This window comes from Trachypithecus francoisi, unplaced genomic scaffold, assembly GCF_009764315.1.
Source record: "Trachypithecus francoisi isolate TF-2019V2 unplaced genomic scaffold, Tfra_2.0 Lachesis_group17, whole genome shotgun sequence".
NCBI classification, from domain to species: Eukaryota; Metazoa; Chordata; class Mammalia; order Primates; family Cercopithecidae; genus Trachypithecus; species Trachypithecus francoisi.
The window spans coordinates 18,737,615-19,023,432 of NW_022681462.1; the positions used below are offsets into that span (position 1 = coordinate 18,737,615).

Here is a 285,818-nt window from a genome sequence, read left to right on the forward strand (position 1 = left end):
CAAAAACAGGTAAATTATGATACCAGTTAGAGATATTTGTGTGTTTATATGTGCACATAAATGATAAAGGAAATGAAGAAAATGATTATCATGCCATCAAGAGAGCTGTAATCACTGGGAGTGTGTGAGGGAGGGATGTATGAAGGAGAGAGGCACATGGAGTTTCTAGGACGCTGGAACTATTCTATTTCTTGACGAGTGGTTATACACATATTCATTTCATCATTTTTCTTTGACGTATTTGCACATTTTATGTACTACTCTGTATATGTATCACATGATAAAAGCAAAGAAAAAAGCCACACAGGGACCCACACTCCCGCCAATGAGGATAGTTATGTTGTTCTTATCTGACCACATCCATCAGTAAGTGATATATCAGAGCTGCCTCTCAAAAAAACAAACAACAAGAAAACAATCAAAAAGCAGAGAAATTTATTAAAGTGGATTGTACGACAGTTAAGAATGCTTGTCTATCAAAGACACCGTAAAGGAGAGAAAAGGCAACCTACAGAGTGTGAAGAGATATTTATAAAAATTCCAGAAAAGTCAGAGATACACTAAGGGCTCAGCTGGGGTAACTACCTCATTCTAGGTGTCTGATGCCATCTCTGTCTCTAATTCTGCTTGTAAAAATAGTTTTATTCTCCTTTCATATTATAAAAATAATACATATTCATTATTTGTTGTAAGAAATATAGACAAGGAAAATGAAAAGAAAAGCAACTGTTACTTTTAAAATTTTAGTATATATTATCTGATTCTATATCGTACTACCATGCCTCAACTTCATTATTGTTATTTGGTTGCCAGTAAGGAAAACTGACTCCGACTTACCTGAACAATGAAAAGGCTGGGCGTGGTGGCTTATGCCTGTAATCCCAGCACTTTGGAAGGCTGAGGCCGGCAGATCACCTGAGGTCAGGAGTTCAAGAGCAGCCTGCCCGACATGGCAAAACCCCGTCTCTACTAAAAATACAAAATATTAGCCGGGCGTGGTGGCAAGCACCTGTAATCCCAGCTACCTGGGAGGCCCAGGCAGGAGAATTGCTTGAACCTGGGAGGCAGAGGTTACAGTGAGCTGAGACTGAGCCACTGCACTGCGGCCTGGGCCACAAGAGCAAAACTCTGTCTCAAACAAAACAAAACAAAACCACACACAATGAAAAGTATTTATTAAAAGAATATTACAGAGGCTTGTTCAAATCAAGTAGAATGCTCAGGCCGTGGAATATACAGGAACCTTGGTGGCACTCAGCTGTCAGCAACTGAAATCATGGGCAATCTCCCTAGGACCCTTCCTTAGATTGTTTTATCTTTAAACAACTTTTGTTCCTGAATGGTTACACTCCAGATCTAAAATTCCAGCAAAGGTGCTTATTAGTGGGCATGGAGCACTGTATTAGGAAATCCCCCGAATACATGGAATGTGACAAGGGCAGGCACCCAGACTAAAGGAGTATGTGTATATTTGGGGGGAAGGTTGTAAGGGGACAGTTATTTTCCCACAAAAACAAGGGAAAAATGATGAGCCATCCAAAACAACAAACATAAGACCATCCTCTGCATATTGTTTTAAGGCAGTGTTTTATTTTTTATTATTTTTATTTTTTATTTTTTTGAGACAGAGTCTCGCTCTGTTGCCCAGGCTGGAGTGCAGTGGCATGAACTCGGGTCACTGCAACCTCGGCCTCCTGGGTTCAAGTGATTCTCCTGCCTCAGCCTCCCAAGTAGCTGCGATTATAGGAGCATGCCGCCTTGCCCGGCGAATTTTTTTTTTGTGTGTGTGTTTTTAGTAGAGACAGGTTTCACCATGTTGGCCAGGCTGGTCTTGAACTCCTGACCTCAGGTGATCCGCCTGCCTTGGCCTCCCAAAGTGCTGGGATTACAGGCGTGAGACACTGTGCCTGGCCTTAAGGCAGTGTTTTAAAACTTAATATTTCTCAGTATTTCTGTGTCCTTAAGGATTCCCTTATAATTAGTTTTAGCTTTTATATTGAAATATACAATACATCCAAAGAGTGCAAAAATTGTAAGGGTATAGGCTGATGAATTCTCACTGTGTAACTATCACTAACATCAATAAATAAAATAATGTCCCCCAAACTCCCCTCATCATTACTCACATATTCCTTCCCAAAGATAACCACCAACCTGATGTGTAACATCATGAATTAGTTTTACCTGTTACTGAATTTTGTGTGAATGGAATCTGTGTGAATTCTTTTGTCTGGCTTTTTGTGATAAGTGTATTTGTGAGATTCACTCCTGTTGCTATGTTTGGCAGCTGTCTATCTGTGCATATGTTATATAGCCTTTCTATTGAATACAAATACCATCATTTATTTGGTATATTTATTTACTGTTGAGGGAAAGTAAGCAGTTTCTACCTTTTAGCTAGCACAAAGACTACAGTGATGAACTCTATACCATTTTTTTTGTGTGTGTGAACATATGGGTGCATTTGCAAATGTTCAACTTCAGCAAATATTGCCAAATAGCTTTCCAAAATTGTTTTGCTAATTTACATCCCCCCATCAGTGTACAACAGTTTCCAGTTCCTCTACATTCTTGTCAACATTTGTGATTGCTAATCTTTGAAATGTTAGCCATTTTTGGTGGGTGAGTAATGGTATCTCATTATGGTTTGAATTTATGTCTAGGTTTTAAATTACATTTCCATAGTGACTAATGGGATTGAGTGTTTCCCTCATAAATTGAACGGGCCTTTAAAATATTCTCTTTTGTAAAAAGTACCTGTTGTGTCTTTTGTGAATTAAACAAAGTCTATTTTTTTATTCATTTGTAAGAATTATTTGTATATTCTGGATATGATTTCTTTGTTGGCTAAATATATTCCCACTACCTGTTTCCACTCTGTAACTTATATTTTCATTCTCTCAATGATGTCTTTTGATAAACAGAAGTTCCTAAGGTTAATATAATTCTATTTCTTAATTTTTAATTTCTTTTTGCTTAACCTAAGTTCTTAAATATCTTTCCCCATATTTATTCATTAAAGCTTTTGTTTTCCCCTTTCACATTTAGATCTACACACATTCAGAGTTGGTTTTAACCTCACTTTTATCCACTAAAAAATAAGGTACAATTTATAAGCAGTAAAATATACTGCAGTGAGATACTCAATTCTGTGAGTTTTAACAAACAACATGCGGTTACATAACTACCACCACAATTGAGACATAGTGCATCTCTATCACCTCCCCAAATACCCTCATGTCTTGTAGTCAACTGTTTCCCCCATTCTCAGGCCCAAATAATCATTGGTATTTTTACTGTCTATATTTTTTCTCACCCAGAATGTCATATAAGTGGAATCATACAGTACGAGCCTTTGAGGCTGACTTTTTCACTTTACATAATACAATTGAGAGTCACCCATGTTAGTGTGTATCCGTTTTATTGATGGATAGTTTTCCATAGTGTGGATGTATCATTGTTTATTCATTTACCAGTTGAATTATATTTCAATTGTTTCTAGTTTTGGATGATTATAAATAAAGACACTATAAACATTCATGTCTATTCATAGCATTTTAGGTTAGCTTTACTTATCATTTAATTTGGATAAATATATAGAAGTTGAATTATTGGGTAATGTGATAAGTATATGTTTAACTGTATAAGAAATTACTGAATTATTTCCTAAAGTGGCTGTGCCATTTCATATTTTAACCAGCAACATATGAGTTTTCCAGTTGTTCCACGTCCTCACCAGTACTTGACATTATCAGTTTTAAAATTTTAGCTATGCTAGTAGACGTGCGATAGCATCTCATGATTTTAATTTGCATTTCCCTAATGACTAATGATGTTGAACATCTTTGCATGTGCTTATTTTGTCACATATATATCTTCTTTGGTGAAGTATTTACTAGTTTCCCGTTGCTGCTGTAACAAATGACCACAAAGTTAGTGGCTTAAAAAAACAAAAGTATTATCACACAGTTTGGAGGTCGGAAGTCCTAAAACAAAGTATTGGCAGGGCTGTGTTTGTTCTGAAGGTTTAAAGGGAAAATCAATTTCTTTGCCTTTTTCTATTCTTCAGAGGCCACCTGCATTCCTTGGCTCATGGACTGAGTCAGCAGCATATTATCTTCCAGTCCCTCTCTGCTTCCATCACCACATTGCCTTTTCCTGGCCTTGACCCTCCTTCCTCTCTTTGATAAGAATGCTCATGACTCCTTTAGGCCCACCTGGATAATACCTGCCTCAAGATCCTTAACTTAGTTACATTTCCAAAGCCCCTTTTGTCATGTATGGTAACATCTTCACAACTTCCAGGGGTAAGATGTAGACATCCCTGGAGATGGAGAGGCATCATACAATCTACATAAAGTGCTTTTTCCATTTATTTTGCCCAGTTTTGTACTGGGTTGTTTGTGTTTTATTATATAGTTTTGAGAGTTCTTCATATATTCTGGATTCAACACAGAATGTGATTTGCAACTATTTTCTCCCAATTTATGCCTTGTCTTTTCATCTTCTTGATGATGTTTTTCAAGGAGCAGAAGTTCATTTTGAAGGATTTCAATATTTCAATTTGTTTTTCTTATCAATCATGAGTTTGTTGTTGTATCTGACAAACCTTTGGTAACCTAAGGTTGCAATGATTTTTTCCTGTTTCTTTCTTCTGCAGGTTTTCTAGTTTTAGCATTTATATTTAGAGCTATTATTCATTTTTAGTTAATTTTTGTGTACGATGTAAGGCATGGATCTTTTTCAGGACTTTGAATCTTGAATAAATTATGCAAAGATTAAAACATAGTTAGAATTCATTAGGCCAGGGGTGGTGGCTCACTCCTGTAATCCCAGCACTTTGGGAGGCTGAGGTGGGCAGATCACTTGAGCCCAGGAGTTCGAGACCAGCCTGAGCAACAGGGTGAAATGCCGTCTCTACAAAAAATACAAAAATTAGCTGGGTGTGGTAGTGCACACCTGTGGTCCCAGCTACTAGGGAGGCTGAGGTGGGAGGATTGCTTGAGCCCAGGAGGTACAGGCTGCAGTGAGCTCTGATTATGTCAATGTGCTGAAGCCTGGGTGACAGAGCCAGACTCTGTCTCAAAACAAAAACAAAACAAAACAAAAAACAAACAAACAAACAAAAACACATCAGCCACAGTGGTAGTTCGTGGTGGATATCCTGGTATCCACAGTGGTAGTTCATGTTGGATAACCTTTGTAAGTTCCAGAGTAACAATAGTGTCTGACAGAGAGCTCCCAAGTCCATTGGAATTTCCTGGGTGATAGAAACATCTTTTGTTCTAGTAAGGTGACTTTTGATGGGCACCTGGATGTTGAGGTTGGTCACCAGAAGGACCAAGCCATGATTAGACACTTGGAACTTTTAGCCCTACTCCCTGACCCTCTAGGAAGGAGAGAGGGGCTAGAGATTGAATTAATAATTGATCACGCCTATTTCATGAAGCTTCCATAAAAATCTCTAAACCATTGGGTTCGGAGCTAAGCAGGTGGAGGTGCCTAGAGGGTGCCACGCCCATAGAAAGTCTGGATGCTCCGCTCCCCTTCCCATATACCCTGTCCTATGCATCTCTTCCATCTGGCTGTTCATCTGTATCCATAGTGATATCCTATATAATAAACCTATAAATGTTAAGTAAGTGTTTCCCTGGGTTCTGTGAGCCATGCTAGAAAATTAATTGAACCTGAGGAGGGGGAGCAACTTGGAATCCTGAATTTGTAGCCAAATTGGACAGAAATTGTGGGTAACTAGACTTGCGATTGGCACTTGAAGTGGGGTGCAGTCTTGTGGGAATGAGCCCTTAATTTGTGGGATCTGACTCTACTCCAGGTAGATAGTGTCAGAATTGAATTAAATTATAGGACACTAGTTGGTGTCTGCTGAAGGGTTGCTTGGTGTGTGGGGACAACCCCCGTCCCCCCGTCCCCCCGTCCCCCTATATTTTGGCAACCAGAGGTGAAGTATACTGTGTACTGTGTTGACCGGTAAGGAAAAAAAGACATGTTTTGTTTTTCTGATACTCTAGGTAACTATCCTGAAGATAACAATTTTACGTTCAACAAAACAAAACAAAAAAATCCCTAAGCAAACAAGATCCTCAAATAATATCAACAAACAAAAACACCTTCCTTAGAAACCAGTATGAGATGATAAATATGTATTTCTCTACTGCATCCAAACATTTTAAATTAAAGGATTTATTACAGGCATGGAAAAAGAATGTGACTGATTGATATTGTACTGCTTATTTGAGGAGATATGTGAGAAAACTTGAGCTGAACAGTATGATTTTTATTTATCCTTATTATGTTTAGATTGACAGATAGACTAATGTCCTAGAATATTGTTTTTTGGGCCCATCCCCTATTTATATGTCTCTTTTCAGGTTCCCATAATGAAAAGAGACCTTCCCCTTGTAACTATATTCTAATATTAAGTTCTTGTTTGGTGGAAAGTTGAGAGAGAATCAAATATGAGTTCTTAAAACACTCTGGACCTCTAAATGCTTACACTCTATTTGTTATGTTTACCTTTGCCTTTGTTATATTGCACATTGTATTTGTTTTATTAGTGGTGACGTAAGAATTTCCATGAATAATTTCTGAATGAGCACTTGCAAATGCTAACTACTACAGGATCAGAGATGAGAGAACATGAGCCTTGGTACTAGATGGACCTGGGTTTCAATCCCAGTTTTGACAGTTATTAGACTTTACAGAGGTTCTTAGCCTCTTTATGCCTCAATTTACCCTTCTGCAAAATGGAGATGGTACCTTCCTAGGATGCACAGATTAGCTGCTCTGTAAATATGGCTCTATAGAGGAGGACATGGGGGTTGAGAAGAGACAGAATTTGCATTCTCAAGGGCATTTACCGAAGAGCATTCTGGAGTGAATCCTAAGGGATGGATCTGACTTGCATTTTGCTTGCTTTTTTGCAGCCGTGACAAACTATGAGTTCCTCCCCTATCGCCTGCCTGCCTCTGCTGTTACCATAGCGATCCAGGTTCATTTTAGAAAGAGTCTGTGACAGGACAGATTGGTTTTTGCAATTTGTAAAAATCTCACTCTCTAAAAATAAGGACCAGGCAGCCAGGGTGACAGTAACAACACGGTATTGGGTAGAGTTTCTGCCACCTCTCAGCTACCCGGTAGTAGTGGAGAACCTATTGTCAGCTTGACATGCTGCTGGATTCTGGATCTCTGGGTTTATCTGGGGAACAGTCAACTGACGGATAAATTGTAGCAGTTAAAGATTGCCGTTAGCTTTTCAGTTTCCTCCCCTTCAGTTTCTTTTTTTACACCACATGCCCTCATGTTCTGCCCCTTTCCAGCATCAAACACCTGCTCTCAAATCATTCCTTCTTACCAAGTAGACACAGTAGAAGTCATTTAGTGGGCAATAAACATAGAGATTCCTATAAATTGATTTAAGAAAACTTTTTATTATGGAAATTTGCAAACATGAAAAAGTAGACTGAACTCATTACCCAACTTCAGGAATTACCAATTCATGACCAACACACATCCCCGTGCAATTTCACCTTTGCCTATATTTTTTGAGCAAATCTCAAAAAATTGTTGTTACTTAGATCATAAATATTTCAATAGAACCTCTAAAAGATGAGAGTTGGGTGTGTGTGTGTGTGTGGGCATATATGTATGTTTTTAACATGACCACAATACTATTTAAATTGACCTTGGAGTTGCTCTTTAACACCTTGGAGGAGTTTTAAAGAAAAAAAGTTACTTTCTTATGCTTCTTCTAGTGAAGGTTTAAAGGCTGCAAGAACTTCGCTCCTGTAACAAACAACTAGAAAATTGAAAAAGTATATACAACAACTGTTTTCAGACAGTGGACAACAGGCAACATAAGACTCTGAAACCTGATAGGAGGAAAACCAATAAGGTGAGCCCTGTGATGGTTGCAGCTCACTGTCAGGAACCAACTCAGGGCCACCGCGCAGGAAGGAGAACTGAAACAGAGCCTGGCCAACCCACCGAATTAAGAAAGGAGCAATCAGAGTTAGGGGGACCTGGCTAGGATTTGCAGGGCAGAATATCAATGAGTAAGGGATGGCAGGGGTGGGGACCTTGCCTTTTTTTCACATAACGATGTATTCATTCATTCATTCATTCATTCATCATTTAAAGATTATTTAGCGAGTTCCTCATATGTGCCAGGTCCTGTTCTAGATGCTGGGGTTGCAGCCTGCCTACTGCACCGGCAGTAGTTCCAGGTTTCATACTGACCATCCAACCAGTAAGACCCAGTGGGACTGAGTCTAACACTAAGTTTACTCTGCAGATGGGAAACAGCATGCAAACATCTTTGATTGCATCAGTGGTCCCAAAACTGCTTGCTGGGAATACAGTTACCACGAACCAGATCAAGGTATGTGTAACTCATTTTGAAACAGAAAATGTACTTCCCTAATACTCCACCTGACTTTTGATATGATTTCAGTTACATAGGGCCAAGACTTAAGTGCCACTTCGCTGCTTTTCCAGTAAACAAGACAGATAACCAACTCATGGTATGTAATATTTGACGTTTATGCAAGGAAATTGTGCTTTGAGAAGGCAATCCCAGGGTCATCTCTCCAAGCAGGCCTGCGGTTTGCCCTTTAGTCACCTGCATACTTTTGATGGGGATACACACAAACCTGGGTGTATCATCAAGACCGTAATGATAAATGTTATGATGGTCAATAAAATAGAAAGAGATAGAGGATGATGGGAGGTGCTGCTTTATACCTTAGTGAGGGGCGTCCTTGTGTATTTATCATTTGCATACAGCTAAGTATATCTGTAAGACAATTGCTCAGAAGCAGATTTGCTGAGTCAAAGTATATGTGCTTTTCTAATTTGGTAAATATTGCCAAATTTCCTGTTGCAGAGTCGCTCCATTTTGCATTTCTACCAGCAATGTGACTACTCTCCCCTACCTTCATCAGCACAGGGTACAATCTAAGTTTTGCATTTGAACCATTTAATACGTGAAGAATAGCATCTCATCATTCCGTTGTGCTTTCCTTTTATTATACATGGCATCACACATTTTCACAAGCTTAAGAATCATTTGAACTCTCTTTCCTGTAAACTGCCATTTCATGTCCTTTATTCGTTTTCTATTGTCGTTATCATATTTCTCTATATGAATTCCTAGTACATTAGAGAAATTAGCCTTTTGTCCACAATCTGTAATAATTTTTTTTCCAATTTGACATTTGTCTTTTTTTCTTTTGCTTGTGACATTTCTCTCACACATACTTTTTTTTACTTTTATGTAACTTAGTCTATTAATCTCTTACAGCATCTCCATTATGAAATTTTAAAAATAATTTTATCCCATGGTTTTGGATAGAACTTTCCTGATATCGTTTTTAATGTTTACATTTTTTATCTATCTGGAATTATTTTGATATAAGGTATGAGATATAAAATCTAAATTTATCTGCATTTCCCACTTGATTATCATCACAACACCCCTATTTATTGAATAATAATTTGATTATATTTCAAAGCATACCTATCTGCTCTTTACTGGCCAAATAGAATATGCACACTTTAGGGCTCCGTCAAAAGCTGTAACCTCAAAACTACTGATGTTCAAGTTTTATCCTAGTAACAAACTATAGAAATGATCCCTGAAAGTAGAGTCTTTCAAGTTTTATCCCAAGCATTGTGATGAAAGATGATTTATGTGGAGGATTTTTTAAAGGATATTCATCTGACGTGTGTGTGTTTGTGTGTGTATTTCTTCTTATTTTTCCAATTTCAGTTTTGAAAGACAGATGATTAGAGAGTTTTATATATGGCTCCTATTATCTTAACACCCATCAGAAGCAGGCCTTTTTCTTTTTTCTTTTATTTTTGACATGGAGTCTGGCTCTGATGCCAGGCTGGAGTGCAGTGGTGCGATCTCCGCTCACTGCAATCTCCACCTCCCAGGTTCAAGTAGTTCTTCTGCCTCAGCCTCCCGAGTAGTTGGGATTACAGGCACAAGCCACCACGCCCAGCTAATTTTTGTGTTTTTAGTAGTGATAGGGTTTCGCCATGTTGGCCAGGCTGGTCTTGAATTGCTGACCTCACGTGATCCACCTGTCTATGCCTCCCAAAGTGCTGGGATTACAGGTGAGCCATGGCTCCCAGTCTGGGCCTTAATCATGTTGAGCATTTACTTCTTTACTTAGGATCAGTTGACAGATTTTTTAAAATGGCTATACAAAATCTAAGACTGCATTTATTATAGAGATATTTTATTCAGTGCCTTCTGTATGAAATACACAGGAAGTGATTTTTTTCCCTAAAAATCAAGAGTCAAAGAAGCTTTGTTTATCCTGTGGAAATGTGGCTCTTTGGGGGAGCTGATGTTAATTTAATGACTGATTTCTTTTGGCTGCCAAACAACACAATCTAGGGTCATAGGCATGCTGGGTATTGTTTGAAGCTTACAGGCTCTGGAGTGGGGCAGACCTGGATCAAGTCCCTTCTGTTACCCAAATAAGCTGAGTTGCTTTGGGCAAGTTATTTAACTTCTCTGTCCTAGCTGCCTTATGTGTAAGACAGGAATAATAATAATGACAGCTGTCTTATTAAATTGGGAGGATTAGATGAGATTAAAAATAAGTAAAAGGTTTAGCACAATGCCAATACATAGTAAGCATTCAATATACACTAGCTGTTAGTGGATTTATTTTGATCGAAGTGTTAAGAATCATACCGTTTTTTAAAATGTTGATAGCATTTGGAAGATTAACAAAAGCCTTAGATGCATTGACATCTGTCCCTCCCAAGAGGAAGTGAATTATTTCTCTTTTGCTATTATTCTCAATAAACTATGCACTTGAAAAAGATTAAACTATCTAAAAATAAACAAAGTGTGAATGAATCCCATTTATTTTATAGAATTTCAGAATCTAGATGTTGGACTTGAACTTAGATATTATCTAGTCCAATCTCCCTTTCCAAAGTTATTTGGTAAATATGTAAATAAACTCAGAGTTTAACTTTTCCCCTATGCATGAGACTAAAGTATCTTTTAAAGAAATGTGAAGTCTACTTGAATCAGAATAAAATATATACATATTATTCATATTACTTCTAAACTTTAGAATGTCAAAATATTCTCAGAACTGAATAGCGATCTGATATTTCATTTGGTCTAAATGCCATTGGGAAGCAGTCTCCTCCACATTTTATGGGGAGTGGGAAGCGACAGGGCATGAGATCTCACCGCATGGGGGGCACCACATCTAGCTCCATGCCCTGCGCTGCGCAGCGCAGCCAGGCAGTAGCCAGTGAAGAGTGCTGCTGCTGCAGACAGGAGGTTGTGCTGACCCAGGAATAACAGCTATGAGCTGATGATGCCAGTAACTTTTAAAATAGCTTATTTAAAAATCTTTTCAGTGACCTCAGCTACACTTAATGCTAGTTAGCTCATCTGGACATAGGCAGGAAATGTAAGAAGGATGGGTGACAACTGGAACTCGAAGCAGCTGTTATCTTAAGAAGCTCATTTTAGGAAAGAACTTGTCTGAACAAGTTGGAGATTCAAGACACCCTTGGTATCTAGTGACCATGATGTAGTTATAGATACAGCGTGTCTCCAGCCATGCAAGTCTGCGGAAAATCTAGCATCACAAGAACAGTTACACATGTGTTTCTAGCGCTCTGCCCGTATCTTCTGTGATGGCGACTCTGGTGCCCTTTCTGGGTCTCCTGTGTATTTTGGAGATTCTGTGGATAACTCACATGGACTCATGGGCTTAATTCTATCAGTCACTGTGGGTTTCTTCTATTGCCCCTCCTTACGATTCTCTCCTGCAGCCGTGCAGTCAACACAAATGAAAGAGAGATAAAGGGTAAAGGAACATGTTGAGGGAAGATGGGATGGGTAAGTAATCCTCCAACCCTTGATTTAGATTTTCAAATGAAAAATAGATTAAGTTCCACTCCAGAACATACATTTAAAGAAGATGAATAATCCCATGGTGGATTTTGAAGAGGAGTCAGAGTATTGCATTTGAGGTGCAGATCACAAGTGAAATCTTGAAGAATGAATAGACTTTTCTTAGAAGGATCAATGCAATGGTTCTTTCAGGGACAAGCAAATGTGGGAAGTATATGACTTTTGAGATATATAGTTGATCTGTCTCATAGCATGCATTTAAATTTTTTTTTTTTTTTTTTTTTTTTTTTTTTTTTTTTTGAGACGGAGTCTCGCTTTGCCGTCCAGGCTGGAGGGCAGTGGCGCCATCTCGGCTCACTGCAAGCTCCGCCTCCCGGGTTCACGCCATTCTCCTGCCTCAGCCTCCCGAGTAGCTGGGACTACAGGCGCCCACCACCTCACCCGGCTAATCTTTTTAGTATTTTTAGTAGAGATGGGGTTTCACTGTGTTAGCCAGAATGGTCTCGATCTCCTGACCTCGTGATCCGCCCGCCTCGGCCTCCTAAAGTGCTGGGATTACAGGCGTGAGCCACCGTGGGTACTAACGCATTGCTCTCCAAACAGATTTTTACTAATTCATATTCTCACTATAGTATATGAGAGTGCCTGTGGGCTCTCACCAATATGAAAAAATTTCCAAGCCTGAAGAGCAACAAATAACATATCCTCATTGTTTCAAGTTGCATTTAAAAAATTACTAGTGAAATCACAACAAACAGTCTCTCAGACCACAGTGCAATCAAATTAGAACTCAGGATTAAGCAACTCACTCAAAACCACACAATTACATAGAAATTGAACAAATGATCCTGAATGACTCCTGGGTTAATAATGAAATTAAGGCAAAAATCAAGAAGTTTTTTGAAACCAATGAGAACAAAGATACAACATACCAGAATCTCTGGGACACAGCTAAAGCAGTGTTAAGAGGGAAATTTATAGCACTAAACGCCCACATGAGAAAGCTAGAAAGATCTCAAATTGACATCCTAACATCACAATTGGAAGAGCTAGAGAGGCAACAGCAAACTAATCCAAAATCTGGCAGAAGACAAGAGATAACTAAGATCAGAGCAGAATTGAAGGAGATAGAGATACAAAAAAACCTGCAAAAAATTAATGAATCCAGAAGCTGTTTTTTTGAAAAAATTAACAAAATAGACTGCTAGCTAGACTAATGAAGAAGAAAAGAGAGAAGAATCAAATAGACAATAAAAAATGATAAAGGGGATATCACCACCGACTCCACAGAAATACAAATTACCATCAGAGAATACTATAAACACCTCTATGCACATAAACTAGAAAATCTAGAAGAAATGGATAAATTCCTGGACACATAACACCCTCCCAAGACTAAACCGGGAAGAAGTTGCATACCTGAATAGACCAATAACAAGTTCTGAATTTGAGGCAGTAATTAATAGTCTACCAATAAAAAAAAAGTCCGGGACCAGACAGATTCACAGCCAAATTCTACCAGAGGTACAAAGAGGAGCTGGTCCCATTCCTTCTGAAACTATGCCAAAAAATTGAAAAGGAGGGACACCTCCTTAACTCATTTTCTGAAGTCAGCATCAACCTAATACCAAAACCTGGCAGTGACACAACAAAAAAAGAAAACTTCAGGCCAATATCCCTGATGAACATTGATGTGAAAATACTCAATAAAATACTGGCAAACTGAATCCAGCAGCACATCCGAAAACTTATCTACCAAGATCAACCCAGCTTCACCCAAGGCTGGCTCAACATACGCGAATCAACAAATGTAATCCATCACATAAACAGAACCAAAGAAAAAAACCACAAGATTTTCTCAATAAATACCGAAAAGACCTTTGATAAAATTCAACATCGCTTCATATTAAAAACTCTCAATAAACCAGCTATTGATGGAACATATCTCAAAATAATAAGAGCTATTTATGACAAATCCACAGCAGATATCATATTGAATGGGCAAAAGCTTGAAGCATTCTATTTGAAAACCAGTACACGACAAGGGTGCCCTCTCACCACTCCTATTCAACATAGTATTGGAGGTTCTGGCCAGGGCAATCAGGTGAGAGAAAGAAATAATGGGTATTCAAAGAGGAAGAGAGGAAGTAAAATTGACTCTGTTTGCAAACGACCTGATTCTATGTTTAGAAAATCCCATCATCTCAGCCCAAAAACTCCTTAAGTTGATAAGCAACTTCAGCAGTCTCAGGATACAAAATCAATGTGCAAAAATCACAAGCATTCCTTTACACCAATAATAGACAAGCAGAGAGCCAAATCATGAATGAATTCCCATTCACAATAGCTACAAAGAGAATAAAATACCTAGGAATACAGCTAACGAGGGATGTAAAGGACCACTTCAAGGAGAACTACAAACTACTGCTCAAGGAAATAAGAGAGGACACAAATAAATGGAAAAACATTCCATCCTCATGGATAGAAATAATCAATATCATGAAAATGGCCATACTGCCCAAAGTAATTTATAGATTCAATGCTATTCCCATCAAACTACCATCGACATGTTTCACAGAGTTAGGGGAAAAAAAACACTTTATGGCATCAAAGAAGACTCCATATAGCCAAGACAATCCTAAGCAAAAACAACAAAGCTGGAGGCATCATGCTACCTGACTTCAAACTATACTATAAGGCTACAGTAACCAAAACAGCATAGTACTGGTACCAAAACAGAGATATAAACCAATGCAACAGAACAGAGACCTCAAAAATAACACTACACATCTACAACCATCTGATCTTTGACAAACCTGACAAAAACAAGTAATGGGGAAAGGATCTCCTATTCAATAAATGGTGCTGGGAAAACTGGCTAGCCATATGCAGAAAACTGAAACTGGACCCCTTCCTTACACCTTATACAAAAATTGACTCAAGATGAATTAAAGACTTAAATGTAAAACCCCAAACCATAAAAATGCTAGGAGAAAACCTAGGCAATACCATTCAGGACATAGGCATGGGCAAAGACTTCATGACAAACATACCAAAAGCAATGGCAACAAAAGTCAGAATTGACAAATGGGATCTAATTAAACTAAAGAGTTTCTGCACAGCAAAAGAAACTATCATCAGAGTGAACAGGCAATGGGAGAACTTTTTTGCAATCTACCCATCTGACAAAGGTCGAATATCCAGAGTCTACAAGGAACTTAAACAAATTTACAAAAAAGAAACAACCCCATCAAAAAGTGGGCAAAGGATATGAACAGACATTTCTCAAAAGAAGACATTTATGCAGCCAACAAACACGAAAAAAGCTCAACACCACTGATCATTAGAGAAATGCAAATCAAAACCACAGTGAAATGCCATCTCACGCCAGTCAGAATGGTGATTATTAAAAAACCGAGACACAATAGATGCTGGGAAGGCTGTGGAGAAATAGAAACACTTCTACACTGTTGGTGGGAATGTAAATTAGTTCAACTATTGTGGAAGACAGTATGGTGATTCCTCAGGGATCTAGAACCAGAAATACCATTTGACCCAGCAATCCCATTACTGGGAATATACCCAAAGGAATATAAATCATTCTACTATAAAGACACATGCACACGTATGTTTATTGCAGCACTATTTACAATAGTGAAGTCGTGGAACCAACCTAAATGCCCATCACTGATAGATTGGATAAAGAAAATGTGGTATATATACACCATGGAATACTATGCAGCCATAAAAAGAAATGATATCATGTCTTTTGCAGGGACATGGACAAAGCTGGAAGCTATCATCCTCTGCAAACTAACACAGGACAGAAAACCAAACACTGCATATTCTCACTTGTAAGTGCGAGTTGAACAATGAGAACACGTGGACACAGGGAGGGGAACAACACACACCAGGACCTGTTGGAGGTGGGGGGCGAGGGGAGGGAACTCAGAGGTCAGGTTAAAATAGGTGCAGCAAACCACCATGACACATGTATACCTATGTAACAAACCTGCACATTCTGTACATGTATCCTGGAACTTAAAGTAAAAAAAAAATTGCTAGTTAGATGGGCATTTTTCATCATTATTGTCCGTCTATATTTCTTTTGTAAAATACGTTTTCCTGTCTTTTGTCCCGTTTTTTTCTCTTAGATTTTCTTTTCATATAAGATTTGTAGGAGTTTTTCCTATGTTGTAAATAGTAGCTTTTTGTATTTTATACTTATTTCAAATATTTTTCTAGGCTGTCATTTGGGTTTTAACTTTAAAAAAACACAAATAATAGCTAATATTAACTAAGCACTTACTATCCACCAGACATTCAGCTAAGAGTTGTACACAAATTACCTCATTTACTCTTTTTTTTTTTTTTGACAGAGTCTCACTCTGTTGCCCAGGCTGGAGTGTAGTGGTGCAATCTCAGTTCACTGCAACCTCTGCCTCCTAGGTTCAAGCGATTCTCCTGCCTCACTCAGCCTCCCGGGTAGCTGGGATTACAAGTGTGTGCCACCAGGCCCAGCTAATATTTGTATTTTTGATAGAGATGGGGTTTCACTATGTAGGTCAGGCTAATCTCGAACTCCTGACCTCAGGTGATTCACCCTCCTCAGACGATTCGCCCTCCTCGACCTCCCAAAGTCCTGGGATTACAGATGTGAGCCATTGTGCCCAACCTACCTCATTTACTTCTCATCGTAACTTTATGAGGTGGGGAACTATTATTGCCCTGGTGTTACAAACAAAGAAACTGTGTCACAAAAAAGCCAAGTAACTTGCCCGAGGTCACATGGCTAGGAGATATCAGCGCTGGGGTTAGAACCCAGGCAAAATCTTCACCAGTCTTCCATATTGCCTTCCTCACAGGCATTACTCAAGATCTCATTTAATCTTCACAAGGACTCTAGAGGTGGCTACGATTGCTCTCTGTGATAGATCTCATTTCACAGGTGAGGAATCTGAGACTCAGAGAGGTGAAAGCCCTTTGCCCAGGATAAGAGGTAGGGCTGGAATTTGAATGCAACTCTGTATGAATCGAAAACACGTGATGTTTCTCCACGTTACAATTCCAAGGCATCTTTCTTTTACCTTGAGGGCCTCTCTTGAAAGATAAAAGAAAGGTAAAAACTGAGGTGAGCTTGGGAAGACCTGCTAGGAACTGCTGGAGTCAAAGGGCTTTTTGTTCAGGACTTCTAAGCTCCTTTAGAGACCTGCCCAGTTTTCTGACTGCGCTGATGTAGGATACTCCCTTCCTCTATCCTAAACCTGAACGTGCATCATAGTATGATACGCAATACTGCACTGGTCAGTGTCTAATGGGACACTTGAGTCTGCAGGCCACTGGCATCTAAGAGGGCCTCTTTTCCCTTGTTCTGGACCACAGCCTGCCCCCTACCCACTTCTACTTTTGGAAACATGAGTTGAGAACGTGGGGGAAGGTGGTGCTAGAATACATCATTTCTGTAAAAAGAGATTTCAGGGTCTTTATCATGGGCACCCTTCAAGAAAATTTACCTTATGGTGGGGACCAGGCATCCAGATTGAGGGGACCTGGCTCCAGAGATTGTACAGTGACCCTGGCCTTAGATAGTTTGTCACATGAGAGAGGATCATATGAACTTTGGGTAAGCCTGTGTTTTATTTAACGAATACACACTTTCATCTGAGACAGCTAATAAGCATATCACTATTGGTAATTCGAGAAAAGACAAGTTAAAAACCATGAGATACCGTTTATATCCACTAGATTGGCAAAAATTGTAAAGTCTGACAATACTAATTGTTGATAGAATCCTGCCAATGTGAGAATAAATGTGTAAATTTTGTGAAACAATTTGGTGGTTGTTATCCTGTAAAATACGATGCTGTGGGCCGGGCATGATGGCCCAGCACTGTAATCCCAGCACTTTGGGAGTATAATCCCAGCACTTTGGGAGGCTGAGGTGGGTGGATCACCCGAGGTCAGGAGTTTGAGACCAGCCTGGCTAACATGGTGAAATCCTGTCTCCACTAAAAATACAAAAAATTAGCTGGAGGCACTTGTAATCCGAGCTACATGGGAGGCTGAGGCAGGAGAAAGGAGAATCATTTGAACCTGTGAGGCGGAAGTTGCAGTGAGCAGAGATCGTCTCACTGTACTCCAGCCTAGGCAGCAAGAGCGAAACTCTGTTCCAGTCCTCAGTATATCTGTGGTTCCAGTCCTCAGTATATCTCCAACATAAATGAGAGCACATAGGCACAAGAGGACAATGCTCATAGAATGAATATTTGTAAAAACGAAGAACTGGAAATAACTCAAATGTCTATTTGCAGGAGAACTCTAAATAATATCAGGTATATTCACAGAACAGAATGTTATACAGAGGTATAAATGAGTGAATACATGTACAGCTATATGCATTAACATAATGCCTGTGATGTTTGAACTTTAGGAATGTAATATTGGGTAACAAAAGCAAGTTACAAAAGAATATATATATAATATTATGTTTCCAGTTCTTGTGCAATATATTCTGTTCATTCTCTGAGGTTATCATGAGAAATAGGTTTTTTTCTTTTCCTCCTCGCATTGTTCTCTAACACAGTTCTTTGTGATGATTTGCTTGTTTGTTTTCATTTCTAACTTCATCTTAACGGTTTTCTTCCTGTGCCTAGTTATCTTTTGATGCCATTCATGTTCAGAAATAAGGCACTTAAAGTCTTACTTGTGCTTGGGTGGTATTTTTCAACTTATCTTGCTCCCAGTGGCTGGCTGGGCAGAGACCTAGTCATTTGTTGGAGACCTCCTCAGTCTTCATATCTGATAGTCGTTTCCCCAGAGAGGTATACCCTGATCATCCCCTGGATGGGTGTTGACCTGGCTACCAACATCCCAGACCCAAGAAGAGGGGGTGAGCCGACTATTATCTCACTGTCTGGCATGCAGACTTTATCTATCTGTTTTCATATGTGCTTTATCTCCATTTTTAGCTGTGATGGTTGTCTTAGAATCCTCTCGTCCTCCTTATTTATTATCTCTGAAATGAGCAGTTCTCAAAGTATGGTCCACAGGCTCCTGAGGGTCTCTGAGACTCTTTCAAGAGTCTAAGAGGTCAAAACTATTTTCATAGTAATACCAAGATGTTATTTGATTTTTTTTTTTTTTACTATGTTAACATTTGCACTGACAGTGCAAAAAAAAGGTGAGTAAAATTGCTGACACCTTAGCATGAATCAAGGCAGAAACTGTATAATTTTCACTGTGATTCAGTCAGCGTGGGAAAAAAAAGCAAGCAAACTTCAAAATGTCCTTGAAGTTGCAGTAAAAGTTATTAGTTTTGTGAAATCTTTACCCTTGAGTGCATGTCTTTATAATACTCTGTGTTATTATAATATCTAAAGGAAAAACATACATGTGTGATTCTTGGAGCTGTGAGCTGAACTAGCCACTTTTTTTGTGGAAACACAATTTTTGCTTGAAAGAAATGGCAATCTGGTTATTCAGATTTGGGTATTCGGTAGACATTTTCTTGAAAATGAATAATATGATCCTGTCACTTCAGACAAAATGGTATTGGTTGCCAATGATATGATTCAAACTTTCAAGTGAAAATTAGAATCTTGAAAAGCTTGTTTGCTACCATAGCCTTGACAGTTTCCCAATAATTTAATATTATTGTGATAAAATTGGGGATGATATTTTAAAAAATATGATTTTTAAAAATATTGTGGAATGAGCCATCAATATTTAGAAGATTTGTATAACTTGGTGAGCCAATATTTTTCAAATGAGCAATGCATCATGCTACAAAATGGTGCAAGGATAACATAAATCTATTTGAAGTGCAAGGCAGATCAATAAATAACAGCACACCAAAAGTTTATTGATATGGCTTTAAATTTTACATCATGACTAGAAGCTTTGAGTTTTGGTGTGTTTGTAAGAAGAATATACACAATTATCTCAAAAGACTATTAAAATACTGTTTCCTTTTCCATACTGTGTGAAGTCAGATTTTCTTCATTTACTTCAACCATGACAACATATCACAACTGTTCAAACACAGAAGCAGCTATGAGAACCCAGCTGTTTTATTGAGCTAGACATTAACGTGCTTTAAAAAATATAAAATGATATCACTCATTATTGATCTTTTTTTTTTTTCAGAAAACAAAACCTTTTCACCAAGAAATGTTATTTGTGTTAACTTGTAATGGATTATTATTGTTACTTTAAAATGAATGAGTGAATACTTTTAAATTTCTCAGTTTTTAATTTCTAATTGGTAAATGTCCATAAGTAGAATCCACATAACTCAAAGCTCCTTGGGAGTCCTCAACAGTTTTTAAGAGTATAGGCCAGGCGCCTGATATCCAAGTACTTTGGGAAGCTGAGGTGGGTGGATTGTCTGAGGTCAGGAGTTTGAGACCAACCCCAACTCTACTAAAAATACAAAAATTAGCAGTGTGTGGTCATGGGCACCTATAATCCCAGCTACTTGGTAGGCTGAGGCAGGAGAAAAGCGAAATTTTTCAGATTAAGTTGTATGATGTGTAGGAATGCGGAGTTAAGGCCCAAAGCCTAATAGACTGTCCCCTTTCCTCAGGCACTAGGACTGCTCAAGAGACAGGCCTGATGACGTATCTTTCACCTTCCGCCTTGGATCCTGGAGAAATCATAAAATCAGATCTAGCAAATGGGGCTGGACAGGGAGCTGTGGTGAAGACGCTGATCATTACCTTCTCCTTCTACTCTGGTTTTTAAGTTGGAGTTGGGGACACACTGTAAATTAAAAAAAAAGAATTATAGTGTTTTATATTACACTGGACTACAGTTATATGGCAATTAGACTGATTTGGATTTTATTAAAGCTAGGAGTTATTAGGAAATCTGTGAAACCTGCCTACAATTTCATCCAAGGGACAGAGAAAAACCTGATTGTCAGAATGGGGAGTATTGAGAAAAAAAAATGATTTTATGATTGTACCCTACGGGGTTCAGCTCCTTTATGGATGTGCCGCATTTTCAGCCATCAACTCTTTATATGGGCTAGTGTTTGTTGTTGTTGTTGTTGTTGTTTACTCTTTGTCCTTCAGGAGGTGGATCTCTATATTTCAATGTTAGAACTGATGTTAACTTCTGTTCCTGTTCCTATTGCTGTAGGAAAAAACCGGATTCTTGTCACACGACCAGGAAAGATTAGACACGCAGACACTTTGAAGGGTGAAGGATTACAGAATTTATTAGGAGAAAAGGAAAAAGACTCTCTCAGCAAAGCAAGAGGGGTTCCTGTTAACAGGTCCCCATCTCACAGACTGAATCCCAGAGAGGTCAGGCTCCTTCCCGCTGCAAATGGCGTGAACCTCCCGAGGCCCCACCCCATTCTCCCAGTGCATAGGCCGGTCAGAGGTTCTCTGGGGAGCCCTTTCTCTCACTGTCTCGCTATCATTCGAGCCCAAACAGAAAGTACAGTAAAATTTAGATTCATTAAATCTGGGCAGGAGCAACCCCATGAGCATAGGGTTTAGCTGGAGGAGGGTACTACTGCACACAATAACAAGGTACCTCTTCCCTAGGGCAGCCTTGACTTGTGCTGGAGTGCAGCACTTGGGGGCTTACTAGACAGGGCTTGGATCTCAGCCTTCAATTGCCTTCATGGCCATCACTGTTCAGTAAACAAACTACAGGGTGCTTTGTAAACCTGCAGCTCCCCCTAGCATGCCCTTTCATGAGAGCAATTGCCCTCATTCGCAGGCATAGTAGCCACACTTCTTTAGGTGGTTGACTCTATGCAAGAGTGAGCTGGCAGCCAGTGCCCAGCAGTACTGTTCCATGCACTGGGCCTGCTGCACTTCCCTGAATTTCTAGCAGGACTGGTATTTGGTCCTCATCGACCCTCAGCAGTTCACATCTCCAGTAGTTAGAGCTCTGGGCTCACCTGTATTAATGAGATTCTTCTAGAGGATTCACTGTCTTAGTTATTGGTTGTTAGTGGTGCAATGCCTCTGTTTAAGAATACTATAAAAAACCTGAAATCTGAATTCTTTCCAACCAGAGAGTTATACCCCGAATTAAAATCTTAAACTTAACAAAGCCACATCCTTTAAAAAGCAACCTTCTATAACTCCATAATCCTCAAGGGGAGAGGAAGAACTGATCAAATAAAGATCCCACTACAAAAAGAATTCTTACTTAATTTAAAGCCTTTCTGAATGAAGAGAATGTGCACATAACAATATGAAAATGGTTGCATTGGAATCTCCGTCTGTACATGATGAATATGAGAAAGTAGAGAAGAATTGGAAATGCTTTCTTTCTTTTTACTAAAATGACCTTTTTATTTTTTATTTTATTTTATTTTTTTGAGATAGAATGTTGCTCTGTTGCCCAGGCTGGAGTGCAGTGGCACGATTTTGGCTCACTGCAACCTCCACCTCCCAGGTTCAAGTGATTTTCCCACCTCAGCCTCCCGAGTGGCTGGGATTACAGGCACCCACCACCACGCATGGCTAATCTTTGTATTTTTAGTAGAGATGGGGTTTCACCATGCTAACCGGGCTGGTCTCAAACTCCTAACCTCAGGTGATCCACCTGCCTCGGCCTCCCAAAGTGTTAGGATTACAGGCATGAGCCACCACTCTCAGCCCTTTTTTATTTTAGAATAATTTTAGTTTTACAGAACAATTAAGATACTATAGCATACCCATTTACCCTCCATCCAGTTTCTCCTATTATTAACATTTACATTAGCATGGCACATTAGTCATTACTAATTAACTAAAATTGATACGTTTATCATCATTTTAAAAGTTCATACTTTCTTCTTCTTTTTTTTTTTTTTTTTTTTTGAGATAGAGTTTCGCTGTTGTTGCCCAAGCTGGAGTGCAATGGCGTGATCTCGGTTCACCACAACCTCCGCCTCCTGGGTTCAAGCTATTCTCCTGCCTCAGCCTCCGGAGTAGCTGGGATTAGAGGCATGCACAACCATGCCTGGCTAATTTTGTATTTTTAGTAGAGATGGGGTTTCTCCATGTTGGTCAGGCTGGTCTTGAACTCCCAACTTCCGGTGAAAGTACATACTTTCTTTAGATATACTTAGTTTCCCCCTAATGTCCTTTTTCTGTTCTGGGATCCCATGTAGATATTATATGACATTTAGTTGGCATGTCTCCTTAGGCTCCTCTTGGGAGTGACAGCTTCTCAGACTTCCCTTGGTTTTGATGACCTTGACAGTCTTAAGGGGCACTAGTCAGGTCTTTCATAGACTATCACTCAATTGAGGTTTGGTCTAGTGTTTTTCTCATGATTAGATACCATGGGTATATACTATAATCTGATTTATGACCATGATGTTAACCTTGATCACCTGGCTCTGGCTGAGGTTGCATTTATCATGTTTCTCCACCATAAAGCTACTCCTTTTTTCTCCTTTCTGTACCATACTTTTTAAAAAGTCACTATACACAGCCTATAGTTAAGGAGCGAGGATTCATGCTCTACCTCTTTAAGGGTGGAGAATCTAGATAACTTATTTGGAATTCTTGGAATCTTGGAATAGATTTGTGTATTCTCTCTTATTTATTTACTTAATCATAAATTTATTTATTTTTAGACTTGGCTATAATCCAATACTATTTTCTTTATTTTCTTGCTCCAAATTTTCTAGCTTTGGCCACTAGGAGTTCATTCAGTTGGTTCTTGGGTCCCTTTGATCACCATCATAGTTTCAGTCTTTTGTGTTTTTAGTTAAAAATTTTTAGCACTTTCTTACTTTCTGGTACTGCAGGATGCTTCAGGGTCATCTTTTGCATTTCCTGCTGAAATCTTAGAGCCATCTATTTCTCCAAGGACCTCTCATTCCTTTTATTGGAGAATCGTATTAGTAATCAAGATCTGGGAGCTAGATGTGCTTGACACTACCAGGCTGTTGTTGCTTCTAGGCCTTCTCCGCTAACAGAGCAAGGAAATGTATGTGTGAAAGTGCTTTCTTTTGAGCAAGTGGGTATGTATATGTTCACACTTTTATATATTCTTAAATCATTTCCATATGAATTTGTGTATCTGTTGAAAGGGGATTACTCAGTCTGTGGGCTCAGCTCTCTCTCTTGAACTGGAAGCCCATTGGGCACCAACTAGATATTCTCTAATATGTTTAAGTGAATTAGACAACTTAATGCTTTCTTTTGGTTGGGAGAAAGTTCTCCATGGGTCTTTTATGTATATACACAACTTGCAAGCAGAGGCACTCTATTTTATGGATGCTGGTACAGTGAACAACAGCTTTGAAGACAGAGGTTGTCTCCTTCCAGAGCAAAGGGCAGATTCACTTACTGTCCAGTATAATAAAGATAAGGTCTGCCTCTGAGACAAAGTTTGGGCAGGTTTGCTTGCAGCGCTTTACAAAAGATTCATGTTCCCTAAGCTCTGGGTCCTCAGTTATGATGCAAACCCTCCGTATGTGCAGCATCCATCTAGGCTGCTCCACTTTGTCCTTGGTAGACTTAGGGCCAACAAGCATCAAGACCAATATGGAGCTCACTCTGTTTACTGTGCTGTGAGTAGCAAAGTCCTTTGTCTTACCCCAAACCCCAGAAGTCTTGTGTCTTCTTTGAGCATCCCTGAAACAGGCAGGCTGACTTGTTAGCTTACAAGTAGGGTAACATCTCAGACTCTTCTTACAGGTTTTGACACCTTTTACTTAATTTATATTTAGCTCTAGAGGTGGTCTGATATTTCTCAGCTAAATTTAATGTCTCTTTTGAATTACCAATGCTACAGAATAACGTTTAAAAAGATAAAACTATGACTCTTACATATAATAGAATGAAAACATGTCAAAATTTTATTCAACTCATGAATTAAAGGGGAAGCTAGCCAGAGGTCACAGCCGGTTCAAAGGAAAGGTCAAAGGCCAATTTATATAGAGTAAAGCAACATTGAAATTCATTTACCGGTGGGCACAAAATTGACTTTTTCCATGGGAGGTGGGGTGGAGTGAGGGTGTGGGGTGAGGTGGAGTCTACTGGACTTCCATTAGTCAGAGTTTATTTGCATGTTTATAGACAAGAATTATTCGTATTTATCCACAATCTACAGAGTTCTAAAATAACTCCAAGACAAGAAAAGACACAGACTCCATAGAAACAAATAACTTAGAAAGGTGTGCTGTAAAGAATGCATAGTTTTCCACTGGAGATGCTAAGTAATCATTTTTGCTTATTCAGAAGTCTTAACTTTCCCTTACAACAATAAAATGTACTACAAGAATAATGTTTCCAAGGTTATTGATCAAATGTGTACAGAAAGAGATCTTAAAAAGTCATTCTAGGCTGGATGTGGTGGCTCACACCTGTAATCCCAGAACTTTGGGAGGCAGAGGCAGGCAGATCACCTGAGGTCAGGAGTTCAAGACCAGCCTGGCCAGCATAGTGAAACTCTACTAAAAATACAAAAATAGCCGTGCGTGGTGGCATGTCCCTGTAATCCCAGCTACTCGGGAGGCGGAGGTGGGAGGATCGCTTGAACCTGGGAGGCGGAGGTTGCAGTGAGCCGAGATCGGGGCCACGGTACTCCAGCCTGGATGACAGAGAAAGACTTTGTCTCAAAAAAAAAAAAAAAAAAGTCATTCTAGACACACATACATAAGATATTGGAAGAGGTTCTAATGATCCGATCTGGAAGAGGGATCTGACACAGCAGAAGAAAACTTGCTCAAACTCTGTTGAGAGGAAGTCCTAAATGGCGTCATTGATTCAGATAGTTCTCTTTACTGACCACTAGGTGTCGCTAAGCAGGCGCGATGACACGCGGCAGGAGGGGAAGGGGCAAAGGCAGCAGCATCTAATCCATCAATGGTGACGTTCAGCAGATTCACCAATGCGGAAGGTTCCTTGGTGGCAAGACATTTTTACCCCTGCACCTATTCAGGCGCCTGGCACATAGTAAGGACTTAATACCATGTTGAAATGAATTATTCGGAAGGCAGTGGTGCTTTTACACGGTAAGCATCCAAAAGTACTATGAGGTTTCTGAGGGTTCTTTAAAGCGTTACGATCATGCTAGGACAGACGGTGAAGACATTCCAAATTAGAAGTCACTTGGTCAGTTAAACAAAGGGAGATACATTTAACTATGAAATCAGACTTGGTAAATCTACGAGTGGTTTCCATTGACTGTACAGACGTAGCAAAATACTTGTTTGAGTGCAGATACAGAACATTATCCTTTTATTTGTTCCTGTTTCGCTCGGGTGACATCAAATGTTGATCCCTCTACTCTCAGCCCCCAACACTTTATAATAATTTCTAATTAATTTTGGTGCGATGAGAAACTGATAAGAAACCATCAACGATTTTATGTAATGGCTATTAGCATAAAATGAAAAGTGAGAAATACAGGGGCAGTGACTGTTGGCTGGAAACACAGTTGCAGGGAAGAGGAGAGGGAATCAGGAAGCTCTCAGAAAACCCCAAGAACAGAACTTCTTTCCCCTAACTTTCCTGGCTCCTCAGATGCCCTCGTGGATGTCTGTCAGTTTTGCCTTTCTCGGGGCCATCACTTGTCCATTGTTAATAGCATCTTGGTTTTACTTTAGGGGACACCCTCCCTTCCCCCATTGAGCATGGTCCTGCCAGGGCTGTCAGTTCACATGTTCCCCCTCCAGATACCCAAGAGAGAAGCTGAGTTAGGCCAGTCAGAGGCCTGATCCCTGGAGACTACTGCAGAGTCTGAAAACCACTGGCATTCTTTCATCTTGGTGTCTTGCTTCCTGGAACCCCACAACTGCCCTGATTCCTGTCCTTTCAAAGACCCCAGTCTTCATTTTTCCTTCAGTCTGTGGGCCACCCCATTCTCTTCCAGTAAATTCCTATTCGCCTCTATTAGCCAGAGTTGTTATCTGTTGATTGCAGTGAAAGAACACTGATGGGTGTAATGAGGAAATTCTAGCCCTACGATAGCTTTTATTATCTCTGTTGAAGTTATCATTGAAAAGGATCAGCTCTAGGATAACGGAGATTTGCCTTGAAGATGAAGAGTAACTAATATTTATGGATACTAGTTATGTTTCAGACACGCTTCTAAATACTTCCATGTGTATCTTATTTAATCTTCAGAATGACCTCATTGGATAAGTGTTATTATCCCTATTTTACAGATGAGAAAACTGAGGCACAAAGTAATTAATGAATTTGCTCATTTTCACAGGGCCAGATTAATGTGTCTCAAAGTTTATTCTATGGAATATTAGTTTTTCAGGATTGTATTGGTTTCCTGGGGCTGCCATAACAAAGTACCACAAACTGGTGGCTTAAAACAATGGAAATTTATTGTCTCACAGTTCTGGAGGCCATAAGTCTGAAATTAAGGTGTCGGGAGCACCATGTTCTCTATAGCAGCTCTAGGGGAGAATTGTTGTGTGCCTCTTCCAGCTTCTGGGGGTTGCCGGCCATCCTTGGCGTTGCTTGGCTTGTAAATGCATCACTCTGTTGTCACATGGCTGTTTTCTGTGTTCTCTTTTCTTATAAGGACACCAGTCACATTGGATTAAGGGCCCACTTGCTTCAGTATGACCTCATCTTAACTAATTATATCTACAATGACCCTGTTTCCAAACAAGGATGCATTCTAAAGTGCTAAGGGTTAGGACTTCTTTTTTGGGAGATTTAATTCAATCTATGACAAAAAATGTTAATATAAATTGTGCAGAAAAGAATTCTACAGCCAAGTCGGTTTGGGAAACACCATTATAGGATTCTTTGCTGTAGTACTTTGGTGGGGCAAGGGTCTTTAATTTGTTCATCGTTTAGAGGAGTTGCCAACCTGGGACTATTATGTACAGTTTCTCAAAAACCTGTTTGATGATGGACTTCTTTTTACAGGCTGATTGTGGGATCACCAGTCAATGTGGAACACCTGTTCGCATGCCTGATGCGAGGCAGTGGCACCCTAGCACATCCCTCCCTGGTCTTCTGCTCTCCCCTGTGACCTGCAGCGTCAACTTGAGACAACTTTTCTTCTCTGAGTCTGTGTTTCCTTATCTCTAAGATAAGGAAAATAATATACTTTCCCTATGGGTTTCACGTGTGGACTCATTTTTGTTGTTGTTTGTTTTGAGATGAAGTCTTGCTCTGTTGCCCAGGCTGGAGTGCAGTGGCACGATCTCGGCTCACTGCAACTTCTGCCTCCTAGGTTCAAGTGATTCTACTGCCTCAGCCTCCCGAGTAGCTGGGGCTACAGGCGCACACCACCACTCCTGGCTAATTTTTATGTTTTTAGTAGAGACAAGGTTTCACCATGTTGGCCAGGCTGGTCTTGAATTCCTGATTCCAAGTGATCCATCTGCCTTGGCCTCCCAAAGTGCTAGGAATACAGGCGTGAGCTACCATGCCCGGCCTATGTGCAGACTAATTTAGTTTTAAATAAGTAGGCTGAGAAACACTTGATACAGGGCTTGGCACAGAGAGAAGTAGGCATTCATTTAGTAGTTAACTTTGTTATGCTAACCAGATGGTTCTGAATTTCTTGGCATTTCTATTAGGCATTTCCAGGATCTCAAGACTAATCCCTAATCAGGACAATTTCCACCAACAAGTTTTTCTTGTTCATCTTCCTCTTCCTTTCATCACTTGTTTTTCTCTTTAAACGAGTGATTTTCTGTATGGTACTAAGAATTTCCCTTAGGTAAATATTCAACCCAACTGTGGTTTTAATAAGTCTCCAGGATTAGCAAGGAATGGGTAGTTTACTCTGCAGTTCCTTATTCTGATCTTCCACCCCAGTGAGGGGAAGAGGATGTGATCATGCGACCGCCAGCAGAAGGGAAATTGTGAAAGCGACCCACTGTAGAAAAGGCAGCCCACAGCCACCTCAGTATGCAGAGGAAGCCCAGCTGCTGAGAGGAGGTGCCGGAGAGTGACTTTTGCATCTGCCTGTCCAGCCAGCATGGAACCAAAGCAGATCAGAGAGGGCTACCTTGTGAAGAGGGTGAGCAGAGGTGCCACTTACCAGGATGTCAGTGGACACGGACTGGGGAGGCTTGGGTCCAGCTCCACAGGCTACCTGCTCATTTAGGAATGTTTCCTGCTCAACCAGTTGGGTTGGAATAGGGGAGCATGGTAGCACATAGAATGTTGGAGTGGGGTTAGGGGAGTGGGGATACTCATCCAGCCCCGGCTTCCTTACAGTTTGATTTTATGGGTCTGAGAATTCCAGATGGTAGGGCCTGGAAGGTGGGGGTCTAAGCTAACTCCCTCCAGATTTAGAATATCCTTTTTAAGAGGCACACAGATGTGTTCTGTCGGAAGATATACTCCTCTTCTATAGAGGTTACTTGGAGAGACTATCCATTTTTTATTTAAATCCCCCTTCCCCTCAGTTCTTTTTTTGGGAGGGAAGGGAGAAAAAGTGATTAAAGAGTTGATATAATGATAGAGTAATTACAGCTTGTTTATTAGGCTGTCTTCTTGGAATTGACAGATAAAAAATCCTTAGCTTTTTAAAATTGGGCTGAAATCTCTTCACTCACAATTCTTAGTAAATTTGCATAATGTGGCATCGAGGTGGTAGATGCACCATTTTAAAGATTAGTGTACTGAAAAAGGCTTAGCCTCCCTGGTATGCATCAGGAAAATTGAATTTTCTTAGTGTTGGTCTTTCTTCAGATGCTGAGTGTGTGCTGTGTGGTTGTGAAAGCTCCCCGGGATGTGAATTCACACATAGGACTTGGCGTCCTGTGGGCAACGCCTATGTACACAGATAAGCTCACACTAACCTTAATGAGTGGATTGTTTCAGAAATGAGCTGCATGTAGTGCCTTCCTTCAGGTGCTTAGCTTTTTAATTGAATGAACAGCGAACGTGTGAGTCTGTTTTAGGCTATTCATTTGTTTCATGTTTTAGCCTACAATGTTTTACCTGTAAGGGGGGTTAAATAGTACACATTGCTACCTGCTTCCATTTTGACTTCAGGCTGGAGGGACCCTAGGTCATCTGGCCTAGTTCCTTTATTTGCGGAAGAGGAGACAGACCCTGAAGGCTTGGCGATTGCCTCAAGTCACATGGCTATGACAGTTGTGACCAGCCACTCCTCTGATGCTTAGGTTTCTGATTCATGGCACTGAACTTTGTTCATTACTCTAGCATTTTCTTAAAGCAAATTTATTCCAAGTTAGGATTTGTGGTGTATTTGTGATGGTGACAGCTGAGTTGGTACTGGAGAATAAGTGGGTCCTCAGCTGCTAATCTCTTTAGCCAGCTGTACTTTGAAACATCCTTTGGAAAAGACACACATATACATAGAGGTGTAAAAGATTCCTTGCAATAGGCACCAATAATAATTGGTGAGACCTAGTAATAATTAATGTTGACTTATTCCTTTCCTGATCACTTGTGCTAGTATCCTGAGAAGAGCAAGTGAATGGAAACATTTCTGCAAGTTTTTGTTTGTTTGTTAAACAATTAAACACATCTTGCAATGAAAATTGCTGTTATAAAGTTTGTATGCTCATATTTTAATCTCCCTAAGTTACAAAACTATGAAGACTAAATTTCTAATAAGTGAAGCTGTCTCACTAAAAAATGGGGATGATGGAGTCAGGGTTGTCAAGCACATGGATTTAAATTAGTAAATAGTTTTTAATTAGTGAGAGTAGTTCTCTCAGATTGTAAAAGCCAATCTAGAAAATGGCCCTGGAATTAAATAGTGAAATTTTGTATTGATAGTTTTACAATTTATATCTTCCATAATTTTCATGTTTACAAGTTACATCTTCCATAATTACTGCATTTTTCTCTGGGGCCTTTTGAACACTCTCTGATATAATACATTAAGAGTCTCTTTTTATTTTTTATTCTAAAACTCTTATTTTAGGTTCGGGGTATCTGTGCAGGCTTGTTATATAGGTAAACTCCTGTGACAGGCATTTGCTGTACAGATTATTTTGTTACCCAAGTACTAAGCCTAGTATCCAATAGTTATTTTTTCTGATCCTCTCCCTTCTCTAACCCTCCACTCTTACGTAGCCCCCAGCGTCTCATTTGATATTTTAAAGAAATATTTGGTCCAGAAATATTCCCTTTGTCAGCTGCAGAACTAAACCTAAAGACAGAATTTCCCAAGAAGATATAGAAGTTCTTAACTTCTGTAGACATTAAGTTTCCTTCAGTTACCTCGTGTGTGGGTTAAAAACTGTACATGTCAGGAATCTGACACATAACTGGTGTACACAAGCTGCATGAGACACGGATTATTTATATCAGCATCAGTATACACTTCAGTAGGTGGTGGGGCCTCTCCTAGATGTTAATGGGGATATGTACTGGTTCCTGGATTGGTTGCCAAATTAATTATGAACGAAGGGCCATAAAAATCTTTGAAAAGGCTCTTAGAAGCCTTGGCTATGGTTTTTGATGTTAAAGCATGAAAAATAATAATAGTGAATCTTCCTTTATTCACCTTTTTCTCTCATGTAGTTCAAGATACCTGGGTAGTAACAGAGAACATCTTTGTCCTGTGTCTTGTTTTATGAAATAATTTTTTTGCAGATAAGATGTTTTGGGTGGAAAAAATACAGCACTAGGAAATGCTGGTGCAGGAATTTTGTCAAGTCAGAAATCTTGGGGTCAATAGTGTTAACTGTAAAATGTTTCTGCTTTTCTTCTATGCAAGATAACTGTTGACATTTCACAATCCAGGTTTCCTCTTTTGCCTCCTGAATAAGATCTCCAAATAAAGACAGTGGTTAAGAGGGGGAGGGAAAATACACGATTCTGTCATTTTCCGACTTTTTCATTCCAAGTAATACCCATGTCTCTTTGCCTCAGAGTCTTTCAATTTACTTTTTTTGTTTTAAAAAAAGAGCACTTCTAGCCAATCATGGAGCAGCAAGCTGCTATACGAACATGACTTCATTTAATCCTAACCACCCTCTGTGATCCTCATCTTACAGACAAGAAAACTGAGGCTCACAGAGAATAAGTGACTCGCCCACAGTCAAACATGTGGCAAGAGGATGACCTAGGATTCAAACCCAGGCCTGCCTAACAGCAAAGCCTACCATCTCATTGATCCCAGGCAGCATTCTGAAAGGCAGGATTACTCTGGCCCACAAAAGAAAGGTCAGATGAACTCACTAGAGCCAGAGCGAAGCATGAACAAATTGTTTTGTGGGCAAGATTGGGCTTAATAACCTCAGCCTCCCTTCCTCTCTGTTTAGGGGGTTTCTTTCTGGCCAATAAACATGTTTGGGAGGTCCTCGAATACTTACTACTGAATTAGATATGTTCATCATCATAACTGGAAAAAAATGAGAGAGGATCAAATTATATGCTCTGTATAACCTAGACTCCTCCAAGTCATGTCTCAAACCAGCCTCGTTCCTAGAGGTTTATGGAGCAAGCTGTTGTTGCCAGGACAACCAAGCTCACAAGCACTTGGTGCAGCAGCACTGACTCAGAAAGTGGCTGAGGGATCTGGATGTCCTTCGAGGCTGGGAGAAAGCAGAGGAATCAGGGTGATGGGAAAGGGAAGGGCAAGCGGCAGGGACAGGAAAGGAAAGGGCTGAAGAAAGTTGTGGTAGAAGTGGAAGAGAGCAGGAGAGTCAGGGTCCTGGCCCAGGAGTTCTTTCCTGCATCTACCTTGTCTTCTAGGCAGGATGAAATAATCTCAAACGATTTGCACCTACTGATTCATCATTGTAATAGCTAATGCATGTGGTGTTTACCCTGAAGCAGGAACAGTTCCAAGCATTTCATGCCTTAATGCATTTATACAGCATACTTATGACAACTCAACAAAATGGGGACAATTATTGTCTTTACTTAACAGATAAGGAGATTGAGGTACAGAGAGGCAAAGGACCTTGTCCAAAGTCACACAGTTAATAAATGGGAGAGCTGGTTTGCAGTCCAGCAGTGTGGCCCCAGCATTATGCAGAACTTAACCACTTTCTATGTGGCCCTCATGGGCTCGTATTGTAGTGACATTCTTTTCCAAAGCGCTGTCACGATGATGAGGGGTACCCAGGGGAACCTTATGCCAGAGCGACTCCACAGTGTTGCCTACAAAACTGTACTATTTTATTTTATTTTATTTTGAGACAGAGTTTCGCTCTTGTTGCCTGGGCTGGAGTGCAATGGTGAGATCTCGGTTCACCGCCACCTCCTCCCCCAAAACCGTACTCTTACCTGTCTCTGTGGTCACCATTTTTCAAATGTATACTGCGTGCTGGTCACTGTGGTAAATGCTTTGTGTATATTATCTCATTTAATCTTCACAACAATAGGAAGCAGGTACTTTGTTACTTTCATTTTACAGTTGAGGAGACCAATGCTTGGAAAAATTAAGTAACTTGCCTAAGATTACAGAGCCTGGAAGAGGCAAAGTTGAGATCTGAACTTAAATCTAAGGCTCCAGAAATCATGCTGCTAAGCAATCTCGGTGCCATTTCTGTATTGCTTATTTAATATATTTTCACTGATAAATTTTCCAACCTGGAAGAGTTCACTTATGTAAAAACTGTGCTACTGAATAGACTAATTCCTTTGCCTTCAGTGAGTTTATATAGGCACAACACAACCATTTGTTTGGGGTGCTATGTCAGTGATTTGATGGATCACATTGGAAAATTAGATGATATGATTTGTGTTGTAGCCAACATAAGGGCTTAATTGAATGCAACATCAACTTAAAATAACATGTCCCATGGGTGTGAAAGAATAGATAATAGTAACTGTCAGTTCTGCTTTAGATATGTAGTTTTGATCACAGTGTAATTTTCCTTTGAATTCCAGCCATACATCAGTATGTGAAAAGAGAAATTTGAGGGAAAGGGAAAGTTAAAAGAGATGTCTTCACTTTGTAGGGAGTGTCTGAGAGGGGTTCTAAATACAAATATCCGATTGTCCCAACCCTCAGCCATTGGTTGTGGCTTCTTTCTGTGATGCTGGGTGTACACAGGAAGGCACACCTCAATTTGTGCATTCATCACACTGACCTGGAGGTCACTGTCTCCCATGTGAGACTGTGAACTATTTGAGAGCCAAGACAGGGTCTTGTTTATTTTTGTTTTTATTTTTATTTTATTTATTTATGTATTTTGAGACAGAGTCTTGCTCTGTAGTCCAGGTTGGAGTGCAATGGTGCAATCTTGCCTCACTGTATCCTCCACCTCCAGGGTTCAAATGATTCTCTTACCTCAGCCTCCCGAGTAGCTGGAACTATAGGCATGTGCCACCATGCCCGGCTAATTTTTATATTTTTAGAAGAGATGGGGTTTCACCATGTTGGCCAGGCTGGTCTTGAACTCTTGACTTCAAGTGATCCACCCGCCTTGGCCTCTCAAAGTGCTAGGATTACAGGTGTGAGTCACTGCACCCGGAGTTGCTTAATTTTACACTCCAACGACCAGGACAGTGTTGAAAGCATAAGAGCCATTCTATCATTATTTGTTGAATGAACATGTCCCAGATAAAGAAATTTGCCTAAAATAGACTTCATAGAGACCAAAGTAACTTCTTAAGTCTTAAGAAAAGTAATTTCAATGGGGGTAGTCAGTTTTAGATGATCATGTAGAATATATTTCAAAGATTTATTATATTTTTTGGCTTTCACGCAAACCCAAGGATTGGCAGGGACACCTGGAAATAGAAGACTAAAGGGGGAAAAGAGGGACAAAAGGCACCTTGGAATAGATGTGTGGGATCTCAGGGTAGAAAGAGATGTTACAGATTTAATCCAACTTCTCATCTGTGGCTTGCATTTCTTTTATTCATCTGTTAAGAAGCATGCTTGAATACTTCTCTTATTAGAGAACTCACTAATTAAATTTTCTCCCTTAAGTTATGCAGAAAACTGCTTTCCTGAAACCTCCACCTGCTGGGACTTCAAAATTATCCAGGCGTTCACACCTGCTCTACCTGTTCCTTTATGGGCTAAAACCTAGTCAGTTTCTCCAACAGTTAGAGAGATGATACCATCTTGGTGTTCTGCTTTGAACAGGCTCTGGTTTCTCTGCAGCTTTGAGGTCCCTTGAACTCAGTGTAGTTCTCCAGGGGCACCTGATAAGCATAGGACTGTAAGGAATAGGTACCATTTAACAAGTGATTACCATATGCCAATTATTGATTTAAGCAATTTACATGGATTGTTTTCATCTCCCAGCAACGCTAAGAAGTAGATATCATCATATCTGCTTGCCAGATGGAGAAAATGAGGTTTAAAAACTTGCTCAAGAGCTGCATTAGTAGAAAGCGGCAGAGTTGGGATTTGAGCCTGAGCCATCCAGCTCCAGACCCCATGGTCACGTGCAGGCTATGCTTTGTTTAAAGATAGAATTATCATTTTCCTTGCTTTCGATCTTACACTTCTATTTATACAACCACAATGAGTTTAGTTTTTTTTGACAGCCCACATCAAACTACTGACTCATAGAGCTCCTTTTTTCCCCACATGCTCATTTCCCACACCTTATAAGTCTTTAAAAAATATTATTAAAGAGAAAGACTGTATCTTATTTAATTTCAATTTGCATTTCTTTGATTGCTGTTGAAGCAATCAATTATATTTTGTTGGACCCAGGTATTTATTCGTTTGAGAATGGCTTAATTATATTATTTGCCCATTTAAAAAATTGGGAGTGCTTATATATTTCTTACTGGTTCTAAAGAGTTTAAAAAATTAAGGATATTGATTTTTAATCATGTAATGATACAAATGTCTATGCATTTTCATTTCCTTTACAGTAGTTGCAGATTTTTAAATATAGAGAAGTTCATTTTTTTTTTTTTCTTGAGATGAAGTCTCGCTCTATTGCCCAGGCTGGAGTGCAGTGGTGTGATCTAGGCTCACCCCGATCTCCACCTCCTAAGTTTAAGTGATTCTCCTGCCTCAGCCTCCCAAGTAGCTGGGACTATAGGTGTGCACCACCACACCCAGCTACTTCCTGTATATTTTTAGTAGAGACTGGCTTTCACCATATTGGCCAGGCTGGTCTCAAACTCCTGGCCTCAAGTGATCCACCCGCCTCAACCTCTTAAAGTGCTGGAATTACAGGCATGAGTCACTGCGCCCAGCCAAATTTATTTTAATATGGTTAAATCTCCCATTCTTTATGATTTCTTCTTTTGGTGTCATGCAATGTCAGACTCTTAGGTGCTAAATTTTACCAGTCCCATGATGATGAACAACTATTTACCAGAAAACTTTAAATCTGACTCAGTATCCCATTGTGGAGATGCACAGGTTTTGGCATATAATGGTTGAAAACACACATATGCTACACACACACACACACACACAGCATATGGATATCTCTATCTCTGTCTATATCTATATCTATATCTATATCTATGTCTATATCTCCATTAAAGTGAAATAACTAGCTAAGTAGTCTAAAGAAATTGATTCAGATTCCAGAATGACTCAATGTTATGCAAGAACCAAAATGAAAATGACATCTGAGGGGAAGGGAAAGAGCATAAAACTGAGAATCAGGAGACCTGGATTCTACATTAACTGGTCAGATGTACTAGGCCAATCACTTAACTGGGCCTCTACATTTTTTTATTAACATGGTGACAGTGTTGGTAGATGATCCTAAATTCCTCTATCATTTGGACATTCCATAATCACACTTCCAGGTTTGCCCTTGGGTGAGCATCAAGTGGGTTGGGGCCAGAAAAGGAAAAATTTAGGGATGGTCAGGGAGAGGTGCTGCCAGGTTACCCAAGTGAGAAACTGGTAGCTGCAGTAGTGGTGAAGAGGAGAGAGAAACTTCCTCAAACTCCATCATCCTGACCTAAATCAGCACTATCAGGCATGGAAGAATGTTTAAGCTTTGTAAGTGGTCAGATTTCTCTTGTTTCATAAAGTATCGGCCTCTTCATTGTGCGTAATGACCCTGAATCCCAAACGACACATCCTCCTCAGAGTCAGACCCCTGAGGCTGCACTTGAATTAGAAAAGCACGAACTCATTTTGGACAGTTGACTCTGGAGGCTTTGTCTACTGAAGGAATGCAATGCTGGCTTATCGCTACGGATGCATCCCAATTTCAAGGTCAAAAGCCCTGAGTGATGATGGCAGTTAATAATCTCAGCTAGTCCTGAGGTTGAATATTAAATTTTAGGTTTAAAAGGGATTCTGGCATCATCTAGTGCAACTTATCATTTCTAGCTCTGAGAACATGTCTTTCTTTTCTTGTTTCCAGGTATTGTAAAAATGTTTTATTAAATAGATTTGTCCATCCATTTCCCTAAAAGTATATTCTAAATTTTAATACACAGCAGAGTCATATGCTATTCATTCATTTAATAATTTCCCCAAATTATTTTAAAAAGTCAAACCCACAGGAAACTGAGGAAGCTAGTACCATTATTCATATACCCTTGGCCTAGATTAATCAATTGATAATGGATGGGCGCATTTGCTTTGTCTCTCCCTATCTCTATATTTTTATGTAAATATACACACCTATCATTTTAGGTTGAGATAGTTGAGAGCAATTTGCAGACATCATGCTATGCTACGTCACCCCAAAATGCTTCAACATACATCTTCTAAGAAAAAGGACATTTTCCTGTATAATCACAATGCCATTATGACACCTAAGAAATTTATCACTGATAAAATGCCATTATCTAATACACCTTTTACGTTCAAATGATGCCAGATCACTCAATAATATTCTGCAAAGCGACTTTGAAAAGAATCCATGATTCAATCAAGGACAATTCATTGCATGAATACGCTGTTTTTCTGGTGATTGAGAGAAGTAACTAATGTGGAATAGTTTCCTTCTATAGAAGCAACTTGAAGGATGGTGTTACTATAATCACTGTATACCCCTCCATGGAGTTCATTAACAGGACCTGGAGTTAACAACTTTGTTTTTTAATTGAAGGGTAACTTACATACAATAAGGTACACAAAGTGTGTCATAATTTTTTACATACCTATACCTCATGTAAACAACACACAGATAAAGATGGAGACATTTCTAATATGCCATAAAGTTCCATTGTTCCTTTCCTAGTCTATACTGCCATCCTCGGTAACTATTACTGTAACATTTTCTCATAAGCTATGCCTGTTGTTGAATTTCAAATGAATGCAATCATACTCTAAGTACGTGTTTTGCCTGTTTGCTTTTCACTCAACATCTATGATATTTGTTTATAATGTTCCAGGTACTAGCGGTTCATTTTTAAAAAGTTGCCAAGTTTTTTTCCATAGTATACACTTACTGTGTTAATAATGGATTTATATATCATATGATACAGTTTACTTATTCATTCTGTTGATGGGGATTTGGGTTAGTCTTTGTTTCTGGCTATGATGAATAAAGGTGTCATGAACATTCTTGCGTGTAGCCTTTGTGGCAATATGCATTCATTTCTCTCAGATCTTTGCCCAGGAGTGAAATTGCTGGTGCAAAGGACATATATGTGTTTAGCTTTAGCATAAAACCACCAGATATTTTTTTCTGAATTGGGTGTGATATTCTGCACTCCTGCCAGCTATATTGCCAGCTATATTTAGGACTTCCAATTATTCTACCTCCCTGTCAAGTCTTATTCTTCTCTGTCTTTTAAAATGTTAGGTACTCCAGCAGGTGCGTACAGGTATCTCATTGTGATTTGAATCTGCATTTTCCTGATAAATAATGATGTTGAATAGCTTTTCATAGGTTTTGGGTTTTTTCTTTACCAAAGTGCCACCTTGATAATTTTTGCCCATTTAAAAATAGGGTTGTTTGTATTTTTCGTATTGATTTGCAGGAGTTCTTTGTATTCTAAGATATGTTTCCTTCAGATGCAAAACAGAAAGACATTTGACTGGAAATATTTCATGTGTTGGCACAGTGTCTGATCTTGCTCATTTTTAAAAGGGGAAATAATCCAATGTTGGTCTGGAATAGTTATTCTGCCCAGGCAGAAAAGAGATAGGGTATCTTAATTTAGAAAATTATTTTAGTAACTAGAGCAAAGGAAATGTTTGGACAAGCAAAGTGATAGTCCCACAAGTATTTATCTTTGCATAAACAGTCTTCCTTTTGGGCAACTGGACCTTTATATAGAGGCCCTTTGTATTTTGAGATAAGCAGTAGGGTCTCTTGGGAACTGGATGATAATTCTATTTTGTGGTAGTCATGACAGGGTGACACCATGGGTTAAAGAATAGGCCTTTGCCAAAATTCTCCCAAAGTATAGACCAGAAATAGAAACTTCCCTGTTTTAATCAGAATGGTCAATTTATTGCTAAAGGGGCATGAACCCAAACTGAAAACATTTTCATTAAGGATTTTCTTAGGGGCTACATTGATGTGAATATCCTCATTCTGGCATTATAGACCTTTTGCAAGTGATTTTCATATGACTAAGGCATGCCTGCCCACAAGGCTGCTATCTGAGTTTCTTTTTGGCATTCATATTCAGATAAAATCTGATTAGCCCAAGAGATGGAAGCAACTGCAGGGTGCATGCCACCACTTATGGCTGCTTTGCCCATGGGAGACACGGTTGTTGGATCACGACACTTTTCCACTGAGTCCAGCCTCAAGCATCCACTACTACTCAGTCTGAATTGACAATTGAGATAGATTCTGCTTGCCACTCTTGAGTTGAACTGAACTCAATGGGCAGGTTTGGGAGCAGAAAACAAACCACAGAAAGTCAGCCTGAAATGCACCAGATGGAAAGTAGAGATCCATGAGGAGCTTATGGTCGACTGTCAATGTATATATATTTTATCTTAATTTTTAAAAACAATTCTGGTAGAATGACAGTCCTCCTCCCCCCTGAAGGCATCTTTCCTGCACAGCCTTGTTGTGCAAATGTGAACCACCTGCCTCCACACTGGCCAAAGCTGAGCTACATATTGTCCTGCAGAGGTCTATAGGATCATTTTAGGAAATATTGTCAGACTTATTGTGTCTATTCTTATGTTAATCATTTCATTATGCCTTCTTTATTCAGTCCTATCTATTAATTAATACATAATGTGATCTTATATTTTTATTTTTAAGTTTTGTAAATTTTTAAAATGTAAATTTTTCTGGGTGCATAGTAGGTATATATATTTGTACGGTACATGAGATGTTTTGATACCGGCATGCAATGCGTAATAATCACATCATGGAGAATGCAGTATCCATCCTCACTAAGCATTTATCCTTTGTATTACTAACAATCCAATTACCCTCTTTTAGTTGTTTTAAAATGTACAATTAAGTTGGCAATACTCACACTGTTGTGTTATGAAATCGTAGGTCTCATTTATTCTTTCTGTTGACTTGTTTTTGGTACCCATTAACCATCTCCACTTCCCCTCAACTCCTCTACTTCCCTTCCTGGCCTCTGGTAACCATACTTCTACTTTCTGTGTCCATGAGTTCAGTTGTTTTGATTTTTAGATCCCACAGATAAGTGAGAACATGTGATGTCTGTCTTTCTGTGCCTGGCTTATTTCACTCAACATAATGATCTTTGAGTCCATCCATGCTGTTGCAAATGACAGGATCTCATTCTTTTTTATGGCTAAGTAGCACTCCATTGTGTATATGTACTACACTTTCTTTACCCATTCATCTGTTGAGGGACACTTAGGTTGCTTCCAAATCTTATCTATTGTGAACAGTGCTGCAACCAACATGGGAGTGCAGATATCTCTTCCATATACTGATTTCCTTTCTTCTCAGGATATACCCCTCAGTGAGAGTGCCGGGTCAAATAGTAGTTCTGTTTTTAGTTTTTTGAGGAACCTCCAAACTGTTCTTCATAGTGGTTTTACTAATTTACATTCCCACTGACAGTGTACAAGTATTGCCTTTTCTCCACATCCTCATCAACATTTCTTATTGCCTGTCTTTTGGTTAAAAGCCATTTTAACTGAGATAAGCTAATAGCTCATGATAGTTTTGATTTGCATTTCTCTGATGATCAGTGATGATGAACACCTTTTCATATGCCCATTTGCCATTTGTATGTCTGCTTTTGAGAAATGTCTATTCAAATCTTTTGCCCATTTTTTGAATGGATTATTAGAGTTTTTTCCTCTAGAGTTGTTTGAGCTCCTGATATATTCTGGCTGTCAATCCTTTGTCAGATGGGTAGTTTGCAAATATTTTCTGTCATTCTGTGAGTTGTCTCTTCACTTTCTTGACTGTTTCCTTTGCTGTGCAAAACCTTTTTACCTTGATGTGATCCTATTTGCTTATTTTTGCTTTGGTTGTCTATGCTTGTAGGGTATTGCTCAAGAAATTTTTGGCCAGACCAATGTCTTGTAGATTTTCCCCAATATTTTCTTATAGTCATAATGTGATTTTAATTACAACCATTCATTCCATAAATTATTGATTGAACACCTGGCAATATCATGGTGAAGTAAGTTCTTGCCCTCCTGGAACATATAGTTGGGTGGCAATAGTTGACAGAGTGATTTTATACACTTTATATATAAAACATATGTACACATATGTATTTAAAAATATATATGGTATAATGCATATGTACATTGTTCACATATAAGCATATCACATGCATTATATACTTATATATATATTTTATACATGATCTAAATATAATACTTATTTTGCTTTAAGATGGAATTATTGTCTCCCTCTTAGAAAATAAAAAAACTATGGCTCAGAAATACTAAACATTTTACCCAAAGACATGTACAACTAATAAGTGGTTGACATGAGGCTCAAATGTAGGTTCAAGGTTTGACCCCAAATCATAGCATACATTGAAGCATCCTAAATACTTCAAGCATCATTGTACGACTTGTCATGCAATAATGGAGGAGGCCTGCAAGTCTGAGGCAGGCTGGGTTATTCACAACTCCAAACCTTATTCCACCAGAAGAGAAACCAAAGGGAGGTGTGTTTCCTCACAAATACATTCACGCAGATCCTCAGAGCCTTCAGCTTTCCCATTCATTACTCCACATGGCAACTGGCTAAATATTTTTGACTCTTCCTCATTGGGATGATAGTGATGCCAGTTCATTATCACTTTTCTGAGAATAGGGAGGATGAAGGAGCAGCTGTTTATTGTGTTGGAAACTCAAAGCATGGAAGACATTCATACATGGCCATCTGTGAAGATATTTAATAATACAACCTCTCATTTGTAGAGCACATTTGAACTTACAAAGTCTTACCCAAATTATTTCATTTCATATCTGCTAGAAATCTCGGAGGTAGTCATTCTTATCATTTTAGTGCTGGGAACTGAGCCTTAGAGAGGGCAAGTGGCTTACACAAGTGTGGGCAGTATGAAAACAATAGAGCCAGCTGGGAGTGGTGGCTCACACCTGTAATCCCAGCACTCTGGGAGGCTGAGGCAGAAGCATCACTTGAGACCAGGAGTTCAAGACCAGCCTGGCCAACATGGTGAAACCTTGTCTCTACTAAAAAAAATAACACAAATATTAGCTGGGTGTGGTTGTGCATACCAGTTACCTGGGAGGCTGAGGTGGGAGAATCGCTTGAACCTGAGAGGCAGAGGTTGCAGTGAGCTGAGATTGTGCAATTGTACTCCAGCCTGGGTGACAGAGAGAGGACATGTCTCAAAAAAATAAAATAAAATAAAATAAAATAAAATAAAATAAAATAACAGAGAGAGAGAGAGTGCTTGAGCTAGATCATCTAAGATTCAACCAGCCATCTCAGCAGTGTTGCCAGAGCTTATAAGTGAAGGCAGATTTGGGGTAAAACCAGCTTTTATTTATACCTGTCTTCAGTGAGTCAGATTAGTTGGTTTGCAGGCCATATTTTGAAAACCACTAGGTTTTAGGATATTTAATTCTTTCTCCAATTCTGACTAACCCTCCCAAGGATTGAAATGTTCTAAAACCCTTAAAAATAAAACCCTTCCAACCAAACACCAATAATTATCATTTTTGTGTTTTTTTCTCCTTAAAGTAGGCAGTTAAACATGTAAAAATAAATAAAGACTTCAAAAAAAAAACTATACTCTAAGATCATGTGTAAGATGTAGTTTCGGAAGCAAGATCTGCCGGCAGTTCTTACACATAGTGGGGGTGAGAATGTTACTATGAGGTGGCTTCTTTGTGGTTCTTAATGGTGTGAACCAGGCATGAAAAGGAAGGCGCAGGGGAAATCATAGCAGGAAAGGGTTTGGGTGGGGATGAAGTAGACAATAAGAAGGACTGGTTGCTCTTTTCAGTGAAATGTGATAGCTGCTAGCATTTGGCAGTTTGGGAAATGATCTTCTTTTGTACTATTTTAATGAACATCCCCTGTGTGCTCAGTATCATGAGCCAAGGAAAGTACCTGATAGTGCAATTGCCATGGAGAAGGAAAGATAACCATACTGAAGACAATTAAAGAACTATATGAGGAAGTATATAACAAAGTTCCAGGACGTGTGGCACATTCAGTGAGAAAAGTAGGAGGCGCCCCTGAGATCAGGGTGGGTCTGTGCAGTTTGGGAAGCCTCATCAATGAGGTGGCTAAGCTGAGCCCTGAAGGATGGGGAGAGGTTAGGCAAGGGGAGAAAGAGGAGATGGCAGAGTTGGGAAAGAGTATTCCAGAGAGTGGGGTCAGCTTGGGCAAAGAACTGGGAGTAGAAATGAGAATGGCTCCCCAAGAAGCCACTGATTTCAGAGGATTTGTGTTGAAGGAACAGAGATGATGTCACAAAACATTTTAGAAACCAACTGTAAGTAAAAATAGAATCTTCCCTGTTAGGAAGAAAATACAGCGTGCAAAGAGCCCTGCCCACCTTAGCTGTTTTGGTTGTCATTACAGGGGAGCGTGTTCAATACGTGGAAACCCATGTGGGTTGTACTGTTAGAAGATGGAATTGAATTCTATAAGAAGAAAAGTGACAACACCCCCAAAGGAATGATCCCGCTGAAAGGGAGCACTCTGACTAGCCCTTGTCAGGATTTTGGCAAAAGGATGGTGAGTTGACATCACGAGCTGCCGTGAGCCCCTGGTCAGGCACTCACCTTTTGGTGCAAGCATCGCCTACAATGTGGGTGGTGCTCCCTGGGCTGATCCCTCTCACCACCACCCACACCCCACCCTGGCATTTGGATTTCTCTTGACCAGAACAGTTTTAGGCCAATGGCCTCTGCTTCATGAGGGGCCCCACGCCCTTGAAATAAGTCATTCCTAATGGGACATGTTTTGATTTTCAGTTTGTGTTTAAGATCACTACGACCAAACAGCAGGACCACTTCTTCCAGGCAGCCTTCCTGGAGGAGAGAGATGCCTGGGTTCGGGATATCAAGAAGGCCATTAAATGCATTGAAGGAGGCCAGAAGTTTGCCAGGAAATCTACCAGGAGGTCCATTCGACTGCCAGAAACCATTGACTTAGGGTGATTTTCTGTGTTTACTTCTCTTTATCCGTTCCTTCTGATAGACACAAACATAGCAGATCCCACTCCAAGGCTTGCTCTGGCCACCTCTGATGTTGTATCCACTCTGCCAGGTCAATACTGGCACTTGGTGAACTAAAATGTTTACCTGGGTCTGAAGGAGTGATCCAAGGCCTACCAGCTGAGGAGAGGAGGCTAATGGAGTACAAATTCCCTCACATTGGGTACGAGAGAGAGAGAGAGAGAGAGAGAGAGAGAGAGAAACATAATCATTGCATTTATAAAGTAGCCACAATAAGTCAGTCTTGAAATAAAGCTTTAGGATCTTCAGGTAGAAAGGAAAAGGCAGGGGCTATGCATCCAAGCAAGCAAGGTTTCAAGTTCAAGTTCGTGCATTTACACACTCAGGAAGGGCCAGCCAGGGTAAACACCTATCCTGGTGGAAGCCATTTATGCCCTGACCTGGTTTAATGGCCTCTGATGTTGGCTGACTTGGAATTGCAGGTGATAGTTGTAGCCTAAAGGTGGTCAGAGGCCAACAGGAAGATCTAGCCCCTGACAGAGGTTGGAAATGGGATTTCTTCCTTCCTGGATATCTCACATCTTTGTCACATGAGCCCCTTTCTCTAGGAGTCCCTTTCTTCTAGGTAGTTTTGCTTTTTTGTTGAGCATTCCCTGAAACAGGAGCCCTGTCGAGACGAATCCCATGCTGGCTGCTTAAAATGTCCAACAAGAATTTTGTTTTTATGGAGGGCGGGGTGGGGAGAGGCACTGAGAGGAGCCTAAAGACACCCCTTCTGCACTTCTGCATGATGAACACAAGACTTGGCATGGCACAGGAGTTTGACAGAGTTTGTGGACTGAGCTGAGTGAGACTCAGCAGCCCCCCTCACCACAAAAGCTTTTTGGCAAAGAGCTCCAAGGAGGCACCCAGTATAGCTGCAGCTGCTGACGGGGGCCATCGAGTGACCACAGTTCTGGCCAGGGCTGTCAGAACTAAGTGGGAAAAATGCTGGGACTACAAGGAGCCACAGGATACACGGAAGGGGCCTTCTGTTTTGTTGCTTAGAACTTCTCTCGTAAGGCTATCTTTGATGTATTACTCCAAGGACAAAAACGAGAACTTCTCACCATTTTGCCTTATATCTCGTCATTTTAAAGATAAGACATATGCTTACTGGAAGCATTCACTTTCTTAAAGGCAAATGTCTACCACAGATGGTCCCTCAAAGAGCATTAAAGAATTGGGATATGAGGTGAAGGGGTGGCCTGCCCCTCCACACCTGTGAGTGTTTCTCGTTAGGTGGAACAAGAGACTTGAGAAAAGAAATGAGACAGAGAGACAAAGTATAGAGAAAGAAAAAGTGGGCCCAGGGGACTGGCGCTCAACATACAGAGGACCTACGCCAGCACCGGTCTCTGAGTTCCCTCAGTATTTATTGATCATTATCTTTACCATCTTAGAAAAAGGGAAGTGGCAGGATAATAGGATCATCTTAGGGAGAAGGTCAGCAGTAAAACATATGAATAAAGATCTCTGTGACATGAATAAGTTTAAGGAAAAGTGCTGTGCCTTGATATGCATGTGTAAACATCCCCATAAACCTTTTTAGTGCATAAAGAGCAGCATTGCCACTAGCATGTCCCACCTTCAGCCCTAAGGCGGTTTTCTCCTTTCTCAGTAAACAGAACATACAATCGAGTTTTACATCGAGATGTTCCATTGCCCAGGGATGGGCAGGAGACAGATGCTTTTCTCTATCTCAACTGCCAAGAGACCTTCTTTCCTCTTATACTAGTCCTCCTCAGCACAGACGCTTCACGGGTGTCAGGCTGGGGAACGATCAGGTCTTTCCCTTCCCACGTGGCCATATTTCAGACTATCACATGGGGAGAAACCTTAGACAATACCTAGCTTTCCTAGGCAGAGGTCCCTGCAACCTTTGGCGGTGTGCGTGTCCCTGGGTACTTGAGATTAAGAGAATGGTGATGACTTTTCACAAGCATACTGCCTTCAGGCACTTGTTTAACAAAGCACACCCTGTATAGCCCAAAATCCATTAAACCTTGAGTCACCACAGCACATGTCTCTTTCAAGGACAAGGTTGAGGGTAGGGTCACAGATTAACAGCATCTCAAATACAGAACAAAATGGAATCTCTTATGTCTACTTCTTTCTGTATAGACACAGTAACAATCTGATCTCTCTTTCTTTTCCTCACCTGAGGATTGTGGGACATTAAAGATCTAGAATGTGTAGAAAATGGACCCTGAGAACTTTTCATCTTTGACCTCTAAATTGGGGCAACTTTCCATCCCAGGCGCCAATAATTAAATCAACAAAGAGCTGAATGAATTTAAGAGAATTTAGGAGATGTTAAGTACCTCCCAGCATTGCTAAACGCTGTGCAGGCTACAGAGTCATGCAGATACGAATGCTGCCCCTCCACTATTTATGATCTGATGGAGGGAGACTAAGCTCAGGGGATACCTGGGGATGGGGAGCTTGTGTTCACCTCCCAGACAGAACTTGACATTCTGAAATGTTCCCACCCATCCAACTGGGTTTTCTTTTCTTTGTTTCTTTTTTTTTTTAATCTCTGTGCAGTGCCTTATATTTGTCCATGAAAGACAGTGAAAAAGGAATAAAAGAACTGAATCTAGAGAAGGACAAGAAGATTTTTAATCACTGCTTCACAGGTAAAAGCACTTGCAGGCCTGAAATAGGGCAACTGGGAAGGCGATATGGAGTCCTCCTTTGGCCTCGTCTGTGAGGTGGGGGTATGAGGTATGGGGGTTGGAAGGGGTCCCAGAATGCAGCCTGGTAAGCCTGAGAATGAAGCTCCTGCAGAGTGAAAATAGAAAGAAGTTTGTTGTTCAAGCTAACGATTTTGTTCAAGCTTTATTTGTTCAAGTTAACATTTGTTCAAGCTAACATTCCAATCAAAGGATTTTTTTTTCTCAATAAATGGCATTATGTTGAGGCTTACTAAAAATAGACACAGAATTGGATAAGATGCAACCCTTACTACAATAAACAGGGATTAAGGCATACAATGTAAGTTGTAAATGACAACATTAGGGCTATCAGAGGCTGCACAGGCTCAGGTATTAAGTGCTATGAGTTTAGGTAGTATGGTGTAGTGGTTAAAAACATGTCCTTTAGAGCCAGACTACCTTGGTTCAAATCCTGGCTCTGCAAATTACTAGTTACAAAACCTTGGCTCAATAACTTAGCCTCTCTGTGCTTCACTTTCTCTGTCTATTTAGTGGGATAATCACAGTGCACCTACCTCACAGGCTTGCCATTATGTGTGTAGAGCAGTGCCTGGCACACACTCAGTGCTGTATGGTGCAAGCTCAAGTGGTTATTGTGTTTTAAGGGGTCACATGTCTGTACAACCAATTCCAGGGGTTCAGAAAAAGAGAAAGAGCTCAGGGGTTGATGGGATGAATAGGAGGTGGCATCCAAATTTGACCCTGAAAGATGGGTAGAATTTCATTAAATATTTTTGAGAGGAGTTTTGATGAGGTGGCAGGGCAGAGGATGGGCAGAGGATGGTGAGGACAAAGTTATGAGACAGACATGTGTGGAATACGCATCTAGAAAAAGAAACTGACCAGCCTAGTAGGGCTGATGGTTCATCACGGGGAGCAAAATGGGATGTATAATTTGGTACTAAGTTTGTCAGATACCAGGCTTGGCTTTCTTATGGTGACAAGAGAGATCAAAGGAAGAAAACTCTGAGCTGATACAGCAAATGTAGAATCTAAGAGGATGTGCTGTCAACAGATAATCCATGAAATCGGTCCGGGTCAGGATCGGCAAGGCTAAGGGGAAAAGGCTATGATCAGTCCCCGGGGGGAATGAGCCTCAGAGTCAAGGCAGCAGCCCATGAGCATCAGACAAGGCAGGGCTGAGATTTGGGATTAAGACACCAAGCTGCGGGTGGTGGTATGAGAAAGTGACAAGAGCAAGGCAAGGTCCTAACTCTAGTAGGACCGAGGTCACTGCAACCACCTTGGGCAAAGGGAACAGGAGGGGATTTCAGTGTCAACTCGGGCACACAATCCAGGTCTGATTGATTTCCTGCATAATGTGTTACTGAGTCCCAGAGTATTGGTCTTCTTCTTCTCCTTCTCCTCCTCCTCCTCCTCCTCCTCTCCTCCTCCTCCTCCTCCTCCTTCTTCTTCTTCTTCTTCTTTTCTTCTTCTTCTTCTTCTTCTTCTTCTTCTTCTTCTTCTTCTTCTTCTTCTTCTTCTTCTTCTTCTTCTTCTTCTTCTTCTTCTTCTTCTTCTTTCTCTCCTCCTCCTCCTCCTCCTTCTTCTTCTTCTTTTTCCTCCTCCTCCTCTTCTTCTCCTCCTTCTCCTTCTCCTCCTCCTCATTCTCTCCTCCCCCTCCTCCTTCTCTTCTTCTTTTTCTTCTTCTTTCTTCCTCTTCCTCTTCCTCTTCTTTTTCTTTCTTCTTTTTCTTCTTCCTCTTCCTCTTCTTTTTTTTTTGAGACGGAGTTTCACTTTTGTTGTTCAGGCTGGTGTGCAGTGGCGCGATCTTGGCTCACTGCAACCTCTGCTGTTCGGGTTCAAGCATGATTCTCGTGCCTCAGCCGCCTGAATAGCTGGGATTACAGATGTGCACCACATCTTTAATTTTTGTGGCTAATTTTTGTGTTTTTAGTAGAGATGGGGTTTCACCATGTTGGCCAGACTGGTCTCAAACTCGCAACCTCAGGTGATCTGCCTGCCTTGGCCTTTGAAAGTGGCCTGTAATCCCTAAGATTCCAAGTGGGCTAGTACCTCTTGAATCCCTCTTGTTGAAGGTCAGGGTGGATTCTGGACATTTCTATGGGTGGAGCCTTCATGGGGGAGTCAGGTGGCCTCGGTTGGGAGATGAAGGCTGCAGCAGAGCCTGGGACCCAGCAGTGCTGACACATGATGGGAGACCTTAAATGTCCGACGACTGGGAGACTAGACCAAACTTATCTTTCAGGCTTCAGCATGCCTCACCGAGTGGGCATGGATGCAAGGGTTGGAACATTGAAAAGTGACAGCCCAGGGTAGTTGTGACTTTGGTATAAGATCACTCAAATTCCCTGAGCCTTAGTTTTCTCATCCTTAAAATGAGGACTGCACTTCTGCCCTGCCTCTTTACAGGCTGCTATGAAGATAGAAAGAAGAAATACAGTGTCACTTAGTTTATCCTTGTGCAGAAAGAAAAGTGAGCAAAAGCCTTTCATACATGAAATTCACAGAAGGCTCGCTATCCAACTGCTGTCACTCCTGTTTTGAGGGTGGCATCCCTACTGCTTTTGCCTGGATGACAGGACAGGCAGGCTGTCATGTTGACTCCCTTGTTGGCTACATTTTTAAGGAACACACTGCTTTTTATTTTTTAGTTTTTAAATTGACACATAATGGTACATGTTTATGGGGCACAATTATGTTCTGATACACATATACATTGTGCAATGATCAAATCATGGTAATTAGTGTATCCATCACCTCAAATATTTATCATTTTTTTGTTGTAAGAACAAACGTGCTGTTTTTAATACAAAGCTTCATTGTAACCTGCTAATAATCCAAAGTATGGGTCAATTTCATTTTCTTCTCTTTGCAATCATCTCTTGAGGCAGAAGGTTGCTTAAATGATTTCTCAAGGTCCCTGCTAGACTCTGCAAAGGCATGACAATCAGTGCAGGTGATGTCATCAAATTTTTCTTTAGGACATATAGCCATCACATTATTTCCTATTTAAAAACTTGCAATGATTTCCCATTAGTCAAATTTCTTACTGTGCCATCAAAGCTCTCCCCACCCACCCTACACCTCCCTCCTCCTCTTGTTTCCTTTTGCCTTCTTCCCACCAACTCCTCCCCTGTCCCATGGGGCTGCTTTATGCCTGAGTGCATCTGTTCACACTGCTGCCCCCTCAGCCTGTGCTGGTTCCTCTGCATCCTGCCTCATATGCTTGGCAAACGCCTACTCATGTTTTAAGCCTCTGCCCAGTGTCACTTCCTGTATGAATCTTTTCCTGATGGTGCATGCACAACCCTCTTCTCTCACCTCCTCCACCTCTTTCACACCTTCAGATTAGACCCAGTAGTCTCGTGACTTATAGCAGAGTACTTGTTACAAGACTTATTTATGACACCCATCATGCCCTTTTACAGTCCTTGAGGGAATTTCTCCAACACCCAGTAGAGTACCTAGCATCTAGTAGGTGCTCAGTAAATGTTTGTTCATTAATGGGATAAGTGAGTGGGTTAGTAAAACCCATTTCCTTGATGCATGTGTTGCTTTTTTTTTTGACAAAGACTTTTTTATTTTTTTATTTTTAAAGTTATTATATTTTGAGATAGAGTCTTGTTATGTTGCCTGGGCTGGTCTTGAACTCCTGGGCTCAAGTGATCCTCCTGCTTCAGCTTCCAGAGTAGCTGGGACAACAGGTGTGTCACCATACCTGGTCGTGTGTTTCTTCTTAAGCAGCATGTAGATGTTCTTAAAAACCCTTTACATAGTTTGTTTGTTTGTTTGTTTGTTTCTAGTGGGTATCTATCCCACTGGTTTTGTTTTCTCTTTCTTGAAATAACAGGGGAGACAAGACAAGTCAGACCTGTGGGTGCGCTGGAGTCAGTTCAGGGGTGATTTTCAGGGGCTTGTTCTTTGGTAAGAAAGAGTTAACCTTCCCTGTGCTTGTCCCATCTAGGTAACTGTGTCATTGATTGGCTAGTATCCAACCAGTCTGTTAGGAATCGCCAGGAAGGCCTCATGATCGCTTCATCGCTGCTCAATGAGGGGTATCTGCAGCCTGCTGGAGACATGTCCAAGAGTGCAGTGGATGGAACTGCTGAAAACCCTTTCCTGGACAACCCTGATGCCTTCTACTACTTTGTAAGAAAAGCTCCCCATCTCTTCTTCCTGTAAGGGAGGCTGCCCTGAGCAGATTCTAGATTGATTTCAGGTCGTAGACATCTACAGAGCGCTGTTAGGCAGCAGGTAGGGACATCAGCCAGGAAGAACAAGGGAACACCTGAAGTTTCCAGGCCCATTTAGAGCTTCTGTTATACCAGCATTTCCCGACTCAACAGCTGCCCTCTCCACAACACTCGCCCTGTCCAAGTGAATTTGTTATTATAAAAGGATACTACTGTTTACTTGAAAAAAAAGTTTTAATGGACGTTTTAAAGTTGATTGTTTCCTATCTATTTATTTATTTATTATTTATTTTTTAGACATAGTCTTACTCTGTCACCTAGGCTGGAGTGCAGTGGTATCATCTTGGCTCACTGCAACCTCTGCCTCCCGGGTTCCAGCGATTCTCCTATCTCAGCTTCCCGAGTAGCTGGGATTATAGGCATGCACCATCACTCCCAGCTAATTTTCCTATTTTTAGTAAAGACAAGATTTCACCATGTTGGCCAGGCTGGTCTCGAACTCCTGACCTCAAGTGATCCACCTGCCTCTGCCTCCCAACTATCTATTCTTATTCTAAGCAATAATTCATTTATAAAACTGTCTTAGACCCTAGTCCATGGCAAGCATTCTCTAAGACAAGAAGATATAGCCATGTAGACAAGTGTGCTGGGGGGACAGGCAAAAATCCCGCCCTCCTGCAGCTTCCTTTCCAGGGGGGAAGCTATAAATCACAGGTTTGATGTGTTAGGTGCATTGTTCCAAATATACATTAAAACACGTGACTCTGAATTAAAAATGTGTCCATAGATGTCACTTCCTGCAGTCATCTTGTGTACCTCCCACAGTATGCTTACCCATGATTGGGAAACACTGTATTATACAGTCAACCTATTCTTAGGCCACCTGAGAAATTCAGCAATGGTGGATTTCTTGGGGGATTTTGGCAGTTTTGTTTCTATTTTAGATCAGAGCACAGAAGTTAGGAAGTTGCCTAAGAGAACCATCCTTCTTATAAACATGAAGTGAACACCCTAGAGAGTTTCATTTCACTTTAGGGGAAGTTCCACAGTCTGTTTCTGTTTTTTTTTTTTTTTTTTTTTTCTTTTTTTCTTCAGTCCTTTGATCTGGTCATTTATAGCCATTTCAATGCAGGATTCTAAAAATACCCATCACAGTGGCTCCTCTTCCTCGGTCTGATTCATCATCCACTTTTGCTGAGCAAGTCCCAATTCCCTCATAACCTCAGGGGAAGAGGCTGGACATGGGCTTTCACTTTTCTCCAAGAGGGGGCTCAGTGGCAAATGTTGAGCTGGTGATAGTATTGCGAATGAGAAATTAGCCTGCCCTGCTTCCAAGGATGTGACTATGATATCCCAAGAGAAGGAAGGCTTTGAAGGCAGACATGTGCCTGGTTAGGAAGATGGAGCTAAAGTTAGGATACAGCTTGGGAAACCCTCCAGAATAAAAGGATATTGACAAAATCACACCTGAGTGGAGGCAAGAAAGGAACAGTCCCTGAAACAAGTAAAAGGAGGAGGAGAAACTCGCTTATCAAGGACCTTTGAAGTTCAGATTGGGATGTACACAGGAATGGAGGAAAATGAGGAGGCTGCCCTTATGGTTGGAGGGGAAGGGGAAATGGAGATGGCACAAGTTGCAATGTGCCAAAGACTGGCGAAGTCAGCTTGCTGTTTGATTTCCCAACAGCCAGACAGTGGGTTCTTCTGTGAAGAGAATTCCAGTGATGATGACGTGATTCTGAAAGAAGAATTCAGAGGGGTCATTATCAAGCAGGGATGTTTACTGAAGCAGGTGAGTGGCCACCACTGCTCCTGTCTAGCCTTCTCCCTTTACAAGGTCCTTTTTGTTTCTAAGTTACCCAGTGACTTTTGGTTTGTTTGGTTAATAGTCAAGCAGAAAATGAAACTCACGGAGTGAAAGATGGATGAGTAGCTCTGTAGATATCAAAGTGGCTTTAGGTCAGGAAGATTGAGTTTGACAGGGCAGAAGATGTCCCTACAAGTAGGAAAATGCCTCTTTTATCCGTATCATAGTGAAAAAAAGATGTTTTAAGAAAAATATGGCCGGAGGAGATAAATTGTCTAAGAGATGGCATTCAAAAGACAAAGCTGTCCCATGGTAAAAGTACTTCCATTTTACCTGTCTCTCCTGCCTTCAAAACAACCAGGAAAACAGGAACAGGCCACGCCCAGAAGAGGAACAGAGTACACCACTGAGAGCAAAAAAGAGTCATTCCAGTCTGTGGGTAGGGCATGGCAAGACCGAAACCTGGGCATGCAGAGGCCAGTTCACAGGAACAGCAGGCAAAAGTCAAATGCAGATTGAGGGCATGGACAGAGTCCTGGGGGGATGTCCAGGTGTCCAAAGGTACAGGCCACCATCAGTCTTGGAGGCAAGGGCTGGGGAGTGCTGAGGAGCCCCAGTCGGTTACCAGGTGCCAAGGCATACGATGTCAAGAAGTAAGAGATGGACAGGGGCCGAGATGACTGAGGAAGCCAGGGCCAGCACCTGGTGGAGGAAGTCGCAGGAAGACATGAGAATATTCAGGGGGAAGCTAGTTGATACTAGTACAAGGCATCTTAGAGGCCAAGGCTGCTTTGCAGGACCAAGGTCTTGCCTTCCTGGCTGCACTGTGAGCTGCCTTAAAAGCGCTGCTTAGTATATAATGGAGAGAATTGGTTGCCATCAGGAGATTTCCATGTACTGTCTATAGGCTCCATGGGACTGGGGGATTTGATTTACTTCATGTTAGGACTCTGAATGTCCATCTTAGTGATTAATGGAATGGGCAAGGAGGGAAGAACCAGAGAAGAGCCCATATTTACATTTATAAAGAGGGACTCTGGGCTGGGCTAGCTGAAAGGAGGTATAGGTATGGATTTTGAGTTTCACTGGGGGAAGTGGGACATTCGAATGGAAAAATTACCTTCACATCAGGTTTTAAGAGAACAGTATTCTAAGAAACATATGGCAAGGATTTATAAAGAATTCATGGACTATTGTAATATATTTTATGACGGGGTGACCAGCTGGCTAGAGTAAAGGAAAGGCATGGGGCAGGGCCAGCCTTATACCGGAAAGGCTCGGGCAGTTGCCCATGGACAGTTTGCCCACTGTTGCTTTCTCGTTGGTTCTGACAAACATTCCTATGTTCCTGATTCTTTGATTGCAGGTGCTGGAATGTGGCTATTAAGCAAGAAGAGTAACTTGGGAGGGAATTTCCTTATTTTGTTGATTTCTTCCGTCATTCTATATTGTTCTCAGTTATTTCTTGAATTAGTTGATTGGACAAGCCCTAATCTAGAATGGGGCTCTTGGAAAGCCAAGGAAGAAGGTTAATAAAGAGTAAAGTTGGGCTGGAGCCATATCTCAGCGAAGCAGCCCAGTGGGAGACCTGGGATGGTCAAAACTTGTGTGTGGGTAATGGTGCCTGGATGTATTTTGAAGACAATAGGGACAAGGATTGAACTTACGTGTTTTCCTTTGCCTTCCTTTGCCTGGCCTTTGATAGGTACAATTTTGCCTTAGCTAGCTTGGTTGGTGCACATTTTAATACCCCAGGGAACTGTTAAAACTGCATGCCAGGCCAATTAAATCAGAGCTTCTGGATTTTTACAGCTTCCAGTTGATTCTGATGTGCAGCCAAGGCTGAGAACCACTGAGCCAGCCTTTTTCTTAAAAGCGAATTTATTCTATTATCAGTATACAAGTTAAATAGTCTCTCTTAGAAGCTTCCTTTTTATGTGAAGAAAACAGAAATCTATGTTCATGCAGGAATTTTGTTCTTTTACAAATTCTTTCCTCTGAATCTTATTTTTTTTCAGGGGATGGGGAGGAAAAACCTTTTCAATTTGAATGGACACTTCCCCTTGATGTTTCTAACCTCCTAGCTCAGTGGTTAGTAACCATGGTTTACATCAAAATCACCCAAGGGAATTCTCAGCATTTTAAAACTTTGTTTTAAAATCCAAAAGTAAGCCTCCCTTGTGTTTGCTACTGGGAGTTAGCCAGGATTAACCTCATAGAAGGCTTGTTATAATGAAAAAGGACACCTGTGCTCCACACCTCACAGATGGGAAGTAGCTGTGGCCAACAGGAGGCCATCACCCCTGCCCCATTATTTCCACTTTTCTCATCTCAGGATAAATAATCTTACTTGGCAACAAGTTTGAGGATGAATGATCTTAGATTACGTTCAGTATAATCCCTTTTTATGTAATTGTTTCTGCTATAACAATGAATAAAGTATCTGCTTGTTTAATTCTCAACCACATTTAGATTCCTTGAGGGAGAGGAACAATGTGTTATATATGCTTCTCTTGTATCTGCTGCAGAGTTCAGCATCCTTCTTGATTTATCATAGACAATGAACACTTGGGGAGCTAGTTAAGTCAAATATAAGTAAATGACTTTGACAGTTCAGTGGCAACTCTTGGAAACCCAAGGCATACAAGCATTTCTTAATATTCCTTAGAAAATACTCATTAAGTGAAAGATGACCAGAAATGTACCACTAACATCCAACTCTTCAATGTGTCACATTGTGATGTCAGTGAGGGCTTAAAGGGAATATGGTGGTTGGGCAACATTTGCTGATTTCATATCCTCTTGTTGCCTTCCTCTTCCATTGACTCATAATAAGTTGGTGATTGTCCAGCAATTGCGCAATACAGCGTGATACGTGTGTCTGTCAGTGAAGAGGAAATGGTATGGGGTGGCAACTGTTGTGTCGTTATTCTGAAGGGCAACATTACTTAAGGCAAAGAGCAGCAATGTACACTTTTGGAAGGCTATGCTTTGCAAAAGCCATTTTGGACATGATATAGCAGGTAGGAATATTTTCTGTCCTTGCATATGACTCTGCAGGGGTTCCAGCTCCATCCTTCAGGAAGTAGAAAGTTCTTTGGAAATGAATTCCTTCACCAAATGTTTCGCTAAAAAACTTAGGCCCATTTCTGAAAGCTTCCTTGAAGCTCCTCTGGATTTATAAAGGAGGCACTATTTGCTAAAACCACACACGTTTTACTGCTTTCAGCACAAGTACAATGAAAAATGTTGGAAAATTTGTATACATGCTTGCCAATATGTGGTGGTTTAAAAATTACAAATAAGGCCGTGCGCAGTGGCTCATGCCTGTAATCCCAGCACTTTGGGAGGCCGAGGCGGGCGGATCACGAGGTCAGGAGATCGAGACCATCCTGGCTAACACAGTGAAACCCCGTCTCTGCTAAAAATACAAAAAATTAGCCGAGCGTGGTGGCGGGCGCCTGTAGTCCCAGCTACTCGGGAGGCTGAGGCAGGAGAATGGCGTGAACCCAGGAGGCGGAACTTGCTGTAAGCCGAGATCGCGCCTCTGCACTCCAGCTTGGGCGATGAGCAAGACTCCATCTCAAAAAAAAAAAAAAAAAAAAAAAAAAAATTACAAATAATATTTCTTGTATTGGTAAGATAGAAACCATGTATCTTTTAATATAATATTATTTTTGGCTTCTGGAGTTATTTGAATTTTCTGTGGGAAATCATAGAGTCAGGTTTACCATGACAGTTTAAAATCTGCTATACACTAATGGAAATAACTTGGTAACTCATGGCAAGTACAAACAGATATGAAGCAGCCGCTGTGGCACTGGGGAACAAAGATAAGCAAGACACAAATCCCACCCATAAAACTCAGTCTAGACAATGTCAGCGTTTAATTCTTTTGGGAAAGGACAAGTCATCACCTTCTTTCTTCTTCTTCTTTCTTCCTTCCTCTTTCCTTCCTCCTACCTTCCTCCCCCTTTTCTCCTCCTCCTCCTCCTTCTTTCTCCTCCGCCTCCTCTTCCTCCTCTTCTTCTTCCTTCTTCATCATGTCTGTTCTAGCAACATGCATTTCCACTCCTACTGCAGATACCTAAGATTTAGTTCCTAATAATTTTATGCCTGGATCTTTGTGATCCTTCCCTAATGAATTCTTTCTTACTCATTATCTTTTCCCTGGCTTTCCTTTAACCTAGCCAGCTGGTCCATCCTGCGCTTTGTCACCATATTAATCTTCTTAAAATGTAATTGTAATTCTTTCACTTCCTACTCAAAAGCCATCAACAACAAACCCTGCCTTTTATTTCCACTGAATCCCTGTCCACTTTTCCCACCTTACCTCTGCTGCTCTTCACAAACCCTACATTCTAGCCAGACTGGTCTTATTCAGCAACACCTGAGTATGTCTTTTGCATTCCCACCTCTGCTCTTGTGTTGTCAATTGTCCTCCTACCCACCTTTTCTTGCCCATCTAAATCCTGCGTCCCACATGGATAAATGCAGATCTTTATAAGGCTTTCTTTGATATCCAAAACACACAATCACACATTTCTTACTTAATGCCTCTGGAATCCATTATCTATACCAATTATTTGATTTGGGCATTTGCTACTTTATATTTCAACATAAGTCATAAACTCTTTAAAGATTTTTTAAATCTTAAAAATTTTTTAAATCTTAAAAAATCATAAACTCATCTTAAGCCTCTTTATTCCCCCTACATTACCTAACATAGTACATTGTACTTAATACTGCCTTATATCATACTAAAGCTGGAAGACAATAATTAGAAATAATCTAATCCACCTCTTTGATCTAATAACATCCAAATTATTAATTGGCTGTAGCACTATCTCCCTGACAAAGACCTAGGCTGGGGTATTGTTATCCTGGAGTTAGTATTTCATTTTCTCTTTCTTTTCTCAATTCAGCAAATAATTATTCTGTAGGTATTGTATGTGCAGAGTGATGCTGGGAATTCACCATCCTTTCTTTTGATGTTGATCCTGGATACAGGGGCATAGGAGGAAAAACTGGAAAGTGAGGAAGTTCATCCTGAGAGAAGACCCTGCCTACCTGCACTACTATGACCCTGCTGGGGTAAGATCCTGTGGTTCCTACATCCATTCAAATAAATAAATCCACTTCATTTATAATCGGGGCTTCCTATTCCCCCTCCACTCTGTTGATATCCCCTTTTTCTCTTTACTGGCCCACTTTTTTTTTCTCCCATTCTCCTCTATCTTTTTCTATCTACTTTCAATGCAAAGATCTGAGATCTTGGGCCTCTGAGGTCAGTACAAGCTTAGGGATGGAACAAAATATCACTATATTGTAATTTATTTGGTCAACTCAACATATTGTTTCCCCAGTCTGATATTTTCAGGGGAATTAAATCAGTCCATGGTTTAATATGCATAAAGGTGATAATTCCTCATCCAGATCAACTTGGAAGAGGGTATGAAATCCAGCAATTTGGGCTGTTGATTGTTGAAGAGGGCTTTTTCCACCATAAAATGAACCACTTTTAAAGCATGAAGACAACTCTGGGTAGGGTACTCAGCCTCTGCTTGTAGCACTGGGCTATTTAACTTCCCCTTGATGGTTATATTGCTGTATCAGGTGCTGGGACCAAAGAGCTCTGGAAACATGTAGCTCTTTTGTGGTGGGATGCAGTGACCTGAGCGTCTCCACCTCTCCTGTCACTTTTCTCCAGATTGAAGTCCAGATTGACTTGCATTTTCTCATCCAGCCTCCTGGGCCCACTGAAGCAGGGTGTGGAGGATCTGGGAGGACCCTAGATTTGGAAGCAGTTTTCTTTAATCTCCTTCTGCTCTTACTTATTTTGGGGACCCTGATGTATACCAGAGTGACTCTGGCTTTTTCACCAAGAGGATGAGGTCTATCTGTATGCTGTATTTTGGAAACATAACAAACAACTCCCTTCTTCTTTAGGCAGAAGATCCCCTGGGAGCAATTCACTTGAGAGGCTGTGTGGTGACTTCAGTGGAGAGCAACTCAAATGGTAAGATGAATTTCTGTGTGAGAGAGGTGTGTCTGCTCAGACTCCCCTCCCACACCTGGACATCCTGGGCCAACATTAATCAATCAATTAATTAATCAGGATAAGCAGGAATGGGCCAGGCATGGTGGCTCACACCTGTAATCCTAGCACTTTGGGAGGCCAAGGAGGGCAGATCACTTGTAGTCAGGAGTTCGAGACCAGCCTGGCTAACCTGGTGAAACCCCGTCTCTACTAAAAATACGAAAATTAGCTGGGTGTGGTGGCACATGCCTGTGAATCGTTTGAACTTGGCAGGTTGCAGTGAGCTGAGATTGTGCTACTGCAATCGAGTCTGGGTGACAGAGCAATACTCTGTCCCCCTCAGCCCGCCAAAAAAAAAAAAAAAGAAAAGAAAAGAAAAGAAAAAAAAAAAATAGCAGGAATGAATTTCCTGTCTGAAAACCTTGAAGAAACCAAGAGTTATTTTTTTTCTCCAAACTGCTGTCCAGGCTGTCTAGGCCTTGGGGAGTTGGATGGCTTTGTGGATGCCTCAAGCAAGTCCATAAGCAATGCTGGGAAAACTGCATCATTTCACAATGGCTTAGAAGAAGAGCAATGAAGGAGTTGTACTAGAGGACCCCAGACCACAAAGCTATGATTTGGTGCATGGAATAACCACGTGGGTGTAGTTTGACTTCTCAGGTGCTGAGGACAAATGGTATATCTGGGGAGATGTGGTTTTGACATCCCATACCCTGTTTTTGTCCTGACATTTTGGTTTGTAGTATGATAAATGCTGACAGGAAAACATCATAACTGCAAATGCCTAGAGTTTAACTATGCCTGAATTTGCCCACCTCCACTCCCACCACCTAGAATTATACTTTGGTTTTGGGGCAGAGAGCATGCTGGTTCTTTATTTGATTTGTGATGTTTTAAGTCTTGTCACAGTATTGACCACGTTATTGCCTTTTAGTCTTCAGCAGAACTCTGACTTAGCCCTTGATGAAAAACAGTTCAGGCTATACTTGTGGTACTATTGGTAGGTCTGGCTTTGTGTATGTATGTAAACATATATACACACACACACATATACAATAAATATATATTATAAATATAAATCTATATTAACAGAAACACAGGTAGATAGATAGATATCAGGAGCGACCCTTGATTTATATTATGAGCAGAGGTAAGGTACCCATTAGAAACTATTAGAGGTTACTCATTAAACACTGTTGCTATACCAAGGTGAGAAATTTAGTTTGTCTGTAAACTATGAAAGAAAATGTTTCTCCTTAAGTGTTTTACCTATTTCTTAAAAATATATATACATACACAATCATACTATGTATCTACTGTATCAATACTATACATATAACTGTGCAATGAATTATTCTATGATCATACTTTGTTTGTATGTTTGAAAGCCACATAGTCAATTTCCTTAGAACACGAAGAAAACAGAGATTTCATGGCTTGCAGAGAAGGGTGGACCAAGTGGTCTTTCTGACGCCTGTGTGTACTACCATTCTCCTTCTCTTTCCCCAGGCAGGAAGAGTGAGGAAGAGAACCTTTTTGAGATCATCACAGCAGATGAAGTGCACTATTTCTTGCAAGCGGCCAGCGCCAAAGAGCGCACAGAGTGGATCAAAGCCATCCAGGTGGCCTCCCGAACTGGGAAGTAAAGACACTCCTGCATTCCTCCTCCCCTCCTGCGGGAAGCCCCTGGACAAGCTGAGTCCAGGACCTGTCCACTTCTGTGACAAATCAATGGGAAAGAGCCCAGGGGTGGGAAGTTTTCATTTGCAGGGGGGTCTGAATGAACTCACCACGTGGCGCGCAAGGTTCCCCTGCATCGTATTGCTCACTGCAGTCCCTCCACCCCTCTCCATGACCCCCAAGCAGGTATAACAAGCTGTGCAGCCTCAGTAGGCTGCTTGCCCTCTCCAGGCCTCAGGGCCTCTTCTGGAAAATGAAGAAATTCAACTAGGAGATTCCTGAGGTTCCCCCAGCTTAAAAAAAAAAAAAAAAGTCTTCTAACGCTCACAGAAGTGAAAGCCTATCTAGTTGATCTGCTGGTGTCCTTCCTTGGCTAAGTCTTGGCCTTCGGTTATCTTCAGATGCACCAGAACCTGAGCCAAGGCTTCTCTCTGAAACTGTTGCTGATCTATAGTACCAGGAAGAAACCTCTTTTGTTCTCTTCAGCCATCTTCTACTTGCTCTTGGCCTCGAGATCGTGTAACAAAACGAAGGAGAGCTCTCTTCTTTCTTCCTCATCCTACTCAAAAACTTCCCGAGAGCAGTGGTGGCTTTGAGGGTTTTGACTTCTATTACTTTTCGCAGCCTGGAAAGTTGTGTCTTCTGGGAAAGAGACCCCGGGGAGGCCAGGAGTAGCTGAGGGTCTTTTCTGTGCCCTGAAGCCGCTCAGAGGAGGCCTATCCCACCCTGGGTTGAGGCTGATCTGAGAGGTTCTCCCTTTTTTCCTTTCTGGAGCATTTCTCTAACGTTTATTACAATTAGGAGGGGGACCCCACATCTGTGAGATTCTGTTTCATTCGAGGTTTACAGAAAAAAAAAAAAAGTGGTCAGATGCGTTCGCCCCATGGGTAAGAGGCCTGGGCAACTGCCTGGTGAATGTGTCTCCCGGCAGCTGTAGGAAGTGGAGGGGCTGAACTACCAGCCAGCTCATTGGATGATGGGTTAATTCAACAACTGCACTGAAAGGACTCAGAGCCACGCAGAACCCCTGAGAGGAGCTGTTAGCATTGCGTAGCATCTTCAGTTCTCCAGTTAATGATATTCTGTTTGTGCCTCAGCTTTAAGCACAAGTAGCAGCAGCTCCTGCTTGAGTTCTGAGGGCATCGTGGCCCTATGATTAACCAGAGTGATCTAACCTAGACTAAAATTGGGAACTTGTGTGCAATTTTTGACTTGACCACTGACTAGTGTGATTCTTCTCCAAGACTGAGAAAGACAGCACCCATTGAAGCAGATATGTGTGTGAAAGTATATTTTTCAATTCCAGATTTTTAATTTTAAGGCCCCAGGAAAGAAAGGAGAGTGGAACCTTTTTCCTCATTTTATCAATTCCTCTCTTGCCCTCTCTCAATTCCCCTGTAACATTCCTGAGGCTGTTCCTACTCCCAGATGGTTTTATCAAAAGCCTAGAGGTAAATAACTATCTTTTTCCCTGATTCTGTAATAAATTGTCTTTATAGAATATGCACAAGTTTTTCTACACTCAGTGTTAAAGTATTTATTAATGGGAAGTCAACTTAATGTTTTGAAATAAATATATGACTCTGTTTAATGCATTTTTGGTGTGATGACTCTGTTTTCCCTTCTATTGATAACTCTCCCCTCTGGCTGGGCATGGTGGCTCATGCCTGTAATCCCAACATTTGAGGGGCCAAGGCAGGTGGATCACTTGTGGTTAGGAGTTCGAGATCAGCCTGGCCAACATGGTGAAACCCCATCTCTACCTAAAAAAACAAACAAACAAATGACTCTCCTTTCTTACAACTCAGTTTTATTTACTAAGGGTAACACTATCTTTTATTTTTCATCATCACAATAGCTTTATGATTCTTTTTTATTATTATACTTTAAGTTCTGGGGTACATGTGCACAACATGCAGGTTTGTTACATAGGTATACATGTGCCTTGTTGATTTGCTGCACCCATCAACTCATCATTTACATTAGGTATTTCTCCTAATGCTATCCCTCCCCCAGTTCTCCACCCCCAAACAGGCCCCAGTGTGTGATGTTCCCCTCCCTATGTCCATGTGCTCCCATTGTTCAATTCCCACTTATGAGTGAGAACACGCGGTGTTTGTTTTTCTCTTGTTGTGTTAATTTGCTGAGAATTATGGTTTGCAGCTTCATCCATGTCCCTGCAAAGGACATGAACTCATCCTTTTTTATGGCTACATGGTATTCCATGGTGTATATGTGCCACATTTTCTTTATCCAGTCTATCATTGATGGGCATTTGGGTTAGTTCCAAGACTTTGTTCTTGGGAAGATTGCTGCAATAAACCTACATGTGCATGTGTCTTTATAGTAGAATTATTTATAATCTTTGGGTATATACCCAATAATAAGATTGCTGTGTCAAATGGTATTTCTAGTTCTAGATCCGTGAGGAGTCGCCACAGTCTTCCACAATGGTTGAACTAATTTACACTCCCACCAACAGTATAAAAGTGTTCCTATTTCTCCACATCCTTTCCAGCCTCTGTTGTTTCCTGACTTTTTAGTGATCAACATTCTAACTGGGGTGAGATGGTATCACATTGTGGTTTTGATTTGCTTTTCTCTAATGATCAGTGATGATGAACATTTTTTCATAAGTTTGTTGACTGCATAAATGTCTTCTTTTGAGAAGTGTCTCTTCATATCCTTTGCCCATTTTGTGATGGGATTGTTGGTTTTTTTTCTTGTAAATTTGTTTAAGTTCTTTGTAGATTTTGGATATTAGCCCTTTGTCAGATCCATAGATTGCAAAAATTTTCTCCCAATCTGTAGGTTGCCTCTTCACTCTGATGATAGTTTCTTTTGCTGTGCAGAAGCTCCTTAGTTTAATTAGATCCCATTTGTCTATTTTGACTTTTGTTGCCATTGCTTTTGGTGTTTTAGTCATGAAGTCTTAGCCCATGCCTATATCCTGAATGGTATTGCCTAGGTTTTCTTCTAGGGATTTTATGGTTTTATGTCTTGCATTTAAGTCTTTAATCCATCTTGAGTTAATTTTTGTATAAGGTGTGAGGAAGGGATCCAGTTTCAGCCTTCTGCATATGGCTAGTCAGTTTTCCCAGCACCATTTATAAAATAGGGAATCCTTTTTCCATTGCTTGTTTTTGTCAGGTTTGTCAAACAGCAGATGGTTGTAGATGTGTGGCATTATTTCTGAGGCCTCTGTTCTGTTCCATTGGTCTATATATCTGCTTTAGTAACAGTACCATGCTGTTTTGGTTACTGTAGCCTTGTAGTGTAGTTTGAAGTCAGGTAGCATGATGCCTCCAGCTTTGTTCTTTTTGCTTAGGTTTGTCTTGGCTATGTGGGCTGTTTTCTGGTTCCATATGAAATTTAAAGTAGTTATCCATTAAGCTGCTGTTGACTTTCTTCACATAATTAGAAAAACCTACTTTAAATTTCATATGGAACCAAAAAAGAGCCTGTATAGCCAAGACAATCCTAAGCAAAAAGAACAAAGCTGGAGGCATCACGCTACCTGACTTCAAACTATACTATAAGGCTACGGTAACCAAAACAGCATGGTACTGGCACTAAAGCAGATATATAGACCAATGGAACAGAACATAGGCCTCAAAAATAACACCACGCATCTACAACCATCTGATCTTTGACAAACCTGATTAAAACAATGAATGGGGGAAAGGATTCCCTATTTAATAAATGGTGTTGGGAAAACTGACTAACCATATGCAGAAAGCTGAAACTGGAACCCTTCCTTACACCTTATACAAAAATTAACTCAAAATGGATTAAAGGCTTAAATGTAAGACATAAAACCATAAAAACCCTAGAAGAAAGCCTAGGCAATATCATTTAGGACATAGGCATGGGCAAAGACTTCAAGACTAAAACATCAAAAGCAATGGCAACAAAAGCCAAAATAGATAAATGGGATCTAGTTAAACTAAGGAACTTCTACACAGCAAAAGAAACTATCATCAGAATGGGAGAAAATTTCTGCACTATCCATCGTTACACAGGGCTAATATCCAGAATCTACAAAGAAACACATTTGGAATAAAAAACTAACAACTTTATCAAAAGTGGGTGAAAGATATGAAGAGACACTTCTCAAAAGAAGACATTTATGTGGCCAACAAACCTATGATAAAAGGCTCATCCTCACTGGTCACTAGAAAAACGCAAACCAAAACTACAATGAGATACCATCTCACCCCAGTTAGAATACTGAACATTAAAAAGTCAGGAAACAACAGAGGCTGGAGAGGATGTGGAGAAATAGGAATGCTTTTACACTATTGGTGGGAGTGTAAATTAGTTCAACCTTTGTGGAAGACAGTGTGGCAATTCCTCAACGATCTAGAACTAGAAATGCCATTTGACACAGCCATCTTATTACTGTGTATATACCCAAAGGATTATAAATAATTAAAGACACATGCTAATGTATGTTTATAAAGACACATGCTAATGTATGTTTATGGCAGCACTGTTCTCCATAGCAAAGACTTGGAACCAACCCAAATCCCCGTCAATGATAGACTGGGTAAAGAAAATGTGGCACATATGCGTCATGGAATACTATGCAACCTTAAAAAAAGGACGAGTTCATGTCCTTTGCAGGGACATAGATGAAGCTGGAAACCATCATTCTCAGCAAACACAGGAACAGAAAACCAAACACTGCATATTCTCACTCATAAATGGGAGTTGAACAATGAGAACACATGGACACAGGGAGGGGAACATCACACACCAGAGCCTGTTGAGGGGTTGGGGGCTAGGGAGGGGACAGCATTGGGAGAATGTAATGTAGATGATGGGTTGTTGGGTGTAGCAAACCACCGTGGCACTTGTATCACTTGTATACCTATGTAACAAACCTGCACATTCTGCACATGTATCCCAGAACTTAAAGTATAAGAAAAAAACAGAAAATACACTACTGATTTAAGGAGAGATATTAAGCTTCTCTTGTAGATACACACATACAGTGGCTAAAATTCTACCCACAGAGAATGGTTTCCAAAAGCAGAATGAGGAACTTCCTTGGGTTAAAATAGCAACAGTGAGCCAGGCGAGGTGGTATATGCTTGTCAGCTTACTTGAGAGACCGAGATAGGAGGATCCCTTGAGACCAGAAGTTCAAGGCTATAGTACACAATCATCATGCCTATGAATAGTCACTGCACTCCAGCCTGTGGACCATAGTGAGACCCCGTCTCTATGAAACAAGCAGACAAACAAAACCCCAGTCTCTTCATGTTTGTTTGTATCAAGCTAAACAGAGTGTCATCATCATTTCTTTTGGATGTTGTGTGAAGCCTGATATAGACAGTCCTCATCAGCCTTAGGGTAAAAAGAAAAGCACTAACGTAATTACTTAATATTTTGGATTTCATTGTGTGTTCTGCTTTAAATAAGGAATTTCAGAACTGCGAGGTGTATTGGGAGATGTCACAGAGGAAAGCGTAGAAGAAAGAGAAAAAAAATTATGAGGAAGTTAATTTAGCTTCTTTAAAAAAATAAACTTAGTGTAAAATTATAGCCCTCGGTGGTTTTGGCTCAGTTTCAGGGTAAAGGGAAGGTAAAATTTAGCTGTCACTGAGGGAGAAAAAAGAGGATGGGAGGAGAGGTTTTCTAACACCACATTTGCTATTTAATTTGAACTGTAGTAAGTTTCAAGGGGAAAATGCACAGGGCCATTAATGGGGGGTGAAGTGATAGAGTGGGAAAGGCAGTGGTCTTGGAGCCTGGAGCCTCAGTTTGAATCCCTGGTTTTACTGCATTTGTGACCTCTCTTGAGTATCAGTTTCTCTATCTCTAAAACGAAAGTAATATTCCTCTCATAGGGTTGTTAGGACTAAATGAAAGAATACCTGTAAGTCACCTGAAACAGGTGGGCACTCCACAAGTTCTGGTTTCCTTTCCTCTGACCCCTCTGTTGTAGAAGGTACTCGTGGCAATCTACACTCTGTAGTAGTGGCTTTCAACTTTTGGTCTGTGTCAGAATTGCCTGTGGAATTTTTTCATGGAACGTATGCCTGAGGCCCAAATTTAGGAATTCTGATTTCCTAAGCGTGCAGTAGGGTCTATATACTTTCACTACTGCTTTTTAAAAAAATGAGAGGTAATTTTCACCAAAATTAAAGTTAAAAACTACTGATAAATTGCTTGACTCTCCACTGCTTACAGTTCAGACACTGATGCAATAGCCTGGCATCTAAGGGCCTTCACAAACTGGCCCTGACTTCCCTTTCCAGAAGGATGTCCCCTCTGCCTTCCTTTCACTCCAGACATACCGGCCTCTTGATGGTCCTTGGAGGATTATCAGCATTTGCAACCTTGTCTTGCCTATATAACCCCATAGCCTAGAACATTCTCTGCTCCAGCTCTCTGTTTCTCTCATCTTCTTTATTCTTGAAGGCTTAGCCCTCCCTGTTATTCATTGCACTTTTCCCCATTTCCATGGTAGACCCTCTGCCACAGAATTTCTCTACTATCTATTTGCACCAGGCATTTACAAACAGTCACATACCATGTTGGACGTTTTAGGGTTTGTGTTTTTTGGGGTCAGAAAAGTATTCATGCTTCATAATTGTTTCAATCCTTTCTAATGCTTAACATGGTGCTTATGCATAGTGGGTGCACTATCAATAGCTGTTGGAATGAAGTAATTACCATCATTATGAGGAGGCTCCTTATGCAGGCATACCATGTTTTACTGCATGTTGCTTTACTGCGCTCCTCAGAGATTGCATTTTTTACAAATTTCAGGTTTCTGGCAACCCTGCATGGAGTAGGTCTATCAGCACCGTTTTTCCAACAGCGTGTGGTCACTTTGTGTCTCTGTGGCACATTTTGGTAATTCTTGCCATATTTCAAACTTTTTCACGTTTCTTCTATCTGTTATGGTGATCTTTGAGGTTGCTATTGTTATGGTGTTGGGACACTACGAACCATGCCCATCTAAGTCTGCAAACTTAACAAACGTCTGTTGACTGTTCCACTGACTGGCTGTTCCCCATCTCTCTCCCTTTCCTCAGGCCTCACTATTCTTTGAAACCCAAAAATATTGAAATTAGGCCAATTAATAACTCCACAATGGCCTCTAAGTGTAGTGACAGGAAGAGTCCCACATCTGTCACTTAAAATCAGAAGCTAGAGGTGATTACTCTCAGTGAGGAAGGCGTGCTGGCAGCCGAGACAGGCTGAAAGCCAGGACTCGTGTGCCAGACAGTTGGCCAAGTTGAGAATTCAGAGGAGAAGCTCTTGGAGGAAATTAAAAGTAAGTGTAACTTTAGTGAATGCATTAATGATAAGAAAGTGAAGCAGCCTTATTGCTGCTATGGAGAAAGTTTTAGTGGCCTGGATAGAAAATCAGGCCTGGCGTGGTGGCTCACACCTGTAATCCCAGCATTTTGGGAGGCCAAGGTGGGCAGATCGCCTGAGCTCAGGAGTTTGAGACCAGTCTGGGCAACATGGTGAAACTCCGTCTCTACCAAAAATACAAAAAATTAGCCTGTGGTCCCGGCTGTTTGGAAGCCTGAGGTGGGAAGATCTCTTCGGCCTGGAGGTCGAAGCTGCAGTGAGCTGAGATTGTGCCACTGCACTCCAGCCTGGGTGACAGAGGGAGACCCTGTCTCAAAAAAGAAAATCAAACCAGTCATGACATTCCCTTCAGCTAAAGCCTAATCCAGAGAAAGGCCCTCAACATCGAGGCAAGACTCCATCGGCAAAAAGATTATGACTTGCTGAAGGCTCAGATGATTGTTAGTATTTTTTTTAGCAATAAAGTAATTTTAAATGAAAGTTTGTACATTGTTTTCCTAGACATAATACTATTGTATACTTCAAAGACTACAGTGTAGTGTAAACATAACTTTTATATACACTGGGAAGCCAAAAAAATTGTGTGACTCCCTTTATTGTGATATTTCAGGGGTTGGAACTGAACCTGTAATATCTCCAAGGTATCCTGTGTATTGATGTGAGCTTAGGAAGATCACTGCAGCTGTAATAGAAAACCTGTCCTGTCTGCTGCCGCCATCCTACATACTTTATGTTAACTCAGTTAACTTTCATAACAACCTCAGGTTTTACCATATTATTCCCATTTTACAGATGAGGATATTGTGGCACAGAGAAGTGAAGTGACTTGTTCAAGGTCACACAGCTAGGAATTGACAGAGTCAGTGTTCTTGCCCATTTTGGCTGATCCCAGAGTTCATGCTTTTAATTCTCATTTTAAAATTCCCCTTCATTATATCAGCTAGAGTTTAGGTAGCACTTACTGTGAGTGCCAGGGTCTTTGCTATATGCCATACAAATTTCTCACTTAATTTGCACAGCAATCACCTGAGGCAGCTTCATTCACATTTTACACATGAAGAAAATGAGGTTAATCAGCTTGCTCAAAAGCCCTAGGCCGGTAGTGGAAAGAGAGTCAAATCCAGGTCCACCTGGCTTCTGAATCCATGCACTGAAGCCCTCGGCTCCATCGTGGGTCTGTTTAGTTCATACCACCCTTTGGCTAGCTATCTTGTTGCCATGGGAACCCCTGGCTTATTGTACCCACCACTCATGTCCTATCAGCTGCGGCAACGTTTCCCTTTAGGCCACAGCCAGCTATGACATTGTGTTCTAGGCTTTTCTTTGTTTAAAGGAAAACCTCTATGGTCAGATACAGCTAAGCGAGTAGCTCTGCCCTACTGATGTTGGTTTTGAGGCTTCTGGGGATTTTATTCTCTAACATCATGTCGCAAAACATTTTCCTGATAGCATGCATGTGTCTATTTATATATACATACTTGTGCATGTGTGTATGTACTTACAACTTTTTAAGCCTAAGTCTACTGATGATAAGCACTGGGTTTATGCCCTGTGAAGAACAGCTTGATAGTTTCTTGAAAAGCTAAACGCACACCATTCACTCACTCATGGATATACACCCAAGAGAAAAAACTGCTTTGTGAGCAAAAGCCATGTTTTGTCAATAGCATGAAAACAAAGAACGTAATAAAAAGGAGGGGTGCTTTACCAAATATATGTGATGGCAAATAAATACATGAAAAGATGCTCGTTGTCATCAGTCTTTAGGGAAATGCAAATTAAACCTATAATGAGATACTACTGCATGCTTATTAGAATGTTCAAAATTATAAGGACTGACAACTCCAAGTGTTGACAAGAGTGTGGAGATATTGAAGCTCTCATACACTGCTGGTGGGAAAGTAAAATGGTACAACCACTTTGGAGAACAGCTTGACAGTTTCTTAAAAAGCTAAACACACAGCATGTACTCTACTCCTAAATATATAGCCAAGAGAAATGAATGCCTACGTCCATACAAGACTTGTACATTAATGTTCATTGCAGCCTTCTTTGTAATTATCAAAACAGGAAACAAACTACATGTCAAACAAGAGGTTAACAGAGAAACAAATTCTGTATATTCATACAATGGTATACTTCTCAGCAATGAAAATGAATGAATTATTGCTATGTGCAACATGGATGAATCTCAAGTATGGTAAGTGAAAAAGGTCAGATAAAAACGAGTACATTCTATGTATCTTTGATAAAAATGTCTAGAAAATACAAATAGTCTATAATAACAGAAAATAGATCAGTGGTTGCCTGGGTGTTACAGGATTCCTTTAGTGCTGCTTTGCCAGCCAGAAATCTCTGTGGCTGCTTTTGCCTCTGCCCAGGCCTTGTGTGGGGTCCGCTGGGCTCACTCTGTCTGCTTAGCCCGTCAAGCTGGGCTCAGCTCATGCTCAGGCTGGGATCCTGCACCCACTGTGGCTCCGCTGTCAGCCCATGGTTGAATAGGGTGTGCCACAAGCGGCTTCCACCTTGGACACCAGAATCTAGACAAGGGGAATGTGGTGGTGCCCGAAAACTCGGAGATGGCAGCAATCACGGAGTCCCAGAGGGTGTTACAGCTCTTGCTCGGGGAGTCCCGACGTCTGAGCCCCTAAGAGATGTTGCAGCTCTTCACTCCCCTAGCTCGGCAAGTGAGAGCATGTCACAGCTCTCTTTCTCCTATAGTCTGGTGAGCAGGTGTGTGTGTTACAAACCCTTTTATTCCCACTGCCTGCATCTCAGTGGGCAGAAGGATGGGTTACAGCTCCTTCATTCCTGTCACCTGCAGCTAGGTGAGCAGGAGGATTAGCACCCATTTGCTTCCACTGGCTGCAGCTTGATGAATGGGAGGGTGCAGCATCAGCAGCTGTTTTCACCTTTTTCATTCAGCAGGTTCTGGGTTCTTATCCCACAACCAAGAGGAATGAGGTACGTGGACACTGGAGAGTAAGTAAGGCAGAGAAGAATTTTATTGAGTGACAGAGGGAAAGCTCTCAGTTGTGAGGGGATCCTGAGTTGGCAGCTGTCTGTGTGGATAAGTCTGGGGTTTTCATGGCCTTAGAATGGGAGAATGCATGCTGATTGGTCCATGGGTGGTCTTTGGAAAAAGCACCATTCGATTGGTTAAAAAGCATCATCCAGAAGGAACCAATCAAGAAAGACAGGGTAAGATGGGGATAGGAGGTCTCACTCTGGTCATGGACCCTATCTGGAACAGGCGGCTCGGTTTATCAGACTTCAGGCCATCTTTGGCTTAATGGTTGGGATTCACTGGGGACCTGTCCCTGTTTGCCTAGGAATTTGTCTGTCTCCTGTTGCTATCATGAGGATGAGGGGAGGGCAGTGAGGAAGGAATTAAAAGTGGAAAATAAAATTTTTGAGAGGAATGGATTTGTCCATATATCTTGATTGCAGTAATGTTTTTTACAGGTAGATACATATATCAAAACTTGACAAATTGTATACTTTAAATATATGTAGTTTACTGTATGTCAGTTATATCCCAATGAAGCCATGCTTTGCACATACAAGGCTGTGAATCTGGGGACTGGCAGACACAGCGCCCTGTAGTGTGAATAGCTGCCCGGGACTTTCTTTGCTGAGTTGCCCTGCTCTCAGCACTTTTCAGGGGCTGGCCCAGAAGTCAGCAGGATTTAAAGCACCATCCCTCATCTCTAGTGAGGGGAGCAGCATCCGAGGGGAGCAGCATCCGAGGGCAGCAAGATCGTCTGTCAGCAGAGGGAATCTCAGGCAGCTTCACTCTAGTTCTTATGATGGCAGGAGCCTGGCCTTGCAGCTTTAGAAAGATTGTCAAGCTAAAGACTTAATATTAGGAGGGCGCCTGATTAATACTCAAAGAGTGAGAACTCTCAGCCTCAACTTTGCATCCCCAAAGCATTGTGGTATATCCAAATTTCGCTTGTGCAGGGACGGAGGAGGAAATGGGGGAATGTGGAAGGGAGTGAGGTGTGTCTGAGCAGAGTCAAGACATCACCAGGAAGTTGTTTTCCTAAACACCTCCAAACCCAAATCTCTCACATTGACCTGCTTTGCTGTAACTTGCCTCTTTTCTTTTAAAAATGAAATGTAGATGAAAATTCCTGTCATTTTGGAGTTCTGATCGGCGGAGTTTTGCTCAGTTAAAAGTTTCTTGTAACTGGAGAAGTTCCCTCTGAATAACAGCTCAGAGGAAATAGTTTCTGAAGTGTGCAAACCCGTAAAGCCAAACAGCTTCCCAAACAAGACCAGAGTGACACAGAGGTGGTGAACCTAGCAGTGGAGAGCTCACACGGAGGCAGAAGCACTGTTTGCTTTGTATTCAGACAGGGAGCCTGTGGAAGAAACTAACAGAGGATCATCTGCTGGAGTTGAATAATTTTAAATGATTCTGAATTTTTCTACCACTTCTACAGAAGGGTTTAATATCTCATAATCTGTAGACAGGTTGAAGACCAGACCTGCTTCATCGGTTCCTAACTAACCTCTCTGAGCCTTGTATATGCATCTGTGATATGAGGATATTGATACTTAGCTTGCACTGTTGATGTGAGGATTAAATAAGATAATGTAAATAAAGCAACACCAACGTGGATGTTCAATATGTGGTAGTTTAACAAGATGTTAAAATGAGATTCTTTTTGTCTCTTGAATTCAGTTGAAGCTCTCAAAAGAACCAGAACCAAATAGTAGGTGGCAAGTACTCCCACATCAAAGCAATGTGGGACTTGCAAAGGGATGGCCAAAAGCCAGTTCTGCAACTCTTAGCTCTTCTCCCATCTGGAAGATCTAAAAAGACTGAAGAACCTCAAGAGGCTAGTTGAAAATTAGAGAAATAGTTTCTTTGGGGCAAATAGTTGCAGTGCAGTGGAATTTTTCTTTCCCTTCTATGGAGTAGTGGGAGGGTGCTACCCTTTACCCCAAGCAGACTGTGAGGTGCTTCAAGAAGCCTCTGACTTTGACCTGTGCCAACCGGAATCTGTGTAGCCCAGAGGCTGGTGGCAGATCATGCCTGGAAACAGCTTAAAGGCCAGAGGCTGTGGCTGACTGGTGCCCTGGTGGCAGAGGAAATGGTTTCACTGGAATCAGCCTGTGCTCCTGTATTGCCAGGGTAAAGGATGCCTGAGTGAGTGCTTCCCATTGCAGACAAGCAGAATAAGTCCCTACGGGGCTGGCGAAAATCCTGCCAAAGAGGACTGCCTGAACAGCAGGGGTATGATCTCAACAAAGGGAATGACCACCTGATTCTCAGAGGCTGAAAGAGAAAATGTAGGCAGCCAGCAACAGGAACACAGGTGGCTTGCCTCATGGGAAGTGCATCTGAACGCTGCTGGGGTGAGGGTGGGGGTGAGGGGTAGAATAAATGTTTCTAAGCCCTCCTCCAAAAGGCAGCTTTGAATACCTACAAGCTGACAGGAGACCAATACTAGATTAGGTTGGCACCAAGAAAGTGTGATCTTTCCTGCCCCTGGCTCCCGTTTGCCCCCAGCCTACCTCATTTCTGGAAGAGCTGAAGGAAGCGGGGACAGGCACAGGACAGGGAAATAGAGAGGACCTTGCCACACTGGCCACCCTGCCCACTACAGGCTTCTCCAGCCTCGCAGTTCCGACTTGAAAAAGGCAGATTTCTTAATCTTATATGAGATTCAGAGTATTGGATGGAATGTTATATTTTAATTACTGAGTCAAGATGGTTTTGTGACTCAAAGTGGCTGAAAGTCTTTTTGTTCTCTAAGAGAGATGGGGAATATGATAGAACCTGCCTGAGAGTCCATGCTGGGGTGGGGAAAGAACTGATTTGAGTGGGTTATGGGAGGAAAAAAATTAAAGGCTTATTCTGATGGCCTCCTAGGAACCTGGCTTATTCAACATAATTGTTATAGTAGCTATTGTTATGGGGAGATTTCATTCACAAAGACGAACATGACAGTCTTGAAGATTTGCTCACTGCATATTCCCAGCTCTCTGTCTTCCAGGGACATGATAGGGCTGTACTTCCCAGCCCTTGGGTTTGGGAAGTACAATCAGTTTGCTGTTGAGCATTTCATTGTGATGTAAGATCCTCTGGAGCTCTCTTTTCTCTATCAATGTACAGACCCACCCTACAGCCACTGTGTAGCCACATGTAGCCACTGAGCACTTGAAACTGGCTAGTCCAAATTGAGATGTGCTATAAGTGACAAGGACATACCAGATTTCAAAGACTTAGTACAAAAATGCATGTAAAATATCTCATCAATAATTTTTGTATTTTACAACTTGTTGAAAAGATGTTATTTTGAATATAGTGGGTAAATTAAAAATATTATTGAAATTAATTTTGCGTGCTTCTTTTTACAGTTTAAAATGTGGCTATTACAAAAGTTAGACTCACACAGGTGACTCACATTCGTGGCTTGCATTATGTTTTAATTGGACAATGTGGTTCCTGACAGTTGTTTCTTTTTCAGTCTGCATGGTTCCTAAAGTGAGGCTGTCAAAAACATGAGTAGATACCACAGACAACCGACAATGGATGCATAATGGAGCAATAGTAAGTGTTTGCTGTTTTAAAGCACTGGGGCTTGAGGTTGCTTGTTATTGCATCATGCATACCCTAGCTATCTCAGTTGATTTAGTGGGGAGGAGAAATGCAGCAGAAGTGAACTCACTCACCATCCTATCCTCTGAAATCTCCACAAATGTCTACTTTTCTTATTTAGATCCCTCATCTCCATGCCCAACAACTGGAAATGTCAGAATCATTTTAGAATTTTCTTCATTCTTTGTATTGGACTCTGGTTGAGTAGTAATTCAGAATGGCAAATCTAATATCACTGTGTGCGTTTTCCTTTATCATCAATGTCTGGACCACACAAGGGAGATAACTTTCTGCTTGTCTTGTTTTGGGGTACCAGTGAGGCCATCGTAAGGCCAGAAGACTCACTGCCCTAGTTTGGCCATGTGTTTCCTGTTACAGTGAGTGACGCAGTTGGATAAAGCAGACACTCTTTCTATTGTGCCTCTTTTCCCATTTCCCGCAAAGTTGTAAGGTGCTGGGATTACCACAGCAGATGTAACTTCATTTGAGGAATTTGAACTTGTTCATATTTTCTTGAGAACATTCATAGGGAACTTTCCTTTGATTCTTAAGCGAACAGTGTTTCAACAGGGAAACAATGCACATTTGAAGACATTAGGGATGGCAGCATCTAGCCTTTATCTTGCTGCTTAAGGAATTCGGTATAAACAGTCACTTTTGCAATCTTCTGACTCTGAAAAATCCTTGGTGGACGGTTATGGATAGAATTGGCTGGGTTGGAGTTCTTGGTTGCATTTGAGGCTTGGTGATAGACAAATCAGTAGAGCTTCCTACTGTTATTAACCAGTTGGGTGCTCTTGGGCAAGTCTCTGACTCTTTGGGCCTCTCCATGGCATATTAACATTAGAGTTTTCTAAGCTCATTCTGACAACATTGTGGAGACTGTTTGGAGCTAGGCATCCCTGGGAGAATAACGGCAGTCACACCTGTTGTCGTAATCCAGGTGAGAGGTGACTAGGTTTGAATCAGAGCAGGGAAGGTAGGGCAGGTGGGAGTTAAGTTTGATTGACAGCTCCACAAATATTTAGAGGTTCCACCCTATGTCAGAACTGTGCTAAGATGGGAGGTAACCGAGCCTTGCTCTCTGCTCTCAAGAACCCCTCCTTCTTGGGGAGAGAAGAGCTCCTAAGTTAATGATTTCAGCATCCCCTGGTTGCTAAGTGCTATAATGGGCAGATGAGTGAGGGCAAATGCACTGTTCAGAGAGGGCTTCCTAGAAATGATGGTAACAGAGCACAGCTTTAAAGGGTGAATAGGATGAAAAAGGTAAGAGAGATTCAAAAACCACCTAAGAGGAAGAGCCAGCAATAGAGGAAAGATTCTAAGATGATTGCCAGTTTAGGACTTAGTGACCAGGATGATGGTCATTTCACTGATGAGTATAACAAATACAAAAGAACAACTTTGTTAGGGGAAAACATGATGCGTTTAGATAGGGAAATACTGAATTGAACGTTCCACTTAGGAATCCAGGAGAGAATGCCCAGTAGCAGTTAGAGATCTACAGGACTGGAGCAAAGGAGAAAGGTCACAACGGAGTTTTACACTAAGGAGTCATTTCTGTGGGTATGAAGTGGTAAGAATGGGGGAAAGTGCCTGGGGAAAACAAGAGCCCCTGCATTCATTCCCTCATGCGTTCAGCATACATTGAGAGTCCACTGTGTGGTGACTGAAGAAATGTGAGAGCAACCTGGTAGAGTGCATTCCTTAAAGTCAAGCAGGAGTGTAGACTCTTTTTTCAAGAAACTTGATTGTGTGGGAAAGAAACAAATAAAGTGATAGTTAGGTGGAAAAGGAAACCAAAGGAGGACTTAAGGATAAAAGAAGCATGCTGGAATTGAAAATTTAGTTGAATTTTTAATCTACACTTGAAAGAAACTTTTCTGTCAATGAGAGAAAAAATAACTAACATTTTCAATTGATCATACACATAACTGTTAATATTGTTAAAATTGCAGTGGTTTCATCGTATTTATTTATTTATATATTTATTTTTTAAGACGAAGTCTTGCTTTGTCACCAGGCTGGAGTGCAGTGGTGTGATCTCAGTTCACTGCAACCTCCGCCTCCCAGGTTCAAGTGATTCTCCTGCCTCAGCCTCCCGAGCAGCTGGGACTACAGGCGCCCGCCACCATGCCCAGCTAATTTTTGTATTTTTAGTAGGAACGGGGTTTCACCATGTTGGCCAGGATGGTCTTGAGCTCTTGACCACATGATCCACCCGCCTTGGCCTCCCAAAGTACTGGGATTACAGGCATGAGCCACTGTGCGCGGCCCATCATACTTGTTAATGTAATTGTTCACTTCTATCTAATATCTGATCCTTCTTCTTTGCAAATAATAGATGTAGAAGATTTATGTGTCAAAAGAAATTGATAGAACAAATGTTAATTGAACATCTCCTGAGCTGGATGTGTTACACAGGTGCAGAAAAGTGAAGACCCAATCCTGCTCTCTGGGGCTTAGCAGCTGTTTATAAAGATTAATGCCACAGAACCACATAGATGATCCCTATGATGGAATTATACCTTCACTTCTAGAAAATACTCTAAAAAGTAAGTAAATGGAAATGTTGAGGAAAGTCCAGAAAACTGACTTTAGGTACTATTTGTGTTGAATGAATAACTAAAGAACTTGAGCTTTGCCTTTTTTCCTTGTAGGCAATGGGGAACCATTTATTAAAGGGGGCCTGGATATAGCCAGCTTGGAGGAAGGTGTATTAGTTCGTTCTCGTGCTGCTACAAAGAACTTCCCAAGACTGGGTAATTTATAAAGAAAAGAGGTTTAAAAGTTCTGCAGGGCTAGAAAGGCCTAAGGAAACTTACAATCATGGCAGAAGGGGAGGCAAACACGTCCTTCTTCACCTGGTAGCAGGAAGGAGAAGAGTGAGAGCCATGCAAAGGGGGAAGCCCCTCATAAAACTATTAGATCTCATGAGAACTTACTCTCATGAGAGTAGCATGGGGAAAACTGCCTCCTTGATTCAATTACCTCTCACCAGGTCCCTCCTATGACATGTGAGGATTATGGGAACTACAGTTCAACATGAGACTACAGCCAAACCATATCAGAAGGTGACTCAAGAGATGGGGAAATTAATTAGTGGACTACTGTAGTATATCTCTATGGGAGGTGAGAAGAATGTCAGTACTGGAAAGAAGGATGAACAGAACCATTTTAAAGGAAGAATCTACAGATTGCAATGAGTAAGATGGTGAGAGTTAAGAGGTGTTTTCCATTCTTTGGGAAGAGCAGTTCCTTAACAGAAAAATGAAAGTCATAGCATGAGGATGCGTTTGGAACATGAGTTTGAAGGTAAGGGGAGAGAGTGAGGATGCAGAGATTAACTTAGACTCATGAGCAAAGAAGTAACAGCTGAAGTTCTAGGAGATGTGTTCACCAAAAATGAATATGTAGATTTGAGAAACTGATACAGCTCTGTGTCATGACACCTGAGAAGACTCATGAGTGGAGATCAGCAGTAGAAAGATGAGCCAGCAAAAGGGTTAGTAAAGATTTGGTCTGCAGAAGAAGTGACTCAGAAGCTTAAGGAGAGGAGAGATTCTTCCAAAAAAGGGAAGTGGTCAACAATGTCAAGTGCACAAAGGTTAAGGTGGCCGAGATCTTAAAAAAGACAGTTTGGTTTGGTCATTAAAGCACTGTGGTGAGCTTCAGGGCAGAAGTTTCCAAAGAATAGTGAAGGGAGAAGTTACACTACAGAGAAAATTGGGAACAATGGTGAAAAAAGGAAAGCAATTGTCATAGATTATTCATTTCAGAAGTTTGCTACAGTGAATTATATAGTAGAGAACTGGCCTGTAGCTTCCAGGAGTAAGAGGTTAACTCATTCATTTACTTGTTCAAGAGGCCTGTATGTATTAGACCCCACTAGGTGCTTATTCACTGCTAGGTGAGTAAGGCAGGCAAGATCCCTACTATTATGGAGCTTGCATTCTAGTGTGAGAGAGATAGTCTGTAAATGATGAAGACAATTGCAGATATTAAAAGTGCTATGATGAAAATGAAACATGGCACACAATAAGCACATTCCACTCTATACAAAGAGAAAGTGCATAGATTGAGCACAGTACGTCTGGTGCTTGATAAACCACGGGGAAAGTGGTAGAAGACATCAGAGAGGCAGAGAAGGAGTTTGTGTTTTACTCTACGTGCAAGGGGATGCTATCAGTAGATTTCGAGTACAGAAGTAACATGATTAGATTTATAACTTCTAAACTGTCTTAGGCTGCTTTGTGAAGAATGGACTGTATAGGGCAAGGGTCGAAGTTGAAAATATGATGGGAAGATGCTGAATAATTCATTCAAGGAATAAATGTGGTTTAGATCCAGTTGGTACACTGCAAATGGCGACAAGGCGTCAGCTTTGGACTATATTATGGTGGTAGAAACATTAACAGGATGTGCAAAATGATGTTGAAGGGAGAGGGTCTAAGAAGAAAGCCAAACGAAGGATGACTCCTAGGTTTTTGGTCTGAGTGAAAGCTAGGACCATTTCCTGAGTTGGGAAGATGAGGTGAGGTGCAGGGGTATGGCCTGGCAGGGTGAGAAGAATCAGGGGCTTCATTTTGCTTTTATATAATGCGCCTGAGTCATCTAAGTAGTGGTGGGGCTCAGAGAAGTGGTAAGAACCAAGTGAAAGGTGTTTCTCTTAGTGGAGAACTGAACATTTGCAGGTTGCAAATGAGGAACCTGCAATAGTTCCTCATAGAGGATAGAGGATAGGAATACACTAGAGATGGGAAGAGAAGAGGAAAATAAGGAAGGAGCATTTGGGAGGAGGTGGAGGAGGTAGAAGAGGTAGAGGTGAAGAAGGATTGCGCCAATGGCCCAGACAGTGGATTGACTATGGAAAGCAGGGAGGATACACTCATGTGAACAAGGAAGTAGAGATGGATATAGAAATAGAGTTCCATAGAGGTTGGGAGGAAGAAAGAGGACACAGATGTGTCAAATGGCCCCTGACATGGCTCCAAATTAAAAAATGAGGTCATATGTTGAGGGAGATTTGGGTGAGAAGAATTGTTGGGAGCTTGAGAAGAGAGGAGGTTTAGAACAGATCTGTGGGGTCCCTCAGCTGAGAACTGAGAGCATTTATCTCTATGCAGTGCAGAGGTAGAAAAGCCCTTGACCTTCAGAAGTCCTTAGTGATCTGAAGACAAGAATGAGGAAGTCAGTGGGAATGGTTTCGGTGTCAGGGACCAGTGTGGAGTCTCTAGCAGCAGGTTAAGAGTGTGTCAGTAGATTAGGTTAAGGGTATGCGTGGGATACCCTCCAGGGAGTCTGGAGGAGCCAGGGGGCTTTAACATACTGAGTGGGGGTGAGGGGTTGGGCTTCTGGCATAGACAAAATGCTGGGTATCTTTGCCACAATATACGGGTGTGAAAGTGCTGCTAAAAGCGTCACCCACAGACCACCAGCAGCAGCATCCCCTGGGAGTCTATTAGTAACACAGGAGCTGAATCAAAGAGGGCATGTTAGCCGGATTCCTGGATGATGTCATATGCATAGAGTTTAGGATATGCTGCTCTAAGGAATGAGGCTTTAAAAGGTTAAGTGCTTTTTATTTTATCTGTTTTGAGACCGTGTCTCACTTTGTCACCCAAGCTGGAGTGCAGTGGTGTGATCTTGGCTCACAGCAGCCTCCATCTCCCAGGGTCAACCAATCATCCCACCTCAGCTTTCTGAGTAGCTAGGCCTACAAGTGAGCGCTATTACGCCTAGCTAATTTTTGTGTGTTTTGCAGAGACGGGGGTTTTGCCATGTTGGCCAGACTGGTCTCAAACTCCTGAGTTACAGCTATCCTCCTGCCTCAGCCTCCCAAAGTGCTGGGATTATAGGCATGAGCCACTGCACCCAGTCTTAAATACTTTTTGAAATAAAAAACTGACCAGAAGACCTTTCTTGTAGATTAATTTGATGTATTTTACTTTTTAATATATCTTTAACTTTTTCTGATTTTAAAAAACATTGCACACTTGTTTTAGAAGTAGAAACTAAGGACATGCATGAACAAAAGACTAATGTTCAGCCACATTCTTAGGGTTTGTTATGATACTAGAAGGAGCAGAATAACGGCTGTGGGTATCTCCTAAAAGTTTCATCTCTTCCAGGGAGTTACCACTGAGAGGCAATTTAGCAGCACAGCATCTCCTTCCTGGTTAGGTGACCTTCAGCCAGTTACTTAACACAGCCTCCATTTTTTTAATCAGTAAAACGGACATGTGAATAATAGTACATAGGGTTAATATAAGGATTACATTACATTCAATCCTTATGAAAATTTACATATGCAACACCCTATGTGAAAATTTACATATTTCAATTATGTAAATACTTCGGGGCAGTTCCTGGTTCATAATGAAAGCTCAAAAAATGTTACAATTGTATATTAGGACTGTACCAGGGTGAGAAATCACTAAATTAAGCAAACTTTTAACATAGTGTAAGGATTGCTCCTGCTTGGAGGTCTTTGGGCCACTTCAGGTATAGACTATTGCTGTCAAGGTACTCACCTTTCACAACAGTTCGGGAGGAGAACCCTGGAGGACTGAGGAAACAAGATGCACCCCTCATCTGAAGTTGCTCATCAGGGAATGGAAGCTGAGGCCTAGGCAAAGGGGGACAAGATATGGAGAATTTGATTTGAGATGAGAAGCAACAGAGTAAAGGCCAGGGTATTGGAATGGAATGCAGGGTGTTCCGGGGGACCTCTCATACATTATACTTCATGTTATACCTTTTCTCTTTGTTACATAAGTTCACAGCACCAATACGGTTGCTGTTGCAATAACACAGCTGCAAATAAAAACCATAAAAACCCAGAAAGAACATCTGAGCTTCCCCTAACTGTCCTTGAATAGCAGTTAAGCAATTTGGAAATCCCCATTTCTGATTGTAGCATATCTGAAAGTTTAAATAAACATTGATGAAACACTATGTTAAGAGTTTAGCACAACCATGAGCAAGGTGATATAAAATGTTTAATATGTCACGTGGCACCTGTAGGGTAGAAATTGTACGTTATTTCTAATGCATTTAGTAACTAAGTCATTTTTCAAAGTTCTTATAACTGCAGGCTCTGCTTGAACTACAGCAATACTGTATCTATGTGTGAGAGAATAATAAAAATCCCTGGTCTGGTCTTGCTTCTTTAATATCATCTGTCTTCCCTGGCAGATGTTTCCTAGAATTAGTAAGATAACAACCATTTACAGAATATGTAGTCTAGGTCAGGAACTTGGTTAAGTACTTTTCAAGAATTGTTTTATTTCACCCTCACCTTAATCCTTTGAGATAGTTCCTTTTGTTATCACCGTTTTACAGATGATGACACTGAGGCTCAAAAAGGTGAAGTAAATTGGCCAGGGTGACACAACTAGGTAGGATAGCAGAGATGGGATTCATACCTAGAGTTTGCACTTTTAATTAGTGCTGTTTTCTCTCCTTCCTACTCATACTCTTCCCAGGTGTACCATTCTAACCTATTGCTGTATTTAGTATGCACGGTACCAGGAATTATCTAGCCTTCTGGGTTTCCCTTTGCTTTGGCATTCAAATAAAGTAACTCCAGTCTTGTGCAACTTTCTGTAGGGAAGCTGGTGACCGCACCAATTTTCACCCAAATTCTCGAGAGTAGAGGAGAAGACTTGCATTCTTTTATCTGTCCTCATTCTAATTTCTTCCTCTTGTATTAGTTCTCATCACCTACCCCACCACCTAAAGCAGTTACTCTAATTCTCTGCATACAGCCTCACCCTGCATATGCACAGAGCTATTCTTCCATTCTTCTAAATATCACTCCTCCAAAGGTATGAAGAGGTCAGCTGGTTTCTTTGGAAAGCAGGTGCTAAGACAGAAGTAAGTAGAGGAGGTTTGATGAGAAGGGGAAGGAGTAATCCCATAAGAGATAAAAAGGGAAGGAAGCAGAATTTGGGCAGGAAAATCCTTTGGACTGCAATGCAAATCTGACACCACGGTTGGCCTTGAAAGACAGTGGCAAAGGGCAATCTTTCCCACAGACAGAGTTTGAGTGGAACACCTGGTGATAATATGCGTATGGATTCACACACAGTGACGAATGGTCTGTGCAGTTGTTCAAGGGCCTGTAAGGAAAGGACTGTCAGTTCAGAGACAGGAAGTCCAGTTAACTTTTAAAATGAACTCTATGCCAAATTCCAGGGGTATCCAATCTTTTGGCTTCCCTGGGCCATAATGGAAGATCAAGAATTATCTTGGACCACACGTAAAATACAAGAACACTAACAATAGCTGATGACCTAAAAAAAAGTAGAAAAAATTCTCAATGTTCTAAGAAAGTTTATGAATTTGTGTTGGGTCACATTCAGAGCCATCCTGGGCCGTATACGGCCCAGAAGCTGTGGGTCAGACCTGCTTGGTATACTCCTCTAGCTTTGGCTCAACTAAACTCAAAGTTCCTTTGTTCTCACAATAAAACCTGGCACTTGATAAGAAAAACATTGGCTTTCATAACTATTATCTCTAAAGGTGACATCAATTTTTTTGCAGCTGAGTTCTTCACTGTTCTCTGAAGGGGCCAAGGGAGTAAGAAAGATTGCCAGGAATAAAAAGTACTTCTGACTTATTTCAAATTACTGTCTTGCAAAAATTAATCATATGATTTTAATTATGTGAAGTTTAAATTCAGGCAAAATTAATCAACATTTATAAAAGTCAGAATAGAGATTACTTTTGGAGGCTGTGATATCGTGACACATTAAGAATATAAGAAACATATATTAGGTCTTCATCCCCAGTTCCTGGCACATAGCTTCTAAACACTCGTAAAATCCTGAGTGATAAAGGCAAGAGGAATGTCTTTTGTTATTTATATTAATTGTTGTATATTATTTCATCATAACTGAGTTTGTTTTCATGAGGTGACTCTCAGAGGCTGGTGGTTACCAGAAGAATCAGATGGTTGATTACAGGCTTGGAACTTTCAGCACTTCCTCCCTTCCTCAACCTCTGGAGAGAGGAGAAAGGCAGGAGATTGAGCTAAGTCACCAATGACCCATGATTTAGTGCAGGATTCCCCAACCCCTGGGCTGTGGATCAGTACCAGTCTATGGCCTGTTAGAAATGGGACTGCAAAGCAGGAGGTGAGCAGCAGGTGAGCAAAGATTCCTGCCTGAGCTTTGCCTCCTCTCAGATCAGCAGCAGCATTAGATTCTCGTAGGAGTGTGAACCCTATTGTGAACCGAGTATGCAAGGGATCTAGGTTGCATCGTCCTTATGAGAGTTGAATGATAAATGTAATGTGCTTGAATCATCCTGAAACCACACCCCCCACCTGTGGAAAAATTGTCTTCCACGAAACTGGTCCCTGGTGCCAAAAAGGCTGGGGACCATGAATTAGTCAATCATGTCTACCTAACAGAACCTCCATAAAACCCCTAACTGACAGGACTTGGAGGACTTCAGGGTTGGTGGACACATGGATGTTCTGGGAGGGAGGACCACCTGGAACAGGATGGAACCTCTCAGCTCCACCCTCATACTTTGTCCTGTATATCTCTTCATCCGGCTGATCTTAAGTGGTATCCTTTAAAATAAACTGCTAATTACAAATAAAGCACTTTCTTGAGTCTTGTGAGCCATTCTAGCTAATTATCAAACCTAAGGAGGAGGTCATGGCAACCACCAATGGATAGCTAGTTAGCCAGATGGACAGGTCACATTTGGGACTACTGACTGGTGTCTAAGTTTGGTTTCAGCCTTGCGAGGCTGTGCCCTCAACCTGTGGGGTCTGCACTAACTCTGGGTAGTTAGTATCATGAGTGAATTGTAGGACACCCAGATGGTATCTGGAGATTGGAGAATTGCTTAATGTGAGGTAAAACTCCACACATTTGGTGTCAGAAGTAATTTGAGTGTATGAATTTTTCTTTCCTTTTATGGGTGCGGTGTGCAAACTGGGTAGCTGCAGGAGGGAGTCATGGGCTGCTGCTGGGATGTGCTATGACTTGATCTACGAGTTGACTACACTCAATATGTGAAAGACAGCTCTTCAAGCTGTACACTTAAGATGCATGTACTTTTTGGATTTAATTGTATATTCTTTCTATAAAAATTATTGTATGAGTTTCCTATTGTTGTAACAAGTAACCACAAATTTAGAAGCTTAAAACAACACAAATTTACTGTCTCACAGTTCTGGAGGTTATAAGTCTGAAATGGGTCTTGAGATGTTGGGAGGGCTGCATTCCTTGATGGAGGCTGTAATTTTCTAATTTTACGATTCACTTAATCTTTCAACAGATGCTTAGTGATTGTCAGCCACCAAAATTCTCTAATTACAATGTATCTGCACTTCTAATTCCACCTTATTCTCCCCATGCAGGTAGATGATTAGGTTAGGCTTTTATTTTCAAGACGGCTAAAGAATAAGGCACATTCAGCTTGTTAAGGCATATTCATCTTATTGATACTATCTTGTTGCCTATATATTTACACACATTCATGTGACTATCATCATTGTTAGAGAGAATGTTCTAATCATTCTCTCTCTATGAGATATTTTCTCAGGGCTCACTGTCTTGTTAGAAATTGGAAAAGACCTTCCAGTTTCCTTCACAGATGATTCTCCTCACATTCTCTCCATTTGCTTTTTAAATATATTTTTTGAGACAGGGTCTTACAATGTTACCCAGTCTGGAATTCAGTGGAGTGATCAAGTCTCACTGCAGCCTCAACCTCCTGGGCTCAAGCAATTCTCCCACCTCAGTCTCCCAAATATCTGGGATCACAGGTATCTTGATATATTGCCCAGGCTGGTCTTGAACTCCTGGGCTCAAATGATTTTCCCATTTCGTCCTCCCAAAGTGTTGAGATTACAGGTGTGAGCCACTGTTCCTGGCCTTCATTCAAATTTGCCTGTGTATTTTTTTATTCTTGACAAATGAGTCAGCAAAGTTGCAACTGTCCCCTTATTTGACTTGGTTCAGTGTTTCAATATCATTTCGAAACAAAGATGCCAGGGATGCTGTTCCAAAGTCTGTGGTTTCTGTGCATATGGAAGCACTAGTGAGGGCGTGTTATTTCTCTTTTCTACTCAATCCACACACTGGGATGATGACTGCAAACGCTCATTGTGTTATGGGATTCCTGGGGTGTCGTTTCGCCAACCGGAAACCTCTGTGGCCAGTGGTGCCTTTGCCCGAGTTTTGCTCTGGCCCTCTGGGCTTGTTTCACCAGTTGGCCCAGCAGGCTGCACTCAGCTCATGCTACTGACCTGGATCTCATGCCTGCCAAGGGCAAGCCAGGTGTGGAGTAAGGAAGGGTCTGTGAGTGAGCGTGAGGTCCGGCCACTGCACATAGCCAGGCATGCCAGCTGCTGCTGTGGGCGGGCAGCTCCAGGTGCTGGTGTTGGTACTGGCTCCCTGCAAGGCTGCATCTGGACTAGGTGCACCACAAGCAGCTTCCAAGTTGGTACTCGCGAATGCTGTGGGGCCTGGAAGCTTGGAGACTTCAGAAGCTGCAGGGCTTCAAAGAGGGAATCACAGTCCTGGCTCAGGGAACACCCAGGTCTGGGCTCCCCAAAGGGCCGCAGCTCTTCTCTCCCTCTTTTTGCCTGCAATGTGGTGAGCAGGGCCATGTTTCAGCCTTGTTTGTGTTATAGCTCTTTTAGCCTTGCCATTCAGTGGGTCCCGAGTTCTTGTCCTATGTCCAGGAAGAATGAGGTATGCAGGCAAGCAGAGGGTGAACAAGATGAAGAGTTTTATTAAGTGATAGAACAGCTCAGAGGAGACCCACAGTGGGTAGCTCTTGTCTTTAGCCAGGGTGTTCCAATGAGTGTTCAGCTCTTGCAGAGAGGCCAGCTCATCCTGTCACCTCTTCAGTTCCCACCACAGAGGTAGCACCTCTCTGCAGGCAGGTCATCCTGTTGTCTCTGCAGCTCTCAGCAGAGAGGAGGCCCTGGAGTGGGTGAATCCTCTCTTCAGGCAGGTCATCCTGTCATCTCTTCAGCTCTCAGCACAGAAGTAGTTTCTCTCTGCAGGCAGGTTGTCCTGTCATCTCTGCAGCTCTCAGCAGAGAGGATGTCCTGGAGTGTGTGGATCCTCTCTGCATGCAGGTCATCCCTTCATCTCTCTGTCATCTCCCCATCATCTCTCCATCCTCTCTTTGACTGTGGCTGAGTCTGGTGTTTTTATGGGGCTCAGAGAGGAGGAAGTGCGTGCTGATTGGTCCATGGGTAGCCATTGGCAAGCCCAAGGAAAAGTGCCGCAAGTTCTCCTTTGGGTCCTCGTGACTGGCAGCCCAGCCCTCAGGCTTCAGGCCTTCCCCAGCTTGAAAGTGCGGCTTCACCAGGGACCCACTCCCTTCTACCCAGGAGCCTGTCCGCCTCCTGCCACTGTTCATGGCGCTCAGGCTTTTCATGCCAAGGGGCACACGCGGGCCAGCACTGGGCTTTTCTCAACCCCCCACTCAGCCTCCCTCCTGTGTTTGTCAATGCCCTAAGTCCAGAGGGGGCCGAGGCAGCAGGAGGCTGGTGTGTCAGTGCTTCCCCGAGTGTGTGCACACCTGGTTGGGCACCTGAGCTTGGCCCCGCCTTTGCTCCAAGATTGGAGCAGTTGCTGACAGCAGGGAGAAGCCAGGCGGTGGAAGCAGGCACTTCCTACCCTGCAGGGGAAGGGGGCGTGCCTTCTCAGGCCTCTGAGAGTGCAGAGATGCCTGGATCTGCAGCTGCAGCTTGGGCAGCTGCCGCTGTGCCTGGGACGGTGGGGCTCCTGCCTGCTTCTGGCTCCTGAGAGCACAGGGGTGCCCTGGTTGCAGTTGCAGCTTGGATGGCTGCAGTTGCCTCTGGGGAGCTCTGCCCTGCCAACTTGCAAAGTGCGGAGCTCTTGCTTGTTCCCAGTTCTTGTGTGCTCCATGGAGTGCATAGCACTGGCCACACCTCCTTTCTACATTTTCTCTGTAGCAGCAGAGGATGAGGTGCAGGTGGTGTAGCGACCTCAGCCAACCCCTGCACAAACGAACCCGAAGCTCCAGTGACGGCCCTGTGAGTCCCAGTTGTGCCTGTGGCTGGGTGCTCATGGGTTCCTGGATTGCAATAGGGAGCAAGGGAGGCTCTGGTGAAGGCTACAGGCCTGGGAGTGGGCCCTGCCCAGCTGTGCCGAGTGGGGGTGGTGCAGTTGGCCATCTTGGGAAAGCAGGGCACAGGGGCCCACTGCTGCCACTGCTGCTCCTGCAGCCACTCCTTATGCCACCACTGGCACCTCCCCACTGCAGGCAGCATGATGGCAGCAGCTCCTCCAGCAGTTCCACCACTACCATCAATTGGTTGACTGCCTTGTGTACTTTATCTCACAAAGCCAGAAGCTTTTTAAAAGCTGAAATTTCTAAAATCCATAAAAGTGTTAGTTGAAAAGTGAAGTCTCAAAATTATGTATACACATAGTTATTAAAGAGTTAATATAGGTAAATTAAGATTTAAAATGGAATAAAATTTAAAGTAATATGTAGGCATTAGTATTGTGTGATTCTTGTATTAATCTGTGTGCAAACAAAAGCTTAGACAGCATATACTTTTTAATTCATTCAAAATAAAGTTAAACACTTTAGAAACAGTTGTTAATACAGGGTATTCAAAAAGGGTAAAGTATCTACCCTAGAACTTTGTTGTTTTACTTTTTTTTTCAAGAGTAGAGACAGGTTTTACCATATTGCTCAGGCTGGTCTCGAACTCCTGGGCTCAAGCCATTCTCCCACCTCAGCCTCCCAAAGTGCTGAGAATACATGAGCCACCATGCCTGGCCTAACCTAGAACTTTGAAAAGAATGCTCTTAGGTAGCCATTTACTTCCTGTTAGATAAAAGGGTTGAGGAGAGTGTTTGCAACACGTTTGTTCTGCAGATTCTAAAAATATGTCCTTTAGTCAAGATTGGGGTATTCACCCTTCTTGGAAGATTAATAATTACGCTATATCTAGTTACCATAAACATATTCTTGATCAGCTGTTTTTATTCATTGCATTCAATTAATTGATATACATTCAAAATACTTATCGATTAATCACTACATGCCAGTCAATATTTTAGTTGCTGATCTCCTTGAGTTGATATTCTTACCAAATAGCTTTATCTATTTATAATGTTTATCACATTATAAATTTTATGTCATAATGATATTATGACATTAATACGTGAGATAACAGGAATAGAGTCAAGGGTCAGTGGCTAGCGGTGTTCTTTCAGCAAGGCTAGACAGGGAAGTCCTTGCTAATAAAATGGCACTGGAGCAGAAACCTAAAGGAAGAGAGCGAGCCTCGATGACATCTGGGGGAAAAGCATCCTAGACAGAGGAAACTGCAAGTGCACGGCCCTGAGGCATGAGTCTGCTTGAGGAGCATCCAGGTCAGTATGGCAAAAGCACAGTGGACGTGGGAGATGGGAGAAGAAGGGATTGAGGGTGAGATGAAGGCAGCAGTGGAGCAGCGAGCCATCAGAGCCAATTGGCCCAATGGTTCCGTCCTTTGACCTATGAGCAGCACTTGACGTCACTAGTCCCTCCCTTCCTCCTTACAGCCTTTCACTTTACTTCCTAGTTTCCCTCCGTCTCAGTTGTCAGTCCCTTTGCTGGCTTCATCTCTGGAGATAGAGTGACTCAGGGCTCAGTCCTTGGGCCTCTTTTTATCTACTTAATCCTGTGTTTCAAGAAGTCTCTCACTTTTTAATATAAACCAATGAAAATGATGATTCTCCTGCAATGATTGGTGTTATTGCTGGACATGTTATAAAACTGAAAATCAAAAATGAAATATTTTGCAAGAATATAATGCATCTGAGTGTTACAGTTACCAGGAATGATCTGTCCTTAAAATAAAACATGACAAACACTATGAACGTATCACTATAAAGGAAATATGGTCCCATTGCTTAATCCCTACACAGTTCTTTGCACTCCTTAATCAATTGACTAAACAAGTGGTAGCAGCAATTGACTTAGTTCTGCTAAATGTCGAAGAGATTTTTTGAAATGTTAATTTTTAAAAATCCATTTTTTTTAAAACCTCCCTTGGATAACCAGGAAGATTGGATCAAAGACTTGGTTTTTTGATTTACATTTTAACTCATCACATTTTGACGATACTCTTTCATGGGTATTCATAAGTGGTTATATAAACACATTGTGTAATCCACTCATTCCTAGTGAAATTGTTGCTTGAGGGAAATCAACTGGCAAATAATTTGACCTATTTTGCTACACTGAAGTCAGATTCCAAAAATAGAAATCATGGTATGAATTACATTTGTGAAGCTGAGGACTGAATTTCAGAAAATTGTCTGATTTCAAACTTTATGGAAATGAGTTAAGACTATTCTTTTTACCATCTAACTTAATATTGAGAGTGTGGAAAAATTGCTACAAGTAGAAGTTACTAAACAGTTGTTAAAGGAGATCATAAAAAAGAAACAAAGTTATTTTAGAAGAGCACAATTTTATAAATATCTTAAGAGTGGTTAGCCTAGATATGAAAATCATTGTGCAAAGATTGTATCCATATTTGGAAGTACCTATACTTGTTATCAGCTGTTTTCACTATGTATAAAAATAAATCTGTCTCCTACGTAAAGGATTGAAGGCTAAATTCTGTGTTGTAAACTGAATAAGAAACACAAGACCTGACAGTGATAGCTTGGTGAGAAATAAAATGTGTGAGGTTTTACCTTCAATTAGAAGAAATAACACACTTTAAAAAGAAAATGTCATTTAACAGGGAAGCATTTCTGTGCCTTTCCAGGTACACGACAATCACCCCTTAGCTTTGGGAGAGATTCAGATCTGTTACAGAAGCCATGTGAGAGTGAGAAGAAGGTAGTATTCCAACTCTGACATTTTTAAAGCTTGACAGCAAGGCTTACAATCCAGTCATTGGTGAGAGGGAAAGGGTTTTCTGTTTTCAGACCTGGAAATTCAGATGGTGGAGCTCATGTAAAGAAGATGCTCCAGCTGGGATGCCAGGTGTTGAGGCCTGAAGGGAGTGGTGGTGACGGAAACCTGCCCCTCCCTGTTCTGATGCTGTAGGAAAATCAGGGAGAGAGAATCAGGAGGGACAGAGAAAACCTTAGGCCAATCCAATAACAATGTGTCATGCTAGAGCCTCTGAGCCATGGTGTGGAGAGTGGGAGGCTAGAGAACTTGGAGACAGAGTGGCTTTCCCTGCTTACAGTCTGAGATTCTGGAGGAGATGAGGCTCCATGCCAATGTAGTGTGAACCAGCCCAGCCAAGACAGCTGCTGGGTGTGACCAGGAAGAGAGTAGCTCTGATTTAAATTCCAAGCCTCTTTGTTTCAGATTGAAAGCAGAGAGTTTGTCATCGCCCCTGCCATTGGGAGGAGCAGGTTGTCCCACAGCTGATATTGGAGGGAGACCGACTGGCTCTGTGGGACTACATGGACTTGGAAGAGACTTGGGTCTATAGTCAGGCAATAGCTAAAGGTAGGCCTGATTAGCATGACATGCCAGTCCCTCCCACACCCTGCCCCCTCCCCGCACACTTATTGTTTTGTAGAGAAGAGGCCATGCATGCATCACCTGTAAGGCTGGAGTAGATGCCAGCAGAAAGCCCAGGGGCACCATCAGCCAATTATACTCCAGCACATGTAACACCAGATACTGTGCTGCTTGGGATATGCACAATGATGGAAGAATGGATGTTACATGACTTCTCCTGGCACAAAATCACATGAATCCTTTTGTCTCCAGTGCTACTGTGAGTGGGAATAGCATAGAAGGTGGCAGATAAACAAGGTAATGAGCATTTTCCTAAAAAATCTGATATTTAATCATTGTTATTGGATTGGCCTAAGGTTTGAAATGGATTGAATATTAAATCTTTTTCCCCTGCTGAAACCCAAAGGTTGGGGTCTTGGGAGGAACACCTGCTCTCTTATATCAGAAAAGAAACAATGTTTTTCTGTATGTATACAGGTTGTGTAAAAAAATAACCTCTTGACTGGGTGTGGCGGCTCACACCTGTAATCCCAGCACTTCGGGAGGCTGAGGCGGGCAGATCACCTGAGGTCAGAAGTTCGATACCAGCCTGACCAATATGGTGAAATCCTGTCTTTACTAAAAAAAAAAAAAAAAAAATTAGTAGGACATGGTGGTGCATGCCTATAATCCCAGTTTGATCGGGACTTTCTTTCTTTCTTTTTTTTTTAAATTTTTTTTTATTATACTTTAAGTTCTAGGGTACATGTGCATAACGTGCAGGTTTGTTACATATGTATACTTGTGCCATGTTGTGTGCTGCACCCATCAACTCGTCAGCACCCATCAATTCATCATTTATATCAGGTATAACTCCCAATGCATCCCTGCCCCCTCCCCCTCCCCATGATAGGCCCCAGTGTGTGATGTCCCCCTTCCCGAGTCCAAGTGATGTCATTGTTCAGTTCCCACCTATGAGTGGAACATGTGGTGTTTGGTTTTCTGTTCTTGTGATAGTTTGCTAAGAATGATGGTTTCCAGCTGCATCCATGTCCCTACAAAGGACACAAACTCATCCTTTTTTATGCCTGCATAGTATTCCATGGTGTATATGTGCCACATTTTCTTAATTCAGTCTGTCACAGATGGACATTTGGGTTGATTCCAAGTCTTTGCTATTGTGACTAGTGCCGCAATAAACATACGTGTGCATGTGTCTTTATAGCAGCATGATTTATAATCCTTTGGTATATACCCAGTAGTGGGATGGCTGGGTCATATGGTACATCTAGTTCTAGATCCTTGAGGAATTGCCATACTCTTTTCCATAAGGTTGAACTAGTTTACAATCCCACCAACAGTGTAAAAGTGTTCCTATTTCTCCACATCCTCTCCAACACCTGTTATTTCCTGACTTTTTAATGCTTGCCATTCTAACTGTGTGAGATGGTATCTCATTGTGGTTTTGATTTGCATTTCTCTGATGGCCAGTGATGATGAGCATTTTTTCATGTGTCTGTTGGCTGTATGAATGTCTTCTTTTGAGAAATGTCTGTTCATATCCTTTGCCCACTTTTTGATGGGGTTGTTTGTTTTTTTCTTGTATATTTGTTTGAGTTCTTTGTAGATTCTGAATATTAGCCCTTTGTCAGATGAGTAGATTGCAAAACTTTTCTCCCATTCTGTAGGTTGCCTGTTCACTCTGACGGTAGTTTCTTTTGCTGTGCAGAAGCTCTTTAGTTTAATCAGATCCCATTTGTCAATTTTTGCTTTTGCTGCCGTTGCTTTTGGTGTTTTAGACATGAAGTCCTTGCCCATGCCTATGTCCTGAATGGTACTACCTAGGTTTTCTTCTAGGGTTTTTATGGTATTAGGTCTAACATTGAAGTCTCTAATCCATCTTGAATTAATCTTCGTATAAGCAGTAAGGAAAGGATCCAGTTTCAGCTTTCTACTTATGGCTAGCCAATTTTCCCAGCACCATTTATTAAATAGGGAATCTTTTCCCCATTTCTTGTTTCTCTCAGGTTTGTCAAAGATCAGATGGCTGTAGATGTGTGGTATTATTTCTGAGGACTCTGTTCTGTTCCATTGGTCTATATCTCTGTTGTGGTACCAGTACCATGCTGTTTTGGTTACTGTAGCCTTGTAGTATAGTTTGAAGTCAGGTAGCGTGACGCCTCCAGCTTTGTCCTTTTGACTTAGGATTGTCTTGGCAATGCGGGCTCTTTTTTGGTTCCATATGAACTTTAAAGCCGTTTTTTCCAATTCTGTGAAGAAAGTCATTGGTAGCTTGATGGGGATGGCATTGAATCTATAAATAAGCTTGGGCAGTATGGCCATTTTCACGATATTGATTCTTCCTATCCATGAGCATGGTATGTTCTTCCATTTGTTAGTGTCCTCTTTTATTTCACTGAGCAGTGGTTTGTAGTTCTCCTTGAAGAGGTCCTTTACATCCCTTGTAAGTTGGATTCCTAGGTATTTGATTCTCTTTGAAGCAATTGTGAATGGAAGTTCATTCCTGATTTGGCTCTCTGCTTGTCTGTTACTGGTGTATAAGAATGCTTGTGATTCTTGCACATTAATTTTGTATCCTGAGACTTTGCTGAAGTTGCTTATCAGCTTAAGGAGATTTTGGGCTGAGACAATGGGGTTTTCTAAATATACAATCATGTCATCTGCAAACAGGAACAATTTGACTTCTTCTTTTCCTAACTGAATACCCTTGATTTCTTTCTCTTGCTTGATTGCCCTAGCCAGAACTTCCAAGACTATGTTGAATAGGAGTGGTGAGAGAGGGCATCCCTGTCTTGTGCCAGTTTTCAAAGGGAATTTTTCCAGTTTTTGCCCATTCAGTATGATATTAGCTGTGGGTTTGTCATAAATAGCTCTTATTATTTTGAGGTACGTTCCATCAATACCGAATTTATTGAGCGTTTTTAGCATGAAGGGCTGTTGAATTTTGTCAAAAGCCTTTTCTGCATCTATTGAGATAATCATGTGGTTCTTGTCTTTGGTTCTGTTTATATGCTGGATTACGTTTATTGATTTGCGAATGTTGAACCAGCCTTGCATCCCAGGGATGAAGCCCACTTGATCATGGTGGATAAGCTTTTTGATGTGCTGCTGAATCCAGTTTGCCAGTATTTTATTGAGGATTTTTGCATCGATGTTCATCAGGGATATTGGTCTAAAATTCTCTTTTTTTGTTGTGTCTCTGCCAGGCTTTGGTATCAGGATGATGTTGGCCTCATAAAATGAGTTAGGGAGGATTCCCTCTTTCTCAATTGATTGGAATAGTTTGAGAAGGAATGGTACCAGCTCCTCCTTGTACCTCTGGTAGAATTCAGCTGTGAATCCATCTGTCCTGGACTTTTTTTGGTTGGTAGCTATTAATTATTGCCTCAATTTCAGAGCCTGCTATTGGTCTATTCAGGGATTCAACTTCTTCCTGGTTTAGTCTTGGAAGAGTGTAAGTGTCCAGGAAATTATCCATTTCTTCTAGATTTTCTAGTTTATTTGCATAGAGGTGTTTATAGTATTCTCTGATGGTAGTTTGTATTTCTGTGGGGTCGGTGGTGATATCCCCTTTATCATTTTTTATTGCTTCTATTTGATTCCTCTCTTTTCTTCTTTATTAGTCTTGTTAGCGGTCTGTCAATTTTGTTGATCTTTTCAAAAAACCAACTCCTGGATTCATTGATGTTTTGGAGGGTTTTTTGTGTCTCTATCTCCTTCAGTTCTGCTCTGATCTTAGTTATTTCTTGCCTTCTGCTAGCTTTTGAATGTGTTTGTTCTTGCCTCTCTAGTTCTTTTAATTGTGATGTTAGAGTGTCAATTTTAGATCTTTCCTGCTTTCTCTTGTGGACATTTAGTGCTATAAATTTCCCTCTACACACTGCTTTAAATGTGTCCCAGAGATTCTGGTATGTTGTATCTTTGCTCTCATTGGTTTCAAAGAACATCTTTATTTCTGCCTTCATTTCGTTATGTACCCATAGTCATTCAGGAGCAGGTTGTTCAGTTTCCATGTAGTTGAGCGGTTTTGATTGAGTTTCTTAGTCCTGAGTTCCAGTTTGATTGCACTGTGGTCTGAGAGACAGTTGTTATAATTTCTGTTCTTTTACATTTGCTGAGGAGTGCTTTACTTCCAATTATGTGGTCAATTTTGGAATAAGTGCGATGTGGTGCTGAGAAGAATGTATATTCTGTTGATTTGGGGTGGAGAGTTCTATAGATGTCTATTAGGTCCGCTTGGTGCAGAGATGAGTTCAATTCCTGGATATCCTTGTTAACTTTCTGTCTCGTTGATCTGTCTAATGTTGACAGTGGAGTGTTGAAGTCTCCCATTATTATTGTATGGGAGTCTAAGTCTCTTTGTAAGTCTCTAAGGACTTGCTTTATGAATCTGGATGCTCCTGTATTGGGTGCATATATATTTAGGATAGTTAGCTCTTCCTGTTGAATGGATCCCTTTACCATTATGTAATGGCCTTCTTTGTCTCTTTTGATCTTTGATGGTTTAAAGTCTGTTTTATCAGAGACTAGTATTGCAATCCCTGCTTTTTTTTGTTCTCCATTTGCTTGTAGATCTTCCTCCATCCCTTTATTTTGAGCCTATGTATGTCTCTGCATGTGAGATGGATCTCCTGAATACAGCAGACTGATGGGTCTTGAGTCTTTATCCATTTGCCAGTCTGTGTCTTTTAATTGGAGCATTTAGTCCATTTACATTTAAGGTTAATATTGTTATGTGTGAACTTGATCCTGCCATTATGATATTAACTGGTTATTTTGCTTGTTAGTTGATGCAGTTTCTTCCTAGCCTCGATGGTCTTTACATTTTGACATGTTTTTGCAATGGCTGGTACCGGTTTTTCCTTTCCATGTTTAGGGCTTCCTTCAGGATCTCTTGTAAGGCAGGCCTGGTAGTGACAAAATCTCTAAGCATTTGCTTATCTGTAAAGGATTTTATTTCTCCTTCACTCATGAAACTTAGTTTGGCTGGATATGAAATTCTGGGTTTAAAATTGTTTTCTTTAAGAATGTTGAATATTGGCCCCCACTCTCTTCTGGCTTGTAGAGTTTCTGCGGAGAGATCTGCTGTTAGTCCGATGGGCTTCCCTTTGTGGGTAACCCGACCTTTCTCTCTGGCTGCCCTTAAGATTCTTTCCTTCATTTCAACTTTGGTGAATCTGGCAATTATGTGTCTTAGAGTTGCTCTTCTCGAGGAGTATCTTTGTGGTGTTCTCTGTATTTCCTGAATTTGAATGTTGGCCTGCCCTACTAGGTTGGGGAAGTTCTCCTGGATGATATCCTGAAGAGTGTTTTCCAACTTGGTTCCATTTTCCCCCTCACTTTCAGGCACCCCAATCAGACGTAGATTTGGTCTTTTTACGTAATCCCATACTTCTTGCAGGCTTTGTTCATTTCTTTTTCTTCTTTTTTCTTTTGGTTTCTCTTCTCACTTCATTTCATTCATTTGATCCTCAATCGCTGATACTCTTTCTTCCAGTTGATCCAGTCGGTTACTGAAGCTTGTGCATTTGTCACATATTTCTCGTGTCATGGTTTTCATCTCTGTCATTTGGTGTATGACCTTCTCTGCATTAATTAGTCTGGCTGTCAATTCTTCCACTCTTTTTTCAAGATTTTTAGTTTCTTTGCACTGGGTACGTAATTCCTCCTTTAGCTCTGAGAAGTTTGATGGACTGAAGCCTTCTTCTCTCATCTCATCAAAGTCATTCTCTGACCAGCTTTGATCTGTTGCTGGCGATGGGCTGCGCTCCTTTGCAGGGGGAGATGTGCTCTTATTTTTTGAATTTCCAGCTTTTCTGCCCTGCTTTTTCCCCATCTTTGTGGTTTTATCTGCCTCTGGTCTTTGATGATGGTGACGTACTGATGGGGTTTTGGTATAGGTGTCCTTCCTGTTTGATAGTTTTCCTTCTAATAGTCAGGACCCTCAGCTGTAGGTCTGTTGGAGATTGCTTGAGGTCCACTCCAGACCCTGTTTGCCTGGGTATCAGCAGCAGAGGTTGCAGAAGATAGAATATTGTTGAACAGCGAGTGTACTTGTCTGATTCTTGCTTTGGAAGCTTCCTCTCAGGGGTGTACTCCACCCTGTGAGGTGTGGGGTGTCAGACTGCCCCTAGTGGGGAATGTCTCCCAGTTAGGCTACTCAGGGGTCAGGGACCCGCTTGAGCAGGCAGTCTGTCCCTTCTCAGATCTCAACCTCCGTGTTGGGGGATCCACTGCTCTCTTCAAAGCTGTCAGACAGAGTCGTTTGCGTCTGCAGAGGTTTCTGCTGCTTTTGTTGTTGTTGTTGTTAACTGTGCCCTGTCCCCAGACGTGGAGTGTACAGAGACAGGCAGGTTTCCTTGAGCTGCTGTGAGCTCCACCCAGTTTGAGCTTCCCAGTGGCTTTGTTTACCTACTTAAGCCTCAGCAATGGCGGGCGCCCCTCCCCCAGCCTCGCTGCTGTCTTGCGGTTAGATCTCAGACTGCTGTGTTAGCAATGAGGGAGGCTCCGTGGGCGTGGGACCCTCCCCGCCAGGTGTGGAATATATTCTCCTGGTGTGCCCGTTTGCTTAAAGTGTAGTATTGGGGTGGGAGTCACCCGATTTTCCAGGTGTTGTGTGTCTCAGTTCCCCTGGCTAGGAAAAGGGATTCCCTTCCCCCTTGTGCTTCCCAGGTGAGGTGATGCCTCGCCCTGCTTCAGCTCTCGCTGGTCGGGCTGCAGCAGCTGACCAGCACCGATTGTCCGGCACTCCCTAGTGAGATGACCCCAGTACCTCAGTTGAAAATGCAGAAATCACCCGTCTTCTGTGTCGCTCATGCTGGGAGTTGGAGACTCGACTTTCTTGGTTTTAAAACTAAAAGTCCTGCATCCCCAGAGTCCCTTTAGTCCCAGGCATACCATGATAGTTGGTCATCCTACTCGAAAGATGAGAAAGAACCAACATTGTACAGAGTAGGGGAGCAAGTACCCCAGAAAGAGGGACTCATATGTACGAAGGTTTGGGGGTGAGAGACAGCTTGGCATGGCAAAGGAACCAAAGTATCGGTGTAAGGGAGGAGGCTAAAGGAACACGCTAAGGTGGAAGAGACAGGTGGGGACCATACCACATGGTGGAGGCTCCAGTGAATATCTCTAATTTTATTTGGGTTGCATTGAGAAACCATTGACAGGTTTCATGTAGGGAGTGACATGATCACATTGGATGCTATATGGAGAATAGATAGAAGGACTCAAGATTAGAAGCAATGTTGGGATGATATGGTGTAGACCAGGTGAGAAGTGAAATTGATGAGGAAAGGAAAAATATGGGCCATAGTTTGGAGGTAGAATGCACAGAACTTGTGTGGATATCTCATGGGTTTCTGGTTCAAGCAGTGGAATTCATGGTTTAAAGCAATGGAGAAAACTGGAGGAGGAAGAGGCACTTTCTGCCCAATCTCCACCCCATCTATAGATGAGTTATACATCAGAGACCATAGGTTTTTAGATGTAACTCTTTACAAAGAGACATTCATTCTAGTATTTCAAATATGCTGCCTGCACAAGTAGGAAGCTTAGGGCCCTGGGAAAGGGCTGTCATTCCTTGGTCTCTGACATAGCCCAGTTACTTATTTTTGGAGAAAAACACTGAAAATGATGAATGATTTGCTAAGCAGTCAGAAAGATAAAGGCAGAGATGGCTAGAAGGAAAAAAGTATCCAATGTTCCATGTGTGTACATTCACCTCAGCTGTGTTTCTTCCAGATCATAAACTGCCCAGTACTACAGCTTGAGAGTTAAAAAATAAAAGAATAAAATATTTTTAAAAGTACTATGGGCAAAAGAGAATACATTTAAAAAGAAAAACATGTGAACAAAAATTTAAGTTAAAAGAATAAAAAAGGAACTATAAGTAAAAGGATTGAGGCAAGAATTATTCAGAAATTAAAGTAATAGAGTTGGTTAAAAATAAAAAAAGGTCAAAAGAGCTATAACTAAAAAGTTAAAGTACAGATTAAGGTAGAAAATTATGGTAAAATTAAAAAAGATTAAGAGATAAAATATACATTGTAAAGTCAAGAATAGACAGGATGAAAAGTAAAAATGCTAGACCCATAAGATGTAGAAAGGTAAAATCACAACAAAGCTAAAATAAGCTGAACGATAAACAGAGAGAACAAAAATAGAGGTGACAAAAGACTAAAGGAGGAATTGCATACAATCAAAATGTTAAAACTTGCAAAAATTTAACTCTAAATCCCCAGGTATTTATGGAAAAAAGGTTTGGAAAAATAAGCTTCCATTGCTTAAGAAGAAACCAAGCTGACAAGCCACACGAGTTACCAAGAGCAGCCTCTGAACTGACGCAACCCTTAAGGGTTGGGGGCTCCAGTCAGGCTTCTTGAGGGCAGTGCAGGGGGGCCTGAATTGCCAGGGTTGTGTGTATTAGTCTGTTCTCATGCTGCTGACAAAAGACATATCTGAGACTGGGTAATTTATGCAGGAAAAAGCATGTAATGGACTCATAGTTCCACATGGTTGGGGAAGCCTCACAAACATGGCAGAAAGCAAGGAAGAGCAAGTCACATCTTATGTGGATGGTGGCAGGTCAAAAGAGAGCTTGTGCAGGGCAATTCCCGTTTTTAAAACCATCAGCTCTTCTAAGACCCATCCACTATCATGAGAACAGCATGGGAAAGACCTGCCCCCATAAATCAGTCATCTGTCACTGGATCCCTCCGACAACATGTGGGAATTATGGGAGCTACAAGATGAGATTTGGATGGGGATACAGAGCCAAACCAGATCAGCACGTGACCTCTCAAGTATCCCTTTAAAGCCAACAGCAAGCCTGCTGGTCAACAGCAGGCAGAGCTCACATCCGCTCTGTCAACAGCAATTCCAAGGGAGGGAATTCCTCCAAAGGTTGTTGGCAGGATAGTTTCTGTATAGTAAGCACTCAACTATTATTGTTATCTATGGACATTAATCTTGAGCGTTGACTTTTGAATAAAAAATACATTGTGCTTTGGGCAGGGTCAGGAAAGTAGAATCCAAAAGTAAGTCATATAGAGATAAAATTATACACCATACTTGGGCACATTTTACTTTTCATTTCGAGGTGTGGATACTGTGTGTGTGTGTGCGCACGTGTGTGTGTGTACTAAACACATAATCCAGGAGATGAATTTCAAAATTTCCATGTAATAGGTTTATTTTTAAATGAAATGGAATTTTGCATGTGAATTTTGGTTACTTTGCTCAACTCCCCAAGGCCTCTGGCTCATTCTTTCTGCCTATGCGAGTTTTCAGAGGGAAAGAATAAAAACATAATCTTAGAAATGTTCTCATCCCCCGGTGAACTCCTTTTATAGTCTTTTCACACAAGAGACTATAATTTATTCACAATGTTAGTAAAAGGGTGAGAAATTTCTTTACACCTAACCCAGCCTCAGAGCTCATATCTGCTAAGTCAACAGAATGTACTCACACCTACAGATTGGTTTCACAGAGCTACAGAGTCAGTGGAAAGGCCAGACTGAAGCTTTGGAGAATAAAACCGTATGAAAGAATATCCCTGTGGCAAAACATCGACACAGAATCATGACTTGGACTTTTGTGGATAAAATATGCAAAAGCTGAATTTAGATGTTCTTAATTGGGTCTTTGGAGGTTGAGATAGAAACCTAGGGGGTGATCTGTTGGCTAGGCCAGGTCTGAAGGGTGGAGTGGGAAAAGAAGTCTCTTCATTGGAGTATTATGTTCCCTGATATCTTATATTTCTAGCAGAAGAGGCTTTTTGTCATTTTGGGGCTATACTCTATGTTCTCTTTGGGGAAACACCCTATTCCACTTTCGGTCCAACCTTCCCACCTGGTTTGGGCAGGACTAGTTTCAGTTCTGTCATTTGCAACTAAAAGGGTACAGACAAATTCTGACTTTTGAGGTTCTGCAATCAGCAAACAGGGCTGCAAGGGGGAACTAGCTGCTCCCACTCAAGCGCTTTGACTGGACTTTAATAGAAATATTGCGCCCTCTGCTGGCAGAGGATTAGCATTGACCAGGTCTTAAGGACGATGTGAGAGAAAGCATTTTAGAGCCAGTCCTGGAGTCAAGGTCTTTCTCCTCCATATGCAAGCTGTTTTGCTTTGCTCGAGTAATGTTACTTCTATAAGTCTGCATTTTTGTATCTTATACCTTTCAAGACTCTTTGATGAGTACGTAAATGGCCATGTGAAAGGTACTTAATCATTGAAACACACTATTATAAGACAGTTTTGGTGAAGAAAGCCCGCGTGTTTATCAAGTTTTTTCATGGTTATAAAATACGATATTCAATGTTACTGGTTCTCTGGAGCTGAGAAAACATCTATACATTGTATCAATTTAAGAAACTATTGTTGAAGAATGTAGAGTACTGATATTAGTAAAGTTCTTAGAAATTTTCAGGTGAGAAATGTATAACAAATCACACATGCCAAAAAGTCCCTTTATAAAATTTAATATACATTTCCAGTAGAAGTATTAGATAAAATAGACGTTAATGGATTTTCCTTTAACATGATTTTATATATGTATGAGAGACAGAGAGACGGGGTGGAGGAGGGAGAGAGAGAGAGAGAGAATATTATAATGGAGTAATACTAGAATACTAGAAACATTCCCACTAAGGTAAGAAACAAGGTAAAAATGCCCACCATCTGCATTACTATTTAACATCATATTGGAGACAGTAGTCAGTACACTAATTTAAAAATTGCAGCATAAGACTTGGAAAAAAAGTAAAACTCTCTACATGTGCAGTTGATATGACAGTATACCTGGAAAACCCAATAGAAAAAATGATGACACTAAATGAACAAAAGAACTCAGTAAGTTAGCAGGCAACAAAATGAATGTACAAAAATCACGTGTGTGTGTGAGTGTAAACTTGTGTGTACGGAAATAACTAGTTAGAAGATAAAAGAAAAAATTCCATTTGCAATAACAACAAAAATATAAAATACTTGGAAATAAACTTAAGAGATAATGTGTAAAATCCATATGGATTTAAAAATTAAAATTTAAAACATTCCTAAAAGACAAATGGAAATATTTCTTGGTCTTGGATAAGATAACTTGACATCATAATGATATAAATTATCCCTAATTTCACACCACCATAATAAAATTGCAATATGTAGTTTTCCTGGGACTACAGAAATTGATTGCAAAGTTCACGTGGATAAACTAACATATATGCATAAATAGGAAAACCAGAAAAAAAGATCAATGAAGAGAGAGAACCCTATTAAATATCAATGCACGATAAACCTTTTGTATAATTAAAACAGTGTGGTATAAATGGATAGATCTGGAACATAATGGAAAGTTCAGAAATAGAACCAACTAAAAAGAAAATTTTCATATAAATAAGGTGGCATCTCAAATTACAGACAGACTTATTAATAAATGGTGTTAGGAAAACTGAACAGTCATTTGAAAAAAACTCATATGGAAAGAATGAGCTATATAAGTACTTGAAGAAAACATAAGTGAATTTGTTTATAATCTTGTGGTGGGAAAAATTTTAAACCATGTTCGTCATCCAGATTTAATAGCAGAAAAAAAGCAATAATTTTGACATCAATTAAAACGACTGGTCGGGCATGGTTCCAGCACGTTGGGACGCTGAGACAGGAGGATCTCTTGAGCCCAGAAGTTTGAGACCAGTCTGGGCAACATGGGGAGGCTGTCTCCCCCCACCCGCCCCCACACACACATACACACACATACATATAAACACACACACATCCACACAATTATTTGGGTATGGTGGTGCATGTTTGTAGTCCCAGCAATCTGGAAAGCTGAGGTAGGAGGATCACTTGAGCCTAGGAGGTCAAACCTGCAGGGAGTCATGATTGTACCACTGCACTTCAGTCTGGGCAACAGAGCAAGATATAAATAAAATAAAATGTGAAGAACCTTTGTAAAAAAAAAAAAAAAAAAAAAAGCAAGCACCACAAGCAAAGTCAAAAGACAAGTGACAAACTGGGAGAAATATAATTGCAACACATGTCATAGATAAAGAACTAAACTCTCCAATTTACAAAACACTCAGAAATTGAGAAACACAAAGATTCATACACACCAAAACCCACAAGTGCCCTTAAACATATAAACTTCATGTTTATGACAGAGAAATTTGAGTTAAATCTACAATGAGGAAGTTCCTTCACCTTTAGTGTATGTTTGGAAAAGTTCATAATAAATTACTGAGAAAAAATTAATATATTTCTCATTTTCAGGTTGGCACACATTCAGAAGCTTGAAAACACATTTTTGTGTAATCAACTGAGGGAAATTTCAATCTGAGCTGGGTATTAGATGATATCATTATTGGATGAAAATTAGATTTCTTGGGTGTGATTATGGTTATGCAGGCATGTGTGCATGTCCTTAAGAAATACATGCTATGGCCGGGTGCGGTGGCTCATGCCTCTAATCACAGCATTCTGGGAGGCTGCGGTGGGCGGATCATGAAGTCAGGATATTGAGACCATCCTGACCAATATGGTGAAACCTCGTCTCTACTAAAAATACAAAAGTTAGCCGGATGTGGTGGCGCGTGCCTTAATCCCAGCTACTCGGGAAGCTGAGGCTGGAGAATCACTTGAACCATGGAGTAGGAGGATTGCACCACTGCACTCCAGCCTGGTGACAGAGCGAGACTCTATCTTAAAAAAAAAAGAAAGAAAAAGAAATACATACTATGATATTTTGGGACAAAATGTCATGAAGTACGCAAACTTACTTTCAAATACATCAGCTCAACAAAAGTATGTGTGTGTTTTTTTATTTCTTTCTTTTATTTCTTTTTTATTGTGTCAATAAAAGTTCATTCACAGACATTGAAATCTGAATTTCATTATTTTCATGTCATGAAATATATTTTTAATTTGTTTTCAACAATTTTTAAAATGTAAAAACCATTCACAGGCCATATGTCAGGCAGTGGACAGGATTCGGCCCACAGGCCAGTTTGCCAGCCCTATCTTAAGTGAAGATACCGACAAGACCAACATTAACTTCTCCTAAAACCAAGATTTTCAAAGCAGACTATTAACGAGAGCATGCCCTGCGCCAGATGCCCCAGAATTGTGAAGGAGGTCAGGCTGCTGGTACAGGAGGACAATGGTCTGGCACTGCCCCTCTGTTCTGAAACCCCTGGTCCCCAGCACAGGGGAGTGAGCCTCAGCTTTGCAGTCAGCACTGTTTCCAGATCACTGTTAAAAGGAAAACAAGGCACTTAAGAAAAACATGAAGCATTCCAACTTTTGATACACAAAAGGATTCTATGTTCTAAGCTTCAACAGTCTCTTATGGCCAGCAGCTACTGCGGGGCAGCGCATCACCTGGACGGTGAGACGGTGGGAACAACAGGAAAGCGTCCACAGCATCAGCGATAGATCCTCCCAGAGGAAGCACGCCAGGCTCCAGAATAGCAGAAAACCCACAGCTGCCACCGCTGCAGGTTCACACGCTGCCTCCAACGTGAACATAAAGTGCTTCAAGCGCTTCCACTCCACCCGTCTGTCTGGCTTCCCTTCAACCAGAAAGGGTGCACAGGCACCAGGCAAGAGCCTTGTGCCAAGCGACACAGAATGTTCTAGAGCCCAGGAGACAGTTCCCGTTCTCTGAGCTGAACGGGTCGCACCTGATGTCACCTTTTCCTTTTTGAAGGGAGATGCCAGGATGCAGGGGGAATAAGCGAAAACCGCTTTTCCTATTTCGAGGGTGCAGGGCACCCCCGACAGCCAAGATCCGCAACCCCAGGCTGACTTCCTTGGCCTATCTTCTTGGCCTGCTCATTGGCCCAGGTGGGGGACTCCACGGCCACTGCTTCTTCTTTAACTGCTGCTGCAGTCTTTCCTCTTTCTTCTTCAGGTAGAAGGTTATGTTGTCAAAGGTGGCCTTGTAGAGACTGCTGAAGCTGGTGTTCACACAGGCAGAGCCTTCCAGCATGGCCCTGTTCCCACGAAGAACAATGGAAACTTTCTTTAACATGGCACTTTCAGGAACAGACTGCCACTGGCCACCCACAGGCCTGCAGAGCACCGGGGGAGGGGAGCTTCCCGGCAGTCCTGGAGCACCCACAGCCCCTGGGTTTCCTCAAAAGCCACATCCCACACTCGGTGCTGGAATGACAGCTGCTGTCGGTACAGCAACTGCTGTCTACAGGCGTGAAGTTGGAAGATGTAGACCACAGCAATGCAGTTGCACAGAGGCGCCACCTGGTTCTCCTAGAACGCAATCCTGGACGCTGCAAACCTCTAAGGGACCTGGAGGTCCGTGGGCTCTTGGAGACTGTGCAGGTGACAGCAATGCAGTTGGCGGCCGCTTGTGTACTCCCGGAGCCTCAGGGTGCAGTCCCCGGAGGAGGATGGAAGCGGTTCGAGATGAGTGGGCACCACAGAGATACAGCTCACAGACTCTGTGTGCCCGAGGCAGAATGCTGAGGGGCGTGGTGGCCCAGCTGACCTGGATCTTCTCATCCCGGTCCGCAGTGAGGACAAAGTGGTCATCAGGATGCACAACCACTTCTAACAGCATGGACAGTCAGGTGCCCCAGCTCCAGTCGGCCGCATCCGTGTGGCTCAGCACCGAAAAGGAATAGACGTCTCCAGAGTTGTCAGCCACCAAGACCTTCTCCTCAGAGGCTGTGAAGGTCAGGTCTGTACACCTCCTTGTCATGGTCCTGACACTCAGACACTGCCATGGTTTTGTACAAAAAAGAATCAGACACTTACTGTCATCGGTTGTAGCAAAACAGCTGCCAGACTTGGAGAAGGTGGACCGAGAATTGCACCGCTCCGCTGGACCAAGAGCGGCTTGTCCTCCCCTTTATTTTCTTGTGACTTGTTTTCTGCAGCACTGCAGTCATAGATGAAGAGGCTGTCATCATCACTGGTTGCAGTGGAGGTGGTCAGGAATCGGCTGCCCTGCACCACCAGCTTCTGCCAGCACACCGCCAGCCCCGCAGAGCCTGCCATGTGCCTGCCGCCTGGCCACCATGCACATTTCCCCACCCAGCCCGTTTTTAATTTATTTCAATAGTTTTGGGGGAACAGGTGGGTTTTGGTTACATGGATAAGTTCTTTAGTGGTAATTACTGAGATTTTGGAGCACCCAATCATCTGAGCAGTGTATGGTGAACCCAATATGTAGCCTTTTATCCCTTGCCCCCACTTTCCCATTCCTCTCGAGACCCCAGAGTCCATTAGATTATTCTTTGTGTCCTCATAGCTTAGCTGCCACTCATAAGTGAGAACATACAATGTTTGATTTTCCATTCTTGAGTTATTTCACCTAGAATAATGGTCTCCAGCTCCATCCAGGATCCAGGTTGCTCTGAATGCCATTATTTTGTTCCTTTGTATGGCTGAGTAGTATTCCATGGTGTGTGTGTGTGTGTAATGTAATATATATACCCCAGTTATATATATATATAAATATTATATTCTTTATCCACTCCTCCTTGGTTGATGGATATTTAGGCTGGTTTTTAAAAATGTAGTTTAAACCAGTAGTTCCCAACAAGAGGGATTTTTCCCCAGGAGACATTTGGCAATATTTGGAGACATTTTTGGTTGCTAGCACTTGGGAAGTGGTGCTACTGGCATCTAATGAATAGAGGCCAGGGATGCTGCTAAACATTCTACAATGTATAGGACATCACCCCTGCCCCTCCCCCAAACAAAGAATTATCCAGCCCAGAAAGTTAATAGTGATAAGGTTTAGGGACCTGGTATAGACAAAGATAAAGCAAACGTGGTTCAAGTTAACGATTGGTTCATCTGGGTGATGGTGCCATATTCTGTTCTTTGAAATTTTCTGTAAGGGTGAAAACTTTCAAAATAAAACATTTAGGGAGAAAGCACATTTAAAAATATATAAAAGAGTCTGAGAGAGGAAAAAAAGTCGAACTGGTGAAACAGTAGGCCAAATATGGGAAACAATGGTAAAAGCAGTCCTTTTTATTTTCTTCACTAACCAATGAGAATAAAGACAGAAAATTGTGCTCAATCTACTTGTTAGACAACAAAAAACGCAACCACAGTGATAAGTGGAGAGATTTTCACGAGTGATTTTTAGAAAGCTTCTTTTATAGTTTTACGTATTTTCTATCAGGCTTTCTTTGTGTGACGACTGGACTGTATAATTTTGTCATATTAAAAGTAAATCAAAATGAGCAAACTAGGAAACCAGCAGCTGGGGTTTTTTCCCCCTACAAGGCACAGAAGACCCATAGCAGGAAAGTAGATCTCAGAAAATGATTATTAAAAATTTCTTTTGTGCTAGAACAGTGGTTCATGCTTGTAATCCCACCACTTTGGGAGGCTGAGGTGAGAGGATTGCCTGAGCTCAGGAGTTCGAGGCCAGCCTGGGCAACATAGTGAGACCCAGTCTCTAAAAATAAATAACTAAATAAATTAATTAAGAAATTTTTTTCTTGACCCGTTAATGTTTAGGATAATACAGTATAATTGGTGTGGTTTGTAAAACTGCAGTTTCATTTTGTTTTATTTCCATCCGGCCCTGACTGGGTAAGGACAAGGAGGTATTGGAAAATGCAAAAGGGGTTCATGAAAAAAGTCACTTTTACTTGTGGTAGAACTGAATATAAGGATGTCAAGCTTTTGTTAGAAACCCAATCCGCATGCCTTGTTTGTTTTATTACCTTCTTCTGTCTCTGCTGTTCATTATAGTATTTACTCTTTCTTCCTTTTCCAGCATTATTGTATAGAGTAATACTAGAAGGGGTCGTTTTTTTTGTAATACTTTCCACTGTATTTTCCATCCCCAGTAGTTCTTATTTCTCTGCAGCTCTCTATCTGGAAAGACAGGCATCCAGGGCTTCGTGGGTCTGCTAGGTACAGCTGAGGATAAAGAAGTCAGAGCTCTGCTTTGAATTTCAAAAGACTTTTTTCCGGGAGGCTGAGGCAGGAGAATGGCGTGAACCCGGGAGGCAGAGCTTGCAGTGAGCTGAGATCCGGCCACTGCACTCCAGCCTGGGCGGCAGAGCCAGACTCCGTCTCAAAAAAAAAAAAAAAAAAAAAAAAAAAAGACTTTTTTCAAGCATAGAAGACTCAGAAGTCTTCACAGCTAGGCCTTCAACCGAGAAATGAAAATAAATTCAAAGGTTCCCCCCGAAACTGACTAAAAGGACCCCCCTCTTGGCTAAGGAGACCCCAGAGAAACCTTAAAAACTGAGTTCCTGGCCATGACAGACTGGGAGGTCAGACATACCCTGTTACACTCCCTACCTTGCTACCTGCCATTATATTTCCATTCCTAAGCGTTAAACAGAAACAGGCCCTTTCTGAAGATTTGCTGGACTCCTCTTCCTTTTTGTAGTTTGACACAACTGACCATCATTCCTTCGTGATAAGAGGCCACTAACCATGGACTGGTTCTGGCTGGTTTACAGAGGCTGCACACAGGATGCTTCTGTGTCCTCTGTTTCACCTTTTGACATATAGAGCCTAATTTTAATACATTTAAATGTTAAGTTTGCACCCTAAAGTGAACATGGGACATAGGTAACATACATGTTAGCTTACTATGCGTGAGTGCACCCTCCTTTTGTGAATATTCATAGCTTCTCCTATAGCCTGTTAAATGTATATACTTAGTTGACCCCTTCAGCCTAAATTCCTGTCTTACCCTTCCCTCCCTAGAAGTACCTGCTTCTGGTTCCTGCCAGAAGCTACCCTTCCCAGGCTGTGGGATGGCCAGCCTGCAGGCTGCAACCATGTATAAGAAATAAAGCTCTCCTTTCCACATTTATGAACCTGGTGATTCTTCAGTTGGCACAATGCAATGACAGAGGTACTTCAGGAAGAAAAAGGTTTTTTTTAATTGCAAATTATTCCCTTTAGAGAATCTAGAACGGTGTTTATTAAATGAACTACCAGACATAGGAAGGAAGAAAAAGATAGGATATGAATGAAGTGCAGTACAGCATTCCCACCCCAAAAGAGATTGAGAAGTTTGCCGGTTGGCAGGAAGAAGACAATCCAAGAAGAGTAAAGGAGGGTTACATGAGGCATCTCCAAGAGGTCTTACCTCCACCTTCCTCCAGTGTTGAAAGCCACAAACATGTTTGATGATTTCATGACAGAACAGACTTCTGCAGTATGTTCCACCTGGAAACAGTGGGACAAATAGCACATGCTACCTGTTTTAGGTGTGTGTCAATCACAGTAGAGTGGAAATGGGGTGTGCTGTAGGGTGTTTAGGCAGAGTGGGCCTGAGAGCAGATTGAGTTACCCTACAATATCACCATTTGGTCAACTCCTATTTTCTGTTCCATGAGCAGTGTGGAGTTGGGAGGGGAATGAGATATCCTGTAAAATTTAATCTTGCCCATTAAAAGTACAGTCATCCCTTGGTATCTGCCGAAATTTGCAGATGCTCAAGTCCCTTATATAAAATTGTGCAATATTTGCACACAACATGTGCACATCTTTCCATATACTTTAAATCATTTCTAAATTACTTATAATACTAATGCGATGTAAATGTTATGAAAATAGTTATTATACTGTGTTACTTTTTATATTACTTTTTATTGGTGTATTTCCAATTGTTTTTATTTTTCCTAATATTTTTGACTGTGATTGCATCTGTGGATGCGGAACACATGGGTAACGGTCCTCCAGTCATTTCCACGTTAACTCAGGCTCAGCACGTTACTTAGTCTTTCAGGGTTAGAGCTGCCAGAGAAAATACAAGATGCTCAGTTAAATTTAAATTCCAGATAAAAATGAATATTGTTTTGGTATAAGTGTGTTTTTTGCAACATTGGGGACATATACCAAAAAATGATTTGCTATTTATCTGAAACTCATGTATTTTATTTGCTAAATCTGGCACCTCTACTTGGAGTTCCTCCCTCTTTTTTCCCTTCTTCCTTTCTCCTGACATCCATGCAGAGGCGGCTGAAGTAACGGCAGGGCATCAGGGCAAGGCCCCAGGCCTGCATGCTTCCTTCCATTCCTAACAACCTTCCACTTTCCACTAATCCTTTCCTCTCACTGCACTCTTGGTTACTGTAATTTGCAGTCAGTTTTCTTAGTACAATCAGGGATTGAGGTATAGGAGTCTTCCTTCAGCTGCCTCTGGCCCACCTCAATTTGCACTGTGACTACTGTTACTCTAAAGACTCTGCAGCAAATGTCTATTTGGCTCCTCATTTAGGCTGTCAATCCCATGGCTTCTGCTTTGCGGCTCCTTTGCTGTGTTCTCAGCTACTTCTACAGTTATCTCATGGGGTGGGGGGAACTCACTCAGATATCCCATGTCCCACTAAGCTGAGGGAAATTTGAGAGCTACCTTTCTCTCTCCATCCCTTTTGGACATCCAATATGAACATGTTGAACCTTCGTATTCTGTTTCAATCTCTAAATCCTTTTTTGTTTTTTTCTTTATGTGCTTCAATGTTGGCATTGTTCTATTGTCATATTTCCCAGTACATAAATACTCTTTTTCCATGTTATAATCTGCTATTAAGCCTATGCATAAATTTCTGTTATTGTATTTTTCAGTTCTAGAATTTCCATTTAGTTCTCTACTTTTCTGGTAAATGTCTTCATATTGATCTATTTTCTTCATCTTTTCATCCATCTGCCTGGATTTTGAAATCATAGCTATTTAAAAATTCTTGCCTGCAAACTCCAGTCACTAAATCCCTGTGACTTTGCTTCTATGTTCTTCCACCCCACCCAACCCGTGACTTCCAATCATTTAGTTCTGTCTTTTAGGATGCTTGATAATGTTTTGAGTGCAGACACTGTATATGAAAAACTGTAGAGGCTCCAGATGATGTCATCTTCCTCTAGAGTGAATTCGCCTTATCCTCTGTTAGGCAGTGGGGTTTGCTCACCTTAATCAAATCGGAGATTTATCTGAATTGAGGCTGGAGTCCTTTGTACAGAGCCCACCGAAGATTTCAACTGAGAACCTGAGTTGTTTACCTTCTTCCCTCTACTGGGTCCTCAACTGTAATCATTGTGTCCTCAGTAGTGTGAGACTGGGCAAAAACTCCTTTGCTTCTAAGAGGCTCTCTGCTTAGCTTCATAGCCTTCAATCCCTCAGAGCTTCAGAATTTGGTAAATGTCTTGATGAGAAAACTAGCCATATGTCAGATATCCATAAAACACTTAGCATAGAGTTGGCCATAGGGGAGTACTCTAGAAATGGGTTGTTGAAGAAAATAAACATTGGCTATATGGAAAAATGTGTTTTTCAATGAAGAGACTTGGTGATTACCACCTCAACCAAATGATCAGACTTAACCATCTTGTACAGTAGAACAATCAGACATTACATGCTTCTTATGTGATGCAATGAGAAGTATATTTCATCACTTACAGTATAATTGCTATGTAGTATAATTGCTAAATATGCTTAACTGAATCTTTTTTTTTTTTGAGATAGGGCCTCACTCTGTCTTGAAGGCTAGAGTGCAGCATTGCAATCACAGCTCACTGCAGCCTTGGCCTCCTGGGCTCAAGCAATCCTCCCACCTCAGCCTCCCAGGTAGCTGGTACTACAGGCGCCCACCACCATGCCCAGTGAATTTATTTTTAAAATTTTTTGTAGAAATGGCATCTTACTACATTGCCTGGGCTGGTCTTAAATTCCTGGGCTCAGGTGATCCTCCCACCTCAGCCTCCCAAAGTATTGGGATTACAGGTGTGAGTTACCATTCCTGCCCTCTGAATCAAATTATGAAGAGAGAATCAGATAAATCAACTACAGAATATTCAATAAGATAACCAGTCTCAAGCCTGTAATCCCAGAACTTTGGGAGGCCGGGGTGGGTGGATCGCGAGGTCAGGAGTTTAAGACAAGCCTGGCCAACGTGGTGAAACCCCATCTCTACCAAAAATACAAAAATTAGTCAGGCATGGTGGTGCATGCCTGTAGTCCCAGCTACTCGGAAGGCTAAGACAGGAGAATTGCCTGAACCCAGGAGGCGGAGTTTGCAGTAAGTGGAGATTGTGCTACTGCACTCCAGCCTGGGTGACAGAATGAGACTGCCTCAAAAGAAAAAAAAAAAAAATCAATATCCTACAAAATAAAACCAAAGCCAGGGGACACTTCTGGTTAAAAGAGATTAAAGAGACAAAAAACTCAGATGCATGTATAAATTTTTTTTGCAGCCTGAACTGAAAAAAAGAATCTATAAAAGATATTTTGGGGGCCACTGGGGAATTTAAATATGGATTGTAAATTACATATTATTGAATTAATATAAGATTTTTTAGATGTGATAATGATACTGCATGTAGGAGTGTATCTTAGGAGATACATGCTGAAGTATTTAGGGGTGAAGTATCATCATGTCTGCCACTTCTTTTCAATGTTTCAGCAAAGATGAATAATAAATAAATAAAACAAACATAGAAACATGTTAACAACTTGTATTTCTAGGTGGGTGGTGTACAAAATAGTGGTTTGTCATATATTTTTACTTTACTGTTGGTTTGAAATTTTTCAAATGAAAAACTTGGAGGAACATTCTTGGCTCTTTCATCTAAGTTATTCATTCTAAGTTTCTGAATTCATTTGACAAACATTTATTGAGTACCTACTATGTATGACATATTCTTGTAAGTGCTGGGAAGTGGTGATGAAATAGATGGAAAAGATCATTCTTTTGGTTTCCTCATCCATAAAATGGATAGAGTAAGCATACACCGTATAAGCACAATGCTTGGTACAAGAATGCATTTAATGACTGTCGGCTGTTATAATTAATCAGCTTCGTCCATTGTTGATTTGATTTCATCAATTTGATGTTTTTGGTCTTAAACTCCAAATAAAAAATGTGTGCTCTTCCATCTTATGTATTCTTCCCAATCCATTTCCTGAAGTTACTACTCATCTCACTTTTTGTTAATATTATTAGGGCATTTGAAGTCTTGTAGAGAAGACATGATATAAAGTCAAAGCAAAGATGAAGTTAAAGTGGTCAGGGGTATGTTACATTTTTTTTTTCTTTTGACATAGGGTCTCACTCTGTCACCCAGGCTGGAGTGCAGTGGTGCGATCATGACTCACTGCAGTCTCAGTCTCCAGAGTTCAAGCAATCCTCACACCTTAGCCTCCCGAGTAGCTTGGATTACAGGCATGCGCCACCACACCTGGCTGATTTTTAAAATTTTTAGTACAGACAAGGTCTCACTATGTTGCCCAGGCTGGTCTCGAACTCCTGAGCTAAAGCAATCCGTCTGCCTCAGCCTCCCAAAGTGTTAAGATTACAGGTGTGAGCCATCGCACCCAGCCATAGTTTTAAAATTAGATTTGTACATATGCAAGTGTCCTCAGGTTGAAAGTTTATATTCATAGAGATTTTACTGATGATTATGTTCTGGTCTAAGATTGGGTTATAAACCAGAAGAAACTAAAAAAAGGTTTCCAAATTTATTTTTCTAAATACTAGATCTTAAAATGATTAAAAACACTCAAAGTTCCTTAATACTCTTCCCCAAGAATCTTGCTTCTTGTACACAGGGTGCACACTTAACATGTTATTTTATCTATGAGTGAGAACATTCCTTCCTTCCATGCTGCTACACCTACTCATGTTTTCAGATGCCAATGGCTTGGCCTGATAAATGCATGGTTCATTCTAAGCCCATACCATAAATTTATCACTAAGTTCTAAAGGTTTCCTTTCAGTGTAGACCGTGATCATAGCACATAATTTGTTAAAGAGTTATTTTAGTGCAGTAGTACTAAAAAAAAGAAGCTAATGTTCATTCACATAATTTGCAAAGCTAATACTTAAAACTGATGGCAGTGATTCAATAATTCAAAGTAATAACTGATATTTCTGAGGTTAAGTTTATTTTCAAGAGTTCAAAAAATAAAACAAAACATTTTTATTTTCCTATTTCCCTCTTACAGGTTTTGAGAAGACTGGAACAATTATTCGTATATTTGTATTACTATCAAACATCCCACATACCTTAAGGATTGTACACTGCATTTCGATACAATCTTCTTTACTAACAATATAGTAAATTATTTTTATACATTCTGGGTGGGATTAAAATAAATAAGTATAGAAATAATTTAACAAATCTTTATAGAGCACCTAGTGTGTGCCAGGTTTTGAAGACACAAAAATAAATAAAAAATGGTCCCTGCCATTAAGAAGCTCACAGTCTAAAGGGGCAAACACACAAATAAAATAGACAATTTAATGTTATATGACAGCTTTGAGAGAGGTCTATACAAAGAACTACAGGAACATTTAAAAAGTCACTTAATCCAGAACAGTAGTAGTCACTGGATTGTTTCCAGGCCAAGATGATAAGTTTTACAATAGATATTGCCAAGAAAAGAATCAATGGTGGGGGTCAGTCCAGGTATATCAAACAGCCTGCACAAAGGCAGAGAAGCGAGAAAATTTTTATGAAATAGTTTTGTAAGACTGAACTAAAAGATACAGGGTGGGGCAGTGGTGAGAGAAGAGGCTGGAGAGGTAGGCCAGACCACATCATTACAGGCCCTATGGGCTCCAGTGGGGAATTTTGATTTCTACCCGAATGCAGTCAGGAATTTAAGTTAGGGTGATGTGCTAAATTTGGGGTTTAACAAAGATTATACTGCTAACAGTAAAAGGAAGGAACTGGAGGCAGGAACATCAGTAAGAGGTTATTTTAGAAATCCTAACTTCAAATAAGGACAAGAATTAAGTAATGAGGCAGAGATAAAGATGGAGAAGAGGTGAATTACTTAGATATTTGGATGATAAAATCAGTAAAAATTGACTCGACTGAACAAGGAGAATGATGGAGACAAGTAAAATATGGTGATTTTCTAACAAGACATGTCATTCACTGAGATAGGAACTGGAAGAAGAAATTTCATGAGATGGTAAGTTTTGATTCAGGTGTTTATATATAAACTATCTTTGGATATATTATATAAAATCCTATATATATATATAAATCCAAAAGATAGTAGCATATGTATTTCTGGAGCATCTCAGGGAGATCTGGTGTTGGGACACAGACATGGATGTCATCAGCACCAAACATGGTAGCGGACACAGGAGTAGTAGATGGGATCACCAAGGATGTTAGAGTATAAAGACGACAGGACAACAGGCGGAACTTTGGGGAACACTAACATGTAATGAGCAGATGAAGGAAAGTGAGTCTTTGGAGGAAACTGAGAAGACGGGTTAGAGTAGGGAAAGAAAAGTCCAAGAGACTATAGTTCCAACCCATGGAGGAGAGAGTTTTAAGAAGTATTCATGTGTGTCAGTGTGAGTGTTTATGTGTGTCAAATATATTAACAAGTAGAATGCATCCAGTGGATTTAGACATTAAGTCACTTGTAATTTGGATACCAACAGTTTCAACCACATAGAGTGATGGCCATATTATAGCAGATTAAGACCGACTGGTGAGGAAGTCAGAGTGAAATCTAAGATGCTAATGTAAGCCACAAAAATACACATTTGAAAAATGGGCAAAGAAACCACATCAGGTGGGGGTCCCAGTATGATGGTGAAACTGAATTTGAATTAACTTAGGGAAGCAGATGAGGTATGGCTGGGACCAGAGTCTGGAATATAATCAGGCCTCTTTCCCTGCAATTCTTTCTCCTGGTGGTTCCATATTCTCTTATTTAAGATCCGTTTTCTTTGTGTGGCAAGGAACAGTTTCATCAGCAAAGAGGAAAGGGCTTCTTTCTTCCAACTTATGAAAAGGGGGGACTGGGGCATGTTTCCATCCTTGGACTAAACATGGTGGCTAGGAAAAACAGGATAACGTAAACAAAACAAAACAAAACAAACAACAACAACAACAAAAACCCACCTGGGTGTGGTGGCTCTTGCCTGTAATCCCAGTACTTTGGGAGGCTGAGGCAGGTAGATCACAAGGTCAGAAGTTCAAGACAAGTCTGGCCAAGATGGTGAAACCCCATTTCTACTAAAAATACAAAAATTAGCTGGGCATGGTAGCGGCGCCTGTAATCCCAGCTGCTCAGGAGGCTGAGACAGAGAATTCCTTGAACCCAGGAGGTGGAGGTTGCAGTGGGCCAAGATCATGCCACTGCACTCCAGCCTGGGCGACAGAGAGAGACTCCATCTCAAAAAACAAAAACAAAAACACAAACAAAAAACCGCCCCCCACCCCACGCCCCGCCAAAAAAACCCACACACATGTGGTTGGAAGTGAGAAGGGCGAGTCTCCCTAATTAGGATAACTTCTATAAACAGATGATGGTGATAGATAGTAAGGGGGTTGGACAAAATAATCGACATCCATTACAAAAAAAAAAACCAGCTAAAAATATATGTTTACATAAACTACTGTACACAGATGCTATCCAGCAAAATGCTTATAGCTTTAATTTTTCCCGTACTTTGAAAATTTCCAAGTGCTTTCTTATCTTTTATGAAATAAAATTAGTAGGATACCTTTCTTTCTTTTTTTTTTTTGAGATGAAGTTTCACTCTTGTTGCTCAGGTTGGAGTGCAATGGTGCGATCTCGGCTCACTGCAACCTCTGCCTCCCAGGTTCAAGCGATTCTCCTGCCTCAGCCTCCCAAGTAGCTGGGATTACAGGCGCCCACCACCACGCCGGGCTAATATTTGTATATTTAGTAGAGACGGGGTTTCACCGTGTTGACTAGGCTGGTCTTGAACTTCTGACCGCGGGTGATCCACCCACCTTGGCCTCCCAAAGTGACTGGATATCAGGCGTGAGCCATGGCGCACAGCCCCTTTTTTTTGTTAAGAGTAAATGGGCAGAACAGAATGTTGTTGGGTCTAGAAATTATACTCTATAATCATCAGTGGAATTGGAGAGAAGACCTAGGAAGAGACAGGCTAGCAGTCTTCAAATATCAGGCAATCATAGAGAGGAAGGACTGAATCAGCCTGGTTCTAGAGGGTGGAAGTGGGACTAGAAGGCAAACATTACAGAGAGGTGGTCTTCAGTTCAAGCCTAGACTACAACTGGACTGTTCTGTGACATAACAGATAACGCTATTAGTAGAAGTACAGGATTTGAGCTTGGGCTGGCTGACTGACAGTGTTCCTATTGAGAAAATTACTGAATAGTCCTGGAAACTTGACTGCCTGATTTTCAAGGAATCTTCCAACTCTAAGAAGATAGTAGGAGACAATTAATTATCTACTGCTCTATTCAACATAGGGAATTTGCATATAATGGGGCATCTTTCTAATATTTGCCTATTTGTTAAATATTACTTTCCTGGATTCTTCTATTTAATGCTATAGAGAACAGTTTTTAAGAAGAAAACCCCACACTAACTAAAGCATTTTGTAGACACTTTTTACTATGGTGGTAACCACAGATTCAGAATAAACAATTTGTGATAGTGAGTAGTATATCATGTTTTATGAAAAAAGAGAAACAAAAGTTTTAAAAAATTAAAATAAAGGTTCCTAAAAAGTTATAAACTTTAACAAAGACAAGTGTTAAGGATTCTTTAGAATAATAGTTTTTAATATGGAGAAAACAAAAAGGAGCTGTAAGCGCTTTGTCTTGGTATCTAAGAATAGCACACTAGATGGTGCTATAAGGCTGTCAGAAAGAGAGTTTTACCAGGCTAGTGTGGCATTCTGATGGTAGTTAAGTGTTCTGGAAACTTTCCACATACTTTCAGCTCCTGAGAGCCATTCCAGGTTTATAGAAAAGTAATGGGAATCTCAATTGGATACGCTTTAGCCCTAAGATGACATTAACTTAAAACTAAACCACAGGCTTAACACATTTAAAATAGTTTCATTATTTGACATTTCAATCTGATTCCACTGAATTAGAAATGTTAAAGTCATTAAAATGCCAATGTATTAATTTAAATGTATTGCTATTAATTTCACTTAGCTAGTCTTCCCATAAGCCAAGTTATATCCACCACTTAATGAATCTTTAAGTCAGTCTCAAGTGGCTTCCTGAAATTTTGAATTATCATTAAGCTGAACATACAAATCACTCTTTCATTTAGTATTGCGAATATATTAACACAAATACACGAAACATTATATTTGGAAATCACTCTATCAGTATATTATTTCTTATAAAAATAACATTTCATGATTTTTCCACATTACAATAAAAGCAGAAAAATTTTACTAAAGTGCAAAACAAAAATAAAGCTTTACTTTTATATTTCCATTTCACTTTCTTTTAAAAAGGTGAACAACAAAATGAACGAAAAAAGATATAGCTTTTGCAACCTAAGACTCATTTGAGTTTAAAATTTTCAAAGACCTGAGATTTGTTTGTGATTTTTTTTCCTCTTTATCTTTCCAGTTCTGCTTCTAGAATTTCTCCCCATGTATCTGCATCCATTGGGTACATGGTTTTTTCTGGTAGGCTAATGGGAGAACAAATGTTGCTGTATCTGCCACTTAGCCATTCGTGTTTCACTTTACTCTTCTGGTAATTCCTCAGCAGTATTACCTGAAAGAGGTAAATCACCGTTAAAAAAGACTGTAGTTGGTGGTTGGTTAGTGAATGTGTTTAAAGCGAGAAACAGATTGACAGGGCTGAAAAAAAGAGTAAGTATTTACATTGATATACACATATTTTAATAAATTTATGTGTGTACATGTGTGTATGTATATGTGTATTTATACAGAGTGCGCCATACAGTTTACTGGGGGTTTGGGATACGGTGAAGTGAAAAGAAGGAGCTAATTCCCTTCTGGTTAATAGAGGAAAATTCCCGAATTTAGAATTTAAGAAATGCAAAAGGATAAATGAGAGATAGTGTGGAAACAGTGTGGTTAGCAGGAAAAGGCTAATAACTTTTAACTCATTTCCAAAAGTCAACACACTGTTTATGTTATTCTGCATATGCAATTCTGTCTCCTCCAAGCATAAGTTACAACTGACTCAAACCTGCTATCCTAACACTGTCAACAACACCGCAGATCGCAAAGATTAAACTTACCCTCCAGGAATAACCACTTTCTAGATCATCATCTATTTCTCTTCGGCACACAGCTCTTACAGTCATGCAGTGAGGTTTCCATAAAGAGTCACTGTTTCTTATTGCGTCATTCCAGCTCCTGCATGTCAGTGAAGCCCTGCACAAACTCCGAATGTCCAGCTGACTGAAAATTTTAAGAGTGAGTTCTTGAGGCAGCAGTTCAACAAAGTTGTTTTCACTCTCATTTTTTTCCTTCTCAGCATCCACAGAGTTCGCTTCTGTGTGAGAAACTCTTGAATTACTGTTTCTCTTGGAGTTTTTATGCATAGCTTAACGTTTTAGTAAATTATCCTCATATATAACCTAAAAGGCAAGATTTAAACATGCTCAGCTCTCCAAATAGGAGTAGAAATCCTACTTTGAGTCAGATGCTTTTTGGGTATAATTTAAGAACTCTTTCTTGACTTTTGGTTCTCAGTCTGTAAAATGGACCAATGCTGCCCCTTTCCTGAAAGTTCTTGCAAGGATTAACAGGGATAGTGTGTAAAACATCTAGTCTTGCTACATCTGAATTGCACATGGGAGGTACCTCAACATATTAGCTTCACTCTCACCCAGGCTGGAGTGCAGCTGTGTCATCATAGCTCACTGCAGCCTCAAACTCCAGCCTCAAGTGATTCTCTTGACTCAGCATCCCCCCATTTTTTTTAAACAAACAAACAGAAAACCAAAAACTGTTTTTTGGAGAAATGGTTTTTGCTGTGTTGCCCAGGCTGGTCTCGAACTCTTGTCCTCAACCAATCCTTCTGCCTCAGCCTCCCAGAGTGCTAGGATGACAGGTAGGAGCCACCACACCCAGTACTTTCATACCTTTGAAAATATGTATGAGTCAATCCTATTAAACTCCTGAATACTTGTTGTATATAGGAACTGATGCCTCATCATTAATTTGTAATTTGTGACTTAATCATAAACTAGATGGACTTCTAGTTGTATAAGAATTTTATCTACTTGTATCTAATGGGTAGGTAGGTGCTTACATTTGACACAAATACTATCTGAAATGGACAAGAAGATGAGCTCTGGATTATGAAACAAAGTCTTAAATATTCAACTCAGTCATAAGAGTGGTGTTTTAAGAAATGGCCCCTTGAAGCTATCCTATATGCATAGTTAATTATGAGCTAACGATAACAGTCACTGAAGACATCAAGCAACAGTGAGTGAAAACTGTAAACAATGCTGAGAACTCAGCTAGGTATAGTATGTGACTATTTGAAGCCCAGATATAAAGCTCAGTTTCAGCTAATTTACCTAAGGTGAATGGTGTAGGCTTCCCAAATCAGTTGAAAGCATGACTGGGTAGATCACCACCCTTGAGTTACTTTTGTATATAAAGACAGCTTGTATTCACTTAAAATCAGTTTATTCCATTTTGCACTTCCTTTTATAATGGGGGTTGGATGTGCAAGAGGAGGTGTTTGAGATACAGCTAAATACTTCTTTTAACTCAGCTGAACACAAATCTCTTTTCTAGATGAGCTACTCAGCTATGTTTCTGGACTTGACAAGACCACGGTGGTTCCCATTCATGATCCAGATTAGCTGTGGTGGCTGGAACTGTAGTCTGTGTTCAACAGAGGTCTTCTTCTTGAGGATTTGGGGAAGTAAGAAAGCAAACTGGTAAAAATGAGTGAGTCAAGGGCAAGTTTTTGCCATGCACCTTGGCCCCTTCCACCACCAATACAAACCAAAGCCAAACCACAAGGTTCTTGAAAAGAATCTCACATTAGGAAAACGTTACAGTGTATTTAAACGTTACGGTGTGTTTATCCACTTCTCCCAGGATCTTACTGGGAGAATAAAATGCCTCCCCTTGTGGAATTCCTGCAACGGGAATGAAAGTTTTTGAATTTCACAGCAGGGTATGCCTTGGCGAGGTTCTAAAATCCCACTAGGAATCTTTCTTCTACGTCCAGTTTCGCCTGGATGCCTGGAAACGACCCCTCTTCTGCCCTTTCTCCTTTATGAACCGAGTTTTGCTGAATTCTCTCTCAAGTGAGGTAAAAGCTCGTCTCCCTTTCAACTATCACTTGGAGGGATAGATTGGCGGCAGCGCAGAAGGAGGGGCGGGGAGCCCCACTCCGCCCACATCCCGCGGGTCAGGGCTAATCACCCCACGTCCCATCTGAGCCACCCTGCTTGTGTCCCGCGCGGGTTGCAGCTGCTGGAACCCAAGAACACGGAACACTGACAACTGACAACAACAACCGTCAGCGCTGTCACTGCGGCTCCAGGCCGCGGAGGGAAGGCTGAGCTTGCGTCAGGGCCGCGTCCCCGGGAGCGTAGACACCTAAGCCAACCGGAATGTAAGATCCTCCTACCTACTGGGCCGCGGTGGCTTCTCCTCCCGCGATTTAAATCCTCCGGAATTCGAATCTTTCCCCATAGCTCTTCTCTTCCCGCCCACCTGAGCCTCACCCTGCTGGCTCGGAACTCGCGCAGGCGCCGAGAGGGGCGCGCAGTGCCTTTAGGGATTGGTAGTTTTTTCCAGGGCGTCTGAGCTCGGGAAAGAAAGTGAAGAAAGGCGCCAGGACTAAAGGCCCGGCGTCCTCCAAGATGGGAGGGAGGTGAAAAGGGTGGTGGGGAATAAGCCGGGGTTTTTAAACAATAATTTTGAGGCGGCGTGACTGGGGAATCCCCGATTGCGTCATCAGTAGGCGGGGAGGTACGGGACTGCGCTGGGGCCGGGCTCTGATAGGACCGGCGCAGGCGTGGGGAGCCTTTGCCGTCCTCCTCAGGTGTTTTTCCCAAGTCCTGGGCTTGCCCCGCGGAAACAGCGGAGGGGCCAGTCTCCTGGCGAAGGGGCCTAATCCTTGCCAGCCATGTCCTGGGGCTTCGAGCTGCAGCCGCGGGACAGCGGTCCCCGGGTGGCCCTGGCACCCGGGGAGACTGTGATCGGCCGCTGGCCACTGCTGGGAGTAAGTGTGGGCGGGGGCTCGGCGGACCCCGAGAGCCGTGGAGGTCCGCTTCGGCTCCTGAAGACCGGCCCTAGTCCTAGTCCTATTCCCCACCGCGCTGGTCCGCCGGTCTGGATTTTATAAGTTTGGGGCCGCAGGTTTTTCAGTTACCTTTAAGCAATTCACAAACATTTCTTTATGTTGCTTTAAAAACACTGACTGTATTACCATTATTATCTTATCCAGGGTTTGGCAAACTAGAGTCTGGGGGCCAAATCCAGCCTATGTTTGTATGGCCCCGTGAACTAAGAATGATTCTTAAATTCTGAAATGTAAAATGTAAACAGAAAACCCACCAATTTTTCCGAGAGAATATTACTGCAAGGGTTGAGGGTATTGTGGCTTGTCCTGTAAAGCCTACAGTATTTACGGTAGTCTCTGGCCCTTTACAGAAAAGTTTGCCAAATCGTGATATTATGCTTTCTAGGCTAATTTCTTTTAAGCTTTGGTCTCCTTTGCAGAGCTGTGTGGACCTTATTTATTTATTTGTATTATTTATTATTTCCAGTAAAATTAGTAGCTAATCCTTAATAAGGAATGTGTATAGCGTTCCAGTCATTGGTCTAAGGAGACATTACCTATACCAACATCTTTAACTGTCAGGTATTTTTATTATCCTCATTGTTCGGATGAGAAAATTGAGCCATACGTACGTTATTTAAAGTCCATGCATAAGCTTTTGGACACATAATGCCACAAAACTAAATATTCTCTACCTTCTTTGGGAGGTTTAGGAATGAGAACATTTGCATATTGCATTCCAGAATTCTATAGAGCTCTTCTTAAGTACATCTAGTTTTTTATTTTTTTCTTTAACATTCAACATTTCTTGTTTAGTGCTCACTGTGTAGAACATTTTGCAGATTCTAGCACTGTGGGGCATACAAAGATGAATGGAACATGGGTCCCTGCCCTCTAGGAGTTTTCTCTTGGGACTGGGGAGACACCTGTGTCGGTGAGCTAACACCAAGGAGTAAGGAGTGTTTACTGTTATCCTGGTTAACTTCCAGAGTCTAAATGGAACCATTGGTACTTGCCTTAGGTCCCTTCTGGGAGCAGGGAAAGGAGTGGTAGTTTAAGGTTGTGTTATGGAAATTGGTCCTAAAGGGGTGTGTGTGTGTGTGTGGTGTGTGTTGTGTACATACACATGTGCATGTAGTACGGTTATTGAGAAAGTAGATATTCAATTGCTGTTCTTTTTTTTAACTGGACAAGTGATTATTTAAATGTTTAACATCATTTCAATTTTTTTTCGTCGTTTATTAGCCTATACAAACACTGGAAGGAACTGTCTGGAGGCTTTATTTTTCTGTTTTTCTTTTAAATTCGTAGGTTAGAAACTTAGAGTATGTGTTTCATCTAGTAATCATATGTCTGGTGACTAATGAGTTTTGACTTGCTTAAGAAATTGTCACCAGTAGAGTACCTGGGTCTGGTTAAAAGATGGATGAATTTTAGGGCTGTGTTTTATAAACTTGGCAACAGATTGCAGACCCTTTCATTATTTGTAGCTTGTTCTTTGTGTTGTCGACTTGCTAATGTGAGATGAGCCTATTTGGTATCTGTTTTTTAAAATGATAGGGAGTGAAAGCTGGGCAATTATCTGGTTAAGATCTTGCTTTTCCTTTTAAAATAACATTCAGGGATGAGATTCTGTTGCCAAGGTTGGCAGGTATCAGAAGTGATTATGAATGACATCCCAAGTGAGTTAAAGGAAAAATTTGGAGAACAAACAAATCACCTTGTAGTTTCTTCGATTTTGGAGCTGGCAGATGCACTCGATTCTTCTCCGCAGTGGTTAAAACACAATATAAGGGCTCCTGTTTCCAACAACAGAAATTCCAGTGAGACTTATTTTTGTATTGTGAGAGAGTGAAGACTGAGTTCTAAGTGGAAAACTCAGTAAGTTCGTTGTAAATTGGTATACATTGGAAATGATTAATATAAATAAGGATGATTTTGAACTTTCTTAATTGGGCACGTTTTTCTGAGACAAGCTTCACAAACCTTGATGGCCACACAAACATAAAAGTTTATAATCCCACTGTGTAAAATAGTCTTGGTAGTAAAACAGTTTGAGAATGAGAATATTTTTGTATTTTTACGGTGGTAGGAAAACACAGAGAAACCTGTCACAAACAAAAGACAATGAAATTTAATCTTTCTTGTGCCTTTTGCTTTCACGTGAGTCATCAGAGAACCCCAGCTCTTTGTTTACTAGATTTTGATTCTGCTGCATGATTGGCATCAGTTAGATGGTTTTACAGCAGGATTTATCTTCAGAGAACTTAAGTTAAAACAGCCAATCCAAAAGATTACATATTGTGTGATTCTATTTATATAACATTATTGAAATTGCAGATTGCGAAATTTCAAAAATAGAGAACAGATTAGTGGTTGCCAAAGGTTAAAAAATTAGGCAGGAGGGCAGAAGGGAATGGATATGGCTATAAAATAGCAACATGAGGGATATTTGTGGTGACAGAAATATGCTTTGTCTGGAATGTGTCAGTATCAATATCTTAGGTTGATGTATTGTACTGTAGTTTTGTAAGATGTTACCATTGGGGGAAACTGGATAAATGGTACAAGAGATATTTCTATGTTATATCTTTCAACTACATGTGAATCTACCATTATCTTAAGAAATTTTATTTAAAAGGGTTTTATAGACCAACATGTCAAGCACTGTTAGGCCAAAGTATTTGCTTTATGATTTTTAATTCAAGCTGTTACACTCTTAAATGAAATCTACTATTTTTGATTTTAGATTTTTCTTCTTTTGTTTTGACAGCAGGGATTATGAGACACATTTCCTTATGATCGATTTCCCTTCTAGGGATATCTAGTGAGACTTTCTCAATGTAGATGTAATTAAATTGACTGCTTTGATTAAAAAGAGAAGAGTCCCCAGCTGGGGGAACAGGGAAGGTCATAGGCTTCAGTATAGACTCTTCAGGTGGCATCAGTTCACCACTTCTAAGAATGTTGTAAATGTTCTACAAAGTTTACACAAAGTAACCATCCCCTGACCTGACAGCTCTATACTTGAACTGCTTATTGTAGAATCCTCCTGGCTGTCCTGGAATGCTGTTCCTACCTGCTCCAACATAGGTTTCTTCCCTGACACTTCTTTATTTCTAGATTTGCCCTTCCCTCATTTTATTATTTAGCCTACAACCAGTACCTAGCACATAGTAGGCCTTCAACACATGATTTCTTCTTCCTTCCATTTCTGCATCTCAGCCTCTCATTCACTCTACCCTCAAAAAGAGCCTATTTGTGACTTAGATATGAAAAAGGGTTATCATTGAGTTTTGAAGTGAATTTAAATATAGTAAAGATGCAGTCCTACCAACTGCTAAATCTTAAGGAGTAACATTCACAATGAATTAAGTTTTAACATTTTTCCTATTTTGTTGATTGATAATTCGCTACATTCAGGAAATAGTTAATAAATAAATATTATGGTTGGATGGGAGGGAGTATAGGAGAAATAAAGATGAATGAGAAACAAGTCCTTGCTCTCAAGAAACTTAGTTTTGTAGGTTTGAGAGACAAATAAACAAGTATTAATAACTAAACAAGGTTACAACCTCACACGGGGACTGGAGCCAGGCTGACACTTGGAGTGAGCGAAATGGGAGGGAAGAAGAAGACAACATAGGGACAGTGATAAATGACAACAGTTCTGCCTCAGTGTTGGGAAGGCCACAAGGAGAGGGTCTCTGTGCAATCCCTGCTACTTTCCCCTATTCCCACTTGGTAACAGCGTCATATTGTTTTTTTAAGAATAGTAAGAAATTTGAATTTTTAGATATAATCCTTGATTTTTAAAAGGTCACATTTTATTAAAAGTTATGTTTAAATACCATGAGTCTGTTGATGAAGAGTTAAATTCTATAAAATATTTCCAGAGATTTATTCGGAGCCAAATATGAGTGACCATGGCCCGTGACACAGCCCTCAGGAGGTCCTGAGAACATGTTCCCAAGGTGATCAGGGTACAGCTTAGTTTTTATATATTTTAGGGAGGCATGAGACATCAATCAAATACATTTAAGAAATACATTGGTTTGGTTCAGAAAGGTGGGCCAACCCAAAGCAGGGGCTTCCAGGCTATAGGTAAATTTAAACATTTTCTGGTTGACAATTGGTTAAGTTTATCTGAAGACCTGAGATCAAAGGAAATGTGCAGGTTAAGATAAAGGCTTATGGAGACCAAGTTTTATTGTGCAGAGCTCTCAGATCGCAGACTTTAGAGATAGCAGGTTGCAAAATGTTTCTTATCAGACAGGAAAGGGTTCCTGGCTCTTAATTGATTATCTCCTGGAACTGGAAAGGAAGGAAGGGAAACAAGGGGGAAAAGGGATTCCCTGTAGAATGTGGATTTTTTCCCACAAGAGACTTTGCAGGGCAATTCCAAGATATGGCAAAGAAATATATTTTAGGGTAAAACATTTTGATTTTCTTCCTTGTTATGGCTGAGTCAGACTGGAAAGTAAGTCACGTTATACAGGGTTAAATAAAACTCATCTGATGAGAATTTATAGTTTGTAGGGCATGACTTCCCAGACCCCTTAGAAAGGAATTTGGGCAAGATTAAAAAAAAAAAAAAATCAGAGCTTAGTCCTCAAGCTAGACAGAATGATGTCACAGGGTACAGAGAAGTATAAGAAGGAACCTGAAGTTAAGAGGTGGGATCAGGGAAAGAAAGCTTCATGAACTTGGTAGCATGTTGAGTTTGACTGTGGTGTGTTGGGACAGTTAGAATTTTGGTAGGTGAAGAGTGGGTGGTATAAGGAAGAGCTTGTGTGGTTTAAGGCTCTAAGATATGGCGTGTTGGATAATTGGGTAAGTGTTGACCAGGCTTGTGGGATGATCACATTATGTCAATGATCCCGTTTAACTTTTACAAACATTGTTTTTTAATATATTAGTTTTTAAAGTAGACTTTATTTTATGGAGCAGTTTTAGGTTCACAGCAAAACTGAGTGGAAAGTACAGAGAGTTCCCATATACTCTCTGCCCTCTTACATGTACAGCTTCCCCCACCATCAACATTCTACACAGTGTGGTATATTTGTTGCAATTGATGAATCCACATTGACATGTCATTATCACCCAAAGTTCATAGTTTACACTGGGGTTAACTCTTGGTATTGCACATTCTGTGGGTTTTGACAAATGTATGCCATGTATCTACCATTGCAGTATAACACAGAATTGTTCCACTGCCCTAAAATTTTCTGTGCTCTGCCTGTTCATCCCCCAGAGGCTCCCTGGGACTCCTGGCAACTACTGGACTCTTTTACTTTCTCCATAGTTTTGCCTTTTTCAGAATGTCATAGAGTTCTAGTCATATAGTACATAACTTTTTCAGGTTTCACTTAGTAATATGTATTTACGGTTCCTCCAAGTCTTTTCATGGCTTGATAGCTCATTTCTTTTTAGTGATGAATAATATTCCATTGTCGGTTTATCCATTCACCTACTAAAGGTCATCTTGGTTGCTTTCAAGTTTTAGTGGTCATGGATAATACAACTACAAACATTTGGGTGCAGATTTTTGTGTGGACATAGGTTTTCAGCTCATTTAGGTAAATACTAAGGAGCACGGTTGCTGGATTGGATAGTAAAGTTGTATAGTAATAGTATGTTTAGTGTTGTAAGAAACTGCCAAACTGTCTTCCAGAGCGGCTGTACTATTTGCATTCCCACCAGCAATGAATGACAGTTCTTGTCGCTGGACATCCTTATCAACATTTGGTGTTATCAATGTTTTAAATTTTGATCATTCTAATAGATGTGAGATAAATAACTTTTCATATATATATTCTGAGTGGACAAAAATACAACAGTCAACACAGATGACTCCTGTGTCATCGAATATGTGGTGATTTCCCCCTACCAATGAGCAAGCAGTCACTTTTGCAGCAGACATCAACTGGGTGCCCTCTAATTCAATTTAATTCTGACACCATCTATCTGGAGATAGCATCAGCTCCCAGAGGTTGAGGTCTCAGTTCCCAAGAATTCCCCCCACTTCTAATGCCAATTACAAGCCCCAAGTTGTTTTACCTGTGCTTCTGAACCACTGGCTGTAAACTCCCCAGTTTACAGGGATCCCATGGCCCTTTCCTTGGGCTCTATTAATTTGCTAGAGCAGCTCCTAGAACTGGTTTGTTATAAAGGATATGACAAACGATACAGATGAGGAGATGTGTAGGGTAAGCTATGGAAAGGGGTACTGAGCTTCCATGCCCTCAACAAGTGTGTCACCCTCCAGAAACCTCTACATGTTCATCTGTTTGGAAGCTTTCCTAACCCTGTCCCCTTTGGGTTTTTATGGAGTCATCATTATTTAGTCTTGATTGATTAAACCGTTGGCCATTAGTGATCAGCTAACCCTTCAGCACCTTTCATCTCCCTAGAGGAGGCTGGGACTTGGGGCTGAAAGTCCCAATTCTCTAATCATACCTTGGTCTTTCCAGTGACTGGCTCCCACTCTGAAGCTATCTAGGGGCTGCTAGCTGTCACCTAACTCATTAGTATACAAAAAGACATCACTGGGGAGATTCTGAGGATTTTAGTGGTTATGCGAGGCAATAGGGACAAAGACTATATTTTACAATTAAATATATCTTCCCCTGAATTAATGCCTTCAAATTTTCATCCCCCATTTACTACTTATCATGAATATGCTATCTTCTCACATGTCTTCATACTTTTGTGTGAGTTCCTTTCTTTGGTAATTTGATTCTGTAGGTAGTGTCTGGGTATATGTATTTTTTTGAGATGGAGTTTTTTTCTCGTTGCCCAGGCTGGAGTTCAATGGTGTGATCTTGGCTCAGCACAACCTCCGCCTTCTGGGTTCAAGAGATTCTCCTGCCTCAGCCTCCCAAGTAGCTGGGATTACAGGCATGTGCCACCATGTCTGGCTGATTTTGTATTTTTAGTAGAGACAGGGTTTCTCCATGTTGATCAGGCTGGTCTCGAACTCCTGACCTTAGGTGATCTCCCCAGCCTCCCAAAGTGCTAAGATTACATGCGTGAGCCTCTGCTCCCAGGTGGGTATCTGTATTTTTAAAAGCTCTGAAGATAATTCTACTGCAAAGCCAGAGTTAAAAACCACTTCTAGACACACTAAGTAGCGTACTTGGCACAGAATGGGTCTTTAAGAAATGTCTGCTGAACCGAACTGAATAAGCAAAATAACTACTTAGACACATTAATTTTCCAAAGTCCCAAGTGGTGCTTTAAACCCACTTTTATCTTCTTAAGCTCTCTTTATGTCTTTATTTACTGCGTTGCCTCTGTCATCATCTATTAATGATGAGGATGATGTTCTCACACTTGTGCAGCATTCACTGTGTAAGCAGCATTGCAAGCCAAACAGGTAGGATGAGTTGAAATTTCAGTGACATCTTGATAGCACAATTTCGTCATATTGGCTAACAATTCAGCAGCCTTGAATTCGAGCTTAAAAAGCATTGGATTTACTTTTTAAAATCTAAATGATCCATATTAATCAGTATTGTGAATTAGACAGGTGTTTGTGAGGTTGCCTGATAACTTACCATTTATACCATTATTCTTATGGGAAAGCATATTCACAAGTTCCAAAGAACATTTCACATCAAATATATTAACCTTTTAAAGAGAACTTGATTTCTGAATTGAAGTGTGTATGGAGAGTCTCTGGACAAAATCAAGTCTATTTCTTCATACTTGCCCCTTTTTAACATCAGAAGTTGGACTTTTGATACATTCCAGATGCAATAATGTTAAACATCTTGTATCAACTACTTTTGCTCTATTGAGGAATAAGACTGACCTCTCATCAAATATTATGGCAGAGTCTCAGCATAGATGACTGAGCTCTGGAATGCATGCTGGACTTGGCACTGGGAAGATCGCTAGATAAGAAAATTTTATGATTTGTAGACTTCTTTATAGTAACCAGTCTGGATTCAGTTTGAGTCTTTATATATATATGCTTTTTTTTTTTTTTTTTAGGTTTGTGCATTTCACCATAATACTGGCTCAAATCCTATACTAGATGACTTTCTGTTTTTCTCTACCATGAAAATTTGAATTTGTCTTTTTTTGTCTGTTGTTGATACAGCAAACTAGATAATCTTTTGGGAAAGTACTGTAAATTGTGAAGTATTGTGTAAAGTAATTTTTTTTATGTATTATGCTCTTCCTCAATTTTGCAAGATTATATAGTCAGTGTAGAAAATGTAGGACTTTCGGCTGTAATCCCAGCACTTTGGGAGGCTGAGGCGGGCGGATCACCTGAGGTGAGGAGTTCGAGACCAGCCTGATCAGCATGATGAAAGCCCATCTCTACTAAAAATACAGAGATTAGCTGGGTGTGGTGGTTCACGCCTGTAATCCCAGCTACTTGGGAGGAGGAGGCAGGAAAATCGTTTGAACCTGGGAGGCAGAGGTTGCAGTGAGCTGAGATTGTGCCATTACACTCCAGCCTGGGCAGCAGAGTGAGACTAAAAAAAAAAAAAAAGTAGGAATTTCACCAAAATCAAGTAAGCAGGAAGACAAAATAAGCACTTCAAAGTCAATTACCAAGAGATAAACACTGTAAACATTCAATGTAGTTCTTTCATATATTGAATCTGTGTACATAGGTATATATATTTTACTCAGTATATGTATTGTGCAATAGTTACCAATGATTTTTCATTAATATTATAACATAAATTTTGTTATTAATATTCTAAATAGTATTTTCAGTGCAACCTTCCAGTGGCTTACTGTCACACTTAAAACCCAAAGTCCTAATGGGTATGAGGTTTCCTTTTGGAGTGATGAATACATCCTGGAAATAGAAGTGATGGTTGCACAATTTTATGAATACAGTTAACCCTGAACAACATGGGTTTTGAACTGCATAGGTCCACTTCTATGCAGATTCAACAAATATATTGGAAAAGTTTTTGGAGATTTGTGACAATTTGAAAAAACTCACAAACTGTATTTAAAAAACATTGAAAAATTAAGAAGATATGTAATGAATAAATAAAATATATGTAGGTAGTAGTCTAGCTTATCATTTGCTACCATAAAATATATTCAAATCTATTGTAAAAAGGTAAAATTTATCAAAACATACACAAACACAGAGTGTACATAGTGCCATTTGCAGTTGAGAGAAATGTAGACAAATGTAAAGCATAAAATTCACTGTAGTACATACTGTACTTCTGTAATAATTTCTAACCACTTCTTGTTGCTGTTTTGGTGAGCTTTACTGTTGCAGGTATCTGCTTACAACAACATGTGATGTGAATCATCTCAGCATAAGCAGTTCAACTCTCCAGTAAATTGTGTATCATAATAAAAATAGATCTCAGCTGGGTGTGGTGGTTCATGCGTGTAATCCTAGCACTTTGGGAGGCTGAAGGACTCCCAAAGGACTGTTTGAGCCTCGAGTTCAAGATCAGCCTGGACAACATAATGGGATTCCATCTCTACAAAAAGTAAATTAAAAAAAAAAAAATTAGCTGAGCATGGTGGTGCATGCCTGTAATTCCAGCTACTTGGAGGCTTAGATGGGAACCTCACTTGAGCCTGCAAGATTGAGGCAGCAGTGAGCCATGATTGCACCATTATACTCCAGCCTGAGTGACAGAGTGAGACCCTGTCTGTATTAGTCTGTTCTCACACTGCTAATAAAGACATACCCAAAACTGGGTAATTTGTAAAAGAAAGAAGCTTAATTGACTCACAGTTCCATATGGCTGAGGAGGCCTCATAATCTTGGCGGAAGGCGAATGGGGAGCAAAGTCAAACGTCTTACATGGCATCAGGCAAGAGAGCTTGTGCAGGGGTGAGACTTATTTACTACCCTGAGAACAGTATGGGAGAAACTACCCCCTGATTCAGTTATCTCCACCTAGTGCTACCCTTGCCATGTGGGATTATTACAGTACAAGGTGTGATTTGGGTGGGGACACAGCCAAACTATACTATATCAATGTCTTTAGAAAAAAAAAGGGGGGGATCTCTCATGAGTCTTATATTTTTCTGTTGTGTTTACTGCAATATCGTAAACCTTGATTAACACACCATGGGACCATGGGACCTATATGAAATACCACTACTGATGCTGGAAGTTCTCCCAAAAAGCAGAGAAAAATAATGGCAGAAAAAAAAAAAAGCAGAGAAAAATTATAAGAAGTTGAATTCCTTGATACATACAATAGATTAAGGTCTGCAGCTGTGTTGCCTGCCATTTCAAAATGAACGAATACAGCATATGGATGATTGTAAAAAAAAGAAAAGGAAATTCATGAAGCTTTCACTGCAGCTATGCCAGCAGGTGGGAAAACCTTGCACTTTTTGTAAAACACCTTTTAATCTTGTACTGAAAATGCAATTTTTATGTGGATACAGGCTTGCTCTAAGAAAAACATACCTATAGACTCTAATATGATTCAAGAAAAAGCAAAGTCATTATATGACAACTTAAAGCAAAAGGAGGGTAAAAGATCTAAAGCTGGAGAATTTAATGCCAGCAAAGAATGGTTTAATAATTTTAAAAAGATGTTTGGCTTTTAAAATGTCAAGGTAACAGAAAATGCAGTTTCTGCGGCCCAGGCAGCAGCAGATGTATTCCCAGACGTCATTAAGATAATCATTGAGGAGAAAGGGTGTCTGTCTGAACAGGTTTTTTAATGTGGATCAAAGTGCCCTACTCTGGGGGAAAAAAAAAAAATGCCACAAAGGACAGTTATTAGTAAGGAAGAGAAGTGAGCACTGGGATTTAAGGCAGGAAAGGATAGACAGTTCTACTGTTTTGTGCTAATGCAGTTGGGTTTATGATTAGTACTGCCCTTATCTACAAAGGTGCTAACCCCTGAAGCCTTGGAGGGAAAAGATAACCACCAGCTGCCATTCTTTTGGTTGTACAAAGAGAAAGTCTAGGCATGAAAATCCTTTTTCTGAATTGGTTCTATCAATGCTTTGTCTTTGAAGTCAGGAAGTACCTTGCCAGTAAGAGACTGCCTTTTAGAATTCTTTTGAACACTGCCTCTGGCCACCCAGAGCCCCATGAGTTCAGTAACGAAGGTGCTGAAGTGGTCTACTTTCCCCCAAACACAGCATCTCTAATTCAGCCACTAGATGAGGGAGTCATAAGGGCTTTTAAGGCTCATCATACACAGTACTCTATGGAAAAGATTGTCAGGGTTATGGAAGAGAACCTCCCTAGAGAGAACATCACGAGTCCGGAAGGATTACACCATTGAAGATACCATTGTTGTTACAGAAAAAGTCATGAAAGCCATCAAGCCTGAAGCAGTGAATTCTTGCTGAAGAAAACTGTCCAGGTGATGTGCATGACTTCATAGGGTTTACGACAAAGCCAATCAAATAAATTATGAAAGAGATTGTGGATATGGCCAAAAAGTCGGGGGTGAAGGATTTCAAGGTATAGATATTGGAGAAATTCAAGAGCTAATAAACACTAATTAACAGAAGACAACTTGATGGAGACAAATGCTTCTGAACCAGTGCCAGAAATGAGGAAGACGATGTAGTAAAGGCAGCAGTGCCAGTAAACAAACTGACACTAAACACTCTGGCAGAAGGGTTATGTTTATTCAACACTGCTTTTCTTTTACAACATGGACCTTTCTATGATACAGACCCTGAAACTAAACAAATGGTAGAATAGGATTGGAAATGTATAAAAACTTTTTTTTTTTTTAAAGAAATGGAAAGCAAAAAAGTTAGGCAAGTTATCATGTATTTTCATAAAGTTACACCAAGTTTGTCTGCCTTTTTTTTTTTTTTTTTGAGACGGAGTCTCGCTCTGTCGCCCAGGCTGGAGTGCATTGGCCGGATCTCAGCTCACTGCAAGCTCCGCCTCCCAGGTTCACGCTATTCTCCTACCTCAGCCTCCCGAGTAGCTGGGACTACAGGTGCCCGAGTAGCTGGGACTACAGGTGCCCGCCACCTCGCCCGGCTAGTTTTTTGTATGTTTTAGTAGAGACGGGGTTTCACCGTGTTAGCCAGGATGGTCTTGATCTCCTGACCTCGTGATCTACCCGTCTCAGCCTCCCAAAGTGCTGGGATTACAGGCTTGAGCCACTGCGCCCGACCCCGTATGTCTGCCTTTCTTGCCTTCCCTTCTACCTCCTTTACCTTTTACACCTTTGCCACCCTGAGACAGCATGAGCAGCTCCTCCTATTCCTCCTCCTCAGCCTACTCAAGGTGAAGACAATGAAGATGAAGACCTGTATGATGATCCACTTCCACTTAATGAATAGTACATATATTTTCTGTTCCTTATGATTTTCTTAAAACATTCTCTTTTCTCTAGCTTACTTTATTATAAGAATACACTGTAAAATACATATAACATGCAAAATATGTGTTAAGCAATTATTTATAGTTGATTAAGGCTTCCAGTCAACAGTAGGCTATTGGTAGTTAAGTTTTGGGGGAGTCAAGGTTGGTTCCCCTAAGCCCCATATTGTTTTAAGTTAAAGTATCCTGTAAGTTTATTGAATTTGTTTATCAGTTTTAAGAGTTCTTTTGGTGGAGTCTGTAGGTTTTTCTAGATGTGAGATCACGTTATCTACAAGCAGGGACAATTCAGCTTCCTCCTTTCCATTTAGATGCTCTTTTTTTGTTTTCTTTTTCTTTTTTCTTTTTTTTTTTTTTTTTGAGATAGAGTGCTGGAGTGCAGTGGCATGATCTTGGCTCACTGCAACCTCCATCTCCCGGGTTCAAGCAATTCTCTGCCTCAGCCTCCTGAGTAGCTGGGACTACAGGCACCCACCACCATGCCCAGCTAATTTTTGTATTTTTAGTAGAGATGGGGTTTCACCATCTTGACCAGGCTGGTCTTGAACTCCTGACCTTGTGATTCACCTGCCTTGGCCTCCCAAAGCGCTGGGATTACAGGTGTGAGCCACCATGCCCGGCTGATTTTTTTTTCTTACCTAATTGCTCTGGCTAGGACTAATAGTACTATATTTAATAAGAGTAATAATAGTGGGGCATCCTTAGCTTGTTCCAATTCTTAGAAGAAAAGGTTTCATCTTTTCCCTTTTCCATATGATGTTAGCTGTGGGTTTGTCATATATACCCTTTATTGTGTTGAGGTATGTTTCTTCTGTACCTGATTTGTTGAGTGTTTATCATGAAGGGGTGTTGAATTATATCAAATACTTTTTCTGAATCTCTTGAGATCATATGGTTTTTGTCCTTAATTCTGTTGCTGTGATATATCACATTTATTGATTTGTGTATGTTTGAACCATCATTGCATCCCTGGGATAAATTTCACTTGATCATGCTGTATAATCTTTTTAATGTGTTCTTGGATTCAGTTTGCTAGTATTTTTTTTTTTGAGGATTTTTGAATCTATATGTTCATCAGGGATGTTGGCTTGTAATTTTCTTTTTTGTGTGTTTGTGTGTCCTTGTCTGGTTTTGGTTTCAGGGTAATACTGGCGTTATGTAATCAACTTGTAATAGTTCCTTTCCCTTTAATTTTTTGGAATAAGTTGAGAAGAATTGGTGTTAGTGTTTTTTAAAAATTCGGTAGAATTCAGCGTGAAGCCATATAGTAACTCCTTTAAGTATTTCTTGTAGGGCTTGTTGAGTGGTGATGGAATTCCCTTTATTTTGCTTGTTTGGGAAAACTTCATTTCTAAAGGATAGCTTTACTGGGTATCCTACATCCTGGCTGGCAGTTTTTTTTTTTTTTTTCCCCCTTTCAGCACTAAATATATCATCCCATTTTCTCAGCCTGTTAAAGTTTCTGCTGAGAAATCTGCTGTTAGTCTAATGGGCATTCCCTTTTATGTGACTTGATGATTTTTTCTTGTTGTTTGTAGAATTTTCTCATTGTCTTTGACTGTTGAAAATTTGACTATAAGTGCCTTGGAGAGGACCTTTTTGGACTGAATTTATTTGAGAACTTCTGTGCTTCCTGCATCTGGATGTCCTTCTGTCTCTCAAGACTTGGGAGGTTTTCAGCTATTATTTCATTAAGTAGGTTTTCTATGCCTTTTCCATATTTTCTTTTCCTGGAATTCTCATAATGTGAATATTTGTTCGCTTAATGGTGTCCCATAAATTCAATCGGTTTTCTTCATTCTTTTAAATACTTTTTTCTTTGGTTTGGGTTATTTCAGAAGACTTAGTCTTTAAGTTCAGAAGTTCTTCTGCTTGATATAGTCTGGTGAAGGCTTGATTTTATTTTTTCTTATTCTCTGAATTCCTCAGCTGTAAGATTTCTGTTTGGTTCTTTTTTATGATGTTTCTCTCTGTTGACTTTCTCATTTAGATAATGAATTATTGGGTTATCTACATTGTCTTCTATCTCGTTGACTTTCTTAAGGTTATTTTGAATTCTTTTTCTGGCATTTTATAAATTTCTTTTTTTTTGTGGAGTCTGCTACTGGAGAATTAATGTGTTCCTTTGAAGGTGTCATTTTTTTTTCATGTTTCTCGTGTCCCTATATTGATATCTGCTCATCTGGTAGAATAGTTGCCTCTTCTAATTTGTTGGAGTAGCTTTCACAGGGAAAGACCTATTCCTTTAGATGGGTCTTATGGTGTCTGATGAGTAGAGTGCATTGGCTTCGGTTCTGAGTGAGCACAGTAGTATGGTCTCTGTGCAGTTTCCTCAGCTGTAACCCATATTAGTAACGTTTGCAAGTTCCTCAATGGCCTAGGCTGTGTAAGTATGCGGTGGTGGTGGTGGTATGACTTTGCCAGAGATGGGCTCGCCAGGCTGGTTGTTGGGCCAGGGGTATGCATGTACACATAGTCAGCTGGCTTGGAGATTGGGTCACTGAGGGCAGGTCTACTAGGCTACTTCTCAGGCTGTGGGTGCTGGTGTGCAGCTGGTTGGTCAGCTCAGGGACTGGCTCTCTGGGCTGTTTATCAGACTTAGGGTGCAGACATGTTGTGGTTTGGCTGCTCAGGGTCTGGCTTACTGAGGAAAGAGCCACCAGGCTGTTTATCCAGCTAGGGCTGCAGGGGTGGGGCAGTTTGGCTGGTTTGTGGAGTATGTCCGCCTAGGGTGGTTCCACCAGACTGTGTCCTCTGTTGGGGGTATGGACACCCAATGATTAGGCCAGTTTGGTGGCATGCCCCCTCGAGGTGGACTGCTGTTTCTCTGGCTGGGATGTGAGCTCACAATGGTTTGGCTAGCTTGGGGAAGGGTGTACCAGGGGTGGGCTGCTATGCTGTTTCTGCAGCTGGGGGCACAGGCATGTGGTGGTTTGGCCAGCCTGGGCTTGGCTTCCCCATTATGCAGTACCAGAGTCATGACTGTCCCTGGGCCCAGGCTCTCAGTAACTGGAGTCATTGCATTGCAGTCCTTCATGTGGTCTTTATGGAATGATGGTAGAGCCTCAAAGCTAGAGAGACACAGTGGCTACTGGCCCCCAGAGCAGGACACCCTCCAGCAGTGGCTCTGGTTTCAAGAAGGTGCTATGCTGTAGCAGCTTAGGTTATGCAAGGGTGGGGAGTGCATAACACGAGCTCCTACTGTGGAGTAATGTAGCTTTGTAAATTCCAGGTAGCTGTCCAAACAGCTCAAGGCTTGTAAAGACTGTGGGATTCTCCTGCAGTAAGGACTGCAAGTTTCTGTGGTTGGGGCCCTGTGCTTACCATTACCCTGTAAGAAGTCCCTCCTGGCTCCCAGCCAGTCTCATTGGGGAGATGGGACAGCAGAGGCAGGGTGCATTGCACCTCTTTTCATCCGGCTTTTGTGCTCCACAGGGATCTTGCCACTCCCTTGCTGCACTTCAGTGCTCTCCCTCAGACACTCCAGTTGAATTGTAGTTGTTAATTCTGTGTTTGGGTCCCTTTTTGGGGGGCAAGGGCATGCATCGGGCACCTCTAGTCAGCCATTTTTCTGATTTTATTCATACAAGATAATTTTTATAAAATTAAAGTATGAAGTATCATATAATTATCTTAACCTTTCCTGTGTAATATAGTTTATACTGAAAAACAATTTGTACTATAATATACATCCTGTGTACTATATTTGTACTATAATAATATCCTGTGTAATATAGTTTATACTAAAAAACAATTTGTAATATAGTTTATACTGAAAAACGAACTATTTTCTGTTCTTATATTTACAGGAACCAAGTTACATGAGAACATTGAATTAATATGATATATTATAACTGTCTATGATGTTCAGAAACTTGTCTAGAAAAGCATTTTACAAAAAATTAACTTGCATTGTCTATATTGTATATAGACAAAAAATGAAATGAAAGGTACCACCCTATTCTATTTCAAGATCCAGTAGCTTTTCTGCTTTTACCGTATTCAGGGTTTTTCTTTAGTTTTTAGAATTTTGAGAATTGCAGTCAAACAAAGAGATCACAGACTTTGATTCAAAATAGCTAAGTATTTCTGCTCGTCACATCATAAGATAATTTCCATTTTGTTTGACTTCAATAAATACCAAAAATACATATTTGGTAACAAACAGATCATAAACAGTTCTTTTATGTTTTCATGTGTTTATCTTTTCTTCTGGTATAATCTTCGTATCTTAAAACTAGAGAAGGGGCCTGTATGTATATTATAGTGGATGAAGTATTCTATTAATATTTAAAACCAGAAAGTCAAATATAAAGGATCCTCGTGGTATCACTACAAAAGTGATGTAAGAATAGACAGACCTGTTCACATTCAAGAAACAATATTAAGAATTCAGTTTAGGGCTGGGCACGGTGGCTCACACCTGTAATCCCAGCACTTTGGGAGGCCGAGGTGGGTGGATCATTCAAGGTCAGGAGTTCGAGACCAGCCTGACCAACATGTTGAAACCCTGTCTCTACTAAATGTAAAAAAAAAAATTTGCCAGGCATGGTGGTGCATGCATGTAATCCCAGCTACCTGGGAGACTGAGGCAGGAGAATCGCTTGAACCGGGGAGACGGAGTTTACAGTGAGCTTAGATTGTGCCATTGCACTCCAACCTGGGCAACAGAGTGAAGCTTAGTCTGAAAAAATAAAAATAAAAAGAAGGCAGTTTAAGACCAGGCACAGTGACTCATGCCTGTACTTCCAGCACCTTGAGAGGCCCAGGTGGGCAGATCACTTGGAGCCAGGAGTTTGAGACCAGCCTGGCCAAAATGGGAAAGTCCCATCCCTAAAAAAAAATAAATATAACAATGGTTAGAGGAATGTGTATTAATCATAGTTGCTTTTGACTACAAGTAACAGAAATTTGACAAACAGCAATTTAATCAAATAAGGCATTGATTTTTCTTCTGTAATGTGCGTGTGTGTGTGTGTGTGTGTGCGCGCGCGCACATTTTTTTCTTTCTCCTGAACACAGTTGAAAGTAAACACATGCATTATGGCAGTTCATCACTAAATATGTCAACATGTGTCACCTAAGAATGAGGACATTTCTATATAGCTATATTCTGTTATTATATTCTAGAAATGTGTAACTGTGCCATAAATTTTAATGTTCCATACTCAGTTTTGTACATCGTTTTCAATAATGTGCTTTTTGCATTTTTTAAAAAAAATCATGATCCAGTTAAATTTTTTTGTATTTAATCTAGAATGGTTTTCTTGCCTTTTGTCTTTAATGACATCAGTGCTTCTGTGGGTGCAGGCCAATTATTCCTAGAGTGTCCCACAATTTTTGTTTGACTGTTTGCACATAATTTGATTCACATTAAACATTTTTGGTGAAAATATTAAGTAGGTGATGTTTATTCAGAGTACCGCATTAGGAAGCACATCTATCAGTTTGTCCTGTTGTGGTGATGTGGTAAGTGTAATCACCTTGATAAGGTGGTATCTGCCGGATTTCACAGTTAATCTGCCATTTCCTTTGTCAGTAATCTGTGGAGTGATACTGAGACTTCATGAGTATTTTTTCCCAACAAACCTTTTAATTGTTAGGAAATAAACATCCTTTTATCCTTTCCTAACTTAATTTTTACATTGATAGTTAAAAAATAGTGATTTTTTTGGTTCTACCATTTTTTCTACTTTAGCTGGCATTCTTTTATAAAGAAAAGCATCTCTCCCAGCCTTACCCTCTGATAATACTCGAATACAGCACATTGAATCAAAAAATAATCCATGATTCATATGGAATCTTTTTTATTATCTTTTTTTTTTCTTTTTTTGAGACAGGGTCTCACCCCGTCCCCCAGGCTGGAGTGCAGTGGCGTGATCATGGCTCACGGCAACCTTGACCTCCTGGGCTCAAGCAGTCTTCCTACCTCAGCCTCCTAAGTATTAATATTTGGGACTATAGGCACATGCCACCCTGTCCAACTAATTTTTTACTTTATGTGGATTGGTACGGAATCATGGATTATTTTGCGATTCAATTTGCTTGCTGTATTCCGGTATTATCACTATTTTGGTGCTCAAATCATCCTAAATTTGGTCAGTGAGAGTTTTTTCGCACTGGTTTCTCTGTCCTTCTGACATGCACCCATCAATTTTTGAGCATTTCTTTGTCCTCTGGCACAAGAAGATATCCTAGGTCCACATTATACTTTTTGTGCCTCAGACCTGGAATGTGACATTTCTCAAAAGAGCTCTGGTTTCTTTTAGTGGGGAATGGTATTTTGAAGCCAAAATCTATACTATTGGATTTATTTTTTTCTTCCAAGTATCCTTCTTCTTTCTGAGAAGTGGTGCCTTTACTGCACTTGCTATACTTGGTTCGACATATTTTTATGCCTCTCTTTTGGATTCTCTATTAGCTTGGCCTCTGTAATGTTGGATCTGAAATATGTTTTTAGTATTTCCCACTAAAAGTGTGACTTAATTTTTCTGAGAGTGATACCTGTGCTTCAGCACCCCTAGATTCCCACTCCCTCTCTCCTCTTTTTTTTTTTTTCCTTTTTTTTGAGACAGAGTCTCGCTCTGTCGCCCAGGCTGGAGTACAGTGGCCGCGATCTCGGCTCACTACAAGCTCCGCCTCCCAGGTTTACGCCATTCTCCTGCCTCAGCCTCCCGAGTAGCTGGGACTACAGGCGCCCGCCACCTCGCCCGGCTAGTTTTTTGTATTTTTTAGTAGAGACGGGGTTTCACCGTGTAGGCCAGGATGGTCTCGATCCCCTGACCTCGTGATCCACCCGTCTCGGCCTCCCAAAGTGCTGGGATTACAGGCTTGAGCCACCGTGCCCGGCCCTCTCTCCTCTTTTTCTGTCATTTGCCACCTGCTTTTCTCTGCTCCGCATAGGTTCTGGGGCTTGATCTTCTGAAATTGGCATTTCTCATCTCTCTTACATGTAAGTTAAAGTTTTTAGTAATGTCCATCTCCTAGTTTTGCAATAGATATGGGATGAGATATGGGTAGTTTTATTTGCTCTATTTGTTGATTTCTTTGAAGAATGTGTGTTGTGATTAGAATTTAGGTGACTATAATTATTCTATAAAAATTGGAATTCCTCAATTTAACTATTTTTATGGCTTTCTAAGATGTGAAATGTCTGACTTTCAGTTGAAGTTTTAATTTAAACTTGGTGATTAGTAATCAGTAAGTAAACTTGGGCAAGCCTTCAGTATATTTTGAAGTAATTTATGCCGTTTGTCCTACCCTAAATGGCCTCTAACCAGTGTATTCTTTTTGAGTCCTTGGGTTTCTTTGCTTTTTAGTAGGCTCTCTCTTTCCACTTGCAGACTAACATCAGTCATTTTCTCCTATTGTCAGTATGCTGTCTAGTAAATCCTATCCACTCTACGAATAGAGAATTAAGAATTTGGATGACATATCTTGTTAGACTTAGGTATACCATTAGATAAGCAGGACCAAATGAAAGTCTGAGGTCCTCTTGGAGCTTTATTTAGGATATGAATCTCTTCTGAATGTCTATTTCATTATTAAATAGCCATTTCTGCCTTATTTTCAGTTATTTACTATGTTCTAGTTTGACAGTTAAACTGGGTAAATCATCTTAAAAACTGAGGTTTTGCTTCAGGTTTCATGTAATGATATTGAAGGATGAGGTACAACATTTAGAGCATGAATGGTTCTGGAATCTGATTCCTTAGGTTCAGATCCTGGCCCTACTACTTATTGGTTGTGTAACTGAGTAGTTACTTAAACTCTCTGTACTTCCATTTTCTCACCTATGAAGCGAAGTATAATAATAGTATCTTCTTCACAGGTTTTGTGAAGACTGAAAAAGATGATACATGACAAGTCTAGAACGGTGCTTTGCTCTGATAATTGATTGTTATTACAGTTGATATATTAATAAATAATAAAAATGTGTTGGATATTCACTCTGTATAAGGAGCAGTGATAGGCTGTTAAAGCAGATAATCAGATCTTTAGGATAATCTGTTTGTCACTTGCTCCCCACCCCTCTCCGTATATCAATCCTGAAATTAAAATGTTTTAATGATAATTTATTAAACCTTTACGCTTCCCATTGAGAAAATGCAAATGATTATTTTATCACGTATTCACTATTTAGGGGTTTACTTTAAAAGGAACACTATAAATGAGTGATGTTAATTTCAAAGACTGTTTATAGCATTGTTTTTGTATTCTATAAAGACACATAGCTTGTAATGAAATTACACTGTTGTGGAGTTATGTGTCCACTAGAGGTCACATTATACTTTTATATTACTTAAAATGTCTTTTATCTTCGTAGTGTCAGTGATGCCTACTTCAAAGAAAGACAGAGATAGGAAAAGTTCATTTATTGCTTCCTGAAAAAATACAGTTTAAAAGAGGAAAGAAAGATGGTGGACTGTTAAAGGAACCATCTTTATATGCCATAATTTTATATTTGATAGCTTATTACTCTGTTGGTTAGAAAATTGGTTTGTAGTATTGAAGTAACAATGAGATTTTGGTACCCAAGTCAGAAATAGGAACTGCTTACTCTCAGTCACAGAATAATGTGCATATTTTGAAATTACTTTTGAATGATTGCATGTAGGTATAGTCATTTATAAATGTGTTCTCACATTTATTAGTTTTTTTTTTTTTTTTTTTTTTGAGACAGGGTCTCATCCTTTCCCCTAGGCTGGAGTGCAGTGGTGCCGATCATGGCTCTACAACCTTGACCTCCTGGGTTCAAGCAGTCTTCCTACCTCAGCCTCCCAAGTATTAATATTTGGGACTATAGGCACATGCCACCCTGTCCAACTAATTTTTTACTTTATGTGGAGATGGGGGTCTCACTGTTTTGCCCAGGCTAGTCTTGAATTCCTGGGCTCAAGCGGTCCTTCCACTTCAGCCTACCAAAGTGCTGGGATTGCAGCCACTGCACCCTCCCTATTACCTATTTTTATTAAAAAGAGTGTGGCTTTGGAGTACTGCCTACTTGGAGAGTGACCTACCCAAGTTACCTAAATTCTCTGGACTTTGAATTTCTATGTAAAGTGTGAATAATAGCTATGGCAATGTTATGTTGAATCATAACATTTAAGTGAAAGTTCTGTGCAAATGATGCAATGAGTCATCAGATAACTGCTGTTGTTTTTAGCCTGCTAAGGTACATTCTGGGAAAAAAAAGGAATCTTTAAATTTTTAGCCTCTTTTTTTCTGAAAGAATAGATATTAGTTTGTACTTCTTGGATAGCCATTGTGGCTAACAATAGATTATGAAAAATTTATTCATGTGATACTCATTGTGATGCTTGATATTACTGTCTGTATGTCACAGCCTTAAGTGTGGAACTGCTATCTGGTTAAAAAAATGAGTACTGACTCCTGGCAGTTTCACATTTTTTGTGGAACTAATAGGTTTAATTGAGTTTATGTGTTGGCATGGTCTATTTTTTACTGATGATTTTGGTCCTCATGCGGATAATGCCAGCATTCAAGTGCTAAATACCAAGGTTACCAAGAGATGGGGTCGGTAGTTACGGTGTTAGTGAAATTGGGGCTTAACATGTTTTCATTATCTATCAATCAACCATAAATAAAAAAGGCAGTCTTAACTATTGTGTTTACAGTGAAAAGGGAAAGCTTTGATTGGCACTGTCAGCATATAAATTGCAAACAATTTTTGAACTTTGGTATGCAGAAATTATTGTGAGCATAAGCAGAACACTGTTGGCTCAAAACAGGAAGCAAATAGATGTTTTTTAAAAATGCTGATTTCTTTCTTACTGCCAATGTTTGTTTTTCACTATTCCGCTTCTTGCCTTCCTGAACTCGTAACTGCTGCTGATGGCCCCAGAGTTTGCATGCAGTTCTGCCTGATCTGGGTCTTTTTGACCCCAAAGCCTACAGTCAGACTCTTTTACACTTACCAGATCCTTGAGCATGGGATCTCTTCCTTTGAAAACCTTTATCATCATTACATACTATATGTTTCTTGTATTTGAAATGTTTTCTGGTAAGTACATATTATATAGATACTTTTCCTGTTTTTGAATTTTCTTGGTAATAATCTCTAGTAGATGTCTGTCATGAATGGAAACTATCATGCAAGGTTTTGAGATCCGTTAGATTCTAGGCTTGAGGCTCTGTTGTTGACTGTTCCATGACTTTGGGCAGGTTTTTTTAATCTCTGAGTTTCATTATTTGTTAAATGAGGACAATCATTTCAACATATAGTTATTGAATGAATGATGTATTTCATAACTAGTCTACTGATTTCAGAAACGTTGACAGGGATTTTGTTTGGCTTTTTGTTTTGTTGCTTTTTAAGAAGGTGGCTATTCTTAATCTTTTAATTTTTTTACTGCATAGATAACAGACAGGAGAGTATCCAGAAGACATGCCATTCTTGAGGTGGCAGGTGGTCAGCTGCGAGTCAAACCGGTAAATATGTTATTAATGATTCATTTTAACTTTTGTCTCTTACCCTTTCAGTTCCCAAGCAGAGGTGCCTATTTTCTAAGGTTATGGGAATAGGGAATTAATGTCAGAATATATCCTTCTCATTGCCAGAAAATAATTAGGAGATAAAGATCTAAATTATGAGTAAAACTATATATTTTCTCATAGGACAATGCCACATTTACATAATTAGAATTTTAATGAAAGATGACTGCCAGTTCATGTGTACATTACGATTTGGTTTAAAATTGAATACGCCAAATAATATCCAATAAGAAAGCCCGTAACTATGTAATGGTTGTTTTTTTGAGCTGGGGTAGTGACCAAAGTAACTTAAATGTTATAGGGATATTTTAATATATTCTCTATCACTGTGTGTAGAGTTGAATAGTTCTGAAATTTAGACCTTGTTCAACTTTGAGGTTTGAAAAATGATTTTAATTTGAAAGTTTTTGTTGAGGGCTAGAATTTTAATTGTTTGCTTTATAGTTTCCTGCTGCAAAATCACTGATGATATGCGGTGACAGCCAGTTTCTAAGAATATACAATGTGATTATTCCTTTTCTTTTACAGAGTCTATTGTGTAAGAAAATGAAATATGTGCATGAGGGTCCATTTATTTTAGACTAGATCATATGGTGGTAAAATTTCATGGAATTAAATTCATTATAACCTTTTTAAACCAATTTGTATTTTCATATTTTATATACAACTGCCTGTTATAGCATTAGTTCCTTCTTTTACACAGATAGTACTTGCTTTTTTATCCTATGTTTAACTGTTTCCAAATTTGGAAAGCATCTTTTAAATTTTAGTACTTGGAAGTTTTTTGAATAAAAAATTATTCAATGTATTCACCTTATCACAGCCTTGAATAAATAATCTGTAAAAGGGTTTATGTCTCATCGTCATTCTGCATTATCTTAGTGTCTTGAAAAAGTGTTAATATCTGGAGTCAATACTCCTGTAGGAGCCACTTTATTTACCATTAGTTATTCATCTCTGTATTCTCTCCAGATAACTTATTCTTCTGAGATGACATACTGGATCACAAGGTCCTTGAATATAGGAACTCTGACTAATCTTTGTATCCCTAGTGTTTACCATAGTGCCTAAGACATAGTAGGTATTTAATTAATATTTGCTGAATGCATGAGTAAATGCTGTGGTGAGAACTATATATGGCATATCTAGGAGTGGGAACATGATAGATTTTTACAAAAGTATGTTATTCTCTATTGCCCAATTTCTAACACCCTGCCAATGGACTACCATGGCTTAAAATAAGTTTTTTTTTTTGTTGCTACTAAAGTATATTAAAGGAAAGAATAGAGAGATCTTGAAATTCTTATCCTACCTTTTCTAATAGAACGTGTTTATTAGATTTACTTTTTTCAAAATAGCAATTCTGGTTTAATATTACCCTTGGCTCCTCAAGTGAAGGAACCATTACTTACCACTGATTTTCTACATGATTTAAATTTATTGCTCTATAATTCATATTAACAAAAAGAGGAACTTTATAGCGAGTACTTAATTTTTTTTAAGTAGATCATTTAAATAGTCCTTAATGAGTGGATTTCTAGTTATTTTTTATACTAAACCAGAAAGTATCAGCTCCTGCAGTAGATGAATAGACTTTTCTGGTTTGTGTTGTTAATATTCCGATCCTGCTGATAACTGTGCAGATGTTATAGAAAAACAAATCAATAAACTAGTAGTACTTTTCACTCTGTTATGAAGGCAAGCTCTTGATTAATACCTGTTAACTCTTGTTATAGCTTTTTTTTTTTTTTTTTACCTCTGCTTTTGTTCCAATGATATCTGAAAAATTTATAGTAGCATAATATTTGTAAATGGTGAGCGATTCATTTTAGGAACTTAACATATATAGAAATGATTATTTTTTATTTATATAGATTTAAGGAGTAGAGTGCAGTTTTGTTACATGGCTATATTGTGAAATGGTGAAGTCTGGGCTTTTAGTGTAACCATTACCTGGATAGTATACATTGTACCCATTAGGTAATTTCTTAACCCTGTCCCACCTCTCACACTACCACCCTTCTGAGTCTCCAGTGTCTGCTGTGCCACTGTGTCCATTTATTTTGTGAGCAAATTAACCAGTGGAATTGTGGACAACTCAGTAGATATCAGGTTTTCTCTTTACACTCTTTATTTGCTCAATGATAAGAAGAAATCCTTCTTATAACAAAATTGACATGGCATTAAATTTTTTTATATCAAAAATAGGTCATTAGAAAACTGTCATTTACTAATGCATGAATATTTTGAACATTTACATTTTTTCTCAGTGTTAATCAAGGACATTTATATTTTAAAATGTTTTATAAATTGGCTTTAATAAAGTTGCTTAGTTGGAGTTGTGTCTATACTTGACTGAAAATTATTCAGTTATATTTTGTACTTCTGTGGCTGTTCAAAAGAATACTAATAATGTAAAATAAGTATGCCCACATTAAAGATGATTTTATTAGTTGAAAATCTTATCTTGAGTTAAATTTTATCCAGTATGTAGTAAGCCAAATTTCCATGTGGGATTTTAGCAGTGTTCAGTTATAAAAAGGCTCATTTTTGAAAATACTCTTCACTTTTACTGAGTCTTTAATTAGATGGTACTCAGATCATAAAACCACTATGTATTACATTAACAGGTGTCTTTTGAGCACAAAACTGTAGTAGAAATAATGCTAGAAGCTAGAGCAAAAATTCCTCATGAGACTATATATAAAACTAAAATTTGGAATGATTTATTTAAGTTTTACCTCTGTTTGTGATCATTTAAATATTATTTAGTGTAATTTTCAAAACTTTCCCGTAAGTGTGATGTTTAGACATGGGAGAAAGGTAGATCTTTTTTATCCTTTTTTGAGTAACTTTTTTTTTTGACAACTTAGAATGTCACAGCCTTCTGCAGAATGTCTGATCTTAAATACTCAGCAAATTCTAGAATGGGAATGAGAGCCCAGGTTCTTTGAACTCTGTGTAGTATTTTCTTGCTGTTACATTTCTGAAGTCAGGATTCTCTTGGCATTGGGTGTCTCTTCTTTAAAAAAATTTCTTTAAGTTACAACTAATTGATGTTCTATCTTAAGAAGTTTTAGTGCCTTCAGTTGAATAAAATTTTAGAACTGAAAGCAACCTTAGATTTGGACTTATGTGTGTGGAAATTGGATTGGGTCAGGCTAGCACTGTGTGTCAGTGGGGAAGAGGAATTTTTATCAGTAAATGGTACTGGGACAGTTATCTGTTTGGAAAAAAAAATTAGACCCCTACTGCAGACCCAACAATCTACTTCAGGTAGATTAAATGTGAGAGTCCAACTATAAAACTCTTAGAATATAATATAGGGAAAAACCCTTAAGACTTTAGAGTAGGGAAGGGTTTTTAAACAAGATATAAAAAGCACGAACCATAAAAACAGTTGGAAAAAGCCAATGAAATTAAAATAAGAAACTTCATTTATCAAAAGACACTATAATGAAAATGATAACTACAACAGAGAGAAGATGTTTAAAATACATGTAATTGGCACATGTAATTAGGCCATTCATGCATTGACATAAAGAAATACCTGAGACTGGGTAATTTATAAAGAAAAGAGATTTAGGCTGGGTGCAGTGGCTCACACCTGTAATCCCAACAATTTGGGAGGTGAAGGTGGGCAGATCACTTAAGGTCAGAAGCTCAAGACCAGCCTGGCCAACATGGTGAAACCATGTCTCTACTTAAAATACAGAAATTAGCCAGGCTTGGCCAGGCACGGTGGGTCACGCCTGTAATCCCAGCACTTTGGGAGGCTGAGGCGGGTGGATCACGAGGTCAGGAAATCGAGACCACCCTGGCTAACATGGTGAAACCCGTCTCTACTAAAAGTACAAAAAATTAGCCGGGCATGGTGGCAGGCATCTGTAGTCCCAGCTCCTCGGGATGCTGAGACAGGAGAATGGCGTGAAACCGGGAGGCGGAGCTTGCAGTCAGCTGAGACCATGCCACTGCACTCCAGCCTGAGCGACAGAGCGAGACTGTCTAAAAAAAAAAAAAAAAATTAGCCTGGCATGGTGGTAGGTGCCTGTAATCTCAGTTACTCTGGAGGCCAAGGCAGGAGAATTACTTGAACCCCAGGAGGACAGAGATTGCAGTGAGCTGAGATTGCACCACTGTACTCCAGCCTAGGAGACGGATGTCTCAAAAAAAAAAAAAGAAAAATGGTTTAATTGGCTCATGGGTAGGCTTTACAGGAAGCATGGTGCCATCATCTGCTAGGTTTTTGGTGAAGCCTTAGGGAGCTTTCAATCATGGCAGAAGGCAAAGGGGAAATAGGCACATCACATGTCGAAAGCAGGAGCAAGGGAGAGAGAGTGAGGGGAAAGTGCTACACACTTTTTTTCTTCTTTGACTTTTAAGTTCAGGGATACACGTGCAGGGTGTGCAGGTTTATTACATAAGTAAACGTGTACCATGGTGGTTTACTATACAGATCATTCCATTATCCAGCTATTAAGCCCAGCATCCATTAGCTCTTCTTCCTGATGTTCTCCCTCCTCCCACCCTCCACTCTTCAGTAGACCCCACTGTGTATTATTTCCCACCCTGTGTCCATATGTTCTCATCATTCAGCTCTCACTTATAAGTGAGAACATGCAGTATTTGGTTTTCTGTTCCTGCATTAGTTTGCTGAGGATAATGGCTTCCAACTCCATCCATGTCCCTTCAGAGGACATGATCTTACTCCTTTTTATGGCCGCATAGTATTCCATGGTGTGTGTGTGTGTGTGTGTGTATATACACACACATACATATCACATTTTCTTTTTCCGGTCCATCATTGATGGGCATTTAGGTTAACTCCATGTCTTTGCTATTGTAAACAAGCCACACTTTTAAATTACGAGGTCTCACGAGAACTGAAGCACTATTCAGAAGATAGCACCAAGCCATGAAGTATTCCCACCCCCGTGATTAAAATACTTCCCACCAGGCCCCACCTCCAGCATTTATGGATTACAATTCAGCATGAGTTTCAGGTGGGGACAAATACCCAAACTATATCATTCTTCCCCTGACCTCTCGCACATCTCATATCCTTCTCACATTGCAAGATACAATCATACCTTCCCAATAATTCTCCAAAGTCTTAACTCATTCCAGCATTACCTCAGAAGTCCAAAGTCTCACCTGAGACAAGGCAAATCTCTTCTATTTATGAGCCTGTAAAATCAAAAGTTATTTACTTCTAAGAAACAATGGGAGTATAGGCATTGAGTAAACATCCCTGTTTCAAAACAAAGGGTCAGTAGGCCCAACACAAGTTCAAAACCCTTCAGGGCAGCCGGGCACAGTGGCTCAAGCCTGTAATCCCAGCACTTTGGGAGGCCGAGATGGGCGGATCACGAGGTCAGGAGATCGAGACCATCCTGGCTAACACGGTGAAACCCCGTCTCTACTAAAAATACAAAAAACTAGCCGGGCGAGGTGGCGGGCGCCTGTAGTTCCAGCTACTCAGGAGGCTGAGGCAGGAGAATGGCGTAAACCCGGGAGGCAGAACTTGCAGTGAGCTGAGATCCGGCCACTGCGCTCCAGCCTGGGTGACAGAGGAAGAGTCTGTCTCAAAAAAAACAAAAAACAAAACAAAACAAAAAACCCTTCAGGGCAGTCAGTAAATGTCAAAGCTCCAAAGTAATCTGACTCTATGTCCATATCCTGGGCACACTGATGCAAAGGGTGGGCTCCCAAGACCTTTGGCAGCTCCACCCCTCTGGCTTTGCAGGGTACATCTCCTGAGGTTGCTCTCAGAGGCTGGAGTTGGTAAATATACTATGTTTGGGTCTGGAGGATGGTGGCCCTCTTCTCACTGCTCTACTAGGCAGTGTCCCAAGTGAGGACTCTGTGTGGGACCTCCCACCCCACATTTATTCTCTGCACTGCCCTAGTAGAAGTTCTCTTGTAAGGGATTGGCCCTTGCAGCAGGCTTCTGCCTGGATACCCAGGCTTTTCCGTACATCCTCTGAAATCTAGGTGGAAGCTGCCAAGAATCCACCACTCGAAGATGGCAGAATAGGAACAGCTCCAGTCTCCAACTCCCAGCGTGAGTGACACAGAAGACTGGTGATTTCTGCATTTTCAATTGAGGTACTGGGGTCATCTCACTGGGGAGTGCCGGACAATCGGTGCTGGTCAGCTGCTGCAGCCCGACCAGCGAGAGCTGAAACAGGGCGAGGCATTGCCTCACCTGGGAAGCGCAAGGGGGAAGGGAATCCCTTTTCCTAGCCAGGGGAACTGAGACACACAACACCTGGAAAATCGGGTAATTCCCACCCCAATACTGCGCTTTAAGCAAACGGGCACACCAGGAGATTATACCCACAACTGGCTGGGAGGGTCCCATGGCCATGGAGCCTCCCTCATTGCTAACACAGCAGTCTGCGATCTAAACGCAAGACAGCAGCGAGGCTGGGGGAGGGGCGCCCGCCATTGCTGAGGCTTAAGTAGGTAAACAAAGCCCCTGGGAAGCTAAACTGGGTGGAGCTCACAGCAGCTCAAGGAAACCTGCCTGTCTCTGTAGACTCCACCTCTGGGGACAGGGCACAGCTAAACAACAACAGGGGAAGCAGGAGAGGCCTGTGCAGACGCGAACGACTCTGTCTGACAGCTTTGAAGAGAGCAGTGGATCTCCCAACAGAGAGGTTGAGATCTGAGAAGGGACAGACTGCCTGCTCAAGCGGGTCCCTGACCCCTGAGTAGCCTAACTGGGAGACATCCCCCACTAGGGGCAGTCTGACACCCAACACCTCACAGGGTGGAGTACAACCCTGAGAGGAAGCTTCCAAAGTAAGAATCAGACAGGTACACTCGCTGTTCAGCAATATTCTATCTTCTGCAACCTCTGCTGCTGATACCCAGGCAAACAGGGTCTGGAGTGGACCTCAAGCAATCTCCAACAGACCTGCAGCTGAGGGTCCTGACTGTTAGAAGGAAAACTATCAAACAGGAAGGATACCTATACCAAAACCCCATCAGTACGTCACCATCATCAAAGACCAGAGGCAGATAAAACCACAAAGATGGGGAAGAAGCAGGGCAGAAAAGCTGGAAATTCAAAAGATAAGAGCGCATCTCCCCCTGCAAAGGAGCGCAGCTCATCACCAGCAACAGATCAAAGCTGGTCAGAGAATGACTTTGACGAGATGAGAGAAGAAGGCTTCAGTCCATCAAACTTCTCAGAGCTAAAGGAGGAATTATGTACCCAATGCAAAGAAACTAAAAATCTTGAAAAAAGAGTGGAAGAATTGATAGCTAGAATAATTAATGCAGAGAAGGTCATAAATGAAATGACAGAGATGAAAACCATGACATGAGAAATACGTGACAAATGCACAAGCTTCAGTAACCGACTGGATCAACTGGAAGAAAGAGTATCAGCGATTGAGGATCAAATGAATGAAATGAAGCGAGAAGAGAAACCAAAAGAAAAAAGAAGAAAAAGAAATGAACAAAGCCTGCAAGAAGTATGGGATTATGTAAAAAGACCAAATCTACGTCTTGATTGGGGTGCCTGAAAGCGAGGAGGAAAATGGAACCAAGTTGGAAAACACTCTTCAGTATATCATCCAGGAGAACTTCCCCAACCTAGTAGGGCAGGCCAACATTCAAATTCAGGAAATACAGAGAACACCACAAAGATACTCCTCGAGAAGAGCAACTCCAAGACACATAATTGCCAGATTCACTAAAGTTGAAATGAAGGAAAAAATCTTAAGGGCAGCCAGAGAGAAAGGTCGGGTTACCCACAAAGGTAAGCCCATCAGACTAACAGCAGACCTCTCGGCAGAAACTGTACAAGCCAGAAGAGAGTGGGGACCAACATTCAACATTCTTAAAGAAAAGAATTTTAAACCCAGAATTTCATATCCAGCCAAACTAAGTTTCATGAGTGAAGGAGAAATAAAATCCTTTACAGATAAGCAAATGCTTAGAGATTTTGTCACTACCAGGCCTGCCTTACAAGAGACCCTGAAGGAAGCCCTAAACATGGAAAGGAAAAACCAGTACCAGCCATTGCAAAAACATGTCAAAATGTAAAGACCATCGAGGCTAGGAAGAAACTGCATCAACTAACCAGTTAATATCATAATGGCAGCATCAAGCTCACACATAACAATATTAACCTTAAATGTTAATGGACTAAATGCTCCAATTGAAAGACACAGACTGGCAAACTGGATAAAGACTCAAGACCCATCAGTCTGCTGTATTCAGGAGACCCATCTCACATGCAGAGACATACATAGGCTCAAAATAAAGGGATGGAGGAAGATCTACCAAGCAAATGGAGAACAAAAAAAAGCAGGGGTTGCAATCCTAGTCTCTGATAAAATAGACTTTAAACCATCAAAGATCAAAAGAGACAAAGAAGGCCATTACATAATGGTAAAGGGATCAATTCAACAGGAAGAGCTAACTCTCCTAAATATATAGGCACCCAATACAGGAGCACCGAAATTCATAAAGCAAGTCCTTAGAGACTTACAAAGAGACTTAGACTCCCATACAATAATAATGGGAGACTTCAACACTCCACTGTCAACATTAGACAGATCAACGAGACAGAAAGTTAACAAGGATATCCAGGAATTGAACTGATCCCTGCACCAAGCAGACCTAATAGACATCTATAGAACTCTCCACCCCAAATCAACAGAATATACATTCTTCTCAGCACCACATCGCACTTTTTCCAAAATTGACCACATAATTGGAAGTAAAGCACTCCTCAGCAAATGTCAAAGAACAGAAATTGTAACAAACTGTCTCTCAGACCACAGTGCAATCAAACTAGAACTCAGGACTAAGAAACTCAATCAAAACCGCTCAACTACATGGAAACTGAACAACCTGCTCCTGAATGACTACTGGGTACATAACGAAATGAAGGCAGAAATAAAGATGTTCTTTGAAACCAATGAGAACAAAGATACAACATACCAGAATCTCTGGGACACATTTAAAGCAGTGTGTAGAGGGAAATTTATAGCACTAAATGCTCACAAGAGAAAGCTGGAAAGATCTAAAGTTGGCACTCTAACATCACAATTAGAAGAACTGGAGAAGCAAGAGCAAACACATTCAAAAGCTAGCAGAAGGCAAGAAATAACTAAGATCAGAGCAGAACTGAAGGAGACAGAGATACGAAAAACCCTCCAAAACATCAATGAATCCAGGAGTTGGTTTTTTGAAAACATTAACAAAATTGACAGACCGCTAGCAAGACTAATAAAGAAGAAAAGAGAGAAGAATCAAATAGACGCAATAAAAAATGATAAAGCGGATATCACCACGGACCCCACAGAAATACAAACTACCATCAGAGAATACTATAAACACCTCTACGCAAATCAACTAGAAAATCTAGAAGAAATGGATAATTTCCTGGACACTTACACTCTTCCAAGACTAAACCAGGAAGAAGTTGAATCCCTGAATAGACCAATAGCAGGCTCTGAAATTGAGGCAATAATTAATAGCCTACCAACCAAAAAAAGTCCAGGACCAGATGGATTCACAGCTGAATTCTACCAGAGGTACAAGGAGGAGCTGGTACCATTCCTTCTGAAACTATTCCAATCAATTGAAAAAGAGGGAATCCTCCCTAACTCATTTTATGAGGCCAACATCATCCTGATACCAAAGCCTGGCAGAGACACAGCAAAAAAAGAGAATTTTAGACCAATATCCCTGATGAACATCGATGTAAAAATCCTTAATAAAATACTGGCAAACTAGATTCAGCAGCACATGAAAAAGCTTATCCACCATGATCAAGTGGGCTTCATCCCTGGGATGCAAGGCTGGTTCAACATTTGCAAATCAATAAACGTAGTCCAGCATATAAACAGAACCAAAGACAAAAATCACATGATTGTCTCAATAGATGCAGAAAAGGCTTTTGACAAAATTCAACAGCCCTTCATGCTAAAAACGCTCAATAAATTCGGTATTGATGGAACGTACCTCAAAATAATAAGAGCTATTTATGACAAACCCACAGCCAATATCATACTGAATGGGCAAAAACTGGAAAAATTCCCTTTGAAAACTGGCACAAGACAGGGATGCCCTCTCTCACCACTCCTATTCAACATAGTGTTGGAAGTTCTGGCTAGGGCAATCAGGCAAGAGAAAGAAATCAAGGGTGTCCAGTTAGGAAAAGAAGAAGTCAAATTGTCCCTGTTTGCAGATGACATGATTGCATATTTAGAAAACCCCATTGTCTCAGCCCAAAATCTCCTTAAGCTGATAAGCAACTTCAGCAAAGTCTCAGGATACAAAATTAATGTGCAAGAATCACAAGCATTCTTATACACCAGTAACAGACAATCAGAGAGCCAAATCAGGAATGAACTTCCATTCACAATTGCTTCAAAGAGAATAAAATACCTAGGAATCCAACTTACAAGGGATGTAAAGGACCTCTTCAAGGAGAACTACAAACCACTGCTCAGTGAAATAAAAGAGGACACTAACAAATGGAAGAACATACCATGCTCATGGATAGGAAGAATCAATATCGTGAAAATGGCCATACTGCCCAAGGTTATTTATAGATTCAATGCCATCCCCATCAAGCTACCAATGAGTTTCTTCACAGAATTGGAAAAACGGCTTTAAAGTTCATATGGAACCAAAAAAGAGCCCGCATTGCCAAGACAATCCTAAGTCAAAAGAACAAAGCTGGAGGCATCACGCTACCTGACTTCAAACTATACGACAAGGCTACAGTAACCAAAACAGCATGGTACTGGTACCAAAACAGAGATATAGAGCAATGGAACAGAATAGAGTCCTCAGAAATAATACCACACATCTACAGCCATCTGATCTTTGACAAACCTGAGAGAAACAAGAAATGGGGAAAGGATTCCCTATTTAATAAATGGTGCTGGGAAAATTGGCTAGCCATAAGTAGAAAGCTGAAACTGGATCCTTTCCTTACTCCTTATACGAAAATTAATTCAAGATGGATTAGAGACGTAAATGTTAGACCTAATACCATAAAATCCCTAGAAGAAAATCTAGATAGTACCATTCAGGACATAGGCATGGGCAAGGACTTCATGTCTAAAACACCAAAAGCAAAGGCAGCAAAAGCAAAAATTGACAAATGGGATCTGATTAAACTAAAGAGCTTCTGCACAGCAAAAGAAACTACCATCAGAGTGAACAGGCAACCTACAGAATGGGAGAAAATTTTTGCAATCTACTCATCTGACAAAGGGCTCATATCCAGAATCTACAAAGAACTCAAACAAATTTACAAGAAAAAAACAACCCCATCAAAAAGTGGGCAAAGGATATGAACAGACATTTCTCAAAAGAAGACATGCATACAGCCAACAGACACATGAAAAAATGCTCATCATCACTGGCCATCAGAGAAATGCAAATCAAAACCACAATGAGATACCATCTCACACCAGTTAGAATGGCAAACATTAAAAAGTCAGGAAACAACAGGTGCTGGAGAGGATGTGGAGAAATAGGAACACTTTTACACTGTTGGTGGGATTGTAAACTAGTTCAACCATTATGGAAAACAGTATGGCGATTCCTCAGGGATCTAGAACTAGATGTACCATATGACCCAGCCATCCCACTACTGGGTATATACCAAAGGATTATAATCATGCTGCTATAAAGACACATGCACACGTATGTTTATTGCGGCACTATTCACAATAGCAAAGACTTGGAATCAACCCAAATGTCCATCTGTGACAGACTGGATTAAGAAAATGTGGCACATATACACCATGGAATATTATACAGCCATGAAAAAGGATGAGTTTGTGTCCTTTGTAGGGACATGGATGCAGCTGGAAACCATCATTCTTAGCAAACTATCACAAGAACAGAAAACCAAACACCGCATGTTCTCACTCATAGGTGGGAACTGAACAATGAGATCACTTGGACTCGGGAAGGGGAACATCACACATTGGGGCCTATCATGGGGAAGGGGCAGGCGGAGGGATTGCATTGGGAGTTATACCTGATATAAATGATGAATTGATGGGAGCTGACGAGTTGACGGGTGCAGCACACCAACATGGCACAAGTATACATATGTAACAAACCTGCACGTTATGCACATGTACCCTAGAACTTAAAGTATAATAAAAAAAAAATTAAAAAAAATAAAATAAAAAATTTAAAAAAAAAAGGTTACTTTTCCTGGAGATAATGGGTAGTTACTGGAATCTGGAATGGGGAGATGGGTGCAGAGGGCTGTCTGACACAGCTGGGAGTGCTGATATCTTCAGGTTGTTCCAGGTGTTGTATTTAATTTTGCTTTCACCTTTGTAGGTAGTCTCTTTCTTAGTCTGTCTTCAAATGAACCTATTTGGGTGCATCGTATGGGTCCTACCAGGACCCTGCTTGATACAGAGTTAATCACAGTCTCATCTATGCCCCCGATATGATTTGGCTCTGTGTCCCCACCCAAATCTCATACCAAATTGTAATCCCCATGTGTTGAATGAAGGGCCTGGTGAGAGGTGATTGAATAAGGGGGATGGCTTCCCCTTTGCTGTTCTTGTGATATAATTCTCCCAAGATCTGGTTGTTTGGAAGTGTGTAGCACTTCCCCCTTCGCTCTCTCTTTCTCCTGGTCCACCATGGTAAAATGTGCTTGCTTCTCCTTTACCTTCCAACGTGATTGTAAGTTTCCTGATGCCTCCTAGGAGGGAAACTTAAAATCAGGCCTCCATGCTTCCTGTATAGCCTGCAGAACTGTGAGTCAATTAAACCTCCTTTCTTCATAAAAAAAAAAAAAAAAGAATCCACCACTCAAGTACTCTGTGCACCCACTGACTTAACACCATGTGAGAGCTGTCAAGGCTTATGGCGTGCATCCTCCAAAGTGGCAGCTCAAGCTGTACGTGGGTCCTTTGAGCCATGGCCGGAGCCAAAGCAGTGGGAATGTGGATAGAACTGTCCCAAGGACATGCAGGGCAGCCGGGCCCTGGTACTGTCCCATGAGATCATGCTTCTCTCATAGGCCTCTGGGCCTGTCATAAGAGGGGCTGCCATGAAGGTCTCTGAAATGCATTTGAGGCCTTTTCTCCATTTTCTTGGATATTATAACTTGTTTGTTTGGTTTTTGAGATGGAGTCTTGCTCTGTCGCCCAAGCTGGAGTGTAGTTGCATGATCTCAGCTCACTGCAACCTCTGCCTCCTGGGTTCAAGGTTCAACCTGCCTCAGCCTCCCAAGTAGCTGGGATTACAGTCACATGCCACCATGCCCAGCTAATTTTTTTGTAGTTTTAGTGGAGATGAGATTTCGCCATGTTAACCAGCCTGGTCTCGAACTCCTGACCTCAGGTAATCCACCCGCCTTGGCCTCCCAAAGTACTGGGATTACAGGTGTGAGCCACCGTGCCTAGCCTGACTTTTATTTTAGTTGTGCACATATCTCTAGCAAGTGGTTGCTTCACAGCCTCCTTGAATCCTTCTCCTAAAAAAGCTTTTTATTTCTCTGCCACATGGCTAGGCTACAAATTTATCAAGCTTTTGCACTCTGCTTCCTATTTAAATATCTGTTGCAACTTTAAGTCATTTCTTTGCTTATACATTTGAGTGCAGGTTGTTAGAAGCAACCAGGCCACTTCTTGAACACTTTGCTGCTTAGAGGTTTCCTCTACCAGATTCCCTAAATCATCTTTCTTTAGGTAAGACTTCCACAGATCCCTAGGACATGAACCAAATGCAGCCAAGGTCTCTGCTAAGGCATAACATACTTGACCTTTGTTCTAGTTCTCAATAAGTTCCTCATTTCCATCTGAGACCTCCTTAGCCTGGACTTCCTTGTCCATATCACTATCAGCATTTTGGTCACAAATTTGCTGATCATTTGGTCATTTAACCAATCTCTTAGAAATTCCAAACTTTCTCTCATCTTCCTGTCTTCTCAGCCTTCCAAACTCTTCTAACTGCTGCCTGTTAGGCAGTTCTGAAGTCACTTCCACACTTTTAGGTATCTTTGTAGCAATGCCCCAATTCCAGTCCCAATTTTCTGTATTAGGCCATTCTTGTATTGCTATAAACTGAGCCTGGGTAATTTATAAAAAGAGGTTTAACTGGCTCACAGTTTTGCAGACTTTACATGAAATGAAGCATGGTGCCAGCATCTGCTCAGATTCTAGGGAGGCCTCAGGAAGCTTACAATCATGGAAAAAGGCAAAGGGGGAACCAGCACATCATATGTTGAAAGCAGGAGCAAGCAAGAGAGAGTGGGAGGGTGATATGGTTTGGATTTGTGTTCCTGCCCAAATCTCGTGTCGAATTGTAATCTCCAGTGTTGGAGGAGTGGCCTGGTGGGAGGTGATTAGATCATGGTGGCATTGGATTTCCCCCTTGCTGTTCTCATGATAGTGAGTGAGTTCTCACGAGATCTGGTTGTTTAAACGTTTGTAGCACCTCTCCCTTCTCTCTCTTTCTCCTGCTCCAGCAATGTAGTATTTGCCTGCTCCCCCTTTGCCTTCCACCATGATTGAAAGTTTCCTGAGGCCTCCCCAGCCATGCTGTCTGTACAGGCTACAGAACTGTGGGTCAATTAAACCTCTTACTGTGGTTGTTGTTTTAAATAAATTACCCAATCTTAGGTGAAAACAGAGTGGGAGGTGCCCGCTCTGTATTAGTTAAATGACCAGATCTCACGAGAACTCATTATCTTTAAGACAGCACCAAGCCATGAGGCATCTGCCCCTATAATCCAAGCACCTCCTGCCGGGCCCCACTTCCAGCATTATGGATTGCAATTCACCATGAGATTTGGCCAGTGACACATATCTGAGCTATATCAGGAAGGCTATCCAAAATATATGACAGATGCCTTTAATCAGTGAGAAAAAAAATAAAGAATCCAGTAGAAAAATGGGCTAAAGACTTGAGTTGCACATTAGAAACCTGACTAGCTAATAACCTTGTTTATGTTAATATGGTTTCAATAAAATGCCCATTATCTTGAAATAGATTGATATATTTATTCAGCAGCTTATTGTAGCTGCACTGTCTACAAGGTGCAATTTAAAGACATTTAGAGAATTTCTAACACTGATTTTAATTGTTAGTGGAAGTTTAAAGATCTTGAAAATCAGAATGAGATGGACAAGTGACTTCTAGTTCATTCATTTTATCTTAATGTTTGTCAAATATCACTTATTCTCTGTTCCCTCATCAGTCACAAATTCTTTGATCTACTAAAGCAAGGTATCTATACAAGTGTAATGAAATATCAAGAGGGAAATTTTAGTTAAAAATATTTGTAAAATTACATAAATGAATATAGCAAATGTTTTGTTATGATGATCCCATCTGTATACTGCATACCTCAAATTATATTTAAGTGATTAAATGTTTTTCTACTTTTCTTTAACTTGGAAATCCAAACTTACCACCAAATAAAAAAATAGCTTTGACAAGGAGAGTTGAATGCAATAGGGCAATTACTAATTTGTACTTTTACATTGGATGACTTTCTGCCTTTTTCCCTCTAATATGTCTCCTACAAAAAATGCTGTAGCTCTCCAGCAGTTCTTGGAAATGGTGCATGAAGAGATGGTGCTAGCTCATGAGGAGAGGATGTTAGCTTTTTTATATGTCATTTAAATTTAATCTACAGCCTAGTATCAGCAGAGAGAAAAGACATTACAAAGGCAAACCGATGATGATGTTCTTTGTAAATGACTGTATCACCAGTGATTGGTTATGCCCTCAGGGTAAATTCCTAGCTGTCGTTGCTTTTATTTCATTTTAATAAAATCTTACTCACTTGGGGTCTTGGATGATTGAGGCAGTAGCTCTATAACTACATATAAGTTGCAATTTTTCTTTTTTGCCTTTTGTTATTGACTCTCAAAATATATGTCTTTGGGTGCTTGTTTTTTTTTTATTGCACAAAGTTCTTGAATTGAGATTGTTTTTCTTCTCTTGAAATTAAAAGTGTACTTGTGAAATATCTGGAAAATCCTATAATAATAGCCTTCCTCAACTTATTTTGTTAAAAAAAAAAAGCTATCCAAATTAAAAAAAAAACACTGAAAATAAGGTGCTTTTGGGGAGTATACATCTATCATTCTTTAATATTTAATGATAACTCTAAGAGAAAGCTGTAGGAAATTGATTTGTATTTTAGTTCCATTTTTTGCAGGGATAATGCATCCTTTGCACCACTTCTAAAGTTATAGCATAACCTATTGAAGTTTGAATTTATAATCTCATGAATTTGTTAAAAGGCACACACCAACATTACATCTCTCGTGTAGGTAGTTATATCTTTTAATCACAGTAGGGTTGGGTTTGCCAATATTTTTCTGCCCTTTTTTGCTTTTAGAATCAAAGTTAAACTTGTCTCATGAAGCAGTTGGGGATCCTTAACACTTTTGTGATATGAAGAAAAGTTTGAATATTCAGAAAAAGGGGTTTTGGCAGGGATTGAAAAGATTTTTAATTATTGATTGTACTTTTGAAATATTACAAGTCCAATTCAATCGCCTTTCTATAATAATTAAATACTCTCAAGCCAGGTGAAGAGGCTCATGCTTGTATTCCCAGCACTTTGGGAGGCCAAGGCAGGTAGATCACTTGAGGCCAGGAGTTTGAGACCAGCCTGGCCAAGGTGGTGAAACCCCATCTCTACTAAAAATACAAAAATTAGCCAGTTGTGGTGGCGGGCGCCTGTAGTCCCAGCTGCTCAGGGGGCTGTGGCACGAGAATTGCTTGAACCTGGAGGCAGAGGTTGCAGTGAGTAGAGATCATGCCACTGCGCTCCAGCCTGGGTAACAGAGTGAGACTCTGTCTCAAAAAAAGAAAAAATAAATAAATACTTTCAAACAGGCTGCACATACATATATGTAAACATACTTTAAAAAAATCTATTTGGTGTTATTAGGTGATTGTCTATTTTGGCCATATTTACAAATGTATTGCTGTGAAGTATTTAGAGTATTCTGTTATTTTTCAAAACTTTTATTTTTTATGTAATTATGTCATTGTTTTCATTTCTAATTTTTTGGTGTGTAATCTTCCTTTTTGTTTATTAATATTGTTAGATTTTTGTATACTTTGTAACTTTTTAAAAACTACCTTTTGGACTTCATGTACGTGTAGCATTTTAGTTGGAGCATATGTAGTTTGACATTGATTTTTTAACTTATTCAGTGAGTAATACAAATTTAGGTTTACGTTAGAGGATCAAACATTAGACTTTAATGTCATTTTTACTCTGCATTTTGGAATCTCCTGCATGAACAGTTTTAGGAAAAGGAAAAGATGATCATGGACCATACTCATGGGTTCACTTTCTTTGTGGCTGGATTTGCTGACTACCAATGTTTAACCAACTATAATTTAAATATTAAGTGCTTTCCACTGAGGAAAATATACTCAAACAGAATATTGCGTTATCTTTGGGTGTGTGATACCTTTGTAAAGAAATGTAGTTTCCTTAAGCATTTTACCTTTTCCACTTTTACAGTTTTATGCCTTTGTATTTAACATTCTAGCCTTTGTAAATTTGGGACTATGTCAGTATTTAACGTTGTTTAGAGACTCATCTGAATTTTTTTAATGCTCATGAATAAAAACATGGCCTTAGCCTATAATCAGAAGCAAGCCTCACTTAAAGAATATTCAGAGTTCAGACCAAAGCTATGTGGATTCCTGTTCTGACTCTTGCTTCTCCTGTTAGTTCAACATTCCTGACTCTGATGACCGTGACATACTCAAGGAAAGGGAGCCTTTGCCCAAAAGGATGAGGAATACAGGGCACGATTCCCAAGTTCAGCAGTGGACACAAGCTCAGAGCCTGTGGATTTGTTATGTGCTTGTTGCACTCAAAAGCTCAACCTGCTAAGAGCCAGAGGACAGCTTTGAGAGAGAGAAATTAGGAGTGGCTGTTAGCATGGTGAAAGATTTCTAAACATTGTTAAAATTATAACTTGAATTTAAATATCAAACATTCACTACTCTTTTTAGGAATACAATATTGCATAAATCACACTGCATCTCCATTCTTATGCAATCTTGTGTATAGTTTGACTAATAAAATAATGACCGGCCAAATTTGTGTCATCTCTGTTTTAAATTTCTACCTCTGCTCTTTATCTCCAAGTTTTATTTTACTGCTTTCTTGTAACACAGATTTAAAGGATAGAAATATGATGTATGGCCAGATTCTCATGAAATTGAATGGTCAGAACCAGGTGGATTATATTCCTTCTAGCTTCAAAGATGTGTCTTTTTTATTGTTGTTATTGCTCAGCATATGTCCATTCCCAGGGTGGTAATTACTTTGCTGTGATATCTCCAGAAAAAGTCTCATTTAAACTGATGAAATAGATAGAAGGAAGGGTAATAGAGATAGGTGCTCTATATAAGATTGTGCTTTAAAAAAAAAAAAACAACACAAAGATCTGCACTATGTAGATTACCTTGTCACATCCTAAAGCTTATTTATTATAAAAACCCAGTGATATTGATGACAGAAAGACTATTTGACTCATGGAAATGGTCCATTTTAGCTTGAATCTGGTTAGAATTTTTAAGGCACCTCGTAATAGGTCTTTTTTGTTTTTTGAAGCAACTCTTGTTATCTTTGCTAACGTGGAAATAGTGGCAAACATAATTTAAAATAGTGGATATTGCAATAGTTCTAACTTTGACATCTCTTTACTACTTTGATTTGAATGTGGATGATCTTCATAGTGGGAGTTTCATTTAAACAAATAAGACGATTCCTCTTTCAGGAGGTAGAAAGAAAGCCATATTGTTTGTTTGAGAGATTTGATTAGAATCTTCCTTCCCATATGTCTTAGTTAATTTTGTGCTGCAATAACAGAATACCCGAGGCTGGGTAATTTATAATGAACAGACATTTATTTGGCTCACCGTTCTGGAACCTGCGAAGTCTAAAATGCCGGGGCCGCATCTGGTGAGAGCCTTTTTGCTGCACCATAATGTGGTGGAAGGCATTACATGGAGAGAGAGCATGCATGAGACAGTAAGCAAGAGAGGGCCAAACTTGCATTTATGACAGACCTGCTCTTGAGATAGCAAACTTGCTCCTGAGATAATGAATCCACTCTTGTGATAATGTCATTAATCCATCCATTCGTGAGGACATTTCCCTTATGACCTACATGTTAAAGGTCCTACTTGTCAGCCTGTTGCCTTAGGGTTGGAGTTTCCAACAAATGGACTTTGGGGGACACATTCAAACCATAGCATTGTAGTTTCTTATTTTTTAATTGTAGTAAGAAATTAGTAGGAGAAAATAAATGGTAAGGAAACTAGCCATTGTCAGGAAATTAGTACATTTTGGATATGGAAGTCGGGGGACTCAGTTTTTCCATACTAAGAATTATTTTTCATGTTTCTTCTTGTGATGTCCAGTTGTCTCTATTAAGCAAAATAGAAGACTCTTTTAACCAGTTAGTTGATAACTTTGCTTTTTTTCTTTGATTCCTGGAGAAATGGGAGGTATACCATAGCTTCTTTTCTCTTTTATATATAAATAATAATTATGGTACTCATAAGAGTTAGATTTATTAAACTTTTAAGTCTAAGTTTATGCTTAAATTGTTTTGATACCAAAGTTGTGAATTCATATTTAATTGTATTTTTGTCGTAATTTTGAGTTACAACATTATTGTATTATATTCTTTTTAACATTTAATTATATTCTTTTTTAATTTGTTAGATACACACAAATCTGTGTTTTTATCAGTCTTCAGAGAAGAGTCAGCTCTTACCATTGAAGACAAATCTATGGTGCTGTTTGAATCCTGGAGACAGTTTTTCTTTGTTAGTTGACAAATACATTTTCCGCGTTCTCTCCATACCCTCTGAAGTGGAAATGGAATGTACCTTAAGGTAAGTCTTGATGAAATGAGAGTAAGAATGTTATTTTTAATCTAATTCCTCAGCCATCACAAATCCTTCGGTAGGAACCAGTAGAAACCGTTAAACTGGAGATAGAGTAGGTGTGTAATGTATGTGTTCACGTGTGTGTGTGCATGCACGTGCATGTATGTGTGTTTTGTGCACACGCACATGTGTATCTATTTCTGGAAAACATTTGACTTTGGAAACTTACTATGCCTTGATAGCAGTTGCTCCCATAGGTGGTGTCTTTTACCGTCGTATTCAGAATGTATTTTCCATCTAACAGTATTCAATATAGTTAATTTGAAATTGACTACCTTTTCCTCATTTTTTTACCTTTTTGAATTTTATTAAGGTATTAACTTCCGACTTACACTTGTCTAACTCCTCTTTCTTATAAAAATAGCAGAAAATATAGAACAGAGAAACTGAGGAAATGTATTAGAATAAATATACTGATGTCTGGCTTACAGTTAAAATTCATACACTAGGTTTTTTAGTTTCATTAGAAGATCACTTGGCTTCATTTCAGCTTTTAAATTATAGAATGCATAAACTAGACTTATAGAAGTAGATGGACAGAATTATACGGAGTATGTTCTCTGATAGCAATGGTATTAATTCAGAAACCATTAATAATAGCTACACAAATATACAAATATTTTGAAATTAAATAACACATTTCTAAATTACCCTTGGGTCAAAGAGAAGTCATAAGGAAATTGGAAAACATTTTGAACAGAGTGATATTGAAAACAGCATAAAAATTTGTGAGATGCAGCTAAATTGGCCCCTAGGGGGACGTTTATAGTTGAATGCCTGTATTAGAAGAGAAGACATCTATAAAACCAGTGATCTGTGCTTCTACTTTGGGAGGATAGACAAAAAGCAAATTAATCTCAAAGAAAATAGAAAAAAAGTAAGAAGTAGAAGTCAGTGAAATGGAAAATGAACAAAAAGCAAATCAGTAAAGCTATGGGCTGGTTTGGTGAAAGGATTAATAAAATTGATGAAGCTGTAGTAAAGCTTCCCGAGAAAAAAGTGAGAAAACATAAATTATCAATATCAACAGTAGAAGAGGGGATATCATTACTGATACTATAGACCTTAGAAGAATAATGAGGAAATATTATATAAAACTTTATGCCAATGAATTTGGCAGTTGAAATGAATGGGTACATTTCTTAAAAAACAAAATGGATTCAGGAAAAATAGACATCTGATGAATTCTATATTTATTTAAAAAATTGAATTCATAATTTAAGTATTTCCCGTAAGGATCTTCACTGATGAATTCTGTTAAACTTACAAGGAAGAAATAATGCCAATATTATTCTTTTTTCTCAAAAAATAGAAGAGGATATACTTCCCAGCTCATTTTAGGAAGCTTCTATAATTTAGACACTAAAATCAGATAAGATTTTACAAAAAACCCTCAAAACTATGGACCAATATTCCTCATAATAAAGTGTTTACAAATCAAATCCAGCAATATGTAAAAAGGATAATACTCTATTACCAAGTGGGGCTTGTCCAAGGGATACAAGGTTAGTTTATCATATAAAAATCAAAGCAGTTCACCATAACAGACTAAAGAACTATCATTTTAATAGATGCTCAAAAATAATTTTGACAAAATTCAACACCTGTTCATGATTTTTAAAATTTTTGAGAAAGCAAGGAAAAGAAGAAAACTTTTTTCCTACAAAAAACCTATTAGTGAAATGTTGAAAGTTCTCCCCCTAAGATTGGGAATACAACAAAGATAAAATATGTCTGACTTGAAAAGAAGAAGTAAAACTGTGTTTATTTGCAGATGACATGGTTGTGTGTTTAGAAAATCCTGAGGAATCTACCAAAAAGAAAAGCAAGTCACAAAACGGTGTCTATTATATGATTACATTTATATTAAATTCTGTAATAAGTAAATTAATCTGTTAAATAGAAATTTAATCAATGGTTGTTTCCAAGGGGATTGACTAGTAAGAAGCTACAAAGGAACTTTTTGTTTGGCTTTATTTCAGCTTTTAAATAAATATGGACATATTCTGTGTCTTGTTAAGGGTGCAGATTATGTGAGTGTATGCATTTGTCAAAACTAATCAAATTTCACACTTCAGATATGTGCATTTCTATTTTTTTTTTTTTTTTTTTGAAACGGAGTCTTGCCGGGCTGGGGTGCAGTGGCCGGATCTCAGCTCACTGCAAGCTCTGCCTCCCGGGTTCATGCCATTCTCCTGCCTCAGCCTCCCGAGTAGCTGGGACTACAGGCGCCCACCACCTCGCCCAGCTAATTTTTTGTATTTTTTGGTAGAGATGGAGTTTCACCGTGTTAGCCAGGATGGTCTCGGTCTCCTGACCTTGTGATCCGCCCGTCTCGGCCTCCCAAAGTGCTGGGATTACAGGCTTGAGCCACCGCGCCCGGCCCAGATATGTGCGTTTCATATATAAATTATATCTAAAAAATGCTTAAATGTAAGTGGAAAAAAATGTCAGGAAGTTGCTTTTTAGTTAAATGAAATTCATTAACCATTGATTACTACATTAAAATACATGTCTTTTTCTCTTATACATGTATGAAGCATGCTATTTTAAACTAGCTGTTGAAATGAGACATGTAAAGAAGTGATTTTTTTGTTACAATAAACTTTCATAATAGAATTACATACTTTTTTCAAAAATTAGGAAAGTGTGCATCCTTATGAAACACAGTATGGTCATTGCCTGATAACTTATTTAAACTATTATATGTCTATTTAAATTTCATTTATATTGATTCAAATTAGCTTATTCCCTTAGCATGAAAGACCAGTGTCTTTAAGGCCAGTGTCACACTTTAAATATATCAGGTTATGGGATTAGTGAATTTTGTATTTTTTCGTATTGATGAAACTGAAAATAAACCCACTTTCACAGCACTGTGCTTTTCTCAGGCTATTTAAACCTTGGGTTCTGTCATTTGCTAGAAGGGCTCACAGAACTCAGGAACAGTTTACTTACTAGATTACTGATTTATTACAAGTGCTATATTACAGGATCTGAATTAACAGCCAGGTGAAGAGATACGTAGGGTGAGGTCTGGAAGGGTCCCCAGCACAGGAGCTTCTGTTCCAGTGGAGTGTTGGGGTGCACCACTGTCCCAGCACATGGACACACTTTGTCTTTTTGGGTTTTTGTGGAGGCTTCATTACAAAGGCATGATTGAGTAAATCATTGGCCAATGTGATTAAGTCAATCTCCAGCCCCTCTTCCCTCCCTGGTGGTGAGGCTGGGAGTTCCTACCCTCTAATCATGATTGGTTTTCCTAACAACTAGCCCTTCATCTTTAGAGGCTTTCCAAAAGTCACCTCATTAACATACATTCAGGTACAAAAGATACTCCTTTCATTTGTTTCGGAGCTCTAGCCAGGAACCAGAAATGAAGACCAAAATATGCACTTCTTACTGTATCACACCATTACAGGCACATTCTTGTGGTTTCTGCCAGTAGCTAGGTCCTGTAGCTTCTTAATGAGTATTTAGTTTCCTATTGAAGCAAGGACAGTACTTCTGTAGTCAGGTAATGATGAGGTAACCCTGGTTATTAGACTAGAAGCCATGAGGGAAGGTGGGGGCAGATCTTGAATTTGAGTATCATCATGAGAGATGTCTACCCAGGGGAGGCAGCTGCCTGATTTCCAGAGAGGGAGAGTCCACTGTCTGCTAGCAAGGGGAAGTGGTATTAGATATGTATTAGATAGGAAGCATTGAAATACACTTTTAGACGTTTCTTGATATCATTGGGATTTTCCCGTTTTTTGAACTAGCTCTGTTTTGCAGGGTCGACCACATAAAAACACTGCTTACTGTTGTACAAGCTTTACATGTATGAACTTTTTATTCTCCATAATAATGTCTATGAGGACTAGGTATTGTTAATATCCCTATATGACAGATGAAGAAATTGGGACACAGAAGGATTAAGACTTGCCCAAGGTCACAGCTTAATACATGGCAGAGGTGGGATCCAAACTCAAGCCAACTGTTTCCAGAGTTGATGCTCTTACCAGCTACCCCTTGCTGTATGAGAATGTTTACTATAGCACTCATTTGAATTGTGAAAACACCTGCAGAAAGGCTAAATGAATTTGGTATAGTCCTATAATTATATGAAAGAGAATGAACTAAGAGAGAGCTCAGGTTAAAACATGGATAAATCTCCCCACCATAATATTGAGGTAAAAAAACCAAAAAGGTTATGAACATATAAAACATACGTAATTTCTATAAAATAATGGATGCATACATACAAATAATGAAAGTATAAAGACATGCATGGGAATAATAAGCATCAAATTCAGATTAATGTTTACTTTTGGAGAAGGAATGGGAGGGAAAGGAGCAAGATTGAAGCTGGCATGGAGAGGGCTTGAATTGTATTTGTAATTAATATGGAGCAAATATGAGAAAATGTTTCTATTGGGGTGGTGGATACACAAGTATTTATATTCGTAGATATGTAGATAGACTACATATATTCTCTGTATTTTTGCATGTTGAAATATTTAAGACATTAAAAAAGAATAGAAAAAAAGTTTATATGCTTTGTAGAAGTTGTTAGGACTCCTTTGCCGTAATTCTTTTCTTCCAACCAGTGTGAATTTAAGAGAGGGATCTGAACCATAAACCAACCGTAGAAAAGCTTGTCATTTCTTTAGTTTTTCCTTTTACTCACATTAAAATGGTTTTTATATGGTATTTAGATTCTGTATAATTAGTCCTACTCATTACCTATTTTGAAGGAACATTTAAGTCTATACATGTCAGTTCTAGTTTGTTCATTTTTCACTCTTTTCTCTACATATGTATCTGTGAAATTATTCTGCCAGGAGTACCAAAACCCACGCTTTTTTGAGAAGTCAAAGAGAAAACCAAATAAGAAAAAAAATAGTTGGTTTTATATTTTAGTAAATTAAATTATAGCACATTTCACTTAGAAGCACTAATATTAATTCTTCCTCCCCAATAGTGGGTGCTTAGTAAGTGTTGGTTTTTTGAATGCATTAATGAAATATCTGAGGATATTAAACTGAGTGATAATGTGATAACTATAACATTTTGTTTTCATAGCTGAATTTCATTGCTGATGAGGAAGTATGACCTTTTTACTCTAGGGAGATTATTTATTTTAAGACACTTATGAGGAAAGTAAAGTAAATCCTTTGCTATACTTAATTAGTTTTTTTTTCAAATTGTTGAAAATCTAAGTACGTAGATTCCATATAAATACTAATTTTAATCACTGATATTGAAGAAACAACAAAATGTTAATGAAAATGTCATGATGGTATGATAATACGCAAGTTTTAAATTCATTTATGATTATTTAAAATGTATTTTTAGATCCAGCTCATTTGTAATAGTAGCATATTTTATATTAAAGATATGAAAATGCATAACATATTTAAACAAAATTTGGAATATATTTGAAAGACTTAAGAGTAACTTAATTGCCAAAACAATCTTAGAAAAGAAGAAAAGAGTTGGAGGGTTCACACTTCTTGATTTCAAAACCTACTATGAATCTACAGTAATCAGGACAGTCCTGGTGTAAAGAAAGACGTATAAATCAAGGAAATAGAATTGAGGGTCCAGAATTAAATCCCCACATTTAGGGCCAGTTGGTTTTTGACAAAGGTGTCAAGACAATTAAATGGGGGAAATAATAATCTTTTCAACAAATGATGCTGGGACAACTGGATATCCACATGCAAAAGAATGAAGTTAGACTCTCGCTGCACACTGTATAAAAATTAACTTAAAATGGATCAGAGGCCTAAATATAAGTACTAAAACTATAAAACTCTTAGAAAAAAACAGGTATAAATCTTTGTGACCTTGCATTAGGTAATGGTTATAACACCAGAAACACAAGCAAACAAAGAAAAAGTAGATAAATTGGGCTTCATTACACTTAAAAGTTCTGTGCTTCTAAGGACCCAGTTAAGAAAGTGAAAAGACAACCACAGAATGAGAGAAAATGTTTGTAAATCACATATAACAGACTTACATTCAGAATATCTAAAGAATTCTCAACAATGCAAAGGCAAACAACCCAATTTTAAAATGCATAACTGATTTGAATAGACATTTTTCCAAAGAAGGTATACAAATGGTCAATAGAACATGAAAAAATGTTCAACATCATTAGTCACAGGGAAATGCAAATTAAAACCGCAGTGAGATACCACTTCACATCTACTAGGAAAGCTATAATCAAAAATGTAATAACAAATGTTGGTGAGGTTGTGAAGAAACTGAACTATTATACATTGTGGTGGGATTATAAAATGGTATAGCCTTTTTGGAACATATTCTGGCAGTTCCTCAAAAGTTTAAACATGGAATTACTATGTGGCTCAGCATTTCCACTCCTATGTATATACCCAAAAGAATTGAAAACCTATGTCCACATAAAAACTTGTGCATCGATGTTCACAACAGTATTATTCATAATAGTCAAAAAGTGGAAATAACTCCGCTGTCCAGCAACTGTTGAGATAAACAAGTATTGTATAGTCATACAGTAGAATATTATTTGACCATAAAGAGGAATGAAATATTTACATATGCTACAACACAGACGAATCTTGAAACATTATGCTAAGTGAAAAAGCTAGACATGAAAGACCACATACTGTATTTCATTTATATGAAATATCTAGAAAATGCGAATCTATAGAGACAGAAAGTAGATTAATGGTTGCCAGGAGCAGGAGGAAGAGGCAATGGGAAGAGACTGCTAATGCATGTGGAATTTCTTTTTGAGGTGATGAATACGTTCTAAAATTAGATATTGGTGATGGTTGCACAACTCTGTTAACATACTAATAACCACTGGATAGTACACTTTAACAGGATGCATTTTTTGGCTATATGGATTATTTTTCAATAAAGTGATTATAAAAAAGGATAACTCAATTACCTTTATTAGACTACATTTAACTTTCCAAGTTTTAATTTTTTATTTAAAACATTCTGTAATGATGCTTTATAAATCCTGTGATAGTTGATTACTCATACAAGTATTTGAAGATAAAATAAAAATATATATCACAGTGACAGTGTTCGATATTTAAATAAATGTGTAATAGAATAATTTATGCTTGTGCTTTTTTGAATGAAATGTTAAATAGAATTTTGTTCTGAGATTTTTTTGTTATTGCATTTATTGTGGGTAACTATTAATACAAGTTACATATGGACTATAGAGTGTGTATGAATTCATCTCAGACTTATGCCAGAATAGAAAATAAACTAGAAATGGAATTGACAATGTTACTTAATTCCTAATACTATAAATTGTGAAAAATCATCACTACTCTTGAATGTTTATTAATGTTTTTCATGTTAAATATTAAGAAAACTTGAAAAAAATTATAATTTGGAAGTACATCTGTAACGTATGAGTAAAATAAAAATGGGTCTGGGTATGGTAGTGGAGTGAACTTTCATAGATAGGACAATCAGACATTTCCAAGATATGTTTCCAGCACCTGGCACAGTGTCTGACACATAGTAGAAGTTTTAAAAATATTGACTGAATGAACAAAAAATGTGATGCTGCATAGTAATTTACTCTAAGTAAATTTGCTCTTTTGGCTGATTCTTGCCATTGAAATTGAAGGCTGCCTTTAAAGGAGATTATTCCCTGTGTAAGAAATACTAAAATGAACAAATAAAACAAGTGGTTAATTAAACTCTTCTCAGCTAGTCACACTTCTAAAATCTTATGTCTTTAGTTTTTAAAAATTCACATTTAATGAGGACAATTTACACACAGTAGAATTCATCCCTTTTAAATGTGCAATTCAGTGCACTAAAAATGACAATATAGTCATTTAAAATACTACTAGAGTGAGATATAGAACATTTCCATTTCCCCAGATGTTCTCTCATGGCTCTTGGTAGTCTGTCCCTTCACTCCACCCCTAATCCCTGGCAACCTTTAATATGATTTCTGTCCCTGTAGCTTTACCTTTCAGGATGTCATATAAATGGAGTAATACAATATGCCTTTTGTGTCTGACTTCTTTCACTTAGCAAAATGCCTTTGGGATTCATCTATATTCTTGCACACATCAGTAGTTCACTCCTTGTTATTTCTGAGTAGTATTTCATCTGTAGTTTCAAATTTTCGAGAAGACAAATTTGTTGGATCATGTCTGTGCATACATAAGTAGTAATAACCCAACAACTTTGGATGATCTTACTGCATATTGCAGGAGTATGAGGTAATTGGTTCTGCTGGCATGTCCCACATGTGACCATGGATGTTCCTGTTCCAGAACATTTAGCTTGCAGCCATACTACAAGTTTGGGGATATTTCATAAGTAGCTCTTTAATACTTCCCTGAACTTCGGTAGCAGTTATGTGTCAACTTAAACTCAGAATTTTATTTTTTTTTTGCCCAAGCGTCTGACTAGCTTAACTGATGCCCTTGCAGTTTACATTTTCTCTCTAGAGGCTGAGTGGTGATCTTAATTTTTGTGGGCCATCTAGACAAATATTAAATAAAGAGCTCTTAAGCCTTAAGAAAGATGGCTGACACACATCTCAAAAATAATTGTGGTTTCTAGGCCCATGATTTGGAAAGATTGATGTATTTTATGGCAATACAGCAGGTAGGAAATAAAGAACATATTCTAGTCTATATACTTTATTCTAATATACTGTAATCTGCTTTTTTGTTTTTGCTACGTCTGAGAAAAGGGACATAACTTAGATGTAGTTCTAAGGCAGCAGAAGAGTGTTAAAATTAAAGACAAGTTTCTATTTTATCTTATAGAAATAGTCAAATGCTTGATGAAGATAATATATTGAATGAAACACCAAAATCCCCCGTCATTAATTTACCTCATGAGACTGCTGGTGCCTCCCAACTGGAAGGAAGCACAGATATAGCCAAGACCCAGATGACTCCCACAAATAGTGTGGTGAGAAATTTGAGATCTCATCCATTTATAACATGTTCTTCAAATTATGATGAAGGCAGAAAAGACAACTGAAATTAGGCCTATTATGATAATATTGCTAGCATGTATCTACTTTTGCTGATTTTAAGTTAAGCTCTAGAGAATGTGGCAGTAATCCAACACTTAATAGAAATAATTTCTTTGTTCAAGAAATTTGATGAACTCAGTCTACAGTTGCATATGGGTATTTTAATGGTAGTGTTCTGCAAAGCAAGTATTTTGCAAATTCATTAAAGACGTGTTTATTTTTAGTAATTTCTAGGTGCCTGTTTAGTCTTTCCTAGGTGAAAATAGAGACTTCAGTAAGCAGCAGCGAATCCTTGCCGAGAGGGAAAGAATCCTTCCAGCTTGGATGTTAGCAGAACATTTAAGTGATCAAAACCTTTCAGTACCAGCAGTCAGTGGAGGTAGGTTTTTGTTTCTACTAATGCTGACTTTCAAGAAAACAGTAAATAGAATTTGAAAGCTTTTCTGAAGAAAAACTATAAACTATTTCTATGGAGATAGAGGTTGTGTAAATGTATAGCTTAGCCTAGTTGTTTTTAGTTGTGAACATGAAGTCTAATTTAAAACATAGGCTATTACTTTATGCCATTTATCAAATACCACCCTATTTTTTTTTCATTTAACAAGTGCTATTATGTGATATATATATCACATATATATGTGTGTGTATATATATATATACACACACATATATATCTCAGTTTCTTTATCCACTCATTGATTGATGGGCATTTGGGCTGGTTCCATGTTTTTGCAATTGCGAATTGTGCTGCTGTAAAAGTGTATGTGCAGGTGTCTTTTTCATATAATGACTTCTTTTCTTCTGGGTAGACACCCAGTAGTGGATTGCTAGATCAAATGGTAGATCTACTTTTAGTTGTTTAAGGAATCTCCACACTGTTTTCCATAGTGGTTGCACTAGTTTACATTCCCACCAGCAGTGTAAAAGTGTTCCCTTTTTACCACATCCACACCAACATCTATTATGTTTTTGATTTTTAAATTATGGCCATTCTTGCAGGAGTAAGGTGATATCACACTGTGGTTTTGCTTTACATTTTTCTGATAATTAGTGATGTTGAGCATTTTTTCGTATGTTTATTGTCCATTTGTATATCTTCTTTTGAGAATTGTTTATTCATATCCTTAGCCCACTTTTTGATGGGATTATTTGTTTTTATCTTGCGAATTTGTTTTTTTTTTTTGTAGATTCTGGATATTAGTCCTTTGTCAGATGCATAGTTTGCAAAGATTTTTTCCCACTCTGTGAGTTGTCTGTTTACTCTGCTGATTATTTCTTTTGCTGTGCAGAAGCTTTTTAGTTTAATGAAGTCCCATCTATTTATCTATGTTTTTATTGCATTCGCTTTTGGGTTCTTGGTCATGAAGTCTTTTCCTAAGCCAGTGTCTAGAAGGGTTTTTCTGATGTTATCTTCTAGAATTTTTATAGTTTCAAGTCTTAAATTTAAGTCTTTAATCCATATTGAGTTGATTTTTGTATAAGGTGAGAGATGAGGATCCAGTTTCATTCTTTTACATGTGACTTGCAAATTATCCCAGCACCATTTGAATAGGATGTCCTTTCCCTACTTTATATTTCTGTTTGTCGTGTCAAAGATCAGTTGACTGTAATTATTTGGCTTTATTTCTGGGTTCTCTATTCTGTTCCATTGGTCTATGTGCCTGTTTTTATACCAGTACCATACTATTTTGCTGGCTGTAGCCTTGTAGTACAGTTTGAAGTTGGGTAATGTGATGCCTCCAGATTTGTTCTTTTTGCTTAGTATTGCTTTGGCTAGACTTGCTTTGGGCTGTCTTTTGGTTTCACATGAATTTTGGGATTGTTTTTTCTAGTCCTGTGAAGAATGATGGTGGTATTTTGGTGAGAATTTCATTGAATTTGTAGATTGCTTTTGGCAGTATGGTAATTTTCACAATATTGATTCTACCGATCCATAAGCATGTGATATATTACCATTTGTTTGTGTCATCTGTGATTTCTTTCAGCAGTGTTTTGTAGTTTTCCTTGTAGAGGTCCTTTACATCCTTGGTTAGGTATATTCCTAAGTTTTGTTTTTGTTTTTGTTTTGTTTGTTTTTTGCAGCTATTATAAAAGGGGTTGAGTTCTTGATTTGATTCTCAGCTTGGTCACTGTTGGTGTATAGCAGTACTACAGATTTGTGTACACTGGTTTTATATCCTGAAACTTTGCTGAATTCATTTGTCAGTTCTAGGAGCTGTTTGGATGCATCTCTAGGGTTTTCTACATATATGATCATATCATCGGCAAACAGTGACAGTTTGACTCAGTGACAGTTTGACTTATTGACTCTTTACTGAGTTGGATGCCCTTTACTTTTTCTCTTGTCTGATTGCTCTGGCTAGGACTTCCAGTGCTATGTTGAATAGAAGTGTTGAAAGTGGACAGCCAATATAGTTCTAATTTATTTTATTTTTTATGTCTCAGGTACTAGCTCCTAGATGTTGTCATGAGTTTCTTAGGCCTGGGCTGAATTTTTTTAAATGTCCATTAGTGATGGAGGAGTAAATATATTTAGGCAAAAGTTTTCAGAGTCTCCTCTTTCTTGATCTCTAGTTATCTCTGTTCCTTCAGCCTTCCAGGCCACAAGACTAATCTTAACTCTTAGGTTAGGATACTCCTGGTAGATTGAAAAAGGAACTTTTATATTTTCACTGGTATCATGCTATTCTATAGAGCTCCTCTTCCTGCATCTTCTAAGCTACCAACATGAAGTTGTAAAAAGTGGCACATGCTGATGAAGATTGAACTAGTCCCCCAACTGTTTGGTTTGCATTTAATTTTGTACTGTGAATATTTTCATCATGGCAATTTGATGCATATTATAAATATTGATCATTTATACATTATTTTAATTGGACTACAGTTCAAACTGTACTTACATTTACGTAAAGTGCTAGTTAATCTGTTTACTTTGTTTCCAGCAACTTGGCCAAGTTATTTAATGTTAGTAGTTTTTGAACCTTATATTTTCTAGCTGTAGAATCATATTATCTATAGAATTAGGGTAATTTTGGCTCTTCTGATCTATCTACTGCTTTCTTGTCTTATTAGCTGAACCCTATAAACTTTAAATAAAAATGGTTAAAATTGGTCTGTTCTTGTTCATGATTTTAATAGAAATTCTCTTAATATTTTAGCATTTTTATATGGTTGGTATTAGATTCTGATAAATAGTTATATCATGTTTAGTATAGTTCACTTTATTTTTACATTTTATTTTCAGGAATAACTGTTGAATTATTTAAAAATGTATTGGTATAGAAATAGTTCTGCATTTTCATGTGTTAATGTAAGTAATGATATTGGTAGATATCCTAATGTAATATACTATGCTTGTGTTCCTGGAATAAGTTCAGTCTTTTGATAACTTTTTATTTTTATACTCTGTTAGATTAAATTTGCTAATATTTGGTTTAGGACATCTCTTATCTATATTATGGTTAGTCTGTATTTTTCTTTATGTGTGACTTCTATATGAGATTTTTTTTTTTTTTTGAGACGGAGTCTTGCTCTGCCACCCAGGCTGGAGTGCAGTGGCCGGATCTCAGCTCACTGCAAGCTTCCCCTCCCGGGTTTACACCATTCTCCTGCCTCAGCCTCCCAAGTAGCTGGGACTACAGGCGCCCGCCTCGTCGCCCGGCTAGTTTTTTGTATTTTTAAGTAGAGACAGGGTTTCACCGTATTAGCCAGGATGGTCTCGATCTCCTGACCTCGTGATCCGCCTGTCTCGGCCTCCCAAAGTGCTGGGATTACAGGCTTGAGCCACCGCGCCCGGCCTATATGAGATTTTAATGTTAGAGCACTGAATTATTTGCATATATGGTCAGGGACAACTTGAATAATTGAAAAATTATGTTTCTTCATGGAACTCTCCTGATCTGGGCCTGATGCCTGCTTTTAGTAGTTGATAATTCTGGCAGAGGAATAGGTAAGTTAGACCAGAAAAAAAGAAAAAAAAAAGAATGAAACATGCAGAAACAGATAAAAAAATACGTTTAATTTATAAACATATACCAGTTCAAACTGATGGAGAAAGGGTATATTATTCAATAAATGTCGTTGAGAAAATTGTCTCTCCATTTTGAAGAAAATAATGTTAAAGTACTACTTTATACCATATTCAGAAACAAATTTCTATTGAATTAATAGTCTTAATATAAATATTAAAACAAGGCATTTGAAGAAAGTATGAGAAAAATATTTTGATTACTTCTGTACACTTTCTTAAGATGATAGGGAACCTGGAATCCTAAGGGAAAAATTGATAGATTTACCTAAATAAAAAGGAAAAATACTTCTATGCAAAAGACACTATAAATAAAGTCAGAGGCAAATAATAGCCTGCCAAACAATATACTGAGATACATTATCTACCACACTTACAAAAGAAGGTTTTTAGAAAATTGTCTACTTAGTAACAAAAAAGATAAAACTCAGTAGAAATTTTGGGCATTATGTGTGACATACTACAGAATAATAAATACACATAGTAAATGTTATGACTTTACTATCAGGTAGGAAAATGTAAATTGAAAACAACTAGTTACCATTTTTTGTTCATTAACTTATCAACATTTAAGCAATTGATAATATCCACTGTTGGCAGAAAGGAGTATTATCGAACATTACTTGTGGAGGTATAAATTGATGTAGCCTTTCAAAATCACTTGTATCTCTTAAATTTTTAAATATACAATACACTTTGACCCAGAAATTGCAATCCGAGGTATGTAAACCACAAAAATAATAACATTTGTACTTTTAGTCCTGTATATGTTTATGCATATGTATTTGTAGATATATTTGCTTAAACACAGAAAAAAATTGAGAAGTATACACATGCAATAGTTAATATAGCTGTTTGAGAGTAGTTCCTCTAGAGGTTAAGATTGGATGGATGTATTTTTAATGATACATATATATATATAAATAATTGAGCTATCATTCATGTAGTATTAGTGTAATAGCTCATATAAGTGCCATTGGTAATAGTTAAAATCAAGCTGTTTTGTATTAATAGTTAATTTCTTTTATATTTCTATCATTTGACTGTACCTATTTTGGATTTCAGAAGAATATTTGCCATACCAGATATAAAGATTGTTGTTAGCCATTTTAAGCTATTTGTTTTTTATACATTCTTTGTGAAGAGCATTTTAATAATACCAAAATGGCTTCTCGTGCAGGAAAAAAAAAAATTAGCTCTAGTCCCTAGAGGCAGTTTGTAGTAAAGAATTTGGAGTTTTGAAGAACTGAGTATTTTAAATATATATATGTTTTAATTTAGAATTTTGGGTACATGTGGACTTGGAATATATTAACTACCATTTGTGTAGAAGCTGTATCTTGTTTAATTTACTATAGTTCTTAGCATAATCAGCAATACCACTAGTTCAATATGTCACTTGGTTTAATTCATAACTGTTACAGCATTTGGTCATTTGTTGTACCAAGCTACACGGTCCTATTAAGTCCTGTTTATGACAGTTTCCAAAAATGATATGAACTATTTTCTAACTTAGATTCATGATGAATGTTTAAATAATTTAGTTAAAATTGAGTTATTATAATAGTTTATTCCTCAGTTTCATTTGATAAATATATTATTTTTATATTGGTTCAATTGATTTTCCTGTTTGATAATATGGTCAGTATTCTATTGGCATTTCTTTCCTGAACTGAATGAGGGAATGTTATTTCAGGCTACTTGAATGTTTAGAACCGGACTAAGCAAACTACAGCCCATGGGCCAAATTTGGCCCACTGCCTGTTTTTGTAAATAAAGTTTATTGAAACATGGCCATGGTCAACCATATGTGCATTGTCTGTGACTGCTTTCATGTTACAAAGAGAGAGTTGGGTAGTACTGATAGACACTGTATGGCCTACAGAGCTTAATCTGTTTACTTTCTGGCTTTTTACAGAAAAAGTCTGCTAATCCCTGCTTTAGAACATTAGAATAATGACTACAGATTGCTTTACATACCTATATCCTGGCTCTTAAGGGAATCCTTGGACAAATTGTTTATGTTCAAAATTCATTTAGTCAGAAATATTTATTGAGCATCAGTTTTGTGCTAGGCACAGTTGAAGGTACTGGAGACAAGGGAGGTACAGTGAACAAGGCATGTAAAGTTTCTGCCTTCATGAAGACATCATTCTCAGGTAGAGAAGAAGGACAATTTGCCATGGACAATTATGAATTTGTTAACAAAATATGATAGTGACTTAGGTTTGCCAACTGCATTAAACTTTGGGTAAGTATTTTATGGGATACAATGTCCATTGTTACTGAGATTTATTTACTTCTTCGGCAGAGTCTGTAGAAGTCACTTCCCTGTTTGGGTTATTTTGGGTTTGCCTGTAATCCCAGCACTTTGGGAGGCTGAGACAGGCGGATCACCTGAGGTGAGGAGTTCAAGACCAGCCTTGCCAACATGATGAAACCCCATCTCTACTAAAAATACAAAATTTAGCCAGGTGTAGGGTAGTGCGCACCTGTAATCCCAGCTACTCAGGAGGCTGAGACAGGAGAATTACTTGAACCAGGGAGGCGAAGGTTGCAGTGAGCTGAGATCGCGCCACTGCACTCCAGCCTGGGTGATAGAGCAAGACTCTATTTCATTAAAAAAAAAAATGAGCTTAAGTTTAATTCCTCACTGTGGATGTGGATGTTAGGGTTTAATAAGTAGTATATGTACAATAGCAAAGACTTGGAATCAACGAAATGTCCATCAGTGACAGACTGGATTAAGAAAATGTGGCACATATATACCATGGAATACTATGCAGCCGTAAAAAAGGATGAGTTCGTGTCCTTTGTAGGGACATGGATGCAGCTGGAAACCATCATTCTCAGCAAACTATCGCAAGAACAGAAAACCAAATTCGGCATGTTCTCACTCATAGGTGGGAATTGAACAATGAGATAACTTGGACACAGGAAGGGAATCATCACACACTGGGTCCTATTTTGGGGGGAGCAGCGAGGGATGGCATTAGGAGATATACCTAATGTAAATGATGAGTTAATGGGTGCAGCACACCAACATGGCACATGTATACATATGTAACAAACCTGCATGTTGTACACATGTACCCTAGAACTTTTAAGTATAATAATAAAAAAAAGTAATATATGTAAAGTTCATTGGATAGCTATAAGTCAGATTTTCTGTTAGAGAAATTCAATTCTACAATTAAAAAAATAACATGTATCAGGTACTCTGCTAGATGGTTTACATATCTTCATTTACTTCTCCTAATAATTCCATGAATTATAATTCCCATTATCCAGATGATGAAACCAAAGTTCAGAAAGGTGAGATGAAATAGTTAAGGGATGGAGTCCCCATTGGCATCTCAGCCTGGTAGAATGCAGGCCTGGAGCTCTTAGCCATTTTGCTGCTTAATACTTTCTGAGATTTGCACATAAGTGTTTCCAAGTTAGCATATTTTTTTTTCTTTTAAGACAGAGGCTCACTCTGTCACCCAGACTGGAGTGCAGTGGTGTGATCTTGACTCACTGCAGCCTCCACCTCCTGAGTTCAACTGATTCTCATGCCTCTGCTTCCTAAGTAGCTGGGACTACAGGTGCACACCACCATACCTGGCTATCTTTTGTATTTTCAGTAGAGACCGGATTTCACCATGTTGGCCAGGCTGGTCTCGAATCCTTTTTCTTTTTTCTTTTTTTGGTATAGATTATTGACATTTGAAGATATAGAAGATAATTTTCTTCTTTTTCTTTATATGTGTTTAAGGTAATGTAATCCAGGGAAGTGGAAAAGAAGAAATCTGCAAAGATAAAACCCAACTAAACACAACACAGCAAGGAAGAAGGCAATTAATTTCATCAGGAAGTTCAGAAAATACATCAGCAGAACAAGATACAGGAGAAAAGTGCAAAAATACTGATCAGGAAGATTTTCATCATTTCATCCAAGGTGATTTTTAAAAATTCATTATTTGATTGTTTCTTCGTTAGGTGTTTTAGATAGAAATTAATAATATGCTATATAAGGAGAAATCAAAGCTGCCTTTTGTTGCTGAGTTTATGAAGACAAAAACTAGCCCAATTTTTTCAGGCTTACTGAAACTAATCTTTAATATAGTATTGTTTAATACAGTATTTGTTGAAAATTTAGAAATTTTCAGACTGGAAAAAAAAAGGGGAGACCACTTCACTCTGGTCATAATTTGGCACCTCTGTTCTGAAAACCTGGCTTCTCTTATTCCATTGGTGGTGGTTCTCAGATTGCATTTAACCACCATTTTCTTGCTAAGTGTGATGAGAAAAACATATTGATGGGATAGTTCTTAAGAGCCTGTTTCAGGATCACTTCTGGGCTAACTGACAATATTTGTAGACCTTCTTTCCTCTTTTCAGTTTTTGCTAACTCACTAGAATGGTTTGGCTGAAATACGCATTCTATAACACTGGGTTCTTGAAAATGAGGACTATTTATTGGAAGTACTTAAAAAGAGAGACAAAGATAGAGATGGCCCTAGGACAGAAAGTTCAGGCATGCTTCCTTTCTAGGGAGAGGTAGCTTATGATGACAGTTTTCATGATCCTTTTAGTCCCATGGCTGAGCTCTGTGGATCCCTGTCTCAGTCTCAGGGAAAACCAAAGGAACAGGATTGTTCATGGAAGACTGTGCACCCAAATGACTGAAATGCCAACATCTACCTTAGAGGTCAGTCTTCGAATATATTCTCCTCGCTCCTATCCTCTCTCCCAGAGAGAGGAACTGCTTCTCACTGGAGCCTGTGTTCCAGCTAGAGAAGTGGGGCCTGGTCACTATACACTCAATTCCTTTGCTTTACTTATGGAGGCAAGCTTAATAAATGAAAACAAAATGTTTTCTGGCTCAGATATATTTGCCATAAAACTTACTAAAACAAAATTTGTTTTGTATAAACTTTGGGCCCTCATATACTGTATTCTCTGAACTCTGAACTTGTCACTTGACGTTGCCTTTTTTCAGGAGAAATTATTGTGTTCAGAAGAAAATCTGTAGTATACATGTTTTCCTCTGTTTATCCCAACCCATAAGGTTTGATAATCACAAGAAAAACTTTGAGAAACATCTTAATTGATGGATTATAGAGAGGAGCAGATCCAAGATATTCAAGCTATTTGTGAGGTTTTGATGACATCAAGGGAGTATTACAACCAGGTCCGAGGAATGCCCAAGTTCTGTTTGGCCAATTGCTTTTACTTCCCTTCCTTGTAAGGAAGATTTACCTCTTCTAGCACAGGAAAAATAAGGCTTAAATTTTCATGATGCTTTATGCAGGGCTCTCTGGTAAAGCTGAGCCAGCGAATGTGACTTAGACTGAAAATCCCAGCAGAGCCTTTCCACACCCCATCCTCCATCCCTGCCCAGTTTGAGTCTGAACACTGAACCTTTAGAATAGCTAGTCTTAAAGGGATGGCTGTAGTGCAGAGCAGGTGAGAGAGAAAACAAGAGGCGAGGCTCACCTATCTAGTCTAATGGCAGGAGGTTGCCAGCTACAAAAAACCAATAACAGTTTGGCCAGGCCTACTTTTGGATCAATGTACTTGGAAAAAATTGCATTCTCTTTGGGAAAAGTAGGAGAAGCAATGGAGAGAAGGAACAAAAATCACTTTTGCCCAACTAGACCCTGTTTCTGAGATTCTGATTCATTTGGTGTGTGGAGCCTGTGCATCAGTGGTATCTTAAATAAACTCTCCCAATTTTAGTGTCCCTTCAAAATTGAGAGCTACTGTTGTACCATCATTGAACATCTCAGAGGAAACTGAGGCCCAGGATCACATTTGTTAGGAACCTTGGCTTCAAATATAGGTGTATTTTCATTTTGGGTATAATGACTTTTTCTACCATACATATTAGACTATGTAAAGAGTTTTCTGATTCTAGTAACTTCTCTTCATAAGACAGTTGTCAGAAATAGTCCATATTTTTCATCAGTTCTTGTATGTCTTTCTACAACTCCTTCCCAGTTATGTAACTTTTTAATTTAGATGTGAAAATGAGGGTACTTGAATTGATTAACTAGCGAAAAGGATGGTTGCCATGGTTTGAGTGTTTTTATCTCCTCTAAAGATTTATGTTGAAACTTAATCCTCAGTGCAACAGTATCGGGAGGTGGGCCTAATGGGAGGCTATTTAGGTTGTGAGGGCTCCGTGCTCATGAATGGATAATGCTGCTATAGAAAGGGCTTGTGAAGCTGGATGTGGTGACATGCACCTGTAGTCCCAGCTACTTGGTAGGCTGAAGCAGGAGCATTGCTTAAGCCCAGGAGTTTAAGGCCAGCCTGTGTGACATATGGAGACCTCATCTCTAAAAAAAGAGTGGGAGGCTTGGCTTGTAGAAGTGGGTTTACACTCTTTCGCTCTTCTGCCGTATAAGGACACAGCATTCATCCTCTCATGCCCTTCCACCTTCCCTCATGTAAGAATGCAGTAAGGAGGCTCACACTAGATGCCGGTGCCTTGATCTTGAACTTCCCAAACCCCACAACTGTGAGATAAGAAATTTCTGTTCTTTATAAATTTTCCGGTTTGTGATATTCTGTTATTGCAGCTACAAAACAGACTAAGACAATGTATTTCCTTTGTAATCTATATTATATTATAATCTAATGAGAACTCTTATAAATGACAGAAGGAAGCCTAACCGAAATGACATAAGTGAAAATAGTATGGTAAAGTGTTTTAGCTGTCTATTGCTGTGAAACAAGCTACCCCAACACTTAGTGACTTAACACAATATGATTATGTCAGTGATTATGATTATATTCTGTCTTATAATTGTGTGGGTTGGCTGGGCTCAGCTGGGCAATTCTTTTATGACATGCTTTTGGTGTCAGCTGGGCTTCATTCAGCTGAGAACTCAACTGAAGATGAAGCATCTGTGATAGCTTTACTCATGTGAATGGTGCTTCAGCAAAGGTTGGTGGAATGGCTGGGCCCACCTCCATCACCATACCGTGAAGTAGCCTAGACTGAGCATCTTCACCTGACAGCTGGGCCCCAAGAGAGTGATGTCAAAGCTGTTAGATCTTTTAAGGCCTAGAACTAGAATTGTCATTTAGCTGAATTCTTTTGGTCAGAGCAAGTTACCAAGTCTCAGATAGATGGCAGTGTGAGATGAGGGTGAAGACAGCATTGTGACCAGTTAATAGAGAGGGGTCCTTGAAATGTTTTCAGTCACAGAGGTAATCCTGGCAGCTCACTAGAGGACAGATTGGAAAAGAACAAGATAAAAGACTTGGAGGTAAGGGAAGAGATTGTGGCATTAACACAGTGAAGAAATAGGGAATCTAAGCTAGGGCAGTGACTTTAAGGATAGTAAGAAGTATTGGATTATAAAAACATTCAGGCCGGGCGCGGTGGCTCAAGTCTGTAATCCCAGCACTTTGGAAGGCCGAGACGGGTGGATCACGAGGTCAGGAGATCGAGACCATCCTGGCTAACACGGTGAAACCCCGTCTCTACTAAAAAATACAAAAAACTAGCCAGGCGAGATGGCGGGCGCCTGTAGTCCCAGCTACTGGGGAGGCTGAGGCAGGAGAATGGCGGGAACCCGGGAGGCGGAGCTTGCAGTGAATCGAGATCGCGCCACTGCACTCCAGCCTGGGGGACAGAGCGAGACTCCATCTCAAAAAAAAAAAAATAAATAAATAAATAATAAAAATAAAAATAAATTAAAAAAAATAAAAACATTCAGGAATAAAATTGTAGGACTTCTTGCTTGGATCTGGGGAGAGGGCAAGAAAAGAGTAAAAGACTTCTAAATTTCTGGCTAGCATGAATAGATGAAATATGCTAGCAGAAACTTAATGGCAGAGAACACAGAGGCAGAATGTCAGTTTTGACATTTAGAGTTCGAGGAGCATAGAACATTGAGAAAGAAATGTCTAGCTAGTGGTTGAAAATATGAGTGTGAAGCTCAGGGGTGAAGTTGGGGCTACAGGTTAGGAGTTTTTAGTCTTTAGTACGTCAGTGTTAATGCGATTGAGGCAGGACTTTTAAGGTAATTTATCACCACAGACATTCTTGTCAGGAGCAGTTTGGAAACTGCAATACATTACTTGATTGAAATTGTTCTAGGTGGAAGTTCTTTATCTTGCCCCTTCTAGTACATTAACACTCAGATGGTTGAGGGACAGGGGAAGGGCTTGTTTGAGAAGTTAACTGGCTATTTTAATAGCCTTAATAATACATTCCTGCCATCTCCAAACACCCAGGTCACTCTCTACCAGCTCATGCTTTTCCGTCCCTCAGGTTTCTAACGTGTAAGTATTTACATTGTAGGGGATTTGACCACTCTATCATGAGTCGCCAGCTTTCCACCTTTAATCCTGCCCATTTTCATCTAATCTAAGAAATAAGCAATGTGGGATGCTTAGGAAATATAGAGCTCTCAGACTTTCTCCTACTTCTTCCAAGTACAGAGCACCTTCCATCTTTCCTGTTCCCTCACTTGCCAGTTCAGTGGCTTACTCTAGCTCCTGAGCTTTGTAATTGGCACAGTGCAAATTTATGTCTCAGCAAACTTACAAATTACTGCATGTAATGGATTTTGGGGTCATTTATAAATAATTTAAACCATGAATGTTAAATTCTTGAATGCCAAGGGTGTACTATGAATCAATATTTCATGGAGTTCCATAAAGAGCATTATGATTTCCAGCTTTTGTGCCTCTTAAAATATATTTGATTACCCTGATCCATAGTATTGATATTTGGAACTTTAACATTTCTTTCTCTTTTAGAATAAATTAACATGTTAAACTTACTCCTTGTGAGGATTTAAAAATAAAGCAAACTCTTTTCTAATTCATGGAAGTAGACAGAGTTGAAATATGATACTATGTATTTTATTTCTTATATTTCATTTTCATCGGTGTTTATTTTTTATTTTTAAATGGCAACATAATAGATGCTTATTGTCAAAAATGGAAGTATCAGGAGCATTTGAAGTAAAGAATGAAAACCTCCATTTGCCTCGTCCTTCAATCTCATTGCCTTACTAATTGTTTGGTTTGTCTCCTTCTAATTCTTTTCATTTGGATTTACACAAGTGAATGCATACATACATATATAAGGAACTTTTTAAAAGCTAAATGGCACCACAGTGTAGATATTGTTCTTGTTTAGTTGAAAAACATCTTTAGATGTGTCATTATTATTTTAATGTCTGCGTGGTGTTTCATAGTAAGAATATAATATAATTTATTTAACCACTTCCCTAGTTGTGCTTTTTTTTTTTTTATGTGATAAGATATTGAGTGGGATTGTTTACTTGTCCCAGAACTGCTGCTAAGGCTCAAAGCTGGGAATAGAAGTACTAATAAAATATCCCAGGTTAAGGAGCCCTCAGCAGTAAGAACTAGCCCTTTCCCTTTATGGTTTATTGAAAGGTATGAAAGCGATTGCCATCCCACCTCCCTAGGCTTGATACAAAGGGAATTGAGAGGCCGAAAGGTTTTAAGGTTAAGGGAAGTGCAGTGTTTATGGTGGAAATTATTTCTTCCTTTTCTGAAATCAAGAGAAGAGGGGCATTCTAAGATAATTACTTGTGGAGCTTGGAAATGCCAGCAGAAACAAGAGATACGTTTTATTGAACATCTGTTAGCCAGTGGATTTGCTGACCTACCCCACTGCTACCTGAACAAGGAAAAAGAAAACTGGGGAAAACTGACCCAGCGGGGACTGCCAAGTAGGGAGGTGGGTTAGGATTGCCCAATTCTCACTGGAGAGTTCCAGTTGCTGGCACAGGCCAGTTGGTCCTGTAGTTGCGGGGTTGAGATTAGGGTGTACCTGTGCAGCCTGGGAGCAAAGAGCGTATGTTTTAGATAGACATGGCATGAATGTTGCCAGTGAGGGTCAGCTTCAAGAGATAGCTAAAGGATTGCTTTCCCCCAGGTTATCTGTTACTATACAAGAACCATGATAAGATCTAGGTTCCTTTTTTCAAGGCAATTTGTCAGTTTGGGTAGCATTTTAAAGTTATGTACTATTTCTTAAAAAATGAAATATCTTCTTAAGAAATTTAAGCTATTGAATATTAGGTCATGTAGAACCAGCTTTTTTTTCAGATGGCATCAAGCATACATGAGTCTTTAATTATAAGTGGAAGCAAACTGATGTGTATCTGGTGTGTTGTTATCACATCCTAGAAATGGTTACCAGGAGGACTGGGGTATATCTGAGTATTGTTTCTACTCTGCGGGAAGTATAAGTAATTTTAAGAGGTCATTTTTAATGAATAAGACCAGGCTTATTGTTTGTGCTGGTGGTAAGTACAAATTATAAAGATTCTGCAGTGCTAATGAGACTATTTATTTGGTTCAAAGCACCTTCAGTTTGGTTAAACTCAAAACTTTATTAAGACAAATTTAAAGGAATCCTATCTTTTTCCAAGTTGGTCAGAACATAGCTTTATGCAAAATTTTCTGTGGGGGCAAAACAATTTTGTTATTCAGCTATGGTAAAATCATGATTATATTTAGAGGGCAGAAATAAAATATTGCAGCAGCTTGTAAGAAGTTATAAGGAGCTAGGCACAGTGGCTCACGCCTGAAATCCCAACACTTTGGGAAGCCAGGGCAGATGGATCACCTGAGGTCAGGAGTTCGAGACCAGCTTGGCCAACATGGTGAAACCCTGCCTCTACTAAAAATATGAAAATTAGCTGAGCATGGTGGCATGCACCTGTAATCCTAGCTACTCAGGAGGCTGAGGTGGGAGAATCACTTAAACCTGGGAGGCAGAGGTTGCAGTGAGCAGAGATTCTGCCACTGCACCCCAGGTTGGGGGACAGAGAAAGACTCCATCTAAAAAAAAAAAAGAAAAGAAATTATAAGGACCGTGCCTGTTAAGAACATGACACATTGTTGAACAGTGACTTTTAAGAATTTTAAAGATTATGTTCAAATGAAAGCAAGTGTCTTATATTTTATTTGTATTTTCTGGTTATTTTTCACTGAATGTTTGACATGATTGTAAAGGTTTGATACAACTGTAAATGTATTTTCTTTCCTTTTTTTTTTTTTTTTTTTTGAGATGGAGTCTTGTTCTTGTTGCCCAAGCTGGAGTGCAATGGCGCAATCTCGGCTCACTGCAACCTCCGCCTCTCAGGTTCAACCGATTCTCCTGCCTCAGCCTCCCAAATAGCTGGAATTACACACCCACCACCACGCTCAACTAATTTTTTATATTTTTTAGTAAAGATGGGGTTTCATCATGTTGGCCAGGCTGGTCTCAAACTCTTGATCTCAGGTGATCCACCTGCCTCAGCCTCCCAAAGTGTTGGGATTACAGGCATGAGCCACCACGCCTGGCCAAATTCTTTTTCTAATAACTAAAAATGTTTTAAGTTATTAAACTAAGCACATAGAAAATAGTGGCATTTGATAACTTTAAAATGTGAATCTTGAAGTTTTAAGTTTACATTTTGCATGGGTCTTGTAGTTTTGTGCTGTTATGCTCATATCTTTTAAAAAAAGTTTTCATTTATTTCTGATGTTTTTCATATTTGTTTTACAGGAAATGCCACAGTCATTTTCTACAATCACATTAAGTAACACAGAGATAAATAATATTAAGACTAGTGCACAGAGAAACAAACTTCCAATAGAGGAACTTGGTAAAGTTTCTAAACATAAAATTGCCACTAAAAGAACACCACATGAAGAAGATGAGGCAATAAGCTGTTCTGAAAATTGCTCGAGTGACCAGGGCAAGTCATTCCAGGATGAGTCTCAAGGGTCTCATTCTGAGTCCAGCTCTAATCCCTCCAGTCCTGAAACTTTGCATGCAAAGGCGACTGATTCAGTTCTACAAGGTTCTGAAGGAAACAAGGTCAAGAGGACATCCTGCATGTATGGGGCAAACTGCTATAGGTAAAATGAAATTACAGTAGCATTTAGTTCCATTATTTTGATAGCGTGTAGCTATGTAGATACATGCTACAGTGTGTTAAAAACCTAATAAAACCCACTGGCCTAAAGGTTAGGGGCTTTATCGTGTTTCTGCTGTTTGTACTTCGTCAGTATATCTTCTAGAAAATCCTTTTAAGGCTTTTAAGATACAGTGGGAGAATTAAATGTTTTATGTATAGACATGCTGACTAATGTGAGGATCTGAATACTGGGAATCCAGACATGAAAACTGAATCCCTCAGATCAAAATACCTGTTATTTAGTGTTTTCTTAAATATTAGAGAGATTGCTTCCTAAACAGTTGTTGTTTACAGTATAACTATAATTTTAAGTTGTGTTTAGGTGTCTTATTTATACTTGTGCGTTTTTCTTTATATTTTTCTAATGGTGTGTTGAATCATCATGGTACCCTCTAAAACAACTGAATATAATAATCCTGGATTGATGGGTTACTCCTATACTTGCTTCATTTATTTACACTGCCCTATATACTCTAATGTCTTATTTTGAGAATTCGAATTATAATCTCTTAGTTTTAGACTATACTTTCATCCATAGTGTTTATAGTAACATGTTTATAATTACGCGGCCCTATTTCAGAAAGATTTCTTTGCCATTCCAACTTGCCAAACCAAATATTCTAGCAATTCTTTCCAGTAGTTTGTCTTCTGTGTCAATGAGACACTAGTCAGCGTGTGTACATATAAAACATTCAGTGCCCCCATGTATCTTAAAAGCCTATGGCAGGATTTTCTAGAAGATAGATATCTTTATTGCAATAGTATATTTTAACATATTCTGTTAATTTCACATTCATATTCTCTTTAAAATGTTTTGCCATTTTAGCACTTGAATAACTCATATTTTTGAATTTGAATAGTTCTGATTTATGCTTTTTGAAACAACTTCGTACATATGCAATGGCTTTAGTTTCACATCTGGACCATAATGTAAAAACTTGCAGAATAGAAGTATATAAACCTTCTGTTACCTTGGATTGTATTAATTTGCCAGGGCTGCCATAACAAAATACCAGATTGGGTGCTTAAACAACAGAAATGTATTTTCCCACAGTTCTGGAGGCTGGAATTCCTAGATTGTGGTGTCAGCAAGTTTGTTTTCTCCTGAGACCTCTTTCCTTGGCTTTCAGACTGCCACTTTCTCACTGTGCCCTCACATAGCCTGTTCTCTGTACACATACCTTCCTGGTTTCTTTTCCACATCTTGTAAGGACACCAGTTGTATTAGGTTAGGGCCCCACCCTTATGACCTTTTTTGACCTTAATCATCTTTTTAAAGGCCCTATCTCCAAATTAGTCACACTGGAAATTAGGGCTTCAACATATGAATTTTGGGAGGTGGGGAACAATTCAGTTCATAACACAATTTAATAGAGAAAATTCATAATGGTCATCTCAGTAGAGAAAAGTCATTCGATAAAATTCAACATCCCATTTATGAAAAAAATTCTTAATTATATAAGAATAGAAAAGACTTCTTCAGTTTAATCAAGAATATCTACAGAAACCAACAGCTAACTTCATACGTAATGGTGAAAGATTAGAGTTTCTCCCATGATGTTGAGAACTAACCAGTATGTCTGCTATCACCACTCTTATTCAACATTATAGTAGAGATCATAGCCAGTACACTAAGGCAAGAAAAAGAAATAACTAATGTAAAGTGGAAAGGAAAAAATAAAACTGTAATTATTTACAGGTGACATGATTGTATAATTTTGAAAATTCAGAATCTTTTTTTTATTATACTCTTGAGTTCTGGGATGCATGTGCAGAACATGCAGTTTTGTTATATAGGTATACATGCATGTGCCATGGTGGTTTTCTGCACCCATCAACCCACCATCTAGATTTTAAGCCCCACATGCATTAGGTATTTCTCCTAATGCTATCCCTCCCCTTGCCCCGACTCCCTGACAGGCAACAGTATGTGATGTTCCCCTCCCTGTGTCCGTGTGTTCTCATTGTTCACCTCCCACTTATGAGTGAGAACATGCAGTGTTTGGTTTCCTGTTTCTGTGTTAGTTTGCTGAGAATGATGGTTTCCGGCTTCATCCATGTCCCTGCAAAGGACATGAACTCATTGTTTTTTATGCCTGCATAGTATTCCATTGTATATATGTGCCACATTTTCTTTATCCAGTGTATCATTGATGGGCATTTGGGTTGGTTCCAAGTCTTTGCTATTGTGAATAGTGCTACCATAAACATACATTAGCATGTGTCTTTATAGTAGAATGATATATAATCCTTTGGGTATATACCCAGTAATGGAATTGCTGGGTCAAATGGTATTTCTGATTCTAGATCCTTGTGGAATTGCCATGCTATCTTGCACAATCGCTGAACTAATTTACATTCCCACCAACAGTGTAAAAACATTCCTATTTCTTCACATCTTCTCCAGCATCTGCCGTTTCCTGACTTTTTAATGATTGCCATTCTAACTGGTGTGAGATGGTATCTCATTGTGATTTTGATTTGCATTTCTCTAATGACCAGTGATGATGAGCTTTTTTTCATATGTTTCTTGGCTGCATAAATATCTTCTTTTGAGAAGTATCTGTTCACATCCTTTGCCCACTTTTTGATGGGGTTGTATTTTTTTTTTCCTGGTAAATTTGTTAAGTTCCTTGTAGATTCTGGATATTAGCCCTTTGTCAGATCCATAGATTGCAAAACTTTCCTCCCATTCTGTAGGTTGCCTGTTCACTCTGATGATAATTTCTTTTGGTGTGCAGAAGCTCTTTAGTTTATTTAGATCCCATTTGTCAATTTTGGCTTTTGTTGCCATTGCTTTTGGAATTTAGTCATGAAGTCTTTGCCCATGCCTGGGTCCTGAATGGCATTGCCTAGATTTTCTTCTACGGTTTTTATGGTTTTAGGTCTTACATTTAAGTCTTTAATCCATCTTGAGTTAATTTTTCTGTATGGTATAAGGAAGGGATCCAGTTTCAGTTTTCTGCATATGGCTAGCCAGTTTTCCTGACACCATTTATTAAGTAGGGAATCCTTTCCCCATTTCTTGTTTTTGTCAGGTTTGTCAAAGATCAGATGATTGTAGATGTGTGGCGTTATTACTGAGGCCTCTGTTATGTTTCATTGGTCTGTGTATCTGTTTTGGTACCAGTACCATGCTGTTTTGGTTACTGTAGCCTTGTAGTATAGTTTGAAGTCAGGTAGCATGATGCCTCCAGTGTCATTCCTTTTGCTTAGATTCTCGGCTATGCAGGCTCTTTTTTGGTTCCATATGAAATTTAAAGTAGTTTTTTCTAATTCTGTTAAGAAAGTCAATAGTAGCTTGATGAGAATAATTGAATCTATAAATTACTGTGGGCAGTATGGCCATTTTCACGATATTGATTCTTCCTATCCATGAGCATGGAATAAGAGAAGATTCAGAATAATCTTAAGATAATCTGAATTAATAAATGAAGTTAGCATAGTCATTTGATTCAAAATGAACATTCAAAAATAAATTTATTTCTATATCCTAATAATAAATATTAGAAAAATTAAAATGGGAACATTTACAATAGTACCAAAACCTTAGACACCTAGAACTAAATCTAACAAAAGATCTGAAAGACATATTTGGTAACATTATGGTGAAATTAAATGAGGCTTTAATTAATGGGGAGGAAGGGTATATGAGTTGCAAGAATCAATATTGTAAAGATATACATTTCCTCAAAATCGCTTTGTAAGTTTAAAGCAGTCTTTATCAAAATCCCAGTAGGGTGTGTGTATGTGCATGCGTGTGTATGTGTGTGTATGTGTGTGTATGTGTATAAGTTGACAAGCTGACTTTGTAGAGGAATTGCAAAGGACCTAGAACTCTGAATACAATCTTCAAGTGCAAACTTGAAAGACTTACATGACCAGATAGAAAGCCTTATTATAAAGCTACCATATATAATGCAGTTTAATATTGGTGCAAGGATAAACAGTAATCAGTACAAAAGATTAAAGAGTTCAAAACCAAACCTATATGTCTGTGTGTATGACAAAGGTACCACTGAAGATCTGTGGGTTGAACATGAACTTCCAGTGAGTGGTGTTTGGTAACTGGATATTCATATGAAAAGATAATGAATCTTAACTCCTGCCTTATACCTATCACAAAATAAATCTCAGATTTTTGTGAAACATATAAAGTAAAGGTAGCAGAGGATAACATAGAATATATTCATGACATTGGGCAAAGATTTCTTAAGCATGTTATAAAATGAAGTAATCATAATCATGTTATCCAGTTGATCAGTTGCACAAAATTAAAATTAAAATTACCCTTTATGTTATATTTAAATATAGCATTAGAAGGGTGAAAAGGCAAGGCACCAAGTAGATGAGGATATTTGTTATGCATATGTCAAATGACTTGTATCCAAAATAAATAACTAGCAACCAATAAGAAAATGACAACTCAGTTAAGAAAAAAAAATGAGGCCGGGCGCGGTGGCTCAAGCCTGTAATCCCAGCACTTTGGGAGGCTGAGGCGGGCGGATCACAAGGTCAGGAGATTGAGACCATCCTGGCTAACACGGTGAAACCCCGTCTCTACTAAAAAGTACAAAAAACTAGCCGGGCGAGGTGGCGGGCTCCTGTAGTCCCAGCTACTCGGGAGGCTGAGGCAGGAGAATGGTGTGAACCTGGGAGGCGGAGCTTGCAGTGAGCTGAGATCCGGCCACTGCACTCCAGCTTGGGCGACAGAGCGAGACTCCGTCTCAAAAAAAAAAAAAAAAAAAAAAATGAGCAAAAGGCATTGCACAAAAGAGAATAGTGAAATGGCCAATAAGCATACAAGAAAGGTTTAATGCTTGTTAGTCATTTAGGGAAACACATTTTAAAAAATACTACTACAGATCAGTGGTTGTCAAACTTTTAAAAGTGCCAGACAGTAAATATTTTTGGCTTCTTGGGCCATACAGTCTTTGTTGCCACTGCTTAATTATGCTGTCATAGTGTCCAAGCAGCCATAGACAGCACAGGCAGTGAAGATGTTAATACTACTACTCAAGGTAGTATTTAATGCAGTCTCTATCAAAATCCTAATGGTATTTTTTTTCAGAAATAGAAAAAAATTATTCTAAAATAATGTAGAATCTCAAGGAATCTCGAGTAGCCAAAACAATCTTGAAGATGGTCAAAGTTGGAGGCCTCACACTTCCTGATTTTAAAATGTATTACAAAGCTACAGTAATCCAAACAGTGTGGTACTGGCATAAAGATAGTTTTTTACAGTTTATCTGAATCAGGATCTGCTTAAGTTCTATATGGCAAAAGATGGCCATGTCTCTTAATTTATTTAATCAATAGTTTTCTGTTCATGTTTTTCCTTGCTATATATTTGTTGAAAAAAGATAATCATTTGTTCTGAAGAGGATTCTATCATTTGCATTTTGTTGATCGTATTTTCAAGATGTCATTAATCACATTCTCCTGTATTTCCTAATAATTTATAGTTTGAACTAGAGGGTTCATTAGATATCAGTTCTAAAAATTGTGAAAGTTGCCTGGTCCTTTGAATATTATTTCCCTCTTAGTCTCTAAAATGTTTTTACCTAAAAGTCTACTTTGATATTTATTAATGTTTGAGAATTGCTGTAATATCTACTATAATTATCATTGTTGATTTATAATTTAATTCCATGTGGTTATATAGCAAACGCTTTGGAAATTAAATCTTGGGAAATTTATTGAGATTTGTTTTGGCCCAGCATATGGGTGATTTTTATTGAACATATGGTGTGCACTTACATGTGTATTCTCTAGTTGCTGGAATGGAAGTAAGGTTTTATAAATGTCGATTTGGTAAAATGGTTATAGTGTTGTTCAGATTTTTTTATATATTTGCTAGTTGATTTTTTTTCCTGTGGTTGTTCTACTAGTTACTGAGAAAGGAATATTAAAACCTTCACTATGATTGTAGGTTTATCTATTTCTCCACTTAATTCTGTCTGTTTTTCTTAGTACTCCAGCTGTAAATTTGTCCTCAGTGAAAAAGCCATAAAAGTGGGAAATTTACTCAGAGCTGTATCTTTCTTCCACATGTTGACTCTCCAATTTCTGCTTGCTTTTGGTAGCTATCCACTGCCTTCCAATTATTGTTTTTAATGTTTTTTCCAGAGTGTAATTGTTACCTGTCGGAGTGTTGGTCCAATACAGTCTATTCTGTCATTATTGAAAGTGGAATCCTTGTTTTGTCTAATATAATATAACTACCCAAGGTTATGTGGTTAGTGTTTGTGTAATGTCTTTTTAAATCGTTTTAGTTTCAATTTGTGTTCTTATATTTAAAACATGTCTTTTATAAAGAGCATATAGTTGGTTCATTGGTTTTTATTTTTAATCCAGTCTTATAGTCTCTGCCTTTTAGGTGGAGTATGGAGTCCATTTACATTTTTTTTTTTTTGAGATGGAGTTTTACTCTGTTGTCTTGGCTGGCGTGCGTTGGCACAGTCTTGGCTCTCTGCAATCTCTGCCTTCCAGGTTCAGGCAATTCTCCTGCCTTAGCCTCCCGAGTAACTGGGATTATAGGCGCCCACCACCACACCCGGCTAATTTTTGTATTTTTAGTAGAGATGGGAATTCACTGTGTTGGCTAGGCTGGTCTCGAACTTCTGATCTCAAGTGATCTGCCCACCTCAGTCTCCCAAAGTGCTGGGATTACATGCGTGAGCCACCACACCAACCCCATTTACATTTAATACTATTAGTGATATATTTTAATTTTTACTTTTTTGTATTTGTTTTCTATTTATCCTACATATTCTTTGTTTTTTATTCTCCTCTTTTTGACTTATTTTGGATTAAATGTTTTTCATTCTATTTTTTTCTCCTCTGTTAACTTTTCAGTAGCCACACTTTATTTCCATAGGCATCTGTGACTTATTACAATCTACCTTACTATTGGTGCTTTTACCATTTCCCAAACCGTGCAGGAACTTTACATCACTTTAATTTCATTTACTTTCTCTTTTGTCTGTTTAAACCATTGTTATCATATAGTTATACCTTTGTGTATTAACTCACAAGACTTTGTAATTATTGTTTAAAAATTGTTTTAAGCATCAACATTCCCCTTATTTACATATTTATTATTTTGAGTGCCCTTTATTTCTTCCTAAACATCTATCCTTTCACCTGGGATCCTTTTCTTTTAGTTTTAAAAACTTCTTTGGGTTTTTTTTTTTTAATTTTTGAGATGGAGTCTTGCTCTGTGCCCAGGCTGGAGTGCAGTGGCGTGATCTCTGCTCTCTGCAAACTCCGCCTCCCGGGTTCATGCCATTCTCCTACCTCAGCCTCCTGAGTAGCTGGGACTACAGGTGCCCACCACCACACCTGGCTAATTTTTTGTATTTTTAATAGAGACGGGGTTTCACCATGTTAGGCAGGATGGTCTCAATCTCCTGACCTCGTGATCCACCCACCTCAGCCTCCCAAAGTGGGTTTTTCTTATAGTGAAGATCTACTAAAAACAAATTCTTTACATTTTTGTGTGTCTGAAAGTGTTCTTATTTAAAAATTTTAAAGGCTCTTTTCACTAGGTATGTAATTCTAGCTTAGCATACTTTTATCATTTGTGTCATGCCATGGACTCTTGCATCCATAGTTCCTCTTGAAACTCCGTTGTCTATCTTATTATTGCCATTATATTTTTAAATCAATGTGCCTCTTCTTTCACCACTCTTAAAATTTTTATCTTTGCCTTTAGATTTTAACAGTTTAACTAACATGTGCCTAGGTATATTTTTCTTTGTATTCATCCTATTTGGGGGTTCACTGAGCTTTTTTGCAAGTTAATGCCTTTTATTAGTTTGAGGAGACTGCTTTGCTATTATCTCATCAGATATTGTGTCTATTTTATCTTTTCTCTCTTTCTTGTACTCCAACTAAACATATATTAAACCCTTTGACCGTGTCGCACATGTTTCTTCTAGTCTGCTGTTAAACCCATTCATGGAGTTCCTAATTTCAGATACTGTATTTTCCAGTTCTAGGATATTTATTTAATTTTTCTTCTTTCTTCTTCTTCTTCTTCTTCTTCTTCTTCTTCTTCTTCTTCTTCTTCTTCTTCTTCTTCTTCTTCTTCTTCCTCCTCCTCCTCCTCCTCCTCCTCCTCCTCTTCCTCCTCTTCTTCTTCTTCTTCTTCTTCTTCTTCTTTTTTTTTGTGAAACTATCCATCTTTTAATTCATTTTCCCCAATTTTCTACTCTTTAAAAAAAATATATTAATCTTAGTTGTTTTAAAGTTCTTATTTGTGAGCCAATATTTCTGGTTCTGCTTTTTTTTTTTTTTTCTTGATTGTTGGGTCATATTTTTCTGCCTCTTTGTCTCTAGCAACCCTTTATTGCAATTCTAACATTTTTTAATAAAAAGAACTATAGGTATCCTAGATGTTATCTTCCATCAGTAAGGATACCACCTCTACTTGGCAGGTAGGGGCTAGTCATCTCTGTCCAGTCGGAAATTTAGACAGATAGTAGCTCTTTTGGAGTTTTATTAAAACTCAATACACTTTTGTTTTACTTCTGCTTGTTTGGCAGGGCTTTCCTGACTTTTATGTGACAGGCAAGTCTCTGTATCCTTAGCTATAAAACTTTGCCTGATTTCAAACTATGCTATAAGGCCATAGTCACCAAAACAGCATGGTACTGGCATAAAGATAGGCACATAGATCAATGGAATAGAATAAAGAACCCAGAAATAAACCCCTATTACTTACAGCCAACTGATCTTCGATAAAGCAAACAAAAACATGAAGTGTGGAAAGGATACCCTATTCAACAAATGGTGCAGGAATAATTGGCAAGCCACATATAGGAAAATGAAACTGGATCCTCATTTCTCACCTTATACAAAAATCAACTCAAGATGGATCAATAACTTAAATCTAAGACCTGAAACTATAAAAATTATAGAAGACAACATTGGAAAACCCCTTCTAGACATTGGCTTAGGCAAGGATTTCATGACCAAGAACCTAAAAGCAAGCACAATGAAAACAAAGATAAATAGCTGGGACTTAATTAAACTAAAGAGCTTTTACACAGCAAAAGCAACAGTCAGCAGAGTAAACAGACAACCCACAGAGTGGGAGAAAATCTTCACAATTTGTACATGTGACAAAAGGACTAATATCCAGAATCTACAATGAAGTCAAACAAATTAGCAAGAAAAAACAAACAATCCCATCAAAAAGTAGGCTAAGGTCATGAATAGACAATTATCAAAAGAAGATATATAAATGGCCAACAAACATGAAAAAAATGCTCAATATCACTAATGATCGGGGAAATGCTAATCAAAATGCTAGTGATCAGGGAAATGCTAATCAAAACCACAATGCAATACCACCTTACTCCTGCAAGAATGGCCATAATCAAAAAATGAAAAAATAACAGATGTTGGTGTGGATGTGGCGAAGAGGGAACACTTCTACACTGCTGTTAGGAATGTAAACTAGTACAACCACTATGGAAAACTGTGGAGATTCCTTAAACAACTAAAATTAGAACTATCATTTCATCCAGCAATCCCACTACTGGGTATCTACCCAGAGGAAATGAAGTCATCATATGAAAAAGATACTTGCACACGCATGTTTATAGCAGCACAATTTGCAGTGGCAAAAATGTGGAACTAACCCAAATGCCCATCAATAAATGAGTGGAAAAAGAAACTGTGAGATATATCTATATATATATGTGTGTGTGTGTGTGTGTGTGTGTGTGTGTATGATGGAATACTACTCCACCATAAAAAGGAATGAATTAATGGCACTTGCAGTGACCTGGATAAGATTGGAGACTATTATTCTAAGTGAAGTATCTCAGGAACTGAAAACCAAACATGTTATGTCTCACTCATATGTGGGAGCTAAGCTATGAGGATGCAAAGGCATAAGAAAGAAAGACACAGTGGGCTTTGGGAACTCGGGGAGAAAGTGGGAAGGGTGTGAGGGATAAAAGACCACAAATTAGGTGCAGTGTATACTGCTCAGGTGATGGGTGCACCAAAATCTCAGAAATCACCACTAAAGAACCTACTCATGTAGCCACATACCACCTGTTCCCCAATAACCTATGGAAATAAAAAAATTTAATAAAAAAGAAGATCTTGCCTGTCAACTAATTTATTCTTTTTGTTCTGTCCACTGCTGTGTATCAGAAGACTCAATTTAATGGATGTCATTAGTTTAAGGCACTTGTCTGAATTAGAACATTGGATACTTAATGTCTAGTGATTGCTGTTCCTACCTCTGACTCATTCAGTTCCTCTGATGAATAATAGGATTTTATGCAGGTGTATTCCTGTTCTTACTTGTTGAAGAAAGCACTTATCTTAGAATATAAACAGATATGAATGGAGTCTATTTTCAGCCAACTTGGTGTAAGAATGTAAAGTCACACTCATGTACATTGCCTTGGATTACAAAACCTTAGGCTGCCATATGTCATGCAGATGAAAATGTTGGTGTCTTGATGTCTTTCAGAAGCTAGTGTCGTTTTTTAAATTATAATGTCTTCTGAGAGGGAAGGCCTTGGGAGGTGTGTCAGTTATCAACTGTAAGTGCTCTCAGTGTAATATTGAATCTGCAACATGGCCTGTGTATGTGAAAGAATGCAATGTTTTACCACAAGCACAATATCATTTTCTCAAGACATATGGGTGAGAGTGAGTAAATTATTAATTTTTTATTTGCTGATCCTGGTATGATCTAAAAATTTTTACTAGTTCCTCTTCTATTTTTGAAAAGTGTTCCAAGTCATCATAATGTTATCTTAATTGACAGAAAGTACAATCTGTTCTTGGTATCTGCAGGGGATTGGTTCCAGGACCCCAGGACATACCAAATCTGGGGATGCTCAAGTCCCTTATGTACAATAGTATAGTATTTGCATATATCCTACACACACCCTTCCATGTACTTTAAATCATCTCTAGATTCCTTAAAATACCTAATAAAATGTAAATACTATGTAAATCGTTATTGTACTGTACTGTTTAGGGAATGATGACAAGAAACAAAAGTCTATACATGTTGAGTAAGGATGCAATCATTGTAGGCCTAACTACATTTTCAGTCTGCAGTTGGTTGAATCTGCAGATGCTGAACCCCACTGTGAGGGCTGACTATATCTGCAGATGTACACTTCAAGCTGCAAGATAGTGATTTTTAGAAACCACTTAACAAAAAATAAGAATGTGTGTTGTTTATTATAAATCCAGATTATATTTCATGAAGCAAAAATAGATCTTCATAAGGAGACCTCTAGTTGTCAGGTAGTTAAGATTTTCAGAATCAGTCATGTGATGCTATCAATCTATTTGTAGTTAAGAATAGTCAAAGTTGGCTGGGCATGGTGGCTCACGCCTGTAATCCCAGCACTGTGGGAGGCTGAGGCGGGCAAATCACCTGAGGTCAGGAGTTCAAGACCAACCTGTCCAACAAGGTGAAACCCCGTCTCTACTAAAAATTAATTGATGTGGTGATGCACACCTGTAGTCCCAGCTACTCGGGAGGCTGAGGCAGGAGAATCATTTGAACCCAGGAGGGGAGGTTACAGGGAGCTGAGATCGCACCACTGCACTCCAGCCTGGGTGACAGAATGAGACTCCATCTGAAAAAAAAAAAAAAAAGAATAGTCAAAGTTGACAGCACCTTAATCCATTTTAATAGGTTCTGCATATATAGAAAGTAACTTATCATCATTTGCCATGCTTACAGTTCTTTAATTGTGTATAAGAATATGATCTTGGAAAAAAAGTATCTTAAATATTAATTACTTGCTACACAGTTTTATATATGACTTGGCTACAATTTTTTTTAAACTTCATTTAGAAATAACAGTAACAGGCCGGGTGCGGTGGCTCACGCCTGTAATCCCAGCACTTTGGGAGGCCGAGGCGGGCGGATCACAAGGTCAGGAAATCGAGACCACGGTGAAACCCCGTCTCTACTAAAAAAAATACAAAAAAAAAAGCCGGGAGCCGTGGTGGGCGCCTGTAGTCCCAGCTACTCGGGAGGATGAGGCGGGCAGGAGAATGGCGGGAACCCGGGAGGCGGAGTTTGCAGTGAGCCAAGATGGCGCCACCGCACTCCAGCCTGGTGGACAGAGCGAGACTCCGTCTCAAAAAAAAAAAAAAAAAGAAAAGAAATAACAGTAACAACATCAATTATATTCATGTAGGCTTGACAAAATTTGCTGGAATGTCTTCTGTGGTTTTGTTTTTCGTTTATTTTAATGTGCATTCATTTTCATAATAAATTTGTTCTTTGTTATATTTACTGTTAATTACACATATATAAAAATTTTCAGAGTTCTTTTTGCATACATAGTAAATTGTAGTGATTATCAGGTAACAAAGTGAGTACTTTTTACTGTTTTATGCTGGTTTACTTGTTTTTTATTTAATAAAGACTGTATTTAAACATTTTCCTTTTTCTTCTGAATTTTGAGACCTAGATATTTGATAATAATGGGATTTATGGTTTTACTTTAGGTTTTAAAATACATACTAAATTTCAAAAATGCGAGATAAACTGTTTTGATGGGACAAAAATATAGTATGTTCATGTCTTCAGTGGGTAAATATTGAGCATCTAAAATGTTCTAGTCACTGATCTAGGAGCTGATGTAAAACAGTTATTTTTGTTTTTCTCTTCAGCTTTTATTTTGAGTTCTGGGGTACATGTGCAGGATGCACAGCTTTGTTACATAGGTAAACATTTACCATGATGGGTTGCTGCACAGATCAACCCGTCACCTAGGTATTAAGCACAGCATCCATTAGCTATTCTTCCTGATGCTCTCCCTCTGCTTATGCCCCCACCACCCACCACTGGCGGGATCCAGTGTGTGTTGTTCCACCCAATGTGTCCATGCGTTCTCATCGTTCAGCTCCCACTTGTGAGTGAGAACATATGGTGTTTGGTTTTCAAACAGTTCTTTAGGTTCATTTACAATCATGGTGTTAAGTTAGCAAATCTTTGGAAGTAAATAAAACTAAAAACTATTATTCTGTTGTTGCTCCCACTGTCTAGTTAATCTTTAGGTACTCCTTTATGACAAAGTGATAAAGTGTTTTTAAATTAGCAGACTTAGGTTCTAGTTATGGTTATGCTAATTCTGTAGCATGACTTTGCATCAGCTAGTTGATTTTCCTGGGTTTCAGTTTCTTGTGAAAACATGAAAAATACAGAGGTAGATTGCTTGTGCTCTGGGGGTCTTCAATTCACTATGGAGAAATCTAGAGCAGAGAGCAGTAGCTTCATATTCATAAAGTCAGCTCAGTTATGTGCGTGGCTACCCTTCCTTAGCCTTCTTTTCTGTCTCCTCTTTTTCTTCCCTACTTGTAAATATTACAGAGCCACAGGGCTCAGTTCTCAGATCTCTTCCTTTCTGTTCTTATTTCTTAGGTGAACTAATTCAATTTAATGGTTCAGATTCATATGTTTAAATGCCTCCACTTTGTATAATAGGTAGATCAAACTTACCACCTCTAAGTCAGAATTCTTGATTTTTATCATGAAAACAACTCTTTCACAAGTGTTCTTTACCTCTGTAAATGACTCCACCATTCACATAGTACTCAGGTGCTTCAGCAAGAAGCACCTTTGACTCTTCTGTTTCCTTCACATCACTCATTCAATCTATCAGCAGTCCTTGCCATTTTAACTTTTGAAATATAGTAGGAGCCTGCTCATTTCTTAGGTCTCTACCTTTGCACTCTACCACCCCAGTCATAACCACCATCCTCTCTTGCCTGGAATACTTCAGTAGTTTACCGATATCCCTGTTTTCTCTTTTGTCCTCATGTAGTTCATTATCCTCATAGCAACCAGAGCAATTCTTTAAAGGTAAGTCGTTTCATGTTGTCTTCTTACTCATAACTTTCCAGTGGCTTCCTGTAACAAACTTTATCGTGGATTACAAGTTCTCTTACTTCATTTCCTACTATTTTCCTTTTTACTCATTCCCCTTGAAGTGTACCAGTCTTCATTATGTTTTTGTGTTTTACCCAATATCCTAGCTTGTTTTCACATCAGGGCCTTAACAAATGTAAGGACATGTGCTATTTCCTCTTCCTGAAGCGTTCTTCCTTCATATATGTATGTGATATACTTCCTCAGAAATGCCATCTCTGACCTCTCTACCTATACGTTCAGTCACTCTCTATGTCCCTCTCTTTAATTTTCTTCATAGCAATCACTTCCTGAAATTATATATACATATTTGTTTCCTGTCTTATCCACCAGCATATAAACCCAGTGAAAGCAGAGACTCTGCTTGTTTGCTACTACCTGAGTCTCTGGAACCTAGAACAGTGCTTGGCATATAGTAGGTATTCAGTGAATTTTTATTGATAGAGTGAAATGGATGGCAATAGGACTGTTTTATTTCTATTTAAACATTGTTTGTAGGAGCATCATCAGGAAATACTAGAAAGGGTCAAATTTTCCATTGGTTCATTATAATTACAAAGATTTATAACTTTGTCATAATGTAAAAATTTATAAACCGCTATGTCCTTACAGTATTTAAATATGCTGTTATCTAAATTTTTGTTACTTAGGCACCTACATCATTAAAATCACAATAATGTTTTTGAAAATACATATTTTAAAATATAACAGCTCACAAAAATTTGATGTGGTTATGGTTGTATAGCTTTATGTTTAGATCTCAAACTGTTAATAATTAACAACAATAAAAAAACAAAAAGGACTTTGAGACAGACTGAATTACAGAAAATGCCATTTGAGAAAAAGGTTGATGTAAATCTTTTATGAATGAGCTCTGATTAAGTAATCCCCTTCATTGTTAGGAAAAAGATCTTGTGGAATTTGGCATTGCCCTTGAAAGTTCAAATGCTCATATTCCCCTGAAGAGCTGTACAGAGTTGCCATTTAGCTTTGACTTAGGGTTACATGCAAAAGGTATTTTGCCTTGTTGTGAAATAACTGACTTTTGAAAATGGAATATGCATAGACAGATGTTAGAAAATATTGTATAAATGTGTGAGATATGACAGGGAAAATATTCAACAGGAATTTTATATATTATTGAAGGAAAAATTCAGCTATTTAATATTAATTGACAGTGACTTTTACTAGCACATAGGATTTCTAGCCATTGTTGGATATCTTAAAGTAAAATTGATTTTTATGTCTAGCTGAATAACTGGTATCTCTAAAATGCTTAATAGCATACAGATTTTTATACACACTGCTTTAACCCTTGGAACAATCTTATTTGGGGTAGACAGTGTTATCCACTCCTTTTCAGATGAGGAAAGAGAGTTGTTTCAAAGGAGTTGCCCTAACTTGTACAACAATAAATAGTGGAATTTGAATTAGGCTCAGCTCTTCTGATCCTAAAATCTGAGCCCCTTCCACAACAAAATGGTGGTGATCCAAAGTTTAAATTGCCAGATGAGAACAGGCCCAAGACACTGTGGCATCTGTGTCTTCAGCATTCGTGAAGGACTCTTGGTGTTTCTGGTTGACCTGAGTGATTGATTGACTAGAGCTAAGTGTCTTACAATGCTGAGCAGTCTGTATCTCAGGAATCTGATTGCAATAGAGTCTGATTAATATGAGTGTCATATTTTCATTGTTTCCTGAGGAAGTAATATGCAGTGTTAATGGCAGGAAATTCTGACATATTTTAGTCTTGGGTTTGTGTAAGATGATTCAATGAGTACTTTGATTATTAACTTTATAGGTGTGAGTGCAGAGCAATTTCAGCACATTGACAGTATATTTAACCTAATGAGAATAGCCATTTTCTGGAATATATCCCACAGAAAAACTGTTTTTCAAAGGGTAGATTTCTGAAAATCATTAAAATCTATAGATTAGGGTTTACTAAAAATAAAAAATTATAAGTGTTAGCATTAACTCGAGAAAGTTTTAGTCCAGAAATTATTAGAAACTGTTTTTTTGTACTCCAACCAATGAGCATTTTAAACTTCTGGTTTGTATTGCAAATGATGGAATCCATGTAACTGTCCATCAGTGGATGAAGGGGTAAAAAAAATGTGATATAGATACACAATGGAATATAATTCAGCCCTTAAAAAGATGGAAATGATAACATTTGTGATAAGGTAGATGAACCTAGAGAACATTATGTTAAGTGAAATATGCCAGGCACAGAAAGGCAAATACCACATGGTATCACTTACATGTAGAATCTAAGAACTTCCCACTCATAGAAGAGGAATGGTGGTTACTATAGGCTGGGAGGAGGGGTGGGTTGGAGAGGTATTGGTCAGAGGATACAAAACTCATTTTGAAAACTCATGTGTAAGCTTAATTTAAAACATGTTTTTGAAGGAAAAAGGTTGATTATATTCTAGTAGATGGATTGATCTGTGAAAACTATAATTGAAAACTGGCTGGAGAGAGATACATTTGTAGGTCCTATGAAAGACATTAAAAAGTTTAAGAAAAATCTCATGCCCTCCAGCTGCTCATTTGACAGATGATAGAGATAATGCATACATGTACAAGTGTGTGTTTGTGTGTGTGCTGAAAATTTAGATGACAGGACAAGAAATGGCATGGTAGGTACCAAGTGGTAAACATAGACAATACATTCTGGAGCTATTTCCCAGTGATTATCAAAGTTACTTTCATGAAAGAGATATGATTTGAACTTAGGTAGTAGTACAGAGTCAGAAGAATATACTTGGCCAGAAAAGCTATGAACAAGTTCCTAAAAATGGGAAAAAATCACAAAGTATTCCCCTAGAGTAGAAACAAAAGATTGAGCTGCTAATAAAAATTGGCACTGAGATTATGAAGGACCTTGAAGGAAAAGATAATTTAAGAAATTTAACTTTCAGAAGACTCAATTTATCATTTAAATTTTTATGTAAACTAAACATATCTAAAATTTGTTTTTGAGTGTGTGATTTTGTGTGTGATAAACTGTCTTTTCTGTTTGGGCTCATTTTCTTATTAAAGTCCATCTATTCTGTGAGTTCTATTTATCATCAAAGAGAATAAATACCCCAACAGCAAATTTTTGAGCCTGTCATAGATATTCTTTTCCTTCAGTTTCGGTGAAATAGCTGGCAAAGTTTTATTAATATTATTTCTTTTGCTTTAGGTTGGAAGTTCACTGTCCAGTTGAAAAACACCAACTCAGCTAGTTTCTTTGGTCTGCATTACAGTCTTTTACCTGTCTTTTTATGAAAAGAGCAAGTTCTAGGAAAGGATGGAAGATTCTCAAAGAAGCAATTTTCCCCTTCTAAGGCAGATGAAAACCTGTACATGTACCTGAAAACTTTTTCCCATTTTTAAAATATAAAATTTCACATTACATTTTCTGCTCTTCCTTTTTGGAATGATTAAATGTAACACTTCTTTCATAGTTTTTTGTTCACTTATTCTGAAATGGCTTGCCTTTTCCTAAGTAGTATGTGAGGTTGGCGGATGTAGATGGTGCATACGAGTGCAACTGTGAATGTTTTCCAAGGTAATAGAGAATGAGGAACTACCTTCTGAAACTTTAAGTTGAACCCCAGTCCCCCACTTTGTGATACTCTGTCTTCACTTTCTCTTTTTAAAAAGTTACTCTCCTTTTTAATCTTTCTAGCCTGACAACTGATGTCAGCAGTTGTTTAGTTGGTATTTGGTGCTTAAACCATACTTGAGTCTCTAACTCCTTAGGTTTCATTACTGTACTTTATTTAAAAAGCCTGACATTTAGTTACTTGAGCATTTCTAAAGCAGCTTTTGAAGTAGCAAGCAATTAAGACTATATTTAACTTTTCAGTTATCCTACTTAACTGTTAAGGGCAAAGCAGGAAAAGAGAACTGCTTGGTACCTAAAGCAAACATATTAAAAGAAGGAGGAAAGGCCTTATTCTGAAATGATTATAGATAGATAACAGTAAGACAGCCATATAGAATGTTAACTCTTGAAAAATCTTGATGAAGTTTTATGGAATTTCAGTGTACTAGTCTTGGTTGCTTTTTAAAGTAGGTATGACATTTTTTCAAAATAACATGTTAGTGGAAATAATCTCAAATGAGTAGTAACCATTTTTTCTAAAGTAAAGATGAAAAATATCTTTGGTATTAATGTTCCCCATTTTTATCTTTCTCCGTTCCTGATGCCCAGCATTAATTATACTTTAATAAAGACTGAATTTAATTAAGTCAGTGGCCTGCACCAGCATGGTCAGTGTAGGAAAGATCTTCCCACAAATCATCACCATAACTTTGTTCATTTGCAGCTGTCTTCACAACTAAGTTGTCCAGCTTATTTTTTTCAAGTTTAAATTTCTTTTTCATCAAAAGGTCAAATTTGGGTTAATTATGCTAAACACACAATCTTATATAGAATCTTTTTTCTACTTTTCAAAACTGTTGAATTAGGACCTTAATTAACTGTGGAGTTACACTTTTGCACTGTGTTTAATGCTCGCATTGTAGGAAAAGTTACCAGAAAGAAGAGAGATTAGGGATGAGTGTCATACTGACACAAGGCCTGGCATGTAATAAGTATTCTGTAACTGTTTCTTGAACTAATAATGAAGGAGTCAAAGGCTGACATTATTTATTTACCACCTACCAAGCCCTTAGATTAAAGACTATTGTGCATTATCTCATGAATCCTCACAACAGCTTCATGTGAGTGTGGGTTCTGTTGTTATCCCCCTTTTACAAATGGGAAAACTGAAGCTCAGACAGCATGCAGGAAGGTGGCTGAGTTAGGATTCTAATGGGGTCTTTCTGACTATAGTCACTAACCTCATACTTTCAATCACAGCATTTCTACCTATAGAATGTTTTACTTCGTTTGAGAGTCACTTCATAAGAAAGAGGGTGTTTAGTTGTTGGTTTGGGGAGGATTAATTGTAATTAATCTTGGCTGCAGAGAGAGGATCTCCCTTTTCTTGGTTTTTGAATTGAAACTGTTGTCCAATATGATAGCCACTAGCCACATGTGGCTGTTTACATTTAAATATGGATTTACTAAATACAATTTAAAATTCATTGTCTCAGCTTTATTACCCATATTTCAAGTGTTCATCAGTCACATGCAGTTAGTGGCTTTATTGGACAATACAGAGCAAATTTCCCTCATCACAGAAAGTTCTGTTGGATAGCATTACAGAGGCTCCAGGGTTATCAGTTGAAACTCTTGAAAGTAACACTACTTAAAACCTATCTTGGAAAATAGATTTCATGATTATTACAGCTCTCAAAAGCAGTAACACTCTATTTTTCTTGGGTTTTATCAATTAATTTAAATTTGTACATTTGTAATTACTTCCTATTACCCAACAAATTATGATGGAGGGGCAGGAAATTAGGATGGGCTGAGTGACCCATACCTGCAGTCCTAGCGGTACTCAAGAGGCTGAGATGGGAGGATCACCTGAGCTCAGGAGTTTGAGGCTGCAGTGAGCTATGATTGTGCCCTGCAGTCTAGCCTGGGTAAGAGAGTGAAACCCATCTCTAAGATAGATGGATGGATGGATGGATAGATAGATAGATAGATAGATAGATAGGTAGGTAGATAGACAGACAAAGGAAGTTAATATTTGGAGCAAATATAATAGGCAATGCTGGAAACAAGAAGACAAATATTTTTCAAGCAGATGGTTCTGTGTTGTTAGAAATTATTTTACTTTGTTTACTGATATCACAATAGTGTCGAAGGCACAGAGGAAATACAATTTTTTTTTTTTTTTTTCCTGAGACAGAGTCTCTCTCTGTCACCCAGGCTGGAGTGCAGTGGCCAGCTTACTGCAAGCTCCGCTTCCCGGGTTCACGCCATTCTCCTGCCTCAGCCTCCAGAGTAGCTGGGACTACAGGCGCCCGCCACTGCGCCCGGCTAGTTTTTTGTATTTTTTTTTTTTTAGTAGAGATGGTGTTTCACCATGTTAGCCAGGATGGTCTCGATCTCCTGACCTCGGGATCCGCCTGTCTCGGCCTCCCAAAGTGCTGGGATTACAGGCTTGAGCCACCGCGCCCGGCCACAATATTTTTAAAGTATAATTTTTATTATGAAGTATTTTAAACATACTATACTTTTTTAAATGGTGAAAAAGGGCAGTTGGATACATTTTTTTACAATAGACTCATAAAGGAATTTATAAGTGGAACATTTAATCACCTGATTATTTCAGAGATATTTTGAGAATGTAGTCCACAATTTTGCCTGGATGTCTGTCTTAATATGGTCATCACCAAGTTGGAAAGCACAAACCCTGGACATGAACTTCATCTCCTTAGGCTCACATTGCTCATCTGTCACCTGGAGGAGGCAGAGTATCTGCTCTGAGATCATTCCTAGGACATATTTACATCCTATGACTCAGACTAGGTTCAGGGCTAGAGATCCACTTCCTGAGACTGGCCATTTTTCTCCATTGCAGTAGATGTGGAATTATAGGGTTGAATGGGAGGATTTATAGAAAAATTTAAAGTCATATTTTACCTGTTATATAATTTTTTTAAAATTGCCTTACTTGTCCTATGAAAAGATTTAAAAAATGAAGAACAAATGTTATTTCGCCTGAGAAAGGGAAGATTTAAGGCTTAACTTAGTTCCTATGCCCTAAAAGATACAAGGAGTATTTCCTGTCTTCACAGAAGATGTTCTTATTTTTCAGTGAAGAAAATGCTTGTTTAATGTCTACCTTGCTCCTGCCCCCAGACTCTGTCTCCTTAGGGGCAAGAATGTGTATCTGGTTAAATATTTTATCCTCAGTGCCTACTGAGAGCCAGAATGTAGTGAAACATTCAGCCAATATTTGCTGAATGAACAAATGAACATTTGTCATGTAAAAATAATAGCTCCTGACACAGGTATATTCAAAAATTGTCACCTCAGCACATATCTGTTGTTAGTGTACCCCAGCTCTGCTTCGTCAGTTCCCTAAGAAAGGGGTACCAGACAGTTTGGTCATGATGAACCTGTTGCCTTGGATTTTACTGCTGGGACATTTGGAGAATGTCTTGTACATATAGGATACCCAAACATTTGTTTAACAAAATAATAGAAGGGATCATAAGTACGTGTAATCAAAAATAGATCTTCAAACACTAATTTTTGTTTGACTTCAGAATATGTTATCTGAATTTATCAACAAAACTAACTTTTGTGTTTTTTTCATGACAAGTGATTGGTGTTCTTTTGAAAGAATACTGCTTTCTTTAGATTCAAGAAGAGCCTTCGAATTTTTTAATACTGTATGCACATACTTATGCATGTTTGATATTTGTGTCATGAGTCTTGGATTCTGTTTTATATTTTAATATATGTGATACATGACAGTTTAGAAATATGATATATTTTGGAAATACATATTTTGTCTTTTCTATCTTTCTAGAGTATAAGTTCTTGAGGTAAGAACTTTGTCTTCTTCATCACTCTATCTTTGCATCTAGAAATGTGCCTGGCGTGGAGTAGGCATACAGGAAATATTGTAATTAAACAACAAATGCTTTTTCATAAGAGATCTATTGGATCCTAAGTTTATTTGTAAGTTAGTCAGTGTTCTAGTTTAGTGGAAATAGTCATCAATTTTTAGTAATTGGAAGACTAGCTCTTATTTTTGCATTCTTCTTTCAGGAAGAATCCTCAGCACAAGATAGAATATAGACATAGTACGCTTCCAGGTAAGTAATTTTACTTCAGGAAATTCAAAATGAACCCTTTAAGTGGTTCTCCTATTAAACCTAGATAGTTTCCAGTTATTATGAAAATATTTTAAAATCTCTGCTTCTGTGAATTTGTTGAATTGCTGATTTTAATGATTTTTCTTTAAAAAAATTTTTTAAAAATCTGCAACCCTTTGATATAGCAAATGCTTTCCCCATTGTCCACAATATATATTTGCCTTATATCTCTTAGGATTCTTTTGTTTGCAAGTACCTGAAAACAAAATCTTAAACTGGTCTAAATGATAATTGACTTCTATAACTAAAACATCCAGAGCTAGGGCTGGATTTATATAAGCTATATTGCTTTGGCTCATTAATAATGTCAATAGTGTCCCCTAGGACTCAAATGTTTTCCTTTATTCTGTCTTTAGAGGGGTCATTATCATCCTAAGGCTGGCTCCTCTTCCAGTGAGGTACTTTATGTATCCTTATTCAGCTGGGACGATAATCACCCGTAAAGAGCATAAACAACTTTGACCCTCATGATTCCTGGGAAAAATCAGAAAATTCACTTTTTATTACTGGATTAGATCACATTCTTAACCTTGATCCAATCACCATGGCCACTGATTAGTTTGTACCACTCCTAAAACCAGAGTGGAGTCACTTTCATCAGAACCACAGCCATCTCCAATAAAAGCTAGAGCTTTGAGGAAGGGAGGAGCGGGGAGAGACACCAGAGAAGCAACCATCAAATGTCCATCTGTCCTACTTACCTCAATCTGTTTTACCTTCTCTTTCTTATGCTTCTAAACTGTAACATTTTTCTTCTTTAATAAAATCTGACTTTTTCATATCATTCATATAATACAGAGGCTGATTCAGCACACATAATATTTCTGCTCACAGAGTGAGAAAATAAAATGCATACTCTCAAGGCTGTGCTCACTTGATTTGTATGTGCATACAAACAGCTGACTTGTAATCAAGTAAGTGATGAAAGTAAATGATTTCACTATACAGGAATTCCATTTGATGTTTCTTATTGAAACACACTTTAGTGCTTTAGTACTCCAGACATAAAAATATTCCCTTTATCTGAGCTAACATAGTATGGAGGTTACATGTTATATATTATACTTTCTTTACCGTGCTCGTATCTCATGATGTGGCAGTTATGGTAGTTTAAGTGTCTTCCTTTCTAGCAATAATGTAATTGTATTTGATTAAAAGTATATATTGTTCACAAATTGTAGCATTGTCCCATGCAAGAGCATTTGACACATTTGTATAACTTTATAGAAATAGGAAATATTTACCTAAAAACTATGGATACACATCATATAGCATAGTTAAAAATATCTGAATTTTTGTTGAAAATTTCTTGAAATTATTGAAGTATTTTTTGAATGAAGAACATATTTTAAGACACAACTTTTTAAAGAAAAACTTGATTTTATTGAAAAGATCATTTTTAATAGAAGTATATATATTTTAAAGGAATAAGTTTAAGGCTATAGGTTTAGTCTTATATTTTTAATATATTTTCAAAAGTTGCTATGTGGCAATATAGTCAGAACATCTCTTACCCTACAAAATCTAAAAATTGGGGATTTTGAGTATTTCAAATATTAAATGTTGAGGTATCATTGTATTTTTCTGATTTAGAGATACCTAATAAAGAATTCTAACATACTTGTTTTTCTTGTATCCCAAATCATTAAGATTTAACAGTACCCCCAAATCTTAATCTCAGCTATGTATTGATTCATTTACTCACACATTCACGTATTCATTTGTTGAATGTCTTCCACGTGAAAAAAGCTACAGAGAGATGAGAACCAGCTCATAATTGGGGTTATGGGAACCAGCTCTGGCTCTCCCCACTTGTGGTGAGATGCTCTGAAGTCTCTGGGGAAAGAGAGGGAGTACTTTCTGCTGGGGATTATCAGGTAGACTTGATATGAGAATTTTAAGTAAAAGTTGGTTTTTAAGAGGGTAGGATTTCAATCACTTTTGTTTCTTTGCTGTGTAGGAAGTTGGTATAGGACATCACAGGCAAAGTGAATAATAGATCAATCAAGGACATCAAGGTAGAAGTGTTGTAGTTGGAGTTAGCAAGTGGATCATTTTAACTGATGTGGGAAGTCTCTATAGCTGCTTTGGATGTTGCTAAAAGGGTGTATTGAAACTAGATTATGGAAACTCTCTACGGCCAGACCAAAGACATGGGCACTTTGGCACATAATGATGAGCCAGTATTTTACCAAAATCAAACTGGTGATAAACAGTTTGAATTAGAGAGGGGGAAGCCTGGAGATTAGTTAGGTAGAATAAAGGGCTAGAACTAGGGCAGCTATCATGAACATGGAAAGGTTGGACTGAATATAAGAGGGATTTTTGAAGGATGAATCAAGAGGATTTACCAACTAATCAGTTGACTATGATATGGGGATGAGGTAAATGAAGTCAGGATGACTCAGGATTATAGTACACATTATCAGGAGACTGGACAAGGCACATGATAGAGAATAGGGTGAACTAGGGAGTTTTGTTGTTTTTGCTTTCATTTAAACATGTTGAATTTGAGGTGGGGGTATCATAAGAACATATATAACAAGATAATGCAATTATTAATATAGTGCCAGCATTAAAATAACTACATTAAACTGTTACTGTTTAATTTCTGATTTGTAATACCCCTAAAACACTTTCATCTATAGAGTGCTTCTATACATGTAACAGTTTATATAGTGCATTCTGTTTCTTGTAGGTTTGACTCCTGTCATTTGTTATGTTTCTTGTATATATAATTGGTTTAAAATTTTATTTAACTTTCCACACTTTTTCAGAGTGCTACAATGTTTGCACAAGTTATTGAATGCTAAAGTAACCAGTGCCAGGAAGATTTTGTTTTATTCTTTTTTAGCTGCCTCACCTGTTGACAACATTTAAAGGAGATTATCATCAATATTTTATCTAATTATTGGGGTCCTCCTTTCTGGCCTCTATTATTATGTGATATGTATTATTCTAGGTGATTGATACCATTCATGACTGAAAATTTAGAATGGTCCCCTGATAGCTACTTTAATGTTTCTCTATGTCTACAATTGTATACGTGTACGTGCTTATATATACTTTTTTATTCAGAAGGTAAAACTATAAGATCTAGAAAGAAAGCTATTAAGGAGGCTTAGTGGGATTTACATGAAATTCTATAAACTGCTACTTAATGTGTAGAAAGCTAATGTATGGAATATGAGAAGCCTGATGCAATGGAATTATAAAAAGAAATGAACTTTATATATAGTAAAGTAGATCAAAAATATACAAAAGCTAAAATATAAATACCAACTAGTTGCTTAGTGCATTTTTAAAAAATAGTCTGTAATAGTAAAATGAAGCATTACTAAAAATGTTTGTTCTTGTAAATATAGTAAATTTTCAGCTTTAGGAATATTGAGCTGAAATATTTATTTACTTAATAAAAATTAACATCCTAATTAGTCCTAAGATTTAATAGAAAATTAAAGAAAATAAAACATGGAGAATTATCAATGTTAAACTATTAATCTGCCGTGGAGCGCCTGTCATCTTAGACCTAACACCAAAGAACTTTTGGTAAAAATCTGCAGTTTGGCTGGGTGCAGTAGCTCATGCCTATAATCCCAGCACTTTGTGAGGCCAAGGCAGGAGGATCGCTTGAACCTAGGAGTTCACTACCAGCCTGGGCAACAGAGTGAGACCACATCTCTACAAAAAATAAAAAAAATTAACCAGTTGTGGTTATGGGCACACCTGTGGTCCCAGCTACTTGGGAGACTGAGGTGGGAGTATCGCTTGAGCCCAGGATGTCAAAAATGCAGTGAGCCATGATTGTGGCACTGCACTCTATCCTGGGCAACACAGCAACACCCTGTCTCAACAAAACACTGCAATTTGAAAAGATTTTTCTCCATGCAAAATCAACATTTCTTGCGGCATGTATGTCACACAGTATGCTCTTCAGTAGTTTGAAGATTTAGTTCTTGAGATAAGAATTAATGGCGAAATTTTAAATTGTAAAAGAAATATTAGACAAAAATGTGTAATTGTCATTCTCATATTATAAATTCCTCTGCATATAAAAAATCAGAAATTACCATATTCTAATTCCATATAGTAAATAATGTGTTGTTTTAAATATGTTAAAGATTTTATTATTTTTTCTAAAAGTTATTTTTCATAATGGTAGTTCAGCATTACCCATCAGTGTTTACAAACCAGTGACAGCGTATTTCACCAGTTCTGGCTTTAAGTAGTCAAGCTGTCAATCCCTGTCCACATTTCATTTTACTTCACTGATTTGTAGAGAAAATGAAGATTCCTATTTGGGCCTTAAAATTAGAACTCTGGAGTTAGAAATATCTTTGTGATCATTTAATCGAATTATTTGCAGTTTAAAAAGTAATTTCTGGCCAGGCGCAGTGGCTCACACCTGTAATCCTAGCACTTTGGGGGGCTGAGGCGGGTAGATCACCTGAGGTCAGGAGTTTGAGACCAGCCTGACCAAAATGGTGAAACCCCGTCTCTATTAAAAATACAAAAATTAGCTGGGCATGGTGGCGGGCCCCTGTAATCCCAGCTACTCAGGTGGCTGAGGCAGGAGAATTGCTTGAACCTGGGAGACAGAGGTTGCAGTGAGCCGAGATTGTGCACTCCAGCCTGGGCAACAAAGCGAGACCTTGTCTCAAAAAAAGAAAAAAAAGTAATTTCCAGTAGGTTAAGTCACTTGTTCATTGTCATGAGCTTGTTTATAACACAGATAGTTGGACTTCTAACCCCTGGTCTAGTCCTCTTTCTCTTAAACTATGCTATTTTAAAGAGTCTTTTTGTTGGGTAAGATGTGAATGCACATGATCACATAACATGTGCTAATGATCTCTCAATAAACAGTTTCCTTTCAGATTCAGAAATCACTTACCAGCTTTAAAAGAAAAACAGATAAAAAGCCGGAACAACTTCTGGTTCTTATAAACAATCAAATGAGATCAGAGGTAACTAGCAGGAAGAAATTTGTAAGCATTCTAGGCAAAAATAGAGAAAAGGCTTATTTCTTTCAAGTTTACCTTAACTTAGAAGTGTTAACCCAAATTAAAAAAAAAAAAAGGTTTCTAAGATAAATTTACTTGGAAATATTGTAATGAGAATACGTGTGTCATTGTAAAAATCAGTATTCAGAGTATTTTCCAGGTAAGTAAAGTTTAATTTTTTTTTTTTTGGCCCAGTTACACTGAAAGGCAGAATTGGATATTTCTCTAAAAACACCTTCAGATTCTACTAGCAATTTTTAAAAAAGGAAAGTCATCTAGGTAGCATTTGTTTTATATAATATTTAAAGTTATTAATTGAATTTTCCACAATATAATCTATTAAATAATTGGTCCCACAAAGATAATCACATATCAGCATTTACAACCCTGTTATGAAGGATCTGTGTGACACCACTAACAAAGGACACAGTGCTGAATTCTAGAGCTGACTTTGTGCTCATGTCATGACTTGGCTCTTCAGGTGTCTTCACTTAAAGTATAAAGTACCTGTTCATATGAGTTAAGGTGGATTAAATTTGACTACTAGCTACGTTGAATTCTGTTACAGATGGTTTTGTTAGATTCTGGACTTCTTGTTAAAAGAACATTAATGTGTAAAGGTAAACATAAAATGTAAGTGATGATAGATAGGAGCTTTTTTTTGAGTAAACAAACAAAATTATTCCGATTAATGTGGCCTTACTGCCTCAACAAATGGGGCTTCTTAATAAGTTGCTAAATATTTCCAGGGTTCACTGAGGCTTCATTTAGCAGAATTAAGGTCTTTTACATAATTCATTATATTGACTGGCAGGCTAGTGATCAAAAGTGTAGGCTAAAATAAGAAGGGTTTCTGTAAAACTAAAGATATTCAGTAGTTGATTTGCAAATGGTTCACTTATTCATATTGATACATTCAACAAATATATTTATTAAGTGCTCCCACATGTTAAGCACTGTTGTCTGAGCTAAGGACACACTAGAAACAAAGCCCTGCTCTTGCAGAATTGTACACAGATGGGCAGTGCACACATAAGCAATTATTTGATGTCATGTGTTGATAATTAGAAGAAAAATAAACTGTGTAGGAGGACAGAATAGCAAGGGTGTGTATATGGTATGGGGAGTGCCATGTCAGATAGGATGGTAAAAGAAGCACTCTGATAATTTGACATTAGAGCCAAAGCTTGGAGGAGGGAGCAAGCCAGGTGATTATCTAAGGAAGAATATGCCAGGCATTAGGAATCATGAGTTTAAAACCCCTGGTGATGACCATGTTTGTACTGTATAGCAAAGAGCAAATACAATTGGAACAGTGCGAGTAAACAGAATGGCATAGGATGAGATCTGAAAACTACTAGTGGGCTAGTTGAGTACAGTCTTCAAAGCTGAGATGTGTAAATAAAGACTTTAGATTTTATTATATATGATTTAGAGTGAGACAGCTGTTGGAAGGTTTTCTGACTTTTTTGTGTGTGAAGAATAGACTAGAATGGAAGCAAGGTAGACAGTGAGGAGGATATTGTATCCAGGAATAAAGTGGTCGTACTGGGGCCAGGGCATTAGAGTGGATGTAATGAGAAGTGGTGGATTTACTTTGCAGGTAAAGCTAACAGGATCTCTTGAGGTATTAGATGTTGGGTTCTCGGTAAGGGATATTCAAGGATGACTACAAGATTTCTTGCTAAAACAACTAGATGGTTGGATGATTAGAGAAGTCATATATTCAAGACTGATGAATAGAATGACCAGATCTGGGTGAAGCAGCTAAAGAGTTATGTTCTGGAAATGTTCTATTCCAGGTGCCTGTAAGTAACCCAAGTACAGATAATGCTTAGGTATCCAGATAAATGAGTCTGGAATTCAAGGCAGTAGGTCAGGGCTTAAGATGTGAATTTGGGAATTTAGGACATAAGACTGGATGAAATCATCTAAGGTGTGAGTTAGAGAAGAAGTTCCAGCTCTAAAAAGTTAGAGATTAGGATGATGAGGAAAATCCAGCAAAGAAAACTGAGAAGGAGCAGCCAATGAAGTGAGCAGAGAACCTGGAGTTGTTTCAGCTTTGTATCTGTTTTTCTTGAAAAGCTGCTAAGTGATTTCTGAATCTGAAAGGAAACTGTTTATTGAGATATCATTAGGACATGTTATGTGATAATGTGCATTCACATCTTAGAAAAGAAAATTATGTGTATAAGGTACTTCCAAGAGGAAAATTGACAAAAATAGAGATATTGATGTTCTTTCCTTCTCACTCCCTTTCCCAACTGCAAACTGCCTTCCAATTTTTAAAAAATGCATGTTATTATTTTAAAAATATGGGTAACTGAGATTAGACATAAAACATGCCCTCAAGATGTTTACAGGAGCTGTGTATACAGATAAATGTAATGCAAGATTTTCCTTAAGGAACTGGTGAGCTTCCTACTATAATGAAAACTGTGCAAGTTGTTATATTGCCTTGTTAGCGTGGCTACCAAGAATCTTGGGGATAAATTTGATGCTCTGTTTTTAACAATTGTGTTAAAAATTGAGATTATCATATGTGTATTCTGCTTTGTATGTTTTTGATTTCTACCTTTATTAGCATTTTATTATTATAAACTGTCTCAAATCCTTTCTGGAATGAGTACTGATATTAAGAAAAATATAAATGTGGCCGGGCGCGGTGGCTCAAGCCTATAATCCCAGCACTTTGGGAGGCCGAGACCGGCGGATCATGAGGTCAGGAGATCGAGACCATCCTGGCTAACACGGTGAAACCCCGTCTCTACTAAAAATACAAAAACCAGCTGGGCGATGTGGCGGGCGCCTGTAGTTCCAGCTACTCGGGAGGCTGAGGCAAGAGAATGGCGTAAACCGGGGAGGCAGAGCTTGCAGTGAGCTGAGATCCAGCCACTGCACTCCAGCCTGGGCGACAGAGCAAGACTCCATCTCAAGAAAAAAAGAAAAAAGAAAAATATAAGCGTATTGGGCTATAAGGGATAAAAGGACAGATATATTACTTCCTTTGTCATTTTTCCCAATTCATTGACTTTATTTTTAAAATTATAACTGTATGTTGCATGTGAACATTTTAGAAAGATATTAACCAAAGTATATACTAAAGTACAGACATTAATATTTTTAACCTATACATTTGCTGTTCATCAGGGACTGTCCTCTGCCATTCAGATTTCTAGATACAGTCTTCTTAATTGTTTCTTGAATGTTCCACACTGTCCTAGAGTCTTTCACTGCTTTATTTTAAAGCAACTTTGTAGCTCACTGTGGAAGGAGTAGGATGAGGGAAGAAATGAATTTGGAGACAGAATAATTGTAGTATTATAATATTACTTAGAAATCTGTAAATTATAATGTCTGTTATGATGGCAATCCTAGTCTTATTAATATCTTAGACCTATAAAACTAAACTTTCCAAAGTATCTAAGCTAACGCCCTGATGTGTCAATAAGCTTTTGCTAGGTTTGCTGTAATAACAAACATTTCTAAATTTCAGTGCCTTATAACAATAAATACACTTATTTCAGTGTATTTCTCCTTATTGCAGCTGTGAATTGGCTATGGCCCTGTGCCATGTGTATTCTCATCCTGGAATCCAGACTGAGGGATCAGCCTCTATCTGGGACATGCTATTCTTGTGGCAGAGGGGAAATGGCAATAGCAGAACCAGAGAAAGAGTCTTAAAGCATCCTTTTGGAAGTGACACACACTATTTCCACTCACATTTCTTTGGGCAATCACTGAGAAGTGAGGAAGTACAATCATATCACAGGAAGGGGCAGTGAATAACTGGGACAAAGATACATTCTACCACATGGGAAGATGGGATGTTGTGAATATGATTATGAGATTAAGGAACCATTATTATTAATCTCATGGGCCATTTTAGTTTCAGGAACCTCATGGTAGGAAAAGTTAGAATAATAAATAACAAGCATCATTTTAGTGCCCTTTCCAGAAATTTGTAGTTGTAAGCTATGCATTAGTAAAATTAATTCTCTGGATGCAGAAAGACATTTTATAGGTAGATGTCTGTCATCCCAGGTTGAGTGGTGATTGATGTGTTGTGTACCAATCTTCTGTTTTTCAGTGAGAAATGTTTTAGATGAAGATAATGATAATGTTGGGCAACCCAGTGAGTATGACCTGAACGACAGCTTTCTAGTTGATGAGGAAGAAGACTATGAGCCAACAGATGAAGATTCTGACTGGGAACCAGGAAAGGAAGATGAAGAGAAGGAAGACGTGGAAGAGCTTTTGAAAGAAGCAAAAAAGTTTATGAAAAGAAAATAGTAACTAACTTCTGTAGTCATATGTGCCTTACATTTACTTTATCTTTGTGGGAAAACATTTATGAACTAAGGAGGTACTTAAGTGACAGTTATTTCCTTCTTTTGATAGTTAATGACTTCTACTACTGACTCTTTACAAATGAGACATTGAAATGTCAGCCTTCAGTATAATAGATGGAATTTTTTGTTGCCTTGCCTTTTCTCTCCTACTTAAAGCATCTGGAAATAGGAAGACAGAGAAGGTAGAGTAAAAATGGATATTTTTGATGTACTTTGTATATTGGTAATAAAAAGTGAAAGCCATAGGTTACGCAAAACTTTGGTCTTTGTAAATTTTTTTCCAAAGATTATCTTTATGGAGTACTCCGCAAGTATAACCAGGCAAATTACATGAAAACATGCCTCTTTTCATTGTTACTGAAGTAATTCTGTAAGCAGAACCAGGATTTTAAAAATGCAGCCATTACATAATGGCTGTTTTTTTCTAGTACCTTAGATGTGAGCTTTGCAATTTCACTTACTACTTTTGTCCTTCAAAACTTGGGAAGATTGGTTCCAAATGGATACTGAAAATAGATTCAACTAGGCTGTAGAAGAGAAATGTTCACCATGCAGGGAATGTTATTTTGTGTTCCACATCTGCAATTTACTGTATGTTTGAATTTAAAAGTAAAAAAACTCAAATAATTTGACCTTTTTTTTCAAACTAAAGTCCTACCTGATTATTTTAACTCTCAATGTGCTGTCTTTATATTAAGAATAGAGAAATGACATAGCTTTCTCAAATGGCATGAATTTTGCCTTAGTCTTTTTGACCTCTGATGAAAGTAGCAAGTTGTTTACCAGTTGAAAGTTCAAGATTCTGGCCTCCCATATCAAGAAGAAACCACTTATTCTTCAGTTTCATGACATATCTTTCTGTATTTCTGTTCTAAAACTACTTTAAGCCCTATAATGCTCTTCATTTTAAGTGACTTTGAATTGTTAAAATGTAGTTTAGAATCTTTAATAACAGTTGGGTTGCGTACACAGAGCAGGAGATATTTATTGAAATACTAAATCACTAAGCCAAAAGAGTCTTTGTTAAATACTAATATTTTCTACTCTAAAGGAACCTAAAAATTTATATTTTAAAAGAGCAAAACATATTTATAATATTATTTCTCAGTGCTTTTAAATATATCTCCCAGTAATTGTATAATATTTAATATTTACTTAAACTGGAATAAGAATAAGATAAACATTTCTCTAGACTATTACCTATTATTCTGATTTTATCTCTTATTGTTATTTGGGAACTATTTTTCCCCTTATAATGTCCCTTTAACCTTGGTAGTATAACAAGTCTATGAATGTTAATATTTAACTTATTTTCATCCCTGTCACTAACTTAATCCTTGAAGTGTTACTTAATCTACTCCTAGGTATATACCCAAAGGAATTGAAAACATTTCCATATAAAAACTGCACACAATGTAGATAGAAGCATTATTCTGAAAAGCCTATTAAAATATTCCTTCCTTTTCAACTACATATCTGTGTAAGGCCTGGTTTTCTCCATGTAATTCAAGCAAAACAACATATGAGAGCAGACATAGGAATCTACCTGTCTTCTAGAGAAGACAGGCATTAAAGAGATTTGCAGAAATTTAAAACAATGCCATTCATCTCACTAAATTCTTTAAAATACATAATTTTTAAATAAAATATATGTTTGTGTTAGTGTGTAATGGGTTTACTCTTCTTTTTAAGTGAGTTACTAATATTTTTAAAATTTCTCAATTATAATCTCCCGTATGGTAACTATCTACAAATACGACCCTCATAAACAAAAGCTTTTTGGGTTTCTCAGTAATTTTTAAGAGTGAAAAGAGTCCTGAGGCTGAAAATTTTGAGAACCACTCCAGTAGGTCACTGTACCATTCAGTTGGACTAGTTATGCTAGGGTAACCCCAAAATCTCAGTGCCTTAACACAAGGAACGTTTTCTTATGCCAAGATTTTCTGTGTTGAGTGACCCTCTGGGGCACTGTCTTCCATGTAGCAACTCAGCATTCCAGCATTTTAGAGTCTCTGCCTTCTTGTAGTTGTGTCATCTGGATCATGAGACCTTCTTATTCATGACTGCAAGGGGAATACAGAAAGTAGAGGGTTATAGTGTAATTAAAGGCTTCAAGCTGAAGAGACATCACTCCTCTTTGCAGCCCTTTGGCCAGAAGTAGTTACATGGCTTTATCCACTAGAAGGGGCATGGAAAGTACAGTCTTATGGATGTCCAGAAAAGATGAGAAACAGAGTGAACACTAGTAATGTCTACCACAGTCGCCAAAGGAGTAAGTGGTAAAAGAGAGTTGAGGACAAGATCTTGAGTGTGTCTAAGGGATAGGAAGATAAATAAAAAGATTCTTCAGAGGAATTAGAAGAAGAGGAATGTTAGGAACTTTCTGTGTCACAGGAGCTGAAAGTAGAATGAATATTAAGAAGGAAGAAGTAGGCCGGGCGCGGTGGCTCAAGCCTGTAATCCCAGCACTTTGGGAGGCCGAGACGGGTGGATCACGAGGTCAGGAGATCGAGACCATCCTGGTCTACACGGTGAAACCCCGTCTCTACTAAAAAATACAAAAAACTAGCCGGGCGAGATGGCGGGCGCCTGTAGTCCCAGCTACTCGGGAGGCTGAGGCAGGAGAATGGCGTAAACCCGGGAGGCGGAGCTTGCAGTGAGCCGAGATCGCGCCACTGCACTCCAGCCTGGGTGACAGAGCGAGACTTCGTCTCAAAAAAAAAAAAAAAAAGAAGAAGTAGTCAATATTGTCAGTTGCTATAGAATGGTTACACGCCTAAGAACTGAGAGTAGATTTAGCTTCCTACTTCACCGAGATAATTGAAGCTATTCGATGAGAACTTTTACAAACTCTCACCTGCATCTACCCACCTACCAGCTATTCTCAAATTCTTTATCTTCTCCCCCGGTATTATAGATAAATTGTTTATTACTTTATTTAAAACCATTTCCCTAGATCCAGGCATCTCTTACGTGCTTAAGAACATTACACTGGTAATTCCTCCCCCGCCTCCCATCTCATCAGTTTTTTCCTATGTACTGATTCATTCCCATCACCATGTAAACTTAATGGTATTTCTTCCATCTTAAAGAAAAAACAAAAAACTTCCTTAATTCACTCCCCCCAACAGCTTTACTACCCTATTTATCGTCTCCCCTTAACAGCAAAATTCCTCGTAAGTGTTGTCTATACTCGCTGTCACCAGTGCCTGTCCTTTAAGTCCTTCAAATTATAACAGAAAAACATCAAAAGAACTAACATAACTAATTCCATTTTAATTTAAGGGGCCTTTACCCATTGCTACACATAGGCTGGGATTTCAGAGCACTGACATTAAATGTAAAAACAGGAATCATGTAGTTTTTGAAACTAATTCTGGGATTATATATGTAAACAACTATATTTTATTAAAGATTTATAGGTGTATGGTGACCTGAAAGCACAAAGAATTTCCTAACCCCCTTGGACCCTTGCTGGTGCCCAGATATTTGCACTCATTGGTCACCTCTTGGTCCCAACCCCCTCCTCTTCCTTTTGCCCTTAACATAAAAACAGCCTGAAATTTGTTCTGATTTAAGATGGTACTTTAGGACGTTAGTCTGCCATATTCTTAGTTTACTGCCTTTCCAAAATTAAGTTGCTTTCCTTGCTCTAACTCCTTGTCTCCCTACTTATTGGCTGTTGTGCGGTGAGCAGGATGAGTTTCAACTTGGTTACAAAATCAAGCCTTTCCTACCACCTTTCCATTGAAACTGCTTTTGTCAGGTGCATCAGTGATTTCCACTCTCCTGAATCCTATGGTCATTTCTTAGCCCTCTTCCTTCTCAACCTTTCCTCAGCATTTGAAACAAGCAAGATGTCAGGGTGTTCAGAAAGAAATGGTGGAGAAGAAATAAATATATTGATTGCAATCACTCCAGGGAAGTTTAGAGATGATAAAATCAGTAGAGGTTTGTTTTGTGTGGCATTGTTTTTTACGGTGGGAGCACAGAACATGTTTTACAGGCAGAAAGAAGGAATCTGTAGAGAGAGATTACAATGTTGTGAAAGTTAAGGAATAGGTACTTGTACTTCTGTTAGCATTTTTGTATTAGTTAAATTTATTAATACAGTGATCCTTAGCCTAGCTGTGCATCAGAATCCCCTGTGAAGTTCTTTAAAAAAAACAGGTACTGGGTTCCCTGAGAGACCGACTGAGTCAGAATCTCTCAGATGGGACACTAGTATTAGTACTAAAATATGCACACATACACACGCGCGCACGCACACACACACATACACTCTGTTTCATGGATTAGATGCTGTTGAAGGACAGCTTTGGAAAGCGGGCAGTATAAGCCCACTTCTATATATCTCTAGTGAGCAGTTCAGTCCAGCCCCAACAATGAAATCAAGCAGAGTTTGCGACACCTCAAAAGAAAATTAATCATTCTGAAGTTTGAGATTAATCTGTGAGATTTTCATTTTTCATAAAGCATAAAAAATGGAAAGTCAAGAATAGAATTAGCCAATACTCTTCGAAACCATAAAATTATACACACAGTAATTCCATCAGTGACACACATTATTCTTGAGATTTTAACCTTCATTAGCTGTGAGTTTAGCAGCTCACATTGGTGCTAACTACACTGTCAGGAAACTTCCTTGTATGTGCCATGGGTGTCATTTTGTCTGTGGAGCCCACAGTGGAAACTTCCTATGGTGTAATGAAATTAGAAATGAACAACCAAAGGACAGGAATTATAAATCTAATGGATGTGACATTTTAATCCATCCTTCTGAATAGATTAAAATCATACCTCTGGAAAAAAAGGCATCAGGTTGAACTTGTAAACTGTTTAAAAGTAAGCAACAATCAGAGTATTATGTTACTATTATGTAGCAAGTAATATATTTGAAGAAAAATAATATTGTCTTACATGTATATATTAGAAAAAAGACTAATAATAAATCAACTAAGTATTTTAGAGCTAGACAAAAGCAGAGCATCACAATTAGCCAAGGATAGGACAGAATTTGTAAAGTAAAATCTCGAGATAAAAGACTAAAAAAAAGAAAACCCAACAGACTTGATCAATAAGACAAAAAATAGAGACAACTCTTAGCAAAAAAAAAAAAAAAGACAAACATTAAAAATAAAAAGGGTTAGAACTACAAAAAGGGATGTTTTAAAATTTTGTAAGGGAGTGTGTACAACTTCATGTCAATTTATAAATTTAGATGAATGTATGACTTTCTAAAAAAATAACTTTCCAAAGTATACTTTATAAAACATTAAAAAGGGTGAACAGATTAACAGCCACAGAGGAAATGGAAAGTATTCACATTTCTACTCCTAGGATAGTACTAAACATTGGGAATTACAAATGAATTATATAAAACTTTTATTCAGCAAACAATTTCTCTGTTACAAGAATTACTATAGAATATGGAAAAACATGGAAACTTTCCAATTCTTTGAATTAGCCAAAGAAAACTTACAAAGTAACCTCAATATGAACATGGATATTAAAATCCTAAATAACTACTCAATTGACTTTAACAATGCACTAAGATATCCTGACCTAGAAGGGTTTCTGTTGAGAGTGTAAGGGTAATTCAGTGTCAATAAATCTATTGCTGCAATTCATCACATCAGCAAATTAAAGGAATGACTTACCATCTCATGAAAGGCCAAAAAAAGGTATTGATAATTCTGTATTGTTCACCTTCAAAACACAAACTAATAAAAAGAAAACTCGTGGTAAGATAGGAGTAGAGTGAAATTGTTTTGACTTGATGAGTACCTTTCAGAAATCCACAGTAAGCTTCTAAGCTCACAGGGAAAGATTAGAAGTGTTCCCAGTGATGTCTGACACAAGACAAACATGTCCACTATCACCTCTACTCTTTTGTTTTCTTCTGAAATCCTTAAGAAATTATGTATTGAATAGGAAAAAAAAAAAAAAAAAAAAGACCCTGGTACTATGCATAACATGTTTAACTAAGAAACACAAGAATATCAACTGAAAAATTATTAAAACAAGATTTTTTTTAAAAAAAATGGCTAAATACAAGGTCACCCCAAATTAAGTTTCCCTATATATCAGCAATAAACGGTCAGAAAAATGTAAAGAATAAAGATCTTATATAGACGATCCACAACCCAAAATGCCTCGTAATAACCCTAACAGAATTGTGTTACCGGTGGAGGGTGTCCAGGTTTTTGGCATTTTGAACAAAAAACTGAACAAAATGCACAAACAAAGCAAGGAAAGAATGAAGCAACAAAAGCAGAGGTTAGTCGAAAACGAAAGTACACTCCACAGTGTGGGAGCTGGCTGAGCAGCAGGCTCAAAGACCCTAGATACAGAGTCTTCTCCTGTCCAAATACCCCCTAGAGGTTTCCCATTGGTCACTTGGTGTTCACCTCATGCAAATGAAATGGTGGCCCGCAATCAGTCTGATTGGTTGTGAAAAGCAACCAACCAATCAGAGGCTGAAGTAAAGTTAAAAATGTCACACTCCTATGCGAATTCCTATACAAACACTGGTTGCTTCCTGCAACCAATCAGAGGCTAAAGTGAAGTTAAAAAGTTGCATGTCTATGCAAACAAAGACTTGGCCAGCAATCAGTCTGACTGGTTGTGAACAGCAGGCCTCAGTCTGATTGGTTGCAGACAGCAACTAATCAGAAGCTGAAGTGAAGTTACAAAGTTACACTTCTATGCAAACCAATCAGAGATACTTTCTGCAACGAATCAGAGATACTTTCAATTTTCCATCTGCTGCCAGAAAAGGTAGGGGTTTGCAAAGGGAATAGCCTCTGGTCCTTTTGTTACTTAGGCATGGAAAGTTAGGGTTTTCCTTTTGATTTAGTTCTAGGAAGTCAGTGTGAATTGGCCTTAGGTTCCCTGCCTGCAGACCCTATTCCCCTGCCTCAATTGCACAAGACCTACACAATTAAAACATTAAAACTTTAAGGGACATGAGGGCCTGACACAAATGGAGATGCACACACCATATTTCTAGATAGAAAAATGCAATGTTGAAAGATACAAATTCTCCCCAAATTATAAAATTCGTGCAGTGTCACTCATCCAAATGGATTATTTATATATAAAATTCTATGATCTAATTCTAAAGTTCATTGTAAAGAAAAATGCACTAGGCAAATCAATAATCTTTGAACAAGAACATTGGGGAGACTTGCCTACCTTGTTAAAATGTCTATAATCAAAACAATAGAGCTATATGTCCTTTTTTTTAAAAAAAGGGATATTGGTGCAGAAAAAGACAAATAAATAAAACAGAAGAGAGACTCCAGAAACAGACCAAGTTCTATATAGGATAAAAATGCAATTTTAAACCAATTGGGACAATTCAAAAAATAATGAAATTATACTCTTGCCTCATATTCTGAAAAATAAAATTTAGGTGAATTAAAAAGCAAACATGAGGAAAAATTAAAATATGGGAAGGAAGTGCTCCCTAACCTAATGTTGAGGAAAGTGCTTTTAAGTAAAGTATACACCTCAAAATCTATAAAGAAAAAAAATTGGCCAGGCGTGGTGACTCACCTCTGTAATCCCAGTACTTTGAGAGGCCCAGGGCAGTGGAACCCCTGGGCCCAGGAGTTTGAGACCAGCCTGGGCAACGTAGTGAGACCTCATCTCTTTAGAAGAAAAATTAAAAGTAAAAACATTATCCAGGCCTGGTGGTGCATACCTGTAGTTTCAACTACTTGGGTAGCTGAGGCTGGAGGATCGCTTAAGCCTGGGAGGATGAGGCTGCAGTGAATCATTGTGCCACTGCACTCCAGCCTGGGTGACAGAGCGAGACCCTGTCTCAAAAAACAAGAAGAAGAAAAATGGACGTATTTCATTTATAGAAATTAAGGAACTTTTGTTTTAATGAAGCAACAGACTGGGAGAAAATATTTGCAGCACATATAATATATACATATAAAAAGCTCCTAAAAATGTAAAAGAAAAATGGATGAGAGGTAATTTTTCTCTTTTCGTAGAACAATTCATAGAAGATAAACAGTTTGCCAATGTATATGTAAAAACATGTTCAGCCCCTCTTGTAACCATAGGTACAAATTAAAATGAAGAAATATTTCTTGACCATCAAGTTTAGAAATCTAAAATATTTATAATTTTCAGTGATAACAAGGAAGTGTTCATTGGTCAAACCTTCCCGGAAGGTAACTGAGGCATAGCTATCAATATTTAAGGCGCATGCCCTTTGACCTGGTTGTTTCTATTTTAGGAAACTGTCCTATAGAAACACTTGTGAATCAGTGTAAAGAATATATTGGGAAGTCCAGCTGTGTCTGTAATAAGAGGAGAAAGAAAAATTAAAAAAAAAAAAAAAGAACCCAGATTTCCATCATGGGGAAGTAAACATGTTGCATCCATAGTGTGGAATATTATGCCATCCTGAAGAAAAATGAGGTTGACTTATATGCTGATGTGAAAAGATCGGCAAGAAACACATTTTTTAAAAAAGGAAATAATTGAATAATGATCTTAGTGTAATTCCATTTACACAAAAAAGAAGTATCAATGTGTATTTATTTACCTGTGAATAGAAAAATCACTGGGAGGGTACAGAGATAACTGTTATAGAACTTACATGTGAGAATGTGAATAAATGTGAGGAAGGAAAGGGGAGGAAGGGTGGACTGTCAAATTCAATGTACACTGTAATGTATGGCCTGAATCTTTTAACGAGAATGTATTCAGGTACCGCCTGTGTCAAAACAAACATTGCTAGAGATACAATTGAGGCTCACAGTGAAAGAGACCAGATGTAGTCTCAAGATGAATCTCACAGAGGCCAGGTAGACAATCCTTGTGTTATTTCAGATACTATCAGTAACATTTCTGTCAATGAAAACTATTTTGGTGACCAGCCCTGATCCTCTTAGGTAAGGCCATGTCCCATGGCGTTTTTCCAAAACATAAATTAGAACTAAAACCATTTAACTGGTAGAATCTTAGATTTTGTGGATTTGAGGCATATCCCATGCCATGGGTGTTAAGCAATGAATGCCCTAGTCCAAATCTGATGGTTGAACTTTCCCAGTATCCTCCAAATTCCAGGCATTTACCAACTTCACCCTGTAAGGCAATGTTGGGTGGGGAGTTTATGGATGATGCAGGTGCAGGATGATTATAAGGTAAAATAGGATGAACCAGCTCGGTGCTGCATCTTCACTCTTCACCTTCTCACCCTCTTCTGGACAACTGCTGACATTCTGTGATATTCAGCATTCACCATAAACATTGCATGATCCAGTTCTCCTGGATATCTTAGTGCTTGGACTCTTCACTGTGTTGGCATCATTAGGTCAGCAGGTGAACTCTCAGGATTGTTTCTATTCTGTTAGCAGAGCACCAAAAGGTCAGAAGCCAGGAGGCTTTCTCCTCATGGTTCTCATCACTGGATAAGAAATGTGGGTTGAAGAACTTGAGCTAATTAGGACTCCAAACAACCTTTGCCCCTTCACCTCAGTGCTTAAGTGGGAGGTCCAGAATCTTCCTAATTGTGTTAGTGCTAGCTTAAGGAAAGTATATCATTGGAATTCATCTCTTTTATTTTGAAAGAGAAATTTGTTGTTCCAAAACTGAGATTAAGCAAACTGTATGCCCAGCACCCTTAATTCCATGCTGATAAAAGTCACTTTCCTTTGACAGTTTTGATTACTAAGAGCTAACTGACAGAAGATCAAATCATGTTGCTTGGTAGGTCTAATTAATAGCCACAGATCAATCTGCCTGTTATTTTATTCTTAGATATAGCACTTGTTATTTTTAATTAATGGTTGACATCTCAAAATGGCATTAGTCATCCATACCTAAATTTTTTTTTTTTTTTTTGAGATGGAGTCTCGCTCTGTTGCCCAGGTTGGAGTGCAGTGGCGCCATCTCAGCTCACTGCAAGCTCCGCCTCCCAGGTTTACGCCATTCTCCTGCCTCAGCCTCCCGAGTAGCTGGGACTACAGGCGCCCGCCACCTCGCCCGGCTAGTTTGTTTTTTTTTTTTGTATTTTTTAGTAGAAACGGGGTTTCACCGTGTTAGCCAGGATGGTCTTGATCTTGTGACCTCGTGATCCACCCGTCTCGGCCTCCCAAAGTGCTGGGATTACAGGCTTGAGCCACCGCGCCCGGCCCATACCTAAATATTAACACACGCCTCCTGCTAAGGAGATGTCCATTTTTTGACTTATCAGGCTTGCTGGCCTGTGAAATAAACATCTGTGTGGAATTGGCAGCCTGAATGTTTATGTAGATATTCCCTAAGGAAGGATACAGGTTTGTTTTCCCCAAACTTTTTTTTCAAACTGGCACACTGACTATTGTCCTCCTAAACCAATACAAATCACTGGCACTTCACCTTAGAAATGTTAACAAAATAGAGATCAAGTCTTTTGGAGTGTCAGTGTTGAGTTAATGATATTCCCTGCATCTCCTCTCAACACGACATTACACCAACAGAAGCCACCATTGGTTCATTTTATTCTTTTTGATTTAATTTAATTTTTTTAAGACAGGGTCTGGCTCTGTCACCTAGGCCAGAGTGCAGTGGTACAATCACAATTCGCGGGAGTCTCAAATTCCTGGGCTCAAGCATTCCTGCCTCAGCGTCCCAAGCAGCTGGGACTACAGGCAGGCACCACCATGGCCAGCTAATTAAAAACAATTTTTTTTTGTAGACATGGTGTTTCCCTGTGTTGCCTAGACTGGTCTCAAACTCCTGGGATCAAGAGATCCTGCCACCTTGGCCTCCCAAAGTACTGGAATTACAGGCGTGAGCCATTGCACCCCACCTGGTTGGTTCATTTTAAAGAAGAACATTTGCGCTTCCCTTGGTGGAGACCCTGGGGAGCTGCCTCACTGGCTGATTTGCTCTCTGGAGACAGTGCCCGTGCACAGAAGAGGGCCTCCAGGGGCCACGGCCCAGGCCCACGAGCTTACCCGTCTGGCCTCAGCAACTGCTTTGGGGTGACCCCTTACGCTAACAGGGCCAGTCGGGTGCTTTTTCTAGGGTCTTTTTTTTTTATTGGATAAGGACAGGGACAAGGAGTCGTATCAGAGGCGCTGTCTACCACAGCACTCCGGAGAGCAGGTCCCCAAGCCTCCATTGCTGAGGCCTCGGAGCTGTCTGGTTCTCTGGCTGGTCAACTCTTTCTTTCATCAAACGACCCCAGCAGCTTTTCATATTTCCCTTAAGCTAGTCAGACCTGTCTGTTACATACAGCATAAGGAGAAACAAACCAACTTTTAGTTATTACACTAGAGTTTAGATTAAGATTAAGTTATACAATGAACACTACAGTTGTCATTTAATTAAGGAAATTTTGGTCATTGCTTCTTATGATCTTTCTTTTCCTGTCCTTTCTCCAAAAGTTAGTAATTAAGGAGTCAGGTTGACATAGAAATATTGCAAAGTTAACGTTTGTCTTTTAAAAGTCTGACAAGGCTGTAACATGAAATTCTGGCATTGTGCCAAGAAATGAGTCCATTCTGTTATACAGGTGCTATATAAATGCTTCCTGAGCTAAAATACATATAGGGACTAAAAAAAATGTTCTTCAGATCTTCGGACCACAGAGTGCAACGTGTTGCAACAACATATATTAGCTTATTATTAGACAGTTAAGTATAGCTTTAAACTGCAGCAGCTGGGAATGGAGTTTTAGGTAAAGAAATAACATTATAGGTGAAGAAATAACACCACCAAAGCTGGGAAGCAGAGCAACGGCCACACAGGTCACACCCACTGGCAGGCTGAGGAGCTCCTTAACCTTTTCTCAAGGTTGTCCTTGGCAGTTCCTACAACACGAGAGGGACAGATGAGGCAGAGCAGCCTGGGACCTTCCTAGGGACTGGGGGCAGGACGTGCTCCCTGCCCACCACTTTCCACACTGGCTCCATGAGGAGAAACAGGGCCGAAGACAAGGTTGGAGATAACTTTGCAGAGGAGAAGCCGCAAGCAGAACTCTCAGAACGTGGGGTACAGCAGCTTACACCTGTAATCCCAGTATTTTGGGAGACCAAAGTGGGTGGATCACTTGACATCAGGAGTTCAAGACCAACCTGTTCACCAACATGGTGAAATCCCGTCTGTACTAAAAATACAAAAGTTAGCCAAGTGTGGTGGTGCCTGCTTTAATCCCAGCTATTTGGGAAGCTGAGACAGGAGGATCGCTTGAACCCAAAAGATGGAAGTTGCCGTGAGCAGAGAAGATGGTGCCGCTTCACTCCATCTGAGCAACAGAGCAAGACCTCGAATCAAAAAAAACGGAGTAGAAACAGAGAGGGGCAATTCAACCTTCGTCCTGGTCAGTGGGGTGGGGGTGTCAGCTGAACACTCAGAAGCCTCATATCTTTGTGCGACCTCTCACATTCTAACATCGTCTTCTAAGTCACTGAATGCCTCCCAATGCTGCAAAGGAAGGAAAGCAATTGATATTTGGGAGCTCTGGACAATAGGGGACATCTCAGCTTGAGCCTGTTTGAATTTGTTAACTCATTTTCAGCACAGGACATGATCTGTGCCTTTGTGATCTGTGACCATTAAATGCCAATGCTATGAAGTTGTACTGGCCTATGTAACTCCTAGCATTCACTCATTTGTTCAACAAATAAATATTTATTGAGCTCCCGCTTAGTGCGAAGCTCTGCTCCAGGTACTGGGATGATAGAAATCCAGGCCATCCAGGAACTTCCTTCTAGTGTATGGATTTGTTCCTTCTAGCGTATGATTTGTTCAAACCAAGATCTAAAGTCATGTTTGTGGGAGGATGGTTGGTTGTCTTTCCTCCCACAACTTTTGTTTTTCAACCCTGCCATGAACACAAATGCATTAGCTAGTCTCTTGGGCAAGGATCTAAGACTCAGAATAGCAAAGTTGGGCTTTTAGGGGGTAAACAGCCCAAAGACAGGCAGAAATGAAGTTCTCAAGCAGATGAGACAAATGAGCATGGAAGACAAGGCTAGTGTTCTCTGTACGCAGGGGCCAGCTCTTCTCATGTCTTCTTTCTTGACCTGTCGACAGCTGATAATACCTGGAGCTGAACTTGGGAGTCAGCTCAGAGCTATGTAGGCTACAAAAGACTCCGTTAGCTCCTCCTTACTTAAGGTGTATTTCTCTTAAGTAGCTAATTGCAAAGTTTCTGATACTCATTTTATTTCTTCTTTTCCCTGGTCCTCAATTTTAAAACACATTCAGGGAAAGATCGCAATTCTTAAAGCATTCCACCTTCCTTCTTAGGACGAGCAAATTGAGGACTGGAAATCAGATGGATTTGGGCAGCACTAGGCTAATGCTGAGAGTTCTAGCCAGAATACAAGCTCACAATTTTGGCCTCCAGTAGATAAGGTGGTTTACATTATTTCTCCCATTTGCTTTAATTTCTAAAATCCAAAGTGTTTCTTTCTTCTACAACAGTTTTAGTACTGTGAAAGGCAATGCAATTTACCATTAAATGCCAGTGGAAATGGCATGTCATTACCCAGTATGGTGCAGTGCTTCATGACCTTCAGCTCTGAGGATTAAACTTTGCAAGACAGACAAATAAGTATGTCAACACACGCCAGCATCTTCCTATGCCTACAAACATTCTGTTGCTCTGTGGATTTACATTCCTGCCTCATTCCATTAAGGAACCAAGGCAGCTTACAGAAATACACAAGATGAAAAAGAAATAGATGAAGAATGGAACACAAATGGAGTTTATAGTACAACAGAATAACAGGAAATACACCAACAAAATAGAGACTATGATATGCGTAATAGGTGCTATAGAAATAAAGCAGGGAAAAAGCATAGAGAATGATGGGGTGGGAGCTTGTGGTGGGTGTGAGGGGTGGTGGCTGTTTTAAATCCTTGGTCAGGAAAGGCCTTCCTGAGGAGTGATATGTGAGTACAGACCTGAGTGAACAAGGCAGTGGCCAGGAGAAGGTGTAGGAAGAGAGTATACCAAACAGAGCTGACAAGTACAAAGGCCATGGGCAAGAAAGAGCTTGTGGAGTTCCAGAAACAGCAGGAAAACTACAGTGCTTACGGTAGAAGGATCAAGGTGGAGAGGAGGGGTGGGAGAGGGCTCCCTCTAGCAGAAGTAGGCAGGAACCAGATTGTATAGGGCCAGATCATGGGACTGTTCCGAGAAGAGGTGAGTATTTAAGGGATTTTGCAAATGACAGGCTGTGAGTTACAAAGGGCAAGAGTTTAGGGTTGTGAAGGAGTGAGAAACTGAGTCATATTTGTATAACTGTTGAACACACAGGTATAAGATATTAGATGATGAATAAGTGAACTGGCATCTTGGATTCTGGTGGTGACTGAAGCAAACAGGCATGACAGCATGTTGGGATAAGTTGTGATACAGGGTACTACTGAGCTCTCATTGCAGCTTCCAACCTGGATTTGTCCGCGGGCAGCCAAGGCTTGTGGCATCCGGAAGGCGGGGAAGAGGAAGTATTATCAAGGACATCTAGAGCTCTTTGGGGCTCCCTTACTTCCAGCTGACAGCCCTATCTCAATAGGGAAGAAATGGTCATGTTAGAAGTGTCACCGATGGTCTACTTTTCTTGAGGGAATGGGCTGTGTTCTCTTTTTCTTACATAATACCTAGCCCAGTGCTGTATACAAGTCTGATTATCTGTGAATATTTGTTCTACTAAACTAAATGTATATCGTGTGACTTTGAGAAAATGATATTCTAGAATATTCTAGAAGAGAAAGTGAGTTACACTACAGCCAACAAAATCCAAGCCCATGTCAGCTGAATAATAAATCCATACATGGGAAGCATAAACATTTCTATCATAACCATTAATAGCACTCAAATTATTCAAAAGTTTAAAAAGAACTCCAAGTGGAAATGATGAAGATTGTGCATGCATGTTAACGAAATGTGTCATTACATATGCTGAGGAGAGATAGAAACTTAAAAATAAGACTTTCTTTGGTTTTAGGTATACATTTGCATCTTTGTTTTCCATTTTTAGTTATATCATTTTAATTTAATTCAATATAATTTTAAAAATCATTTTTTTCTTTATGACCATCATTGTCCTGAAAAAAAATTAAAGACTATTCAAAATGTAATTAATCATGACCTTTAAGTAGTCTCTTGAATTGATGAACTTTTCTATATTGTTCATTAACCCCATGTCAGACATTAAGCCTTGATGGTATTTCTGTACCATCATGGTCACTGGAAAATATGGATGGAAGAAAGTAATAAAGGTGTCATAATCATTTTATTTTCCTGCTAGAAGGAAGCTTTAGAATTCATCGAGAAGCAATGTAGACTGTAGATGAACATTGACTACAATTTGAGTCAATGATGAATTCCTTCCCCTATTATAAACCCATATGTAAACGTGGATTTTTCATCAAAACATTCATCAGTAGCTAGTCCATAACTCAGTCTTAAGGAAACTTTGATGTATAAAAATCAAAGAATATTTAAATTTTATAACAAGCTTTAAATTCTATTTTGGAAAAACCGGAGAAAACAGAAAAGCAGAAAGAACAATATAAAACTCACTTATAACCACTCATCACCACCACCACCTTCAAACCATTACTAGTAGCTTCCTTTTTGAGTGTCCTATTCCTGTTTTACAACTGGTAAATTAAAGATTCAAGAGTTTCTGTGAATTCACCAAAGTTACAGAGGAAAAATTAGTTGCGGTGGTTGTTCTAGAGGCAATGGCAGGTGTTTGAGGCCTCTTCCTCATTCACTCTCTATCAATCCAAGTACTCCCTTCCCATCTATCAATCTTGTTTTTTCCCCACACACTCCTTTAGTTTTGGAAGCCACTGCTAGTTGGCAGTGGTGGATTCAGGGTATAAAACCAGTTCTTCTGTCTGGACCAGTCACTCTCATGCCTCAACTTATAAACAAAATGAATTGCCATTGGTATCTCATGTTTTGATCTTGCTTCAGGGCACTACTTTAGAATGTGGACCATTAACGACAAATTAGTACAATTGTGTTAGCACACTGAAATCCATCAAATCTTAGTAAACCAGCATCTTGTTTGCTAGATTTGCTATTAAAAACAACAACAACAAAAACAAGACACAGTAAGGGAATAAAATAGATGCCAGCTTGGCATTATTCTTTCAGTGATAAATAAAATATTCTGACAGAGGAGTTCCTGATTAAAGATGCAAGGACCTTGTCATGCTAACTGCAGTTGATTTCCTGCCTTGAAATGTCTTCCTGCTTGTGTCACTGCCAGTGACTGACAGCTGGCTTAATAATTAAATTCAAGCAGTGTTTGCTTTTCTTGACCTTTACCGAGAAACAAATTTTCGAGCTCTAGACATGAGTAGAGTGTTTTAATTTGGGGAGAATAATGTGTTTGCATCATTTCCAGCAACCCGTGTCTGTGATGACCTGTGTTATTTCACATTCCACTTCACAGTGGACTTCTAGAGGATGGCTGGTAGTTGAAGTCACTCGATAATTAATACCCAGCTTTGGCTCCCTGCACATGTGTCACCCAAAAGAGGGCATATTTGTTTCTGGTAGACTTAATAAGGTCTCTAGCAGCCCACTGTTCTCAAGTGTATCCAAAGCCAATTTATTTTGAACATCTAGGGTTTTCATAGTCTGTTAAGGTCTTTAGTCATTCTTGCTTATAAGAACAAATCATTTTCTCCAGTTGTAACCTTGATTTACTTGCCTTTCTTTACTTAAGTGCTTTTCATTTTGTTTTCTTTTTGTTTTCTTATGTGCTTTCCACCGCCCTCTATCGGGGCAGACGGGGTGGTGCAGCAGCAAAGAGCTCCCAGACGTGGGTGAGCTTCAGATTTTTATATGGAAAATGGGGATAACGCACCCATCTTGCAGAAGTGTTGAAAGGATGAGGAGAAAAAATGTATGTAATGTGCCCATCAAGTGCTTAGCACATGGTGTGGTGGCACTAAATACATGTAACTGCAGCTGTTATTTTCTTTTTCTCTTTTTTTCAAGTTCATCAGCATTTATTTATTTTTATTTATCAACGTTTATTTTAAGTTCCAGGGTACATGTGTGGGATATGCAGGTTTGTTACATAGGTAAATGTGTGCCATGGTGGTTTGCTGCACAGACCAACCCATCACCTAGGTATTAAGCCCAGCACCCATTAGCTGTTCTTCCTGATGCTCTTCCTCTCGACAGGCCCCAGTGTATGTCGTTCCCCACCGACCCCATGTGTCCATGTGTTCTCATCATTCTGCTCCTACTTATAAGTGAGAACATGTGGTGTTTGCTTTTCTCTTTCAGCATTAGTTTGCTGAGGATAACAGCTTCCAGCTCCATCCATGTCCCTGCAAAGGACATGATCTCATTCTTTTTTATGGCTGCATAGAATTCTATGGTGTATATATATATACCACATTTTCTTCATCCAGTCTATCATTGATGGGCATTTGGGTTGATTCCATGCCTTTGCTACTATGAATAGTGCAGCAGTTACTTTCTTCTCTATTCAAAGTCTTCTTTGTAACCTTTCTTTCCCCTACTTTACGGGCTCTGCAGGTTGACCTCTTCTTTGAAATCCCAGTGTCCTTTTCTCAGATCTTTCAAAGAGAACCAGTTGCTTGGGAGGAAATTTCCCTTCCTTATCAGGATCAGTTTGGCTATTGCAGAACATGCTGGGGTTCTTTTTTTGTCTGGTTGGTACCTAACTTGGATTTTCTCCAGTACTCCCACATTAGTGGAGGGTGCAGCCTTCAATAATACAGCTGCCTATAGGAGGCACCTCATCTTTAAATACAATTTCTGAGTCCAAGGACAAAGTAAGGACGAGCCTATGTTTAGCCTATGTTTAGGGATGTGCAGATATGTTACGAATAGTGAGGGTGACCGTATAATTCAACACCACATTGGAACACTTCTGAAAATGAAAGAGAACACTACAATCTTTTAAAATGCTTTTAAAATATGTATTTATTAAACAACAAGTTGTTTTTGTTGTATTAGCAGACCTGCAAAATAGTTTTATTCAAATCATTTTTCAAAAATGAAATGTTTTTAAAAATATAAATACATCTGTGTCTAAAATTAACCAAAATTTAAAATTTCATTATGTTTTTAATTTTTAAAAAAATATAAGCAGAATATTTATTCTTCATACATATTCTTATACTTGGATCAGTTTCTTCACCATATTTGTCTCTAATTCTATGACAGTAGTATTTTACTAAATAATGTATTTTTTTAAATGTTATCTAATTTTTAATTTTTTCATAAAATTATCTGGTCTTGTTCACAGTTGTCATTGATGGTTGATCAATTTGAAATTGTTTATGCCTTGATTTGTTTCTTCTCTGCAGAACATAATATCATTAATGGAGAACATACTGTCAGTATAGATATTGAAGTACCCAGTAAGCTTAAAGAAAATTCTTCTAAATGGAGGCTATTCCCAAATCTATTTGGTTTTATGTTGAAATGAAACAATATGTCAACCCCAGCATTTTTAGAGGTACTATCTTTTACCTGTATTCAGAATATCTTTTCTTAAGGAATGTTTTTACATGACAGACGCATCAAATATAAGTTGTCTGTATATGCTTTTGGAGCCTTTTAGCAGAGTTTCAGATGTTATAAAAATCATAGGCCTATTCAATTTCATTTCATTCCAGCACAGGGTATACAATTATCTATTTATAAGTAGGAGCTCCATCAGAAAATTCTTTTCTGAGGAACCAAAAAACTATAAGACATACAGAAAACAATTAACAAAATAGCAATAGTAAATTCTTTCCTATCCATAATTATATTAAATGTAAGTGGTTAAACTCTCCAATCAAAATACATAGATTGGCTGAATGAATAACAAACCATGATTCTGCTATATGCTGTCTCACTTTAGAGACAAAAAAGACTCACTTTAGATTTAAGGACATGCATAGGTTGAAATTAAACACATGGAAAAATATATTCCTTGCAAATTGTAACCAAGAGTGATGGAATAGCATACTACTAGTATCACACAGAGTTGACTTTAAGTCAAAGACTGTTACAAGAGAGAAAAAGAACATTGTTAATGATGAAAAGATATCCAAGAGGATATAACAATTATAAATATATATGCACCAACATCAGAGCTCCTAAATATACAAAACAAACACTGAAAGAATTGAAAGGAGAAATAGACAGATCTACAATGATAGCAGGAAACTTCAATATCTCAATTTTGGTAATGGAGAGAACAGCTTATAAAAGATCAATAAGCAAACTAAAGGACATGAACAACACTATAGAACTATTGGTACTAACAGACATATACAGACCATCAACCCACAAGAATAAGATACACATTTTTCTCAGGTGCGCATTCTCCACAACAGACCATATGTTAGTCCACAAAATAAGTCTTAACAAATTTAAGAAAATTTAAATCATACAAAGTATCTTTCCAATTACAATGGAATGAAATTAGAAATTAATAGTGAAGGACAAAACTTCAGCTTAACTAAGAAAAAACGAGAGAAGACCCAACTAAAATAAAAAATAAAACAGGGGCCATTACAGCCAATTTTGCAACAATAAGGATTATAAGATAATACTATAAACACTTGTACATTAACAAATTTTGTAACCAGAATAAATGAGTAAGTTCCTAGAAGCACACAGCCTACCAAGACTGAATCATGAAGAAACAGAAATTGTGAACTAGTAAAGGAGATTGAGTCAGTAATAAAAAACCTGCCAACAAAGAAAATCCCAGGATCAGATGCCTTCAGTGGCGAATTCTACCAAACATTTAAAGAAGAATTGACACCAATGCTCCTCAACCTCTTCCAATACGTTGAAGAGGAGGGGCCGCTTCCAAACTCATTTTGATACCAAAGCCAGACAAAGACACTACAAGAAAAGAAAACTACAGGCTAGGATTCCTGATGAAGATGGATGCAGAAAAAGCATTTGACAAAATTCAACACCCTTTAATGAACAAAACACTCAACAAAATAGGAACAGAAGAAAACTACCTCAACATATAATGGTCATAAATGAAAACCACACAGCTAACATCATACTCAGTGGTGAAAGACCAAAAGCTTTTCCTCTAAAAACAGGAACAAAATAAAAATATTTGTTTTTAGTACTTCAGTAACACAGTACTGGAAGTCCTAACTGGAGTAATCAGGCAAGTTTTTTAAAAAGCATCAAAATTGGAAAGGAAGAAGAAGTAAAATTATCTATGTTTACAGTCAATATGATCTTACATGTAGAAAACCCTAAAGATGCCACAAAAACTATTAGAACTAATGAGTAAGTTCGGCAAAGTTGTAGGATATAAAATCAACACACAAAAATCAGGTGTATTTCTATACAGTAACAATACACAATCTGAAAACAAAATTAAGAAAACAATTCCATTTACAACAGCATAAAAAATAATAAAATATTTAAGAATAAAGTTAAAGAAGTAAACACTGAGAAAAATTAAACAGAAAATAAATGCTGAGAAAAATTAAAGAGGACAAAAATAAATGGGAAAATATTCTGTGTTCATGGATTGGAAGACTTAATATCATCAAGATGCCAACACTCCCAAAGGGATCTACAAATTTAATGCAATCCTTGTCAAAATATCAATGATATTTTTTGCAGAAATAGAAAAATCCATCCTAAAATTCATATATTTCAATTCTCAAAGCATCTCAGATGGCCAAAACAATCTTGAAAAAGATCAAGGCTGGAAGTTTCACACTTTCTGATTTCAAAACTTACTACAAAGCTACAGTAATCCAAATAGTGTGGAAATGGCATAACACAGACATACAGACCAATGTAATAGACTAGAGAGCTCAGAAATAAATTATCGTATATATGGTCATATAATTTTCAACAACAGTGTCAAGACAATTCAATGGAGAAAGAATAGTTTTTTCAACAAACAGTGCTGGAAAAATGCAAAGTAATGAAGTTGAGTGCCTACTTCATACCATATTCAAAAATTCACTTAAAATGATTTAAAGATATTGTACTTATGTTATTCTGTGTATACATGTAATATTTATAAATGGTGCCAACTATGACTTCTTTTTTTTTTTTTTCTTTTTTTTGAGACGGAGTCTCGCTCTGTCACCCAGGCTGGAGTGCAGTGGCGCGATCTCGGCTCACTGCAAGCTCCACTTCCCAGGTTCACGCCATTCTCCTGCCTCAGCCTCCTGAGTAGCTGGGACTACAGGCGCCCGCCACCGTGCCCGGCTAATTTTTTTTGTATTTTTAGTAGAGACGGGGTTTCACCATGGTCTCGATCTCCTGACCTTGTGATCTGCCCGCCTCGGCCTCCCAAAGTGCTGGGATTACAGGCGTGAGCCACCGCGCCCGGCCTATGACTTCTATTTGTTTTGTAGAATATTGCAAGTTTGATTATAATTATGAATTTGTGTGCAAAAACCTAATTTTGTATGTTTCTGCTCCATAAATTTCTTAACTTAATAAGAACATTGTTTTTACCATAATACTAAGCTTCATTAAAATTTAGATGGAAACCCACAACAAGTACTTCTATTTTCAGTGTTTAACTTATTACTTGGATTTATAATAGCATTTACAATAATGTCAAATGTTTTCCTTTGCTAGAACAAACTTCCAAAAACTTTACTGTAATTCCGAATGTTGAAAAAAAAAGATTAAACCTTTGTTGCAATTAGCTCAACTGAATTGCAGTTGGACACATTTGAGGACACCAATATAAAATGTTTATAAAGAATTTTTCTTTTATAAATGGAGCCAATACATTAATAGCTATTGTTTTATTTTTTGCACACACCAAAAATCTTTAAATTAAAGCAGAGTTTAATTAACTTAAAAGAATGGTTATTTGATCTAAATGAAAAGTCATATATTATAACTGTCCAATTTGCCACTTCCAATGGTAGAAAATGCTTTAGTCACCATAAACACTAACACTAAATACTTCTATCCTCACCAGAAGACCTGAGGCATTTGATAAACCTCAAGTCTAGTTATCTCTTACTGCTTAACCTATTTACATTGCCTTCTAGGCAGACATGTAGGTTTGAAACTCCTGGTTCTAAAATGTTTTATGGCATCCAGACTTGTTAAGGTGAATATTTGTTTCTAGTGGGTTTCTCTAGGTGATTTCAAATACCTCTAATATGCATCCATTTACTTTCTCAAGTACCTGTAATGAAAGTAAAGTGATGCTCCCCTTCCTGCAGTGGAAGTTAAAAGTACTAAATGACAGCATAGAATGTGGACCTACATTTGTCTGATTCCAATGTGTTGGCGTGATCAAGTCTGGCAGAGTCAAAGGAACGAGAAAAAGTTTGAGAGAGAAAGTGGGAACCAGGGGGCCATCGCGAGTGTGGAGGCTGTGAAGGCCCCAAGTTCTGGGACCCCACGCTATTTATTGCTGCTCAAACAAAGAAACAGGTGGTGAGGATGTGTGGGTTGAAAGGAAATGGTGTATTAAGTGAATGAGAAACATGGCTGCTTGAGATAATGGGAGTGCTAGAAGCAAGGAGCCAGCAAGTCTAGCAGACATGCAAGCCCTGCCTCAGCTTCTCTCCCAACACTCAACTTTTCTCCCAACATGCCCCTTTCTCTTTTTTGTGAAATCGCCACAGCTATCATTATTACTAGCATAAGGTGGCCTCTTTTTTAAATTAATTGAGCAAAGCAATTGCAGGCTGTGCAGCCCTTAATTGCTGGTTGGTGATTCAGCTTCAATTTTCTTAAGCCTTATTCAAAATGGAGTTGCTCTGGTTTGAATGCTTCCCACATATCTCCCCTTTCCCTTTTACAAGAGGACCCTTAATCCTAGGGGTTGCAGAAAGATGAAGGTCCGTCTTCTGTAACTTCTTCATGCTGAATAGGGGCAATGATACTCCTGCCTACCTGTTAGGGTCTCTTGTATTCAGGGCAGAGAGGAGTTCAGTCAGAAAGCGTTGGTCCGTTAAGCACCTATAGGTAGAACCCTGGTACTTCAGCAGTTTCTCAGCATGGCTCATACTGGAGGAACCCAGTCCATGGTTGGGATCCATGGGTCCTTCCAGTCTCCTGTTTCATGGTCATACACATCTTGAGGGTACCCACATGGTTTGTTCATCTCCTGCAAAAACACAAGCATACCCTCACCCCCATGTTAGTAAATCTACTGAAACAGAAGCAAAAACTTTTGTGGCTGTAGCCAGGAGGCATGCCATTGCTGAAGCATTTGTGACTCAGCTTCTGCCTCTTTGGTTAATTATCGCAGTGTAAAACTTATCGTCGATAATGAGAAGCAGGCGCCTTCTAACAGAAGGCACAGAGAAAGCAAATTCAAGCTTAAAAGCAATCCTTAAACCTTCAATTTGCACTGTACAAGTGGGTCTACTAGATGCTGTGGTTTATGATAGATCTTCAGATGTTTGGTGGGCACCCACACAGTCACCTGATTGTCACCTGGAGAGACATAAGCAAGTCCTCTTCCCCATAAAATTATCTGTCCTTTTCTCCAGCTCTTTGTATGTGCATTCCTCACCATATATCTTGTCCAGGCTTTTTATTTTCCTTTTGTCCTGTCAGGTGTTTTTCAGCTGCAGTCATGGGCTGATCTTTTTGTAAATTTAAAAAATTTATTGTTAATAAAGCTAAATGCAATTGTATATGCAGTGTCTTCTATTACTAGTCCCTCCCTTTTGCTTTTGTATTTGAGTTTTTAAAGTATGATTAGCTCTTTCCACTATTGCCTGTCCTTGAGAGTTATATGGAACACCTGTAGTATGGGTAATATTCCACTGTTGAAAAAATGTTGCCATGGCTTTACTACAGTATCCTGGGCTGTTATCAGTTTTGATTTTTTCTGGGATTCCCATAACTGAAAAGCAAATAAAAGATGTCTTTTAACATGAGCTGTAGCCTCCCCTGTTTGACATGTGGCCCAGATAAAATGTGAATAGGTATCTACTGAAACATGAACAAAGGACAATTTTCCAAAAGCAGGAATATGTGTTACATCCATCTGCCAAATGGAATTTGGAGATAAACCTCTAGGGCTAACTCCTGTTCCTTGATGTGGCAGATGCACGACTTGGCAGGCAGAACAGTGTTGCACAATTTCTTTAGCTTGTTTCCATGATAGACCACATCTTTTTCTAAGGCCTGTGGCATTAAGATGGGTTAAAGAATGAAATGTTTGTGCATCAGCAAAGACCACAGACACTAATGCATCCGCCCTTTGATTAAGTTTAGTTAAAGGGCCAGGGAGGTTAGTATGTACTCCCATATGAGTGATATAGAAAGGTGAATGCCTTCATTGTACTGCTTGCTATAAAGAATGAGATAAAAGATTAAGTTGTTCATCAGTCACATTTCGAATTAAGGCACATTCAATATTTTGCGTGACTTGCACTACACAGGCTGAATCAGAAACAATGTTTACTGACTGTTTAAAAGTTTTTAACACTATTATCACAGCCATAAGTTCAGCCCTTTGAGCAGAAGTAAAGTCAGCTTGAAAAACCTGCTGTTGAGGTCCTGCAAATGAGACTTTTCCATTAAAAGAGATGAGACATAGCATAGGTAGGAATGCCTAAAGTTGGACGAATCTAATTAATGTCTCTTAATAATTTTTGGAAATCATTTAAGGTTTATTTATGGCGGGAACAGTAAAAGCAAATTTTTCATAATTTTGGGCAGCTAAAGGAACGGTAAAAAAGCAATCCTTTACATCTATCACTATGAGAAGCCAGTATTTTGGGATCGTTGTTGGGGACGGCAGCTCTGGTTGTAGCATGCCCATGGGTTGAATCACAGCATTAACAGACTTTAAATCTGTTAACATTCTCCATTTCCCTGATTTTTTTCTTAATGAAAAATACAGGAGAATTCCAAGTGGAGAAAGTAGGCTCTATATGTCCCTTTTGCAATTGTTTCTGTGCCAGTTCTTTTAAACCCTCCAGTTTTTCCTGTTTCAGCGGCCATTGCTCCATCCAAACCAGTTTGGCAGTTCATCAAACAAGAGGAATGGGAGACAGAGGCTCAACAATAGCCGTTCCTAAAAATGACACTCTTATCCAGTCCGATCTGTTTGCCCTTCTAATTCTAAAGGTTCTGATTGGCCATTTAAATCTTTTTCTAGTTCTTTCCCTGGGTGATATCCCATATTTTTCATCATTTATCTACTATTATTACTATATTGATCTGTAGGAACAGATATTTCAGCATCCCATTGTTGCAATAAGTCTCTACCCCATAAATTGAGAGGAATAAGTGTAATGATAGGCCGAATTGTCCCTTCCTGACTATCCAGCCCTTGACGTGGTAAAATCAAAGAACTTGAAAAACTTCCGAGGCAGCTCCTACTCCAACAATACCAATGGATGCCTTTTGCTTAGGCCAGTGCTGGGGCTGTTGATTTATAACAATAATAGAGACATTAGCCCCAGCCTCACCAGCATCTGTTGTTTTTTGACTTTTTAATAATAGGCATTCTGACTGGTGTGAGATGGTATCTTGTTGTTGCTTCAATTTGCATTTGTCAGATGATGAGTAATGATGAGCATTTAAAATATATTTATTGGCCACTTGTATGTCTTCTTTTGAGAAGTGATTGTTCATGTCTTTTGCACATTTTTAAATGGGGTTATTTTATTTGTTTTTTGCTTGTTGAATTGTTAAAATTCCTTATAGATTCTGGATATTCCACCTTTGTCAGAAACATAGTTTGCAAATATTTTCTCCCGTTATGTAGGTGGTCTATTTGCACTGTTGATAGTTTCTTTTGCTTTACAGAAGCTCTTTAGTTTAACTGTCAATTTTTGGTTTTGTTGCAACTGCTTTTGAGGACTTAGTCATAAATTCCTTCCCAAGGTCCATGTTCAGAATGGTATTTCATAGGTTTTCTTCCAGAATTTTTATAGTTTGCGGTCTTACACTTAAATCATTAATCCATCTTCAGTTTATTTTTGTATATGGTGAAAGGTAAGTGTCCAGTTTCATTTTTTGCATATGGCTAGCCAGGTATCCCAGCACTATTTGTTGAATGGGAAGTCATTTTCCCATTGTTTATTTTTGTCAGCTTTGTCAAAGATTAGACGGCTGTAGGTATGCAGCTTTTTGGCTGGGTTCTCTATTCTAGATTTGAGATCTTTCTAACTTCTTGATGTAAGCATTTAGCACTATAAACTTCTCTCTTAACACTGTTTTTGTTTTTGTTGCATTCCAGATATTTTGGTAGTTTATGTGGCTGTTTTGTACCAGCACCATGCTGTTTTGGTTTCTATAGCCTTATATACTTTGAAGTTGGGTAATGTGATGCCTTCAGCTTTGTTCTTTTTGCTTAGGATTATCTTGGCTATTGAGGCTCTTTTTCGGTTCCATATGAATTTTAGATCGTTTTTTCTAATTCTGTGAAAAATAACATTGGCAGTTTGATAGGAATAGTGTTGACTCTGTAGATTGCTTTGTGCAGTTGGACCATTTTAATGATATTCTTTCAATCCATGAGCATGGAATGTCTTTCCTTTTGATAGTGTCATCTGTGATTTCTTTCAGCAGTGTTTTGTATTCCTCCTTGTAGATATATTTTATCTCCTTGGTTAGATGTATTTCTAGGTATTTTATTTTTGTGTGACTATTGTAAATGAGATTGTATTCTTTATTTGACTCTCAGTTTGAACATTATTGTTGTCTAAAATGCTAAGGATTGTTGAAATTGATTTTGTAGCCTGAAACTTTACTGAAGTCATTTATCAATTCTAGGAACTTTTTGGTGGAATCTTTAGAGTTTTTTAGGTATAGAATCATATCATCAGCAAAGAGACATATTTTGACTTCTTTTTCTATTTGGATGCTTTTTCTTTCTTTCTCTTATTACTCTGGCTAGGACTTCTATTACTATGTTGAATAGGAGTGGTGAGAGAGCGCATCCTTGTCTTGTTCCTGTTCTTAAGGGGAATACATTCAGCTTTTGCCCATCCAGTATGATGTTGGTGGTGGGTTTATCATAGATGGCTCTAATTATTTTGAGATATGTTCCTTTGATGCCTAGTCTGTTGAGCATTCTTATGAAGGGATGTTGGATTTTATCAAAAACTTTTCCTGCATCTATTGAGATAATCATGGGGTTTTTGTTTTTAATTTTCTTTTTGAGTTGAAGTCTCGCTCTCTGCAGTGGCGTGATCTTGTCTCACTGCAAGCTCCACCTCCCGGGTTCATGCCATTCTTCTGCTTCAACTACCCAAGTAGCTGGGACTACAGGTGCCTGCCACCATGCCCGGCTAATGTTTTTGTTTTTGTTTTTTTTTTGAGACGGAGTCTCGCTCTGTCACCCAGGCTGGAGTGCTGTGGCCGGATCTCAGCTCACTGCAAGCTCCGCCTCCCGGGTTCACGCCATTCTCCTGCCTCAGCCTCCCGGGTAGCTGGGACTACAGGAGCCCGCCACCTCACCCGGCTAGTTTTTTTTTTTTTTGTAGTTTTTAGTAGAGACGGGGTTTCACCGTGTTAGCCAGGATGGTCTCGATCTCCCGACCTCGTGATCCGCCCGTCTCGGCCTCCCAAAGTGCTGAGATTACAGGCTTGAGCCACCGCGCCCAGCCTGTTTTTGTATTTTTAGTAGAGACGGGGTTTCACTGTGTTAGCCAGGATGGTCTTGATCTCCTGACCTAATGATCCGCCCGCCTCAGCTTCCCAAAGTGCTGGGATTACAGGTGTGAGCCACCGCGCCCAGCCAGTTTTTAATTTTGTTTATGTGGTGAATAACATGTATTAATTTTCATATGTTAAACCAACCTTGCATCCCAGGAGTAAAGCCTGCTTGATCATAGTGAATTAACTTTTTGATGTGCTGTTGGATTCAATATGCAGCACATTTTGCTCAATGTTGTTGAAGATTTTTGCATCTATCTTCATCAGGGATATTAGCCTGTAGTTTTCTTTTTTCATTGTGTTTTTTTCAGATTTTGGTTTCAGAGTGACAGTAGCTTTATAAAATAAGCTAGGGAGACATCACTTCAACTCAATTTTTTGGAATAGTTTCAGTAGAATTGGTACCAGCTCTTTTTTGTATTTCTGGTAGAATTCAGTTGTGAATCTATCTGGTACAGGGCTTTCCTTGGTTAGTACTTTTAAAAAATTTACTCAAGCACAGTACTCAATATTGGCCTATTCGGGGTTTCAATTTCTTCCTGATTCAATCTTGGGAGGTTGTATGTTTCTAAGAATTTTTTCATTCTCTCTCAATTTTCTAGTTTATGTGTGTAGAGGTACTCATAATAGATTCCAAGAATCTTTTGTATTTCTGTGGGATTGGCTGCAATGTCACCCTTATTTCTGATTGTGCTCATTTGCATCTTCTCTCTTTTTTCCTTTTTAAATCTAGCTAGCCATTGATCTTGTTTATCTTTTGAAAGAACCAACTTTTGGTCATATTGATCCTTTGTGTGGATTTTTGGGTCTCAATTTCATTCAGTTCTGGTTTTATTTTATTTTATTTATTTTAAAAAATAATTTTTTTTGAGACAGAGTCTTGCTCTGTCGCCCAGGCTAGAGTGCAGTGGTGTGATCTCGGCTCACTGCAGGATCCGCCTCCTGGGTTCAAGTGATTCTCCTGCCTCAGCCTCCCAAGTAGCTGGGATTACAGGCACCCACCACCGCAGCCGGCTAATTTTTGTATTTTTTAGTAGAGACTGGGTTTCACCATCTTGGCCAGGCTGGTCTCGAACTCCTGACTTAGTGATCCATCCACCTCAGCTTCCCAAAGTGCTGGGATTACAGGCATGAGCCACTGCGCCTGGTCAGTTCTGGTTTAATTTTAATTATTTCTTTTCTTCTGCTAGCTTTAGGATTAGTCTGTTCTTGTTTTTCTAGTTCCTCTAGGTGTGATGCTAGATCATTAATTTGAGATCTTTCTAACTTCTCGATGTAAGCATTTAGCTCCATAAAATTCCCTCTTAACACTGTTTTTGCTGCATTCTAGATATTTTGGTATCTTATATTTCTATTTTCATTTATTTCAAATAATTTTTTTGACATTTTCTTTAATTTCATTGTTTATCTGAAAGTCTTGTAGGAGCAAGTTGTTTAATTTCCATGTATTTGTGTGGTTTTGAGAGATCTTATCATTGATTTCTATATTTATTCCAAGGTGGTCTGAGAATCTGGTTGGTATGATTTCAATTTTTTTGAATTTATTGAAACTTGCTTTATGGCTGAGCATGTGGTTAATCTTAGAGTATGTCTTGTGTGCCGATGAGAAGAATGCATGTTCTGTGGTTGACGTGGGGAGTATCCTGTAGATGTATGTTAAGTCCAATTTGTCAACTGTTGAATTTAAATCCAAATTTTTTTTTGTTCATTTTCTGCCTCTGAGATGCTTTCTAGTTAGATAATATTTTCTGCAAACAATGCCGTTTTGCTTATTCATTTTCAATACTTGAACTTAATTTCTTTTTCTTGTTGCATTAAATTGTCCAGAAGTCCCAGGAGAGTGTTGAACGGACCAAGACTGAAGAAGCAGCCATTCTGAGACATGTTGTTCTCAAGCGGAAGGAAGGAATTCAGATGGTCAAGCCAAGCCATGCAAGTGGTCACGCAGAGGATGTTCACTCTTTTGCTTGGCCAAAGTGAATCATATGATTAATCCCAAAGTTGGCTGAGGAGCGAGGCTAGAGGGGTTAGAAAAGTATACTCTACCTGTAGACAAGTATGAACAAAGAATTACTAACAAGTAATACAATTTACTCACAGCCCCATGCTTGAAAGAAGCATTGTGGGTTTTTTTAATGACACAAATATATACTTGATCATATATTTTATAATCAAAATCCAGGGAGATCATGGTGGATGGGAGGCAGGACTAGACCGCAGCCCCAGGGAAGAGCAGCAGGCAGCAATTTACATTGTGAATTTTAGCTCCAGACCAACTGCAAGAACACACCAGCAGTCCTGAGAGGACCCACAGACCCGCTGAAGGAAGCGGACTGCTCTTGTAAGACCCAGGAGATCCCCTGCCAAAAAATTGTGAGTGCCCCAACTGTGAAAGTGTGAAAGGGAGACCCTTCTCTCCCTAACATATACCGCCACTGGAGAAGCTGAAGGTCTGTTTGCAGGAGAAGTTTCCAACTTTACCTGGAGCTGAGTCAATTTTGGAGAGCCAAGTGAAAAACAGGAGTAGAGGAAGCAGCAGAAAAGCCCTGAGAGCTCGCTGGGTCCCCTAGCAGGCCACTCCTGCCTGGCACCACAGGGATCCAAGGGGAGAGGAGCAGTGGGTAAAACTACACAGGGAGAAGCAAATCTATAGCTGACCTTTGTAACAATTTGAATGGGGTGAGAAGCCTCCTGGGCAGAACGCAGGGGAGGGCGCGCAAATCTGGTGGGCAGATTCCACAGGCTGGGGAAGAACCAAGCCCTTTCCTTTCACAGTTAGGAGGTAGATAGCCGAGGGCAGGTTTTCAAGGGCGGTGGAAGTGAGACTGGCCCTTCAGTTTGTATGGGAGTTGGGTGAGGCCTGTGCCTGCTGGCTTTCCCCAACTTCCCTAACAACCTGCATGACTCAGCAGAGGCAGCCATAATCCTAGGTACACAACTCCAGCGACCTGAGAATCTCATCCCCAACCCACACAGCAGCTGCAGCAAGACCTGCCCGAGGAAAGTCTGAGCTCAGACACTCCTAGCCACGCCCCCACCTGATGGTCCTTCCCTACCCACTCTGGTAAGGGAAGACAAAGGGCATATAATCCTGGGAGTTCTAGGGCCCTGCCCACCACTGGTTTCTCCCCATAATAACACAACTGACGCTCTCTGCAAAGCACCACCTACTGGCAGGAGGCCAACCAGCCAAAAAATAGAACATTAAACCACCAAAGATAAGAACCCAAATAGAGTCCATTGTATCCTCTCCCACCTCCACCAGAACAGGTGCTGGGGCACTGGTATCTATGGCTGAGAGATCCATAGATGGTTCACATCAAGGACACAAGCCCCAGTACCAGCCCAGAGCAGGGTAGACTCGCTGGGTGGCTAGACTCAGAAGACAGACAACAATCACTGCAGTTTGACTCATCCGAAGCTACATCCATAGGAAAAGGGGGAGAGTACTACATCAAAGGAACACCCCGAGGGACAAAAGAATCTGAACAGCAGCCTTCAGCCCTAGACGTCCCCTCTGACAAACCCCCTACCCAAACGAGAAAGAACCAGAAAACCAACCCTGGTAATATGACAAAGCAAGGCTCTTCAACATCCCCCAAAAAGTCACACTAGTTCACCACAATGGATCCAAACCAAGATTTACCTGAAAAATAATTTACGAGGTTAGTTATTAAGCTAATCAGAGAGGGACCAGAGAAAGGCGAAGCCCAATGTAAGGAAATCCAAACAATGATAAAAGAAGTGAAGGGAGAAATATTCAAGGAAGTAGATAGCCTAAAGAAAAAACAATAAAAAGTTCAGGAAACTTCACACACACTTTTAAAAATGCAAAATGGGCCGGGCGCGGTGGCTCAAGCCTGTAATCCCAGCACTTTGGGAGGCCGAGACAGGCGGATCACGAGGTCAGCAGATCGAGACCATCCTGGCTAACACGGTGAAACCCCGTCTCTACTAAAAAAATACAAAAAACTAGCCGGGTGAGGTGGCGGGCGCCTGTAGTCCCAGCTACTCGGGAGGCTGAGGCAGGAGAATGGCGTGAACCTGGGAGGTGGAGCTTGCAGTGAGCTGAGATCCGGCCACTGCACTCCAGCCTGGGCCGCAGAGCGAGACTCCGTCTCAAAAAAAACAAACAAAAAAAAAATGCAAAATGCTCTGGAAAGTCTCAGCAATAGAATTGAACAAATAGAAGAAAGAAATTCAGAGCTCAAAGACAAGATTCTTGAATTAACCAAACCCAACAAAGACAAAGAAAAAAGAACAAGAAAATATGAACAAAGCCTCCAAGAAGTCTGGGATTATATTAAATGGCCAAACCTAACAATAATTGGTGTTCCTGAGGAAGAAGAGAATTCTAAAAGCTTAGAAAACATATTTGGGGGAATGATTGAGGAAAATTTCCCTGGCCTTGCTAGAGTCCTAGACATCCAAATACAATATGCACAAAGAACACCCGGGAAATTCATTGCAAAAAGATCTTCACCTAGGTACATTGTCATCAGGTTATCCAAAGTTAAGACAAAGGAAAGAATCTTAAGAGCTGTGAGACAGAAGCACCAGGTAACCAATAAGGGAAAACCTATCAGATTAACAGCAGATTTCTTAGCAGAAACCCCACAAGCTAAAAGGGATTGGGGCCCTATCTTCAGATTCCTCAAACAAAACAATTATCAGCCAAGAATTTTGTATCCAGTGAAACTAAACATCGTATATGAAGAAAAGATACAGTCTTTTTTAGACAAACAAATGCTGAGAGAATTCACCATTACCAAACCACCACTACAAGAACTGCTAAAAGGAGCTCTAAATCTTGAAACAAATCCTGGAAACACATCATAATAGAACCTCTTTAAAGCATAAATCACACAGGACCTATAAAACAAAAATACAAGTTAAAAAGCAAAAACAAAAAACAGAAGTACACAGGCAACAAAGAGCATGATGAATGGAATGGTACCTCACATTTCAATACTAACATTGAATGTAAATGGCCTAAATGCTCCACTTAAAAGATACAGAACTGCAGAATGGGTAAGAACTCACCAACTGACTATCTGCTGCATTCAGGAGACTCACCTCCCACATAAGGATTCACATAAACTTAAAATAAAGGGGTGGAAAAAGGCATTTCATGCAAATGGACACCAAAAGTGAGCAGAGGTAGCTACTCTTGTATCAGACAAAACGAACTTTAAGGCAACAGCAGTTAAAAGAGACAAAGAGGGACATTATATAATGGTAAAAGGCCTTGTCCAGTGGGAAAATATCACAGTTCTAAACATATATGCACCAACACTGGAGCTCCCAAGTTCATAAAACGATTACTAATAGGCAGAAAAATGAGATAGACAGCAACACAATAACAGTGGGGGACTTCAGTAATCCACTGACAGCACTAGACAGGTCATCAGGACAGAAAGTCAACAAAGAAACAATGGATTTAAACTATACCTTGGAACAAATGAACTTAACAGATATATACAGAACATTTCATCCAACAACTGCAGAATATACATTCTATTCAACAGTGCATGGGACTTTCTCCAAGATAGATCATATGGTAGGCCATAAAATGAGCCTCAGTAAGTTTAAGAAAATTGAAATTATATCAAGCACTGTCTCAGACCACAGTGGAATAAAAATGGAAATCAATTCCAAAAGGGACTTTCAAAACTATGCAAATACGTTGAAATTAAATGACCTGCTCCTGAATGAGCATTGGGTAAAAACAAAATCAAGATGGAAATTTAAATATTCTTCAAGCTGAATGAAAATAATGACACAACCTATCAAAACCTCTGGGATAGAGCAGAGGTGGTGCTAAGAGGAAATTTCACAGCCCTAAACGCCTACATCAAAAAGACTGCAAGATCACAAACTGCCATTCTAAGGTCACAACTCAAGGAACCAGAGAAACAACAACAAACCAAACCCAAACCCAGCAGAAGAAAGGAAATAACCAAGATTAGAGCAGAACTAAATGAAATTGAAACAAAAAAAAATACAAAAGATAAATGAAACAAAAAGCTGGTTCTTTGAAAAGATAAATAAAAGTGATAGACCATTGGCAAGATTAACCAAGAACAGAAGACAGAAAATCCAAATAAGGTCACTAATAAATGAAACAGAAACAGAAGATACTACAAATGACACCACTGAAATACAAAAGATCACTCAAGGCTACTATGAACACCTTTACACACATAAACTAGAGAATCTAGAAAAGATGAATACCTTCCTGGAAAAATACAAGCTTAAATCAGGAAGAATTAGATACCCTGAACAGACCAATAACAAGCAGTGAGATTGAAATGGTAATTTAAAAATTACCAATGAAAAAAGGCCAGGACCAGATGGATTCACAGCAGAATTCTACCAGGCATTCAAAGAATTGGCACCAATCCTTTTGACACTATTCCACAAGATAGAGAAAGAAGAAACCCTCCCTAATTCATTCTATGAAGCCAGCATCACCCTAATACCAAAACCAGGAAAGGACATAACCAAAAAAGAAAACTACAGACTGATATCCTTGCTGAACATAGATGCTAAGATCCTTAACAAATTATTTTACTAACTGAACCCAACACATAACAAAAAGGTAATCCACCATGATCAAGTGGGTTTCATACCAGGGATGCACGGATGGTTCAACATATGCAAGTCAATAAGTGTGATACATCACCTAAACAGAATTAAAAACAAACATCACATAATCATTTCAAGAGATGCAGAAAAAGCATTAGACAAAATCCAGTATCCCTTTATTATTAAAACTCTCAGCAAAATTGGCATGCAATGAACATATGTTAATGTAATAAAAGTCATCTATGACAGTCCCACAGCCAACATAATACTGAATGGTGAGAAGGTGAAAGCATTCCCTCTGAGAACTGGAACAAGACAGGATGCCCACTCTCACCACTCCTCTTCAACATAGTACTGGAAGTCCTAGCCACAGCAGTCAGACAAGAGAAAGAAATCAAGGGCTTCCAAAGTGGTAAAGAGGAAGTCAGACTGTCACTGTTTCCTGATGATACAATTGTTTACCTTGAAAACCCTAAGGAGTTCTCCAGAAAGCTCCTTGAACTGATAAAAGAATTCAGCAAAGTTTCTGGATACAAGATTAATGTACACAAATCAGTAGCTCTTCTGTACACCAACAGTGACCAAGCAGAGAATCAAATTGAGAACTCAACCCCTTTCACAATAGCTGCAAAAACAAACAAACAAAATCCTTAGGAATATACCTAACCAAAGAGTGGAAAGATCTCTGCAAGGAAAACTACAAAACAGTGCTGAAAGAAATCATGGGCGACATGAAACAATGGAAACACATCCCATGTTCATGTGGAATGGGTAGAATCAATATTGTGAAAATGACCATACTGCCAAAACCAATCTACAAATTCAATGCAATCTCCATCAAAATACCACCATCGTTCTTCACAGAAGTAGAAAAAAACAATTCTAAAATTCATATGGAACCAAAAAAGAGGCCGCAGAGCCAAAGCAAGACTAAGCAAAAAGAACAAATCTGGAGGCATCACACTACCTGATTTCAAACTATACTATAAGACCATAGTCACCAAAATAGCATGGTCCTGGTACAAAAATAGGCACAATGGAACAGAATAGAGAACCCAGAAATAGGCCGGGCACGGTGGCTCAAGCCTGTAATCCCAGCACTTTGGGAGGCCGAGATGGGCGGATCACGAGGTCAGGAGATCGAGACCATCCTGGCTAACACGGTGAAACCCCGTCTCTACTAAAAAAATACAAAAAAACTAGCCGGGCGCGGTGGCGGGCGCCTGTAGTCCCAGCTACTCCGGAGGCTGAGGCAGGAGAATGGCGTGAACCCGGGAGGCGGAGCTTGCAGTGAGCTGAGATCCGGCCACTGCACTCCAGCCTGGGCGACAGAGCGAGACTCTGTCTCAAAAAAAAAAAAAAAAAAAAGAGAACCCAGAAATAAACCCAAATACAGCCATCTGATCCTCAACAAAGCAAATGAAAACATAAAGTGGGGAAAGGATATCCTTTTCAACAAATGGTGCTGGGATAATTGGCTAGTCACATATAGGAGAATGAAACTGTATCCTCATCTCTCACCTTATACAAAAATCAACTCAAGATGGATTAAGGACTTAAAACTAAAACCTGAAACTATAAAAATTTTAGAAGATAACATTGTAAAAACCCTTCTAGACACCGGCTTAGGCAAGAATTTCACGACCAAGAACCCAAAAGCAAATGCAATAAAAACAAAGATAAGTAGCTGGGGCCTAATTAAACTAAAGAACTTTTGCACAGCAAAAGGAACAGTCAGCAGAGTAAACAGACAACCCACAGAATGAGAGAAAATCCTCACAATCTACACATCTGACAAAAGACTAATATCCAGAATCTACAACAAACTCAAACAAATCAGTAAGAAAAAAACAAATAATCGCATCAAAAAGTGGACTAGGAACATGAATAGACAATTCTCAAACGAGGTTATACAAATGGCCAACAAACATATGAAGAAATGTTCAACATCACTAATGATCAGGGAAATGCAAATCAAAACCACAATATGATACCATCTCAGTCCTGCAAGAATGGCCATAATCAAGAAATCAAAAACAGAGGATGCTGGTGTGGATGTGGTGAACAGGGAACACTTCTACACTGCTGGTGGGAATGTCACCTAGTACAGCTGTTATGGAAGACAGTGTGGAAATTCCTTAAAGAACTAAAAGTGGAACTACCATTTGATCCAGTAATCCCACTACTGAATATCTACCCAGAGAAAATGAAGTCATTATTTGAAAAAGATACTTGCACACATATGTTTATAGCAGAACTCACAACTGCAAAAACGTGGAATTAACCCAAATGCCCATCAGCAAGTGGGTTAAGAAACTGTGGTGTATATACACGATTGAATACTAGGTAGCCATGAAAAGGAATGAGTTAAAGGCATTTGCAGTTACCTGGGTGAGACTGGAGACTATTATTTTAAGTACAGTAACTCAGGAATGGAAAGCCAAACATCATATGTTCTCACTAATATGTGGGAGCTAAGCAATGAGGATGTAAAGGCATAAGAATGATGCAATGGACCTTGGGGAGCTGAGGGGAAGAGTGGGAGGGGGTGAGGGATAGAAGACTACAAATATGGTGCAGTGTATACCGCTCAGGTGACGGGTGCACCAAAATCTCACAAATCACCATTAAAGAACTTACTCATGTAACCAAATACTGCCTGTACCCCAATAACTTATGGAAAAAAATAAGTAAAAGTCAATTTACCCCAGGAGATGGGGGAACAGAAAAAAAAATGTACTCGCCGGGCGCGGTGGCTCACGCCTGTAATCCCAGCACTTTGGGAGGCCGAGACAGGCGGATCACGAGGTCAGGAAATCGAGACCATCCTGGCTAACACGGTGAAACCCCGTCTCTACTAAAAAAATATAAAAAACTAGCCGGGCGAGGTGGCGGGCCCCTGTAGTCCCAGCTCCTCGGGAGGCTGAGGCGGGAGAATGGTGTAAACCCGGGAGGCGGAGCTTGCAGTGAGCTGAGATCCCGCCACTGCACTCCAGCCCCGGCGACACAGCGAGACTCCTTCTCAAAAAAAAAAAAAAAAAAAAAAAACATGTACTCAATAACTATATTTGGAATAAATAAACACATAACCTAACTTCAAAAAAATCTAGCAGAACTTTTCTGAATAATCACTTTGTTTTTCTGTAGTGTTAGATAAGCTATCCCCTTTTCCTGAAATGCCCTCCCTGCCTCTGTCTCCCTTTTCCTTCTTTCAAGACTTGCACTGCCTTGCATGGGGTTTTGCATATGTCAAGTAGTCAATAAACTGTTTGTTAAATTTTTTGTTGAATTTAACCTTTTCTTCTTGATGTGACTTTTAAAAGCCACAGGTTTTCAAATGGCATGCATTGAAAAGAATGATTGAATTGAATTGACGGCGGGAAAAAAAAAAAAAACACAGCTCTAAATATAGCTGTTGATGGACACCTAGACAACCATTCCTGATTCAAGAAATTACGAACAAGATAACAAAATGTCATCCTATTGAGATGTTCTAACATCTTCAAGATCCAATAACTTAGTCCTAAATTAATTAAAATCTATCTTTTTTTATTCAAGGTATTTCTTTTGAGCTTAATTAATCCTCTCACTATTTTTATTTGGTATATTTTCTAGGAATTATAGAAAGCTTAGCATATTTTATTTTCTCACTAACCAGAACTTCCAGGTGTTGAATCCCAGGCATATGTATAATGAAAACATTCCTCAGGTGATTCTGATGCAAAACTCATTGAAAATCACATTTCTAGAGGTAACAAAATAAACCCTCAGGAACACTCTAGGTCCCGTAGGGAAGTCAAAGATGGCTTCCATCCACCCTTTTTGGTTCTTTGGCTGGGCTGTGAATTAAATTGACTTAACACAGATTCACAGGAGAAAAGGTATACAAATTCATTATGTGCAGAGGTGAGGCCACAGTGGGGCGGAGGCATCACATGAAAGAAAAAAGAATACCCAAAACTCAGTGGGATCTAGAAGCTTATATACCCTCTTCAGAGGGGTGAGGGGATGTAGGCAACTTAGAGCGGAGTAAATGAGCTTTGAGGAGGGTGAATGGGCCATCAGAAGCGTAGGTGTAGTCTATGACCAAGTTTGTCTGGGCATGGTTTGCCGACCCCAGTCTCCTCTGCTGTGATATGAGCCAGTCTCCCCTGGTTGAGTTCCCTCTGCCGATAAGGAAAGCAGATAGAGGGAGCTTAGAGACAGCCCCTCCCTGCATTTGCTGTTCTCCAAGTACCCTCAGTTTGAAGTAATCAGCATATGAAAGTGGCATATTCTGAGATGGCATTTCCTGCTGTCGGGTAATAAAAGTTGTTTTTGAGCATCCTGCTTCCTGATACAGGTACTTTATTAATGTAGATTTCCTTTACAGATGTAAATTTATTTTGCAATAGAACAGCTTTTCAAGGACTCCTGTGACTGCAGTTTCTCAGAATAACCAGTTTGAAATATGTCAAATAAGTAGATTTTTAGGTGGCATATTCTGGTCTCCTATAGTCATATTTTGGGGTGGTGTATCTTAAGTCCCAGCAGTTCCCCATAACAAAGCTGAGAATTGGGATGCCACATTCAGTCCTGTTTTTAATCCTGTTCTTCACATTCCTGCTTCATTTACCTCACCAAAATGGAAAGGATGTAAGTTTCAAGTTCTAGAACCGTGAGTTCAGATTCTGGCTCTGCTGTTTACTACCTTTGAGACTATGGCACATTACCTCTCTCTTTAGTATAAACTGGAGCTAATGAGTGAATTGTGTTAGTCCATTCTGCATTGCTATAAAGAAATGCCTGAGACTGGGTAATTAATAAAGAAAAGAAGTTTATTTGGCTCATGGTTCTGTGGGCTGTACAAGCATGGCACCAGCATCTGCTCAGCTTCTGGTAAGGCCTTGCAAAGCTTTCACCCATTGCAGAGGGTGGAGGGGGAGCAAGGGTGTCATATGGTGAGAGAGAAGGGGGCAGGAAATGCCAGCCTCCCTTAAAATACCATTCCTGCTTGAACTAATAGAATGAGAACTCACCATTAGCGCAGGGAGGGCACCAAGCCATTCATGAGATGTGCCCTCATGACCCAAACACCTCCCACTAGGCCCCACCTCCAACACTGGGGATCACATTTCAATGTGAGATTTGGAAGGGATAAGCATCCAAACTGTATCAAGGATCTACCTCCTAAAGTTGTGGTGAGTATGAAATGGACGATGTACATACAGTGCCAGCACATGGCAGGTGCTCAGTAACACTTGCTCCCTTCCTTGGCAGGGAATGGTGTCTGCCATGATCCAGCACTGGGAATAACTGGATCTCGAAGGAAGGAAGATAAATCTTTAGAAGAATGTGGATTCTCCCCACTGGCAGTTAGTTGTCTCTTCCATATCCAGAAATAACTTGAACACGTTAGGCAAAGCTACTGTGCGTACGTAAATTTTGACTATCTTTTCTCTGGCTCAGTGAAAAACATTAATGTTAACTGTTTTTAAAATCTGAAAAGCCTATGGGGCAGAGGGTGTGACACTGACTAAGATTGTTACTAGAAACCGATCCCAATGAAGACCCCAAGAAAGGGTTCTTGGATTTCACACAAGAAAGAATTTGAAGCGAATCCATACAGTAAAGTAAAAGCAAGTTTATTTAGAAGGTAGAGGAATAAAAGAATGGCGGCTGGGCGCAGTGGCTCATGCCTGAAATCCCAGCACTTTCGGAGACCAAGGTGGGCAGATCATCTGAGACCAGGAGTTCAAGGTCAGCCTGGCCAACATGGTGAAACCCTGTCTGTACTAAAAAACACAAAAAATTAGCCAGGCGTTGTGGTGGGTTCCTCCCAAGTAGAGAGGCTGAGGCCTCTTGAACCCTGGAGGTGGAGGCTGCAGTGAGCCAAGATCGTGCTACTGCACTCCAGCCTAGGCAACAGAGTGAGACTTCATTTCCCCTCCCCTCCAACCAAAAAAATAAAGAGAGAGCTTGAGCTAGGTTGTCTAAGATGCAGTCATGTAAGTGGCATTACCAAGGCTTCTAAGTGAAGGCAGATACTTCTTGATTATACGCGAACAAACAGTGGATTCATGAGTTTTCCGGGAAAGGGGTGGGAAATTTCCAGAGCTGAGGGTTCCTCCCCTTTTTAGACCATATAGGGTAACTTTCTGATACTACCATGGCATTTGTAAACTGTCATGGTGCTGGTGGAAGTGTCCTTTAGCATGCTAATGCATTATAATTAGTGTATAATGAGCCGTGAGGATGACCAGAGGTCACTCTCATCGTCATCTTAGTTCTAGTGGGTTTTGGCTGGCTTCTTTACTGCAACCTGTTTTATCCGCAAGGTCTTTATGACCTGCATCTTGTGCCAATCTCCTATTTCATCTTGTGACTTAGAATGCCTAACCTCCTGGGAATGCAGCCCAGTAGGTCTCAGCTTTCTTTTACCCAGCCTCTATACAAGATGGAGTCACTCTGGTTTAAATGCTTCTGACAATCACATAGGGTTGTGTTTTTAATCCACTAGCTACTCTTGCTGGAGCCTTTTCTGCTGATAGCTCAAATTGCTGACCTTTGAGCTGGATCTCACTCCTCTCCTTAAAGGTTCCATGGGGCAGGCCTTTGTGTCTCATAAAAATACTAGGCAGCCTGGCCATGCTCTGTAACCAAAACCCCTACCCCAGGCTCTGGACAGGATTTGGCATGTGTGATAGAACCTAAATGTTCATTTTTCGAGAAGACCACAGGAAAGGAAATAACAAATGGTTCAACATGTTAATTTCTCTCTCTTTTTTTTTTGAGATGGAGTCTTGCTCTGTCACCTAAGCTGGAGTACAGTGGCACGATTTGTACTCACTGCAACCTCCGCCTCCCGGGTTCAAGCGATTCTCCTGCCTCAGCCCCCCGAGTAGCTGGAATTACAGGCAGATGCCACCATTCCCAGCTATTTTTTTTTTTGTCTTTTTAGTAGAGACGGGGTTTCACCATGTTGGTCAGGCTGGTCTCGAACTCCTGACCTCATGATCCGCCTGCCTCAGCCTCCCTCCCAAGTGCTGGGATTACAGGTGTGAACCACCTCACCTGGCCTAATTTCTTCTTTAGCTGGGGAAAAAAGAAGTACTTAAAAACACCTGAAATGAATTGAACAGAATTTGGCCCATAGCCAAAGGGCCCTAGCACAGCTATTCCCATCTTTTTTGAGGCAACGGGAATTCAAACACCATTGGGCCTCCACATTTGTGGGCTCTGCATCCACATCTACATCCAGGGATTCAACCGACTTTTGATTGAAAATAGTTGAGGAAAAAAAAGGATTATTTTATCTTGTCCTGAAAATGTACAAACTTTTTGTTGTCATTATTCCCTAAATAATACAATATAGCAACTATTTACATAGCATTTACTTTGTATTAGGTATTATAAGCAATCTAGAGATGATTTAAAGTATATGGGAGGATGTGTATAAGTTATATGCAAATACTATACTATTTTATATTGGAGACCTGAACATCTATAAATTTTGGTGCCTGTGAGGATCCTGGAACCAATCCTCTATGGATACCGAGGTACAACTGTGTAACTCAAGATATAAACCCTTCTTTCTCACAGGAGAAACAGGACTATAAAGATCTATGAAGATAGGGAATATAGTGTTAGGGAAAAATTTGTTTCTATAAACAGCAGCAACGTAATCAATAGTCTAGACCAGAAGTGTTTAGTAAGATGTATCCCTAGACTTTTATTTCCTCATGTGTAAACTCAGTTTTAATTTTAAACAAACCCATTTTTCAAATTATGTGGAGGCTTCTGTTTAATCTTTTATTTTGCAATTTAAAAATTGATGTATAAATTCTTAAAAGAAGATAAACATATGGCCAACAGATATATGAAAAAAATGCTCAACATCACTAATGATCAGGGAAATGCTAATCAAAACCACAAGGCAATACTACCTTACTCTTGAAAGAATGGCCATAATAAAATAAAAAATAAAAAAACAGGAGATGTTGGTGTGGATGTGGTGATCAGGGAACACTTCTACACTGCTGTTGGGAATGTAAACTAGTACAACCACTATGGAAAACAGTGTGGAGATTCCTTAAATATTTTAAAAGTAGAACTACCATTTGATCCAGCAATCTCACTACTGAGTATCTACCCAGAGGAAAAGAAGTCATTACACGAAAAAGATACTTGGACACGCATGTTTATAGCAGCACAATTTGCAATTGCAGAATCGCGTAACCAACCCAAATACCCATCAATCAATGAGTGGATAAAGAAAACTGTGGTATATATATATATATGATGGAGTACTACTCAGCCATAAAAAGGAATGAATTAATGGCATTTGCAGCAACCTGGATGAGATTGGAGACTATTATTCTAAGTGAAGTAACACAGGAATGGAAAACCAAACATTGTATATTCTCACTGATATGTGGGAGCTAAGCTACGAGGACACAGTGGCATAAGAATGACTTTGGGAACTCAGGGGAAGAGGGTGGGAAGGGGATGAGAGGTAAAAGACCACAAATTGGGTGCCGTATATACTACTCAGGTGATGGATTCATCAAAATCTCACAAAGCACCACTAAAGAACTTAGCTGTATAACCAAATACCACTTGTACCCCAATAACCTAATGAATAAATATATACATAAATAAAAATAAATAAATTCCAGATGGGAATTCCAGACCCTTCTTAAAAATTAAATTAAATTAAATTAAATTAAATTAAATTGAAGTATAATCCACATAACATAGAATTAACCACTATAAAATAAACAATTCAGTGGCATTTAGTACACTCACAATGTTATGCAACCACCAATTACATCAAGTTCCAAAACATTTTCATCATCCCATTAAGCAGCGTCTTAGTCATCTTTCACTGCTATAACAAAATGCCATAGACTGGGTGACATAAATACAGACATTTATTTCTCACAGTTCTGGAGGTTGGGAAGTTCAAGATCAGGGTACTGGTGTGGTAAGGTTCTTGCTTGAAGGCCCTCTTCCTGGCTTGCAGATGGCTGCCTTCTTGCCATACGGGAGGAAAAATAATTTTCTCCTCCACTCTTCTGGAGTTCTTAGCTGGACTCTGTAAAAAAAGATAGATTAACAAGAGAAAAACAAAGTTTAATAACATGTATACCTCCTGTATACTTGGGAGTTGACCCAGAATGATGAGTAAATCTCTAGAGATTATGTCAAAGAGTTGTCTTAGACTTTAGGCCTGAATGCCGTCATTCTCTGAGACAAAGAAAGAAGGGTGTGTGGGGCTGGATGCAGTGGCTCGTGTCTGTAATCTTAACACTTTGGGAGGCTGACGCTGGAGGACTGCTTGAGCCCAAGAGTTTGAGATCAGCCTGGGCAACACAGGGAGACCCTGTTTCTACAAAATATTAAAAAAATATATTAGCCAGGCTTGGTGGCACATACTTGTGGTCCCAGCTACTTAGGAGGCTGAGGTGGGAGAACTGCTTGTGCCCAGGAGGTTGAGGCAGCAGTGAGCCATGATCATGCTGCTACACTCCAGCCTGGGTAGCAGAATGAGACCTTGTCTCAAAAGAAAGGAAGGAAAGAAGGAAGGAAGGAAAGAAGGAAGGAAGGAAGGAAGGAAGGAAGGAAGGAAGGAAGGAAGGAAGGAAAGAAATGCCTCATTAAGAGATGGCCAAAAAAGCATCTTAAAACAAGGGTAAGTTTTCTTACTCAGATTTAAGTCAATACTTTCTCCATTGATTGAGTCTCTAGTGGTTTTGTTTAGTCATCTTTTTCCTGATACAGACAGGGAGATACCCTTACCAATGGAGATTTCCTTTATACATGTAAACTTCTCTTACAAATGGGTAACTTTTCAGAACCCCTCTTGTGTCTAGTTTCTCAAAATAACCAGTCCATATAATCCTATGGCAAAAGTACATATTCTTATCTCCTGCAATCGTATTTTTGGGATGGCATGTCCTGAATCCCATATTGCTATGTCTTCATGTGGCAAAGGGAAAGTAAAGACCAGTCTCTTCCTAATCTTATAGGGACACTAAGTCAATCATAAAGGCCTGCTCTGGACTGACTGTTTGTGTCCCTCCAAAATTCATCTGTTGAAACCCAAATTTCTAGTGTGATGGTATTTGGAGGTGGAGGAGGTAATTAGGTCATCAAGGTGGAGCTCTCATGGATGGGATTAATGCCCTTAGAAGAAGAGACACAAGAGAGATGGTCTCTATTTCTACCATGTGAGGATTCCATAAGAAGAGAACCATCTGCACCAGACAGCAAATATGCCAGCACCTTTATCTTGGACTTTACAACCTCTAGAAAGGTTGGTTGTTTAAGCCACACTGTCTATGTTAATCTGTTATAACAGTCCTAGTAATTAAGAAAGGACTACCCTCATGTCTTCATCTAAACCTCATTACCACCTAAAAGGCCCATCTCCAAATATCATCACATAGGGAGCTAAGGCTTCAATATGTGGATTTTAGGGGGACACAGATATTCAGCATATGACAAACAGTCTTTCCCCATTCTCCCTTACTCCAGCAACCACCATTTGCTTTTTTGTATCTATGGATTTTCCTACTCGGGATATTTAATAAAAAAGGAAGTATACACTATGCAGCCTTTTGTGACTGGCTTCTTTCACTTAACGTAATGTTTTTAAGGTTTATCCATGTTTTAGCATGTACCTGCAGTTCATTCTTTTTTATTGCCAAATAATATCCCATTCCTTCACTTCATCCTTTCATCGTCAGTCAATAGACATTTTGATGTTTTTGGCTATTGTGAATAATGCAGTTATGAATATTCATGTACAAATTAATGAGTGTACATATATTTTTAATTCTTTTGGGTATATGTGTAAAAATGAAATTTCTGGATCATATAATTCTATATTTAACTACTCGAGGAATTGCCAAACTGTTTTCCTCAATGCCAAAATGGCTGCACCATTTTACATTCTTGCCATCAGTGTATTATGAAGATTCCAGTTTCTCTACATCCTCACCAATGGTTGTTAGTCTCCTTGTTAGTCTCCTTTTTTTTTTAATGTAGCTATTCTAGTGCATATAAAGTGGTATCTCATTGAGGTTTTGATTTGCATTTCCCTTGCTTTTTTTTTTTTTTTTTGAGTAGGGTCTTGCTCTGCTGCCCAGGCTGGTCTTGAACTACTAGCCTCAAGCAGTCCTCCTGCCATGGCCTCCCGAAGTGCTGGGATTACAGGCATGAGGCATTGTGCCTGCTCTGCATTTCCCGTTGGCTAATGGTGTTAAGTATGTTCTTATGTTATTATTGGCAATTTGTATATCTCCTTTGAAGAAATGTCTATTCAAATCACTTGTGCATTTAAAAATAGGGTTATTTGTCATCTTGTTGTTGAAGAATTCTTTCTATATTGTAAACATTTTTTTTTGAGACAGGGCGTCACTCTGTCACCCAGGCTCAAGTGCAGTGGCATGATCATAGTTCACTGAAGCCTTGAACTCCTGGACTCAAAGGATTGTCCCACCTCAGCTTCCTGAGTAACCAGGAGTACAGGCACATGCCACCACATACCTAACTAATGTTTAATTTTTTTGTAGACATAGGGCCTTGCTATATTGTCCAGGCTAGTCTGAAACTCCTGCCTTAAAGTGGTCCTTCTGACTTGATGTCCCAAAATGCTGGGATTACAGGTGTGAGCCACTGTGTCTGTTTCTACATATTTTGGATACTAGACCCCTATTAGATACATGATTTGCAAATGTTTGTTGTCATTCTTTGGGTTGTCTTTTCACCTTCTTGAGATAGTGTCCTTTGATGCACAGAAGCTTGTAATTTGATAAAGTCCAACCTATGTGTATTTTTTCTTTGTTGCTTAGATGACTTGCTTTTGCTGCTTGTTGTACTTTGGGCCTTTGCTTTTTCTGTGACTTTTCTGAACTTATTCTGTAATGTCTGTATTCTTTGTCATGTGTGGTAACTGAAGTTTCTGTTCTATGAGCGTAATGGTCACCTAATGATTGGACAGAGATTTCTTTAAACACCTGGAACTAAAAATTCTTCCATTTTTTTCTAAGGGACTCTGTGCGTGTTGAGGAATGCCTTCAAAACTCAGCCTAGCATAGCTTACAACTCTGCCTTGGGCTTCACTTTCTTTTTGTACAGAATCTCAGGGTCAGCCAAAAGTGAGAGCCTTTTTACATCTTTCTTGAGCATGTGCACAGCTGTGGGCAAGCATGTGGCTTTCTAGATTCCCAAAAATATGTAGAAGCTTTATAAAGCTTTTCATTCCCCGTTCTTTCTTTTTAAGTTTTAAGGTCAGTCTATTGTTTGCCCAACTATTATTCATTGCCTTTGGCAATAGTGATTAAAACTTTTGCCTATAATTGTTTTTGACAAATGCCCACCTGGTTAGCAGCTTTAGCTTTAGCAGTGGGTAAGCATTGTGTCAAGCAAGATAAAGATAAGCCTTTCAAGCAGTCTTCCAGGAAGCCACCAGATAGATTAAATAATGACAAATTTTTTGTGAATGAAGTTAATCCACTTCTGCTAGTGCTGGGAATACAGGCTATTATTTCCAAGACTACAGCTGAGCCTGGGAGAAGGGCTTGCATTAGGGTAAATTGAAACACCACAATGCTTGTGGTTCTTACATAGTTTTATTTATTTATTTATTTATTTATTTTTTATTTATTATTTTTGAGACGGAGTCTCACTCTGTCACCAGGCTGGAGCACAGTGGCGTCATCTGGGCTCACTGCAACCTCCGCCTCCCAGGTTCAAGCAATTCTCCTGCCTCAGCCTCCCGAGTAGCTGGGACTACAGTCACACACTACCAAGCCTGGCTAATTTTTGTATTTTTAGTAGAGACGGGGTTTCACCATGTCAGCCAGGATCTCTCAGTCTCCTGACCTCGGGATCCATCTGCCTCGGCCTCCCAAAGTGCTGGGATAACTGGTGTGAACCACTGCACCTGGCCCTTATAGTTTTTTTGAATAAGTTCCTATATTACTCAATCTCTGGTTAATTTCCACAGCTCCAAAAAGGTTAATTTTGAAAGGTTTTGACAGTTTATTTTTCGTTGCTTTCATAGGCGGCAAAACTCCTGAGTTTCTTACTCTGCCATTTTTCCTGCTGTTCTATTTAATCTTGAATAATCATACACTGGATTTTTGATGATGTTCTGCAGTATCTCAAACACTTTCATATCCATTTTCTCATTTTATTCTCATAATAAACTTGGGGGCTGAGAAGTAAACATCCCTTTTATGGAGGAGAAATGTAAGGTGTCCTGCAGGCAGTTACTCTGTCTTCTGTGCGCCCTAGCTTCTCTATCATATCATCCCATTAATTTAGATTAATTTTTTTATAGCTAGACAATAAACTCCAAGACAGAATAGATAATGTTATTGTCTCCTTCAATCCAAATACATAGCATAGCTTTTATTATAGAACAAAGTACACGTTTTGGAATTTAAAAATGAATAAAAAATAAAGTTTAATGTTTAAGACCTCTTTCCTGATGAAATAATTTGTATCCTGCGGTGTTAGACCTGGAAGTGTCCTCAGGGGCTACATGGGGAGGAAATAGATTGCACAGGACTTAGATTCCTATCTCAATGTTTCAACAGAACCATTCCCCCTTTAGTCACCTCTCTCCTAATATTCATTTGACAAATATGAATGGAGCTCCTGCTATGAGTCTGGCCTGATAAAAGGAGTTACAAAGAGAAATTAGGAAAGCAGAGACCTTGTCATGGAATTTACATTGATGAGACAGAAAATAAAGAAGAAAAAACATATTATTTCAAGTGGAAATAAATGCTAAAAAAATAAAGCAGAACAAGGTAGGAAGGCAATGGGGAACACAAAATTATTTTAGATAGGGTTATCAGAGACGTCTCTCTCTCTGAGGTGATATTTAAGCAAAGATATGAATGAAATGAAGGTCAGGTCATCTGAAGATGTGGGGGAAATGTTCCAAGCAGAGGGAGCAGCAGGTGGCAAGATCCTGAATTGGGAGTGAGGTTAGCATGATTCAGGAATGACAAAACCATGGTGGCAGGGGTGGGATGAGCAATGACAGAGTGCCATAGGAGAGAGTGGCAGAGATCAACAGGGTGGGGTTGTGTTGTGTTTTGCAGGTCAGTGCTGCTACATTAGATTTGTCTTGAACAAATAGCATAAAAGTTTGAAAAACACAAATTTTATGTTAAAATCTATTACTATATATTTACTTGCTCCTTCCTTCCCTCTCTCCTTGTCTCCCTCTGTCTCACCTTTCCTTCCTTCTCCCCTCCTTCCTTCCTTCCTTCCTTCATCTTTCCTTCCTTCCTCCCTTCTGTTCTTTTCTTTCTTTTTGTTTATCTTCCCTACCAACAGCGTCTGGATCACGTCTTCTTTACCTGTGATTAACACAGGACCTGGCACATAGAGGGTACCCAAAGGGTATTTTTCTGAATAAGTGAGAAAATTGAGACCCAGAAAGGCCAAGTAGCATTTTTAAGGCCACTCAGATAGTGACAGAACCAAATCCAGATTTGTGTGTAGCTCATCTTCTACCACTTTACCACATCAGTTGCATGGAATTAAAAACAGATCCAAAGAATTTTATAATTAGTGCATGTGGCTTGTTTTCTGTTCCTGACTCCAAGTATAATCTATTCACACAATCATACAGCTAAGACATTAGTGAAAGACTGCTTATTGTTTCCTTAGGTTAAGGAGAAAGGTTTCCTGGTGACAGTCAGCATCAAAGATACACTGTGTTGTAAAGAACCACAGGGTGTGACTGAGGTAGGATGCAGGAGGACTGCTCTGTTGGTACAGTGTCCTGTGTCAGGGAGGGATAGTTTGGTTGCAACCCTTCCTTAATTAGAGGAGGAGAGATAAGGGGAAAATATCATCAAGAAAATGATAAGTTTTCACAGTAGAAAATGCCACATTTTCTACTTTGCAGATACAAAGACCAGGAAGCAGACAGAGTCAGAAAACGAATTGTCTAGAATGACCCACAGTGCTCTGGAGTACTTTAATGTGACTGGCCAAGGCTTGAAGCATCTCTTTTGGCAGCAGCCCTAGAAGTCATCCATGTCTCCACACGATGTGCAGAAAATTCAGGCAGATCCAGAACCTGAAACAGATCTGGAAAGCCAACACACATATGCTGAGACTGAGAGTAGCCCCACCTCTCGCCCCACAGCTCTGAATCAGTTCCTGCAACAAATCCAAGTACCACTCAGGATGAAGACAAGACAAATTTTTATGGCAGGCAGGGCAAGCCAGAGGCCTCAAAAGAAAGTCTCCAAATCAGTAGGTTATATGGCCAGGATATGGCAGCTATCAAGCAGTCAAGCCAACCTAGGTCTTCTTCATCTGTGACTAATGCTCCTAGCAGCTCAGCTGTGGTGGAAATAGCTTGTGCTGCTGCTACTTGTCAACCAGGAGAGGAGGCAACTGCAGAATGGATGGAGCATTTGGAAGTAAGCACCCTTGTTCAGATCTCTAGTGCAGTGTCCACCAACACTGATGGTAACATCCACAGAGGCCTCATCGATGGAACACTAGGTGCTCAACGCACAAAAGCTGCTATTGTTACCCTGCAAGAGGAGATCCTGAAGCTTACCGAATAGATTGACATTGTACCAACAGCCCAAAGGATGACGTTGACAAGTACTTAAAGCTTGCCAATAGTGCAAGCAAGCAACAGGTGGTCCACATCAAACAGGTCTCTGACAAGAACCTGAAATCTTCCCAAACCATCTTTCATCTACAAAACAAGCTTGAGGACTACCATTGGAAGTTTCAGAAGGTGGAGCAGAATGGGTTCTGTGGCAACCAAAGGACATCTTCAGGAATATGCACCAGGGTCTAAAGCATATGGGAGCAAAGCTGATCGACTTCAGTGAGAGTGTGGTCAACGGTGTCAAAGTAGGCTTTCTGGCTTTTCCTAGGACACTCATTCAGTGATAGGGTCTGTGTCTCAAAACCCGGGGAACTCACTTCATTGATTCGGAACAAACTTGGCAGTGCAGAAGACATCTCTAACCTGATGTCACAAAGATTCATGCAGCTTTAGAGCTGGAAGGGACCTTAGAGATTATGCCAAAGCTGAATGCGAGATAAGGTAAGCAAGTTTCACACCATCATACAGATAACAACAGAGTAGAAATGTGAACTGTGTACTCTAGCCTTCCAGCCTCATGCTGGGTCCTCTTCATTTAAGTGAATATAGAATGGTGGAATGTCAAATGAGATGTAAATGATCATCAACTGGCAAGCTGAACTGATAAAGCACAGGCTTTAAAATAAGGCCAAGGATTGATCCAATGGACAAAATCTAGGCCACTCCTAGTGCTTAATATGCCTCTGTGCAAACTAGAAAAGGATGCCTCTTCTACTAGGTGCACTCGGGCCACAGAAAGGCTATCAGCATGGCATGAGGCACATGAACTGAGCTTCAGTCCCTATTCAACTACCTGTCTACGTTTTGTATGGGCTGTACTCTGCACTGCCTCACCCAGCAGACTGGCGGAATGGGGAGCAGTTTCAGCGAAGCCTTAGCAGACTGGAGGAGAGTGCAGAGTGGTTCATTAGCAAGGAGTTAACTAATTTTCCAATTTCTGTGGCTCCAGGAAAGATCAGTCTATTCCCCAAATATCTCTCCCACTCACCATCAGGCTACTACAATTCTACTATAGAATTTCAATCCTAACGCTTATAGCTTGATCACCATAATAAATGAAAAACATCCTTTGTAAAACAACTGGTAATAACTAGTATTAGAGAAGATGAGATATGGAGTCACAGTTGATAATCTTAAAAAACTGGAAGCAAAAAAATATTTACCAGTAGGTAAGAAATTGAGGTATATCCATACAATGGACCACTAAATTGAGCAATTAAAAAGAATGAGATAAATCCATTATATATGCAGTGGTATAGAAAGGATATCACATGATAAGTAAATAAAGCAAACTGCAGAAAATACTATAACATATATATTTACATGAGACAGGGTCTTGCTCTGTCACCCAGGCTGGAGTGCAGTAGCATGATCAAGGCTCACTGCAGCCCCAACCTCCCAGGTTCAAGCAATCCTCCCACCTTAACCTCCCAAGTAGTTAGTTTTTATTTTCAGTAGAGACAAGGTCTTGCTATGTTGCCCAGGCTGGTCTCAAACTCCTGGGCCTTGGCCACCCAAAGTGCTGGTATTATAGGTGTGAACCACTGTGCCCAACCTACTTTTTGGTTTAATAAAAGTATATCACAGGCCAGGCGCGGTGGCTCACGCCTGTAATCCCAGCACTTTGGGAGGCCGAGGCAGGTGGATCACAAGGTCAGGAGATCAAGACCATCCTGGCTAACGTGGTGAAACCCCGTCTCCACGAAAAATGCAAAAAATTAGCCGGGCATGGTGGTGGGCACCTGTAGTCCCAGCTACTTGGAAGGCTGAGGCAGGAGAATGATGTGAACCCGGGAGGTGGAGCTTGCAGTGAGCTGAGATTGCGCCACTGCACTCCAGTCTGGGCGACAGAGCGAGATTCCATCTCAAAATAAATAAATAAATAAAATAAAATAAAAGTATATAATGTATGTATATACAATCTCTCTGATACACACACACACACACACATATTAAATCCCGCTGATTTGTTCACTTCACTGGCGTACAAAATGAGATCTCATTAATTTTACCATTTGGTGTCAATGCCACTGAGCCTGTAAGTCAACCCATTATAAGAACTGCATTCTTGTTTTTACAGTATCCTCCCAAGAAAATGCCAAGATTCTCCAAGGCACTTTCGTATCCTAAGCCCTGTTCTCTTTGTTCTTGCATAGTAAATTGGCAAATTTGGCAGTACAGAAGACCTCTCTAACCTGATGTCACAAAGAATCATGCCCAGCCCATAGAGAGTATTCTAACTAACCATGTATGCCACTAGAATGTTAAACTAATGCTCTGGCACTGAGGTGGGTATTTTGAGCGTTTGTGACTTTACAGTCTGTTATCTGTATTGGTTAAAATATATATGAACATATGCTAATATCACATTAACGAATTCTGTAAAAGGTTATTTTAAGACACTCTGTATTTAGGAAAGTACCTATACCAAAATTGCTAATAGTGGAATTAGGAATAAAGGTTAAGTGTGAGAATTTTTGTTTTTTATACTTTGTATAGTTTGAAATTGTTTTTACAATACATATGACTTTTGTGACTACAGGCAAAACTTGAAGACATTGTGTGTGTATGTGTGTCTGTGTGTGTGTGTATGTGAAGCCATTCTTGCACTGCTATAAATAAATACCTGAGACTGGGTAATAAGAAAAGATGTTTAATTGGTTCACAGTTCTGCAGGCTCTATAGGGAACAGAGCAGCATGTGCTCATAGGGGGGCCTCGGGAGCTTCCAATCATAGCAGAAGGCAAAGGGGGAGCACCCCAGCACATCACATGGTAAAAGCAGGAGTAAGAGGGAGCGGGGAGATGCCACACACCTTTAAAGGACAAGATCTCACAAGAACAGCACCAAGAGAATGGTCCTAAACCATTCATGACAAATTCACTCCCATGATTCAATTTCCTCCCACTAGGCCCCACCTCCAACATGGGGGATTACAATTTGACATGAGATTTAGATGGGACACCTATCCAAATTATATCACATTGGAAATATATACATCATGTACTATGCTGAGTTAAACATTACACACACACAGACACACACACATCCTTGTTTATGAAGATAGTGTTTGATGCAGTGACAAAGAGAAAGAGAAAGAGAGAAAACAGGCACAGATGAGCAGGAGCTCTGGACACACCTGAGCTTGGATAAGACGACAGCACCAACAAGGAAAAAGCTGATGAAAAGGCCAAGGAGTTGAGGGCAAGGTGCTTCCATACAAAGTGGCGTTTTTGTCTTAGCAATTTCAACTCTTTTTTCAAATGCTTCTTACTAAGTGGTGGCTTTCATTCTACTTTACATACTTTATAGAAAGTCTTAGTCGTTTTTGTCTCAATATTCCCAGTCCTCTCATTTTCACAGTGCTCTGGTTAATAAACTTTGAAATAAACCAGTAATAAAAATTACTGGTTAATAAACATTGAAGGTGGTTTTATTAGGCCAACTGTATTGCTACAACCTGGCTTTTGGCCAGTAATAAAAGGGGCTTTGGCATGTATTTCACTCCTTCCCAACATACACATGCATGAACACACACACATACACACGCATGAGCAACTTGAAAATGATCTGAATGTAAGACAAATTTTGAAATTTATTCAGTACACCACATGAAAGACTAATTACACATTTTAAACTAAGATATCCTAGGTGTAATTTGAGTTCATCCTTCTCCTGAGCATGTCTCTTTTCAAGTACAGGCGGTCAGCACAGAACTCAGACAGTTGACTTGACTTCAAATGATGTCATCTTCTTGGCCTGGTGCCTCTGACTGTTTTCCTGGCGGCAGCTCAAACAAATGTCAGGCAGATCTAAAATCAGAAGAGGGGAAAATGGTTATGTGGAATCAACTGCATCAACCTAGATTTATTACAAAGCAACTCTGGGCAGAATGCAGAAAGGCTGAAGAATCTGAAAAAGCTCAAGATACTTCCAAAGTTACAGGCCGTTTGCTTGAACTCTTAATTGAATTTACTAATCCAGTTTCCATGTTTATAGTTTACGTTCCTGGCTAACTTGATAGACAAAATGGTATCTCATTGTTTTTAGGTGGCATTTCTTTGATTACTGGTAAAGATAAGCATTTTGAAATACATTGTATTGTTATTTGTATTTATTTTGTGTTAATTGCCTATTTGTGCATTTTGCCCATTGTCTTTGAGATATGAGTGTTTTCCTTATTAGAATGTAACAGTACTTCATATATTAAGGATGTTGACCTTTTGTTGGCTATATCCATCATAAATTTTTTTCTGGTTTGACATTTATCTTTTAGTTTTGTTTATGATTTTGCTGACTTCCAAATGTTCGCATTTTAATGCAGAAATATCTATCAATCTTCTCCTTTGGGATATAATCTATTGCTTTTTTGTTTTGCATAGTAAAGCCTTCACCACTCTGAAATCAGATAAATGTTTATCAATATTGTCTTTCAGTTTTTGACTTTATTTTCAGTTGCTTATTTCCTTTCCTCCACAGTAAGACCCTTGGATTCCAAGTATAGATAATAATAGAAAGTATCATAATTATTTATTTGCTTTATTCAAAAATACATACACAATACTCCCAAAATACAAATATTAATATTGTCAATCCCTATATGATTATTGAAAACAGTCTGAAATATTTTTGAATATGCCCTCTTCATTGTCTCTCAGTTTTTAAATAGTTATTATCTATATTGACATAGCGTAACGCTGTTACATACTCTACTTTCTCTCTCTCTCTTTTTCAATTTTTATTTTAGATTCAAGGGGTACATGGGCAGGTTTGTTACCTAGGTATTTAATGTGATGCTGAGGTTTGGAGTATGAACGATATCATCACCCAGTTACTGAGCATGGTATCCAACAGTTAGTTTTTCTTTTTTTTTTTTTTTTTTTTTTTGAGGCGGAGTCTCGCTCTGTCGCCCGGACTGGAGTGCAGTGGCCAGATTTCAGCTCACTGCAAGCTCCGCCTCCCGGGTTTCCGCCATTCTCCTGCCTCAGCCTCCCGAGTAGCTGGGACTACAGGCGCCCGCCACCTCGCCCGGCTAGTTTTTGTATTTTTAGTAGAGACGGGGTTTCACCGTGTTAGCCAGGATGGTCTCGATCTCCTGACCTCGTGATCCGCCCGTCTCGGCCTCCCAAAGTGCTGGGATTACAGGCTTGAGCCACCGCGCCTGGCCAACAGTTAGTTTTTCAATCGTTGTCCTCCTCTCCCCCTTCCCCCCTGTAGTCCCCAGAGTCTATTGTTGCCATCTTTATAGCCATCAGTACCTAATGTTTAGCTTCCCACTTTTTGACTTTTGGAATTTAACCCTTTAAACTTTCCATATTGCATTTTGGACTACAGTGTGAGAGAAAATCTAAATAATAATTTCCCTACGAGTTGAGTCCTCTATTTATCGTTATTAGTTACTTCATCCTTTTTTCATTTATGAGTTAAAGCATTACACAAATAATATAGGTTCATTTTAAAAATCAGAACATGCAGATAATTGAAAGGAAGAGAAAAACACTTGCATTTTCTTTTCTTTTTTTTTTTTTTTTTTTTTTTTTTTGAGACGGAGTCTCGCTCTGTCGCCCAGGCTGGAGTGCAGTGGCCGGGGTTCTCAGCTCACTGCAAGCTCCGCCTCCCGGGTTCATGCCATTCTCCTGCCTCAGCCTCCTAGTAGCTGGGACTACAGGCGCCCGCCACCTCGCCCCGCTAGTTTTTTGTATTTTTAGTAGAGACGGGGTTTCACCGTGTTAGCCAGGATGGTCTCGATCTCCTGACCTCGTGATCCGCCCGTCTCAGCCTCCCAAAGTGCTGGGATTACAGGCTTGAGCCACCGCGCCCGGCCAACACTTGCATTTTCTTTCCACTCTGAGTTGAATGTCAGCAGTTTGCTTTGTCCCTCCAGACGTTTTCTTCTATGGATACATTTCCCCTCCAAATGGAATCATATTGCAATATGGTTTTGCAACCTGATATGTTTCCATCCTGTAATATATCATGACTATCTTTCCATGCCAATCAATATACCTTTGCAGCACCATGTCCCAATGAATGTTTCCTTGAGATATACTGTACATTCTGAAAAGTACACATTTCATAAGTATACAGCAGGATGAATTTTTACCAGCTGAACACATCCTTATCATGAGCTACCAGATCGAAAAACAGAATATTGTTAGCTCCTGAAAAGCCCCCTGACTGGCTCTTTCTAGTCACCTTTCTCTCCCAAGGGTAACCACTGTCCTCCTATACTGACATTTAATAGCATAGATCCCATTTTTTAAAAACCAATTTTGTAGAGATGGGCTCTCACTATGTTGCCCAGGCTGGTCTTGAACTGCTCAAGCGATCCTCCCACTTTGGCCTCCCAAGGTTCTGGAATTACAGGCGTGAGTCACCCGCCGCCCAGCCTCACAGCCTGTTTTTGATAGCTATGTGATGTTTGATAGCTATTTTTGATAGCTATGTGGTTCCATCACACATATATGTATCATAACATACTTGGTATAAGTTAAATTGTGTTCCCCAAAAAAGTATGTTGAAATCCTAACCCCCAGTACCTGTGAATGTAACCTGATTTAGAAATGTGGTATTCGCAGATGTAATTGGGTTAAGAAGAGGTCATTAGAGTGGGTTGTAATTCAATATGACTGGTGTCCTTGTAAGAGAAAGAGGCCATCTGAAGACAGAGACACAGGAAGAACACCATATCATGGCGGAGGCAGGGGCTGGGGAGATGCAGCTGTACGTAGAGGAAGGCCACAGGTCGACGGCACCCCCAGGAGCTACGAAGACACAAAGAAGTGTTCTGCCCAGTAGCTCTTTGTGTTACTTTCCCTAAGATTGCACCAAGTCAGTAGCGAAGATCATCTCATGCCTTCAGAAGCTGTAACCTCAAGGTACCAGGGCACTGTGGCATTTCACGTGGCCCTCACTGCATTAAAATCAGGCCATATCTCTCAAGGAGAGGCCTTTTCTTTCCCCTCTGCACCGGAAGCCCCAAGCAGCACTACCCGTGTTCTGTCTCCCAGAGCCCCACTGCCCATGGCCCTGTCACTGTGGGACTTAGTCAGGAAGACCAGAATCTGAGCAGATACCATGTGTGGGCTGTGTCTCTGACCTTTACTTGTCTCCTCAACTGTCTGCATGTAAAATACTCCAGAATGGCGATTCCACTGAGCTATCAGACTTCATGCCAAGGCATATCCAGATCTTGATAGCAGGTACATCTTATATTTACACTCATTATTTCTTATATTTTGATATCAATAGGGCAAATTTTCTCCTACTGCTCTTCTTTTACAAAAAATTCTTGTAAGCTATTACCTGTTTATTCTTGTGGATAAACATATGAATAGTTTTCCAACTTCCAAAGTAATCCCATGGAAAATGTGTTCGGGGCAGAATTAGGTGAGTGAAACTAATGAAAGAGTTAACATTGTTCAGGTGTTTGGACCCCCATCAGGAAGGAGAGGCATGTGTCTGTACCTATCTGAGTCTTCCTCCTGGGGGTGTGGGGAGGTGGAGAGGACTGGTGGAGAGCAGCCCACCTGATCAGCTGAGCGGGCTTTGGGAGACCAGTCAAGCTCACTGGCTCGCACGCTGCAGAGGTAATTGGAAAAGGAAGCAGGATGAGTTCTAAGCCAGCTCTGGCATCTTCCAGGAATCCTTTATTTCTTTCATAGCATTAGATGAGTGTATGCTGGAGAACAAATCTGATGAAAGCAGAAAATAAGCTGATTTAGTACATTTGTCAGACAGGAGAAATTGTGACTGGACTCTGGAGCCAAGGATCATGGAAAGGAGGGCAAACTGAGGACAGGTAGATATGCGTGGTGGGCCAGAGGAGTGCAGGGCGGGGGGTGGCGGGGGCTGGATTCTTATATGAGCTCTGAGACTGGGATTCCTACATGAGCCCTGAAATCTGCCAGTACATTGGGCCAGTGGTTTCCCCATTTGAAAATCTGTTGGCTCCTTTCTCAACATGCATGTTCACTGAATGACCTCTAAGGCCCTCCTTGAATCGAGTTTCTCTGAGGCATTAGAGTTGACACATGCAACAGGAGTTGCATGGCTGAAGAAAAGCCCTGAGATGTTAAAAATGTTCACGTTTGAACCCAAGGGGCATAATTATAGAATAAAGTGATGAAAAAGCGAGAATTCAAAAGGCCTTTGGGATGATTCTTGCCAGTGGAATAGGAAAGAAAAACATCCGAAGTAGCCCATGGACATCATTTAGAGTGGATGAGCCTCTGCAAAGGAAGTGCTTCCCAAACCAGTTATTTGGATCATGTGTGGCCAGGACTCCCTGAGATAGCAAATTCTCTCAGATATTATAGATCTCTCTGTGGTCAGGGTGAAGCAAGGCCCTGCTGACTCCTGTGCCCACGGAATCTAATCACAGACAAAATTTCCAGGCTTTTGGCATCCTTAGGGCAACAAGCTAAACAATTTTATCAATGGAGTTCCAGATTGTGTGTGTGTGTGTGAGAGAGAGAGACAGAGAGAGAGAGAGACAGAGAGAGAGAGAGAGAGAGACAGACAGAGCGAAAGTGAGAGAGAAAGACAGTCTTGCTCTGTCACCCAGGCAGGAGTGCAGTGGTCGAGAGAGAAAGACGGTCTTGCTCTGTCACCCAGGCAGGAGTGCAGTGGTGCCATCACAGTTAACTGAAGACTTGACCTGCCAAGCTCAAGTGATTCTCCTACCTCAGGGCAGCTGGGACTAAAGGCATGCACCACCATGACTTAATAGTTTTTGCATTTTTTGTAGAGACAGATCCTACTATGTTGCCCAGGCTGGTCCCAAACTCCTGGGTTCGAGCGATTCTCCTGCTTTGGCCTCCCGAAGGGTTGGATTAGAGGCATGAGCCACGGTGCCAGGCTCAGATTTTGTTTTCCTTTCTTAAAAAAAAAAAATTGAGTTCCAGATTTTGCTTTAAGCCAAGTTAGCCTGGTCACAGAGACAGACCATTGAAATTCTAATAGGATTAACTCCTCAGAGGGCCCCAGATAGATGCTTGTTTCTCAGAGAGAGAAGAAGGAAGGGAGGGAAAGAAAATAACGTGCAGTCACCCAAACCCTTCTAATGAGTCCCCAGCAGGGCTTGCAGTGCAGAGAGCCTGCCAGACTGCATCTACTCCCGTTATTCCACTTCCCCTAAGGAGGGGCTAGGCCAAAAAATCACCCAAGTTATGCCCTCCTGACTGTCCTGAGAAGGTATCCACCATCTCCCTACTCTGAAGGTCAAACGTATCTTCATTGTGGCTAAACTCATTATTAGCCTCAAATACCATTTCCTGCCAGATCTTTGAAGCTGAAAAGGAAAATTCTAAGTTCTGTGTAGTAGTCAGCCTCCAAGGTGACCTCCATGTTAGCCTCCAGTGGTTCCACCTCTTGGCATCCGCACACCTGTATGGCTCCTCTTCCACATTGTACCAGGGTTTGTTTTGTGATGAACAGCTTATAGCACATGTAGGAGAGTTTCACTGCCACATTGTGAAGTCACCCAGGAAACCTAGAGCTATGCCCACATGGTGAGGAACCGAAGTCTCCAGCAATACGTGACAACAACCACATAAGTGAGCTTTGAGGTGCATCCTCCCTCACTTGAACACTCAGATGAGACTGCAGCCCTGGCTGGCAGCTTGCTTCCAATATCATGACAGACCTAGAGGTTGAGATCACCCAACTCAGCCACTCCCAGATTCTTAACCCTCAGAATCTATGAGATAATATATTTGTTTTAAGTTGCTGTGTTTTGGGGTGATTTGTTATACAGTATTAGATTATGAATGCATTCTGTGATGCCTCATCAATTCTAGAGGCTATCAATTTTATCACAATCATTCATATCAAACCAGTATTGTTTTTTATTTTTGAGTAGAGACAAATGCAGTGAGGAAGACATATGCTACATGGAATGACAAATGAACATTTGTATATCTTGCGCCAAGCTCTGTTGTAAGCTCTTAGATTCCCAAACTCACTTGTTAATAAGAATCACCTGGAGCTGGGTGTAGTGGCCATGCCTGTAATCCCAGCACTTTGGGAGGCCAAGGTGGAGGGTTGCTTAAAGCCAGGAGTTTGAGACCAGCCTGAGCAACATAATGAGGCCACATCTCTGCAAAAAAACCTGAAAAACTTAGCTGGGCATAATGGCACACACCTGCAGTCATAGCTACCCTGAAAGGCTGTGGTGGGAGGATGGCTTGAGCCCAGGAGGTTGAGGCTGCAGTGAGCCATGATTGTGCCACTGCATTCCAACCTGGGTGGCAGAGTGAGACCCTGACTCTAAAGAAAAAAAATCACTTGGGGTGCTGATTAAACATTTAGATGTCTAGGCCCTTCTCTTGGTTTGAAGCGGAACTTAGGAATCAGTAGGTTCAACTATCACTCCAGATAATTTGTATAATCAGGCAAATCTGAAAAACATTGCAGAATAGGATGCAAACATGAGTGAGACATAGTTCCTTCTCAGAAGGAGTGCAAGATGGAAAGCAAATTTGTGCACAAAAGTGCATTTAAAAAGAACCACCAAGAAGTAAGGAAGACATGAAAACCATTGGAGGAATTAAGGAGTGCTTCCTGGAAGAAACGACATGTGAGCAAAGTCTCAAGATTAGTTACGACCCCATACGAGACCAGATATAGAAAGAATCACCAAGGAATAGTAATAGCTGGCATTTCTCAGGTGCCTACTAAGTGCCAGGCATTGTGCTAAGCATTTAACCCACCTTATTTTATTTAGTCCTCACCACAGCCTTATGAAGTAGAAGCTATTGTCATTTTTAATTCCAAATGAGGAAGGCTAGGTTTGGGGTACCACACTGCCCAAGGTGACACCGTTCACATGTGCAGAGCTAGGTAGAAAGGAGGCAGTGGACTCCTTATCTTATGCTCTTTACCACAGTCCTCTTCCACCTTCTAGGTGACATGAGCCTCAGAGACGTGAAACTGCTGTGACATTTTTGCAAATGACAGGAGAAAGTGTTCAGGGAGGTATACGGGCCAGGGGAAGATACTACGTGAAGTATTGGAACTTGGCAGTGATTTCCTAGTGCAATTTCAACTCATTCATTTTGTAAATGAGAAAAGAGAACCCCAGAGAAGGTATATGACTTGCCTAAAGTCATATACACTTTGTACATTTAGTATATTTTGATAGTGGCAAAATGTACTAAAGATCCAGATCCCAGGCAGCACTCTCTTTCCACTACAGAAAATTGGAGGCCAACATCGTATAGGCCTTTGTGGTTGCCTTGCTAAGGAGGTCTGAGCTACATTATAGGAGATACATAGTCATGGGCTGCATAATGATGTTTTGATCAAAGATGAACCACATATATGATGGTGGTGCCATAAGATTATAATACCATATTTTTACTGTACTTTTTCTATGTTTAGATATGTTTACCATTGAATTACCATTGCCTACAGTATTCAGTATAGTAGCATACTGTTCCAATTTGTAGCCTAGGAGCACTAGGCTATACCATACAGATTAGGTGTGTAGTAGGCTATACCATCTAGGTCTGTGTTAAGTACACTCTATGATATTCACACAATGAAACTGCCTAATGATGCATTTCTCAGAACGTATCCTCATTGTTAAGTGATGCATGGCTGCATATGTAAAATACACATAACATAAAATTCACCATGTTAACCGTTTAAGTTATAGTTCAGTGACATGAATGCATTGACACTGTTGTGCAACCATCACCACTGTACATTGCCAGAACCTTTTCATCATCCCAAAAGGAAACTCTGAACCCATTAGATAATAATCTCCTATTCCCCCTTCCCTTTAGCCCCTGGTAACAACCGTTCTACCTTCTGACTTTATGAATTTGCCTATTTTAAGTATCTTATATATGTGGAAGCATTCAATGTTTGTTTTTTGTGATAGGCTTATTTAACTCAGCATCATGTTTTCAAGATTGACCCATGTTGTAGCGTGTGTCAGTATATCATTCCTTTTTTCCCCATTTTCTCATTGTGGTAAAGTGAAAAAAACTATTTACCATCTTAACGGTTTTTACATATACAGTTCAGTGGTATTAAGTACATTCAGATTGTTGTGCAACCATTACCACTCTCCATCTTCATAATTCTTTTCATTTTGCAAAGTTGAAACTTTGTACCAATTAAACAACAGCTCCCTACTCCTCCTTCCCCAAGACCTAAGCAACCATCATTCTACTTTCTGTCTCTATGAATTTGATTACTCTAGCTACCTCATGTAAGTGGAATCATACAGTATTTGTCTTTTGTGACTGGTTTATTTCACTTAGCACAATGTCTTCAAGGTATATCCATGTTGTAGCATATGTCAGAATTTCATTCCCTTTGAAGGCTGAATAATATTCCATTCTGTGTATGTACACACACACACACACACGGAGGGGCTTCAAAAATCCATGGAAAATGCATATTATGAAAAAAGTAAGCATGGATTTCAAAATTTTTTTGCACCCAAATAAACTTGTACTCATTTATTACAACACATCTAAACAGGATCTAGTTTGAGTCACTAAAAAGGATAAGATATTAGTTTGAGAAGAGCCCCTATCAGAGGAACATGAATTCTGAAATACTGAAGCAAGGGCAAACATGAAATTTACAGTGAAGCTTGGTGGAAGAATGGTGAAATCACTAATACTTTATGAAAACCTTTTTGTGGGCAATGACCCAAAGATATCAGCAGTTTACAAATGGATACTCATTTCAGGAAGGGTGGAGAGGATGTTGAAGATGACGTCTGTAGCAGCAGACCATCCACACGATTTGTGAGAAAAAAATTAATTTTATTCATGCCCTAATTGAAGAGGACTGATGATTAACTGCATAAACAATAACCAACACCACAGACACTTCGATTGGTTGAACTCACTCATTTCTGACTGGCAAATTAAAGTTAAGCACACTTTCCACTTGATGGGTACGAAAATTGTTGTGCCCAGATCAGCTGTAGATAAGCATAGAGCTTTCAATGGAAATATGAAACAAGTGGGTAAGATCATGAAAGATTTCTTTGAAGAACTGTAACAACAGAAGAAACAGGGCTTTACTATTGTGATCCAGAAGACAAAGCACAATCAAAGCAATGGCTACCAAGAGGTGGGAGTGGTCCAGACAAAGCAAAAGCAAACTAATCAAGAGCAAAGGTCATGGCAATAGCTTTTTGGGGGATGCTCACAGTATTTTGCCTGTGGTTTTCTGTAGAAGGCCAAAGAATGAAATATCTGCTTATTTTGAGGACATTTTGAGAAATTAGCCAAAGCTTTAGCAGAAACAATGCCTGTAAAAGCTCCACCAAAGAGTCCTTCACCATGACAATACTCCTGTTCATTTCTTTAATCAAACAAGGGCAATTTTGCAAGAGTTTCAATGAGAAATAATTAGCTATCCATCTTACAGTACTGATTTGGCTCTTTCTGACTTCATTTCCTAATCTTCAAAAGTCTTTAAGGAGCAGCCATTTTTCTTATGTCAATAATGTTTAAAAAAAAAAAAAAAAAGGCTTCATTGATATGGTTAAGTTCCCAGGACCCATGCCAGGCCTGGTGGCTCATGCTTATAATCCCAGCACTTTGGGAGACTGAGGTGAGAGGATTGCTTGAGGCCATGAGTTTGAGACCAGCCTGGGCAACCTAGCCTGACCCGGTTTCAACAAAAAATTAAAAATAAATAAATAAAATCAAAAAATTCCCAAGATCCTCAGTCCTTTAGAGATGGACTAAATGGCTGGCAGCATCACAAAAGCATCCTGAATGTGGTGGAGCTTATGCTGAGAGCTAAAGTTTATATATTTTTATTTTTATCTTTTAATTCCATTTTCCCACAAACTTTTGGAAATTCCCATGTGACTGTATGTGCATATGTGGAGCATTTTTCTTATCCCTTCATCATTGATGGACATTTGGATTGTTTCCATGTCTTCCCTATTGTGAATAATGCTGCTATGAACATGGATGTACAAACATGCCTTTGAGACCCTGTGTATTAGTTCATTTTCATGCTGCTGATAAAGACATACCAGAAACTGGGAACAAAAAGAGGTTTACTTGGACTTACAGTTCCACATGATTGGGGAGGCCTCAGAATCATGGTGGGAGACAAAAGGCACTTCTTACATGGTGGCATCAAGAGAAAAATGAGAGAGAAGCAAAAGCGGAAACCCCTGATAAACCCATCGGATCTCATGAGACTTATTCACTATCACGAGAATAGCACGGGAAAAACAGGCTCTGGTGATTCAATTACCTTCCCTTGGGTCCCTCCCGCAACACACGGGAATTCTGGGAGATACAATTCAAGCTGAGATTTGGGTGGGGACACAGCCAAACCATATCACCCTGCTTTTATTTTTTTGGGTTAGACAGCCAGAAGTGGAAACACTAGATCATATGGTAATTGTACTTTTAAAGTTTTTGAGGAAACACTATACTGTTTTCTACAGTGGCTGCACCACTTTACTTTCCTACCAACAGTGCACAGGGTTCCAGTTTCTCCACATTCTCACCAACACTTTTCATTTCTTTTTATAGCTGAATAATATTCTATTGCATGCATATACTATATGTATTTTGTTAATCCACTTAGCTGATGGACATTTGGGTTGTTTCTTGTCTTTTGTCTCATTTTTCTCTTACTGTGAATAGTGCTGCCATGAACATCGGTGTATGTGTGTCCCTGCTTTCAATAGTTTGGGGTTACATACCTTGGAGTGGAATTGTGGGACTGTATGCCTCATTTTTTGAGGAATCTATGGGCTTGTAAAGGTAAACTGTGCTCTGTAAGTCAGCGCTATCCGTCCCAGTCTTCTGAGCAGACAACCCTGGGCGGGGGTCCTTCCTCTCTCCAGTGTGCTACCCCGCCCCCTTGTTTGCTCTTCTAGAAAGCACTTCTCTGAGCCTCTTTTACGGAGAGGTAGGGCAGCCGGCAACGAAGATTGCCTTGGTGTCCAGTCAGGCTGGCCCAGGGCACCAGGTTGGGGCCGGCTCTTGCGTGTCCC

General features: G+C 39.4%; 3 protein-coding genes, 1 long non-coding RNA gene and 2 pseudogenes across 5 annotated transcripts; 2 read left to right on the plus strand and 4 right to left on the minus strand.

Annotated features, from left to right (window-relative positions):
- Positions 1-9,578: 9,578 nt before the first annotated feature.
- On the minus strand, positions 9,579-9,669 carry LOC117063198 (annotated as a pseudogene).
- Positions 9,670-24,711: 15,042 nt separating this feature from the next.
- Positions 24,712-29,069, minus strand: LOC117099774. The gene is made up of 2 exons (XR_004443996.1): positions 28,901-29,069; positions 24,712-25,953 (listed from the first exon to the last, which is right to left on the minus strand). It is a non-coding gene; the product is annotated as an uncharacterized LOC117099774 (long non-coding RNA).
- On the plus strand, positions 28,664-62,301 carry PLEK (pleckstrin). The gene is made up of 9 exons (XM_033239281.1): positions 28,664-28,879; positions 43,668-43,823; positions 44,063-44,244; positions 46,853-46,944; positions 50,951-51,135; positions 52,867-52,971; positions 57,997-58,080; positions 58,936-59,005; positions 60,536-62,301. The coding sequence occupies exons 1-9, from the start codon at positions 28,838-28,840 to the stop codon at positions 60,670-60,672; spliced, it is 1,053 nt and encodes a 350-aa protein (XP_033095172.1). The 5' UTR covers positions 28,664-28,837; the 3' UTR covers positions 60,673-62,301.
- Positions 62,302-104,114: 41,813 nt separating this feature from the next.
- LOC117062936 lies at positions 104,115-106,432 on the minus strand (annotated as a pseudogene).
- A 10,196-nt stretch (positions 106,433-116,628) lies between these two features.
- Positions 116,629-121,743, minus strand: FBXO48 (F-box protein 48). Of its 2 annotated transcripts, none has more exons than XM_033239282.1 (3): positions 121,490-121,739; positions 119,127-119,468; positions 116,629-118,633 (listed from the first exon to the last, which is right to left on the minus strand). In XM_033239282.1, exons 2-3 carry the CDS (start codon positions 119,430-119,432, stop codon positions 118,472-118,474), a joined length of 468 nt encoding a protein of 155 aa, XP_033095173.1. In that variant the 5' UTR covers positions 119,433-119,468; positions 121,490-121,739; the 3' UTR covers positions 116,629-118,471. The 2 variants fall into 2 exon arrangements, with proteins under 2 accessions (XP_033095173.1, XP_033095174.1); XM_033239283.1 differs by having other exon boundaries at positions 117,483-118,633; positions 119,127-119,289; positions 121,490-121,743.
- Positions 121,744-121,828: 85 nt separating this feature from the next.
- APLF (aprataxin and PNKP like factor) lies at positions 121,829-221,242 on the plus strand. Its single transcript, XM_033239285.1, is given in 10 exon segments — positions 121,829-122,086; positions 144,843-144,914; positions 164,710-164,882; positions 173,723-173,870; positions 174,184-174,316; positions 181,722-181,885; positions 181,887-181,904; positions 189,504-189,859; positions 211,527-211,573; positions 220,724-221,242. Coding segments are annotated over 10 exon segments (1,410 nt in total). The 5' UTR covers positions 121,829-121,990; the 3' UTR covers positions 220,927-221,242.
- Positions 221,243-285,818: the final 64,576 nt, after the last annotated feature.

What these genes read in the sequence shown, in the direction of transcription:
- PLEK (XM_033239281.1), top strand. Translation starts at nt 28,838, where the DNA reads ATGGAACCAAAGCAGATCAGAGAGGGCTACCTTGTGAAGAGG. An exon ending in TTTTAATCACTGCTTCACAG is followed by an intron (nt 46,945 to 50,950) that starts GTAAAAGCACTT and finishes TGTCCCATCTAG; the next exon opens with GTAACTGTGTCATTGATTGG. An exon ending in CTGATGCCTTCTACTACTTT is followed by an intron (nt 51,136 to 52,866) that starts GTAAGAAAAGCT and finishes ATTTCCCAACAG; the next exon opens with CCAGACAGTGGGTTCTTCTG.
- FBXO48 (XM_033239282.1), bottom strand. Translation starts at nt 119,432, where the DNA reads ATGCATAAAAACTCCAAGAGAAACAGTAATTCAAGAGTTTCTCACACA. An exon ending in AAAGTGGTTATTCCTGGAGG is followed by an intron (nt 118,634 to 119,126) that starts GTAAGTTTAATC and finishes TACCTCTTTCAG; the next exon opens with GTAATACTGCTGAGGAATTA.